Source organism: Rhamphochromis sp. 'chilingali' (assembly GCF_963969265.1).
Source record: "Rhamphochromis sp. 'chilingali' genome assembly, chromosome: 1".
Taxonomy (NCBI): Eukaryota; Metazoa; Chordata; class Actinopteri; order Cichliformes; family Cichlidae; genus Rhamphochromis; species Rhamphochromis sp. 'chilingali'.
This window is the reverse complement of record NC_137929.1, coordinates 25,590,880-25,860,347: the sequence shown is the minus strand read 5'-3', so window position 1 is coordinate 25,860,347 and position 269,468 is coordinate 25,590,880. Positions and strand designations below refer to the sequence as shown.

The 269,468-nt window shown below is 41.7% G+C and overlaps 12 protein-coding genes across 20 annotated transcripts; 4 read left to right on the top strand and 8 right to left on the bottom strand.

Annotated features, from left to right (window-relative positions):
* Positions 1 to 1,043: 1,043 nt before the first annotated feature.
* On the bottom strand, positions 1,044 to 4,851 carry b3gat3 (beta-1,3-glucuronyltransferase 3 (glucuronosyltransferase I)). The gene is made up of 8 exons (XM_080891124.1): positions 4,684 to 4,851; positions 4,214 to 4,321; positions 3,905 to 4,085; positions 3,628 to 3,811; positions 3,369 to 3,530; positions 3,193 to 3,279; positions 2,848 to 3,051; positions 1,044 to 2,595 (listed from the first exon to the last, which is right to left on the bottom strand). The coding sequence occupies exons 2-8, from the start codon at positions 4,305 to 4,307 to the stop codon at positions 2,497 to 2,499; spliced, it is 1,011 nt and encodes a 336-aa protein (XP_080747250.1). The 5' UTR covers positions 4,308 to 4,321; positions 4,684 to 4,851; the 3' UTR covers positions 1,044 to 2,496.
* A 2,991-nt stretch (positions 4,852 to 7,842) lies between these two features.
* naa40 (N-alpha-acetyltransferase 40, NatD catalytic subunit) lies at positions 7,843 to 14,571 on the bottom strand. Its single transcript, XM_080891137.1, has 8 exons — positions 14,212 to 14,571; positions 12,200 to 12,295; positions 11,329 to 11,381; positions 11,080 to 11,175; positions 10,607 to 10,765; positions 10,413 to 10,496; positions 10,092 to 10,169; positions 7,843 to 9,007 (listed from the first exon to the last, which is right to left on the bottom strand). The coding sequence occupies exons 1-8, from the start codon at positions 14,215 to 14,217 to the stop codon at positions 8,860 to 8,862; spliced, it is 720 nt and encodes a 239-aa protein (XP_080747263.1). The 5' UTR covers positions 14,218 to 14,571; the 3' UTR covers positions 7,843 to 8,859.
* Positions 14,572 to 30,817: 16,246 nt separating this feature from the next.
* rcor2 (REST corepressor 2) lies at positions 30,818 to 43,916 on the top strand. 2 transcript variants are annotated; one of them, XM_080901654.1, is made up of 14 exons: positions 30,818 to 31,021; positions 34,185 to 34,310; positions 35,790 to 35,846; positions 36,602 to 36,682; positions 36,974 to 37,026; positions 37,121 to 37,282; positions 37,375 to 37,499; positions 37,771 to 37,837; positions 37,941 to 38,180; positions 38,336 to 38,413; positions 38,705 to 38,762; positions 40,366 to 40,433; positions 40,727 to 40,888; positions 41,626 to 43,916. In XM_080901654.1, exons 2-14 carry the CDS (start codon positions 34,187 to 34,189, stop codon positions 41,971 to 41,973), a joined length of 1,623 nt encoding a protein of 540 aa, XP_080757780.1. In that variant the 5' UTR covers positions 30,818 to 31,021; positions 34,185 to 34,186; the 3' UTR covers positions 41,974 to 43,916. The 2 variants fall into 2 exon arrangements, with proteins under 2 accessions (XP_080757780.1, XP_080757781.1); XM_080901655.1 differs by lacking the exon at positions 30,818 to 31,021 and adding an exon at positions 32,148 to 32,304.
* Positions 43,917 to 45,490: 1,574 nt separating this feature from the next.
* Positions 45,491 to 99,744, bottom strand: mark2b (MAP/microtubule affinity-regulating kinase 2b). Of its 7 annotated transcripts, none has more exons than XM_080901602.1 (21): positions 98,437 to 99,741; positions 75,515 to 75,685; positions 73,885 to 73,938; positions 71,637 to 71,685; positions 71,333 to 71,398; positions 70,874 to 70,944; positions 70,551 to 70,607; positions 68,593 to 68,829; positions 67,416 to 67,535; positions 66,402 to 66,504; positions 66,103 to 66,215; positions 65,787 to 65,861; positions 65,500 to 65,557; positions 65,038 to 65,189; positions 63,595 to 63,689; positions 60,107 to 60,253; positions 55,037 to 55,303; positions 52,719 to 52,745; positions 49,441 to 49,479; positions 48,619 to 48,725; positions 45,491 to 47,895 (listed from the first exon to the last, which is right to left on the bottom strand). In XM_080901602.1, the coding sequence occupies exons 1-21, from the start codon at positions 98,485 to 98,487 to the stop codon at positions 47,546 to 47,548; spliced, it is 2,409 nt and encodes an 802-aa protein (XP_080757728.1). In that variant the 5' UTR covers positions 98,488 to 99,741; the 3' UTR covers positions 45,491 to 47,545. The 7 variants fall into 7 exon arrangements, with proteins under 7 accessions (XP_080757728.1, XP_080757731.1, XP_080757729.1 ...); XM_080901605.1 differs by having other exon boundaries at positions 65,823 to 65,861; XM_080901603.1 differs by having other exon boundaries at positions 66,402 to 66,501; positions 98,437 to 99,740.
* A 5,049-nt stretch (positions 99,745 to 104,793) lies between these two features.
* krcp (kelch repeat-containing protein) lies at positions 104,794 to 111,362 on the bottom strand. Its single transcript, XM_080898532.1, has 14 exons — positions 111,283 to 111,362; positions 111,116 to 111,192; positions 110,650 to 110,811; positions 110,482 to 110,563; positions 110,315 to 110,362; positions 109,965 to 110,205; positions 109,754 to 109,843; positions 108,135 to 108,266; positions 107,859 to 108,046; positions 107,576 to 107,772; positions 107,370 to 107,464; positions 107,218 to 107,272; positions 105,927 to 106,024; positions 104,794 to 105,535 (listed from the first exon to the last, which is right to left on the bottom strand). Exons 2-14 carry the CDS (start codon positions 111,175 to 111,177, stop codon positions 105,306 to 105,308), a joined length of 1,680 nt encoding a protein of 559 aa, XP_080754658.1. The 5' UTR covers positions 111,178 to 111,192; positions 111,283 to 111,362; the 3' UTR covers positions 104,794 to 105,305.
* A 1,298-nt stretch (positions 111,363 to 112,660) lies between these two features.
* Positions 112,661 to 118,060, top strand: cct7 (chaperonin containing TCP1, subunit 7 (eta)). The gene is made up of 12 exons (XM_080897212.1): positions 112,661 to 112,730; positions 113,967 to 114,050; positions 114,164 to 114,233; positions 114,322 to 114,428; positions 114,506 to 114,684; positions 114,773 to 114,944; positions 115,064 to 115,228; positions 115,307 to 115,495; positions 115,712 to 115,809; positions 116,476 to 116,608; positions 116,946 to 117,152; positions 117,244 to 118,060. Exons 1-12 carry the CDS (start codon positions 112,662 to 112,664, stop codon positions 117,472 to 117,474), a joined length of 1,704 nt encoding a protein of 567 aa, XP_080753338.1. The 5' UTR covers position 112,661; the 3' UTR covers positions 117,475 to 118,060.
* A 144-nt stretch (positions 118,061 to 118,204) lies between these two features.
* On the bottom strand, positions 118,205 to 136,765 carry hspa12b (heat shock protein 12B). The gene is made up of 14 exons (XM_080895152.1): positions 136,410 to 136,765; positions 134,470 to 134,533; positions 133,813 to 133,895; positions 133,234 to 133,358; positions 132,963 to 133,149; positions 132,646 to 132,750; positions 132,323 to 132,439; positions 129,346 to 129,523; positions 124,217 to 124,303; positions 123,147 to 123,251; positions 122,814 to 123,072; positions 122,616 to 122,719; positions 120,812 to 121,002; positions 118,205 to 120,726 (listed from the first exon to the last, which is right to left on the bottom strand). The coding sequence occupies exons 2-14, from the start codon at positions 134,513 to 134,515 to the stop codon at positions 120,253 to 120,255; spliced, it is 2,061 nt and encodes a 686-aa protein (XP_080751278.1). The 5' UTR covers positions 134,516 to 134,533; positions 136,410 to 136,765; the 3' UTR covers positions 118,205 to 120,252.
* A 7,698-nt stretch (positions 136,766 to 144,463) lies between these two features.
* paip2b (poly(A) binding protein interacting protein 2B) lies at positions 144,464 to 156,675 on the top strand. Of its 2 annotated transcripts, none has more exons than XM_080875549.1 (4): positions 144,464 to 144,646; positions 153,768 to 153,934; positions 154,514 to 154,696; positions 154,785 to 156,675. In XM_080875549.1, exons 2-4 carry the CDS (start codon positions 153,779 to 153,781, stop codon positions 154,839 to 154,841), a joined length of 396 nt encoding a protein of 131 aa, XP_080731675.1. In that variant the 5' UTR covers positions 144,464 to 144,646; positions 153,768 to 153,778; the 3' UTR covers positions 154,842 to 156,675. The 2 variants fall into 2 exon arrangements, with proteins under 2 accessions (XP_080731675.1, XP_080731674.1); XM_080875548.1 differs by lacking the exon at positions 144,464 to 144,646 and adding an exon at positions 147,988 to 148,176.
* A 2,599-nt stretch (positions 156,676 to 159,274) lies between these two features.
* LOC308407688 (uncharacterized protein) lies at positions 159,275 to 162,531 on the bottom strand (the record flags this gene model as incomplete). Its single annotated transcript, XM_080899497.1, has 9 exons — positions 159,275 to 159,397; positions 159,489 to 159,664; positions 159,760 to 159,841; positions 160,825 to 160,956; positions 161,168 to 161,227; positions 161,323 to 161,511; positions 161,584 to 161,611; positions 161,702 to 161,800; positions 162,508 to 162,531. 8 exons carry the CDS (start codon positions 162,529 to 162,531, stop codon positions 159,517 to 159,519), a joined length of 762 nt encoding a protein of 253 aa, XP_080755623.1. The 3' UTR covers positions 159,275 to 159,397; positions 159,489 to 159,516.
* Positions 162,532 to 163,346: 815 nt separating this feature from the next.
* nagk (N-acetylglucosamine kinase) lies at positions 163,347 to 166,022 on the bottom strand. Its single transcript, XM_080880552.1, has 10 exons — positions 165,964 to 166,022; positions 165,483 to 165,567; positions 165,192 to 165,290; positions 164,965 to 165,106; positions 164,548 to 164,658; positions 164,363 to 164,475; positions 164,195 to 164,282; positions 163,999 to 164,096; positions 163,837 to 163,915; positions 163,347 to 163,729 (listed from the first exon to the last, which is right to left on the bottom strand). The coding sequence occupies exons 1-10, from the start codon at positions 165,990 to 165,992 to the stop codon at positions 163,527 to 163,529; spliced, it is 1,047 nt and encodes a 348-aa protein (XP_080736678.1). The 5' UTR covers positions 165,993 to 166,022; the 3' UTR covers positions 163,347 to 163,526.
* A 1,868-nt stretch (positions 166,023 to 167,890) lies between these two features.
* On the top strand, positions 167,891 to 182,831 carry dok1b (docking protein 1b). The gene is made up of 5 exons (XM_080876999.1): positions 167,891 to 168,218; positions 179,040 to 179,360; positions 180,453 to 180,552; positions 180,657 to 180,829; positions 181,467 to 182,831. The coding sequence occupies exons 1-5, from the start codon at positions 168,162 to 168,164 to the stop codon at positions 182,826 to 182,828; spliced, it is 2,013 nt and encodes a 670-aa protein (XP_080733125.1). The 5' UTR covers positions 167,891 to 168,161; the 3' UTR covers positions 182,829 to 182,831.
* Positions 182,832 to 183,831: 1,000 nt separating this feature from the next.
* Positions 183,832 to 250,114, bottom strand: m1ap (meiosis 1 associated protein). Its single transcript, XM_080877014.1, has 13 exons — positions 249,968 to 250,114; positions 247,543 to 247,806; positions 247,168 to 247,365; positions 242,835 to 243,009; positions 206,099 to 206,254; positions 204,971 to 205,130; positions 202,230 to 202,371; positions 199,932 to 199,995; positions 199,687 to 199,829; positions 197,871 to 197,986; positions 197,582 to 197,636; positions 195,681 to 195,907; positions 183,832 to 184,018 (listed from the first exon to the last, which is right to left on the bottom strand). Exons 2-13 carry the CDS (start codon positions 247,798 to 247,800, stop codon positions 183,931 to 183,933), a joined length of 1,782 nt encoding a protein of 593 aa, XP_080733140.1. The 5' UTR covers positions 247,801 to 247,806; positions 249,968 to 250,114; the 3' UTR covers positions 183,832 to 183,930.
* Between the last annotated feature and the right edge of the window lie 19,354 nt (positions 250,115 to 269,468).

The following is a 269,468-nucleotide window of genomic DNA, read 5'->3' as shown; positions in this document are numbered from 1 at the left end:
AGACACGCTGCGTGACAGGTCAGAGGAGAGGGACCAAGTCATATATCACAGCTTGACTACTGAAAGTGACACGCTCAGAGAACAGATGTGCACAATGAATGTGGTGTGTCAAGTTGCTGCAGGCAGCAAAGGTTAAACGCCGCAAAAGCCTGTCTCACCGCAGACTACCTCCATGATTTTCAATATAACTGCTGTTTAAAAAAAAAAAAAGCTTCACTTAAGTTCAAAAGAACTGGAGACAAACAAAAGTGACAAAGTGTGTTTTTCATTACTTTTATTTCCAAGGCCAGGGACAGACATGATCACACTGTACAATGTAAAGAACAGTAATAAATACGTTATACACCAGTAGAGAAGTTACTTACAGGCACTAATTACACGTAAGCAGGCACTAGCTGTTTTTACAGCGTCTGTTGCATTGCAGGGAGTGTGGAAGATGACGAAGCACAGCTCGAGTTTCCATATTCTGCAATCTTTAAGTACCAGGGATTTCCTGCCCGCTGGAGGCAAATTCAAGTCTTTTTCAGATCGCAGCAGTGTCGAAACGTAACACGTTTGTTTATTGCATAACTCGTTTATATGCGCTTCAGCAGAGATGTTTGTTTAATCACTGCCTTAAATGGTTTCCACTTTGAGCGTGGTTTTTAAAAAGCATCACTAAAGCTGCTCACAAAACACTGGGTTAAACTAGCTGTGGTGTGATGACACCAGTTACAACCCAGAACTTATGCGTTGGGTGTGGAACCATTACACGGGTGTTTGTCGTGCCCGTGTTGCTAAGTTGCACCACTTTGTCTGCAACACGGGTTGTTGAGGGCTTAATAAAGACGCAACAGCAAGTCGTCCGTGGGGTTTGTTCACTGCTCGGCGTGTTTAGAGAGCACCGTCTCAGTCATGGATATTTTTATTCTTAAAAAAGACGTACCGGTAGTAAGTATTCACTGCCTTGGCTCTACAATGCTTAATCCTAGACATTGTTATTACAGTTTGAGTAAAGATTATTGACATTGCTTTGATGCTGATGACTTGTTTTTAGGGGTAAAAAAAAAAAAAAAAAAAGAAAAAAAAAAAAAAAGGGGTCTACATCCTGAATATTGACTTACAAACACAAAAATCAGAAGCCATGCATGAACTAAGTGCACAGTTGTAACTGATCCTTGGCCTGAAAACTGGAACGACACTGAAGGCTGCACTGCTAAACCAGGGTACACATTATATCCATGTGACTGACATACTCTAGATATCAGTATCAGGTTTTTGCTTTAAACCCCCTAAATATCGGTATCTACCACAAATGTCCTGTATCTGTCAGAGTCTAGTAGACGCTTCCCTTGTTAATCATTTGTATATAAAAATAACAGTTTGCACAAAACGCTTAGACATGAGCTCAAATAAGCAGCTCAGTATCACTAAACATAAAATTCAGACCCAGAATTGAAAAAAAGATAAATGTGTTCTGAAATCATCACCAGCCCAAATCTGCTGTGTGAGCAAAACTGGGGTGATAAACAGTCCAACACCTTCAAAGTAACCTTTCGTACTTCATTATCACACCCGCACTACTGAAATGTACACGAGGGTCCTTTGAGCTGCTCCCTTACTTCCCATGGGGTCACCCTTGCAGACTTAACCCTTGGGACTGCTAATAGGAGTACACTGACTTGTTCTACCCCGACGCTGCATTTGTGTCACCTCCTAGTCCCAATCCGGGGATCTTTGGCATGCTAGGCAAAGGTTTTACCCACAATAACATGAAGCCACAAACATTTATGATCATCTAACAATAATGATAAAATTTAGTAATTTTTCCCCCTACAAGGCAGTTTGTGAATGAGACACTCACAAAAAATGACAAGCTTGGTTGTCTGTATTTCCCCCTTCTTTCTTCATCATCATATTGACTCAACTCACTATTTAAAAATAATGAAATGAAAAACCAAATCCTTCTTTTTAAAATACCACTCCATGTTTTGGAAAAGGTATATACACGGTTTCTGCCTGTCACATCATTTATACATCCAGCCCCTGATAAAAACATCTAAGTGCTGCCGGGAACGGGAAACATCACAGGCGTCTAACTGAGCTACAAGTAAACAGAAGTGATACAAGACGACCCTGCTATGAGACGCACCCTCCCTCCAGTTTTAAGCCGCAGTGCTCCAGCAGCACGGCTTCACAAACTAATACACTGGCGCCCCCATCGGGTAGTAGTTTAACATTGACACCGACTGTACTGCTAAACAAGGATCGCAAACTCAAAAACGAAAAAGACGCACACACTAACATACAATCAGCACAGTTATGACAAAACACACACTCGATACACATCTATATGTACAACCGGGTGTAACAGTCTCTCAAAACCAGGTTCTCTCCTGTACTTTAGTGTTTACAGTATTTACAATGCAGTTACCTATGCAGCATTAACAGCAGGATATAATCACACACTGTGTGCACATGTGTGTGTGAGTGTGTGTTGATGTGCATGCGTTTCCCTCAGACCTCCACAGCAGGGTCTGAACCCAGTCCCTGAGCCTGCAGCGCCTCCTCTCTCTTCATCTTCGGTTTCTCTGTCCGTGTGTGCCACACCAGCACCTGCAAAGCACACAAACACACTATTACTACATGTGACCTTATATATAAACTGTTACTAGAATCGTAATGCAACTACTGCAAATGCCAATGCACGAACACTTCTTTCTTAAAGGTCTCTTTTTCTGCGATTTCCATAAATCATAAAGAAAAAAGACTGAAGACTTCAGAACAAAGCATTTCACACTGAATCATCTGTTCTAAAATAATTATAGACAAGTCTTCATTCTTATCTCTTAACGCACACACGCGTACTTTAGTGCAGTTGTCTGCTTTGGGCTCCAGTTCATCCATGGTAACCAGTCCCTGAAGAAAGCTGCTTTCCAGCAAGCCCATTGGTGCCTCTCCGTCAAAGCATGCCTCTGGATTGGCCAGGACCAATTTAAGGGAAACGGCGAAGCCAGCCATGTCGATCGGAAAGGGCCGACTGGGACGCCAGCCGGTATGGAAGCGAACGACCTTAAACAAACCATCGTAAATATGATCTCAGTATTTTAGATCAAATGAAAAAGCTGAAAAGCTTAGCTCTTAGGTGCAGTTAGATGCAGGGGATTTTTGCATCTTTAAAACAGCAGCATGGCAAAATGTCAGTGACCTTACCTTTCCTCCTTCAACCACAGGCCTCTCATACTTCATCCCTCCAACCAGGCCCACCGGCCAAACTGACACCCGCTGCGTGCTCCTCATCTGAGGAAAAGAGGACATTTGTTCGCAAGCATCAGCAATAAGCCTAATAGTGAAAGAAATAAACATAGTCACACACTTAAATATCCCACCTCCTCAAACAACTGCAGGCTGTATGTGTTATCGTCATCAGCAAAGTACACCACTCCTTGCTGGTTATCCCCTCCTGGCTGAGCCCTCCTGTCCTCTCTAAGCCACCGTAGCCCTTCGTTTCTCTGCTCCACTCCACGGGGCTTGAGCCAGCTGGGGTCACCCTGAGCAGGAGAATGACTCAGTGTTTTTAAATAAGGAACAAAAAAATTTGCAAGAACATGCATGGATAAGACAAAAATAAAATAAAATTGAACGAACCTCTTGTAGTTTGCGGTCCTTGGCGGTGGGCATGTGTAGGTGAGTGTAGGTCAGGCCGCTCTTCATCAGCAGGTCGGTCACCAGAGGCGTCTTGTGTGGCGAGTCCTCCACCAAGATCCAGTGGAGCCGAGGGACATGGAGAAAAGTCTGGGACATACGAGTCAGCTCGGCCTTCTGCACCAGCCTGAAAACAGATGGAAATCGGAGAGAGGGTGAGATCAGTGCAGGAATGCACAGCGGAGGGTGGACACCAAGCAATGGTCGCTTGGAAGACTACCTTGCATATGTCGGCGTGATAACAAAGATGGTGGGCAGGGACGGTTTGGCTGGCTGCTTCTGAGGTTGCTTTGTTACTTCAAACTTCCTCATCTCCTCCTGAAGACGGTGTAGTTCCCCACGCAGTCGAGATATGGTGCGGTCTTTAGGGAAGTCATGTTCTGTACAGTCACAGCGCTGGCCTGCACAAAGAAATCAAAGCAAAGTGAAGCTCTGCCACTCAGGTTTGCACATTTTTGACTCCTTTACACCTGCTGATGCTGAAATTTTATACCATTATTCATTCTGCTCATAGGTAGGATTCACTTACCGAGCTGCATCAGTGCATAGATGAGGCCCAGGAGCGAGACCATGAAGTAGAGCAAAAATACAGTCTTCAGCTTTAGCTTCATCCTCGTTGCCATGGTGCCCTGACTAGCTGAAAGTTGACAGAAAGTGCAACTTGTTCACGCTTTTCTTATTAATCCAGTTGTTTATGTTCTGATGAAGTTGTGCAGGCTGTAACCGAGGAGCTAAACTGAGTTCAAATGTACCCAATTTGACACAAGCAACATTTAGCTTGCTAACAAGCTAAGAGGGAAAGCATCCCCATGCAGCGGGACGTTTCTGAGAAGCTAACTGAGGAAAAGTTGAAGCTGTGCACGGGTCAGTGTGGCCTAACTCCCGACGAGGTCGAATAACATGAATCTAAACTGAACTCAATGATAAACCAGTGGAAGCTAAGCTGTATTAACCAGACAAGCACAAACATTCCCATTTTTTTTCTTTTCTTTTTCTTACCGGAGGCGACAATCGGCGGAGCTGAGCGATGGAAGCTCAGAGCTTCATGTCATTTTGGACAGATGTGAGCAAAGGCACCTCACAGCATCCATTCATTCGGCTCAACTATGACATTTTTTCTGCAGCTAATGTACCAACAGCGTCCGGTTTCTGTGCGACGCGAAAAGGAATCCCCCTCGAAACATTTACAGCCACACAGACAGTTCCAGAAGCGGCACAGAAATCTGTGCAGCGTAAAAATGAAAGAAAAAAAAAGTACTTATCAAATTAATTATCACTCATTTTGATAAAACAAATATTTTTTAAAATCTTAAAAAGGAGGTTCACATAGGCAGCTCATTTTCTTGACAGTACTTTCGTTAGAGGATTTTTTTTTTCTTTAAAGGTTGCATTATAGGGTCAACTTGAAAGAAAGCTAGAACAGCGAGGTCAGAGGTCAAATGTGCCATCGTATTTGAATGCAAATTATAATTTAAATATTTTGAATCCCAATATATAAAATTCCATATGTACCTGTATGTTGTCAGTGGAAACAGTGATAGGATCAAACTAAAAAACAATTATTTGACCTTTAGTTCTACTGACTTTGGAGGAGAGGTCAGAGGTCAAATTTAACATATTGTTTTAAATCACTCCACAGTGCGTTCTATATGTTGGCAATATACACCACACCTATATGTTAAGCATTAGTGAATGGTCTATACAGGCAAATCGGCAACCTTAACACATTTTGACGCAGCTACATGTGTAACAACAGCATAATGAAAATCTGAAAAATTACCTATAAAAAGAAAAATACTAAATATATTAAACATTTCCATACATATCCTCTTTTCCTGATGGAAATTCACTTATGTTAAAAAAAAAAAAAAGTAAAGAAAAAGAAAAGGAGGCATTTCTTGAAAAGTCAAACAACTTTCCTTTATTTGTAACATTATTTGTAACATAAAACACTGACAAGGCAGAATGACTTAGTTTTCCCTTTCATTGTCATTTACGGACAGGACTGGAACACTCACTCTCAAACACCGAGGTTTTTTTTTTTTGCCTTTTATTAACATCATGTTTAAAAAAGTGTTTCTCCTGTAAAAGGCCAGAAAATGAAGATGGATCCACAACAGCTTATATATTTATATATATTTATATACATGTTGAGAAAAGACCAAAAGCAGTATCTGGAATTTTTTGTATCTGGAACCATTAAAAAAAAAAAAAAAAAAAAATTAAGTCCTCACTGACTTCAAAGTAAATTAAATTCAGGCTCCTTTCCAAAAATTACATTTTCACATAAGATTTTTTATTTTATTTTATTTTTTATTCCCAGTGAGCCTTTTTAAATTCTTTATGATTATTTGTTTTAACTGCCCACATGCCTGGATTGAATATGACCACCGAGTGCAGATCCAGTCTCTGTTCAAACTTTGTTACATTTACTTTCATGCAACTTCACATTTTCAAAGAATAGAATAAAACTAAACAAAAATCTCCTCCTGAATACCAGGACTACTTTCCGGTTGTTTCTTTAAACAGGATGGTAACAAGACTGAGCCGTGGGTCAATCCAATCCAGCCAGCGGCTGACTGACTGACAGCGTGGCTGTTAAGTACAACAGATGAGGTTTGATTATGTTTGATTAACCTGAGAGAGACTGTCAGTCCATCGATCTCCTACCTCTATGTACAACATCCTCTTTTTTTGAAATTGTAACATATGAAGTACAAAATTTTTTTACTGTACTATTCAATCAGATAGTCTAGTCCCCGCAAACAAGCATGTTTAGTTGTTTCTGTTCCTCAGAGTTCAACCAAGCAAGAAAAACCACCATGTCTCCAGGTGCAGAATGTACGTTTAGCAGGAAACAACCAAAGCTTTCATCTCAGGATCCCGTAAGATTTTTCTCCTCAAACCCTTTTTTTTTTTTTGGTACCAGATTATTTTAGTACCAAGCATTTACACCAAGTGTGTCTACTTCACATAACAGCCTCTAACTCCACGTACTTGTAGCAGGCTTTTCATTATTATTTCCATTATTGTCTGTCATTGGTGTGCTGTTACAGTAGTGGATCCAGCATATGTACACGTCCTCTCTGTGAACCAAAAAACTCAGAGTTTAACACAGAAGCACTGTTTCAGACATGTTTATCTACTCCTGGCTTTGTGCGATGTCAAGGAGAGCCTTAATATAGATGACAATTGAAACCATCAGTTTGTCAGGGATAGCCAATGAGAGGACAGCTGTCTTATTAAAGGGACAGGAGCTGTAACAGCTCATTTGAGACAGTGGATAAAATAAACTGCACCAGAGGCCAGGATAGGATAAATAAGGATTATTTTTAACTGAATCATGCAAAGCCAGAGGAAAAAATAAAAAATAAAAAATAAAGGACACATGGAGCTGGAAATGTGCACAACAGAACCCCGTCAATCTCAATTCTAAATCAATTTTTTTTTTAAAAACAGCAATTTAATCCAAAAACACATCAAAGGCTTTGTGAACAGGCGGGGAATTAAGATTATTCTAGACCAACATGAGAATTTTAGATGCTGCTTCTCGCAGTGGACCTAAACCTTTTAGAAGCCACTAGTCCGTAATCCTAATTTAAGACTAGATTTACTCCACCCGCCCCCACCCCCAAAAATACCTAATTTTACAGGAGGGGGCCAGGAAAATAAGTTAAGACTGTGGAAGAACTCAAACAATTTAAAAAGCAAAAAAAAAAAAAAGCTCCCTCAAGTGCGCTGCCGTTACCCTCATCTGCATCCATTCACGTGTCGTTTTCAAGCAGCTATATGATCAAACGGTGACCTCTGTTGATGCTACTCCACCTTAAATCCACAAGATATGCAAGAAGTGCAATGGAGGATGGACTTAGTTGTTTTTAAACAGGCCTAGTAGCGTCAGATTTGTCGTCAGAAACTAAAAAGCAAAGAGGGAAACGGGTGTACTACGAAAATCCGAAAGCTCAGTAAAAATGAGAACTGTGTGGCAGCCGTGGGTGCAGGTCAAGAAGCAGGAAAAACTCAAAAAAAAAAAAAAAAAAAAAAAAAAAGGAGGCCGAAAGGTCAAATGATGAATTTTCACAACTAAAGATGTCTTCTGTGAAGCTGAAAAAGCATCCAGTTACAGCATGCATCTCTAATGAGGCGATATGACACAGGTGGGGACAAACTGGGAATATTTACTTAGTCGGATGCAGATTTACAGCAACTAATGATGTTGAGAAAACATTTTTTTAAACGTATTTTACTGAGAGACTCGAAAGAAAAAGGCAATCTTGGAAATCTCATTTGATAAGCTGTAAGCATTAAAAGCGAGGGAGACATCAATACATTTACCTGAATCGAGGAGGCGGGTGGTGCCGATGGTGTATTGTAATCATGTAACAGCAGTATCACGTGCCAGCTGCTGCTAGCTGCAGTGTCTTCTGTTACAGAATAACTTACAACTAGAGTCAGAACAGATAATATTACAGTGCAACGGCGCTTCTCGTGCTGGTTTAACCAGGACCTAAACTCGGGCTCTCACATGAAGCCCGATCCGAGGACCCCGGTGCAGTGAAACAAGCAAGTCGTCTCAGTGCAAAGGCCCCAGAAAAACCCCGAGCTGGATTGTAGAAACTGACTAACTCCGAGTTATTTTTATCTGCTTATTTTGGATGGTTTTAGTTGTGATTTCAAGACTCAACTAATCCCGTTTTACACTTGAGAGACCACAAGTGGGGAGTTTCTTCAATACAGCTCGAGGCCAAGAGTCAACTTTAGGTCTCGAACCACAGTTTAAGAAGCAGATCCAATACAGTATAGCAACACAGAGATGATGAGAGCTGCATGGGATAGGATCGGTCTCTGTGATGGAGATCGTCAGCTTTTTCTTGATTGGAAACCAGTTCTGGTAATAACAGCGTTATGAGAATGGGAAGAGATGATTTGGACAATGAGCCGAGGGGCTGGAAAACAAATTAAACAAACAAAACAAAAACATAGAAAAGGCTGCGTGCGAAAGCTCACACTGCACGCTGCATCGAGATGCCGGCTTTTAATGCGCAGGTGGGTTTTCCCACCTGTCGGCCTCCATAATTCAAAACCACTCGTGGGCTAGCAGGCAGCTGAAGCTTTCGCACGCAGCCGGTTAAAGTTGCTGGCTTTTAACCAATCGCGTGGCGTAACCGAAGCCGATCAGTGGCAGCAGCCCCCGCAGTGTCCGCCCCCGTGGGTGTGTCCCGCCGAGGCCTCGCCGTGCTTGGTCCGCCTGCTCAGGATCTCGTAAGAACAGTCGTCGCCGCAGCAACCGGACATGCTCGGTGAGGTCTCATCGATCTCAAACCTGGAGGTGAGGGGAGACGGCGAGCTTCATTAATGGGAGACCGAAGGAAGTCGGGTTTCAGACGAAGAAGGACCGTTTCCTGCCTGTATGTGACCTTTATAAGTGGGAACTTCCTGGAGTGTTAATGCACTAATGATGGCGATCACATTAAGACGCCATAACTGTAAGACCCGCCAGTCCCACACGAAAGAGAAAGTAAAAGATAATTCAATAAGGCAGCGCCGTGACGTCTCCAATAATAACCCTCAACAGTCCTCGTGTTTGCAGCGCAGTGATCATAACAAAACTGAACACTAAAAATGAAAGTCGCCAGTTCAGTGTGGGACTAAAAGGGAAATCCGGTTGCAATCTTTGCTTCTGTTCCAGTGTTACGACATTGAATAAAGGCCAGAGAAGTTCCACATTTCTCTATGATTTCATCTTTCATTTATATTAAATTAAATGAGTTAAAATTCCTGGATTATGTCCAGAAATACATTTTTGGGAACTGCCAGCTTTGCCCATTCCTTTCTGATCTAAGACAGCAACTTCATGAGAAAGAGACTAACCCACAACACCTGTGGAGCCATTAATACTGAGCTGTGAACCACGTCATATTCTAAGAGGCTTGGAAAGAAAAGCGTCTGGACTTCTTTAGGTTTCTTGAAGACGTTTCACCTCTCCTCCAAGAAGCTTCTTCAGAGCAATTGGTGGACAGTCCCAGATTATAAACCCTATGGGAGGGTCAGGGTGTGGGTCACAATCAGCCAAGATTTCGGGTGAACCCATTGTGAAACCTAGCCCCACCCTATCATGTGATGGCTTCACCCGAAACCTGTTTTCACACCTTGGCTCGTGTGAGTAGGTAGAGGATCAATAGGGGGTCCATGACCCTCTTGGGGTCATTACAGACTACGATGACCTGGATGACTGAGAAGCTTCACAGACAACTAACCTTATATCATATTCCATAATAATATAATATAGTGTCTATATATTATAACCTTATATTATACTCCAGACTACACGTTCAAAGGCTGAACATTTGTCTCATTACAGTTAAACCCTCCAGATTTCCTAAGCGTTAAAGAGCCGGCATACTCACTGTAAAGCTTCTCTGAAGAACTGGTAGGCCCCTTTGTTCTGTTTAAAAACTGTCAACATCACCTTCTTCATCTGTGTACTGGACAGAGGACAAAAAAAGAAACACTTGTCTTTAGTGTAAAGTGACCTGAAGGCGTGACCATAGACTGTATATAAAATATGGATGTAGCCCATGTTTTAGCATTTGTTTGTTATGATAAATGTGCTGTGAATGCAATGTTACATCCTCCAGTTGTGTTTGTATTCAGTGCAGGTCACCTGTAACCAACTTCACAGTCACCACAATCTTCCCTCCCATAGTCACACAACCGAAGTTCTTTACCTGTTAGCGATGAGCTGGAGTATCTGGATGAGAAACTTGCCAAGCCCTTTCCTCCGCACTCTGCTCTCTAACTGCACCTCATAGCTGCAGAGCAAAGAAAGAGGCGCAAATTTAAAAAAGATAAAACTTAGAATAACAGAAATGAGGTTTGAAATCTTTTCTGAAATCCACAAACACACGGCTGGGTACCTCACCAATATAAAACCTCCTCCCCGCACTCTATGTCGAACCGGAAGTGGGAGAAGGCCACGGGGGAGGAGTCGGCGTCGCGAGCCAGCAGGTACCAAGCCCTCTCGTCATTCATCTCCTCCCTCTTTTCCCTCTCCTTCCATCCCCACTCACTCTGCTCGTACCTGCAACAGAAAGACAGCAGACGAACTCGAGCATGGCACAATAATTGGAATTCTTTGCTCTCAGATTTTTCTAAACTGGACAAATACCGTTTAAAACTGAATATGAGACAATATTAAATACAGTAACTCAATCTCTACCTTCTTTTTATACTCTGCGTTTAATTCATGGCCTCAGATCCACATCTTGCCATCTGCCCTTATCTCATGTCACAAAAAGAATTTCTGGCCTATCTGCACTCTGCTCTGAAAAAGATAGGTCACTCTGTTCCTGAACTACTTCGAACTCTGAGAGGAGGCGAGAACAGACTTCTTACAGCGTCTGCATGTTGGCTCTTGTGAGTTCGAAAGCCCACTCCACAGACAGCGGGTTAAGCGCGGTCACTCTCTTGCACTCTATCTGCAGGTTCAGCCTGGAATGGGAGGACAAGTCAACGTGTGAGTTTATGAGTCTGTGTCTCTGGGAAAGCGGCTGTTCCCTCCATGCGGAAAACACAAAACAATAATGAATTTCATGGAACGGGATACTGAATAAATCCTCTGCGGGTGTACAAAGCAGTGCGTACCCATTTCTGTCGTATTTTTTGAAGGCTGGGAAGGCGGCCAGGGGGTCCTCGAGCTGTGAGAAGAGAGGGCAGAATGAGAAAACGCTAAACTATCAGCACTCTTCTCCATTCAGTCATGTCCTTTAAGCAGCCTTTACGCTCAATGACCTGAAAAGCCAAATAAGGGCAGGACAGGCTACACGTCCATTAGTCAGTCACGATGACACAAAAGGTCAGCTTCACCTTGTTACTATGAAGATCAAGACTACTCTCATCCTTGGACAGATTATGGCACACTGGGCCGAAACCACAGACACTCAGGCTCAGAGAATTTAAGTATGAAGGCCAAAGACGGACCCTCAAAATCAGGTTCAATTGCTCATTTATTCATTTGAAACTATGGTCCACTTTAGGAGATTTTCTTGCATTCCTTTGCTGTTATCACATCCACCACAGTGGGGGCAACTCATTTTGAAACAAAGTGACACAAAAGTAATCGACCCAGCCAAACCCATCATGATCCCAATGAGGAGGCTGCTGCAGCTCAGATCATGTTGTTCGAGCTGTTTTCCTCCAGTTTGCCAACGCTCTAGCCAACCTCCAAGCTGCAGGAGCCGTGCATTCGAATAGACGGGTGGGGGATTTAATGATGCAGATTAATTATGCATAAAGGCACACATGGTGCGGTATTTGCCTTTTCCTGTCATGCCCATATCAATTAAGGCTGTAATCGGGGTGAGGAGGGCATCCCCGAGCTTCTTTTTTTTCGTGCCTTAAGCTTACAATGGAACAGCGTGCGAGAGAGACAAAAATCAAACCGCGCATTTTTAACTTCAGTGCAAAGCCACAGCAGAAGATTTCTCCTTTTCACTCATATCCACAACTGAGGTACCTTATTGGCTGCGTCTACTTTGGCGCATACGGCGTCCATAGCTGCCCTCTCCTCCAGACGTCTCGCTTTCTTCTCCTTTGCTCTGTTGGACTTCCTCTGAAGACACAAAATGAACGGAGAGGAAAAAAAAGCAGGGGACATTTGGTGAATTACAGATGGATCAGAATGAGATTTTTCACCCTGACACAGACACACAAAAAATGCAAAATCCAGAGATCACTACAGACAAAGAGGTGCTATAACCCTTTGCCTTTTTTTTTACCACTTAATTTATTCCCTTCTCTGCTTCGCGTGATCAGTGCCAGCCATTTTTCACCACTTCTTTACTGGTGAATCGATCTTCTCTTGTCAAAGAGTGTAACCTGTGCTGACGAAATGACAAGGTAATGCAGCATTCTGGCACAGCAGCTACAGCCTGTCAGGTCACAAGAAATCACGATGAAACCTGGTGGCAGCAGAGCCCACAAACACAGAAGCAGGTAGTAGCCAGAGGATACCACTGTACTTTTTCGCCAACACACACACACACACACACAAAATCGATCAAACGTAGAGTGCAGTCTTTCCCACTCATCTGAGTATTAGCAGATCTTTGAATTTCTGTTTAATAATGACGTGTGCTGCTGTACACGTTTTAATTACAACCCCAAAGCCACGTGGCAAATCAATCAGAGAACAGATCGACCCTCAGACACTACGCATGAGCACATCCGGGAAGATCGAAGCTCCAAAAATACATCAAGGCCTGGAAAACAATGAAAAAGCAGAGCTTATTACTCTTAATAACGTGATTATTGTCTCTCTGAAATGCTTTCATTCTAAAGCCATTACAGCGGTATAGTATTTCTATAGCCTGTGCTGCTCCCTGTGGGAAATTTCTCTGATACCGTTACTCTCATTAAGCCTGCTCCTGGTTTGATGTCCAAAGCATCTGCATTGATGGTGCAGCCATAACTCACACAAATGACCCTGATAGCGTTTATGCTGTGCAACAGAGAGATTAGACACTTTAACAGTTCCTATACCCATCCTCTGGACCTGATGTAGTGATTTTTTTGTGGCTCCATGCCATTTAGATACTTATTTGTCTGGTTGAGTCAAACAATCACAAGTAGTATTAGTGTATTGCCCTGGTTGGAAGACTCCATGAGTTATTAGAGTTGGTCGTGGTGCGTTTAGGGTGCAGAATTGGTGCTTCACTGGAGAAACAACTAGGCATTAACTGAATTCCTTCATTTCAGGGCTGAGCAATTATGAAAAGGAATGCCAACTTTAGCTCCAAGCATTAACTCTGTACCAAGCACAGGGAGGCTGCACACTGAGCTGGGGAAGGGGGGACACGTGGATTGGTTTATCTGGAGCCAAAGAGAAGGACAAAGTCAAGTCTAGCTAAAGTTAATAAACTCAGCTTTACAGCTTCAGAGTGTGTGCAGGCCTGGCTGGTGTAGACAGGTAGCTCATATTATCAACTTCCAACATGTGTGAATTAACCAAGGCCAGGTGGGAAAGAGACCCCACATCCTGGCCTGTTTGGAAAATGTACACACACACACACACACACACACACACACACACACACACACACACACAAGTGACTAGCATTAATGGTTAGCAACGTACTCGCCATTTGCTGTAATGGCATTCCCCGACAGCTAACAAGGCTAGCGGGCTAACAATGTCACAACACACATGACATGTTAAGTGTGCGCAACGCCAAGGACGATGCAGTAACCCAGCTGAAAACGTCATAAAAAGCCATGTGTGTGCTCGAGCTAACGCTACAATGCTATGTTACTGGGTTTATGTTTAGGCAGCTAGACGGCTAACAGCCAAACCAGCACCTTCAGCCACATCCATCCACCATGGTCTTTCTCGCTTTCCCTCTCTCCTGCCTTCCTTCTTTCTTTCTTTCATATCTCCTCTGCTTAATCAGCCACTGACGAGCTAAAAACCTTTCTTTGTGCCACCTCGCTTCATATATATATTTTTGGGGAAAAACACATGCAACTCACCCCCATTTTGCTGCCGTATCTGCTCGATCCCCCTGGAGAAACACACCTCTATTGTCCCGGTGCTTTGCTGAGTTATTAGTATCGTGACTACAGGCAGAAATAAGGGGGCCAGATGAATATGACAATGATGGATAGTGTGCTAACAAAGCTAGCTGGCTGGCTACAGCAGACGACCGAAGGCTTTGAAAGAAGCAGCAACCGGCTGCGAATTTGATTCCAACGTGAGTGAAAACCGAGCCGTTTAATTTCCCTCTGAAGTCGGATTGGCGCCAAGACTGCGAGGCTGAATTATCCGGGCTGCTTCGTTGCCCTTTTCTTTTCTCCTCTCCGCCGCGTCCAGCTATGCTGCGTTCACGTGTTCCACCTCACCTCGGACTTCTGACACCCTTAGCCCCCAAATAGATTTAAATAGTCTTAAGAAGACTATTTTGGGTTAGGGTTACCCTAACCCTAAACCCTACTTTTCCTCTCCCTACACTATTTACTATAGTGGTTTAAAACAAAACTAAAACCTAAAAATGTTAACTTAAATAAAAATATAAAATGGAAAACGAATTTAAACTACATTGTTTGTTTACAAAGCTTCAATAATCATTCAATTCAATAATAAGTTGTTGTTTTTTTTAACTCTTAGCTGTAATATTTATTGATATGGTCATCAGGAGCCTCTGCTGCATGTTTATCTAGACTTGGATGTATACATGACTTTAAGTGTTGTGTTTGTGTAATATTTAATCTGAACTTCCTAAACCTCGACCGTCTATAATCTTTTTTTTAAGCCAAACACTTAACATGTTCAAACAATATAAAGATGAACTGAAATGAGCAAACCCACCCTGGAAAGTAAGTGAATTTACACTGAATTGAAAACGAAAATTCAAAATTAAACGAAAATTAAGACTTTTTTTAAGGCAAACAATAAATATAGAACCTAAACATCATGTGCAGTATCCCCACATACATCTACTACATGAAAAGTGGCACTGGAGAAAAGCGTAAACTATAGCAAATCAGCTGCTGTGAAAGTGTCTTGAGCCTGCATTCCATCTGAAGACCACTAGATGGCGACAGCTGTGTTGCAAAAATACTTGAGGTCCTATTGAAGTCTAAAGGAAAACAGTTTCCTGTCTTGACCTCTGTAAGCACGTTGATGCTTGATTTATGATCTCAGTTACTCATTTGGAGTTATACTGAATAAAAAATGAAGCCTATTTTGGCTTTTAGTCAATCTATCTTTCAAAATAGATCTGTATAAAGCTACACAATCATTTGCTAACTTGTCAATCACAAGTCACAGCCAGTGAGTGTATGGTTTCACAAACCGGCATGTACTTGTCACATGTGGATTTTGGCAATCAACATGGCCACAGTGGAAACAATCCAGTGTTTGTTCAGTGATTCCAGTTAATGGAGATGAGTAACTGTAGCTGCCATTGTGGGATGAAATGAAATAATAACAATAATAAAACAAATAAAAGTAGTCATTATGCAAATCCCCTTAGAGGATGCCATCGCCCACGTCCTACACACCACTCTCAGCCACGTGGACAAGAAACAGGGTAACTATGTGCGAATGCTGTTTGTTGATTACAGTTCAGCGTTTAACACAATAGTGCCCTGCAGACTGTTCACAAAGCTGAGGGATCTGGGACTTAACAGCCGTCTGTGTGCATGGGTGTTGGACTTCCTCACTGGCAGAACTCAGGTGGTGAGGGTGGGCAGGTGCTTCTCCAACAGCATCACCATCAACACAGGAGCACCTCAGGGATGTGTCCTCTCGCCACTGCTCTACTCCCTCTACACTTCAGACTGTGTGGCCACCCATGGCTCCAACACCATAGTGAAGTTTGCTGACGACACAGTGGTGTTGGGTGCCATCTCCAACAATGATGAGGCAGCCTACATGGATGAAGTGAAGAATCTGGCATCGTGGTGCCAGGACAACCACCTCCAGCTGAACGTCAGCAAGACCAAGGAGCTGGTGGTGGACTTCAGAAGGGGTCAGCACAGAGACTACAAGCCCATTATCATCAATGGAGCTCCAGTGGAGAGGGTGCAGTCCTTCAAGTATCTTGGTGTCCACATCTCCTCAGACCTGACATGGGCTGCCCACATTCAGGTCCAGACCAAAAAGGCTAGGCAGCGCCTGTATCACCTACGACAACTGAGGAAGTTCAGGGTCTCTCCAAAGATCCTCAGGATTTTCTAAACAGGCGCTGTGGAGAGCATCCTCACACAGAACATGACATCGTGATTCGGGAACAGCTGTGTGAAGGACCAAAAAGCTCTCCAGAGAGTGATCCGTACAGCAGAACGCTGCTGCAGGATTGCTCTCCCCCCGCTTCAGGACACCTACACCAGGAGATGCCGGACTAGAGCAGCGCAGATACTGAAGGACCCGTCCCATCCTGGCAACAAACTGTTCCAACTTCTGCAATCTGGTAGAAGGTTCCGCATCTTCCGGGCAAGGACAGAGAGACTCAAGAGGAGCTTCTATCCCCAAGCCATCCGTGCCCTAAACACACACACCCGCCCTCTCACATCATCTATAATTGACTGAGACAGGACTCTTCCAGACACTAAACCAAGGCACAATGTACATTTCAATTCCTTTAATTTTAAATATGTTTATATTGTCTATCCTGTAAAATAGTCAGATGTCTATTCATATTAATGTACAGAATTCACCTGCTTGCTCCTACTACTGCACATTCACCCAGTGTATATACTGTATGTATATATATATATGATGTTCTTCCTTTAAAGTATATTCTGTGTGTATTGACTGCAGCTTTCTATGTGTACTTGAAAAATGTCTGGCAGCGGTGGGATTCGAACCCACGCCCCCGAAGAGACTGGAGCCTTAATCCAGCGCCTTAGACCGCTCGGCCACGCTACCACGTGCGAACCTGTTTTCCTGAAAGAGCTGTTGGTCACTTTTCTGACAGTACCTGAACGCACCGCTGCGTTAGCGCGAACATGGTTTCCTTGTTTGTGACGACAGAGCGCCAGACAGCACAGGTCAGGAAGCACGCGGCACTTTCAGTACCAGGAGGATGACCTCTGACCTTTACTACTTCTATGACAGAATAATGCTCAAAACGTGAAAGGCTCATAAATAACAGGCTGGGAGTAACATGTGCGGCAGCTACAGTAATCTGGTAACTCATTAAATACATTTTTTTCCAGTTCTGGTTATCTGAGTCAAAATCAGACGTTACCGTCACTCAAACGCGCATGTGTCAAACAGCTGCATATATGACAGAAAACGCATGTAAGCATTGTATTTTCAAATAAGACCCTTCTTTTTTATAAAGCACCGACTGTGTTCTGAACAAGTTTTCTCAACGTGAAAACAAAGCATCCGCATTTCACGCGTGAGCTTGTTCATTTTCCTGTGCTTTGTCTGTGCAGCAACGGAGGTTTAGTGAAATTATGGCACATTTGCCTTCTGAAGTCACTCTTCCAGTTTAGGGAGTTACAGCATCTAATGCTAATGTTACCACTTGGACCACTTTGGACTTCACTTTCCACATCTGCTCCAGCTGTTCCTTCAGCCCCTGGTACGCCTCTATTTTCTTGTGCCGCTTCTTCCTGATGTTGCTGTCCGCTGGGATTTCCACATTTATCACCACTGCGGTCTGCTTCTCCTTCTCAAACACCAATATGTCTGGTTGTCAGTCTGGTTTAAGTCCCACAGGACCTTACCTCCATCAGCTTTGTCTCCCACCAGGAGTTGGAGGCTTCTAATTTGGGGCAAGTTTTTCAAAATATTTCTTTCTCACAATATATACTCACTACTTCACTAGCACTTACATCACAATACTTTACATCATCATTATTACTAATAGTAATAGTGGTTAAATAATTTAATAATTTACATGGAAAAGAATAAAAGAAAATGATTTCTAAGTATATTTACATAATTATTGGTTGGAATTTCCAGTAGAAAATTTCAGTGTCTTTTCTGCTATTTTGCTAAGATTTTATAAGAATACAAACCAAATACTCCACTTTTCTCAGTTGTGCATCTATAGCTCATAGTTAATCATGCGAGTGAAAGATAACTGCCACAGCGTGAAACCCCATGCTGCTCTGGGCAAATCTGGCATGTCTGGAGAAGGAGTTTGCCACAGTGACCAATAGGTGGAGGTGTAGGTTTGGGAAATTAGCCAGTTCATACTACAGCTCTTATTTCATTCTACTGAAGCTAGAAATGAAAGTTTTTGTCAATTACTCTCAAATTTTTTACAGCGTTTGTAAAACAAGATGCATTTCCCCAAACAGCTCATACAATCAGTCGCAAAACATTGCAACTAATGTGAAAAAGGTTGTAATTTAAAAACCTTTAACTGTTTATCAAAACAAACTATCTGCATTAAACTATAACACTGGTCAGCGGGTTTTTTTCAGAGATGAAATGTGACATTTCTTATTGACTTTGCTGAATCCAAATATAACAATTTAAATGCATGACTGACGGTTTCCCACGATGTTGAACTTTTTACATTTCACACTTATATACGTTCTAACATTTTAAAATAAATTTTAAAAAACAGTTCCACGTAGAGACAAAATTACACCACAATACAAAGCAGCGTTGTTCAAGTTCGGTTCACACAAAGGGTCTGTTAACGGTAAATTTATCTGGGCTCCAGCCTGCCAGGCCAGACCAGCATGTTGTGTTTAGGTGGGATAATGTTATGACATGTAACATGACATGTTGGTTTCTTCTTCTTGGCTGCATGTCTCTCTGTAGATCTCCACAACCAAACTTAGTTCATCACTTAACAATGTGGGGCACCAACAGTGAAAATGCAAATGTTTAATTTGCATGTCATTGGTGCGCACTCTGGGAGTCACGTCACTTAATATATTTTTTAAAAAATCACGCAACTTTACTCTGCAGCATTACACATTTTCTGCTACTGGGAAGGACAAATTTAAGGTCACAGTACGGGTCAAAGGTCAAACAGAGAGAATATATTTAAATTTGATATTTGCTTGTGATGCTTGATACCTCCACCTGGGCCACTACTGTCAAAATTCAGGGCTTTACTTTATTTATTTATTTATTTATTTCAGAATCACTGACTTTTTTTTACCCACATGTCGCCAGGTGTTGAATTCTGCTGTGCAGAAGTAACACAAACCTTTTAAGGATTTTGCATGTTGTTTTAGGAAAAACTTTGATTTGCATAAATCTGTAAAGATTTAAATTAGTTTCCAGCTCATGTAAATATCGCAGGATGGTTAAACTTGTGGTAACATTTTGTCTCCTTGCTGTTTTTCCTAATAACAGCCAGGGGTCTGACCTTGATTTTCCTGCTTTTTTGTGGTTTCTTTACCACAGTGACTTCTTTCTAATGCCTTATCCAACAATTGGATTGTTCGCACTAGATCAGTCTGCTCTAAATGGAAGCCAAGCCAGTAAAGGTTGACATAAGAGTTTATATTTCCTATACTGCCTCATCAGTTATCCTTGTTAGGGTATACTTTTTACTACTGAGCATTTCTCCTTCTTTGTTAGTGTCTGCACATGTTTCAGCACATTCAGGCAAATAATTAGGCACAACTGTCAATCCTTTGAACAGTTACTGCCTGTATAATATGTATGTTTAAATGAAATTGCATGTGACATGAGAAGCTACTTTCAGCTGCCTCCTCCTTCGTCACAAGAGGTCACCACAGCAGGTAGCTCTGCATATTTGGCTTGGCAGGGTTTTTACAGCAGATGTCCTTCCTGATAGATCCCTCAAAGGGATTTTTGTTTCCTCCCAGGATCAAACCAGAGAGTTTTCACTTGGTAGGCAAACATTTAAACCAGTAAGGTGAAGAGTCCATCTAGTATTCAAAATCTGAATGAACATGGAGGAGCTGCTCAGGTAAAGAGGAAGCAAGACTATAGATTCTTCATTGCTTTTACTGCAGGAGGGGATTTATGAGGACTGACTGTCAGTCGCTGAATGGAGTGACAGACATTACAGTTATTTTCTTGTTGTAATACACGGTTGCATATTTTATTTCCACTGTATATGTTTGTTTTTTGTTTTCCTTATTTTTTCCATAAGTTTCTTTATCACCGCGTGAACAGAGTGGTCAAAAGTAGAAGACTTATATTTCTATAAGTCTTCTTATAGAAAATACATATTTCTATAAGAAGACTTATATTTCAATAAGTCTTCTACTTGTTAGTAAATATCTGCTGTACCAAGCTACAGATATTTGTCTGAGAACACACGGCTGCTCATCATGTGACTTGTTAAGGGTCACACATTATCACACTTTGGCTCCTGTGAACTGTAACGACTCGCATGATGACAGAGGGTGGGTCAACGACTCTCTGGACCAACTTCAAGGTGACAACCCCACTAGGTGTTAAATACCCAGTACTCAGAGTCACAGCCTGTCGCTCCACGTAACCACACACTCTCAGTTATCTCCCTTGAAAAATATCAGGGAGGGACTGCTATGTATGCGGCACTCGTCTGCATCTTCCTATATTCTGATGCCTCTCACCGCCACACATACTGGCTCCTCATCCATGGGCAGACGGTAGCCCTGGTAAAATATTTATATGCAGGTTCCTGCTTGTTGCAGTTTTTCGCTGTTGCTTTGGCTTCGTTCTCAAATTGCATTTAAAGTTATCGAAAACATAAGAAATGCTTCACGGCGTTTCATTCAAACTGAGGATTTTTCATTGTTATTGTTTGGAAATGTTTTAAGACATTAACACAAGTGACTTAATATACTGTCTACAGTTTACATGTGGGCAAAGTAGAAGTATTGTTTTTAAGCAAATGCAATATTTGTGTTGTGTTTTCCACATTAATAAGACTTTTGACTTTAAAGACTGATGTCCCAGAAATTAAAGGTGGTATTATTGTGCAGCTGACATCTAAGATCCTGACAGATGAATCCTCCAACAAATAAACAACAAATAAAGTTGTTGTTTTTTCCTGTCATTGTAACTGTAGTTGATTATAATGTGTGACCACTGAGGGAAAAGTATTCCCCTCACAGTGTAAGGGTGCTTTGTATAAACTAAACCTGAGACTGAAGAAGTCACTTGGGCGAGTGATGAAACGTTTCTCCCACAAAACGCTACGACCAGATGAACAGAATCAACTTTTGGAGATTTACTTACCTGGATGATTGAGAATGCATCAAGATGTACAAAGTAAACATGCCAGTGAAATCAGCACCTGAAGAATATTCACTCAGGAAATCCTGCATGATTCTGACTTCATCTCCTCACAGTTTAAACACATTGGTTTACACATCGCTGAAATAATTTGGGATTTTGGTGAAAGTGACTTTCTTTAGTTACACTAAAAAATAAATCTTGACAGATGATTAACTATCCTGGCAACGCTGCATTTAAAGTGAAAAAAAAAATGGGAAAAGCTGCTTCAGAATTGAGAACATCAACATTTTTAGCAAAAAATGTGCAAAAGCTGCTTGTTTTAAATACTTCTGACTTTCACCTGGGGGCTCTGCAGACGACATAATGTGCATGTGATGATTTCCACAGACTGCTACTTCTCTGCTGAGAGGAAACAATCTATTTGGATCACAAACACATATACAAATTCCTCTTAATTCTCAAGTAAAACCTTGTCCTCATGAGTTCAGCATGTGGAGAGTTTTCACTTTGGGGCACAGTAGCAACATTCTCCTCAGAAAAATAATAATCTGGTGCAGTAGGCATTCGATGTCAGTGATGACACTCCTTTATTATTGTTAAAAGTTCATTTGAGACGAGAATAAAAGGTTTTGAGCAAGCTTCCACATTTTGCAGGTTAACTACAGTGTTTCCTGTACATATGAACAGTTTGGGGTACTGATTGTGTACTGGGTTTTTGCTAAATGTAAGGGTCTTCAGCTGTTAACTATGGTTACATATCATCTATGATCAGCTCTTCTATATCTGGAGCATACGCTCTCAAATCCCAAAAGACTCTGTTTATCAGTATTTGTAGTTTATGACATCATACTGGTGAGTAAAGGGTGGTGAAGTAATTCTTAATACCATGAACTGCCTTTCCAAATAAATTTTAATCTCATTGATCAGAGGTTTTGAAGCCGACTGAAGGGTCGCCGCCTCAGTACTTTTCCACATGTTGGCGTTGACTAGAATAAGGCCAGCCCAAAACAAAAGGGTTAATTATTAGACTCTGGATTGTTGACTCTGGGAATTCTTGGTTTGGTGGGATATGAAATGGCCACCGACACAAGCCCACCCACTTTTCCATAATGCAAATAAAGGCCCTGTGTATGGGGGGTTCTCTCTCTCTCAGTAACCTCCCCAGCGCAGATGGCCCAGTCTCTAAACCCCGCCCACAGTCTTTTGTCTTCAGGGAATCTGTCTCTTGGCTGTTAGTAGAAAAACTATTTATTTCATGTGTCAGTAGGGGGCGCGACAAAGCCTACTGAGGCCCCATACTCACTGTAACAAGCAGGTCTTCTTTTATTTTTGGATGCATAGCCACGGCAGAAACACAGAATTATAAACAGGACCTGAACAGAAACTATTCGACTACATTTTCTTTTCTTTTGTCTTTAAATATGCACAGAGACCAGCATATGAGGGGATACTAAAAAGCAAGCTGCCCCCCCTCCCACTACCACCCACACATATATATATATATATAAACGTTCACGCGCACAACTGTGAAGCTCAGTAATGCTCTGTGCATACATACATAGATATATAGACAGGCACAAACCAAGAATATCAAGACAAGGACAGATGAGACCAAACTTGAAAGGGTGAAGAGCAAAGTAAATGAAGATAGAAGAGAAAGGATGAGGAGGAGAGAGGTGAAAGATGAGGCAGCAGGGAGACACAGAGAAGCAGAGGGGAGGAGGATGAGAGAGGGAATCAACAGATGCAGTGTGGAAAGGACCGAAGGAGAATGGTGGATGAGAACGAGGCCTCTTTCAGCACAGAGAGCTCTGCAGCGTAGAACTGAAAAAGAGAGACTCGATATCCAGTTCGTGGCTGTCTCACTGTTAAAAATGCAGCACAGGATCCATATTTGACCTGAAATATCTGATATCTGCCTCCAGAATCACACGTCTATCTCTATTCACTGGGAATATTTAACGTTTTATTTATTTTCAGGCTACTCTCACCAGATTTGTTTTTATTATTCTCCACCCGATTAATTGTTAATGCGAATGTCTGATCGGCTGTCACGTGGAAGCACCTCAGTGCGTTTAGGCATATAGACATCGTCAAGATGTCTATATGCTGTAGGATGGGGAAGAAAGGTGATTTTAAGTGACTTTGAAGGTGGCATGGTTGTTGGTGCTAGATAGATCATCTGAATATTTCAGAAAGAGCTGGTCTGCTGGGATTTCCCCCCACAATATACTGTAGAGTTTACAGAGAACGGTGCAAAAAACAGAAAATATCCAGCGAGCAGCAGTTCTCTGGCCAGACTCCTTCAAGCAGGTAGGAAGGCAACAGTAACTCAAACAGGCACTCACTGCACCCAAGCCATGCAGAGCATCTCTAAACACATAACACATCGAACTTTGAAGCAGATCGATTATAGCAGCAGAAAACCACACCTAACATCAATCCTGTTAGCTAAGAACAAGATAATGAGGGTACAATTCACACTAAAATTGGACAATAGAGGAAAAATGGTGTTGGTCTGATGAGTCCCAATTTCTGCTCAAACAATGAGATTTAGCACAAAATGACATGAAAGGCTGGGTCCAGCCTGCCTTGTATCATAGTTCAGACTTTTGGTGGTGTAATGGTGTTAGGGATGTGTTCTTAGCACACTTTTGGGCCCTTAGTACAAACTGAACATTGTTTAAACACCACAGCCATTGTTGCTGAAGATGCCCATCCCTTTATGACCACCATGTACTGTACCATCTTCTGATGGCTGCTTCCAGCAGGATAACGCACCGCATCACGAAGATCAAATCATCCGCAACTGGTTTCTTGAACATGACAAGTCACTAGTCACCGACAAATTCACATTATGGATGCACAGCTGACAAATCTGCAGCAACTGTGCGATACTGTCAGGTCAATATGGAGCAAAATCTCAGGAATGTTTCAAGCACCTTATTGGATCAGCTTTGAAGGCAAAAGAGGATCCAGCCCAGTGCTAGCAAGGTGTACCTAATAAAATGTCCACTGAGTGTATGTGGATCCAACACCTCTGAAATGTAAAGAAGTGCCATTTGATTGGATACCTAATAAACAGAATTTTGATAAAACTCATCAAAGCTCAGTTTCATATAAGAGCATAACTCTGGTAACAATGTCTGTTTATCAAAAAAAGTGATTATTACATATTAACATTGTTATTTAAACAACCCCCTGATAATTAAGATTTTTTTCAGTAATGTTAGGACCTCAGAGTGTTAGATTGCTTCTAAGATTGCTGTGGCTACCGATTATATCATCCCTTAAAGAACTTTTACTGACAACCCGATGAACATCACTTGTCACGGTTTGCACTGGCAGACCATATGGAGGGAGGAGGAGGACCCAAATGCAGACACTTGGAACAAAATTATAATTTAACAAAAGTCGAGCCGTTTAATTGTGGCTGGGAAAAGGTACAAAACAAAAAGCAGTTACACACTGAGGCTAAACTAACCAGAACTAAACTGGGAACAACTAAATGCTAAACAGAAGAGACAAAGAACAAAACCTTGAACATGATAAAAACCTGAACATGAAAAAACCTGGAAATATGACGAGAACTCAACAGACAACCTGAGACCGAACAAAGGAAGACAGGACTTAAATACACAGAACGGTAATGAGGGAAGTGGAAACACATGAGGAACATAGCTGACACAAATTAACACAAGGGAAACAAAACTATACACACTGAACATGGAAACATGAGACTGTCAAAATAAAACAGCAAACATAATGAGACGAAAACTGTGACGACACGAGCTTGACAATATGACATGGAAAACACAGACATGAAAGGTATAACAGACTGGGGAGACAGAATGATACACAAGGAGAGGAACATGGAACCAGATAATGGGAACGAGGCACAGACATAACTAAAAATCACATATAGAGGACAAGAGACTTACACAGGAAACAGAAAACAACAGAAGGGATCATGGATGAAACTTTAACTAAACAAAACCTAATTACACTGAAAAAAAGGCCATGTTGGATTTACTTGATTCAATAGTGGACATTGGTTGCACACAAACATTTTGCTTTGGCAGAAACTTAAACAACTGAGTTAAATCAACACAACTTATTCATAGTCAATAAACCTGTGCATTTTGTGTTCATAAAACGTGATTGAAACATGTTTAGATTAAGTAAATTGAGCTCTTGGAATATTTTAATCCTTCACAATTTTGTCATTTTATTTCAACACTATTCAATAACCTTTACCACAGTACTACTTGATTACTTAAATACTACATGTTGTCTTCATATTACATAATGTTCAAAAAAGTCCAGAGTCTGGTTATCATAAAAGTTGAATGGATCTACAACAACTAACATCCTCCTGTCTTTTTCCTGGTTGCATTCACGGTGAATTTAGAATCACAATAAGTTAACTCTAATAACTGCATGACTTTTAACTGTGGGAGGACACCAGAATACCCAGAGACAAACCAGTGCAAACTAGCCAGATTGTGGATTTGAACCCAGGACCTGCTTACTGTGAAACAACGGCGCTAACCACCATGTCGCCAATCCAGGGTTGACAAAAGTAGGAAAGCTATGATTGCAAGGCTTGATGCAGAATTTTCTGTACGTTTTTGTCCTTGACAGGTTAAACCACAATAAAAAGCAATAGCATACACTTTGTGTGTGTGTAGTTGTCTGCCTCTTATTACTCCAGTGATTTTCCCGCAGTTAGAAATCTCATGTGATCTTGTTAATTTCATGAGTCCAGCAACTAACCACTCTTACTAGATTGTATCATGTCATCTCCACAAGAACAAATTAAGTTGTTGAATTTCGTACAGATCCTACATGATTTTATTACGTTCAAGATAGAAACATGAAAATTTTGTGTTCAAATTACAAAGTAGACTTTTTTAATGTAACAACCACCCAATTTACTTCTTTCGGTATACCAAAAAAAGTAGAGGTGGCTGTTCGACTTGACTGAGATGGATGCCTTCCTCAAACCACGATCCAAAGAGTGCAAGACTGAAATCCCGTGCAGTGTCGCGAGATTTAACATTGCTATATCATTGACTTACTTCACTCGAACATGATATGAACAATTTAATCTACCCGCTCTGCATATCATGTAGTTTTTACACTATATAGTTACACTTAACTTTAAACCATGAGGCAATTGTGTTAAATACATGCAAGTTGCTTACATAAATCCAAGAGCTGGCCAATCCCTTTTTTCAGTGTAAGACATGCTAATAATAACACTAGAACTTACCATTACTCTAATACATCATAAGAAATCAGGCATACAAAATAAACTCAAAATGCTGGGTCGCGCCCTGACAGTCACTAACTGTACCTCTTCAGAGCCCTGGAGGCCCTTGTACCAGGCTGTATCTCTATTTTTTTTTTTTTTTTAAAGGACAACCCACCATTTTTCAACAAAAGATGCCAAAATGGCATCACCGGCTTACTGTGACTCAAAGGGATTTGTTGTGCTTGATTTGAGTTGCATCAGCTTTGGTGACGTTATAGTTAATAATCCAACAGATTTATTAGCAATAGTGCTTACTGACCCAGTGCTTTACACTGCAATTTAGGCTACAAAGCTGAATAAGTAGAAGTAAACGTGTCAATATGTACTAGAGCTTTTAAGTAAAAAATGTGCTGGACAGCTAAGGTGTAAAGTTTGAAATGAACAAAAGACTCAAAAGCAAACTTTAATTTGTCAGAATCAGAATACTTTATTAATCCCGAAGGAAATTAGGGCTAAAAGCAAAGTCCAAAAAGGAACCAAAAGAAACCCACAATCTTCATAAGAAGCCAGAAAAAGAGAAAATTCACCTGGGAAGATACACTGATGCTATATGAAAAAGACTAAGAGGAAGGACAGGACTGTAAATACACACAGACGATACACTGGGGCTTGGAAATAAGACGGAAAGAGACAAAGTTTAAACTAATCAAGGCAATCTGACAATCTGGAAATAAAATTCAATACCAGAGAATAAAAGAAAAGATGTTACCAAACTAAAACATGAAACTAAAGACAGACAGTAGATGCAAACAAGAAACCCCAGATTAAACATGACTCAGAGAAACCCTGGGGAGGATCGAATAACAGAATCGAGGGAGAAAACAAAACGTAAAAATATTACAAACCTGAAGTGACTCACAAGACTGACAAAGCCCAAGCAGGAAGTCAAATCCTAAAGAGTGTTATAAAAAACCCAACTCAAATAAAGCAACAACAGATGTTAAGCAGAAAGTGACATACTAACAGCATTAAACAAGAATCCAGACCTCAAAAACACAACCAATCCCAGATCCCAGCTGTTACTGGGTAAACTTTAGGGTGTTTTTTTTTTTAGTTGAAAAAAGTCAATATTACCCAAAAAATGAGGAAACCTAAGAGATTGCCTGAGGCTCTTCAACTTCTAAGATCGTTCTGTTCTCTAAATATGCTAATATTATTAAACTGTGTGAGCCACGTAAGAGTCAAAAGCTGGCCATGATGCTTTTTGTGTTATTTTTTTACTTTTTTTTATTTTAAGGGTTTGGATGAGTTGCACCCTTTTGCAGCTTTCTAGCCTTAAGCTACAGTTTGTGACTGGTACTGGATAAACTACCTCTGAGTTAAGCTGATAAACCAAGGAGGCTAAATCCATTTTTTCCACCTTAACAACGCTTTTGACCGTAAGAAAGGTGTCTCAAAAACTGAATGTTGTGTTTTTGTGCAGTTTTTCAGTAAATTATGCCCCAAAGCAGGGATCCTGACTATCTTTGGTGACTAATTTCCACCGGCATCAGACTGGAGTTTTGCATCAGTCAATACTGACACTAAATCTGCTGAGTGCAGTCATGCTCCTAACATGGCTGATAATGGATGTCAGTGTTAGTGCTTCTGCGTGTGTCTTTTTAAGTTCATCTTGTTGTATCACAGTTTATACTAAGGCCTGGAACCTACTTGTGGGGGTTTGAGCACTACATGCTGAGCACAGAGCCTCAGGAAATTAACACCTGATCTGTAAGCAGAGAGTGCTTTACAGGGGAAAAAAAGGTAAAAGTGATGAGGCCTTGAGACACGGCTGCATATCTATTATGCAAGAGTTCCTAATTTCTTGTGCACACGATGACATTGCAGATATACAGCAGGCCGAGCTGTGCAGCAGACACTCCAGTGATGTTATTGTCCTTTTAAACTCAGCTTGAATTTACATACCCTGATCCATTTCTGTCGCAAACCGATGAGGCCTCATCGCATTTCACCGTGGCACTAAAACGAGCAGAAACATTCAGTGGTCCTCCAGTACAACGGCAGCTACAACCAACCTCGGCAGGAAGAATCCTTTCTATCGCATCTGATTCTACACCTTGCATCTCTTGAGATCAGAGAGACTCGGGGGAGTCAAAGGAGGAATAGATGGAGGGATGGGAGTCAGGGGGAGGAGGGGGACTGAAGACTTGGGGAGATAGTACGGGAGACACGTTTTGCCTCAATGGAAGAGAGAAGAGCACACAGACTGACAGATAGACGGGCTAGGAGGAGAAATGAGACAAGTGGAGAGCTTGGGTGTGTGTCTGTGTGTGGGGTGGGGGGGGGGGGGGGGAGGAGGTGGAAGAAAGAGTGAGCTAAAAAAGAGAGTAGGAGGTACACTCGGCTCTGAGAGATCGAAGAGAAACCGAGCGCGAAGAGGAGGGAAGGTGGTGGGGGGAGATGGAGTGACAAGTGGAGGGGAGGACTGAGGATGAGGAGAGGAAAGGACAGAGAGAAAAGGGAGGAGGACGGGTAAGGGGAGAAGGGCTGAGGGGAGAAATATAGCAGTTGTTCATTAGTGAGGATGTGTTAGGGACTGGAGGACTGAGCACGAGGAGAGACAGTGGAGTGGAGGGGTGAGTTATGGACACTGACTAATGAGAGGAGAGGAGGGAAGGAAGACACCAGGGGAGAGGAAAGGAGGGTAGAGGAGGTGGAAAGGGTGTAAATGAGACTGGAGAGGGAGGAAGAAGAGGGAGGGAGGAAGAAGAGGAGCAGGGGAGGGGAGGGGGGTTAGAAAAGAGCGAAGCGAAACTGATGGGGGAGGGGAAGAATTTGCACGTACGCACACACAGAGTTGAAAACTGCAAGCGACATGAGAGGGAGACACAGGGGAGAGGAAGAGGGTAAGGAGGAGGCTGAAGAGAAGGAAGGAGGGGAAGGGAGAAAGACAGGAAAAAAGTCATTACTGGAAGGTAAAGGGGTGAGGAGGATGTGGAAGAGCAGAAGAGGGGAGGAAATGGAGAGAGGAAGGGGAGAGGAAGGGAGAGGAAGGAGGAGAAAAAACAGGGAGGGGGCACAGAGAGAAGACAAGAGATGAGGGGGGAGGAGAAGGAGAATTAGGGCAGATATTTAGGAAGGAAGAGGGAGAGGGGGAGGAAGGAAGGCAGGAGAGAAAGGGGGTAAAGTAGTGAAGAAGAAACAGGAGCAAAAACAAGGAAATGGAAAAAGAGAGAGAGAGCAGCAGTGAGGAGATAAGGTGAGAAGTGAGAGGAGGAAGAGGAGGAGGAAGTGGTGATGCCACAGAGAAAGAAAGAAGAGAGAAAGAGCTGGAGGAGTTTGTAACAGGCTGTTACATGTCAGCAGCAGGCACTGGTGACGGGAGCAGTGGCTTCTGTGAGAGTGTTACTGCGAAGGTTAGTGGGTTTATTCCCAGCATCAGGTGAGAGAGCTCCTGCTAAAGCTAACACTGAAACATCCCCCATTCTGCTCACACACACACTCATCCACCTGTGAACTCACACGCGCACAGGCTCGTGCACACAAACACATCCAGGTCGCAACTCTTTGAACTGTTCTGTTTTAAATAAATAAATAAAAACGAGCACACTGAGGCTATTCATCTGAGTCACTGTCAGTTTATGCACAAAGTAACGCACGCGCCTGAAGACACGTTCGCATACTGACGTACTCGCGCGCGCACACGCACGAACACTCGTTTCAATTGTGCTCCGCTCCTGCCCTTTTCTCCACCAAGCAAGTCTGGACAGCCTGCCTCAGTACAGAGATGCACTGAATCCCTCCGCCGACACACTGGCAAGTAGTCCCTAATTTATGGGATTTTGATAGATAGCGGATTAAGACTCTCTAACACCTATTGTTTTACAAAATGAAATACCGACACGTTTCTCTTCCATTTAAAGGTCATTAACGATGTAATGATCAAGACGTGAATTATCAGGCAGGCATATTTAAAAGGCAAAATATTTTTAGGACAAAGATTTTAAGTATCGCGCACTGACGTGAGCACGCTTAAAAGTCAATTCACACACATGGCACATAAGGTAAAATCCAAAACCAAGACTGAGATAAAGTTAATAGTTAAGGGACTACTTCTTGTCAATCCAAACGGCTCCTAAGCTTGGGAGAGGCGAACGCATCCAAGCGGATGTCCACCTCACTTTTCTCCGGGTGTTGTCCGTCTCCCGGCGCACATACACACTCACAGCTTCCATCTATCCGTGCAGTTCTCATCATTGTAGTGTGACTGTGCTCATCAATTAGGCGAGAGTTCAGGCTTTTTAGACACACTAATTGCCTTTGAGCGCTTCGGAGGGGACTGCAAGCTGCAGACAGAGGCTCGGAGAAGTTTTGGCTGCGGGGAAGCGGAGAGAAGCGAAACACAGGTACAGTGTGACTATTATCTCCACTTCTAACTACTGGCGTTACTAATGTAACGCGAGGGTACTAGCCGCAAGCTAACTAGCTAACGTTAGCATCCCAGCGACCAACTAGGCTAGACTTAAATTGCACTTTGGTGATGAGGACAGATGTCATATATATATATTTTCTAGTTTCCAGCCTTTTGGAATGACTTGGACCTTGGAAATTGCTACTATTTTTAGTTTAAGGACCCTAAACATACCGGCAAGTTGGGAAATTATGACATAAAGAGCGAGTTTTTTTTTTCACTCCAGGGCAGCAGCAGACAGTAGCGTTGGTAGTAACAGCAGCGTACGCGTGGGGAAAACAAAAGGACTTCAAAGTGAGACACAGCGTACAGATGACTGTACAACGAAGCTGTTAAAAATATTGATTTTTTTTAAAGCTAGTAAACGGGACTCAAATTTGAGAATCACCCGGTGCGAGTCCGTCGTCTCTTTTTATTTTTATTTTTAGTGGTGGGATCTCAGGGTTTAACATATTATAAAACAGTCCGCCTATTACAATGTTAACTTTAACATGTAATGTCCCCCCCCGCTTTAAGGTCATCCTGTGCTGACTCTTGCGAGCCATGAGCACCTGACTAGTCACTGTAGGAGTACTATTGTTTTTCCTTTTACCACTGTGAGTCAAAAAGTGTTCATCATCAGACTACCCACTTAAAAATTGCGGTGAAGAACCTAAATAGATTTTAGACATATTACCCAAAACGAAACGATCGAATTGCTCGTGGTATTGTTCACTACAGTGCAAAGCATATCTGATGACCCAATATTGTGTTTAAGTGAGGAAAAGTTTAGAAATCTGGCCATATGAGGGAAAAGGATGTAGAAGAGGAAAGCCTGCATGTGATCGCGTAGTTGAGTATTATGTATTACTACGAGTATCCAGTCCTTGTCGAGGTTATCAGTTAATATGTTGTAGTTATAGCTCTCGTTCTTGAAACGGTTGATAAATCTGCCAGTGATTGAGGCTACCGCGATAGAGGCTACCACAACACTCCCCCCACCCCCTTCCACCACGAAACTCGCTGAAAGTGAAGCGGGGCGGTCTCACGCAGCCAGTTCCCTTGTAAATAAGTAAACTTGAGTATATCGACAAAGACGAAGGGATGTGTTGAAGGTGGCGATGTTTCCAGTGAAGCCGGACGGGGGGCAGCCGCTGTAGTTTCCGAGGCCACCGGGAACAGCGATAGACAAAGACCACCAGAGAGCTTCAGACACTTGTATTGTCTGCTCGGAGTTTGGTGTGTATGGTTTTTAATCTCGAGGATCGTGAGGGTTGCGACTCGTTTCCCCGCAGAGGCTTGACTGGCTCAGTATGTTGTGCGGTGGTGGTGATGTGTATGCGGGGGTACGGTAACTACATCGGTCACCCAACTTCGAGTCCATGCTTTGTTCTGGCCGCGGTTCAAGTTGACAAGTGAAGTTGCGGGTGAGATGGTGAATGAAAGCACGCGCCTTTTAACGTGCGTTTGCACTGGGACTCGTGCCCGGTGTCGCCAGTCATTGTTTTAGGGGCTCTTATCGTTTGCGCTTGAGGAGGAAGAGGGAGTTTAGATAGGCTACTTTCTGCAATATTTCATTGGCCCAGAGATGTAGAGACATCGAGAAGACGACAAATATCATGTAATAGTATAGTAATGGCTGTGGATCACACTTCGTCTCTTAGAGGAGGGTCTTATTTATTTATTTGTTTGTAGATGTTTCTTCTCATCAGCGATTATATTCTTTGTTTACTGATGTTGACGTAGATCCCCACTGAACGGGTTTTACCTTTGCTTTGCCTTTGCTGTTGGAGGGGCTCATGTAATGGATTTCTCTTTATGTGTGATTACTTGCAATGTAGCAACCAGCGCCTTTCTGCACCAGCAGATGGGTGGTGTACTGGTATCAGCCAACAGCAGCCTTGTTGACTGATAGGAAAGTAAAATTTGCATCTCGGTGGATAATATTTACTTGTTGTGTCAAATCAGTTTTTTAAATGTCTATTTGCATCCTTGTAGCAAAAATAAGATGCATAAAAGTTACAAAAAATAAACAAATATGTAAAATATTGGTACCAGCTATTATCAGCCTAACAAATAAGGGATTGGTATTGATATCAGTATTTTGTGCCAGTATTGAACTAAAATTTGGTTCACCCTTTTTTCTGTTTTTTTTTTTTTTCTGAATAGACACAAAGGTAGGACCACATCTAGTTAATTACTCACTCATCTAATCATTATATGTTGGATTAAAGAAAGCTACTTTCAGCTTCTTCTTTGTCACAAGGTGTTGACACAGCAGGTAGCTCTGGATGTTTGAGTTGGCAGAGTTTTACAGCGGACTTTCTAAAAGGATTTGTTTTGTAAATGGCTCTAAAAATGTGACTTGTTAAACTTTTAGCTGAGAAATACTTGATTATGTTAACTGCAATCAAACTGATTTGATCAATTGCTTATTATTATTTATCTTTAATATTATTATTTATTTGAGCGTCATAAAGAAATTGTCAGATTTTGGTCCAGAGCTCAGTGCCGTGTCCTTGATGGCTCTTACAGAGCGACTGCGGTGAGATAACAGATGTTCATTTGGGAAAAAATGGGATGTTGACATGTCACTTGAACTGTAAACAGTGGGTAAAATAGGCCTCTGTTCTGTTTGTTTGTGGGTATTGCTCCACCCAGACAAGAAGACATCTTTAATCAGCTGGAGCGACAAAGGAAGACTCCGGTTAATCAGTCTGGCTTTTTTGTTGAAGATGAAGTTGTTCCTGTTGATTTAGTCGGGATTTGCTCTTGATAAGTCAGAACCTGAGCAGAAAACTTGCATTTAGAGATTCAATCGTAAGTAGTTGAGGTCTTGAATGAGTTGTTGTATAGAAAGCTGCTTTTTGGAAAATAAACTCAGCTCCAGGTAGATAATGGGATTCCCTCCAAGGTGGCAACATAAGGGCCCATTTTACTTTACAAGCGTGAGTTGGTTTTTATAGGGTTGCAAGTGGAAACAAATAGCAGCCAGTGCACTAATGAAACAAGGCATAACTCATAGTTTAATAGGAGATTGAATCGCTTGGGGCAGAAATGTTGATGAATGGTGGATTTTTAACTAGTGACATGTTATGTGTGTGTCTGTGTGTGTGCAGTCATGCCCTCAGTGATGGAGCGCTCGGGGGCTGGGGTCCTGTCCAGGAGCAGAGCCAAAACCGTAACCAACGGGAATAGCCAGCCACACTCTGAGGAGGAGAGCAGCGATGAAGAGCATGCTCACGGTACACACGTACACACTTTTCGTTATAGTGTTTGATTTATCAGATATCACGGTAAACGTTCTAACATGGAGCATTAACCTACATCTGATACTTGCAGGCATTTTCTTGCCAGCTGTTCCTGTTGCATGCATTGCATTGCTGCAGTGCTCTCTGTCATCCCCTCTCTTCATCCTTGTCCTCTGCCCACATACGTCTCTCCTTCCTTCATTCTCTCCTTCACCCACTGACTTCCTGTTGATCTTTGAGGAGCCCATTTTAAGATAAGAAATGGCAGTTTTACACAACTAGTTTTCCTCTCTGTTACCTTTCTTCCCTCCTCTGTTCCTTCTATCAAGCATCCTTCTTCTTTATCATGCTCCTTCTGGCTCCATTCATTTCACCCATCTGCTCATGTTTCTATCATCCCCTTCTCCTCCCTTCCTGTCCTCTGTCCCAGAGGAACCTGTAATCTGTCTCTTCCTCCTTCAGGTTTGCTTCCCTGCATTTCTCACAGTCTCTTCACTCCTCGCTTTCCACATTCTCCAGCTTCCTAGTTTCCTGCTAGCTTTACCGCAGCGATAATTACCTGATGTCTGCCACCCATCGATGCTCTACCCGCTCGTCTTCGTCGGGTGGTGAACAATATCAAAATGTTAAATGGCATTTCTGGATTATCTTATTTATTGTTTTTACTTATTTATTAATGGAAGTTGTACATGGAAGTTTTTCTTTATTTAAATGTTTTCTTCATATACCAGTGTTTTCCCCCCACTTGTTTTTTACTGTATTTTTTTACAAATGTAGTACAGTTTTGTTCTAATGGTTAATTAGAAAATATGTAGCTGACCTTATGTACGAATAGATTAATACATAATAAAATAAACAATAGATGCATTTAAAAACAAATTGGTTTGTTTTGAACATTAAGACTATATTTAAAAGTTAGATTTAGCCTGTGTGTCTAAAAAAATGAAACAAATACAAAAATGCCTGAATGAATTCTTTCTACTGCCCTGAAGACTCTTCTATGCCAAAAAGACACCTGGTTGTATGGAAGTTTATGCGAAAAGAGAAGTTCAGATTCCTCAGTAAACACGTTCTGAATGAATTTATGGTTACAGATGCTAGTTTGAAGTTTTAGTGACAACTGCGTGATGTTAGACAACTTGACCAGAAGGCATCTTTGTGAGATACCTGAAGCACTCTCCAATGACTGAGCTCCTCCTGTAAGGGAGAGCCCAGCCATCCTTTACATAAAGCTCATTTCCACCGTTTGCATCTGCGATCTCATTCTTTTGGTCAATACCCAGAGCTCGTAACCATAGGTGGGAGTAGGGACATAGATTGGCCAGTAAATCAAGAGGTTTGCATTTATGTTCAGTGGTGTGATCCACTTTGTTTAGTTTTGCAACTTGGAACCTTTTCTGGTGTGTTACACAAATGTTTTTGCCCTGCATTGCAGCTCTTGAAATATAAACTTATGTACGCTTGTCTCTGCAGACAGCATGATCAGAGTGGGAGGAGACTACCAGGCTCAGATCCCAGAGTTCAAACCAGGTGAGCTGGGAGGGAGAAAAGCACAACAAAAGGAGACGACAGAGGGCATTAAAATTGACGATAAAAAGAGAGAGAGGGAGGGAATAACCTCTGTGTCTCCTTCCAAGAGGAGACACAGAGGTTGAAGAGAAGTGTGGAGGAGACTACGGATGAATGCAGATTAGTAGAGGAGTGAAGGTCGAAAAGAGTCATTTTACAATAGAACAAAAAACAGGAAAATGAAAAGAAGGCTGGAGGGGAAAACGAGGAGCTGTCATCTTTGTCCAGTAATGCAGACGTCAGAGTGACGCTTATTTGTCAGTGTTTTAGTGTTATTGAATGCAAAATCAGAAGGTTCAAAAACATTAAGTGTCCTCCATGAAAGAGCCCTGTTGCTTTGCTTGAGTAGATGAAAAATGTTTTGATGCTGAGGAAACAGTCGTCATAACCTTCACGGAGGAACGGCGGCATGCTTCAACAGCTTGTACCAAAGAAGGGGACAAGCAGGCAAACCAGCATAATCTGTTGTACGGAGTGCACAAATGTTGACTTCCCAAAGAGTTCAGCTGATGAAGAGGGAGCTTTAGCCAGATGGAAACATGCAAAGATGGGTAGATGGATAAGAAAAGAGAGATGCTGGGGATTGAGAGAGCTTAAGTGGTGGATAGGAGGGACATGGAGTTGACATGAACGAGTAAAAGAGGGATTGACAAATATGTATAACCTCAAAGTGTGGATTTAAGTGTTCGCTTTGTGTTGTTTGTTTCCATTTTCAGACAGCCCAGCCCGCTACAGTGAGAAGGACCAGAGGAGCATGTTGGTCTGGTGTCCCAACAGCCAGCTCTCTGATGCTATGTGTAAGCTCCACACACCTGCCTTACCTTGTATTCATGTGTGCGAGCTAAAAAACTTGACCTTCAGTTTAATGGATATATGCTGACTGGAGGGTGGCAATTAAAACTCTCGACTGTCTCTTCCTGTGCACTTATGGTCTTTCTCTCTCTTACCCTTTTCCTCTTCATCTCTCTGTTTTCTGTTATTATGCAACCCCCCTCCCCCCTATTCATTTTTTTAGTCTTCTCTTCATTCTCCTTCACCATCTTTAGATTATTATGTATTATTTTAACAGTTTTTCTATCTTCTTCCAGTGGACGAGTACATCCTCATGGCTAAGGAGAAACACGGATACAACATGGAGCAGGTAAGGGCATCAGAAACAAAAGCTCAGATGTTTATATTTCTTTCTGTCTTCTGACCTAAACTTTTCCTGGTTTCCTGACTTTTGGCTCCATCAGGCTCTGGGCATGTTATTGTGGCACAAACACGACGTGGAGCGCTCACTGGCCGACCTGGCAAACTTCACCCCCTTCCCGGATGAGTGGACAGTTGAAGATAAAGTGCTGTTCGAGCAGGCCTTCAGCTTCCACGGCAAGAGCTTCCACCGCATCCAGCAGATGGTGCGTGACTGAGAGAGACACACATGCACTTACCACCCTAAATATTTAAAACGAGTGATGAAAAGTAAATTTTCTTTTTTTCGTGTTTGTAGCTTCCAGACAAGCTGATCTCCAGCCTGGTAAAGTACTACTACAGCTGGAAGAAGACCAGAACCAGGACATCAGTCATGGACCGACAGGCCAGGAGGCTGATCAACAAGAGAGAGAAAGATGACAGGTTTGAGATGCCTTCACCAATCGTGGAGAAACAACTGCTCACCTGAGATCTGACATTTGGAGAACTTTTTTGTTAAATGACACTCAGTGAGCGCGGCATCCTGGGAAACTAGGCTCATGAATATAAATAAGACAGGCTGATATTATTTCTTGTCTTTTCAGCTGACATTTTAGAGCATTTCAGACGTGTGTTTGATGAAATTTCAACAATAAAACAGCACAAAGTTTAAACACTGGTGTGCTTTGTGTAATTTATGTTTTTTGTCTTGCAGTAATGATGAGATTGAAGAAGGAGAGCAGGCCAGTGACAGTGATTTTGAAATTGATGCCAAGAAAGAGGTGAGAAAGTGTGTGTGCGCACATTCAGAGAAACAACTTCTGTGAGGTGAGGACCGAGCTGCCTTGACACTTGAATGATATTTGTGATTCGATGTGCACACAGGCGGCAAAACAGAACGCGAGCAGCACCAGCTCTGACAAAGCCACGCCCAGCCGCTCCGGTCCAGTGAAGAAGGAGAACATCGGAGCTCAGTACAGACACCACCCGCTCAGAGCCCGCCGCAGGCCACCCAAAGGCATGCACCTGGAGCAGGCGGACATCATGTCTCTGTCGGCCTCTCACGATGCTGGAGTTCTAACCATTCGCCAGCTGGACACACAGCTGGTTTCACTCAAGAGACAGGTGCCAGGGTTTTCAGTGTGGATTTAATGATGTCTTTGGTCATCAGATTATAAATGCAAAGAGTAAATGCACATGAATGTTCTCAAAGCAGGTTTTAGCTGCAAGAACTACCAGCTAAAAAATAACCCTACCTCACTGCCCCTCCTCTGTCTCAGGTCCAGTCTATCAAACAGAACAACAGCAGTTTTAAGCAGAGCCTAGCTGAAGGTGTTGATGGCTCCAGACCTACAGACGTAAGTCTTGAAACTCCCCTCTCTATGCCCTTTCCCTCCTTTCCATATCCCTTATTTCTTGCCTGTATTCAATTTTCTCCTCCCCTGATCTCGCTCCAGTTTGTTCCTTTCCTCATCTATTCACGCGGCCCTTCCTCAACTCCCTCCAGACAGTATTTCACCCCTCGTGGGACTGACTCTAGTCTTAACCTGCTCATTGCTCTCTTACTGCCATCTTCCTCCCTCTCTCCCCCCCTTGTTTCCTACCACCTACCTCACTCTCATTCTAATCTCTAGTTCTTTCTCTCCTAGCCTGCCCCTAAGATGAACTCTCGTTGGACCACAGAGGAGCAGCTCCTTGCAGTGCAGGGTGAGTGAAGGCTGTAGCTTCCTCCCCCTCCAAGAGGCACCTCTTGTCATCAGCTCTCCTCTACCTGCCTCCCATTCACAGCCAGATGTCTTATTAGACATTCATATTGATATTCTGCACACACAGGAGCTGCCTGTACTCATGTGTTGGTACGGTACAAGCTCCTCGATTATTTCTCCAGGAGCTACTTTTGGATATTTTGCAATGGGCTGATGCTGGTGGGAGTTTTTGTCTTTAGGGATGGTAACGTTTAGAAAGCTTAATTTTGCCCCTAAAAGAGATTTTATTTTTATTTTTATTTTGACATGAAAAGTGACGAAGTCCTATTGTGAAGCCTCTGGGTGTATTTGCCCTCATTATATTAGTTCTTTTAAAGACAGACATGAGTATGGGGTGATCTGACTGTGAGTGAAGCACTTACAAAAACTTATCATTAGCTCGTTCCCAAAGTGAGGGCCGAGGCCCCCTGGTGGATCGCAGTAATAACAGAAATTCAATTTGAAATTAGTGGTAATAGGAGGTAGTTGGGTTGTGATGTTACTCATTACTCTACCCTTGTGTTGAAGTCTTTGTCCCAGTGACAGGAGGGTCACACATTGACCTCATCACTTTGCATATAATATAATAATATTAGCCATGTATAGCCAACCGCCTGCACTGTTTGATTTTGGATCAAATTTCCTAGGAAATGCATCACTTCTGTTTTGTATTTTGATTAGCATGAAGGTTTAGGATTGGGTGGGCCTAGTGGGAATTTGTTTTTTAACTGGGCTGCACCACTCTTGACTTTGGGAATGGTTGTCCTAATTAATCTATAGCTTTGTCCTTGATGGAGACCATAACTTACAAAATTTATGTCATTTTATTTGGTATGAAACAAGCATTTGAGCTCAAACTCATTAAGAAAGTGCTCACTGAGGTCAAAGCGCAAGGGAACCAGGGACTGTTTCCCAGTATACCTCTAAGACCTAAAATGCCCTTTTTGCCCATAGATGAGTCCTCCTGCTGGTCATTAGACAGAATGCAAATTTAAGGCACTTCTAATCTACTCAGTTCTGACGTTTAACTCCATCACCAGTATACAGTCTATAGGGGGAGAGCCCTGTTTGTTTCAGTTTTTCATGACACGATGGAGCTACAGGGTGCAGTTGGACTGGAAAGTGCCGTAAACTTCAGGTCTGTTCATCGTGTGCATTATTTCAGCTTTAAAAGCGAGCACGAGGAGAGAAAATCAGAAGTTGTTAGGAGCGTATCAGCCACAAAAGTGGAAGGTAAAATTAGCAGCTGCAGCCCGTGTGCCTTTGAGCAAAACCTGTACCTCCATGTGGTACAGCTGCTCCAACAGAAAAAACAAAACAAAAACCCTGAAAGTGTGCAGTGAAGCAGGTCAGGGCGGGAAAAGAGCAGGTGCACTGAGCCAGCTGAGCTCAGATGGAGGTTAACTGTAAACATGCTCACCATACGTGACTCTTCCTGTCCCTCCTCTCACATCCTCTGCCACACACCCCTCACTGAGCGAGAGGAAGCTGGCTGACTCTGTTGCTTTTGATTGCTATATGCTGCTTGGTACAGGCAGGACATTAACCCGACTTCTCTTTTCCAGCTATCCGGCGTTATGGTAAAGACTTCACCGCCATCGCTGAAGTGATCGGGACTAAGACTCCGGCTCAGGTGAGCTTCCTCTTTCTCACATGTTGAAAGTGTGTGAAGACCACCTCTCGTCTTATTCTGACCTCACCCAGCAGTGCACTTGAGCGAGCTGCCTATCAGCTTTTCATCTCTTTTCCATTTTCCCTTTCATCCTCCGCCTAACGGTTTCCTCTATAGGATCTCTGTAATCTCCATTATCCCTGCTTTCATTTGTCTTCTCCCCTCTAACGTCCGCCTCTGTGTCCTTGAGATCGGCATCACTTTGTCCTCATTCTCTTCCTCGCCAACTCTCCATCTCTCCCCGGCTTGCTCAGGTGAGCTCGTTCTTCGTGAGCTACCGGCGCCGCTTCAACCTAGACGAAGTGCTAAGGGAGTGGGCGGCGGAGCAAGTGGCCACCAGCCGAGACCAGAGAGACCCCAGGAGGAGTGGTGAGGAGATGGCAACGGCTACAGATGGCGGCGTAGAGGAGGAGGAGGTGAGGACAGTTAATACCCAAGAGGTGCCTGTAAGAGTTTCAGATTTTGTTGTCACGTGAAATCTGTTTAAGAGAAGTTTTACATGAAACTGAAGCAGGTTGTAAGAATATTATTTGTATTTAATATAAAGCTGTCAGCATGTGAGTGCTGCACATGAATCTGTACACCTCTGTTCTATCTTAATTGCACCTTCTGCTTTTTAATAAAGGATTAAACACACGACAAAGGCTGTAAACAGATTTGTATCTCTGTAAATAATTATTAGTTTGATGGAACTACTTTCAGCGGTGGATTAACACGTGTGCTGCAGGAGAGCACATGACTGAGTGTAGGACATGCAACAGCATGTTAAAGCAACATGTAGCTTCAGTAATATTTGGAAGTAGTAGGACTGGGAGCTTTGCCATCTCCACCAACCCTGTCCTGTGTCTCACTGACAGATTTAAAACGACAGACCTCGTAATGCAACTTTGAGTGATTCACAGTTCAAACTCATCCCTATGTATCTCACACTGGGTGTCGGTGTAGCCCCTCTGTCCGACCCACCAGCAGGTGGGCGGGGCCTCTGTGCTCACAGACACACTATTTGCTCACTCGGTGACAGCACACAGAGCCAAACGCAGCATCCGATTGCAAAACGTAAAGTTTTTATCTGCCCACCGCTTTTGTTCCTCTCTACATCCTGTTTGCACCTCCTCCTGACGCTCCTCCATCTGTCTCTTTCCTCCCCCTTCAGGTCAAAATGGAGGACCCCCCCTCAGACGCCACAGGCAGCTCCTCTCCCCCCTCCTCCGCTCACGCCCCGTCCTCTTTCTCCCAGCCTCCCCCGCTGCTGCGTCCAGCTCCTCCTTCAGCACCCCCGAGCCTCCTCCGTCAGCCACCTCCTCTTCAGACGCGCCCGCTTCAGAACAGAGCTCCCCACAACCACCCCCCACCTCCGCTCATCCGGCCCGCAGTGACCGCCACCACCACCTCCTCCGGGAGTCTCAGGGGTTCTCCTCCCACCTCGTCCTCTTCCTCCGCTGCAGTTCAGATGCCTCCATCACTGGTCGGGCTTAAAGTGGAGCAGCCCAACTCACACTGATAGACACACGCAGCAGTAGGAGTAGACGCAGACACGCGCGCACACACATAAAAAACACACAAACACAAAGCTTCTCTTCCTTCACCCTGGGACCATCACACGACCACATCAAATGACACGCTCAGGTCCCCAGTGTGACATCAATCGTCATTAGTGACGTGAAGCTCCTTTACTGTACTGACAAACACCTACCTCCAACACAGTCCTCTAACACACACACACACAGAGCTAGGAACTCCAAACACTACCTGCACACAACACAGAGAAGAGACACTGGATCATGAAGCAGTTAAAAGAAAGCCACAACCACAAGAGTGCAAATCCACCTGCACGTCTCCATGGCAACTCTTGAACATCTGGAGGACTGTGGATGAACACTATGTATATCTATATGCTGTAGTTGCATCGGTCTAGTCATCCACACAACCATCAGGAGAAAGAAAAGGAATAAATGAGGGAAAGAGGAAGAGTGGCCCACAGCTGAGCCAGACGTGCTGCTCCTGAGAGGGCGTCTGCGTCACACGCAGCATTTTGTTTTCTTCTTTCAGATTTAGACCCTCAAAGGGGAGCGGAGGTACTTCTGCAAAAGCTTTGTGATCAAAGCTGAATCTTTTAGTTTGGTTTTGAATTGTTGATTCTTTTCGTTCTGCGTTGGGCGAAATCTTCCCTCATAGCCATGTATTGCTAGTATTAACTGGAGTGGTGTTTTGGTTTTTTTTTTTTGGTTCAACTAGAATTTTAAAAGGTGTGCCTGAGGTAGGCAGTTAGTTACTGTAAGTAGATTAGATGGTGTACTTTGATTACTGAGCGTAAAGGAGAAAAAGAGCCCGTTAACATGCTCTGTCTCACCTTTCTGGAGCTGTTCATTTGCTCAGTGTTCAAATCTTGTTACTTTGGAGGAATATTTGAAGTGATCAATCCCCAACATCTGCAGTGCAGCTCTAAACATCAGTCTGTGATGTTTCAATAATGGTGTTAATATTCTCTAAATAAGTGATGTTTGATCTTTGACAGCCGCGCCTGCCAAAGTGTATTGTTGCTTTAAACGCAGAGTTAGGCACGGAGCGTCAGAGAGGAGTCTGACATTTCACATGGTTGCATTGTTTCTTACACAGGAAGAGTTTGACATTTTTGGAAACACTCGTTTGTGCTCTCGCAGGGTCTCAGTCTCCGAGCGGCAGCCTCGATTACCACTTCAGAGTGGTATCTCTCTGCACTCGTCAAAATGCCAAACAAGTCATTTAAACCCAAAATAGTGCAAGTTGCGACTTTCGGTTAGTGTGTCTGAGTAATTTATAGAAGTGACTTTACAAAGAGGTGATGACTGTGTTCCCCCCCCCCAAGTCCAGATAAGGCAGCCTCGAGTCCTGTGCTGTCCTGGCGCAGAGGTCAAAGGAGATCTGGAAGACATCTTTGCTGCAGCGTCAGCCACTTGATTCATTTATCCAATAAACTGAGTGCTTCTGAGTTGTGCAACAGTGCAGTTTTCTGTTCATGGCTAGTGCTTCCAAAAGTGATGGTATGGCACAACCCGATGAACAAATGCAGATGATTGAAGCATCTGTCTGGATGACCTTTGTTGTTTATTTCTGTTGCTAGTCTTAGACTACTCTTATCCAGCTGTCTGCATCGCTGCCTTTTTATGCAGATCTGAGGTCAGTGGTTAAGCTTCCTTAAACTGTGGTGTTGCCCCAAGCGTAGCCTCAAATCACCTACTTTTGTTAGCAGAGGCCTTCAGCGTTCAGTTGAACGCGGCACTGAGGAGGAACGGAAACTGCATCGCTACGTTTGGCTTTAATAGAAGTTTTGCCTTTTTCACCTGTTTTGTTTGTTCCTCCAAAAAACCCTGCTTGTGTGTACTGTATGTACCAAGGTGTTTACATTGTGGAAACTGAACTGTTTGAGGCGTTTTTTCTTTTGAATAAACAAATGACCAAATTCTTCATGATGTCGGTTTTTGAAGACATTTCTCCAGCTAAGCTATATTTTCTGTCATAGATAGTCATTTTATTCATATTGAACTATTTGTTAACGCAAATCAGTGCATTTAGGCATGTTCAAGAAGTCCTGCTGAAGTTCAAACAGAATGGTGAAGGCAGGTGATTTAAGTAACTTTGAATGTGGCATGCTTTCGGTTCCAGACGGGACTGTCTGAGTGTTACAAAAAAATACTGCTCTACTAGGATTTACGATAGGGGTTTAGAATGATCCACAAGACGTGCAGGTAACAGTAACTCAAAACCACTTGTTATGACCAAGGTGTGCAGAAGAGAATCTCTGAATGTACACATCAAACCAGATGGGATACAGCAGCAGAAGACCACACTTGAGTGCCACTCCTGTCAACTAAAAGCAGGAAACTGAGGACAACTCTGAGCTCACCAAAAACTGGACAGTGAAACACTGGAAAATGCTTCCTCGTCTGAGTTTTGAATTCTGCTTCAACGTTTAGATGTTTAGGTCTGAATTTAGCATGAACAACATGAACGCATGGATCCCTCCCACCCTCCTGGTGGTGTCATGGTGCACGGGACGTTCCCTTGGCACATTTTTGGGCCCCTTAGGATCAAGAGGCTACCTGAGTGTGGTTGTTGACTCTGCAAATCCTTTTTACCACAGTTTTCCCACCCCCTTTTTGGATGTGGTGCAATTGGAGAATCCCATCAAGACAAAAGTGCAGAAAGTCTGCCATCTAATCACTGGAATATGGAGTGTGCCACGAAGAATTGAGGCAGCTCTGAAAGCAAAAGGACATCCAAACTGGTGTATGTAATAAAGTGGCCAAAGTGCTGCAGGGGAGTTTCATGACTTCGTAATGCCAAATCATCAAAACCCTGTTTAGTTCTAACAGGTTGGATCACATGCAGGGCTGCAGACACCAGCCTGCTGAGCTTGACCTCTGTGACTTTCTGCAGAACGAGAAAGAAAACAAAGCATATTCTGATAAATATGCAAACTTGAACTTCAAAGCTTTCATAAAAATCATAATGAAAACCAAGATTCAGTCACGTTGGGAAGAGCCGAAAGAGAAAGAAGAAAAAAAAAAAGGTCTCACTCCTGTACAACATCCACTTGCCCAAGTTTGAACACAAACATCTGCTCAGGTGATGTGACATAGATTCACAGCGGCTACTACACTAAACCTCAACTGCTGCTCATATAATGGATTTTCAGAGTCCGGCTATCATTATATCATTGTTTTTATTACTATCATTGTAATTTTTCATCATTTTGTCTTTGCACAAAAAAAAAGAAAAGAAACAAAAAAACAAAACAAATAATACATTTTTCAGGAGTTGATCACCCCCTCCCAACCCCCCAAAAAACCCACCACTACAGTTACAGTTCGCTCAAAACACATTTAAATCAATGTAAATTACAGCAATGTAAAACGAAATAATGTCAAATAAAATCAACCCTGAAAGAGATAATATAACAGCAACAGCCAGAATAATTAGAATCCAATACCCAGCACCTTAATACAATGATCAACGTTTTAAAAGGAAAATCTGACGTATTAAAAACTGAAAGAACTAAAACAATAAAATTAAAATAAAAAAATAAAACGACAGTGTGTCATTGTGAGAGAAAGAAGGAAAAGTGTTCAGTTAGGTACAACCAGCTGACGGGCACCAGCCTTACTCCGACCCCTGCGTCTGTCCGTGCGTGTGTGTGTGTGTCTCTCTGTGTGTGGTTTCTTTTTCTGCACTGACAAAACCGGAGCATCAAACGCAACGAGAAAACGAGTTAAAGGAAGTGACTTCTTCTGCTTGTGGTTTCGAGAGTGAACGTGTGCTCTGAGAAGTCTTTCCTGCTTTTTTTTTTCTTCCTTTTTCCTCTCTCTGCTCCAAACTACTCTGGACCAACGAGTCCTTTATATATATAAAAAAAGAAAACGAATTAAAATAAAATAAAAGGCCAAAAACGAACGAGCAGTAGTCGTCAACACCACCACCATCAACATCATTAAATACATCGACATGTCCTGCACCGGAGAGGAGGAGGGGGGCTGGGTTTGTCCGTGTGTTGAAGGTGCGCTTATACTTTGGGGGGGGGGGGGGGGGGGGGGGGGGAGACAAAAAAAAAAAACTTTAAAAAAAGGCAGCGATGATGTGATCTGACAGTGAGCCTTCACTGCGCCCCAAATCTGTACAAACTCGACGACACAAAAATATATTATCAAATCAAAAGTAGAAGAAAATAATTCACCATTCTTCGTCAATGTCGTCCTTAATCGTTTTTGTTGCTTTTTAGTTTTTCCAGTGATCTCTTACAACAGTCTCGCACACATACCAACAACCACGACTTGTGTGTCTGCTCTTTGGGAACACTGGGCTGGGGCGGGGGGCGTATAAATGCGTCGGTACTGGGTTGACATTCTGGATATGAAGGCGTGATGCCAACCAAGAGGTACCAAAGAAAACCACAGGAAACCAGAAATCATCTGAGCGTTTATGTGCTGACAAATGGCAATGAAAACAAACGCCCAGATTTGATTCTTCAAAAGAAAGGCAACTTTAAAATGAAAAGAAAAATTCCATCATCATCAGTCCTCCCCTCTAATAAGATGCTGATCTTTTTCCAGTGCACAACTCTTTAAAAGCCGATAAAGAAATTCAGTTTAAAAAAAACAAAACAGAACTAAAAGTACGGACTTACAAAGCTGCAGCCCGCAGGATCAACTGACCTCCTCGGACGTGACTGTGTGAAAGATTTAAAAAAAAAAAAAAAAAAACATAATGGGGGGAGAAAGGGAGTGAAAAGGTGAGAAGATGGATGTGCTTGTGCTGACTTCAGTCTGAAGGCGGAGGAAGAGACAGCGAAGAGTGTGTGAGGGCAGGAGGGAGGTGGATGAATTAGATTTTTCTGTGTGTGTGTGTGTGTGTGTGTGTGTGTGTGTGTGTGTGTGTGTGTTCTGGCTCAGGCTCTAGTCCACTCAGGTTTGGAGGAGAATCAGAGCAAAACTTCTTTTTGAGTTTTCCAGCAAAATAAGGCTCCACGATCCATTCTGAACTTTCTGTCAATCATTCAGAGCAAAGATCCCCCCCCCCCACAGCATCCCTCTGTTTGCTTTGATCTCCCATCCACCCGCCTGACCCCACCCCACCCCACCCTGTCCCGTTCTGGCATCAGAACCGTGCAGAGAAAACGGAATAAATAGCAGGAAGAAATGATAGGAGTGGTCAAAGTGTGCCTCCTAAAAAACAGAGAAGAAGAAGATCGGACATGCAGAAGAGTGGAACGTCTAAGTAGAACGTGACAGAAACCCCTCACCCTACAGGGGGGTGGAGAAGAAGAAGACCGGCCTGTAAGTTCTTCACAACTCAGAGGAATTCGGCTCCGGTTCTCTAATCCGAGCGCCTCGGGGAACTTATGGAACAAACTTCTAAGGAAAAAAAAAAAGTTTTCTAGTCTCAGAACTGGCAGCCCGACGTCAGACCTGACGTAACAATCGTGTCGTTTTTAAAGTGATCCCACCCCTTAGCTTACGTCCTAACCCAACCTACAGCATCATCACTCCTCTCGCCCTCATCCTTCACCCTTGCATCTCTTCTTCGCTGCTCCTCTGCGCTCACAGTTTGAGCTCGTTGGCGATCTTTGAGGCAATGTTCTTGAAGGCGATGGACGTGCCCGAGATCCGCTTGAAGCGCACACCGTTCAGGGAGAGTCGCGGCAGCTTGCACACCTCCATTTCCCACTGGACGAAGTCGTCGTGCGCCGGTTTCCCGGACATGCACAGCAGCATGTAGCGCTCGCGCAGCTCGTACTCGCAGCTGTTGGAGTCGAGCACCTTGCGGATCTCGCGCATCATCTCCGTGGGCTCCATGGACGACGTGGTCTTCATGGACCAGGTGAAGCGCAGCGAGCGCGGCTTGACAGGGTCCTTCTGGCTGGAGATGGCGGGAGGGGTGCCAGTGCCACCTGGAGGAGTAGGGAAGAAGAACAGTGAGAGGAGAAAGCAATAATGTCTAATTTAAAACCTCACTAACCCTGGAGAACCCATGGGGTCAGAGCCAACCCCATTGGTTTTCTAGGGAAACCATGGGGTCAAATTTGACCCCATGGGTTCTCCAGGGTTAAGACGATTGCCTAAAAAGAAAATGCTGACCTCAACAGCACCGGAGGTGGATTTAGTGTGCCTGAATGAGGGAACTTTAAAATCCTGGAGATGATCAATTTTCAGGAAATGTAGCTACTTATCGAATCTGCCATATCTGATCTCAACAGCGCTCTCTAGTGGCCAAAAGTAGAGTTTCTCTTATAGCCCTTTTCCACGAGTACCTACTCAGCTTGTCTGGACTCTGTTTTTAGGGTTTTCCATTAAGTGGTAGCACCTGGTACCAGGTACTTTAGTTCCTGCTCGATCAGGGTTCCAAGCGAGCCGAGTTGATCTGAAAATGTGATGTAAACAGAGAGCATGCCGCCGATTGGCCACTCAATGGCATCACTCTGAGTCATGAGCTTGTCTCCTCCAGAAATATCAAACCTGCCATTTTTTAACCTTTGCAAAAAGGGAAGCGGCAGCAGAAAAAACACCACCCTGGTATACTATCGCCTAGATGTCCTCCATTGCTGTGTTGTGTATCTGTCACATATAAAATGACCAAAACTGAGTTGAGAAGAGTCAAATTGTCATGAACCCACCAGTGTTTCCAGATCCTGGAGACGAGTTGTTCTCATCGTTGTTAGAAGAGGAGGACAAACCACCGGACGTCTTCTCGGACTTGTCTACAGTACTGGTCAGCACAGGCCTGTGTGGAGCGATGGGAGGGTGGAGGAGGAGGAGATAGTGCGAGAGAGGAGGAAAGATAAAAGGGAAAAGAGAGGCCAGAGGGACAGATGGGGGAGGGGCAAGAGGGGTGGAGAAAAGGAAGGAAGGGGAGAAGGCAGGAAAAGGAGGGAGGATGGGCATAAGCAAAGAGAGAAAATGAGGATAAAAGTGTGAGAAATCAGAATTATTTAAAGAGCAGAGACAAAAAGGTGGAAGGAGGAGGAATGCAGAGGAAGGAAATAATGAGGATTGTGGAAATGAATGAAGACAAAAAGAAAAATTTGAGCACCCCTGTGTGCGTTTGTGCACGCGACTCGCCGGGCAGCACGCGGGTCGATCAGGCCCGAGTGCGCGTTTGCGTTTCGGGTGTGCGAGCGCACAAACGCACATCGGGGGCGCTTGGATTCTGATTTTCCCTTCACACACAGGCACCACCATGCAGCATCACCCTCCGCACCATCACTCTCAGTCTCTAAGACGCTACCATTCACCTCTCATCTCCCATCCCCTGATTGGTTAAACCGTTACCACCATCACCAACTAATTACACATCCACAGCTCGCCCCTCACCCCGGCCCCCACCATTCACAACAAGCTCAGATCATCTACTCATTTCTTCCACTCTACTGATTGGCAGGCGATTCGGTAGCGTCTGGGAGGTTTGTGGGAGTTTTTTTGTTTGTTCTGTATCTCACCTGCTCCCCTCATCATCACCCTCTCCCTCATATGGACCCCTCGAAAAAAAAAAAAAAAATCAACACAAGTTTAGTCTTTATATTTTTTTAAGGGCTTATGGCAACAAGTCGGCTCGTACACAGACAGGAAACCAGCTGGCTGAACACAGTCACGCCGCTCACCATGCCCGCCTCAACCTTCCAACCCAACCACTTCAAGTGTGTGCCAAATATTGAATTCCACTCCAACTGCCTAAAAGGACTCCACAGCCCACAATGCATCGCTGTTGCAGGTGTTCCAGGTAATACCAGTCCACTGTGAGCAAACACTATCATAGTACCACCACTCAGTGGAATTTAACAAGTTCAATTCAGCTTATCTAAACAACGCCAAATCAAAACAGCAGTTGCCAATATAAATAGTTGTATAATGTAAGGCACAGACCCTACAATAAGACAGAAATCCCCAACAGTCAGACAGTGGGAAGGAAAAACTCCCTTTTAACAGGAAGGAACATGTGGAAGAACCTCGCTCATGTAGGGGAAGCCATCTGCTGCTGCCAACATTAACATGTATTTACTAACACTAAAAAAAACAACAACCCAACGACAACAAAAGATTCAATGCGTCACTATGGACTTGTTCAACCTGTTTTAATGTTAGAAAACTCTACCTAGAAAACACCCAAAGTTATAAGGTGGAATTTAAGGAACTGGTTCAACTCGCTCTGGGATGGATGAGAAAATGTTTGAGTCGAAATAAATTAAGAATGAAGCGAGTCCGAATGAAATAGCTAGACACAAATGGAACGGCTCACTGTGGACCAGAAAGGGGGTAATTTGAAGAGTATGGAACAGCACGGACTTTCACAGAATGGAACGGTGGGGTAACTGGTGTAACACTTTGGAGTGGAGTGGAATCCAACAAACATGGAAAGTTAGGAACACATCATGAAGTGGAACTGTTTAGATCCCAAACGGAATGGTTTGGAAGAGAATGGTCGGCATGGTGAGGGCGAGTCCTGTTGCTAGGAGGAGGTTAGGAGCATTAATAATCCCAGCACTGCGTTAAAACCTGTATTAGTAACACTTGATCTACACGAAAGCCGTTTACCTCTCTCTCTCACACACACACACGAACACACACTCCCTGTAAACAACACATGAACTTGCAGCCCATCTAACATTCGACATATGCACACGCATCCTCTCTCACACCTGCAAACAACAACGAACGCACACAAACGAGACTAAAGCAAGAAAAGCAGACGACAAACAGAAAAACACAGACAACAGCCAAACACGTGCAGACGATGCCTGGAAAGTGACACAAACATGGAAAAAATTCAACACATGATTTGCAATTCAGTTTGTTTCGGACAAAGACAAAATTCTTGTTTTACATTATTGAAAAGAAAATGGGGGGGTGGGGAAGAATGACCAGAAACACCATGTCAAATACCTTCTGCAAAAGAAGCCATGGTTAAAAATATAGCACAGTGGAAATGACGAGGAGGAGCGTGGGGTGTGGGGAGACCCCAAACAAACTGTAGATGAGGAATTCTGTAACAATGTAAAGTCATTGTGCCATTTTGCATCCCATTGCCATTTAACTTGATATGAAGGGATGCAAAATGGCTCCCAGAGTAGGAACACCCTGACCGTGATCAGTCTTTTGTTTTCCCGTGGAAGGGAAAACAAAAGACTGATCAGATGATTCATTGATTTTAAATACAGCTTACTCAGTCCCAACATACAGGTATGATAATCACTGGAAATATGTGACTACTATTTAGTCATGTGTTTAGCAGTGGCTTTAGATTTCACCCTATAGTTAGACATTTTCTACTATTACATTTTCAATTTGAAATATTTTTAGAGTCACTAAACAGCTTAGAGAAAACACAGCTATAATAATTTCACCGTGATAATAAAGTAACAGCTTTAAGCCAGCAGGTGGAGCAATGGTCCACTCTAAGACCTGCTGGTTAAAATCATCCAACACACTAATCAGGAGACATGTCCAGTCTGGTTGTGTACATACAGAAATGTAAAATGTGTCAACACGTGTCTTTCATTTAGACTAAATATGTAGATGGACATGGAAATAAGGTGTGTGTTTTTATCTTAATGTACACACACAGACACACTGAGCTCAGTGTGTCTGTGTGCGTACATGTGAAACAAATGTAATTGTGTTTATATATTCACAGCATTAAAAAAAAACAAAAAACAAACAGCTTCTTTTCCAGCCACTGTAGGTCAAAGCCATCCACTTGTGTTTCTGCTGCTGTTAGAGAGCCAGTGCTACAGTGAGAACAGAGCAATGAATGAGTGGAAAGAGTGCAGCCTCCAGGAAATAGTGCAGCCCCGTCCCTCCTGGGCCCTCTCCTCCTCCTCTCTGACTTCGTCCACAACTACAACCGTATGCTGACTTATTCCAAGCTACCTCCCCACTGGGATCTAACAACAGGACACCTTTAGCCTGCGTGGCTAAGGCAATTCAGATTACGGAGGCCAAACTAATGAAAGCAGGAAGGTGAAATGGGTGATGGTTTGGTTAGCTGGGATAATGGTTAGCCACACTTTAAAGAGACTACTGGTTCTATTGCTGTGCTTCTGTTATTTCTACACCGAGTTATTTATTGTAAACCGTGGTCAGCGACATGACACGTTTTAGTATTGCCTCACTAGTTTTACATTTTACTATGATCCAGAGTAATAACATGACTGGCACCTCAAGCTATGAACGGGTTAAATGAGGGAATGGATGAGTTTGATGATGGATTCGTCATGACCTAAATCTGGGACTCTACAGGGAGATGCAAGCTCACACACAATCTAACTGGAAAACAAATGTGGGGTGAGGATGAAGTAGAGGTGGGCGGGAGGGACGATGGAGGGACGAAGAGGAAGATGAGTGAGGTGTTAATGTGCCACGTGATGATGGAGTGAGTGAGTTAAGTGAGTGGATGGCTGGGTGAGGGAGGGGAGTTAGTAAAATGAAATACATTTTTAAAAAGAGAAAGAAAATGGACCAAAACACAGCACTCAAAATCAGAAGGCTCAAAAAACAAAGGGGCCAAACCACAGAGAAACAAAAAAAACAACAATGAAAAGGTGAAAAGATAAAGGCTCAAGGCACAAAAGGAAGATCTCAACAAAAAGCTGCACGAAACACCAAAAGGGGAGGAAGTATTTATATATATATGCATATATATATGTAAAATATATATAAAGAAGAGACGTGTGTTTATATAAATCAAGGGGTTATATTTAACGTTGGGGATGTTGCCTACCTTCTCGGAAACCTGAACGAGAGATTTCTACAAAAACAAAAGAGGGATAAAGAAAGAGAAAAAAAACGTATGTGTAAAACGCATATATCAATGACGTTCTTGTAAAAGACAAAGCTGCCCTCTGAGGAGCCAACTTCAACAGAAAAAAGAAAAATCAGTCCAGACTCACTTGGGATTGAAACGGCAAACAACACCACAGTTAACACAAAGAGAAGGACAACAACAACAACAAAAAGAAGAAGTTACTGCACTGCTGTCGACGTGCAATCTGAACGTGTTTAGATGTACCCTTTATTGGTGTGAATGTGTGAACAAAAACACCTCAGAGGGATTTAACGGGCTCTCTCTGAACACACTCCCCTCCCTTACACAAAGATGTCCGGGATGATCCTGAAAAGAAGCGTTTGTGAGGTGAAAAGTTCAAATGTGATAAAACTTTAAAAAGAAAGAGAGAAGGCGAGAGAACGGCTGCTATAAAAAACACAAATCACACATGTACAAATGACAAAAAGAAAAGCAGACGTTAAGCAACAACTTTTATCTCCTTTAACACAGACAAACCATCGCTCTCCAGACCAGGGAGCTTATATGATACGGTAACAAAACACACAGATTTACCGTGTGTGTGTGTGTGTGTGTGTGTGTGCGCGTGTGCGAGAGAGAGACAGAGAGACTGGTCAAAATGTACAAATGCAACACAATCTGTCTGCCTGCTGTGCTACAGGCACATAACTGTCTGTGTGTGTGTGAGCATGTGTATCAAGGTGTCCCCAGTAGCGGTATTTATAGTTGAGGGAAAAGTGATATCTCCGGAGTAACCATGGATACTGTCGCCACGGAGCTACAGTATCTCTGAGTGGGAGGCCTGGAGAGTGGCTGTGCCTGTACCCTACACACAGACAGACTCTACACCATGCACGTAGGCTACACATATGATCATTTTTTAAGCAGACAAAAACAACTAAAAATACAAGCAAACATATTCCCTCCTCACGCACACACACACGCACACACACACACACACACACACACACACACACACACACACACACACACACACACACACACGCAGGATAAAAGAACAAAAAAACCTTATATGGTGGCTGTGGCACATTGCTCACTTGGAACTTTTCTCACTTTTGTCAGAGGTTTTCACTTCCTGTCCTGAGCACCTCTCATTCTAGCATTTGTTCTCACTGTGAGGTAGCTACATTAAAAACTCCTCTTATTAAGTATATGATATCTTAAATGTAACATCTTGATCAACTTTGCCGAGTGTAAAACAACCTGCAGGCCATGCATCTAAAATCAACTGTGTTCATGTGGTTTACGGTAGTTCACTGGAATGAGTCAGTCAACAAATCTTCTAAGACCAATAAAACCAATAATAAATCCACTAAAATCTGCATTATTTACTCAGAATGCTATTCTTCTTCCTATATGACAAACACTGACAGTGCAGTTCATTTGGAGTCAGGTCCAAAGTCCACATACGCAGACCTGCTGCTGGAAATGCTAAAGTAGGAAACATGCGTGAATACCCATCAAAACAACACTTTAGATCACATTAGCCTCATTATTTGATTACTTAAACATTTTTTAACATCAGCAACATCGAATTCTCCTGAAACTAAAACTTATTTATTTGACAAATGTAAAAATCAGTATCCTGTATTTACCCAGCAGAGTTAGACAGCCAGGAAAAGTTCACTTTACTTCCAGAGAAAGTTATAAATATCGAAATAAACAGTGCTGGCTTTTATTACAATCAGGTACCCTGATCAGCGGCTTCACTGCTGCAACCTGCACTACAAGACTGAGATGAAAACTAGGCCAGACTGGAACCACAACCAAAATTACTCCTCCGTCACCACTGCTCCAAGCAAAATTATAGAGGACGCACAGCTGTTCCCTTCCTCTCCCTTTCTGCTCTGAGCACAGTTACAGATCAGCGCGTGGTTAGTGACAGACGAGACCAGCCCCTTTAAAAAAGTACTCAGTGATGATACGGCCACAGAGTACAATGTTCCTCGGAGAACATCAAAATGACTTGTAATGGAAACTTAGTCATTTTCTGGTTCAAGTTGAAACCTCATAGACTTTAAACTGCACTGGTAACTGGATAATAAAGAGACTAGCTGTTATCACAACTGCTTTGCATTTACCAAACTCCACGCTTCCTCCTTCTACCACACGTCCTCTCCTGTACTTCAGGTTTTTCGACTTCCTTCCTTCCTTCCTTCCTCTCTAACGCTACAGAATCAAACATCAACTAACCAGTGTTTACTTTTTGTGTGCGGCTTACGCCCGTTACTCACTTGCGTACAAACTTGGATGTGAACTTGCTGAAAATCCCCGTGGCGCCATGTGTTCTTCGGGCCTGGCTGTTGCCATGCGACAGTGATGGAGAAGCAGGCCCGCCGGGGTAGGCGGAGCCATGCTGGTCCCGGGCACTACGCTGCTGACCTGCGTGGAACGTGCTGCGGATGCCCACCCCTCTGGAGAAATTGGTACGGTCTGACACGGCGGCGCTGCTGATGTTGTGGGCAGAAGGCGAGGCGCCGGGTGCCCGCTGCGCCGGGGCACTACAGGAGAGAAGGTGGAAAGACAAGAAGGAGAAAAAGAGAAGGAAGGATGGTAAAGAAAAGGCGACACAGAGGAAGGACAGCGGAGACGTGGTCATGAGGAGGAGGAAAGAAGTGCGAAACGTTTTTTGTGAGCAAGAAAAGGTTTGAAGGTGCGATAAGTAAAGAGGTGGGAACGAGGAGGTGAAAATGAAAAAGAATGGTGATGGATATGGGACAGGAGACAACAGAAGAGAGGAGATAAAGGAAACGCGGAAAGAGAAGGATGAAGGAGACGAAAGTGAAGTGTGGGAGGTGATGCAGGAGGAGAGAAAAGGGATGAAGAGAGAGGATTGCAGTGGAGAAGAGTGTGGGACAGGAACATAAAATTAGTCCAACAGTTAAAGATTAAAAATCACCTTCTGATGTGCTGTTAACTTCAGCGCAAGGTCGTGTTTCATCTAATCCCTCAAGTCAGTATTTAGAGCCACATGAGGTCAGTGGCCCGTGCACATGCACGCACACAGACACACACGAGAACGCTTTTAGCTCAGTGACTGGTTGCAGTCACTGAGCTAAAAGGCTGGATTTGCTTTGTAGGGATGTGCATCTTCCATGACAGTGTGTGGCTGCGGCACGCCTGCAGCAGATGGCAACAAACAAGCACAAATGCATGCACACACACACAGATAAACACCAACACAGAAGAGCAGCAATACAAAAATGAACACTTATTGGCAATGTAGCAAGTCCGCTCGGACGCTTCAGGTACCCATCTTAACAGTTGCCTACCAGCTGAAAGTTGTTGCCAGTAACTGGTATGATCACAGTCTAGCTCGAATGATTGCTGAGCTCTTATGAGAGCAGGTGGTGCTGATCAAAAATGCAGTTTCTCAAGTGCAACAGAAACCAAAGGGTTCTGCACAATCCCACTGACAGCTTCAAAATCAAGAAAAAAGACCAAAGAAGGGGCTCCATTCAAAGCACCAGTGAGACGAGCGAAAAACAGCTCGAGGGTGTCCTTTAATTTGATGTAGATGTGATCATGCTGTCCAGTAGATCAAAGGTATCCAACACACACACACACACACACACACACACACACACACACACACACACACACACACACACACACACACACACACACACACACACACACACACACACACACACACACACACACACACACACACACACACACACACACACACACAGATGCAAATTCAAGGAGAGAAAAGCTGGATGAGGCAGATTAGTAGGGACCAGTATCCAGTGTTTTAGTTGAAGATGATAAACTTAAACAGACTGGTTAATATTTCTGATTGGTTTCAACCTATTTTCCTTCTCATTGCACATTAAGTGAAGTAGTGGAGAAAAGGCTTATTCTAAGGTGGTTCAGGGTCATATTGTAGTCTGCTCCTACCCTATATACGTTTCAGCACCAACCTGCTTTATGGCAGTACTGTTATGAACACGTCACTCAGAAAGATTTCAGACTAGATGTATCAAACAGGAATGGATGTGAGTTAAGGGTAGGGCTGGGCCATATTATACCGTTCACGGTAATACCGGTATAATGTTAGGCAACGATAGGAAAATGAAATATCGCGATAGAATGGGAGTAAAACGCGCATGCGCAGTGCCTTTGTTTTCATACCACATGGCCGATGTGGTCAGATACACAACAAAGCACATTTTTTTTGCAGAACATGCAAGCGGCCGTTGTTATTGTCGTATTTGTCGGACTAAGATGCTCTTAAATCTGGGAGTAATCTGGGTCCTAAACTCCGTATGCTTCAGGTCAAACAACACTGCAGCATCACTTAGAGTTAAAAACTGTCTAAATTCTTTCATCTTTAATAAAACGATCAGCATTGCTGCTTTACCAGGTGTAACTATAAAGTTTAACTTCCAGGCATCCATGAAAACAAAAGTTATTACATTTAACGGAGTTAGAAGTTAGCAGGAAGCTAGCGGAAGTTAGCTCGCTAGTTTCGCTAGTTACCTAAGCATGATATTGCATGTTCTGACTGAGAGATTTCTGAAAAAAATCAAACGTACAGCTCTGCTTTCACTTCCAACATAAATGAAGACAGGAAACTAAACAGCAGTGACGTTTGTAGGGTTACTGAAGTTGGGCTAGCTGGTATATAATGATGTGCTACGTGATCGCTAGCGACACAGCTATGTTAGCATAACATAAACAGTGAAGCTGGAGGACGAACACTAACACTTTTCCACTTATAAAAGTTAACGTGAAGGTTCTTCATGGTTAGAGACAAATGCAATCGCATGGCAGGATGCTGTAAACGGACCAAACTTCAGTCAGGAGAACAACTGAGATAATCCATCCACAATACGAGGTTAGTCATTACTATACTGCAACAACATGGGAATAGAGCAGCTGCCAGAGAATTCAACATTAATGAATCAATGGTACAGAAGTGGAGGAAGCAAGAAGAATGAGTTTAATAAAGTTTGATTTATCTGACTGCTTTGTTTAGCTTAATGTGCCTTATAATCCTGTGCACCTTATGGTCTGAAACATACGTACTGCACACTGCAGTTTAATGTTGCAAAGCACCTCTTTTTAACTTCAGTGGATATTATACATGGTTATGCTCAGGATATGTCAGCCCATTTCTACTGGAAATGCCTTTTGGTTAAACTTTCAGCAAGGAATTTGCATTTGCACTGTTACATTTTTATAAAGCTTTAATGTACATAAAAACCAGCTTCTTGTTTAAGTGAATATAAATGGAAGGTTGTCTTTTTGCGCTAGTAATGTTGTGGAGTTGTATTTTGTCTCGCATCAATTATATCGTCGGTTATATCGTTATCGCAAATTTTCAAATATATATCGTGATAAATATTTTTGGCCATATCGCCCTGCTCTAGTTAAGGGTACAGATTATGTTCTGGAAAAAAGGTGCCTAATCATCACTCAGGGTACAGTCTACGTGTTGAAGCGGTACCTTCTCTCCAGCGTTCCCAACCAGGTTCTGAACAGCTCAAGCTGACTGCTGAACGACGCATGCAACAGAACAAGACTTCAACATAGAGCAGACAAAACCACATACAGCCAAAAAGGGCCACCTTAACACGTGCATGGGTGGAATCAGTCAGACATTTAGCAGTCGTCTTTTTTTGTTTTAAAAAAAGGGTCGAAAGCTATCAGAAAAATGGCTGGAGGGTCTGCAGACTGAAGTTAAGGTAGCTGAGGGACACATGCAGTCCTTCCACCTTGTTCTGTGAGACACGGCTGTCTGAACTAAAGCCCAAAAATGTTAAAGTAGCCCGTGAAACAAACACTGTGAAGCAGGGGAGCTAGCCAGCAGAGCAACATATACAGACAAACACACAGATGGCAAATACACACAGGCATTTCACACACATATGACCAGTAGGATCCTTGGGTCATTACTCCATTTCACTGACTCACAGAAACAATGTCAGAGCACAGTTAATGCTTAATAGATGAAAATGGGGTTTTCCCAGGCAAATTCATAACTGAAGGAGGATTACACATGTCAGAAGGAGACTGTATGAGGGGAAAATCTTCCTCAAAGAGCCTTTGGGAACAAAACACTGAGGCTGGGAAACCTTAAAGGTGGATAAATTCCCACAAACAGCTGAAAAGCATTTCTACCAGCCGGGGAAAACCCTCATCAACAAACACAATGTGTGCCATAATATCAAATCGGGGACAAAGGGAAAATACCTATAGAGGACATGCAACAGATAACACAAAGGTGTTTTCACATAAACAGAAAGTAACACAGCTACATCTGTAATTTGTCTGGTTCTCCCCAGAGCAACTGCACATTCTTTTACTTCCTCTAAATGACACAACGCAGGGATTGTCCGCTCCTTCAGCTTTTCTATTTCATACGCTGGACTGAGAAAATAGATGTAGGATTATCAAACCAAGATTCTTATGCAATCTATTAAGGCTTCTGAGAATAGAGACATAATTCTTGTTAGTCCGCAGATGGTTTATGCTGCGAGGAAACAAAAACAAGTAGAAAAACAGCTCTGGCCTGTCAGAGGTACAGGACAGCTTAAAAAAATCAAAATAAAAAAAATGAACCTGCTCATCTTGTTCTCAAATCCTGCCTGCTCAGTTATGTCTCCACTGATAGATGAGAGCTTTGAATGTGAGTGACTGGCCAAAGACGAGCTATGTCAACATCTCCACAATTGTGCAGCTTTTCTGAGCTCCGCGATGTACTTCCTGGCCGTTGCTAAGTAACTGGTGAGCCTATGATTGCAAGCCTTAGAAATGTTGACCATCTCACTATGGTGATGTTATAGTGGAGAATGTATACATGCAGACAGTGCATATCACAGCAAGAATAGCAGCAGCAGAGCCTCACTTATGGCAGTGTTACTTAGTGTGTTTGCTGCTGCACGTTTCTTCACAGTTCTGCTTCGTCATGGGGGGAATAATTGTTACCATGAAGTTATACAGTGACCGTAAGCTTTATGCAGGATATCCATCATAAGAAAAAGAGGATTTTTTTCTGATTACTGTACACTTTACTGTTTTGTGATGTTTGGTCCTGTAATCAGCTGCATTTTTTTTAGAAGCTTTTAATCAATTCTGCATTTAGTGTAGATGAACAGGTGTAACACAATCTGAGGACCTTTCTTGGGATAAATCACTTTATCCCATCTTCATCTCTTCTTTTTCTTTTGTGTCCATTGCAGGAAAGATGATGATCTGAGCAGAGAGGTGTGTGTGTGTGTGTGTGTGTGTGTGTGTGTGTGTGTGTGTGTGTGTGTGTGTGTGTGTGAAAGACAAAAAGAGTGTGAGAGACTTGCCTGGGCCGTGGTGCGTGCAGGTCAGAGGGGCATGGATGATTGGAGGAGGACAGGGACTTGTGGTGGCGGGGACGCGAGGATGAGGAGGAGGAGGAGAGGACGGCAGCTGCTGAGGCAGTGGAGGCGCGGGAACCCGGAGTGTTTAGGCTGAGAGGAAGGACGGGGAGGAAGAGGAGGAGGAGGAGTGCCCCGCCCAACACACACACACACACGTATATGCAAACACACCCACAAACGTGAGTAAGACAGGACAGGCACGCCAAACAGAGACACAATCAAACATCCACCCCAAAAAAAACAAACAAAAACAAAACACAAGCACACCGGGCGGGGTTTGTGTGTAGGTGGGCAGGGAGGTGAAGTGGAGTATGGTTAGAAGCAGCACTTATCATACACTGTAAGGGGGGGGGGGGGGGGGGGGAGGGAGGAGGGAGAGAAGAGCAGAGAAAACAGGACACAAGAGGAAGAACAGAGGAAGTAGAAACAAAGAGCGACAGAAAACGCGCGCGCGCACACGCACACACACACAGGAACAAAGGAGGAGGGCCAGTGCGTTGCTGTGAACATTGCTTCATTGTGAAACCTCATTCAAAAGGCTGCCTGTCCCTTTAACTTTACATATAAAAATGTACGTGACACAGAGGGCAGAGCACAGGAGACCAGCTTCTTATCTCTCACACACAGCACAGCAAAAAGTCAAATTATGTGGATAAAGTCAATAAACACAGTAAAAACAAAGTTTTGCCTATAAATTAAAGAGATAAATAAAACAACCATCCGTGCCTTCATTTCGGTATAAAATCTGCCAGATCTTCCCTCCATGACAACGCGAGGCTTTAGTGTAATGTAGCTTCTATCTTTAGCGCAATGCCCCAAAGTCCGTTCTGACCACCTGCACTCGTGCATCTGTGAGTTCAACACAGACGTCAAACTGGCACCGAGAAGGCATCAGCCTGACAAAACCTCTGAACAGAGCGTTCAGCAGAGATCGGCCAAATTTCCCTTACGTGTATACATCACTGGGGAAAAACGAAAAACACACTCGAAAGCTCGACATCCTTTATGTACACAGTAAAATAACAAACAATATTTTTCCTGTTAAGTTCCCCCGTCAGTGGATAAATGTGCTTTGTTGCCTCTTTTAAGACAAATTTGCTTCGTTACATTTTCAAAATAAATACTACTGATAGAAGCAAAATGTGCTATATTAAGTCAATTCTGACAACAAACTGTTTCCTTTGCAAACAGTCATGCCAAAAATGCAGATTCCAGCAAATGACACATTAACAAGTTTAGTTTCTTACAGTAAACCAGCTGGGTAGGAGATCAGAGCTTGCAGTTCCTGACTTACCACTTTCACATACCTCCTCAAATGTAAACAATCCAAACTTTTTCCATCTATTTTATCACCTACAAAGTTGCACAACTGACATTTCTTAAGAATTACTTAAGAAAACAAACAAACAAAAACAAACAAACAAAATGCTGAGTTCCTCTTTGAACCCTCTGCTAATCAGGAGGCTGCTACAGCCTACAAAGCTCTGCACATTACCGACGGCGTTAACTTGACCTTATCCACATGCACAAGAGAAAACACACACACACACACACACACACACACACACACACAGTGTAAGGGACAGCGGAGAGTGGTACCGTGGAGAGACAAGAGATATCAAGAGAGTGTGGAAGAATGAACACAGAGAAAGAGGGACATTTACACAGAAAACAAGCACACAGCTGAGAGAAACACAGGGATTAGCATGGCTGGTGATGGAAAATATTAACTGGATAACCCAGTGTGTAGTGAGTGTGAGCGTGTATGACTCGTGTTGAAATTTGTGCATGCCCAGCCGCCTCTCTGCATGTGAGTGGATGTATTTGTGCATATGTAAGCCTATTAGGAGGTGAACGCGAGGACCATATAGTGCTACTAAGAGTTAATATTCCATCACAAGTCTCTAATCTCCTTAGAGAGAGGGGAGGAAAAGAAAGAAATAAGAAGAAAGATTAATATAAGGACAAGAAGAGGGGGGGAAAAGGAAGCTCGAATAAAGCAAAGGAAGGAGGTGCCAAGAAAATGTGAGCGACTCCAGAGGGAGGCTCAGCAGCAGATAAAAGAAGCCAAATTAAGGAAATTAGAAAAGGACAGAAAGGGGGGGGGGTGGTGTGGGTAGGGTATAACAAGTATAAAAGCCCAAACTTCAAAGCATTAGTGATGATCAAATAAAGTAACTTTAAAATCAAAGCAGATGACAACCACTGAGTCAGCAGAGCCTACCATAGTTAACAGACCCACAGTACTAAAAAAGCAATGCTGTCTCAAATGACCGTTTCCAACAGTGAACGCAGAGGAGACTTGATTTTACAGCCTCTACTTGGATTCAACTGAATCTGCCATACTGTAGGTGGTGCGCCACGTTGGGAACAATGGGGTCATTTGAGACGGACACATGAACAGGTAAACAAAGCAGTATGAACCATGACCATGAATGCTGCGTCCTAGTAGGGATTATGGTTTGGTTTTATGTTTAATGCTCATGAAAAAGCCCACAAAGCACATGGCTGGGTTAAGCATGAGTGATGTGCGTATAGCTGTATGCAGGGACGTGTTATGAGCTGCTTGACACCAGAAGTTAGCACGCGCAGAACCGTCAGAGGGCAACAAGATTTGGACCGTTCTTTTAAAAACCGAAAGGGGATCCAGGATGAGAGGAGAGCCGGGAGGATGAATCACACGCAGAAAGTTTAAAATGAGAAATTAGAAAGTGGAAAATAGGGGGAATACTCCATAAAACTCCACAGTAGCTCGTTCCAGTGAACAAGGAGGGGGGAAAAAGATGGAAGCTTGACTTAAGGCTAAAGAAAATCAATTATTTAACTTAAATGCTGCTTTTAGCCATCTGTGATTTTATAGGATTAATGTCAATTCTGCACCTTCTTTTACCTGGGTGCAGCATGGGTGTGACACCTGAAGGGACTCTGGAGGGACTGGAGGTGTCACACTTCTATTGTGCGTTTTTATAGCGTTTGAAGATCGCGTACGTAAACCTGCACACTTGGATGCTTCCACGTCAGGGCTTTCTCCCGGCCTCCATCAGGCCATCACGAGTAATCTGTAATCTTCTGGAGGTTTGGCCTAAATTCCCGAGAGAGAGCCCGATTTCCATGTCCAGCAGAGCTCACCCCACCCTGGGGGAAGGCTGCGGGCCTCCCTGAGCCAGCTGGCAGAGCTCTGGAGAGTACCAGCCAAGGTCTGGGATTCAGTCACTGAGACAGCTGTGGGGCTGCTTCATTCACAAACCATGGTGAGTGTGTGTTTGTATTATGTGTATATGAGTGAAGACGCGGCGCTGCCTCAAAGCAACTAGTTGGGCTTTGAATGACGAGAAAGAGTGCCTGTGAGAACGCCTGAGTGGCTGCGTTTGCCCTTGTCTTCTCTCATTTGTAATTCTGTGTGTGTATTTAGTGTGCGTGCGTTTGCGTACCTGTCTTTGCCGTTCTGAATGCTCTGGTCGAGAGTGGCTCTGTCGGTCAGAGGAGAATTCCGACTGCGGCCGGTACCGGTGGACAGGATGCTATTCTGAAAAGGAGGAGCATCAAAATAGAAATGTTAGAAAAAAGGGACAAAGGTTTGATTAAGGGTTGATGACCCCACCAAGGTATCCAGGGAACAGCCTTTCAGCAAACTTCTAAATGGAAAAAGGACAAGCAGCTTAAACAACCTGAATGAAAAACCGCCGTAATTAGCGCTCAAGAGAATTTCCCGGATCAAATTAATTTTCATGCACCCTCGTCCAAATTATCTGTGAATGACACAAGAAAAAAAACCCCAATTCATTTTCACCTTGACATGTTGAATAGTCATTTGAAACCTCTCCACTCCCACGTGTGCACTTTCCATGAGAATGACAGTTAAGCTCTGCACAGCTTGAGGTTGGGCAGAGCTATAATACATGTCTGTTATGTCACCAAAGCCCACAGATAAATGATTAATAAATGTCTAAAGGCGTGTCGAGCTGACAGGTGCAACAAACCTCAAGAGAGAAGTCCATCGAGCAAAGTTTCTAAACACCCACACAGTCCTACCAAGAGGTCTGTCCAGGGGCTTTAAACCAAAACGGGTGGACATGAAATTTCCTAAAATATTTTTCATATGCACACTCGACCTTTACAGTTACGTTTTAGTTTAATGGTAGGCGTCAAATACAGATCCCTGTCAGGCACTTCCTGTGTCAGATGTTAAGGTTATAAGACTCCCTCAGGGTTCTGCCAATTGATGCCAACTGAGCAGATGAGAGCAGGTGACTGCACTTAAAGCATGTGACACGTGCTTATGTCATTAAATGAATGAAGCTGTAACCAATGCGGGCGGATGTGCTGTGGAATGCATGTTCTCTTTGTTCAGGGTTGTGTGAGTAACCGGAAAGACGAGCTTCTGAGCTCTCGTTCTCGGAGGCCTGAGCCCGGCACAAGGCTGTGAAACATCGAGTTCTTCATCAGGTTTGTGGACGCTGCTCTCATCCCCGGTGAGACGTTTTGGGTGTACATAACTTAAAGATAAAGGCCTTATCTAACCATCTTCTAATGTAAAAGCAACTACATAGCACGGCAGTGTAACAGCTTCACACCCGCACAGTTTCACTTTCGCAGAGCAGTTAAGATGTTCATAGTTTAAAAGCCACTTGTTTTTATTTAGTTTGATAATTAACTAGGAATTATTTTGATCTTTGGACCACAGCATGTGAGTAATTATGGCTGTTGACAGCATACACTAAAGGGCAAAAATTACAGCTCTGCAGACGCAGCAGTTACTTGTGCGCATGTTTGGGAATTTGTGTGTGTACCAAGCGATGACGCAAATACAACCCTTTGTGTTTTTGATACGGCTTAAATGCAAATATATCAGCAGCATGGGTATTAGGTCTCACGGTGGAGGGTGTGCCACTCTTCTTGCGGTCGGACGAGGCCAGAGGACTGGCCGGCACCTTGGTGGTGGAGCTGCCTGATGAACCCTTCCTCCCAGAATCCTCCCCTGCTGACCGGTTGTCTGTCTGACCTCCCCTTTTGGAGTAGGAGGAGCCTGGAAAAAAAAAAAAAAAAAAGGAAGACAGTGCGTCAGACCAGCACTTAATAGGCTTGAACCTTGGACCTTTCTTCTGTTTTGCCTGCTGGTTTGTCACTTCCTTTTTTACTTTAATCAATCAAGAAGCAGTCATAGCAAGCCCTCTACTCATGCACTCACTCTTCTACTTCCTTCGCTTAACCTTCTCTTCCTTCTTAACCTTTATTCCAGCCTAAATCTTATCCTCGTCTTGATCTTCCATGTCTACAACACAACTACAACTATGTCTCCAGTGTTCCCGTTCCCCTTCAACACACACCAATCTCACCCTGGTCGGTGGTTCGGCGGTTCTGAGGCTTCTGGTTGGATGACACGCTGCGCTGTACCTTAAAGAGAGAAAAGATACACAAAAGGTCAGAGCAGCATTTAACATGCTTAAATACACAATGGGATAGTTTAATGTAGAAGCCATGACCTATGTGTATGATTAAGAACCTCAAACATCAAGAGCTTTTGCTACATGTGTGTGGTCAAGTCAGTGTATCTGTGTCGCTTGCTGGAGTTGGGGAAACCTCATTAAGCGCTAGCTGAAGACATTATGTGTTCTCATTATACCTTATGAAGCGGGGGGGGAGCATTTATGTTGCTTACATCACTTCCCGGCCGAGGTTTGATGCCACCTTCATCAAGCTGAGGGAAAAACCAAAACAGACGTCTTAATACAAGAGAGAAAGAAACTGGTATAGGTCACGTAAACAGAAAGGACTAAAAAAAAAAAAAAAAATCATATACATATTATTAAAAAGAAGATATATAAAGATAGAGTCACTTCTTCATAAAGGACAGTTCAGCTCTGACAAACAGTACCTTGCATAGTTATTATGACTCTGGTATTACAGGGTGAAGCATGATTTAAAAAAACCTGAGTAACCTCAGAGTTCCTATAGTCCAGAAGCAGGTATGTGGCCATCACGTCGTTGTACTTCTGGTTCACCAGCGAGTCCTGGATCTCCTCCTGAGAGAATCCCATCTGCAGCATGATGTCTGCACATACAGTAAAACCATGTTATAAATAGAACGGTGAGCTGACACCAACTTTATATAACTCCTAAAGATTAAAAAAGAAGACGAAGAGAAAGAGAGAATGTATACAGGCTTAGGTGTTGCTGTGTGTGATGAAGAAAAGGGGGTTTAGAGAGTCATCTTTTTTTCTTTTTTTTTCTTGCCTACCTGTCCTCCTGGGGTCCTTATAATCTGGCTGAGGTTCGATGTAGGGTTTGAGTTCCTCTTCCTCATAGCCCACATTCATCCACCGGTCTCTCATTATCTGCTGCTGGTAGAAAGCCAAACAAACAGATAAAGGGAGGCATGAGTTGGCAAAAAGGACAAATGGGCAGAAAGGAGTGTGGGGAAGGATGAAAGATGAACAGAGTAGTAGTAGTTCACCCATACTTTTCTCCTGGGAAACTAACGGTGTCACAATTCAGATACTACACTGACAGAAGCATTTAGACTTTAAGGATGAAGCCCACAATATCGCTCATACGCTGCAGAGTCCACGATGATGAAAATGGACATTATATAAAGACTGTATGTCTGATAAAAGCTGAGCGCAATCACAGCAGGGTTCAGTTAAGAGTTATTGATCCACTGGCTTCTTAAAGCAGAATAGACTGTACGTTCATTGTTTGAGCGAGATGCACTTTGCCGATTGAAACAAGTGCGTACAATCTTAAGTGGGTTTAAACGAACAGGCACATGACTCATTTTTAAAAACATTAAACTGAATTTATGGGGTTGTTTTAGCATGACCAATCAAGGATCGGGAATAACTACATACGCTGACAAAACCTACAACCTGACAAGCCAATGCAAGCAGCAACACTTCCCCCCTCCCTGTCACCTTAGTAATATTTTTCATCCGAGCAAGTTACCTTCCATCCACATTCAGCGCAACCAAATTAAATTACTCTTAACAGGTATTTACTAAGTCTTTAAAAAGCACTTTGCACCTCAGCAACAAACTCACATATGGCTGATGAAGCAAGTCTAACTTTACAGTCTTATACGGGCTGTAAACACCATTCTTAGCAACGAGCTACATTCAAAACATCTGTAGGACTCACGCAGTTACATATAGGTGGCTGAAATGATCGTTTCATTCACAAGGAAACAAATGCAGTAACTGAATTAAAGGCATTTTGTGACTTGTGTGTGTGCGTGTGGCACTGCTGTGCGTTATACCTCGAGGCTGCCTCTTTTTGAAGGGTTCAGGATGAGGAACTTTTTGAGCAGGTTCTCACAGTCAGTGGACATATAGAAAGGAATCCTGTATTTACCACGTAGCACGCGCTCTCTCAGTTCCTGGAGATGGACAGGTATATGAAGAGTCAACAGTAAGCGCAAACAATCAGCAATTTTAAACACAAACACACACACAGCTTTGCTTTGAAAATAAATTTGGGCAAAGCAAAGCAACTAAACATCCAAAGGTTTATGTAAAGATTAAACACTTTATGATGCGAGTGAAGAGGAAATCTCATCAGTATTCTCCTACCTCAATCAGATATGGCTCCACATAGCCAAGCTAAACATTATCTATGCTTACAAATGAATTACAGTTTTATTAAACAGGAACCATATTCATATAAGCTGGTTAGCATTTCAAAAAGCTCTGATTCAATCAGAGCTGCAGCACAGGACGTGGGTGATATAAGCATTAAATGAAATTCACTGACTTGTGGGTATTTCTTTAGCTTTAATACGAGAACGCACTTCCAGTTCCCAGGCACAGAGTACCATCGCAATTAAACTTTTTTTTTTTTTTTTTAAATCACCACCGTTCAGCTCATTTATCAACTTTCATGTGCTCAGACACGGAGCAGGTTAATGCACGTAGTAACGCTTGTTAACTCAGCTGTAATGAATGTGCTTATTCTGTCAAGCACTGCATTTTCATAAAACTCAATAGGAGGTAGAGCAAAAGGCATGCTCAGTAAGCCTAGATTATATTTCTCTGGCATTTTAATATCAATACCATCACATTCAATGTCATATCGCCCACCCAAAATGTGTCTGCACTTCCAGAATGACTCATGTGGGTACTGACTGAATGCACAGTGTGATAGGTGGTGTGAATGATTGGTAGCAAAAGCAGTTCAGGAAACATTAAATCTCTCTTTAAACACCGAACACATATCATCAACGAATGCAAATTTGGAAAGTCAATACAGGCAGAGAGATAATAACTTTCACCCATTCTAGAGTTCAATTTCTGCATTCTGCAGGAAGAGGGAACAGAAACCAGCATGACAAATACTACAACCACCCACAGAATACAGACTTCCACTTATGTAATGCGTGCACACACACACACACACACACACACACACACACACACACACACACTCATCCTTCCGACCTTGAGGTTTTGTCCATCGAAGGGCAGCGAGCCGCTGACCAGTGTGTAGAGGATCACTCCGAGGCTCCAGACATCCACCTCAGGCCCGTCGTACTTCTTGCCCTGGAAGAGCTCTGGAGCTGCGTAGGGCGGGGAGCCACAGAACGTGTCCAGCTTGTTCCCCAGAGTAAATTCATTACTGAAGCCAAAGTCGGCTATTTTGATGTTCATGTCTGCGTCCAGCAGCAAGTTCTCTGCCTGCAGACAAACGGCGAGGAGAGAGGTCAGAAGAAGGGGCATTTACTATGTTCAAAATACAGGAGCGCAAATAAAGAGGAGGAAAGAAACCACGCCATACCAAATGTGCCAAAAAATGAAAAACACTTAAGATCTGCTTTGTGGGCTCATCAGATCAGAGGCACAAAAAGTATAAATCTGAGCTGCTGACAAAGTGGAATTAAGAAACTGACTAGCTTGGGATCAAATGTAACATGATCTGACATGCAAATGGCTTTGTAGGTAGCACATTCATGGTACAGATGGATTTCTAAAACACTTTTCTTTGGGTTAAAATAAACAGCTGTGTGGGAAAGAGAGCTTTCACAGGAATCGTCTGTGCCGTTCAAGCAGCGCACAATGGGTAAACGTGAGAGACCACAGTTTTTCCCTGCGTGTTTGTATCTTTAAGCTTGAAGTGAACCACTGAGCAAGGAGGCTGGGGTTGCCTAGCAACAGGTCCGCTCTCCTTTTCACTTGCTCTGAATACTTTGCAGCTTCTGTGCGTTTGAGTGTGTGAGAGTGTGCATGCACACATTAAATACAATACTGACATCATCTCTAACCTCTGAGCTAAAAAAAATAAATTAAAAAAAAGGAAGATCACAGGTTTTTAATGATTTGTTGTTGATATTAATCACCTATTAGTCATCCACATCAACCTTATTATCTCTCATGAAAAGAAGCAGAGATACAGTAGAGCATGACATCAACGATACAGTATTCATTTATTTTTATTTTTTTAAGTCTTGGCACTCAAATGGGGTCATTTTAGTCTCCGTGTGAAAATGCACACTCATCAAAATTTGCTCTCACTGTAAGACCAAACAGCAGCCCTGAAAAATGAAGCCATGGCATTAGTGCCTAAACCTGCAGTTCATCTTGTGGCCACTTGAGGCTGGCTCTAAAAGTAGGTCAATCTAAGTATGAGGGTCTAAGATCAACATGTTTACAACCTTGCCAACCAATTTCCTTATGGCCAAATATGGGTGATACCAGCAGGTCTACAGCCACCCTTTTGGAGCACTTCTTAGAAATAAGCCTGTGCTCGATTTTTATTTTATTTTACAACCCTCAGATCAACAGTGATTGTGTTAATGTGAAGGAAGGCAAGCATTATGATAATCCTTCTGTCTCAACCAGAAACGGCTTACTTCTAAGCCTGCCTTTTATTGTGTGTGTGTGTTTTAAATGACAACCATTAGTAACTGTTATCCGTAGGAAATCCAACCTTGCTAAAAGCTGCTAAAATTTCATTAAAAACCCAAAATAGACTAGAAACAACTTTGAAATAGGAGGTTTCTGTCCCACTAATCATGATAATGTGTTGACTACAGGTCTGTCTGGTGGGACAATAAGAGGATTTACAACTTTGAATAATACTATGAACCAAACTGACCCAGAGGCCTTGGATCTGTGTGTGCATAATGTGCGCTTTGGTTTTTGGGATAATCTAAGATGAGCTGGCAGAAAGGAAAAAAATAACAAAAAACAACAAAACGATGACATAGGAGGAGAAATGTATACAATACATGTTTGCGTTTAACAGACTTTGTGAATATCGTCTGGGTGACTCGTTTGCAGAGGTGGGATTTCAGCTCAAAGAGCCAATTGTATGAAGATTAAATGTGGAGGTGAGGAGAGGGGAGGAGGTTGCTTTGACACCAACTCTAATTCAATAATGCCTTCGAGTGTGTTCTCACCTTGAGGTCTCTGTGTACTATACACTTCTGATGGCAATACTGCACAGCTGACACAATCTGGAGAGTGACAAAGTGAGCGAGAGAGAGGGAACGGGGAGAAGCAGGGGAGAGGAGGGATGACAGGATGGAGAGGTTCAAACAGTGAGCTCTTCATTAGGAGTTCATCCAAAAAGCAATTTCGGGATAGAGCTAGTGATGCAAGACTTAGTACAAACTGTACACTCTTAATATCAGTCCAAACTGGCTTGAAACATACGACGCTTACAAAGTTGGACTAGTTTCTGTGAAAGGAGGGGGGAAAAGCCGTTTTCAACCCAACACACCTGTCTGAATTTGGCACGGGCTTCCTTCTCCTTCATCCTGCCATGAGCCACCAAGTAATCAAAGACCTCTCCTGGGAGACGACAGAAAGAGGAGGAGAGCAGATTTAGTGCTGGAACTGGATACCTGCCTCCAGAATAAAGGGTCAGGAGTACTGAACTGAACGTTGTCGTTTAGGAGTTTATTACTGATACTCTGTTTTATTACAGACTTGACTTATAATGATACAACAGCAGTACCAAAATAAATAAATAAAAATCTGGTCATCACATTGACTCAATAACATAAATAGATTATTATAACAACATTTACAGTGGCATTCTTTTTCAGCAAATTTATCAATAATAAAGCTCTTTGCAAATGATCCTGCTTATAAAGGTCTTTATTTTTTTCCTTTACTTATGGTCTATCACAGAATGACAACTTTTAGGGGGAATCATTTCACAGTGACACGCACTTACCTCCACTAGCGTACTCCATTACCAGGTACAAGGTCTTCTCTGTTTCTATCACCTCAAAGAGCTTGACTGCAGGTGGAAAGAGAAAGGCAAAGCAAGAGGAATGGAGGAGGAGGGAGTGATGGGGCAAGGGAATAAGAAGAGAACAAAGGGAGAAGCAGAGCAAAGAGCAAGAATGAAAGCAAAAAGGGATAAAAAAAACCAAAAACAAATAGCAGGATTAATATTATCTGGCTACATGGCCTTAAAAACACTGGCTCCCAGCAAGTGACGACACACTTGAACCTCATGTTTCAGGGTGACTCACCTATGTTGGGATGATTCAACATCTTCATGATCCTCACCTCCCGGAAGAGCTGTGAGAAACGAGACAGACCGTCAAACACGCCATCAGACTGCAGAGGGAGTTGTTCTTGTTGTGACACTCATTTATACGGTCATTTCTCCAGTGTAAATGTCTATCACTTGATTATGTGCATTTGCTCCAAATGACAGGGAGCGAAAACAAACGCCAGTATTGTAATTTCTGTGTGATTACAAAGACTCCAGAGTCTCTGTTTGTGGTAGGTAAATTGACACTGACACACAACCACTCACTTCCTGTTCAAGAGGAGGAAGGAAAACAAAAACAGTTAGTGATGATATACCAACAGAGATCAAAGTAACTCAGCTACCAATCTAAAGTCTGGTGCAATTTAGAATTGCATAATTGAACAGAAATGAGTTAAAGGCGACTATTTAGCGTTTTCTAGACAAGCACTTCCTGCAGGTAACATCTGAACATATCAGCTCAATAACTTTTCTGTTAAAGTCAGAACCGTAATCTTTCTAGATCAGACCCAATAACACTTCTGTCTGTTTCCGCACGGCCAAATTGACAGCTGCTGGTTCCAGATGTTTCTCAAAGTCTTTCATGTGAGTTTATTACATGCCTCCAGCATCGTGCAGCAGCAGTATCTATTCATAAGCTTCTCCAAAATGAGAGATTGTGTTCTCTACAGAGGCACAGTTTATAAGCTGTAATAACCTGCATTCCCATAAATGCATAAAGGGAGTATGGCCTTTTTAATAACCACAATAGCCAAGTATCAAAATACAGACCCCAAATTTTAAAAGGTTCTGAGTCCATGTATTAGACTGTAGTGTTAAATCGTGCATGTAGTATAAAACATTGCATATTTCATATCAGGAAAGGGCGTAAAGATGCGCTGCTCCCTGCTCATTATATTTCTTCTGAGTCAGCAGATAAGGTCAAGCGAGGCCGACTGAGCACTTTATGGGCACATTAACTATTTATCCATATAAAAACTATGCAAACCAGGAACTATTAAAGTTACCAACAGCCCTAAATGCACCACTAAAGCAGCATCTCAGTGTAAAATATTTATTGCTTTGTTACAAGTGTTACCTTCTTCAAAGACTGCCGTCCTTGAGCGTAATCTAAAAACGACATCAAAACATTAAAGCTGAGTTTATGCTTATGTTAACATGAAAGCGGCTACACTGTTGCACCTATTGTGTGCTATGCAGCTAGAAGAAAAAATACACAAAAATACAGCCTCTTAGTTTGGATTGCAATCCAAACTAACTTGTATTAACTGTTTGATAACCCAAATAAAACAGATAAATGAGCCACATTGCACTGGAGTGCAAACGTGTACTAATCCGCCACATTATATAGTCCACAGTAAACATATTTAAATCTTATGCTGAATGAAACTAAAACTGCTTGGCTTTTTTTTTTTTTTTTTAGATTTAGAGACTTGAGGCTTCAGACTGACGTATTCTTAGTTCGGCCTTTATATAAATCAATGTTTAAAAAAGAAAAAGAAAGAAAAAGACACTTCAAGATATGATAGCGTATTTTAACTAGCATTCCCTGCCAATTCCTGTTCTAACTTCCATGTGACCTTTTCCCTTCGTCTTTACATTTCCTTATCATCTGTGCGTCGGCGTTTATAGAAGTACATACTCTATGTTATTTATTTATTTTTTTTTATATATATATATATATATATATATCTATATATATATATATATATCTATATATATATATATATATCTATATATATATATATATATATATATCTATATATATATATCTATATATATATATCTATATATATATATATATATATATATATATATATATATATATATATATATATATCTATATATATATATCTGTCTGTCTGTGGAGTGGTTGGTGTGTGCATTCAGTGTGCACGTATACATGGTTAGACAGTGTGTGCGTGTAAGTGGACAGACCCCACCCTGCCACGATCAAAGGAAGTAATTGCAGCTTGTTTCCTGTAATTAAAACTCTCTCCGAAAACTAGACCACTTCAGAAAGCCAGAGAGAGCGAGGGAGAACGAGAGAAAAAGACACTTGGGGCAGGGAGAGTGGCTTAAAATGACTTCTGAGAAAAGGGATGAGAAGGACTGAGGTTTAAATTCTGTGCTGGGAGTGTGTGTGTGTGTGTGTGTGTGTGTGTGTGTGTGTGTGTGTGAGAGAGAGAGAGAGAGAGAGAGAGAAAGAAAGCAAGGTAACTCACCTTTTGCAAACTGGAGGAGTTGAGCTGTGTCTTATCTATGATCTTTACAGCCACCTAGAAGCAAGAAGCAAGAATGTGCTCACTTGTCATTACACTTTGATTCATTTATTATGGCACATTTTGCTCACACAAACCCACAAAACCACAGCCTGCGACAGCCACGCACAAACACAAATGTCCACACACTTCTCTCTTTTTGGGACACATCTCACACACACACGATACAATTTCACAGCATTAAGTGATAAATACACAATCGCAGCAGGTGATAGTTGCATAATAGGATAGAAAATAGGAGAGAGGCACACACACTCTCAAGCTCAAGCATGCTTTTTATCCATGCCATTTTAAGGGCCTACAGCTCATAATCCAACAGCAGTCCCCAGCAAGGGAGACTGAAAAACAAAAAGCCATAAGGGCAAAGACAAATAATCAAAATAGCCGCAGAGGAAAAAAATATATATAAAGAGAGAAATGCACAGATGGGATGGATTCAAAGTGAGAGCTGTAGGAAAAAGAGGATGACGCAGAAAATGAGGAGAGAGGACATGAAGGCAGGGGGAACAAAGAATCGTGTCTTCAAAGGGACATGGGAAAGGGAGGGCTACTCCTCAGTCCAATTATTGTCTTTCCCTGTCAACTAACGTCTTTCTTTCACCGTTTCTGGTCGTGCTCGTCTATCTGACTCCTTCGTGCCCTCTGACTATCCCTTGTTTTCGTTTTGTGCGAGAGTGCGTGTGCGCCAGCCAGCAGGTCACATGGCATGTTATCAGGGTGTCAGGCACAGAGTTGTCACACATTGACAGAGCACGCCCACCCCACTCTCTCTCTCTCACACACACACACACACACACACACTCACAAACATGCACACACACACACACACACAGTTGGAGAGCCGACTTGACTGGGCAACAGACAGAACCAAGCATGGGCTCACTGCAGTCCCAGCTTTTCCCTTAAAGGGACTGATCACCGGGTTACATCACATCTGGAATTCAAAGTAAACCGGAGACATTTAGGGCGTCTCTATTCAGGCTGACAATGGTGAACTAATCTCCTGCAGCAGATGCACTGTCTCCAAAGCCATGCAAGCCTCAGACCAAACTGTGTAGCACAGCATGAACCCTCCCCTACACTCAGCAACCAGGAAGACAGATTAACACTTAGCAGCCATTTTTCCTGCTTTTTACCATCTTTGCTAACTGGAAAGAAAAGGTTGAGGCTTCTTTTCTGTCAAAGTCTAATTACCAGGTATACTTGTATTGTCAATAAGTACACTATTATTACTATTTCTGTTATTATTACTATTACTACTATTATTATTGTTATTATTATCACCACCAGCAGTGATCATCAGGTTTCATCATCACAACATGACAGCATGTCTCAGCAGTTTCCCTAGCATAGCCTGTTTGTTATTGAAACACTGACGAGCCTGTTTCTGGTTAAATAAAGAGTCAATACTAGAGCATTTCTCCTGAATGTGATCGAAGCAGCTAAAAATAAAAGCCAAGTTCACAAAGTCAGAACGACTCTGTAAGTGGAACCGCAGGATAAGATTAAAGCGTACAGTCCAATCTAGCCTGTGTGTGTGTGTGTGTGTGTGGGCGCGTGCACTCATGCCTACCTCTTTTCCGGTGAGGACGTGTCGTGCCAGTTTGACCTTGGCAAAGTTGCCTTTGCCAATGGTTTTCAGTAACCGATAGTTACCGATGTGCGGCTGCTCGTCTGATGTGGTCGTGGCCACGGAGTTTCGACCTCGCGACGTACTGGAGCGGACAGATGATAACTTGGACTCCTGTGAAAGAGGGAGTACAGTTTAACCATAAAGACAATGTAATGACTTGTAAGCAAAAGGCTAAAGAAATTTAACTAAGAAACATGACAGAGCACAAATTACAGGGCATTTAAAAGGTTTGTGATTCGCTGACTTTTTAGTGCCACTGACCAGCCCTATTTCCTTAAAACTGCAAGAACACAGAATCAGTGATTATAAAAAAAAAAAAAAAAAAAAAAAGGACACGACTTTAAAGCATTTGGGTCAGTGATTATATAACAATTACCCAAGTGAAACAAAATAAGCATCACACACAAACACAGGTTTTTTTCTGTGAACTTTTGGAGGAAGACAGTAATAACGCATTTTAAACCTAGAGATGTAATTGGAAACCGTCCTCATCCGACAGCTGTCACCATTATAGAGAAAACGCCACATCTGTTGCTTCAGATGTAAGAAAATCTGTAAATAGCTGGGAAGCAAATGCTGATTAAAAATACAGCAAGAAATGGAAACTCCCCTTTTTTCTCCTATTAAAACTTGTATAGGTTACCGGTTCTGCTGGTGGACTGCTCACATTACACCCTTTCTAACATTTAAGATTCAAATTCACAGTTTTCCCTGTAGCACCTACCACATTATGACAGTGCTTATTATTTAGGCATGTGTAGACGTCAGAGAACTGCTGAACTCTAAAACTAAGCTAACAGTCTGATAAACTGGTTCTCTTATGTACTGAGGATAGGCGCTACCACTGTGGGCTTAAGCCTCAATTAGAGCTGGGCGATAGAACGATAACGATATGTATCGCGATATAACTTTTACTCGATAGAGAAATTAAGCTATCGCGATAGACCTCGCCGCTCTTGTCCTCTTAAAATTAAAAAATTTAAAAAAATTTTTAAAAAAAGGTCAGCCAATCCAAACTAAGTAGCGCAGAGCCGAACCAATCACAGCCGCAGCGTCACGTCGCGTGACTTGTTACGTACAGCACAAGTGCCAAGCCGCACGTGTTTGTTTGGGAAGCAGCCAGCGGGTAATGGAGCCAGCGCGTAATGGAGGAAATGAGTGTGCCGACTAGAAAAATCAACCGAGCGTGACCGAAGAGAAAACAGATGATGGTTCCAATGCCGGAGAGATTGTCGAACGGAAGAGCCATAGAAGTTCCGTAGTTTGAAGGTATTTCGGCTATTTCAAGTCTGACAAAAAACAGAGTAGCGTGCACTGTAAATTGTGCCGAAAGCAAGTCTGGAAATACAATAAACTGGTGCATGCGTCACACTGTGCGCCACGTTATTGTTTCGGTGAAATGAATTTCTACAATACTGTTAATTGTACTCTCTGCAGTGTTTAAATGCTCACATATACACACAGTTACTGTCCGTCCACACATACGACTCGGTTCTGCTTCTATGCCCCAGCTTTGTTTACTTTTTCCCACCGAGGCTTCTAGACTTCTGATTGGCCAACATTTCTTCACGGTTAGGAATCTAGCGCCACCTGCTGCTTTGGCATGTTCATAGCAGCGTTTTCCTTCATTTCTGCCTTTATGTGTGGACGGGATTATTTTTTAAAACGGAAAATCTCCGTTTTCAAAAATACCCGTGTACGTGTGGACGTAGCCTCAGTCTCTGACTGGAAGCGCTAATTCGTCATTCGGCTTTTGTCAGACTAAAGTAACTGTTAAAACTGTTTGAAAAGCTCAGCTATACAACAAGGAGAGATTGAGAATTTCCTTTTAGTTCTCAGTTTATTTGATATTGACAAAAGTTAGTCAGTTTTGTCTGTTCTTCTGTAAAACAAACTAAGATTTATTTTTAGAATTAATATTTTGTTTCTAAGTGGAATTGACAATTTAGTCTGTTTCGTTTGTTCTATTTTGAAACTTAAACGCTTTAGCGGCTGCCTTTTGTGTAGTTTGCAATATTTGCCTTTATCTATCTGAAAAAGTCTCATGTTCCTTAAGTACATCTACCCTGTTGAACTTATTATGGGAAATAAATATTTAAATAAAAACAAGCTGCTGATTATTTCACATTTTACTTGTGAGCAACGGCACATTTAAATCTTACAAATATAGTTATTTGGCTTATATCGTGATAGATATCGTTATCGCCTGAAATGAAAAAAACATATCGTGATATGAAAAAATCTCATATCGCCCAGCTCTAGCCTCAATTATGCTCTGTTGTGGTCACAGGCAGCTGGAGACGTGACGGCCGAGTAGTCATTCCTGTTGCACTTCAGAGGTTTTCTTCAAGTCTGTTGCCTGAGGTGACGTTGGTGCATTGTAAAGTCGCAAAAAATTAGCACAACACAAACCTGTGCGCTCAGTCTCAAGTTTACGTCACTAGGAAAAGCAGACCCTTAGAGGTTGGTTATAATCTAGACATGCTGACCCTGTTTTTAAGCAACAAGTTTTTAGTTACTAAGTAGATTTTTTTTCCTCAAAGCCAAATATTTTTCCCCAGTCTCAACATGTTTACATATTCTCAGCTTTTAACAATTTGGGGCCTTGTGTCCAACTGGTGACAGGTCTGGACTGTAGGGCACCCAGACCATTACGCTAGCCATACATGTGGTATACATTTAGCATGCTATTAGGACCCGATGACGTATGCAAGGCCTTCCCCAAAAAACCATGAACATCAGCATGTGGCACTGAAATTTGTAAATATGGTTCAGCATAAACTGTGCCTTACGAGACGTATGAGATAGTTGTGGCTTTTGCACTTATCACACAATATCATCACAGAAAATGGCAATTCTCTGCTTTACCCCAGAGTCATTTTAATTGCATTTACTCATACAGAGTAGAAAACCAGGAAATAAATACTGATCCATTTAATAAAGATGTTCCAAGTGTTTCTGAGCCGATCCATCGAGTTCGAGTACAGAAACATCATTTTTTAGTGCAGTCCCACATGAAGATCATCTAATATTAGGTTTTCGGATTTGTCTCTTGCATACTGAGATTTCACAAGCATGTTTACATATTACTAAAAGATTTAATGTAGCTGATGGACTTTATGAAACACTGTTTTTCAGCATATTTTCAGTGATTTAGGAAAAGTTTCTGAATTGTAACATTTGATATTTTGTGTAACTACTGTTTAACTCAGCTACTGGGCTTTTTTGGAAAAAAGCTTAGACATCATTTAAGTTCTTTGCACGACTCAGTCCAAGGTCAATGTGTACGTGTTAAGTCCTTTAACATGGTCGTACTGAGCCTTCGTTCATCTCAAAGCAGACAGTAAGTTGTTCGAATCAAACACATACACCCCCCAACATTTAAAAAAAAAGAAAAACACAACCTTGCTGTGCTGGCAAGTTTTGTATGGCTGGCAACTGCGATTGGATTTCAGCTCCAGGAAAGGGTCACAGCAATTGTGTGTCTGTGTGTGTGATCTGAGCAGACAGGTGACGGGGATCAGGGTCAGAGGAGAGAACGACTGGCTCCAGGGTGACGAGTCACACACACACACACACACACACACACACACACACTAGAATACACACAAAGGTGAGGGTGTGAGTTGCACACATCTCACAGAGATTTGATACCAACAGAAGAAAGCGTCAGGTGAAATTCACACTGCTGGTAAAGAGTAAAGATGTCAGTACAAACTGACCCTTTCTTTCGTCGTCTCCCACTGACCGGTCATTTAATCACCCAATTATCTCCCCTTGGCTTGCGCGAATGAGAAGCTGCCGTTGGGTTGCAAAATACCCTCAGACCACGTTTTTATCAACACCGTCTTCACCGTTAGCAAATCTTGTGCCACGGGAAAGAAAGATAACCGTGATTACTTCACTATGGTTGCGTGTTCCTTGCTCCAGATGGTATGATCTAACGTCTGCGTCCCGACAAACCCCCGCGCACACATGCTCAAGCATCCTCATCCTGACAGTGCAGACCTCCAACACAATCGGGGGAATTGAGATAAAAAAAACAAATGACAGCTACATTAAGCCCAGAGGACAGGAGAAGGGGGCTTATGTGCACTTATGTGAGGGGCGAAGCAAATGATTTTTATTTTTGGAACATGTGGGAGAGGGAGACAGACAAAATGTCCAGTGTGGGCATTACTTGAGACAATGAGGCCCAATCTGACGGTGCAAAGCTTCTACATCAGTTGGGCTGTCCTCAGAGTTCGTAACACAACACATTATAAAAACCACAAAATTTAACAAATTAGCTCTACTATATATAAACAGCTCTAATTACAAATATCCCAGTATACGACATAAAATTGCTGTACTTCTCTTATACTGCAATAACGTTCCATGTGTACATAGGAAATCACATCATGGCTTTTTCTTCTCAGTGCACTTTCAGCTAGACAAGAAACTGTACATTTCCATGACTGAACTGTTTGCAGGAATCAGTGATGTGTGCTTTGACTTCACTGCAGCGGATATGACTGAAATGACAGTACCAGCCAGACTGACAGGTGAAGCTGTCGCTGTCAACAATGACTAAGAAAATAAATCAACCATTCTGTGTTAAATAAATAAAGACAACTGCACACAAACAGACCGCATTACAATACACGAGTGGCGATGGAGACACTGTAAATCATGGGAAGAGTCGAGTCATTTCCAGTGAACCGAAACCTACTCAGCTGTCAGCCTCAGACTCTACAGCCACATAGAGAGAAAAACAGACATCGCGATGTTCCACGTGTCAAATATTTGAATGCTTCAGAAAAGAAACACTATGAGGAGATTTAAGATTTCAGTGTGGACGCTAATCTTAGGATCAGGACTTTATCACACGGCAACAAAGAATGACTAACCTTGTGTTGTGGATAAGGTCGTTTCAGGTGTTTTGTCTGTTTTCTGTCTACTTCCTGTCACATGATGGCATTTGCCTGCCTCTTATTAGGAACAATTTAACCCCCATCTTACATGTTCCCTAATGCGGTTATAACGGCCTAACCACAGCTCTGCAGCTACCACGAGGAAGTGCATCAGGTTATGTCAACTAACCAAACTTCAGTAATCCTCCACACATTGCATTACATTTTTATGTTTACTTGCATTAAAGTTATAGCAACGCCGCCTGTTTGAGGGCTGCTCTCTAGTCTCCAATCTGCATTTAAAAAAAATCCCCATCAGAGATACACTTCTGAAGATGCAGCAAGAGGAGATAAAGAGGAACAGCTCTGTGAATCCAGAAGAAACTGCATCGAGAGCACAGGTGCAGCACAGCACTGCCACTGTTCAGCTGTGCACGCTTTGGGGTCAATACAGTGACGGTGTAAAGTTGAGAACAGTTTGTAATCACGATTGCTGAGCAGTAAAGGAACTGTCAATTTGTGTCTGCCAGAGCGACAGCAGCAGGAGTCATTCACGCTGTTTAATTTCTGGGTGGCAACTTTAAAAATAAAAGACAAGCGTACACTGAACTGAGACTGCAAATGCAAAAGTTTAGTCTGTGGGAGTGTGAATCCTTTAGTTTCCTGCTGAAGGAGAGGAAAATCTAGATGACTATAAGGTTAAGACTGGACAATTTGTCATTAGGATGCTTTCCCACACTTTAAGCCAATTTTTCACACGCGCGCTGAAGACCTGAACTCTTGCCCGATTGCTGGATGTTACACTTCTAGCTCCCTACCACAGTGCGATTGTCCATAAAAGCATGTTAGACTCCAGGGACAGCCCCTTTCTAAACACATAGTATTTCAGGTAACAACAAGGTTACTGAACAATATCTACATGTGAATGAGCAACTCTGCATAATCTTTGGGAGTTGTAAAGATGGTTCTATTTTTTGTATTAATTAACATTAGTTCATAAACAATGACTGAATGTAAATGTGAGAGACACTTCAAAGGGCTAATGCGTGCCTGCTGTCACAACGCAATTTGATACATTACATTAAAACAGAAACTGACACACGAAAACAGAAGCCAGAAGAACATTAAAGCATATTTAAAGTAAACGGGCTAACCGAGGCAGTGTAAAGTATGAAACTTCACTTCTGAGGGCAATACCATCTGAAATTCACACCCAGATGAAGAGAGAGAGTGCAGGGGCATTGTACCACTTCATCTAGTTCTCCCTTTTTTCGCCTGTTTACTGTATTTGTGGCCTTTTTCATGTGAAGTGCACAATTAGCTCGGCTTTTTAAACAGTATCGCATCCTCACTGACTCTGTGATAGCCGACTTTTCGCTCGGCCACTGGACTGTGGCTGCTCTAAACAGCTACAATCAGTGGAGATTCCTGCTGGGATAGCACGTCCTGCAAACTAGTTCTGAGGGCAAATACTGGTCTTTACAATTCAAGTGCGTTTCCTCCAAGTTCCTTCATGCTTCCTACACCTCTCTGCTCTTTAGTCTTCCTCCTCTCCTATCCTCTTTCATGTCTGACTATTTTTGTCGTCTGATTCTTCCTTCATTTTTGGGCAGCTGCAGACCATGCAAACCCCCTCCCCCAGTATACACACACATGCATACTCACTTCCCCCAGTTTTAATTATAGACGTGTCGGAGGACAATAAGTGACATCATTGTTTTCTACTCATATTACTCTGAAGTTGATTCTGACTCATGAATACCAACGTGGAACTGGTAATATACACAGTTTAGACAAGAGTTTAACCACACAAAGACTCAGCGTAATATACATTTTCATGTCCGTCAAGACCATCAGAGGTCATTGGAGAGTTGATCCTATTCTCAGTGGAAAAAGCTTAGGTAGTAAATTGGAGACAAAAATCCCAACAGATCTACGTAGCAACGCTAAAATAAGGACAGAAATTAAAGGCACAATTCTAAACCTTAGTTAATACCAGCACATTAATGAGGGACATTAAGGATGAAATTGAAAAAAAAAAAACCTTTCCAGTGAAACCAGCTGCATGCTTTTAAGTCTTAATTTTCAAACTGAAATATTCAATTATGCTATCTCAGAGGTCTGAGAGTTAATTTAGTCCAGATTTTACAGACAACTTCAAGTCAACTCATTCTCGTGTCATCTCATGAAATAGTCACAACCTACAAAACTAATGATTAGAATTTTTGGACTTTAAACATCCCCCCCCATGCTCCTCAAGAAAGATTTACCACCATTTACTTTCGATGCCTGCACATGACTTCTCTTACATATACATGAACAACTGACGTTTTTCCACTTTCAAATAAAAAATTCTAACTACTACAAACTGAAAACCACACAAACCATCCATCAACCAGCCATCAGTGTGAACATTTGCACAATTTGGAGGTTCTGGTGGCAGAGATGGCTGTCTTACCAGAGACCAAAATTCAGGTCATTAATATCTCAGATTTTTATCATTTTTAAATACGCTAATAATTAAAATGCTGTTGCCTAATTAAGTTCTTGCATTATCCTAAAACAAATTAGTCATGTGTATGGAGTACAGAGGGCGTGTTTAGGTTTGAATGTGAAAAACAAGTTGGTTATGTTTAGGCATCAAAAGCTGCTGGGTCAGGTTTACCAAACCACAAGCTTGGGTTAAAACTTACAACAGCTGCCACTTCTTTAAAAACTTCACTTTCTTGGTTGCCATGGTGACTCCTAACTTTCTCTGGACCAACTATGTGCTTCTGTTCCAAGACAGTACTTGGAGATTCATGTTGCTGACATGAAAAACAAAAAACGAGTCCAAATATGGACTGTAAAACTTTTATTTTTATTATCTCTTAGTTAAACACTCCTGTGGCGATTGCATTGCAGCATCTATAGAATGCTTAAAACCAAAACGTGCACATTGTGCACATGTCTTGACAGCTTTGTAAGCCACTTCCTTATAGTAAACACACAAACATTAACATGTTTACACAAGTTTCTGGTTTGTATAAAGTAATGAATTTTAAAGCAATACATGATACCATGGGGTTATTTTAATTATCTTCATACACTTTGCAACTTAAGACTGTGGGGACACTGTTAAGGCATACTAAAAGAAACTGTGTGCCTGTGCAGTAAGGGTGACACAGGACACTACTCAGATGTACCCTTTCCCCACTATAAATAAATGCCCATATTCAAAGTTATATTTAAATTTTAGTGAATTTACAGTTTAGTTCATTTGTAATTTGGCCGTTTCATATTGTTGTTACTTAATACAAGGTTGGCTGTGAAAGTTCACAAGGTTTACCAACCTGTTACACATCTGCAGTACAATGAAATAAAGGAAGATAAGCCACCCGCAAAACTCAGAGCCACACTTTTTTGGCTACCGCGTCTCAACTAATCTGCAGTGAGGACAGCCCTGTTCTAAAACAAATATAATGGCAGTATAGTGTTCAGACCCAGTCCAACTAAAACACACCTCCCAGCACACACTCAAGATGGAAAGTCACTGACAAGATGTTTGCAGCTTAAATCCACTCTCTGTTACACTGTAAGCACAAGCATTTGCAATTGACCACAACACAGACAAAGCAGTCGAGCTAATCTAAGGTACTGCCTGTGTTTTGACTTCCAATCACTGACCTTTACTAGTCTGAGTTCTGGGAGAAAGGCAATCAGATTCAGCCTTTTTTCTTTTAAATACAACAGTGCAGTTACGAAAGTAAGGGAGGGCTGCACAAGAAGTACGCGTTATGCACTAATAGTAGGACAGCCGAAACCAAATGTGAGATTGGCCTGTGTCAACTGACCTCAACAACAGAGGGCTAACCTAAGGTTTAAAAAACAGGGAACAGGTGAACTTTAAACACACCAAGAAAAATGATCATTACAAACTGAGCTAGGGTAAGAAATTAAAATTACCCAACTTGCAGCACATTAAGAGAAACAGACACTGTTCATTCTTTCCAGTTTACCACTACCAGACGCCAGTTAATTATCAACTATTAAACTGATTAAGTGTTAAGTGTACATTCAATTGTAATCACAACTGAAAGTTTTAGTTTTTATAAGAGAAACGGCCTGAAATTAGTATAGAAGGATTATTTTTGTTACATCTCTGTAGAGTGTAACAAACTGTGCGAGTTTAATTCTAAAAAAGCGGCATTATGACAAAGACATGTCAACTAATGCAATTACACACAATTAAAACCTTGCAACTTTGTTGCCAATGTTGGCAACAACTAACATGGTACACTGGCAGCTACTATTAGATGCTGTTTTTCTTTCCAAATTACATTTTTAAATTGCACATCCCAAACTGCTGTTAACAATTAAACATTCTCGCAATGTTCCCCCTCATTTGAAATGATTAACTAAAAATTTGTGACTCGTTTCATTCTTGTCTAAAGACAACTTCAGTTTGTTGTTGAAGGCTCAGAGAAAGCTTGAAACAACACACTGCACTGTAGTATTTCAGACTGAAAAGTAACTGATAAACAATTTTTTCATTTTTTTTTTTTAAATGCATGAGTAATGAGCTGAGTTTCCTATTTGACAACACATCAATATCTGTAGTTTTACCCTAAAGCAAAAACCTACAAATCAGCTGATAATAAGCAGGGAGACAATCAGCTGTCTACACAACGAGCCATGTCCTCAGTGTTAACAAAAGTAGAAAACTAGTGCTACTTCATCGCTAGTTTTAATTGCTTATTTCTGTTCATTATATGTAGAATGCACTTTTATTTGCTTTGCAGTGAAGAGTAAAGAGCTGAGTATTTTCTTATTGACAGTATGGAGCATTTAAGTGATTTAGCCAAGAAATGTACCAAACCATGGCAGGTTTATACTGAACCGTGCTTTCTAGGTATCATTACTCCTTCATAAATTTGTAATGAATATAACCTTACAAATGAAGAAAACAACAGCTGATAATTAATCAAAAAATAAAGCTTATAACTTATAAAGAGGGCATGGAGCTGGACAATTTCCAATTAAATCCAGAGTTAAAACTCAGAATTTTCGCTTTTCTTCAATTTTAAAGACCGTTTACAACAATACTCAGCTGTAATTGAAAGCCTGTACATCCAAACAAGAAAAATGGAAAATTTTCAAGCCCAGCCAGATTCTCTGACTTCATTAAAAGAGCTGCTGCGATGTCAGTTACATGTGATCTTACTAACAGGCTTGTACGCTGCCTTCAAATAGCCAATTTACCATGTGAGGAAATCTGAGGTGGTCTGTAACGAGCCTCTTGCTGTAATTTGGCGGCAAGATGTGTAGTTGATGAGAGCAGTCCTCCTTAAATACACTTGTCCAAACTTAATCTTATTTAATAAAAATTAAATTGGGCTTAATCAAGTGCAGCCACGCTGCTATAAAAAGAAACAAAGTTATTAAGCTATAGTTTATTGCCCCCAATTGCTCACTACCAATGTCCTTGAATGCTGTGCAGTAAGCTAATGTCCTATCGGTAGGGCTGCAACGATTTGTCGTTGTAATCGATGATGTCGACGCTGAGTTATATCCTTAAGTCACATAAATGCGTTTTTGTAACCGCAATACACTACAGGAAGCTATGGGGTCAGTAACGCCTGTATCGTCTGTCAAGACCGCACGCAATACCAATGAAGAAGAACAAAGGACGGAAGAAAATGGAAACAAGATATATATTTTTTTTTCTTTTTAAAAATGTGAAAGCATTTGACAGAAAACTAATTTAAAGCAGACTGTGCAACGTGGACATTTCCTTCCACGACAGCAGTGCTGCAGCACATGAGCATTTTAAAACGTCATCACCCTGGAGCTGTGACGTTTCAGAATGAATAGTTAAATTAGTTTATGTTAATGTTTGTACAGTAGTGTTTATGTTAGCTTACCTGTCAGAAACTTGTCCGAATGATGTTTGCTAAGCGAACACCATTTCAATTTTGTTAGCTAGTAGTAAGCCATTAAACAGGAGTGGCTACAAATGGCTGAAGTCATGAGAGAGAGCATCGTTAGCATGTCCACTGTAATTGTAAACTCATGAACTTTCAAAGCTTTTTTTAGTTTCCCCATTTGTACATTAGCTTTTGCTTAAACATTACTAGCACTTTCATTTTTGCTATTTTTATTTATTTAATTTTTATTCTGACGGTCCTATTAAGTGATGTTAAAATACTTTTGACTATTTTCAAATTCACGTGTTTCCTGGGTCATTAATTTTATTGCCTGTGGGACCAGACAACAGGGTGATATTCACAGTTGGGCAGACTTGAGCAGGTGAGGTACTGGAACCTGGAACAGGAGGTTTGCCCACAGAAAGTGGTGATAACAGTTACTGAAATAATCATTGACTAATCAAAGAAAAATTTGGCAGATTAGTTGACTATCCAAAATAATCTTTTCTTGCAGCTCTCGCTACAGGTGATACTTAAAGCACAGTTTGTTTTTCATGGCATCAACACAGGCGCCCTGTGAAAAAGCAGCTGAAAGCAGCTGCTGGTCCCCATTCGTGTGCGATTTGAAAACGTTGATCATATTCCTATAAGCACTTTTTGGCATGCATATGCCACGTCAGTTTGCCAAGGGTTGGTCTAAATGCTAGCACCAGCAGCGTTCTTCATGAATAGAATTATGCGATGCTTCTACCAAGCGGTTATGTCAGCTTACTATGACACAGGCTACATACCACCTTTGGTTTTCTAGATCAAAACAGTGCAGAAATGTGCTGCTTTTCACAGCTGTAATCCATCACAACTTTCCACCTAGCAGAAATGCAGCTCCAATAGGAGGCTGCTGCAGAGCATCTTAAAGCCAGCAAATGATGCAACAAAAATAATCCTTCTATTCCAAAAAAGAATATTTAGTTTAACGAGCATTTCTGGTTCTGACAAGCAAAGGCAGCAATGTTTACATGTCTAGCTGACTAGTGCACATTTCTAATATGAAATTAGGTAATATGGGGACAACAGTTATAACTCAAGTCTTAAAGTCATAAAAACTTTGCTATTGCATCAAGGATTCAATCCCCCAACAACATTTGGACTCAATGTGCAAACTTACTTTACTACACACAGAACAACTACAGACAGAAGCTGCATTACTTCTACTTTCTGAGTGAGAGGGAACACACACACACGCACGAACGCACACGCACACACACACACACACGCACACACACACCAAGCTGAAGTCATGATGGCTGTGTTGTCATGGAGATTTGTCACTTCCTAAATCCTGCCATCTATCTTAATGCTGGTTTCTTCTTCATACTTCTTTTCTTTTATTACCCGTTGTGCTCTCTTCCTTCCCGTAATTCTTTTCTTCAACCCAAGATCAAAGCACATAAAAAGTGTACGTGACAAAGAGAGTTAATTGTCCTTAGATGGCAATATTTTGTGTATCATAACTGTCAGAAAAAATCCATCTGAACAGAGCACACTGTTATTATCTAATCACCATAGTCAGGGTTTTCCTGGCTCAGAATGGGGCTTTGGTACTAAAGGCAACCAGCCTCCAATCAATCCTGGTTGTGTTATTTGACAGAAATCTATGCATTTCCTTGTTATTTGTGAATACTACAAAATAGATTAAACAAATTCTACATGATAAAACGCAAGGAGCTGTGGGCCATCTTAGACAAGGATTAATAAGGCTTCGTTATCAGCATTATGCATGACTTACAGGGCAAAAATAAACTGCTGTACAAGTGTAAGAGTTACATTTTACACTCATCCTCGTCAACCAAGCCTTCTGAACATCTGGCATTCGGTGAACTGGACCTTTATACACTTGGACTCATGTGAACAGGAATTTTATCAGACAGCTTCTTTGTTGCAAAATCAGGGCTTTAGCGGTGAAGTGGGTTAGAATAATAGCCTAGAAATTAGTCTTAGTGGGCGGCATGAAAAGAAAAGGAATATACAAAAGAACGGCTTTTGTTAAATGTTGCAAAAACAGTTCAGAAAGTTGGAGATCGGTAAATAGATTTAACGTTAGCTGCAGACAATTCTCATTCTAAACAGACTGACTTCCCTGCTGCTGTGGAGACATCGCTAATGGAAATAAAAGTTAATTCAAGTGGTCAATCGCTCAGATACTGGAGGGCATGCGTTTGTCTCTTACACACTCACACACACAAGGGTTGGCTACTCTGTAATAAACTACTGCTAAAGCCCCTGGGAGAGTCTGGGATTTAACAGAGTGCTTTCTGCTCAGCTTTCAGACCATGGACAGTATAAACATTTCATTTCTTAATATTAGTCTGAGAGAATCCGTATGCTTTATGCCTGAATGAGCAGCCTGGCCGTGTTTTTGTAACAGTCAATGACTGGAACGTTTACGTAAAACTTTCAAAGCAGCAGTATTACCTCATGCACACACAATACCCCGACAGCATGCATCTCTGGTGTCCACTTCTAATTTACAGTAAGATTGAAATATTAATCTACAATGAATTTTTGCTGTTCAAACTCCAGAAGAGGGATCTGTATCTCTGAGCCCATCAGCCAGCACCGAGCTCACACAGACTCACAAATCACTGATATGATATGTCTCAATGAAGTCACGAGGAAAAGAAGCAGGCCATGTCTGAATGGGAGACTTTTGCAGAATGTTGATGTTACATATCGAGTGTCTGAAAAATGCCTCACTTAAGAGCAGATATGAAAATGCACCGTTCATTTGATTAAAATAAATAAATAATGGACAGTAGAGCTGGGCGATATGAGATTTTTTCATATCACGATATGTTTTTTTCATTTCAGGCGATAACGATATCTATCACGATATAAGCCAAATAACTATATTTGTAAGATTTAAATATGCCGTTGCTCACAAGTAAAATGTGAAATAATCAGCAGCTTGTTTTTATTTAAATATTTATTTCCCATAATAAGTTCAACAGGGTAGATGTACTTAAGGAACATGAGACTTTTTCAGATAGATAAAGGCAAATATTGCAAACTACACAAAAGGCAGCCGCTAAAGCGTTTAAGTTTCAAAATAGAACAAACAAAACAGACTAAATTGTCAATTCCACTTAGAAACAAAATATTAATTCTAAAAATAAATCTTAGTTTGTTTTACAGAAGAACAGACAAAACTGACTAACTTTTGTCAATATCAAATAAACTGAGAACTAAAAGGAAATTCTCAATCTCTCCTTGTTGTATAGCTGAGCTTTTCAAACAGTTTTAACAGTTACTTTAGTCTGACAAAAGCCGAATGACGAATTAGCGCTTCCAGTCAGAGACTGAGGCTACGTCCACACGTACACGGGTATTTTTGAAAACTGAGATTTTCCGTTTTCGTTTTAAAAAATAATCCCGTCCACACATAAAGGCAGAAATGAAGGAAAACGCTGCTATGAACATGCCAAAGCAGCAGGTGGCGCTAGACTCCTAACCGTGCCGAAATGCTGGCCAATCAGAAGTCTAGAAGCCTCGGTGGGAAAAAGTAAACAAAGCTGGGGCATAGAAGCAGAACCGAGTCGTGTGTGTGGAGGGACAGTAACTGTGTGTATATGTAAGCATTTAAACACTGCAGAGAGTAGAATTAACAGTAACAGTATTGTAGAAATTCATTTCACCGAAACAATAACGTGGCGCACAGTGTGACGCATGCACCAGTTTATTGTATTTCCAGACTTGCTTTCGGCACAATTTACAGTGCACGCTACTCTGTTTTTTGTCAGACTTGAAATAGCCGAAATACCTTCACACTACGGAACTTCTTTGGCTCTTCCGTTCGACAATCTCTCCGGCATTGGAACCATCATCTGTTTTCTCTTCGGTCACGCTCGGTTGATTTTTCTAGTCGGCACACTCATTTCCTCCATTACCCGCTGGCTGCTTCCCAAACAAACACACGTGCGGCTTGGCACTTGTGCTATACGGTAACAAGTCACGCGACGTGACGCTGCGGCTGTGATTGGTTCGGCTCCGCGCTACTTAATTTGGATTGGCTGACCTTTTTTTTTTTTTTTTTTTTTGAGGACAAGAGCGGCGAGGTCTATCGCGATAGCTTAATTTCTCTATCGAGTAAAAGTTATATCGCGATACATATCGTTATCGTTCTATCGCCCAGCTCTAATGGACAGTTTTTAAAATACAGTTAGACGCCAACACAAAGGAGAAATAATTTTGATAGCAAGTGCCAAGAAATGTGCCAATGCATATCAGCTTGCACCTTCCTTCGGGTGTAGGGAACAATGACGTGATTAAGCAACATTTCAGCTGAAGCAGTAATTCATAAATCCAGGTGTAGCTCCATCTCAATTTGAATTCAGGACAAAAAGCGATTGTAATATTAGTACACTGGTTAATGTTGCTTCTTTGTCATGCCTTCTAAAATCCTGCAGGCTAACATGTTATGTACAGTACAGCTACTATATAGCCATACTAGCCAAACAAACTTGACACCCCGCATGAGGCCAAGTAAATCTTTGAGAGGCCTTAACTTTAACAAGGTGGTGTCACGCTCGATCTCAGTTTGCTGTCAATGTAGTGTTGTGTGTGTTCTCTTACACTGAAACTCCCTAGATAAGTGAATGTGTGTGTACATGTCAAATCAGTTCAGAGTTTGTGTTTGCACTACTGCTGTCACAGTTGGGACACACTGCATAACACTTCCTTGTGTGCCCTCCTCCTGCTGCTATGTAACACTGGGTGTGAGCAGTGTGTGCGAGCCACCAGAGTAAACAGGTCTGTGTAGCTCTCACAGGGTGGAAAAGCTGAAGGTTACATGCGTGTTACATGCAGATGAAGCACCACGACCGGCCACCTCGCTTTGAACAAAGATGCTCTCTGACAACCCTGTAACACATTTACTTGCCCATTCTCAAAGCTCCACTGCAATACTTAGGTCACACAAATAAGTAACAACTGATACAAATGCACAATGTGGCAAAAGTCGACGAAATTTGTCGTGTGGGAATTTATTTTTCAAACAATCAGTCTCACAAACAGTCATTTGAACTTGCGGATCCAAACTAACAAATTAAACCAAAAACATAACCAATGCAGGCTGTAGACAGAGCAGCAAACTCACTCATCATGCAAAGTAAAATTACTGTCGATTGAGTTTGCTTTGATGATGGTGCATAACGGGTTTTTGATTGAAAGTAAAGGCCTAAAAATGTTCTTAATATAGCATACACTTAGAGAGATTGATTTTTTTTGTAGGTTACTAAAATCCATTTGTAGATCGCCTGGCTTCTGTGCTGGTCAGTACTCCATGATGCGGAGCGTACTGATTTCCATCTGTTTTTGGAAACACTGGATCAGAACCTCATACATGCCAACTCCAAAAACTTTGAACTATCCCCAACTGAGGGAGCCCAGTGACAGTTAAAGTTATTTACATTTTTATAGATCTCCAGGTTTTCTGAAAGACTTTCAAAGTTTTTCTTTGGATACTGGCTGCTGTTTAACTCACTTTCAGTCCTGTCCTTGTACTTGAATGATTTCTGGCCGCAGCACCCAGCCCTAAGCAGAGATGACGTCTCTCTAAGCCTATAACATAGCCTGAGCAGGTGCCTGACGCCGTTCCCAGCATTTAAACCTGTGCGGGCTGCAACAACACAGTCAAAATTCTAGGGAAGTGTCCATCAGGTTATGACACAGGTTACACTGTAAGGTTTTGGATGGGTTTGTGGTAACAATGTACCTGTAGTGTTTAATCCACACAAATGTTATAGTGATGAGTGCAGTATGAAGTTAAATATTAAGCTGGGCAACTAAAACCACTTTCAAAGACAGTTAAGTAGGCAAATCAAGTTCTGGCACTGCCCGTCTCAGCCTTGGGAAATATGTTTTGGATACTGAGCTGCACCACAACAGCATGAATGTAGTCAAGAGAGCAAAAACAATAGCACTTCGGATGCATGTTTGAAAGCCCTCGTTTTAAACTGAAACTAAGATGTTTGTTTTTTAAAGGTCAAACTACATAAATAGCTTTACTTCAGGAAACAATTATGAAGAAGTTAATACTCAAAAATGTGACAATTTAATGATGTTCTCAAGTTTTTAACTTTTCCTTGACACAAAAACCAGGCACACTGGATTACAGGAAGAAATCCAAGTATTCACAGCAAACTGATATCAAGCGACTGAATTACATTGAAGTGGTGAAAGAAACCCACACCTTCACCTAAATGACGTCAGGCTCTTCAAATCGCACATCTACAGTTGGCCGCCACACCTACCACTCTGCTCAACTGGTAGGGCCTGTTTTACCCTGTTCCCTCAAGACACAAAACACACACACACACACACACACACACACACACACACACACACACACACACACAGACTGAGCACTGAATTTCAGTGCATGTCGGTCAGATCCCTCGGTAGCACCTGCACCCGGACCTTCAGGTATAAATGCACTTGCAGTTGACTAACTGAACGTACCCAGTTGTAAGAGGAAAATGAGAGACTGCTTGTGCTCGTGTGTGTGTGTGTGTGTGTGTGTGTGTGTGTGTGTGTGTGTATAGGCAGGAGCAAATCCGAGTGTGAGGAAGTAAACGCTTGTGTGTGTAAGGCAGGTTCTCTGTTGCTAAGGCCCTGGCCAGCTTTGTCTCTCTGTTCATCTGCCTAGTGATGGCTCTAATAAGGAGCGGGAGAGACATGGTTTATGGTTTCCTGGGCATTACAGCAACTTGTGTGTGCATACATGTGTCCTATAGCTCCTTTACACGATGACTCATCCAAAAAGAGCATGAATGTAGAGATGAAAAAAAAAAGAAAAGAAAGGTGAACACAGATCAAGTAAACACACTCACACGTTCAGTGCTCCTTTCTTATCTATATTACATTTCCAGCTCCCCAGCTTGGTGGGACATTCTTGCCTTCTTTCATACGCCTGAGGTATCGAGTGAAAAGCATCAAACTGTGCTCAGCTCTACTCCTATTTCCTTCATGTTTTCTGTTGTGACGCTCAACAGGATTTTGAATCTGCAAGCATCACTGTTTCAGTTCTCGTGGCGTTTACAAAGGTCAAGCTAAAATAGAAACTACTGCTGATGAACTGTAACAGTTCAAGTTATATTAACCATTTTATAAATCAATAAACTGATTTAGATCAATGAACTACCATGCACTTCATTCAATGACTTTGTTTTTTGGTACACAAGTTACATTTTCCACTCACTAACTAGAAGTAACCTGGTGTCTGCCAGTGACCAATGTCAGGGTAAACTGCAACCCTGACCAACCTAAGCCTGGAGAGTTCCACATCGACTTTGTAGGTATATTGCTGGGAACCCCGAGTTCATGTTGATTATGGTTTCCACAGGTAAAAGGATCAAACTATCCATAAGATTTGGGGGGGTTGTTTACAAAACCTGAGCTACATTCGCATCTTTTCATCAGGATACTTTTAAACAGTTTTTAAGTAGTTAAAAAAGTATCCTGCTTGGAATAGTTAGTAACTATTAAAAACAGTCAAAAGTAACTATCTAATACAGTTTAACCCTCAGTTGTCAAGCTAATATCCATCCACTCAAGTTCACCAATTACCATAGGCTCAAGGCACTGCTGTCAAGACTGAAAGCAATGGCAGACGTGGTCGACGACCTTCAATCATTCACTAATTCGGTGAACTCCAATCAGTCTGATGCAAAATGACGTTGCACCAGTCTCAATCACACTAAGCGTCAGAAGGATGCTCAATGATTAACCCAGCACTGAAACACACTTGACAAAGGAGGTATGACGGGAGAAATGACGGTTCATAAAAAGGCTTACGAACTGCACTTGTCATTAATAGCCGTTTAAGATAAAGCATATGAACATGCCTTAAGTTTGAAATTTTCCATAGTCCTGTGTACACGACAAGAAAAGAAACCGATATACCGATGATGATATTCTGTACTGTAAAAATATCTGTCTGCCCCAGAGCAATATAGATATTTGTTTGCTTATCTTGTTGTTTATTCCTTTGTTTTTGCTTGAAAAAAACAAAACAATTTTAAATTCTTTCAGGAGCTAAAGTGGAAAAAGCCAGTGCAAAAGTGGAGTTACACAACAAATAAACAGACAACTAGATCACTATGTTCCATCCCATTGTGCGTGCCCACCACCTCATATCAACCACAGTGAGCTACACAAAACATGTTTATGTCTGATCCGAAGGTGAGGAAATTCTCCCCACACATTTTATAATGATTTTAATAGGAGTGTGTGAGGATGTAACATCTGTATGTACTGTTATGTACATCTGGCTGGAGGTGGGCAAGTGCTTTATCTCCTATTGTGTTTTATTTCCTTGTTCCTTGTTGCAAGTCCTTTGGGAATAAAGACTTGTGTAAATAAACCTCATGAAAACTCAAAACCTCTAACGCCACTTCCAAATCTAGTTCAGTTAGTTTTACATTTTCTCCCAATGACCCAATAAGGAAATGTCTCAACTTTGACAAATTAATGGCTTGGCTCTATAATGTGCGGAAGATCCGGCATAGTGTGCAACCATCCAAACAAAAAAGGATGAACTGACAGACCTGAAGAGCCATACCAGTATTTCTAGCTATATTAGTGGGTCAGAAGACGTGGCTTAATGAATAGAGGGAGAGCACTGTAAAACAGGAAATCAGACAGTTCAGTGATCATGTCTAGGGAAGTGGACAAACTGTGCAAACTTGTTAACAAGATGACCTGTGCCAAAACCTATTTCAAACTGCACTCATGTAATATTTTAACACCAGGTAGTTTAAACACAAAAATACAACCTAACACGTAGTAAACATGCATTTATCCTGTTATTTAACACTGAAATGTTGTTACACTCATGTGGACCACAAATAAGTTCCTCAAACTAACAGCAGGCCTGAACCCTTGCACAACGTGAGAACGTGTCCGATCAAAGCCACTCAACATATCTGCCATTTCACACCGTCAGAAAGATGTCATAAGTCACTTCTCTGTATTTGACAGCTCTCTAATTATATGTGCGCAGCAACTGTTCATGATGACTGAATGGAAAACTGTGTTGGTCAGTAACTTTACTTCACAATCCCCCCAGACCTGTAGAACCATTAACTCACAGATTAGCTGGCAGTCATGTGTAAAGAAGGAAAAAAAGAAAAGCTTGCAAACTCTGAAGCCAAGTAAAGCAGCTCCCAATTAGGGTTCCTCAAAATATTAAAACAAACCACTGCAATCAAGCCGTCTTTAGCAGATACAAGCGGATCATAACCTGCTCGTGGGTTGAAAGGATCAGAACCTAGACTTAAATCTCTGACGGGCACAGAGAGACTCGTCAACACTTAGCCTGTCCTCATGCCCGGTGCCATTTTGTCCCGTATCTTGAGACCTGACACCAAAGGCTTTCTATACATGGCCTTTAAAGACAGACTGGACTTGTGTGGGAGTATTCATCCATGGCCTTTTGCCTACAAACCTAGTTAAGAATTTGCCATGACCCCAAACTTTTCTCTTTTTTTACCCCTCAAATCCAACCCTAAATCCTCACTGGATGCTGTGGGACGAGAATGGACGCATTCAGAACAACAGCAGGATTATTTCAAACCGACATAAGGTTAAGGCCGCACAAACAGCGTCCGACAACAAGTTCAGTTTGAGGGGTTATTAATCGCCAAGGTACCGCAGTTAGGTTTTACACTCTTATGAGCCTGACAAGATATCACAGGAGCACTTATCTCCCTTCCTGCTTTGTGTGTCCTGTGCTACAAACTAAACACTGCTCCATATTCTGCCTTCAAGTATTTGCCCATCAGAATGGGCAATGTTTGATTGTCCATTCTAGATCTGGCTAAAGTGGAGCCAGGTCTGACATTTTAATCAACCGCTTCTCTTTCGGCAAGGTCCTGAGCAGAAGCTGTCACACTGAACACAGTGAGGAAGCTTCTGCTCATGACTTTATACGTGTCTCTCTTACAGCAACATGTCCAAAAGCGCCCAGCTTTCACTATGACGTCAACTTTTAAGATCCCACTGGAGATGGAAATGCCCTGTCTGTTTGTACTGTGTGCGAAAGGCAGCTACAGTGGATGACTCTACTGCCTTACTGCTGACCTTTGTTCCCATAAGGGTGTAGCTGTGTACGCATGTCTCATTCTCACTGTGTCTACTTATTTGCCTACATATGAATATAAGCGTATGTCCACTTTTCTTTACACCCTGATGCTGTTTTTAAACAACAACTCAGAAAACAGGTGAAAAAGTCTAAAAGTTTTTGTTTGGGTGAAATCTGACTGATCATGTGGACTCATTAGGAAGCTGGTAGGTTAAAGACAGTTTGTCTGATCAGACATTTGCATTCTTGCACATATGTCCATCAGGTAATAAATAGAAGTTGTTTCCAGCTGCACTGCATGTGTAAGGAAAAAAAAAGTGGTTTAACAGAAGTGGCGACAGGCAGCGGTACACGTGCGTTGTATCTACTGGTAAACTTATGTCAGCATTTTGCTTTTATGGGAAGTAAAGACAGAAAAAAATATCTTTGAACCCTTCAGTGTTTACTACCAAGACACACTCCTATTGGCTAATAAAATAAGTTCTGTATTTTGGTAGGGCCATGCATCAGCAGTTCACACTTAAGTTTGGGGTTTTCGTCGTTTCTGTTTAGCTTGACAGAGTGCACTGTAGCACTCCCCTTATTGTGTTTCTTTTGTGTTACATAGCCACGCATCTAATTTTTCACAAAGGTTTCATTAAAAATACTTTGCACGTCGGAAACAATAGTTCTAGTTAAGTTCCCACGCTCGTCAAAACTGCTGATCAGCTGCTAAAAGCAAATCCTCACCACAGATGCATTCGTAGGACAGCACCGCAAAGTGGGTTTAGCTTCAAACGCTTGCTGACATCATCCAGTGGCTACACTGTCAATACCTAGACAATTTTCCTTCCCCATCAAACATTCAGAGATTTTAATGAGGAGGCAAATACCACGTGATGCTGAACATGGACTGCCCGAGTCACACTCTTCACTAGAAGCTATAATAGCTTTCATGTGAGCAAATGCGGCTTTCTCATAATGGAAAGATAAAACTGTCTGCAAGATTAAGACAGATGCTGCAGATATGGAAGCTTATTTCCAGCGATCTAGTATGGATTTGGAGCACATACCTCAAAGAACTACTAATCAAATGTATAGACAAAAAAGGGTTCTTGAAGCGGGAAACCATATCTGCACAGCCTCTGCAACTGATGAATCTCAATTTTTATTGGGATTTTTTGGAGCTCTTTCACATATGGATGGGGGTTAGCAGGCTTTTACTAGGTCAGAAGATGCGTATTGTTTGCACAGCCTGAGTGCCTTCAGTCACCCCCTATAGCCCTACTTGCAATCCAAGTTTTACTTTTTTCCCCTTGAACAATGATCTACAAGGGTTTATTGTTAATAAACTGAGGATATATCCAAGCGCAAACCTCCTTGCAAGTTCCCATTTGAAATACAAATTCTCATTTCCATTTAAATGCCACTTCTTCTGTCTGATAGCTTTGTGACACATTTAAGGTTGTCAAATAAAGAGTGCAACAAGCAACTTTCTTCCAGAAGGACAGGTAAGTTGCAAATTAGCATAAATAAATAAAAAAGAAATCTACATGTCTTCATCAAACTTGGTGATAAAGAAATGTGTTGAAAACTGACTTTCAGCTTTATGATTGCCTGTATTGCAGAAGGTCAAAAGTGACAAAAAGTCAAGTGGGAGGACATGTCTAAACACAGACTAAACAGAAACCTAAATTTGCTCTGCTATCCTGTAAGGAGTGGGAAATCCAATGTGAGTGCGTAGGCAAGCTGGTGAATCACTGCTCTGTGGCAAAGACAACAGAGACACAGGAGAGGAAGGAGAGAAAAAAAGCAACCAGAGACAACCAAAGCCTGTAAAAGGCCAACAAAGGCCTCTCTCCCCAGCAGATGAGAACTTCAAGTAATTTTGTGGACAAATATCACAAATAATTACATTTTTAAGAGTCATTTACAAGGACATCTTACCTGCCCGGCCGAATTTTCAATTACTTGAACCAGTGGGGGCCTTGTTGACATTTTTGAAGGAGTCTGTGTTGCCAAAAAAATAAAAATTAAAAATGGAAAAAGGAACCTTGAAACTAGTACGATTCGTCAGTCTCTGCTGAGCATTTAAAACTTGTGTAGTTGATAGCTGAGGAAAATCTCCAACAGATGTCCAGTGCTAGCCAGCTAGCAGCGCGACAGACAGCCTGTGAATCAACAAGTTGAATCCCACCATCAGCGGCTAGCCGAGTTAGCCAGCTAGCTCGAAACTAGCTAGCAGCAGCAACCGCAGGTCTCATGTTTGTCAACAAGCAGAAAATGGGAAAAACTAATGTTTTCTTCAGCTCCGGCCTGGGTGTGAAGGCATTCAGTTCCCAGTTCAAGTTGATCTGCGTCGATAGCGAACAGTGAGGTATAGCACGGATGTAAGACGCGAGCTAACTACCTGCTGCTGTGACGTTTTGATCAGCTAGCTACTTATGCTAGCCTGAAGAAAAAGTTGGGCAATGGTTGTATTGAAAGAAGACAAGGTTCGGATAGGTGGCTATCGTGCTAACTTGTAAGGTTGCCAACTGAGGTTTGGGGAAACCAATGACCGCTTGCCAAAATTTACAGCAAATGTTGACACGGCGTCGTTTTCATCGCGCAGTGTCGCCGTTTGGCTTTCTCCTTTTGTGGCAGAGATGTTTCCTTTTAGGTCTTCAAACCAGCTCCGAGGTCTACAAACTTTCGGGCCAAAGTTATTTCCCGGCGAGGTCTCGACCTTCCCACCTCTCACAAAGCAAATTCAAATATTCCCAGTGAGTTATCCGGGGCCAGGGTATCCTAAAAATAAAAGCAGCACCTTGTGAAATGGTCACATGGCAGGTGAGAATCACAAATTAATTTGTTCCGCTAGCTAACTGGTCGACATTAGCCCATGTAGCTAGCTAATTCAGGATTTTTTGAGGTAAGGCTAGCTCGTTAGCTTATTCCCCAGCGACCGCAGTGGCGGTGACTGCCAGAGAGCAACCCACAGAGCTCAAAATCCACGGAAATCACCGGCGCTCTTCCTTGTGTTGCGTGATTGGAATAAGGTCGTTCACCAGTGCTGCACTGCAGTGTGGCGATATACCAGTTCGTCCTGTCGGTACACCGACTAATATTCCAGTCACCAGCCGACCGAAGGAGGAATCATCAAGTTGTAAAATCCATTATCAGCAAAGTGGGCTTTTCTTGCTCGGAGGTGCGTGTCACGGGGAGGGGGGAGAAAAGCGAGGAGCTGCGCCCGAATGCAGTCTATGCGCACGATCCTGCCCTCATACCGGAACAAGCTCGCGGCAACATGGCTGCTTGCTTGCACCACGACTTGAAAGGGGAGGGAGGGAGTTCTGAGTTCGGCTTCACTCGATTTTTTCCGAGCCTTTACTGCTGAATGACCGCAATTCCTCCATGCTGGTAAATGGCAGGTGCGGGAGACTGTAATTGTTCTCCTCAACCTGGCAAGAATGAAGGCTCAACTCCAGACATAATGGAAGAGAGAAACTTGGAGCCTCCGGGGTGCAAAAGTTCACCGGTCTTTCAGTTAATTTCCTCTCTTTTTTTGGTTTATTGATTTATTTAAGTATGCCGATGAATATTTTATCGGGCTCTTTGCCTCCTGCATTGTTAATATTGTGGCAAAGTCTTTTACAGAGCGCTCCTGACAAGTTAATGTGCATGTTTCTGCTTCCAGCTGTGATGGAATTTAACCCACCCAAGTAAGTCTACTATCTTACAAACATGAGAAGCTTTACTCGAGTATGTCGGATTTATGTGACTGTACTCCACTACATTTCAGAGGGAGCGATTGCACTTTTTTTACTACACTAATCTGCATTTAATGGTCATATTCAATACTTATAAATGTGCTGATTGGAGGAAGTTTCTGATCTTTACAGATATTACCAAAAAAAAAAAAAAAAAAACCCAGAGAAGTGCCTACAGCATGAATGCACGTAGTCCCATGAACCCTTTCAGTAAAGCCAAAGAGAAGCTGGACTTTCGTTCAGTGAGTAACTAGTATTTCCTCATTATGTCTGCACAGATTCATTTCATCTGTAAACAGGCTTATGGACACACGCCTCTTTCTGCTCATCCCTGGAAGCTCCAGTTCTGCAGGCAACACATACAAGAGTTGCCAGATATTTTTACCACTGAGTCACATCCCTGTTTCCTTTCATCTGTCACACGTTTAGCTTATTCCCATCACACCTCTAAGAATTCCAGTGCTCATTTAGTGAGGCACACTGTTACAGTGCAGTGCAACACTTATGGAGAGCACATAAACACTTCGATCTTTAAGCCTAAAACTAGTCTATTGGCTAGGATTTGATATTTTGGACTAAAACAATAATACTTTGGTTGATATACAAATCCATTTGAAGACAGATTTTTTTTAAGCCAATTACAGAACAGTACCTCTTGGCAGCCACAGCTGTAAAAATAACATGTAACTAGAAACTCATGCCATCTTAAAATGTGAGATGCTGACTGCAGGTACAGACATTTTCAAGTTACTTAGCAACAGCCATAGACTGACAAAGGTAATATGACTTCCACTGGAAGTAGTGATGCCACAAGTCTGTCAGCTGGGAGGTCGGCAGAGGTGCAATATCAAAAAAAAATCATCATTTGAACAATGTGAGGATGTTGTGCAAAATAAAAAAGAAGAATTCAGGATATGAACGGGTATGAAAAGGTTGTTGGGGACGACCAGGAGAGCATCCAACTGGCAGGATTTCCCGATAAACGAAGGGGGGAAAAAATCACCCCCCTGATGATGGAGGGAGAGCACTCCAGGGTATGTGCACTGGGTATGTTCCAGGAAACACACACACACCTGCTTTTAGCATATCAATCTACCCTCTATATATTTAATAATGAACCTTGTTAATGCAGAATCACTGCACCTTTCACTCAGTGCATAAACCTGGATCATGTCCAGTTTCATGGTGGATCAAAGTAGAGGGATGCCAGTTTGGGGGGGAAATGTCAGAAAGCTATAGCAAAACAGTAAATATGTAAACTCAGTGACACCACAGTCTTTTTTTAGACTGTACATGGACCATTTTAGCAGGAGACAAGCTGCTTACAGACAAATCTGTGCTGAAGTGTCGCCATCTGCAGGAGGCTTCCTTATATTACATCCATCCATCCATCCATCCATTTGCACTGAAACGCATTTTCTGGCTGCAGTAGAGAAGAAACAACACTCTGTGTAGGAGGCTGAGTCGCAGACTGAATTGCACTAATCTAAGCATATTTTAAGTGTCACTGGAGGAACATTAAATAAAATATATCAGCCTTTGAGTCTCCAATTACTATTTCCATGTGCCAAATGTATGTGGTTGCTTTGAGGATGTAATATGTAACAGTTATTTTTGATATACAGTCAATAGTTTTCCCAGTAGAGCAGATAAAAAAAAACCCCCAAAAAAAACCCCATGAGCACTTTGATCTGTGATCGTCAGGCTTTTCCAGCAGTTGTGCTTTTCAGCAACTCCCCTCTGAAATCCACCTCAGCCTGGGTGTGTGTGTAAGTCAGTGGAAAAATACAGATCTTTACTACTACAGCACCTGATTAAAGCAGCACCCTTATTTAGTTATAAATCCACTGGAGCATGAGAAAAATCAAAATTTTAAGCAATTATTAACTATTTTATAATTTTGATATTTCAACACTGTTATATAACCCATGGCTCAAGTCACTGCATGCATGACATGCATGTATTTGGAGCTACTGATGTTGTAGTTTTGTGTCATACTTTATAATCTCCTGTTCTCTGACAAATTCAAGCATTATTAACACCCACATATGTTTCAAATAGTTCTAATTAACACCTGTATTGAGTGTAAAGGTATGCATGCTGGAGTGCTTTGGGCCATTAAAGTGTAATATTGCTTATCCACCATGTAGAAGATTAAATGAAGTATCACAGGGGTGGCTATAAAACAAATGGAGCAATCCAAGGAAGCCAGGAAAAGAGTGGAGGACACAAACATAAAATTAGTGATTCCCTTAGAACCATTATTCTTTCTTCAGCAGTCCGCTGGGTGAAAATCCTGCCCTTAACCTTAGCAATTTAGAAGCTGCTGACTCGCAGCGTGGGCAAAAGTAGTACGGAAAGAACCAAAGCCAAAAACCAGGCTTTTTATCCACACTGTGCTATAATCACAGTAAGTGCAACACCGTGTAATTAGATAAACGGATTGAAGCACATCACCGTTAGTTATGATGAACATAATAAAGACTTGTTTTGTGGCCCATTAAGCACGATGCATAGCAACACGTTTTGTTTTTTTTCCAACAGTCTGTGAAATAATGAAGTGAGGACGGTTTTATATCCACAGGTATAAAATAAAATATGTTGAGGAAGTCGGGCTTTCCTTTGTATCGCCACAGGAAATACCATGGAGTAGGTGAAAGCAGTTTGATGGCCTCCAACTGATTGGGACCAGTTTGTTTTTGAGTTTTTAAGGTAGAAAAATTGCAAATGTCTGCCTCTCTCAGCAGATGTGCCGCCTTCCAAGAGACACTTTGACAAAGACATCTATAACATACTGAAGTCTTAATTGTATGTAAAATAAAGCAGAATTTTACTGTTGAAATATTCAGTTGGATGGTCATTAAACTAAAGGTTTGATGTACATGTAGCAGTCCTAGAACATCCTGTCTCAACGATGCTGAAAAGCTATTCAACGTGTTACTTCTAGGCTGAATTTATGTAATTGTTTATCAGGTTTCTCTAAAACAGGGGTGGGGAACTCCAGGCCTCAAGGGCCGGTGTCCTGCAGGTTTTAGATGTGTCCTTGATCCGACACAGCTGATTTAAATGGCTAAATTACATCCTCAACATGTCTTGAAGTTCTCCAGAAGCCTGTTAATGAACTAATAGTTTAATTCAGGTGTGTTGACCCAGGGCGATATCTAAAACCCGCAGGACACCAGTCCTTGAGGCCTGGAGTTCCCCACCTCTGCCCTAAAAGATCTCAGGAAAGCCTTCAGTTGATCCAAAACACTGCAGCAAGAATCCCGACAGGGACTAGAAATTGTGATGATATCACTCGCATATTAGTTTTTCAAGTCGCATGTGGTAGTTGGAGGTGTTAAGACTAAAGTACCATGTTAAACAAACAGAGCACTTCACTGTGAGAATTCAGGCTGACTAGAGTTTCTAAAACATGAATTAGAGGGAGTCTTCAGCTACCAGAATCCAGACAGCCTCTCTACTTTAAATATTAGGCTTCAAACTGTACTTTTTGATAAAGCTTATCGTTATGGCTGGATCAGCTGACTCTGGCATGTTCACCATACATCACATATCAGATAAACATGCAAGTTTGCTAACTTTTGCATTAAATACATTTACAGCTGGGGATGATGTGGATCGCATTTCTTTTGCAGGTTATGTATTAAGGTACGTAGAACAGTTGGCCATGACGATGACGCACGCTTAAAACTCTTTCTTAGTGCTGTGAGAACGAATCTCTGTTTTAAATTAAGTGTGTATTTACTGACCTCTGTTAATCTCAAGTTACCCAACGTGGGGCTGTCTGTTTAATCCAGTGAAAAAAGTTCAAACACAGCCACAGTCATGACACCGTTATCAGGAACCGAGCGGATATGAACTTAATCCCTCCCACGCTCCATTAATCTTTTATTAAAAAGTCTCCATTTAGCTCTGGCTCTCTGAAGATAACAGTGTCACGCTGCAGGTCTCACGTTAGCTTGCGTTACTGTCAAGTGACCACAGCAGCATGAACGGCCTTTTCTGTTTAAAGCTGTCAAACCTCTTTTAATTGATGTTGGTTTGATTTTGTATTCCCATGCAGTAATGCATAGACTGTACAGTCTACTCTACATACTATCCATGTAGAAAATAATATGCAAGTGGGTTTAACTTGATATAATGTTAATATTGAGCAGTTATTATGCAGCTGCGTACTTTCATTCTTGGGACTCTGCTAGAGTAGCTTTGCATGATTCATAGTTCAAAATAATCCTTGTTTATTTTATGTAGGGCGTCAGGTGCATCCATCAATTCATACTGTCTGATACAAGCCATTATAACTCCCTTTAAACCAGCTTCCACTGGCTGCAAGAAGTTTTACACGGCAGGTAGGTGGGGCATTCTGCCATAATGACCATATTAAGGATATCTGCTCTTTCTGACATCAAACTGATCCAAGAGGTAAAAAAAAACAAAACAAAATCTGAAGCTGAGTGTATATACATTGAACCAGTATATGCACAATATATATATATATATATATATATATATATATATATATATATATATATATATCTATAAAATAAGGGAAAATACAATAGTTAAACAATAATTACCTTTAAAAAGCAAAATGGTACAGCCCAGTGACATGAATGGAAAATTCCCCACCGCTGATAGTTTGAAGATGATGACAAATACAAACAAAAGCAGGAATAAACATTGTAAAAAATTCTGATGCACTTACATATATCTGCAAGAAAAAATAAATAAATTCTGAACTAGCCTCAGTTTTTAAAAAACACAATCAATATAAACCAACATTTTAAAAAAAGTACCTGAGGAAAACAAACATATTTACATCATCAAATTTGCCCTTTAAAGCAGATATTGTTTTTATGAGTGGAGCTCCATAATGAGAGAAATCTTTCTTAATCCTGCTCAGATGTATCAAATAAAACCGGGAAACCTTTTAAAGCGAAAGAAGAAAGGAGACAGAAAGGGATAAAAACCCACAGGATTATAAATAACAAAGGGTGAGGGTGTTAAAATAGCTTTACATCCAGCGAGGCAGAGAGGATTCACCTCTGACTCGCTCTCTCTTTAAATAGCACCGAGCAGCTCCTCCACGGCGACAGTCGTCAGGTCGGAGTAGAAGTTGCCCTCGTTGTCGCCGCCTCCGAACACCAGCAGGGTTCTGCCGCCGTTCATATCCGCGTCTTCATCTTCCTCCGAGAAGCAGCGGTGACCGGCCGTCTCCATGGTGATGATGGAGTGCCCCGCCCTGGGTACAGACAGCTCAGGCGCGCTCACCTCTGTCCAGCTGTTGGTGTCTGAAACCGCAAAACAAAGGCACGAAATTTGTATTTTTCCGCTAATTCTCGTTTTTACACTTTATGTTCAGAATAAACTCAACAGTCAGGTGAAGGTGGCGGTTAACACATTGTTACTTATGTAAGCTACTTTATTGCTTATAGGTCTGTGGCTTTTATTTTAAATATTAAGGACGTGAAGGAGATATTTTTTGGGCACAGAACCAACCGGACCTACAGTATGGATTGTGCAGGAACAGTAGAATAAGCAGTGTCTCCTACCTAGTTTGGGAATTACGTTACCAAAACCCTAAAATAATTCTGTCTTGATCTTAAATCCTCTATCAGTCAGACTCTGTCATTAACAACAAAAAAAAAAAAGCTACTTTTCAGAAACCAAACCTCTGCTCACCTATATCAAAGACGAAGGCGTCACTGAGGGCATTGTTTCCGTTGTAACCACCGTGGATCAGGAACTTTGTGTCTGACAGCACAGCGCTGCCGTGCCAGCTGAAACACACGAGCACACAATGTTCACATTTAACTTCAAGTTGCTTAAAGGTTCTTAAAACGACTGCAGACGATATTGTAACAATCTCTGCTCTCATTTTAATCTCCTGTCTTATTAAAATCGTATTAAACCTTAATTTGAGGAACGTAAACGTCTCCATTTAGTCCCCATTTGTCCCTAAATGTTACTGCTTGTGTTATGTTTATAATACAGCTGTGCCTACATAAAAGAAAAGCAGCTGGTCTCAGAGGCTAAAGTGTGAAATTAACCGAGCTACCCACAAACATCATCGGTCTTTCCCCATCACAGTACATGATGTCCCCACCTGGGTAAAGACATCCATTATAGCACATGTTTCCAGACAGTTTGTAGTAAATTGCCTCAGTAACTACAGGCCAGAGGCTGTAACACTAAGAGACTGATCCTCAAATACATCAAGCACACTCCCACCTACTCTGGACCCACATCAGGATTTATACAGAACCAATAAGCCAACAGATGTTGCCATTTCCAGTGTCCTCCACACCACACTATACTGTACCACCATCTGCCCACTGACTCTAGCTTTCTTGAGAACCTGGCCAAAGTTGATCAGGATGGGTCCCCTACCACCCCTCCATCCTCTCCAAAGGAGCACCACAGGCTGTTTTGAGCCCTTGATACCATCTCACAACACAAATGGCACCATTAAGTTTGCAGACAACACAAAAAGAAGACAGGAATGATCACTGGAGGAGACACAAAGAGCTGTTCATTAGTTTCAGGAGAAATCAGAATGACCATCTGTCACTGAACATAAATGGAGAGGACGTGAAGAGTCTTTAGTTTTGGGTTTCTGGGATCAAAGAAGATTTCCATGGACACACAGAAGGCACTGCCTCATTTAGGGGGAAAAAAAAGTCTGTTTTCTGAGAACTGAGGAAATTAAATCAGCCTCAAAACCTGGTGTCTTTCTACCTCTGCACAACTGAAAATGTCCTCACAGCATCCTGACACAGTACCCAAATGGCTCTGCAGCGGATAATAAAGCGCAGCTGCCTGCTCCTTAAGACACATAAAGAAAGTATCCCCAGAGGATGCCCATCAGCTGTTCATCAAAGCACGCGTAACACGATCAGATCCATCGTCACACTGAACTCAGCTCTGACGTCTCACACGCTCACATAATATTTTGAAGTGTTATGTGCGATACCTTCGAGGAGAGGGGGGATTCCCAGTTGTTTTGACTGCAGAAAACTCCATCAGACCTAAGACATAAACACGTTGCATTTTAATAATGCAAGCATGGATGTGTAGTTGCACGTTTCCCCTGATTTAGATACTTTGTGTGTGTGTGTTGCTCACCAAGGTCCAACATGTACATGTCATTGTAGCATACAGGAGTGTCCCAGCCACCAAACACATAGATCTTCCTCTCCTGCATCACACATGCAGAATGACTGCAAGACAAAAACAACAAAGAGGAGGTTAAAAATATGGAGCAATTATATTTAAAAAGAAAAAAGTTAGAAAGTGTGCGTTAAATAAAGCTTTGGACTGAGCCGTGTTACCCTGAGCGGGGGGAGGGTTTGTCTCCGGTGACGATGGGCTGGTACCAGATGGAGAGGCGGGGGTCGAAGATATACAGAGAGTCGCTACAGCCATCGGGCTCTGGGTTGGGCCGAGGAAACACCCCTCCCAGCACGAACAGCTCACCCTGAAACATACTGCAGCTGTGGTAGGCCAGGGGAGGAACCTTACCCTGAGCCTGAAGAAGAAGAGCAGGAGGAAGTCATTTAAAAACAAAAACAGAAATAAAGCGAGCACAGCGTGTGGACACAGATCACCACGCACCTCTACCATGGTCCACTTCCAGCTCTGCGTGTCCAGGATGTGCACGTCATTGAACCACTTCTTGTTTTTAGAGCCCCCGAACACAAAGATCCTTCTTGAGTCGGGGTCGTAGATGGCTGTGTGGCCGATCCTGGCCTCAGGAGTCGGACCCTCAGCCAGAGTCTCCGCGGCCACCCAGGACACGTCCTCTGTTGCACACAGAACGTCCCCTTAAACACGGCTCTCACCTGAGCTGTAGTATCAACGAGAGTCTAAAATGCTGTTGAACTGACTGACCTGTGCAGAGCTTCCACATGGGATCTTTGCAGAACTGCATCCTGGCTCCCTGGCCTCCAATCAGAATTGCTGTTTGAGCATCGATGGGACATAACGTCTGACCCCAGCGACCTGACGGGCTGGCCAACGGAGCTGCAAGAAAACACGACATGTCATGTTCTGTTGGGAGTAGCCAGACATGATCATCACTCAGATCATGTTTCTGAAACACTCCCAGCAGCCTGCCTGTCACCAACAACCATGTCAAAGTCAGCTAATTCAACTGTATTCCCCATTCCAGCGCTTGGATGTTTATCATATGAATCCTGTGTACTACAAGCAGGATTTGGGGCTTAGTGACTTCACTTTAGTGTTACATTACTGGATTACATCTCCATAGTAACCTGATTTGTAGAAATAACCTGCTCTGGACCTCCATGTGCAAGTTTTGTAGAGTCAGGGTCAAACTGACTGAGTTCTCAAGTGAGCTCGACCAGTTAAACCTGTATTTTTAAGGTGAAAAAAACAACAACAAAAGCCCTAAAACTGTGTCCACACTGGCAGTGACGTGACAACCAGACACCACAGAAAGTGATATTCAATGACTTTAAGCAGCTGGAGGTGAAAAAGCCAGCAGCGATAACAAGTTGAGCGACTCACAGATAACAAATAAACTTTTCTCAACTACCAATGAGAGCACAGGAGACTGTTGACTGGCTTATGACTACATTAGATGTTTACCTAGACAACTTGACCCTGAAACTGGCTTCAGCTTTAAAGTGACATGCGAATCATTTCCTGTGTGGATGCAGCTCTCATTTCAAGTTTGTGTAGTAATAGTGACATTGTATGGCCACACAGTAATGGTGACATAAAAAATGACTTGACTGCAATTTATTACACTTTGCATAGCCGTGCAGAGGGCTTGCTCTCGTCCCCTGGCCGCATGTTTGACGGCCCTGCTATATTCCCCCATTTGTGATGCCAGCTGCAAGCAGTTCTCATTAAGCAGAGCAGACAGTCTCATTATTCTACAGACATATGGCAACATAGCCCTAAAACTGCAGAGCCTTGTTTGTAATTGCAAACAGGTCTCATATTTGTTGTTTATGTGCTCACACACAGTCTGACACCAGCACTTTACACTACAAGCCACATTCACATATTCGACTATAGCTGCATACGAGGTGCGATTGGTCACATGCTCCCAACATTGCCTCTTGAATGCAAACTCGCTCACTGCTTTACTGGGAAGGCCTGGTTTGACCTCTTGGTTTGATGGCCACCTTAGAGAGGCCAAATTCGAATTTCTGGCTGATGAAACACAGCAGCGCTTCAACATGCTGATAATAAAGTGAGAAACGCTGTCTAGATTAATAATTCCCCAAATGCTCTTCCAAGTGATTCATTTGTTTGACTTGCAGGAATACCGATACAACGCCAACAGCGCAATCTAAAAATCAAACAGTCGGAGGGAGCCGAGCCCCGCGTGAGTCACACGCCCAGGTTTATGTTACTTTCCTGCAAGTGAGCAGTGAATGGAAAACATCTATGCGTGAATGCGGGATGGGCTGTGTCAGCTGCTGGGACAGAAGAGGAAATAAATATGACAGAAAAAGGAAGAAGAAAAGAAACAGTACCAGTGTGTGTGGGAGCCTTGGCCTGCCTACTCTTCGTCCGGACTGCACTCTGAGGAGGCGTTCTTCCCACAGTCCCCTGCATCTCTGCTGCTGTGTAGTGAGGACAGAGAGAAAGCAGGTTTGATAGAAGAAATAGCACCTAAAGAAATTTTTTTTTTTTTTTTTTTTTAAAACACAACGGAAAAAAAAACAAACAAAAAAAAACAAACACCTTTTCCACCTGCTCCCTTCAGCTTGGTGGTTTCGGCACCGCTTGCAAACAGCTTTTGGCTGCCTTTGGCTTGACCTCTGACCTTGCGCACAGGTGTGGTCTTCTCAGTAGTTGCATTTGGACACGTGTTCTCTTCTTCTTCTCTTCTCTTTGTCCAGTCATTGCCTTCTTCTTCTTCTGCAGTTTGCTCTCTTTTCCTCTTGCCGTGGAGCTCTCGGGCTGCGGGTGGAGCAGCCGTGTCCTGAGATGCAGCACAATTGAAATAATGTCATTATCGCTATCTGCTTTCACCGACAGCAGCAACATTTCTTTGTGATATTATAAGACACAGTACATCCTTATCAGATTACCTTTGGAGTGTATTCCTTCACGGCCATGATGACTTCTGGTTCTGTTGACTAAAGAAAAAAAAGGGAGATTATATACATTAACCTGTGACATCTGTCCATATCTTAAAGTTTTAACTTAAGAAAATCCTAATGTTTTCATAAGCTCTTTAGATTTCCTTAGTATTTACCAGGTTTCCTCCCTCCAGAGAGACGTTCAGTGTCACACTGTCTATCCAGGTCTCCTCTTCCCACTGCTCCCATGACAAACATCTGAAGGTAAAATATGCATCATTCACAGAAAGGCTGTTAGAGTGCATTACAAAAAATAACAAAACGGATAAATAGGGCGAACCTACTTATTATAAGGAGTCAGTTTTCCAATAGTGATGGGCATCCGATCAGAATCGCTGAGCTCTGCGTTGACGCAGATCCGCTCCCCCCACCGGCCGCTGCTAAACAGCACCACCTGGCGGACGCTTGGTGGAACTGCAACACGGACCCTGCTAGAGCCTTCAGCGCTGACACGGCAAAACAAACGAAGAAACAAGCAAATAAAGGCACACTGCTCGATTTACATGCAGAAAAACGAGAGGCGAAAAGTATTTACTGTTTTAAAGAAAGAGAAGTTAAGCGACTGTGTGTAAACAGGTCTAATTCAAAGAGGCGCCAATGAGGAGCAATAAAAGTGTAGCGACAGAGCTGTTGAGCCCAGCAATTTTAGCTGAAGGCGACTGAGCTATTTAAAGACACATATGAGCGTCTCACGGGTACAAACGAAAAACAAATACATGACATTATGTGCGAGTCGAAAGCCTGCGTTACCTCAGCAGCTTCTGAGGCGGCCCGTTTACTCCGAAAACCGCATAAACTCCGAAATCATCCATCCTCGCGAAGTCCTCCTGAAAAACACAAACAACATCCACCCGGTTCCGACTATACTCTTTTATTTAAAAGTACGATTTTAAATATCTCAATAAATCACTCTTTACCCAATCTCCCGCCACCGCTGTTTGTACAGTATCTGAACTCCGCGCGAGCTCTGGGGTCAGTTTAGGTGCGCGTGTTTTGTCATCACAGTTTCTAGTAGACGCTGAAGGCTACACAGCAAACCAGTTCTCCGCCCGCACGGCAAACGCGGATAAGAATTTCAAGCAGACTCAGGGCTGCAACTTTGGGGGCTCCAAGCCAATCGCAGGCCTGATTTCGGAGGCGCTGCGAGACGCAACAGAAGCTGCGTTCAATAACACCTTCAACAAAACGGTGAATTCTACTTTAATTAAGGCATTACTTTTATTACTAAGTTAATTCTATTTACTAATTAAGAAAACCTATCCGGCATTTAGAAATTAAAACAGCAAATTAATAATAGAAACATAGACTATACAAATTATATACAGTGGGTGTACATAAATTACAACCTTTATGGGACCAAGTGGTGTGCAGGAAGAGTGTTTGCAATGATGATGGACAGGCTGACAGATGATGAAGGAGGAGTCTTTGTGGACTCTAATGCTTGCAGATGACATTATAATCTGTATTGAGAGCATGGAGCAGGTGGAAGAGAGCCTTGGGAGGCTGAGGTATGCAGAAGAGGAATGAAAGTCAGTAGAAGCAAAACAGAATGTGTGTGTGAATGAGAGTGAGACAGCTGTAACAGTGGAGATGCAAGGAGCAGACATAGTGAAGGTGGATGATTTTACATACCTGCGGTCAACCATTCAAAGGAATCGACAGTGCACAAAAGAGGTGAAGAAGAAGTGCCGGCAGGGTGGAGATGAGTGTCAGGGGTGATTTGTGACCGAAGGATAGCAGCAAGAGTGAAACTCAAGATGGTAGTGACCTTTGTGCTTTGGAGATGGTGGCTCTGACAAAAAGACAGGAAGCAAAGGTGGAGATGTTTTACTGGGAGTGAGAAGGATGGACAAAATTAGAAACATATACATCAGAGTAACGGCTAAGACTGAGTGGATTGGAGACAAAGTTAGAGAGGAAGGATGGTTTGGACATGTGCAGGGGCCGCGTATTTGACAACGAATGCTGAAGATTGAGCTTCTAGGCAGGAGGAAAAGAGGAAGACCTCGGAAGATCATTGGATGTAGTGAAGGAGGACAGAGGAGGATGCCAGGAATAGAGTGAGATGGAGATCTGCCACTGGGACCTCTAAATAAAGCAGCCAAACGAAGACGTTTATTGCATGCTGCTTATTTATTTATTTTAAACGAGACACTTTGATGCTGCAGATAAATAATTCACGCTCATATCACCAACACTTGTTTTATTTCAGTATCATAACATCCTGAAATAGTACATCTCAAAACGTTGATAAACTACTGCTGTTTGTTCTTGAACGTACCCCCACCAACAGCGCATGCTTTCGAAAAGCATTCTGGGATCCGATGCCGGTGGAAAGCTTCTCGAAAGAACTGCAAAGATGATGGTGAGTCAGCTAACATCATGCACCACACTCAACATCTAATCCATCTCCATCCTGTAGTTTATCAGAGAACATGGTCTCCCGGAGTGCGCCTGGTGTCGGTGACGGGCCGTTAGAAGTCTCGGAAAGCTCTTATTTTATGAAATAGCTTTTAAAAAGGTTATTATTTTTAGCCAGACAATGCTAGCATAGCCGCTATCAATGGGCGGATACGATGCTAACGGTGATGCTAAACGGCTTCCTATAAACTAGTGTTAAAATTTGAGCTAGCGTCGTGTAGTTACATATTTATCTACTTCACGTGGATTCGCTTTCAGCGTTTGAACATATTTGATTTTAATACCGCCCTCCACCTAGTTTGTGATGAGCTGAGCTGCTGTGTTTAGCCTCTTTGTACGGCTGAGGAGCTGCACCGGCTTGTGTGTTGTTCTGCTTTTAGCAGTAAAAATCTGAAAGCTAATGGCCCGGAAAATAATGCGAGCTGTACAAACCTACATGCATGCACTGACACCACTGACAAAAGCTATTGCTACAACGATGTCGTGTATAAATAACCTAGGCATTTGTACTTTGACACATTGTTCATCCTTATGAGTGCCTACAATGTGACATCAATCCTTCTGGCAATGTGGATGTACAATAGATGTTTGCGCATCGTCACTGTCACAGTGCTTTTGCAGGACTTTTTCCTCCTATTCTTGGATTTGTGTGATGTCAGAGTGTATATGTCTGTGTAGGTTCTCAGTCATCCGGGTCATGATCGTCTTAGGAGCTTAGAAAGGAGGCGAGTGGACTTCTTTAGGTTGGTTGAAGACATTTAGCCTCTTATCCAATAGGCTTCTTCAGTTCTGAACTGAAAGTGAGAGGGGAAACATCACCAAATTTAAAGAAATCTGTTTGCCTGCTTTTTAAGCACCTGAGATCAGCATGCATGTACTTAAAATAGCACCAATATGAGCAAATGAACCACAGCCACCTTCTATTTGTGAGGTACAGTCAGAAGAAATTTGAGGCTGAAGTGTGTTAAAATGGTTTGTTCCAGATAGTGGACAGACTGAGAGGCTTTGTTGCAAAGCTCCTGTAGCGGAGTCCAAAAACACTAACATTGTGCTGGAAACGAGCAGAATGATGGGATTTCTGAGGTGCCCAGTCATGATGGATGCTGCTGACAGGTGTGAGCAGATTATCAGTTTGCTTACCCTCTCTTCTTGTCTTCCTGTGTCTCCCTCTCTACTTCAGCCCACACCGGTTATTCTGCTTAAGGAGGGGACGGACACATCTCAGGGTATTCCCCAGCTCATCAGCAACATCAATGCCTGCCAGGTCAGAACAATAACTCATCTCTTTGTAGTTCTGTGTCTATTTTTCATTTGCTCTGAATTTAACTAAACATTCTTGAATTCCTCTAAATGTGCTGCTCGTGTTTCCTTCTGCAGGTGATTTCTGAGGCTGTCAGGACCACCCTGGGGCCCAGAGGGATGGACAAACTGATGGTGGACAGCAGAGGTGAGATGGATGGGGGGAAAAGAAGGCGTTATTGTTCCTAGATTGGTCTGCGGCACAGTCGGTGTAATGCAAATGTTTATTTTTCCAGGAAAGGCCACAATCTCCAATGATGGAGCCACCATCCTGAAACTGCTGGATGTGGTTCACCCTGCGGCCAAAACTCTGGTGGACATTGCTCGCTCCCAGGACGCTGAGGTGAGCTGTTTGAGGCCATTCGTGCATCAGAGTTTATGCTGTCAGGAATTTCAGATTGACACCGTCTTTCTCCTCAGGTTGGGGACGGCACCACCTCCGTCACCCTCCTGGCTGCAGAGTTCCTGAAGCAGCTGAAGTCGTACGTGGAGGAGGGTCTCCACCCGCAGACCATCATCAGAGCGTTCCGCACCGCCACCAATCTCGCCGTCGGCAAGATAAAGGAGATCGCCGTCTCTGTGAAAAAAGACGATAAGCAGTGAGTTCTCTGTTTGACTTGAGCAACTTTTGATGTTTCTCCGGTGAGCAGTACAGCTGACGACCTCTTTTCTGCTTCACTGCGCCAGAGAGCAGAGGGAGCTGTTGGAGAAATGTGCGGCCACAGCTCTAAACTCCAAGCTGATCGCCGGTCAGAAGGAATTCTTCTCCAAAATGGTTGTGGATGCAGTCATGTCACTGGAGGAGCTCATGTCTCTGAAAATGATCGGTATCAAGAAGGTCCAGGGAGGAGCTCTGGAGGTTGGTGCCAGGAAGTGTGATTTTCCTGTGTAAAATCTTTCAAAACAACAGTGTTAAAGAAGCAGATAATATATCATACATGGTCTTACCTCAGCATGTTGGTTTTTTAAATTGTTCAGGAGTCCCAGCTGGTCTCTGGCGTTGCGTTCAAGAAGACGTTCTCCTACGCCGGCTTTGAGATGCAGCCCAAACGCTACGAAAATCCAAAGATCGCTTTGCTCAATGTGGAGCTGGAACTGAAAGCCGAGAAGGACAACGCTGAAGTCCGTGTGAAATCTGTGGAGGTACGAATCAGCTGCCACAAAGCTGTTTGTGAAAGGGTTTTGTTTCCACGCTCCCTCTAACCTGAACCTTTGCTGCAGGACTACCAGGCCATCGTGGATGCAGAGTGGAACATCTTATACGACAAGCTGGAGAAGATCTACCAGTCAGGAGCCAAGGTGGTCCTGTCAAAGTTGCCCATCGGTGATGTGGCCACCCAGTTCTTCGCTGACAGAGACCTGTTCTGTGCTGGGCGGGTTCAGGAGGAAGACCTGAAGAGGACCATGATGGTGAGGCATTCACAAACTGTTAGTTTTTTGTTATGGATCAACCGGGACGCCAAAAATCCAAAATCAATCTTGGTAGTTGATTATTATGTTGAAAACTGCAGTTGGTCATTTAGCTTGAAGAATGACAGCTAGTTGGAGCCGACTTGGCTTTTAAAGTGCTGATGCTTGGACTGATTCTGAGGGTGAAAGCAGCTGACTGTGTAATGTAACCATTAGGCCTGCGGAGGCTCCATCCAGACGTCTGTAGGAGCGATGACCAACGATGTGCTGGGACAGTGTGAGCTCTTTGAAGAGGTCCAGGTCGGAGGAGAGAGGTGAGAGAGGCATCTATTGTAACCATACATAAGTGTAATGGCCAAACATATTATAATAATTATGCTACATTCAGTTTTGCATATTCTTCATCCCTCTGAGAGTTGTTTGTGGTGGGTTGCACTAGAGGTGACGAGATCAGCGGTGCTGTTATGAACCTCATCAAAACGGTTTCTTTCACTCCACCAGAGTTCACGTCTCAGTCACAGCTCCGCTTCTGTGCGTTGCAGCCCAGCACAAAAGCTCGAGAATAAAGCTGATATGGATGCATACTTGGCGTCTCCTGGGTGAGGTAGATCCAGGACACGCTAGAAAGATTATATTGCTCAAATGGTCTGGGTGGGGTTAAAGAGGTCTGGACTCCTCTGCTAACACGTGTATTATAATTCTGCATACATGCACCTCCCTGAGAAATCTAACTACATGTTGGTCAGATGCAGTTTAGGGATAAAAGGAGTTTCCGGTTACTATGCAGGTTAAAGTCTAAATCAACGTTAGGCCGCTGCCCCCTCGACCCCGGCCCAAGAGAAGCAGAAGAGGATTGATGGATGGATGAGATTTTAGTCAGTGTGAGAAAAGACAAAACTGTCACTGCAATGGCAAAATTGGTAAAGCAGCAACTTTAAAGTGACAAATTTGTGTTTTGTTGTGTATTTTTTTCTGTGTAGGTACAATTTCTTTAAGGGCTGCCCGAAGGCAAAGACATGCACCATCATCCTGAGGGGCGGGGCCGAGCAGTTCACAGAGGAGACGGAGCGGTCGCTGCACGATGCCATCATGATCGTGCGCAGAGCCATCAAGGTCAGCTGCACAAGTTTTCAGATGCTGATTATTCCTGGTTGAGTTTAAAGAATCAGTCTCTGTTTTTATTTTGTGCACGTGGGAGGAAAAAACATTTGATTGTACTTAAAAGTGAGATTGTAATTGGATGATGATAAATTACATGCGTACTGGTTGCTTGACTTGAAACATGAGTAGAGCTTCAGCAATGCTTCATGAGGAGAAAGCAGCTTGTTTTTGAGTTGCTGTGACCCCGTCTCTGACTCTTGTTTCCTGTAAGTTTGGTTTATCTTTGCTCGCCACTGTCATTGGTATATTTTGATTTCCAGTGTCTTAACTGTATCAACCCTCTTCCTAGAATGACTCTGTTGTAGCGGGTGGAGGAGCCATAGAGATGGAGCTGTCCAAGTACCTGCGGGACTACTCGAGGACCATCCCCGGAAAACAGCAGCTCCTGATTGGAGCATACGCCAAGGCCCTGGAGATCATCCCCAGACAGCTGTGCGACAATGCCGGCTTCGACGCCACAAACATCCTGAACAAACTGCGGGCGAAACACGCACAGGTAGAAAACAAACAAACACACACACACCTTTTAATCCCTGGTAGTATTTAAAGTGAAGGTGACTTTGTGCGCTTCATCCGTCACCTGTCAGGGGGGCATGTGGTACGGTGTGGACATCAACAACGAGGACATCGCAGACAACTTTGTCGCCTGCGTGTGGGAGCCGTCCATAGTGCGGATCAACGCCCTGACGGCGGCGTCAGAAGCAGCTTGTCTCATCCTGTCGGTCGACGAGACGATCAAGAACCCCCGCAGTAGTGTGGACGGACCTCCAGGTGGCGCCGGCAGGGGCAGAGGCCGCGGGAGACCCCATGCTCACTAACGACGCGAAACAGCAAAACCCCATTTTAAACAAGGACTAAATCCAAACGCCAGAAAGAATGTGTCTCCTGTAGCGATGCAGACAAAGATTTGACATGTTTTACCCACGTTTGGATTTTAATTTTGGATAAAATGAGGTGTTGTAAGCAGTCAGACACACGGCAGATGTTACGTTTAGTCAAACAGCAGGGAGAAGAAGAACGACGGCTGATGTTTCTTGTTTTTTTGGGGTTTTTTTTTTTTTTGTCTGTAGGTTTTCTTACTAAAGCTTTCACACAGTAACATCCATTAAACATTTCAAGCACTGCATCTTTTCACACATTTTATGTTTTTTTACTGAGGAATGGTGAAGTGAAAGCAGACTGTCAGCAGCCCCCCTCTTTAGTAACACACTCCTGTGTCCTGTGATCTGAAGGAGTCGTTCCATAACTTCTAATTTGGTTTTGTGTTACGTGACAAACTGCTGTGTGACATGGAAAGTGAAGCACTGATGCAATGTCGAGCAGTTCTGAACCATTTGTTAGCCCCGCTGTGTGAAACTATTTATTGGAGCACTCTCATCAATAAATTCACAGCTGAAACCTGGACTGTTTGTTCTGACTAACGTCTGTCTCAGCACTCAGATCTTTAAAGAAGTGATCCAGACACAAGTGAAGTTCTGTGTTGTGTTCAACAGCGACGTGGATACAAATGCATCCCAGTTTAGACAACATATAAAAGATGAGGTCGGAATTATATTTATTCGTGTTAGGGTTATTACACAAATACACAAGAAGACAGTTACTGGTTTAAACATGAGGTCTGCGTGACCTTAGCTCCACACATATACCTGATTTTCTTTGTACAGGTACTCAGTACAAGGCTCCACTGATCAAATCTTGAGAATTATTAGATCTATAAAGTAACAATTACACAGTATTTATAAAAGATGGATGTCGCAACTATGATGTCAAGTACTTGGCAAAGTCATATTTTGTAACAACTCTGTAGTTGCCAGTTAGGCTTTCCACAGCTTTATCATCTCTTTCCTCCACAGTGGGGACCATCATTTACAACATACACATGTGCTGATTAAGACCTTTGACTTAGGTCTGAAGCTTATTAGACATAAGTTGTAACTGAGTGCATAGATCAGGTTAGCATTTTCTCATATATGTTGTACAAAACGACACACTCACTGCTTCATTAGTAACCAATGCTAGTACCGGGTTGGACCCCCTTTGACCTTCGTTCTTCGTGGCACAGATTCAACAAGATGCTGGAAACATTCCTCTGACATTTTGGTTTATGCTGATGTGACAGCATCACACAGTTACAACAGATTTGTTGTTGCAAATCTCCCATTCCACCACATCCCAAAGGCGCTCGACTGCACTGAGAAGTGTGGTGATTTGAGTTTGTGACATCGTGCCTTATCTGCTTGGACGCCAAATTCTGACGCTATCATTGAAACCTTGCAGCACAATTAAGAATGATCAAAGCATGCAACATTTTTCCAGTCTTGTCAGGTTTTGGTGAGCCCGTGTGAATTGCTGCTCGCTGGATGTTATCTAGTTTTCAGATCTTTATCTATAAACCCTAGAGATGGTTGTGTGTGACAATCCCAGTAGATAAGCAGTTTCTGAAATAGACCAGCACCTCTGGCACCAACAACCATTCTCCATTCAAGGTCACTTAAGTTGCCATTCGCTCCCATTCTGTTGCTCGGTTTGAACTTCAGCAGGTCATCATGACCATGTCTGCGTGCCTAAGTGTACCTAATGAAATGGCAGGAACGCAGGGTTAAGGAACTTCACAATAGATTTCAGTTTAAAGACATAAAGCTGCATCCATCTGCAGGTAGTGAGTGAGTTCTTATGTGCATGTGGTGCTTCATCTAGTGTTTCCAGTAGTAACGATGCATCTGTAGAGGGCTATTTCCTGCTGTGTACTGGATGAGAAAGTCCATATGTTAAAACAGGACATGTTAGCGACTAGCTGGTGGACATAGTGGGGCGTTTATCAGCTGATGAGCCAAATGTTTCCTGATGAATTATGAATTAAGCATTGGATTTAAATTAATAGTTTCCTCTCAAAATAAAAGCTCACAACTTTTAGAGGTCACGATAGGTTTATGAGCTTCGTCTTCAAATAGCACAACTTCTGTTCAAAGTGGTTTGAAACATTTTAAATGTTATAAAGCCACAGTTCTTTTCTTATAGTATGTGTTTTGACGGATTCCAAGGCAGTGTTGTAGGTCAGTCTCTGCACCGCTAGGGGGAGTGCTTTCACATTAGAGAAACAAGGCTGCGGTCCAGTCGGTGACATTTTATCTGCAGCGTTGCGTTGGTTTAAATAAGGCATTGTTTATTACACGAGGCCCAAAGGTAAAAGTCTGTATATTTAACGATCAACATGAGCGAGTTTCACTCATTAGGTAGCATATTGTGTTTCGTTAGAGTCACTGAGATAGTAAAGTCAGTTTGTGTCTCGCTCAGCTTTCATTCGTTTTCACAAAGTGTTTCTCTGACTGTTGGCGGGAAATGCTGCTGACGACATTATAAGGCGAGACATGGCGGACTTTGTCCCTCTTCAACTTCAAAGAGATTGAAGGACTTTGGTGTTTGTGAAGCGTGGATTCTCTCTTGATCTTCTTGCATCCTAAGTTGCTCCTAAGAATGCAGTGTTTTTCCAACAAAACATGTCGCCCACTCCCAAAGTACCGCTTTTTCTAAAATTATCATCCCTCCAATCAGCTAATGTGTGTTTTTGCATCCACGGCTCCACTTCCTGCTCCTCCTCAGTTAGACAGGAAGTCTATGGAAGCCCGGACGGAGCGGTTAGACATGACATCAACGGCCGTGACTTTAATCTCCGTGTCGCCAAACTGCATGGTCGCTCTGATTTCCCTTCTCTCTGGGGTTCCTGCTCCTGCTCCTCCCACCGCACCCGGTGGCGGTAACGGTTCGGGCAGGTCTAAGGTTATTGTGCCACACTTCCTGACTCCAGGGTCACAGATGTATGTGACGTCATCGGTGGCGGTGCAGTAGATGTTGATGATGATCTTCCGTTGGCCCAGACGAGCAGGCGTGTAGCTTCGCCTCACAACCTCACCCAGGGCCACCGACTGGTCGACGGAGACGAAGCGATCGAGGATGTCCGTGCACCACTCACGACCGTCTTTGATGAGGAGTTTATCCCGTGGGTGGCGTCCCTCCACAAACCTGTTCAGGACACCAACACCATAGGTCAAAGGGCAACGACGCACTCGGACCTGTGACAGAGAGCGAGAGAGAACGATCGTAAGATAATGTGTCACATTACTACTCCGATACTTTCCGGTATTCCCGAACTCTCACCACGGTGGGATCCAACCCGAAGAGCACAGCGCCCTTCAGTATCGTAAGACCAACGTCGTGAGGAATGATGATGCGGCACGTCCTCCCCAGTGCCTTCTGGACGGCTTTTTGCAACATAGGGGATTCTGCAAAACCACCAACTAGGAAGAGGAAACGCACACCACGCACTTCTGGTTTTGTCATCAGCTCCTCTGTGAAGAAAGAAGATATAAAGCTTCTTAAGTAATTTGTCTTTCCATTGAGAGAATTTCTGCCTTTTCCAGCAGCTGTCCCCGGTGTTTCTTCATGTCAAACCCTTTGTTGACTCCCAGTTTTCTTTTAATGACCACCAAATATTCATACTGGGAAACCATTCCATGGTTTTGAATGTACCACTGGCATGTGCTTGATTTGAAACAGACTGCATTTTTCTGGTTTTGTTCTCTTTTGAAAAGGTTGGAAAACATAAAAATGAAATCACAACCATCTTGAAAAGGGTCTCAAGGAAAGCCATTATGTTTTGATTGATTTGAGCTGTAATTTGTAGCTGTAGCAGCTTTTGTCCTTTTACATCTGAATAAGCACACTTCATGCTTTTGGCAGTCGATAATCTAGTAAGGTCAGGAGTTCAAGCAGTGTGCAAGAATCTAAGCAAACTCATGTCCCATCTTTAGTCCATGTAATCCGTTTTTTTTGTTATGTTTTTGTTTTGTGTTTTGGAAAAATCTGCATTAAAAAGTCACCAAATATTGGTCCTAAAAAAGACTATAACCTAACCAGGCTTTACGAATGATGGAAAATACATGGTCACAACTTGGTATAAAAATAGTGCAGCTAATTTCCTTCTGCATGACAACTGCATTTCATTACTGGGCCCCTAATAGAGCTGCTAGGATTCTGTTTAAATTTGTTTTTTTGTTTTTTTCAAAAGGTGGTGATTTAGTTTTGATGAGTTAAATTCTATTATTTCGTTAGTCAGTTACCTAGCACTAATTAGCTGAAATCTATTGCGCATGATTAACCCGTTATGCGCACTCACAGACAATAAATTGATGGACGTAGCTTCTGCGAAGCCAAAGCATCAGCGCGTGAAACCTACATTCCTTTCAACGGCCACCAGATGGCGATAGCTGTGATTACAAAAAGACTTCCTGTCTACGCGGAAAAAGCTCTCTGATTTGACACAGATAAACACTTCCCACATGCGTTTGTCACTTGTTTCGAATAAGATATTAATGTCGTTTGATTTCAGAAATGAGGATCATCCAGGTTAGGCTATTTGCAAGCAGTTTTACGCTCAGACACGCCCTCTCTCACATCCAGTTTCAACACAAAGATGGCAGAAATTCATCTCGCTCCAGGCTTCAAAATGGGATTAATGGGTGACTTCATGGTAGCTGCGTCTATTTTTTATGTTTTTAATGTGTGCACTTGAATTTTGCCACTGCTAACAAGCAACTCTACCCTGTTGTTGAAACACGGTCACTTCTGGTTCCAAAAAACCCTTAAAAATGTCGATAATTTCAAGGGCCTATTCTGCACAGGTTCATCTTGACGCCCGAGCACGGCGTTCGTTGAGCTTGAATACTAGTTTTATCTCGGAAAGCCTTTGCACTGGCTTTCTCCTGGGGTTGTTTTTCAGGTTTCTCCTAGTAGATTTACTGCAAAGTTAAACAGAAGAGTTATGTGAAAGTACACAAAACATAAGTGGGGAGTGGAAGGAAAAGGAAGTTTTTAAGTGCCCGGGTCTTTTATGTCAATCAGTACATTTTTGTGTATAGCATGTGCGCAGCAGCCCCCTTCTCTGGACATTTGTCTTTCTTACCAATGTGCTTCACAATCTTGCTGATGGTGGGCTGGAAGAGCTCATTCATGGCTTCCTGTGTCAGCCGCAGCATCCCCTGGGAGGACCACTTCACTATATTCATACTGCACACACAGAAGGAAGTAAAAAATCACTCTGTCATCTAAAGTTGCACGTACGCTCGTTGTTCACTCATCGCACCTCTCAGCCCACACTCACTTGCTCCTTCTCAGGGCAGCCTCCACACTCTGCCCTCTGTGCCTCTTGTAGTAGTCGATGAAAGAGAAAGGCAGGGAGATGTTGAGGGCGTTGGTCCTGCCCGGAGACGCTGTGCGTTTCCTCGCCTCAAACGCGATCATGAGGTCCACCCAGGCCGCTGGCCGCTTGGCTTTAAAGCTCTGGATGAAGTCCTCGCCAAAGATCTGGCACAGCATGGCTTCGAAGGCCAGGTCGACTCCGACGGCGCCGTAGGGACCGCCTGGCGGAAACACCGCAGCTATAGAAACTGTAGGAAATGTGTTTGCTTTTTTTGTCCTTTGTAAAAGGATGTACCTGAGGCCTTGTAGAGCTCTTTAAGAGTTCCCTGTGGCTGCTCAATCTGATGGACTGTCAGGTCAACTGTTCCTCCTCCGCAGTCTGCAACCACATATCTATCACCTGAACAGAGAGGGCACGGATGAACACATGCTGTTGTTTTGTTTGCATCCTAAGAACATTTTTTGCTTTTTCATACCTCATATTTCAGATTTTTTAAAGAAAAAAACACATATCAAGCACATCAAGCTTGTAGGAGGAAATCGTGGAAGATAACGTGTCTTCATTTTTGTGGACGATGCAAAAATGCGTGTGTGTATATTTGGTTTGTCTGCAGCTTCCCCAGAAACTCTTGAACACGCAGTGTTTTGAATGTAAACAACCTTGAGGCATCTGTGGTTGCTGCTCTTCCCCTGCTAGAGTGTATGTTTGTGATATGTCCGGTGATAAGGGTTAGTTTTCGTGTAGCTACCCTGACGACTGCACCCTAAACACGAGAGCTCATGAGACGTGTAGAAGCGAGTGAGGAAGAGAAAAGAAGGCGTGTGGTGGAAATGAACAGAAATAAAAATATAAGACAAGAGGAGGAATCAAAGGATGTTTGCAAGGCAGGAAGATAAGAGAGTCTCTTCTTCTTGTATCTGCCGTGCAGAGAGTCCCATGGGCTGGGTCCTTCCTGTGTGTGTGTGTGTGTGTTGACAGGGATGAGCGCACTAAGGGTCAGCAGGCGCACGTGGCTCCACAAAATGCAGTCATGCCTCAACAACAGAGTGAACAACTTTCATTTCATAACCCAGGAAAATGCAAAGTATGCAAAGTAATTGTTAATTTTCCATCATACATATTTACAGTAAAACAAACAAAAAAAAAGATCTTATTATTAAAACACATCAGGAAGCCATAATTAGATTATTTAAATCAGTTCAAATAGAACCTGCAAACATCAGGTTTGGGGTTTGTCCTCTATTAAAGTGGGCGGGTTTGTTCCTCAGAGTCTGCAGGCTGGGGTTAAAGGTCAAAGTCATCCATATCTCCCACATGTGGGGTCTGCCTGTCTCTTAGGCTCACATACGCACAGATGGCCTTACCAGTCTGCAGCTCTGACCACAGCTCTCCAGTTCCACTCTCCACCAGGAAGGTCCTGCTGTGTCTAGATCGCCTCAGCTGCTCCCTTGCTGTAACAGAACACACGCACAGAATGATTTATTTATTTATCTACTGTTTCTTTGCTATTCAGAGGCACGAGCCGGAACCTCTTCTGTCTTTCTGTGAGTCGAAAAAAAAAAAAGTTGAGCATTGAGGTGAAAGTGATGCTTCTGATTACTAATTTTGGGAGAAAAACATGGAATCAAAGGGGAATTCTCGAAAACAGTTCATCATCTTCTCTGTCAAACACTGTTATCAGCTGTTTCCACAGCAGGTAGCTCTGCATGTTTGATTTGGCAGTTTTTTCACAGGATGCCCTGCAGATGCAACCCCAAGGGGAGTTTGTGTTACCAGCTGGAATCAAGCCAGAGACCTTTCACCTGCCAAGTGTTATCCATTACACCTTTGGAGGCGCTTGATCAGGTTAAAATCAGTAACATGAACATATTTATAGGCTGGTACAAAAACCAGTTTTGGTCTTTATGGTTAATTTAGCACTTTAGCCACTCTGAATGATGAGCAGCTGCCCCCGATCTTTGCTAATTTATGGCTTTTTGGACCATTTTAATATAAATGAAATATCTAACAAAATTAATGGCCTGCTGTGTGGCATTGATCACCCATGACTTTTGCACTTGAGCTTGGTTGATGAAATCCCAGCTTTTTCTTAGTGTGTTACTGAGCACTAATTAGCAAGTATCTCCATCTGTACATTTTCACATTTCGTGGATACAGCGTACTAACCAGGCTTGTTAGCCTAAACTGATAATTAAGCCCTCCACCCATCTGCTAACCTAAATATGTGACCCAGCAGTAGAAGAGCAGACCATGAACACACTAGAATCCCAGCTGTGCACAGAAACAGTATGCATCTCATCTTGTGCCATATAGGAGGCACTCAACGGCCTCCACAGTCACCAGATCTTAATCCAGTAGATGTGGTTAAAAAAGAGATTTGGATCATGGATGTGCAGCTGACAAATCTGGTGTCTGTTAGTAGGTCTGCCTCCTGAATTCTCCATTAGCCCTGCAGTCCAGTAATTTGACCGTCATTTATATGATCTGGAATAAAGAACTTATGATAAATATAACTGTTTGCCTCCAAGTGACCAAATAACTAATTGCAAGATTAATGCACTTAAAAAAAAGAAGGAATTTCTCTGGACTCTCTCCAGCTGCGAGCCCATAGAGTCATCACCACCGTTCACCACCATGCACCGCCTCGCCTGGATTCAAACAGTCTTTATCTCTCTGTATAAACACACTTGGTGCACGGTCAGACACTTAAGTTTGCTTCTGACTACTACTCCTCAATGCAAAGAGGTTCGAGCCAAAGCACAATCTTCCTCAACTTCAACCGGAGAGATAAATGTTTGTAATTTATGCTACATATGAGAGTTTATGGCATTTGTGCAGGACGAAGCATAAATCATCCGATCCAAGTTAAACAAGAAAACCGTACGGTCATAATATTTTTATGTGACAGGAGCAATTTGTTGGAAATGAAGAATGCGCTCGAATTTCAACATTCTGTTTGTTCTCCACGTGTAAACTGTGAGAGTGGCGGGCTAAGTGGACGGATGGGGGAGGCCAACAAAAACACAGCAGGCTCACATGCAGCTGGCAAAAATACAGCATACCTGACAGGCTGTTTGACAGAGCAGATACACTATATATGCCTGCACACGTCAAGGTGAACACATGAAAGGAGACATAATGGTTCTGAGAACCAAATAGTTACAAATTAATGGAAAACTAGATGAGAAAGTTAAAATGTAAAAAATATATATATAGCACTAGTCATTTGGTAAACTGTGAGCCTGATGAAAGGCAAGCGTAAACATGTGTGTCATAGGCAGCGAGCACGGCTTTTGATGGAGGTTAGTGCTGGTGAAAGTGGTTTTTACATGGTTTTCTCAAACCGCATGAACACCACACACCACAATAATTAGAGTAATGGACGGGGGTTTGTGGGGGAATAAGAACAAAGGTTGGAGACTTATTGGGCAACACTGTGTCGAAAGCAAATATACACATACTGTTGTTTAAGGACCTTGGATGACACAGAAGGTAATGTATGTACCTCTGTGTGTGTGTGTTTGTGTGTGGTCGCACATAGTAAATAAGCTGAACGAAGAAAAGCACAATCACACAGGCCTTGATTTCGCCGGTGCCTGCGTGTATGTTTTACAGGGGTGATGGATGGAACGCAAGTCTGGAAACCATTTACATAAAACAGCAGAAAAAGAAAATGTGTGTGCGTTAACAACTCCCCGATGCTATCTTTGGAGATGAAATGAGGTGGAAGACGCGCTAAAGATAGTAAAAAAACACGACCGGGAGACCAAGTGTGGGTGTGTAAATACGTCTGTTTGCTCGAGTCCTCGGAAAGCGAGCGAAAAAGCGAAAGAGGTAGAGAAAGTCTGGGAGAATAAAGGGAAAAATGAAAGTGAGTGAAGGAGGGGGAGACTGACAAGCCAGGAGGGGGTGAGATCATAGTCTCGCTGCACCTTGTTCCAATTACAATATCCTGTGTTTAGTGTGTGTGAATGTGTGTGTGTGTGTCACTGACTGCATATGTATAAGTGGGCCTTTGCAGGGGATTTTGGTCAGCATATGCGCCCACTGAATTATGCATCACTCTTCTTTCTCCCCAGCTTGAAATGACTTTTCTTCATTGCTACATCTTCGTGGTATTTCCTTCATGTGGGCACGAAGGACACGCTCTTCTGTTTTGGAAGTTTTTTGTTGCATTTTGGCTTTTTGTTAAAGTTCTCACTTGTGTACTGGTTCTGGAGGTACTTTCCCGACTGTAAATCCCCATATTTGAATTTTCTTTTAAAGCTGCGCTCTGATCCAGATTTCTATAGCAACAGCGGCTCACATTACTATGTGTCATGTGAATGAAGTAATTTGTAGGCATACACTCACCGAGAAATGTTGCCTGAATTTATTTTCATTTCATTTGGCAAACTTTTGGGTCATAGCTTTGGATTTTCATGAATAAAACATGACTAAGTATTGATCTACTTAGTGTATCTATTGGCAACTACACTACAAACCCCCAAAATTGGTAGAACCAAAAAAAGGAACCAGATTTCCTTAATTTGTTTAAGCTGGTGACGTTTTTTCATCTTTTAATCTTTTAATTAAATTCCAAATGTAGTACATCACTTAGACAAATCAAAGTAATTATTAGTGACTTAACATATTCAGTTAATAGGACTTACTTACTAAGAGTTAAATGAGATCATTAATTATATGGTATGTTCGATGGAGAGTGACCTTTTTCTTCTAATGAACCCATGCTTACTAAGCCACAGGCCTCAGTGATGCCTTTGACATTGATGGCCATCCATACGTGACTCAGATGCAGCCCTAAAATGGTTCAAATGATCTCTTATACCAAGAAACCTTGCTGTCTTTGTTCAAGGCTTTGTGTCTTTGAGTCCCACCAAGCTTGGTTCTTGGGCCCCTGTTATTCATTTGTCTCACATCTCTGGGACAGATTATAGAAAGTTTTAAAACAAGCTCAATTGTTACTTATTTGCTGATGATAGCCAGCTTTATTTCTCAAACCACATGAGGTCTGTAAGGTTATCAATGCTAATGCCAAAAATGCTAGCAGGGATTAGTAAAAATGGTAAAACTCTGCAGCTTGATGCTGATTTTGGTTCTGGTTGTCGTCCTCGTCATCAAGAATAATCTGGACTGTTGGCCTTTGCTGTTAATGTCAGTATGTGTAATTTAGAGGTTATCCTTGATCAACCCCTGTCCATGTTAAACAAATGTTTCCACCAGGGAAATATTTCACCGCTCCCTGTATTGACGTGTAATTTTCTGGTTTTTAATTTAGTAAATGTTTAACAGTATCACCCCACTATAATGTCCCTTCACTGGCCTCTTTTAACATCTATGATCCAGTTAAAAATCCTCTCCCTTGCTTACAGATCATTGTAAGGTCACGCTACCTTGCATGTCGTCGTGCTTCTTTAACTTTAGTGTTCAGCCAGCTCATTCAGGTCAAACAATCTGAAATGACTGTTTGCGCCATGTTATGATCTAAGGACATGCAATGATAGAGCCTTTGAGGCTTTGCGCTGCTCTTAGCCATGTTTAAATAATTACAATTTTGTTATATATTATTTTTTGTCTTTTTTAAATTTGTTTTTCAAATGTTCTTTTGTATTTTGTGTCATTTACCTGCTTTTTCTATTAGCTTAGATTATATTCTACAAAGCACTTGGTGAATCCTGTCCGTTAAAAACACTAATCTTAAGTATTTCTTCCTTGTGTATTTTAAAATTGTTATTTTTAACATGGACACACTGCACACTCCTGTTACTGACATTCAATAAACCAGTTACATGCTTCACTTATATTGTTACAGCATCACTGTTCTGACATTTTTCCTTCCCTCAGCCCCAACCAGCCATTGCAGATGGCTACTTCTTCTTGAACCTGGTTCTGCCCTCAGTTTCTTCCTGTTAAAAGGGAGTTTTTCCTTCCCACTTTTGCCAAGAGCCTGCTCATAGGGAGTCATCTGATTTATTCTCTGTATTATTGTAGGGCCTTAACAATATCTTACAATATAAAGCTCCTGTTTTTTTGTCATTTGGCACTAACTGTAGCAGCCTTTAAGTACTATTTGAGTTCTATTTTCATTTAAAAAGTGTAAAATGGAGTAGAAATTCCAGCTTGTTCCTTTTTAAGAGTTTCATGTGATTTCTTATGAAATGTTAAGTGCTTGTGATCTACTGCCACAAACTTAACTAAACACTAAACACTTCTAAGGAAAAGCTTTTCTGGCACTCATCGCACACAACTGCAAAGTCATCTGAGCCATGAGTAGTATCTGCATTCAGATCGCTGTGCTTAGTGCGCTCTCTTTCTTTGTCTTTAACAGAGGCGCATTTAGCCTTTGAAAAAAAGACCCCACAACCCCCAAGTGAAATCAAAAAGCAGCATTTCCAGGAACACAGTGCGGTTTCACGCTCATGCTAATGGCAAAGTCAACAACAAGACCCCTGCTCAACAGAAATTACATGCACACATGCTCTCTGTTCTCTACCTTGTCTGAAGCTGGAATCAAAGGGCCGCGAGACATCCAATTCCAGGCCGTTTGTGATTGGCTGCATGCTCAGGTCAATCACCTGGTGGAGGCGGAGCTTTCGACAATAAATGGATGCAGCCTCGGGTTCAAGAGCAATGAGGAGCTGCTCAGGACAGTCAGGAGACACCAGACCAGCCTATAAAGGACACAGCAGAAGCTTTACCCATATTGTTGACTGACAGGCAACACTTTTTAGTACCTGGATGAAAATCCACCTTCAGCTGTTGCTTGTTTGTGAATCTTTGCGTCCTCAGTTTTGTTTTAGTAAGTGATTTAATAACTGTAGGTTAAGGATCAGGTGGTTGACTTGGTCTTTCTCTGGTATTATCCATTTGCACTGTGAAGTGTTGTATGAGTAGTTTTACAGCATTTGGCTGAATTCACCCTGATACTTCTTTTAGCAGTCACAACATCATTGAAGACTGATTCCACTGGCAGCATTAGATGCCCGTCCTGTAACATTGTCTCCACTATATGATGTGGTATGCTTCACATCAAGAGCTGTTCTTTTACGTCTCCATACGTTTTTCTTCCCATCTTTCTTTGTTTCATTGTCCAAAGGATCCCCCTCTTTTACAATATTTCTGGCAAATTTTAATTTGGCCTTTAAGTTCTTTAGTGTAACCAGTGGTTTGCACCTTGTATTTACATCCATGAACATATCTCTTGATCCTAGTTTTGCACATAGCACTTTGCTTTCAGACTTCTGGCCTGCTTGTGGTTCCTAGACTAGAATGGGAGGCATAGTCTTCAGCTTTCAGCTTCCCAGCTTGGATTTGGGAGACAGTTTTAAGATTAGGCTTAAAACTTTCCTTTTTGATAAAGCGTATAGTTAGGGCTGGATCAGGTGACCCTGAATCCTCCCTTAATTTTGCTGCAATAGGTCTGGCAAGTTGCTGGGAGCTTCCTGTGATACACTGAATGTTTTTTCTTCACTCACCTTTTTTCACTCTCTATGTGTTTACACACCACTGTGCATTTTAATCCTTAGCTATTATTAATCTCTGGCTGTCTTCCACAGAGTGTCTTCTATCCTGTCATCCTCCCCTCACCCCCAACCAGCCGCAGCAGATGGCTGCCCGTTGCCGAGCCTGGTTCTGGAGGAGGTATTGTCTGCTAAAAGCAAGTTCATTCACTATTTCCCTAATATTTTGATCAAGAAAACTAGAATATGAAATCATGAATGTATTATGAATTTTAAAAATATAGCTAATGTAGGGAGAAAAAGAAAAATATTATAAAGTGAAATATTATAAAGTGAATGCATGTTGTAATAATAGAGATAATTAAAGGAGCCATTCATATATTTATAACTCAAATGTCAATGTTATTTAACACACACACACACACACACACACACACACACACACACACACACACACACACACACACACACACACACTGAATTACAGTGGATACAAATAAATAGAAACAAACACACATGGTGAATGACAGCAATGGGAGCAAATTCACTGACAGTTGGGATAAAACGCTGAATAGAGTAGGAGAGGTGTATAAGCATAACTCATGATATATTGGGGGTAAAGTTGAGTGTCAATGTGTGTGTGTGTGTGTGTGTGCGTGCAGGGCGGGGGTCTAGTTTAAACTTCCTGTGTTTGTACGCCGGTCTCCCTCATTGTTTAGCCATGATGACATCATCACCAGCAGGAAGTGCACACGCCCCAAGAATCAAGCCAGGAGCCAGCTCAGGGTAAGTGTGTGTGTGTGTGTGTGTGTGTGTGTGTGTGTGTGTGTGTGTATCAGTGTTAATATCAAAAAGTGTATGGATTCGACTATTCATGTCTGTACTAAAGTGACTAAATGGTAGATGGCAGATAAAAGTAAATAAATAATCACAGTGTTTGTTGCGTGTCATGATCCTGGGTCCTTTTGACCCAGCGTTTTGTGTTTTCTCTTCGATTTTGGTTCTGTTCTTCCTCTGGTTAGTGTTTACTCTGTTCTGCCCGTGTGTTCCGGTATCCAGTCCGCGTTTCTTAGTTTGTGTCCTTTCATGTGCAAGTTCCTGTTTTATTGTGAAGGTCTGCGTCTTATGTGAGTGTTTTCAGTTTGCCTCCCTAGTCTCGTCATGTTTATCACTCCCAGCTGTGTGTAATCTCCCTGTGTTCTCTGAGTATATTTAAGTTGTATTTTCTGTCTTAGTAATTGCTGGTTCGTCTGTGTTGTTTCCCCTCGGTCTCCCTGCGTCTCTCCGTATGTATTTCCCCGGACCTCTGCATCTTCGTTTCTGGTTTGTTTTTGTTAGTTTTACCCAGTTTAGGTTTTCCTGTTTCACCTTCACCCACGCCATTGCTGTTTGTATTTTCTTTTGTTAATAAACACTCACCTGCTCCAGAGCTGCTGCCCTTTGGGTCCTTTTCTACATTCCACACGGCTTGCCCCGGCAATCCGTGACATTGCGTCAGTAAAGAAAGGGTGGCATTAAGAGTAAAAGGTTGTTGAGTCTTTCCCAGGCTGGTCCTTTCCCATTGATTTATACTGGGATAGGACCTCTTGCATTCTTGGGCTTGTACGTACACTTCCTACATCTTCTATGTACAGTTCATAGAGGACGGTGTGTGCATGGGTGGGAAGATGTGCAAAGAGGAAAAGAGCAGTGTGCATGTGTGTGTGTGTGTGTGCGTGTGTGTGTGTGAAAGAGATTGTAAATAATCCTCTGTGAGAACATCAGTCCTTATCTCATGCTTTATTCACTATCTTTCTTTCCACTGGCCCGTTGTTCTTCCTATTCTTCCGATTCTCTCTCTCACACACACACACACACACACACACACACACACACACACACACACACACACACACACACACACACTCCACAGTGATTCCCTGTGTATCCACATGTGCACAACACCGTGATACACTGTAAAAAATAAAAATAATTTTTAAAAATCAACAAAACAACAATGTGTTTTCATACCAGGTATGCTGCTTCTCTCATGAACTGTTTGGCAGGTTGTCTCCACACAGCAGGAACAGTAATCACCCATCTGATCTCATCTCCCTCCAGCACTGATGAAGACTGGTCTTTCACCTCCTAAAACAGGAGCCCCCACCCCCCCACAAAAAAATCATTTTCTTCTTGTACTCTGAAGTGAACCACACAGAGTGAAGTGATCTCCCAAGGGGTTTCATTTAAAAGTGCTAAACAAAGGTACACCAAATACACATTCACGTCCTATCCTAGAATATGAGAAAGTATTCAGTGTACTGCAGTGGTGAATGAAGTGATCTGAGGTGTACCTTCAGCGCGTGTTCCCTGAAGAAGCGAAGGGCATGAGCAAACACGTCTATGGCCCTGACCTTTTGACCGTTCACCGCCTCCAGTTCCGTCTCCATAGTGAGGTCCTGCAGCAAACACAATCACAACTGCTGAAAAAAACAAAACGCCGCACCAGGAAGTCTGCAGCACCAGTTAAAGCTTGTTACTTTCAACCACAGTTTTACTTCTCAGCTGTGGGCAGTGATATAAAAATCTCCCACTCTTGCACATGTCAGTGCACCATAATGTCCTTTAACACCGGGTACGAGATGTCACTATTTTCACATCTGTTTCTTACACTTGTGCTGTGGATCCTCATTTTGAATTTGTCAAAGTAAAGCCAGTGCCGGGCCTCTTCTGGATCCAAGTCATGGTAGAAGTCTCGAGCGGCAAACCCAAAACTGTGGAACCGCAAATCTGGAGTGAGCAGCAGACACGTTGGGCTCTTCTGGTTGGCCACTCCAGGGTCGCCACCCTCCCACCGCCTGCATTTAGTGAAGAACCACTGTCAAAACTTCAAAATAAAAATACAGAGTATATAATTGATGAGAATACACACAGGCTCTTACTTCATCATGTGTATGGCTTCCGAGTCCTGTGTGAAGCTGAAAGCGTAGCCGCTGGAGGTCGTCCCAAAGTCTATAGCTATGACAACGGAGAATGGACAAGCCATCCGGGGCCTGACCTCCACCCTCTTAGAGAGCGATGAGAGACAGAGAGGTAAGAATGGATACGGTTTCTATCAGTAAACCTGGTGGTGTTTTTAAACTGACATTGCTAACATTAGTGGACAGAGTCAGAACAGAATTAATAAGCAGGCTTAGAAATCAGAAGCTATTTTTGATGGACCTCTACTTGCATACATTGGCGCCAAGTTGGTGTGTTTCTTTGCCACTAATTTCAGTCTCTCTGTAAGTTTTATACTGTAAGATAAATGTTATGGTAAACCACTAAGAGCAGTTAGAAGTGGATGTGGCATTGCAGGCCTCGTTTAAGGACTTTATATAAAGTTAAATGAGTAGTAAGAGAGGAATGAGTGTGTAGGAGTGCCTGTGGTGAGTGGCCGTGTGTGTGTGTGTGTGTGTGTGTGTGTGTGTGTGTGTGTGTGTGTGTGTGTGTGTGTGTGTGTGTGTGCGTGCAGTAGCTACCGGTGAGGGTGAGGGTGTGAGGGGAGTGATGCTGCAGTCATTTCTGGCTGTGGCAGGCGAAGATGGAGTGGATACGTTTTCACCTGGAAGACAAGGGAGGAGATGAAATGTGTGAATATGCAGTGGTGCTAACAGGGGATGTGGCTAATGAGGGAAGTGAAGGTGAATCCCCTCTCAAATATGAAAGTTTCTTTAAGTCTTAATATTGGAAAAGCACCACATGCACTCCCTGAGAACAAACATAAAGGTCATCCTGTCTGTTTAAGGAGATATGCAGTTATGGGAACACTATTATCATAAGAAAGGAGGTGGTTCTGAACTGTCCTCAGCTACTGATACTAACATGCTGAAAGTGTATTTGCTGAGTAACTGCAGAAAACACCTCATTTTTCACCGTGGATGTTAGAAGATTAGGTCAAATGTAAACACACTTGACCTCTCTAGATCAAAAAGTGATAATCGTAATGAAATGGAATCGTGGGAATGCCACTGGAATGTGAAGTGCGTAGTATACCCAAGTGGGAGAGGGACATGGAAAGGTCAGCATGTCCACGGTCCAACAGATAAAGAAGGAGAAGTCATTTGGACAGGACTGCAATAGCAAACTAGTGTTGATGTGTGTGTGCGTGCGTGTCAGTGTTTGAGTGTGTATCTCACTTGGTATCTGCAGGCTGTTGGAGTCTGGCTGCAATACGTCAGCCATCTTTACAGGAGCCAGGGTCTGCAGAGAAACAAACCGATGATAACATGATGAATGGAAAACGATGTCTGTGGAAAACACTGCTGTAATACATATTATCACCTATTTGACTCTTAACACAAAGAAAAAGGACTTTACCCAAGTTTCATGATATATTTATAGGATACATTAGCTTTTTTTAAAGCAAGTCTTATCTGGCAGGCGCACTGGCAACACTGTTGCCTCAGAAAAAGAAGAAGGTCCTGGATTTGAGTACACTGGGCAGCAGAGATCTTTGTGTGGGGGGTTTGCATACTTCCCCTGTGCCAGCGTGGGTTCTCGCCTCCCACAGTCCAAACATATAAATGTTTGGTTATTTTGTGATTCCAAATTAGTTGCAGAGTGAGGTTGCTGAGTGCTGAGCCGCGTAGTGCGTAAAAGTCCGTTCCAAACCTCCTCTTGCACAAAAACTGTGCAGCAGACATGGGTTTAGACAGCATAGCAGCTCCTGTACTTTTGTCCATGTAGTTTATCATCTGCTGCAGATACAATGATTAAAACCTGACCTTTTTATTCACATGTTTCAACATAACAGCACACGGATATCATGGCTCCATCAATTCACTAGCAGGTGCACTTTTATGGCCTTCAGGGATACTTTTGGAAGTCATTGTCAGGATTATTATTAGTAATAACACTCCTGATCTTTGTGCCATCACAAAAACCAACGTGCCAGAGTCAAAGCATCACATTACGAGGTCTGTTCACCAAACAGCATGACGCAGACACTTCTTTGGAAGGCGCTACGTGCTGCATAAACATGTTGGAAAAATAGATATAGGAAGAAAATGGGGAGTTGTTTTGGACGAAGAAAAGTGACATTAATCAGCGAAGGAGGGGAGGTGAACAAAGCACACGCAAACCATCATTCACAGCTAACATCAGCATCAAACTTAAAGCTGTTAGAGCTGCACAGCAAAGATTATAACATGATATAAGTAAGTGAGAGTTGATTAAAATAGTAAGATATGTTGTTATTATGTTGTTGCTGGAGTATATCTGCTCCATGCTCTGTACATATGCTGCATCTGCTGAACTGACTTATTTCTCCTAAAAAAAGCAAGTACTGTATGTGTGTGTGTGTGTGTTTTTTCCTATGGCCAGTGTGTGTGTGTGTCTCTATGTGTGTCTATGTGTGTATGTGTGTATGAGTATTGATTACAGCTCTGGGATTATACTGTGATCTGAGCCAGGAGTAAACTAAACAGATGAGTGCAATGAAACAAAGATGTGTTTGTTTAAATCTCTTTCTTGTGAGTGTGTGTGCGTAAGAGAGAGAGAGAGAGAGAGAGAGAATAAAGCGACCATAAGTTATCTTGACATCCTTTCTTTGCATACATGCATGCAACATCTGCGCGCATTTATCCGAGCCTGTGCCTGGGACACTGGAATATAATGTGTGTGTGCATCGCTCGCTTCCTTTCCCAGCAGCTGTCCTCACTATTTGATGTTAAAAACAGAAAGAGGATGAAACTCCCCAGCTACTCCCTGCCTTTTCGTTTTGCATATACCTGCCCCCTAAGTAATGTCATTCTTTTTCTCTCTGTCGTCTCATCATCTCCTAAGCCTAATGTGCGGTGGATGCTTCACACCCACCCGAGTCCCAGCCGTGGATCAGCAGAACATGCAACTAAAACTCCTGAGTGACAGATTTTGCAAAACGCTCCACTTTTGTGCACCATTAACAATAAGCTCTATCAGTTTCTAGACTGCACAAACAGGATTTTGCCATCTTAGACAAAAGTTTTTTAGCTCGGAATAGAAGGATTATTGCATTCCTCTTCAGAGAGTAACCAACCTCATTATGCCAACAAGAGCTGGACTCCACAAAAAAGCCTGATCTTTTAAGTTAACTCACCCTTTAAGTGCTGCTTTCTCCTCTGTGCCCCCTGTTGTTTCAGCCGCTCCTGGCTGCAGCACAAAAATATTCCCAAACTCTGGAACTTGGCAAACTTGGAATCTATCTCCAGGGGTTTGCGATGGAGAGAAAAAGGGAAGAGGAGGAAACGAGAGGATGCTTTTCTAGGAATCCCGTGTTAAGAATGCAAGACTTCTTCCCAGCTGACTTGCAGGCAGATTCTCTGAAAGAATCGGAAGAAAACAATGGCTTGTGCAAGAAAAATGACAGGAAAACAAAGAAAATCCTTAGTTGCTTTCAAATGGATTTCTGAATTGGGTTTGCAGCTCAGCCTCTCTGCAGCTCAGCTCACCGTCTCCCTGCTCTGCACAGGAATGTCAGAGAAAAGTGGTGACACACACACACATCCAAACACAGACACGCATACACCAGTTGCAGAAGTAGGAGGGCTATGACAGGGCATGGTGGGGGATTTACCCCAATGGGAAATTGCCGTTTGCGTTGGCGACTGAGGGTGGAGTCGTTTTGAACAGTTAAGTCATCTCGCCCTCTCGCCTCCCACCCGCTCCTCCACATCTATCCTTCCACAGTTTAATTAGCTCTTCCTGTCTCCCTTTTTGCTCTTCTTTTCATCTTTTTCTCTGTTTTTTCTTTTTACTATTTTCATTCTCAATCTCATATCTTTGCACTTTCACTGATATTGCAGCTGGCCTTCTTAACCTCTTCACACAGGCGTGCAGATCATACAGATACACAGATGCACAGAAAAAGCAAGAAGTGAGAAGGAAAAAATGGCCCCAGGTACATACGCACACATCCACATATACGCCCCTTATCCCGTCAGATTTCCAAATCAAATTAGAGTGTAGTCTTACTAGTGTGCAAGTGTGTGTGTGTCTGGAAACCATTACCTGGCACGCCTCCCCTTTGCTGCCCAAAAACCAAGAGGCCCCATACAGATCCTGCCATCACCTCTCTCTTTCTCTTTATTGCCTTTTTTCATGCACATGTCCCCCCCCCCCCCCCCCCCCCCCCACACACACACACACATTTAAAGCAAACTCTTTCTTTGTTTAATCCCTTTCATTTGATCTCTTGCCCACGTTCATTTGCTCCTGCAAATTTTCTAATCATTTACATCAGCGGTAACATTTCAGATCTGCGCTTTTCATCATTTCGATTGTGTTTAGCAGTCGGCTTCATCCCGATCATCATCAAATCTACGAGAGGGGCCTCGCTCGGGTTCCGCTGCCCCTTTCGTCAGCCTCACCATTCTCCTCCGAGATTCAGACGGCGGAAACTGAGCGCGGGAAGTGATGGAGTCAGGTGACAGGAAGGAACCCCTGCGTGGCATTCCTCTCATGAATTCCACATTATCTCTGGAACCCTGGAAGTCCTCGAGCAAAGGAAACACACCCATAACACAAATTCTAAGACAGCTCCTCTAAATAGCTCACGGTCACAGACGCGGCCTGAATGAGAACCTGTTCCCTCCCAAGATAACATCAGACCATATAATGTTGATGCAGAAGAGCCACGTAACAACAGTTCCTTTCCTTCTTGGTCACAGCACCCAGCTAACTCAGGTTACCGATGACAGCAGGAAGAAAGCAGTAGTTAAAACTCCAGTAATACCCGATGTATAAATAACAACATTATTTTTTAACTAATGTGTTTCACTTTCGCTTATGACCTTTATCAAGGTCGCTGTGTTCTGTAAATGATACACTTTTATAGCACCTTTCTAATCAGCTGAACACAACAGCTCATTGCATTTAACCATGCAGTCATGGTCAAGACAACCTGCTGAAGTTCAAACCGTGCATCAAAATAGTGAAGAAAGGTGATTTTGAACATGGTATGGCTGTTGGTGCCAGACACATCAGAATATTTAAAAAACAAGTACTTAGTATCAAACAAGTATTGTATTAAAGCCATCTTTAGACGTCTGCTTCCATGGGATAACTTACCGTGCCAGAAAGTCCAGATCATCTCAACTTCTATTTTTTTAACTGTTAGAAGAAAATAATTTTCTAAATCTGGGATAAATTAAATCAGTCTTATATCTTATCTTATTAGCTCTTCTTAATGTTGCTAATTAGCATACTAAGTTTTATGATAAACTAAGTCACTGCTGATGGCATTACTGGCTTCAGTCTTATCAGTGTCTTTGATCAAACTGATTGTGCAGCATGAACATGCAAGACCTTTCCATTTAAAGAGAACATATTCTACTCATTTCCAGCTTCAAAGCTAGTAACTTTACTGATCCTTATTTATCATATACCTTTGTGCAGCCAACAGTTCCTTAACTGTCTAAAACAGGCTGTTTCTCTGCTATTAAAGCCAAGTTCCTGCTGATTGGCTGCCCCTTGTAAACAGAAGGTTTAAAAAAGCAGGTGGGTGGGGCTACTCTGCCAACATCTAGAGCAATGAAGCTTTAACCTCATTATTTGACACTTTAGCAGTGTGTATATGAGCTTCCAGGATTGTAAATAACAATGGCACAATACATAAACTATGGAAATCATAATAAATGTGAGCCAAAGTATATTCAGCAACCAAGAGGCCCCCGAATCTGAACACTTGAGGCCCACAGTGTAGAACACACGGGGGGAACTGGAGGGGGAGTGAAGCAGCAGTATTGGCAACGCCGTTTCTCATTCTTTCAAACTTTCAGGAACAAATGTACAACATGAGGATTTTTTTTAGTCATGCTTAAATTAAACACAGTGCATGCCTGTTGTTCATTGCAGTGCTAACAGAACCTTGGATCATAAGCACCTGCATGCAGGAATATTGCAAGAATTCTGAGTTTCTGCAGAAAAATAAAGGCCAGTATTAGAGTTTTGGGTGCTTTGCGTGTGTGTGCATTAACGAGTCATGTCCTGTTTGTCTGTGTGTGAGGGTGTGTCTGATGTTCCACAGTGTGTGCACAAACTGTACATGCAAATGTGTTTCTGTGTGCGAGCTACATCGGACTAAGTCACCGGTGCAGCCTGGGGTGGGGACCAAGAGCACAGGAAAGCCTGAAGTAGATGGAGTGGAAGACCCCCCCCCCCCCACACACACACACACACACAAAAACACATTAAGTATGTCTGCCCTCTGACATAAAGTCTGCGCTATTGTGTAATAAAAAGTATAGGGAGCAGGGGATGGGGGGGGTGGGGGTGTTACAGGATGTGTGTGTATGATTTATGATTCAATAGCAAAAGACAAGGGATGAAATTTATAGCAGAGGGAAGTGAGGGAAAGGGGGAAGAGGGAGGGGGATGTGGTGCAGCAGCAATGAAGAGGGGGAAAAAGGGGGAAAAGTCAGAGGGGAACATTTCTGCAAATGTGTGCGTACCTCGTTATTTTACCACAAACTCCTATAACAATATATGTGTGGATGTATGTGGTGTGCATCTATGCTCAGTTTTCCAAGTCCGTCTTGAAGCAACACTCTGGTACCCATGTGACCACTGAGACCGTTTTTGTTGGATGTAATCATTCGTTTCATAGCAGCCATTAAAAGATTGTTTCCCGATGGGGACTAAACCTGCATTCCTTGTTCTGAGTTGCAAAGTTTAGCTGAAACTTAGAAGTTTGAGTTAGTCAAACAAAAAGTGGTATGTTTAAAAGTTACAGCTTCTTTTGTGTTACTTTACCTCAACTGCTATTCATAGAAAGGCGTGTGCACAACACACAGAAGGAACCTGATCATAAGAAAAAAATCTTCTGGAAGATGTCCAGCTGATTTGATTAAATCAAACTAGTGGAAGAGCATTAAGATGTTTTTTTTCTTTAGATCTTGAAAACTGTCAAGCCATCCTTTAAAATAACTGAAGCGCATGTCTTCTTTTAGTCAAAAACTAGAACTCGTTTTGCGTGCTGTTTGGATGCAGTTTTAGTTGTAGTTTTAGTCTTTAATCACAAGGACATGAACCATTTCTTTAACCCTTTGCATGTTTCCCACAGGAGAGATCGCTGCGGCTGCAGACAGATACATGCACACACATGAGTTTAAGCTGACACTATAGGGAACATCTGGTGCGCTTGAATGCTCATTTTATGTCTAGCATCTCCTTCTGAGCACACACACACACACACACACACACACACACACACACACACACACACACACACACACACACACACACACACACACACACGTCGGGTATTCATATCTTATGGGGGCATCTAATTGACATAATGCTTTCCCTAGCCCCTTACCCCAACCCTAACCATGAAAAGTGAATGACTAACCCTAACCTTTACCCTAAACCTAACCATAACCCAATTGTAACCCTCACACTAAAACCACATTTTGAGTCTCAAAAATGCCTTCAAACTCGTGGGGACCAGGATTTTAGTCCCCACAAGTATAGTAAACTTCCAAATGTTGGTCCCCACAAAGATATGAATACACACTGTTACAGGAAAAATGATTCTATGTTTCTTTACCTTCTTTTAAATGTGCAAGCATGCCCTTTTGTCTATGGTTAGATTAGTTTAGAATTATCTTTTTAGACTTTCTCAGCAAAGACATACTGTTTTGGGACATATTGTTTTAGATTGTTTTATCTCTCACAGCTTTCTCACAGCTCTCTGCTGACGAGACTAGCGCCACATATGGAGTTGTTTATTTTATCTGTTTTGTATTTTTCTTATCCTGTTCTCACTGTCTTTCCTATAAAAAGTGCCCAGCCTCTGTACACGTTGTGAGTTGTTCTTAGCAGCTCACCCGTGTACATGTTTGATAAAGAAAGTAACTTTGTCTCATTGTGTCTTTATTTCTCCTGGGTTTTTTTACAGAGTTTTCCCCCAACACACACTTAAACACACACACACACATGCATGTATTTTCATAAAGCTGAAATGCAGAAATAATGTAGCAGGTTTGGGATCTGTTAAAGTTAGGATTTATGGTGAAGTCCTGTTTCTCTGTGATTACAGTCAAAAGCAGTGATGTGGTGTATAAACCTGGTCTGTCTGTGCCAGAGAAATCAGACCTAAACCAGACCCTGACTTTGAACTCGGGCAATGTGTGTAAAAGAACACAAATCATGAGCACTGCACTGTTTTCAAAAGTCATAACCTGAATGATGGACTGTTACGTTTTTATGACTTTGCTCATTCTGTCATCTGGCACATTTTTGTGACTAAAGCTGTGTCCGCTTCCTTCAATAATTGCGGGAGGCTCATATTCCCTTTGTTCTGCTCTACTTGGATCCAAACTTACTTCATAATAATGATAATGTTCCTGTCGGAGGGCACGTCATACAGGCCAACAGCCACCCTGTGTGCAACAGTCGCCCTCCGCTGTGATGTCAGAGTAATGCACCCTTCCTACTGAAAGTTGCCAGGATTAAGAAATGTTGGCAGAGCACGGAGGCTGAATGTTATTCTGTTAAAAGGCTTTGCTTTCAGCCTCAGCAAGGTGTTAAGAGTGCCAAAAACCTAAGTGTTGAAACAATGCTGCTAACCAAAAATGTGTCTAAAAATAACCTGTGAATGACAACACTGACTCCTTATTTTCTATAATGTAGTTTCAAAGAATAAAAGAGAGAACGACAAAAACACTTTTATGAAGGATCTCAGTTTCCTTTGGAGACAGAGCTTCTCTGCTGATCTCTCAGTTGAGCCCACTGTTGCTGTGGACGCTCAGGTGCTTGTACTCCTCGACCACATCAACATCCTGTCGCAGGACAGACACCGGCCATGTAGCCGTCCTCCTCCTTCAGAAGTCGATCGCCAATTTCCCGGTCTTATTCGTGTTCAGAAGCAGATGACTCCTCCCACTACGTGTGGAAAAGTGATCCCTTTGACCTGAAGTTGCTATTTCAGTGTTTGTGTATGATGTCTCTGAGACTTGATATCCACATTATGGTCATCTCAGGCACACAGCTGTGGCTGTGAGTGCAGAAGCCCCGCCCACCTGATCAAATTCTATTTGTGAGTGGGAAAAAAGCAAAATCAGCTTATTTTAAACTAGTCATGCAAAGTTAGTTATTAATCCCTGAGGGCTAACTGCAGAAAAATCACACTAGCAGAAGATGGATTCAGCGCATCGCCTTCTGGCTAATTGGCCCAGCATGCTCTGGCTGCACCACTCTGCTTTCACTTAGATGGGATTCAAACCCACACCCTGGCTTACGAAGGCTGTATTAGGCCACCATGGCTGCTACCTAAGGCCCAGTATTGGGTAAATACGTTTTTTTTAAAAAACTGGGAAATATGCAGCTATTCCAGTAAAGTGCAAGAAGAAAAATACTAAGTTGAAAATCAGGAAAACAATAAATAACAATCAACCAAACACTTAAGATTTTATGTGCATTATGTATAAGTAGGCAGATGATAATACAGAAAATGTTCAAACCCTTTGGACACGCTATGGCAGTGCTCATTTTCTGTTTTCAGCACACACCACGCCGTGAGAAGTCACTTATGTTCATGTCACTGTCATTAGTGACACCAGTGTTTCTGATTCACAACAGCTGCTCTCACCAACACCATTTCCAGCTCTCCAGAACTGCACGAGGGGGAAACGGGTGAACACGAGTCATTGACTTTGACCAAAAATAGATGAAATGGGCTCGGATGCAAATGCGGTGGCTGCTCTGAATAATCCAAATGGATAAAACATTCATTGAAGCAGCACTGTTTACCTCAGTTATACTGTAAGTGCACTCAGGGGAAAAAAAAAGTTTTTTTTTAGAAAGTCCATATTTATTATAGACTATAGACAGGGTATTATAGTGTTTACATTTGAATAAATAAGCGGTGTATTCAGTAATATCACACAAAGGAACAATGTTGCTGCGCATGTGTAGATTGACGCAAGCAAGTGACATTTAAAAACAATTTCTCACAGCGTTTTCTGACTCACGACAGTCACTGATCAATGTATTGCGTTCACTATTTTCTTTTTCCACACAAAATACAGTTTACTGCTCTGACATCATTTCGTCCCTTAAACGTTGACCCCTGCAGAAACACGAATGAGGTCGTTGGTTGTCCTCTCCCCTGAAAAACACAGTCGCTCTGTGATTGATCTCTAGTCCTGCACATGTTTATGAGACAAAGCTCGTGTTCAGACAAAGTTCAAGTTTATGTTTGTAAAGGGATGAAACAGCAGCCACGTTGTTAAATGTTATCTCCACAAGGCCGCATTTTGAGCCCTAAAACTTTTTTTGGTTTTCAGAGTTCCCTCAGTTCACTCCAGTTTTACACGGGAGTGGACAATTCCCAGTTAATCTCATTACATATGTTAATATCACGCAATATGATCTGGAGAACAATATATATATAATATATATATATATACACATATATAACACAGAGAACGTCTATGCAATATCACTATGTTTATATATATGTTACATCAGCTACACTGACCTTCATAGGAGGGTGTCACAGTCAATGGAGAGCCCGCTGAGCACACTGAAACTCTGCTTCACTCTCAGCTCTGTGCGCAGCAGGCAGTCTGAGTTGAACTGGGAAGGCCGAGTTGGCCCTGATACCTTTGCCCTGTGCGAGGTGTCGCAAAGTGTAACGATTACAACACGGTGCACAAAATGTAACTGACATTAACAATGACCTTTTTAAGAGAGCTGTGGCCGAGAGTGCAGCCGAAATCGCAACAAAAATAACATAACAGTTTTATAAAGATATTTTAAACGGACAAACAGGACTGGATCTATTAAATAACATAAAGTCAGAATTACACGTGGAAAACCGGTAATTTCTTTATTTTATACATTATACATTATAGAATATATATTATAAATACAGCGAGCTTCATTCAATATTAGGAAATGTTAATTACAAAAACAATGGTGGAAAGAAAAAAAAAGCTGTAATGTATTTTCTTTAGTCGCGTGAATGGCGAGGTAGGGGCGGGCGTTTCTACACTTTTAGCCAATAGCGTCGTCAGGAGGCCTTGGTTGACGTAAACCTCAACCAATGGTTGAAGCGGGCAGCTGGACGAGCGCGACTACTGTTTGTTTTTTTCTCTCAACGTGTTAGCAGAAAATTTGTGGATTTAACGGGAATTTTTTTTCTTTTTTTGGTTAATAACGCAACCAAACCGAGCAAGGGGACAACCGCTGGTTTACCGAGTTGGAGTTTATAGGAAGATTTTCTTCACTGTGTGGTTTTCTTCTCACACCCAGGACCGGAAAAGAGCATTTTACCCCTCAAGACAGCTGGCTTGCGGCCCCCCCGCACCGATTTGCGCTTGAAGTTGAGTAGTGAGTGTTGGTGCGATAAAGGGGAAGCTACCTGTTTGCTTCATATCAAGAAATATAAAAAGAAAGCTAAACATGAAACAATATTAACCTTACGTGGTTAATTTTTTTTACGCTAAATTCTCACTAGGCTGGCACTTCCTGCCTTCATGAGCTTAGTCTAAAAAGGAGTGAGGGGGCTGTTGTGAAGGTGGTAAAAACAAACTTCCACAGTAGTAACAGTGGCCTAACTACAATGTAGGGCAGCCAAGTTTATGAACATATGCAGTTTTCAAATAATTCTCTTTTTAAATCACGCTAATTGACACAAAAGGCCTCATGTTGTCCATTATTAGAGTATTTTGAGCCGCATAAAATCAGTTAAAGCGTGTCTTCCCAGAGTGAAGCGCCAGAAGCGCGTTTCTCTCCGGAGCCACGCAGGCATTTGTCTCTGGGGTTAGTCAGGAGTACAGACAGAGGTGCTGTGTGACGGAGCTCGAGATGTTTGTGCACATGCTGCATTCAAGTGCTGCCCGATTTTTGATTGCCATCTATACTGTAGCTCTCAATGCTGACTAGCAAAATAGAACTAGCAGGTAGAATCTCAGTGTTGTGGTGCTTTTTTTTATGTAGCTCCTCTATCATGTCACAAAGACTCACGTACCTCTGCAGCAACACCACCTTTCATGTTTAATGGAACTAATTCCATGTAGGGTTTATACATTTCCCTAACAAGTGTACTGTCTTTCCCAGGAGAAAACGCGAATCCCTTTTTGGGTTGTATCTGGAAGGGCATCCGGGGTTAAAACAATCAGTAGCTTCTTCTTTATGCTGTTTAACTTGATTAAATTACAGCAGATATTGTTAAAACTGTCTCCCCCAATCAGACTGTTAATGTTTAGATTTTTTTTAACGAGTGTAAACTGCATTTGCATATACAGTACTCATTACTTAAAGCTGTGTATCAGTTACTTGTAATCTCACACACTGTCAGTTACTTATCCCATTTATAGACTACTTTCAACTGCTCCCTATATCTCCTACTCTTCACACTTACATCAGGCTAATTTATTTTAAGTGGGTGCTTACAAATATAACATCTCCCACATTCCCTTTACTAAATTTAATCTGTTTTTATTTGATTAGATATTTTACTGCTGTCCACACTGTTAGCAGTTTGAGCCAAACTTTTGTTTCAGCCATTTATTCACTCTGAATTCCTGTTGTCCTCGTGTCTCTACTCCTTGGGCACTTTTCAGTTCAGTTCAGTTCATTTTTATTTCAAACATTTCAAACATGCGCCTTCACAATCATTACAAAATATCATTCCATTTAGTTTACCGCTTTTCTCACCTGTTCACCTCTCATTTAAATTGTTACTCCTTAAATGTATAATTTCGGGGAAGCTGACTTCATTTTTACATATATCCTCTGGCTGCTGCAAAGATCTTCCCAGTGGTGACACTTGTACCTTTTTTCACTGCTTCCTGACAAAATTTTATTAAACAAAAACGTGAATTGAATTTGTTGATAATAAAGGATTTAAATTGCTTTTACAGCATGCCTGTTAATGTCCTGTTCATTGGCAGGCTAAGTGGTTTATACACCGGGGCGATCGTGGCTCAAGAGTTGGGAGTTCGCCTTGTAATCGGAAGGTTGCCGGTTCGAGTCCTGGCTTGGACAGTCTCGGTCGTTGTGTCCTTGGGCAAGACACTTCACCCGTTGCCTACTGGTGGTGGTCAGAGGGCCCGGTGGCGCCAGTGTCCAGCAGCCTCTCCTCTGTCAGTGCGCCCCAGGGTGGCTGTGGCTACAATGTAGCTTGCCATCACCAGTGTGTGGATGACTGGATGTGTAAAGCGCTTTGGGGTCCTTAGGGACTAGTAAAGCACTATACAAATACAGGCCATTTACCATTTTACTTTTATTTAAAAAAGCCACATGCATTTTTTATTTTATTTTTGGAACCATTTTTTAACTGTTGTCAGCTGCTGTCACTCAATTAGCATAACGAACAGCAGGCCAAAGAAGAAAAGATGCCAGAGCTTGTCGTGACACTGGCAGTTCACTCAGTACGATGTGCTGAAAACAAGTCGCCCTTCACATTTGCTTGTTTCATTCTCAGGATTGACAGCAGAGCAGAGAGGCTCCATGATTTACTGTGTATTTCAGACTGAATCCGAGCTGGATTCTGTTCAGTCTTGGCATTCATCCTCTAATCACACACACCATTAACCTAAGGGGGGAAAAGGAATGGAAACGCTGTGGTGGAATTTAACCAGATGTTGTAGCTGCTTGGATAGGCGGAGCAATCTGTTTTATTGCATTTCTGCAAATAGTTTTTTGGACGATAAACAAACACCAGTTTTTATGGTGGTGCTTTGTTTTTCTCTCTGCATCCCTGCTTACATTTGTTACTGGTTTTAAATGGAGATCAATGTGTGCTGAATGTCGCAGTTTGCTCACTGACGTCAGCACTCAGACCTCTAAAGTTTAGCTGAAGTCATTACCATGGTATTAAAAGATATATTTACTAGCATCATTATAGGTTTTGTTGAAAGCAGTCAGCTGTATTCATGTGTTATGGATCGGAGGGAACCAATGCAATTCCTTTTCTCTCTTTTTTTAACATAACTTATACAACTACAAAATCACAATTTTCAAGCTCATGTGCAACAGATTTATTGCATTTGCAGATTTATTATGTTGAAAAGTGAAAAGTGGAGCTGCATAAGAATTTAAACATAATCTTGTGATGATTAGTTGTTTTTCAAAGTGGAAAAAAAAGTATTTATAGACCTTTAACTTAAGTAAGATTTATATTCCTATTTAAGAAGCTTAATAGTACACAGGCTGCACCTAAGCAAATTAACTCATGTCAAACGGCACCATTTAGAATCATATACATGAAATTATTGGGTTATAGTTATTGATTTGTTTATGTGTATATCTCTTTAATGTTAAAAGCTGTTGATTATTTTAATTAGATTTCTATTACTCAGTAGCTTGAGCTGTAATAATGCAAATCATTTTCAAAATAATAAGCAACTAAAGCTTCTAAATTAAATAGTATATGGGGTATGAAGTGCAATAATTGCACTCACAATATAGAGTGCATTGAAATACTTAAAGTACAAGTACATTAAAGCTGATTAAAGTAAATGAGCAAATGTACTCATTGTTACATTCCTACTGATCCTATCTGTGATCTCATCAAGTGGTAAAGAAGATTGTAAGATTAACAGTAGTCGACTCCAATAGCGTTGGTGGTGATGGGATTTACATTATTTACCCCGCCTCTGCTTTTATCTAATAGTTTGTCTGGTGTGAGGTACAAATTCCCACATTCCTGGCAGTAGATGAACGCCTCATCAGACCACATAACCGACCCAGCTTTCTAACGTTAGCGAGGTGGCTAACAGGATTTAGCTGACTGGAGCTACGTTGCATCGCAGCGCGGAGAAATCCCCACAGAAGACACGACGAGCTCGCAGTTTACTGACAGTAACTTTGTGTTACCCTACGCGTTGAGACACACAGCAGGAGCACAATGCCAGGTAACGGCGACCCGCGAACGGTTACACGTTAGAGCTTCGTCGTGTGTGCGTGTTTGCCGCTGCTGTTGTTCCCGGAGCTCAGCCTTGTTTTGTTGACCTGCTTCAGTGATGCTGCCATGCTGTAGCTGCGTGCTAGCTCATAGCGGAGCACACTTTGTTTGGCCTCTAGCATTCAAATAGAGACGGGGTTTGCCCCAGATGCGTGCTTTACCTGTTCTAGTAGCTTATTGTATATTTTCGTTTAATACGTGGTTCGCATTTAAGCCGTTTTAAGAAACCCACTTAATGACTTTAAAAGGAAAAAAAGAGCTTTTCTTCCACCCAGCCTCTACCCTTTGTTGTTGGTGGGGTAGCTTTCACCTTAGGCCCGTTCACTGACAGCGCAGCTGTGCGTTTCTGTCTGTTTGCAGCCGCTGGGAACTACCCACTTCGCATTACCTCGACTGAAACTACCAAATCCTTTAAACCAACTTCCCAGGTATGCCCGGACACCTGGTTTAGAGCCGTTAGCAGGCTGTAAGCCACCGCGGCACAGCTCCTGTTACACACACGGACTGTCAGGCTACACGGACCGCTATGAAGCGGGTTGTTTTTGCATATCAAAGTCTTCATTGTGCACAGTTGGAACTGGACATGGCTGTAGGAGCTCCCCCCGCATTTGTCTCCCCGCAGGTTGGATGTCTCTGCTTGACATTCAGAGTTTATTTTTACACTTGCAGGTACACAAAGTATCCATTACAAACTGAGTCAAGAGGACTATTAAGCCGACATTTGGACATTTGAAAGGTTTCAGTGGTTATTTAGTTGCAGTTCCAGGGATCTGAAGGTGAATTTGAACGGCTGTTTCAGCTTGATTTTAAACCACTTTGAAAAATGTAAAAATTAGTAACTAAACTTATACTTTTGCAGTTTGTTTTTCCAGTTCGTTCCTTGCCTCAAGGGGGGAAAACTACTAAAAGTATTTTAAATATGTGGAACCAGTAGCTATTGCGTTAATAGAATTTCCCAAAGCCCTTCTTTCCTTAAAATATCCCAGTTTTACAGATCAGGACAAAAAAAAAAATCAAATTCAGTAATAATCTTCTCCTTTTTTTTTTCTCCTTTTTTTGATGACATTTTCCCCCTCTGACACAGAACAAAATTTGCTTTGAAAATGTCAAATGGTCATTAATTTTGCATATTTCCACCCACTCAACACAAAGTACATACAGTTTTCAGACTTAAGTTCTCACTATCACAACAAACAAGCCAGCAAAATGGTTTTTGTTGTTTTTAGCTCATAGAAGAGTCAACCCCCCTCCCTTAAAAAACAAAACAAACAACAACAACTTAGAAATATGACATTGAGTTTATCATCCAGTCCAAAAACTTCTATTGCAGCTGATGATGATTGCTGTTCCAAGATAAAGCTGCTTGGATTCAGAAGTTGAACTCTGTCCCCTCAAACTTTCTGTACATTTTTGTTTTTGACCCCTCCCGTGTGGCCGGATTGCAGAACAGCATTTTACATTTCTACAGCTTACCCCTCACCCTCGTAGGCACAGGGGAAGCACTGATCTAGGCTTGCCTAACTAAATATTACATGGTAACCACCACATGGTTATGCAATGTGAACATGTTAAGTGCTATGTGCATCACATGCTGGCGAGGTCTTTGCACTCTTGTTAGTTATACTTCAGTGGGGGTGGGATGATGTCAGTGACTTGGCAACTTTTGGAAATTAATCTTAGAGGTGTTCTTACAAATTGAACTTTTTGGAAGTTTAGATCATGCATTCAGTATACTTTTATAACCATTTGGCGTTTAATCTGAGAAGCTGGAAACATAACTTTCGTTTGATTGTGTGGGAAAAAATATCACCTGAGCTCTAACCTCATGGCTTTTACCTGCTTTTAGCTGTCTGCTTGCATACTCACACCCCTTCAGCGTCTCAACTGTTATTTTAAAGCTTTGGCTGATGGTAAGTCCGATTCATTACACAACACTTTATCGACTGCAGTAAAAGTGAATGTTAGCGCACAGGCTTCAAATGTTCTGCAACCTCTGTCTTGTAAATTTTTCCCTTTGTGTTTTTTTTGTTTTGTTTTGTTTTTTCTTCACCTTGTTCAAGTCCCTGCTCTGCATCGTTAGACGTCTTTATCGTCGCCCACGGTTGGGCAGAAACAGACACACCTCTTCTTCTTAGTCTACTGACCTACTTAGATTATGCTTGTTTGTGTGTGCTCTTCTGAGGAACAGCGTGTCCGTTCTGTCGCTGCGTTCGTCGAACGGCCGGCTGCTGCGGGTCACACTCTGCTTAAACATGTTTGTTTTGTTGTGCTGAGGGAGACGGGGACTGCAGGCGCGGGTGTCGCAGAAATATTATGGGCTGAATTTTGAAATGGGTGAAGTTTCTTTGAAGTCACAACACATTGCAATGAGTGAGTGAGTCTTCATCAGGATGACCTCCGGAGCTGTGAGCAGAGCTCGGTTGAGATCATCATTTTTCTATCCCCCCTCCCCCCGCTGCAAGGCTGCAGTTGAGTCATGACAAGTCTGTTGCATCTGGCTGGCACTCTGAGGATTATGTCATGATTGGGCATGTCTCATCATAGTGGCAATCCTGTGTGCGTAGAAGCAATCGCACAAATCTCACCAACTCACTGTCTTTTCTTAATAGATTATTGGATACTTGTGATCTCGCCACTGGCTTCAAGCTTAAACAGTGCTTATGACTGCAGAATATTAGGCTTAATTAATGAATTTAATCATCTGTTTTAAGTATCCCGTGTGAAAGAGGCTACACTCAGACACCCCTGTTGTTTTAGATGCCTGTTTTACAGCATAAAGGTGAAGCTGCACGTCTGAACCACAGACTACATACATTTTCACTGTTTAAGCAGGATTGACGAGCTCCGTGCTTTGACTGCACAAGTGCCATGCACAGATACAGATCTCTGTAGTAGCCAAGTAACATGGAAATAAAATACTAGAGAGAGTCCATTATGGACTAGAGAAAAACTCCCAATTCAGTGACTAGATTTAGCAGCGCTGAGGCCTGAAAGATAGTGTTTTGGGAAAACTGTCAAAGTGGTCACACCCATTAACCCCTATTTATTTTATTTATTTAAATGGTACAGTCTTTATGAAAGGACAGAGTATTAATAGAGTTGTTTTGGTGCCTGACTGTAAATATTGAGACATTGTGCTTTTAAAGCCATATTGTGCTTTTAACCCTTGTATGGTGTTCGGGTCTGTGAGACCCGTGTTCAGTTTTTTTCAAAAGAAAAATTAAACAATTAATTATTTTTTTTTTGTGTTGTGTTGTCTTTCCACTCACTCCACTTGATTATAACTGATTTATTTATAACATTTTATATAAAAGAAAAACGAGAAGCACATTAATTCATAAATGTGATCTAACAAAGGTAAAGGGAAAAAATTAACCATGTTTGCTGTTCATATGTCTTGTAATTGGGATGAAGTAAACATCTGTTGAGTAATTTAACATAAAATTGTTTAGTGTTAATTTGGAAAGCCAAAACTCTAGCGGGTCCACCAGACCCATGAACACTGGCTGAGTAACAAAAATACGAACACCACACAAGGGTTAAAGCCATCCTTAAGTGGCCACTAGAGGAACTGCTGTTTTCGGCACATCTTCATTGGCTTCATTTTTAAGCCCCGGGTGTTGCCAATTGGTGTGGACACAAATTTAGCATTGTACTCAGTTGTTGTAATGAGAATTGTTTTATTCTGATAAAATTCAGGCCAGGTGTGGATGCCGTGTCCAGTCTCGAGCTTTAGATGGAAATTGCGTGGTTATCCAGGGGCTGCCCCTTTTTGAAGGAGAAGTAGGTATTTGGATGGAGGGGGAAAACCTGATGTGATGTCACAGTTTTTACTTTCACTTCCACAGTGCAGGTGGAAGTAATCATCTGCTAAAGATGTAGCTGGATGCTAGTACGTGTTCAGGGAATAGTTTTATTGCAGAGTATTGGTAAATTATTCTAACCCATTGGGATGTGATGATCGATAATAATTTAAAAAAAAAAAGTATCTTTACTTATTGCCAAAGGTGTGTACTGAACACAGATGTTAGCTGTTGTCTTTCTAATGACTCTTAAAGCAGCAGCACGGCTGTATTTTTACATTGCAAGATGCGGCCCTGTTACATGTGATGACTCGCTGCGTTTGGCTTGATTGAATCATGCGTAGGCATTTGCTGACTGCAGAAAAATAACCACACACACGTTTGCGCTTCTTCACCGATCACGTCACTTGGGTTTGGCTTTGCCTTGTTTATATGGGACTTCCTTAGATACGCTGAGATAGCGGTTTATAAAGTCCTCTCTTCTGTGGATTTGATGGGACAATACTTGCACTGTTTATTTTTGTATTCATTATTTTCCCTATTTGCTGTTTGTTAATGATAAAATTTAAGAAAAAAAGAAGTGTTAAGAGCAAAGTTGTGTACTGGTTCCATCCAGGTGGTGGGGGAAGGGGCTTATCTAATCATCCATCACTGTAACGGTGCGTTTATCTTTCTTTTTAGCCCACAAATGCAAGTCTGTTTTAGTTTTCCACAATTGTTGTGAACTGTTGTCACTGTTGCTACTTTGGTGTTGACTGGGTGTAAGGCTGGGGGTTAAATGATAGTTTAGTCTCATGTCATTACTGCGAAGTTAAAAAGACATGCATCAGCATCTCTGAGTAAGGATTACATGTTGGCACACAGCTGAGTACTCTGCTTCATGTCTCAGTGTTTATTTAACTCTTTTTTTAAAGTAACGTTGAGTTTCAAACTTTAGATGTAAACCCTATGTGGCTAGACGTTTTGGTGAACAGCTGTATTTAGTGGGGAAATAGGATTGACTTTAACATTTGGCTGTATTTTCTCTTTCATTGGTCTACACAAACCTGATTTAAAACTGGGTGTTTGTTTGGCTTGTGATAGTGCTGTATGTCTTACTGATGTCTCTCTGGACCCGTGTGTGTGTGTGTGTGTGTGTGTGTGTGTGTGTGTGTGTGTGTGTGTGTGTGTGTGTGTGTGTGTGTGTGTGTGTGTGTGTGTGTGTGTGTGTGTGTGTGTGTGTTTCTGTGGCCTTTCACTGCAGCGCTGTAATTCACCCACCTGGAAAATAACTATTGATCAACGTCATAAAATGTCAAAGACTCTATTAAGTCTTCAGGCTCATTTGGGTGTTGCAGAAGAATGTTTTAGACATCACCGAGTAGGATTAGTCCAGGCAGGTGTTGCCTTTCAGTCTGTTTCCTACTCATAACCTGAGAGATGCAGAATTACTGTTCAATGGCTTTTTTTGTCTTTTCCTCCTTTATAAGCAGAGCGTCTCTAGTTACAGCTGGAAAACTGCTCCGACAATGCTGATTGAGATGCTGATGGTCAATTCGATTTGGAATCCCAGGCTTAAATAATGGAGCCTTGATTTTAAATATGATAATGTAAACTAACAAGAATGAGACCCAGCTGTGGGCTAGCGAACGGGAGTTGCGCAGCTTTTCTCTTCGGTTGTCTGATTGCGTGCATACTGTAGCAGGATGATCCAGACTGTTCGCTGACAGTCACACCTGTGCCTTCTTGTTTCACACAGAGCCAGCTGAGATGAGCGGTCCAGAGGTGGCTAAGACACCAGGAGGCGGAGCTCCAGAAAAGGAAGGGAAAGAGCCGGTTGCCAATGGCCATGCGGGAGAAAACAATGACGCCAACCCGTTTGCTGAATACATGTGGATGGAGAATGAGGAGGAGTATAACAGACAGGTACATGTGACAAAAATGGATACTTTAACTCCTGAAGGTCCAACTCACTCTTTTTTTTTTTCTTCTTCTTTTCAGTCCATCCTGTTTTGTTGTTGTTGTTGTTGTTGTTGTTTTTTTTGTTTTTAAACCTCACCATCCTGCAATCCCTCCACTCTTAATTTGAAAGTTTGATTCTGCCCTGAGCTGCTGGTGAAGTTGCTGTTGAGATAACATAATGCTTTATTCACCCTCAGGATGAGAGGCTCACCTGAGAACAGGTGGATTTATTGCTCATTTATTTGTCAACAGTACTTGGAAAAACAATGTTTTTGGATGATATGCTAATAAAAAGAGTTATTAAAGATTAATTTAATGGTTAATTCTTGGCAGACTCGTACCCCTCTCCCCTGCCATTAATGAACTCTGATGCCTATGCTGCATCAGATACAAGGTTTCTTACCGAGAGTTGAGCATTTTTGTCAGCTTGTGACTTAAGCGTGAATTTGTAACGTCTGAACGTTTCCACGCCTTCACTTATTGTTCCACTTTACTGCTTATCTTATTATTTATCATTTCCTTTCCTGTGTCATTGTCTTGCAGGTAGAGGAGGAGCTGTTGGAGCAGGAATTCTTGGAGCGCTGCTTCCAGGAGATGTTGGAGGAGGAGGACCAGGATTGGTTCATCCCTTCGCGCGACCTCAACAACCAGGGGGTGGGGCAGCTGCAGCAGCAGCTCAACGGCCTGTCGGTCAGCGATCACCACAACAACCTGGAGGAAGTGGCGGTGAGTCAGATGCGTCTGATTGCGCTGCGCTCACTTTGTCGGTTCTTGATAAAATGAGTAATTTTATTCTGTTTCCTTCTCTCTGCAGAGGAAGAGCATCTTGAATCCTGAAGCAAAGGAGTTTGTCCCGGGGAAGAAATACTAGGAGTCCCCCTCACCCCCATGGAGCCTCAGCACGCACGCACACACATGCATACACAAACACACTCAGACACATGCACCAGTCCTCTCATATTCTCAGAGACTCTGGCGGCCACGGCCGCACACATGCTGATCCTCACACGCAAGCATGCACACGCACACACTTGAAGTCAGTGGCGTGCTGCCAGGCCCGATTGGGGGGTGGGGGGTTTTCTTTTTTTTTTTTTTCTTCAATCTTTTTATTTCCTGTTTGTTTCTTGTAAACTGAGGGACATTGGGGATGGGTGGGAGAGGGGGTGTAGTACCAGCTCTGCCCTTCTGTGGGCGCTAGCTCATCATTGCATTTCACACCACGCTGTTGATGTTTACAGAGCATGCAGATCTCAGCAAGTCCCTTGAAAAATAGGCAGCTACTTGGGAGTGATGCCAAGACAAAGTCTAAATTCCAAAAGTTTAGTCTTTTTTTTGTTTCAGTGTTAATTTGTGTCTAATTGGGTGAACAAAACAAACAAATAACACATTTCCAGCAGGTTGAAGGTTACTATGTTGCTGAGGTCAGAAGGATGAACATTTCAGGGGACTGCAGCGGGCTTCTGCCGTTGCTCTGTAAAGCCATCACAGTAACCCGTTAGCGTTTGCTCCTACGATGTCCTGTGACATCACGGCTCATGTTTATCTAAACGATGGATGGTTATTTGTATCTGCAGCGGCTCTGTTCCAAACCACGTGCAAACCCCTCAGCCCTCTCTCCCTGCTGGTTGAATCGATCCGAACGCTCATGGATGGGTGGCATCATGGAGAAGAACTTGTTTTCCCAATTTGTGTTGACATCCATGCTTATTTTTCATCAAGTATCCCAATCATGAGTTAAATAAAGGAGTTGAATAAAATTGTCAAACATCAAACTTTTTTTTTTTAAATCTTTTAAAAACTCAGTCATCTTTTTGTGTGTGTGCACAGCTTTAGTTCACGGCTCAGTTTTTGTAAGGTGTTCATCCTTCTTACGGGGGCGGGGGGTACTTGGTCTGGAACGCAGCCACTGCCTCTTTCTGTCAGCTTGGTTTGTTTAGGATCAGATCAAGTGTCCATATCCAAATCGGGTTTTTCAAATAGCATCTCATCCTTCCCCTTATTTTTCCTTCATATTTTTTGTTTTTGAGGATGAGGCTCTCTACTGGGTATAGTAGCCTGTGGTGTCCATTTAGTCCTGTTGGTAGGAGGAAGCAAGTAGGGAGAGGTGATTGTATCGCCATGGGGATGGCAGTATGGAGGATGTGGCGGTCAGTATTTAATCCTTGCCGGTCTTGTCCTACCCTAGGAATCTGACTTTTTGTTTTGAGGAAGTTCTACTTTAAATCTTTGCGGTCTAGAGTTCAAAGTGTCTCTCCCTGATGCGAGAATAATATCCATTAAATCGTGAGCCAGTAGGAAAAAGTTACATGTGACAATACTCTTCAGGAAATCCAGATTCCTATCACCAGTAATCCTGAATTGTTTCTTTTTTTTCTTTTCTTTCTCTGAATCTCAGCCATTTTGGCTTGAACGTGGACGTAGTATTGTCCCAGGAAAAGTAAGATCTCGTGTATTTTTGTGGTAAGCAGAGATTATTTACATTGTGTTTCAAAGTATCTGACAGGTAGTGCTTCTGTCCACTCATGCTGCTTTCCGAGGTTTCTGTGAGAGACGGTGAAGCGTGGGTTTAAAGGGGAACTTCCTCAGTGTTGGACCACAGATGTCAAATGACACCCTGGTGACGCCGTTAGGAATGTCCGCCAGGTGGATTGTACAACATGAAATCATTTTTGGTGATTTTCATTTTCATTTTCTTTTCTTTTTTTTTTTTGAGTTGTGTGATAGAAGCCGTTAAAAAAAAAAAAAAAAAAAGAAAATAAATAAAAGTGTATGAATTTCAAGATAAACAAAAATGATGAAAAAAGTTGAATAAAGCAGCTAAAGACAAATGTTTTGTTTGCTTTTCTTTTTCTTTCCCCCTTTTCTCTTAATCTGTACACACACGTGACTTTTCCTGTGATAATTCTGAACAGTCCAAGAAAATCATATCGAAAATGTTTCACAGCTGAGTTCATTGTAAAGGTTCTTATTTCAAAGGTTCAGGACGATATTCACTTTCTTTGTCTGTGAAGGTTCTCAGTCATCCAGGTCATCGTAGTCAAAGGAGCTTGCAAAGAAAAGCGTCTGGACTTCTTTAAGTTGCTTGAAGACGTTTCACCTCTCATCCGAGAAGCTTCTTCAGTTCTAAGGTCAAATGGTGGAGAGTCCCAGATATAAACCTAGTGGGAGTGACCCCCCCACAGAGGGACAAAAGGACCCCCTAATGATCCCCTAATCGCCTGAGCCAAACTTTCTTTCAAGTCTGAGAGCGTGGAAGTTGGATCATAACACGGATCGATAAGTGAGGTCAACGTACGTGGCCAAGTTAATGGGAATGTGCCGATGAACTAAACACTCGAGAAGTCGGAGCTACAGGGAATACTGAATAAAATCAAGATTATTAAAGTTAGAATAACATTTCAGTGGGAATTCACAGATAGTTATCGCTTCAAATGTCCGCTTTGCTCTTACTGTGAACTTCCTCGGGACTGCTCCGTGTGAGCTATCGTCCAAGATATTTATGAGTATTCGTATTCATTCCCTCTGGAGCTTTGGATCATATCACAGGATCTTTTTCAGCGTGTGGTTTTCATTATATTTCTGTTTATAAGTCCAGCTGTAGATGGATACCGCTGAAAATGAGCAGCTCCCAAATGTGCAGCGGTTGCTTGGTCAGCCACTATTAGCTTTTAATTGCTTAAAAATGATCATCTATCTAGACTGACTGTTTGCTAACAAATGGCCAGTTTTTGGTTACATAAGCGCATCTACTAAAGCTGCGACTGCTTAAACAGCGACGCTCAACTCCAGAATATGTTTCACTGTCACTTACTCTCAGTCGTTTAAGCTTGTCTTTAATTTTTTGCACAAAGTACCTTGTCTAAGAATATATTTGTTTTGTTTTCGCATTCGAGGAGGCGGCGCACCATCAGTCTGTTTAGCATCAGCTTGATAAACGGTCATCTGATTGTTGCGTAAAGCTGTGCATGCCATTTGGCCTCACTGGAGAACCTGATCTGCTGCCCTTGAAGCAGACTGTCTGAGATCACCCGGAGATAACCTTTCACTTATAAACATGAGGACGTGGAGAATGCTTGATGCTGACCTTTGGTGGGCAAAACCATCTCAAGTCACTCTGAGCCCTGCAGGTGTTAGGTAGGTTTGCAACTAAAGAGCAGCACAGAACAGTGATATCCAAGTAAATAAAAAATATATAGATGCATAGGATGGTGCTACATTTCATCTTTGAATAAAGGGTTAATTCAACTGAAGTTCACAGTGTGGATCTGAAAGCAGACTGGAGGAGTGACATCAGGATTACGTCTGCAGAAAAAGAGATGAAGGATTGGTTTTTGGTGACTATCCTGAAAATGAGCTCATGACTGTGTCGGTGCTCATTTCCAAAGCGAAACAGGAACAAAAGGAAGACGATCGAAATGTTAACAGACTAGAGGAGCCTGAAATCCAGGAATGTGAACGGCAAAGACTGCAAATCCCTCGATTTGTGTGCTGATATGAAGGAGCAGAGATATATGACCCCTGAAGTCACCACACCCTCTACATACAGCACCCAGGTGGAACCAAGGTCATTGCACAGGGACACTACTGTGTGCAGCACTATGAGGATGGATCATAAGAATGAAAAAGAGCTTAATTGGACTGTGCAGCTAGTTTTGCACTTCACCTAACCTAACCTAACAAATCCTCCTCTCCAGACCACTTGAAGCCCCTCTGCTTTAATAAAGTGCGATCAGTGAAAGGAGCTATTTTCTTCACAACTGTCCATTTTTACACGCTCACACAGCAGAGATGGGAATCACTAGACACCCCACAATATTGCTACGATAATTTACTCATGAAATGATATTACTGTGATGCTGAGCAGCCTTCCAGCTCTACAGGTGGGCCACAGGTTTTCAGGTTTCTTTCAGTTGGGAATGGTTGCCTTAGGAACCCCAGGAGCTCCAATCAGAATCATTAAATCTTATTCATCTCAGCAGAGACACTGAAGTTAGCATGGGGAATGATGGTTCGAATTTTTGTGACATTTGTTAACATTTATTTAACTTAAAAAAACCCCAAAAACTAAGTAAATCATCCACCACAGCTGTGTGGACACGTAAGCCTCTGCCCAGCACGAGGATGCCAGCAAGTTCACAGCTCACCGTCTTCCTGCCAGCAGATGGTTTACTGCTACGTTGCGACTCAGCTTTTGTGACCTCGGCGAGATAACCGAGACTCACGCACAAAAGCCATGACCGCTATCTCCCTTTTCTGCGGAGGTGTTTGGACAAAGCAGCTCTACAACATTTCATACTAACATGCTGCACTTTAAGTCTAAATCAAAATACAAAAAATACATTTTTTTCTGAATGATCTGTATTGAGTCAAGATTCAGACTGTAGACCAGTGACAAGGTGGGCGATCAGAGAAGGCATCCTGCTGAGTCTAGGTGGAAATACACAAGATAAAGGGACAGACATGAGAACATAAACAGAATAAGCACAGGGCAAAAGCCTGCAAGTGTCAGGCTACTCACACAGAGCTTCCTTTGGCCACTCTGTATCTTAGGGCCATAGTTGAACTGGTACTCTTGTTTGCGGCAGCTTCCTCCTAGTCTCTGTGCAGTAAGTTGCTGGCTGTACGTGGGCCTGAGGCAGGGCGCTGCTCTGACAGATGGTTTTCAGCTCAAAGCACTCAGGTCCCCTTGCACAGCTGGGAGTAAGAAGAAAGGGGAGAAAGTGTCTGAAAATAGCACAGAGAGCGTGAGAGGACACGATGAAAAGGTGGAATTTGTGTCTGTGCCTCACCGGCTGCCCTGACCTAAAGAGTTCTGGAGGGAGGAGGCGCTCAAACCCCACAAGAAGGCACTCTTATCCCAGTGCTGGTCATCTAAATGGGAAGTTTCAAAGCACATTCATTCAAATACAGCTTCCTCTGCAATTTAGAGACTATATTTCACACCATGACTCAACAACAGTAACAACAATGTACTTCGATTTTGTCTTATTGTCTGCATATATATCGTTTACCAGTCTAACTATAATAGCATATATGTAAATCTCTGGTTTTAGACTGGTTTAAAATACTATTTTAAACAGGTTTTTTTTTACCCTTGGGTGTGCATGGTGTCATATAGCCCTGATTTGGTCGTCTCAGCCAAATGACCTGTTTGGGAGGGGCAGCCAATTAGAAGAAAGCTGGCTAAAAGCGAGGGTGAAGGGAGATAAACCTTCCTGTTTCACACAGTAGATGAACTGAGAGGTTACATCAAGTCCATCGTAGCATAAAGAATGATCATTAGTAGTGGTGATGGAAAATAACCTAGTAGGCTAATTTTTTTTTTTTAATTGAATTTTGCTTGTACACTTAAGCCCACAAACTAAGTGGGTTATACTCACAAGCTTTCCTAAAAGCATCTAGCCCATGGTCCATATTAAATGACTTAAATATAAGGCACGGGAGCCTGAATCGGGCCAGCAAATACTCCAGTTCGGCCCACTGGATGGCTTTGGAAAATGTAGAGGAGAACATAAGTTTTGGACTTTTAACTGTATTTTCATGCATTTTCGAGCTTTTGCTACAGATACAGTAATAGATTTCTGTAATTTTGCACATTTAATAGTTACAATTTGAGCCTAAAAAGTCGTGGTTACAAATTTCTCTCATTTGCTACACAAGAAATTCTTTATCACTTCAAAAAACGGGGGCATGAAGTTGAAATTGCACTTCTTTACTTATATCGAAACCTCAGAGATTAAATGTGTAGTTAAGCTTCTGTACACTGACACAAAGCGCAGTTTGACTGGCCTGGCACACATAAGATCAAGGTGAGTTTCACATCCCTGATTTATGGTCATAAAAATCTGTTCTACCTTTGTTTGTGTCAACAGCAGACCAGCCTTGAGGAGGGCTGAGCAGGTGCTGCAGTCCACTTTCTCTCAGTAGATTTCTTAGAAAATCATTACAGCTGGACGGACCATCGGTGGAAGACAGCACAACCACACCTGAATGTGCACAAACAGCGAAAAGTGGGTTTCACTACATTCAGCCACGGATTCGGCTGCAGTTTGAAAACTCTACGAAACACGAACACGAGTGCTATTTTAGAAACCAGAACAACAAAGGCTTTGGTTTGACAGGTTTGTTACCTGGAGCTCAAGCACACAAACACCACACGAATCAAATCAAACAACAACAAAAAAGAAGCAATCTAACCTCCCTTGTAGACAATCTCAGTCTTGGTATCGTTTGCCTCCTGCTGCTGCAACATGTTTGCTGCCAACAGAAGAAAGCTGAGTGTCTCTACACCTGCCGGCTACATGTTGAGTATGCATGCCTGCTTCAGAGAGAAACACACAAACAGTCCTTACCTTTTCCACCACATCCATCACAAACACCGCGCTGCTGACTTTCATCCTCTTGACCAAGGAAGAGCTCTGTCCCCCTGGCAACTCCTGCATCCAGTGTACCGCCAGGGCGGAGCCAACGCCCTGATTTGCCACGGAAACGGAAGGTGTGAGGATGCCAAATGAAGACATGAAGGCAGAAGAAGGAGGAGGCTGGGGGACAAAGCACAGCATGTGAGGGCCTGTGGTGGTGCTACTGCTAATGGAAGGAGTTTTAAAACCAACAGCCGGCCCACGTGGCTTCAAGGTTATTCTTTCAAAACAACAAACAAAATAAAATGGACCTGTCGTGTCTTCATACGTGCACAACTTCATCCAACCTGTAATAAAGGAGCTCGCTCACCTCATCTCTGGAGTTCAGATGTGGGTAGCGCTCCCTGACGGGTCCATAGTCCTTCTTGTAAGTGGTGAGAAATCTCCCTGCACTGTTGAAACCATGAGTCTGGTCAGGGGAAAAAAAACAAAACAAAACACAAACGGGCATTTTGGGGGGTTTAAAAAGGAGTTTAGCTTGTTGTGATAGTCAGTCTGAGTGTATAATGTGAACAAACCTGACATCCTGACAGAAACAAGAGCTTGTTCAGCCACAGTATGCACGCTTCATATTTACTTACATCACCATGATGTCCTGAACTTGATGTGGTATTTTTATAGTATTGCACTGATAACCACTGATGCACTAATGTAGGTAGATGCTGATTTTTATCGTTTGTTTTAAATCATAACTCTGGATGCAACACTCCAAATTCGCCAAAAGATAAAGATAATAATTGTAGTTGTGCTTATATATCTCATAGACCTTATGCCAGCTTGTTTTGTTTTCACAGCTTGTTTGTGCTGCCCCCTGGTGGCCAAATAACAGGACTGCAAGTGAGGATTTCAATACGCGTTTCTCAATGTTATGAATTAAAAAACAAGGACAAAGCCTTGGTGGGGTCTTGCCACATTATTTAAAAGAAAAATAACAATTTGTTTGTCTGTTGTTTCCCACTGTTAGGTTAGACAATTAAGATCGGATCTTATTTCAAATTGAAATAAAAGTTTTAGTTTAATTCTCCTTTTCTGTTGGACTTTTTAAACCTGTGAATTTCAGTTGAACAACAACATGTTGCTGCTGCACTCCAACTCCCCATCAAGCTACATATTTACCTTCCGGTGCTCCGATGTAAGCATGCTTGATGGTTTTTTTGGTTCCTCCTCGAGTAATCTTAGTGCTTCATCGCTGTATTAAAGCCAAACTGAAGACTAGAGACTGTCCAGCGTGTCTCTGAGTGAAAGCCAAATGTTTTTAATTGAATTTGTTTATTCCACTGAATTCTACTGTGGAATTACAGCCAATTGGTACAAACAGCTCCCTGCTTCAGGGGCTCAAATGTGAATGTATGTGACTGTAAGAAATGATTTTTTTTAATACTTATTGTCATGTTTTAGGTACTTTTTTTTTTTTTTTTTACTTTTCTTCTGCTATTGCTACATATTTGTCCTCAGGAGTTGAAATGCAGTTGGAGCTGGTTAAGGTGATCAAATCTACGGCTCCCTAAAAAGTGGAATGCTCCACCTTTATATTAAAAAATCTTCTAGGTTGCTGTTTTGCATCTGCACTGTCACAAAAAATGTTTGTTATTTGTTGGCCTGTTCCACTTTCATTGTGGTAGTTTCAGTTTTGGGTTTATAGTAACAGTTTCAAATTACACACTGGCATCGAAGTGCAGAGTGCAGAGGCCTCTCTGCGGAGCTTGCATGGTCTCCCAGTGTCTGCATGGGTTCTCTTGGGTAGTCAGATTCTCTTCCAAAGACACCGTTGGGCTGTTGGTTGATGCTAGATTGGCTGTAGGTGAGAATGTGAGTGTGGCTGTTTGCCTCTAAGTGTGACCCGCCTCAGTGTTCTAAATGTGACACTAAACTAGATGAAATTTAGGTAAACACGATGAAGGAAAGCCCACATCAATCAGTCTAAAATGATCCACAACAATGCAAAGATCTTCTATAAATTCAACCTCATTTTTATTATAAATCACAAATGCAAACGAGCATTAAAAAGTCTTTGCACAGTACGATAAAATTAACATGAGCATACTGAGATCTGACTCTTTAGTGTCAAAATCAAGTGCAAAACAATCACGTTAAAAATTAAAAAACTGGCCGGCAAGTCTTCCTGCAACTCATTCTCATGCGCTGCTGCTGAAGGTGTGTTGATAGAAGACTTTGGCATTGGCGGCATAATCCATGGCTATGGTAGCACCTGAATGCTGCGCTCCGAGGCCGGCGCCACCGAGCGCCGAGGACCGCTGCAAAATCAGAAGGCTGTAGCTGCAGAAATGACCCTTGTGCTTGTCAGATGATGCCAGTTTATCCAAGACTTCAGTGAAACCTGGGGAGAGACGGAGAATCTCAGACTTCTTCAGGATAGAAGCTACTCAGGCAGAGGAAGTGGATAAGTTGAAGGGTTTCATGATGAGGGTCCATGGAGACACTGACCTGGCTTCAGGAGCTCCCAGCTCTTCCACACCGAGCCCACACACAGGATTGGCAGGCCGAGGTCGCCGCTCAATAGTGGCTGTCAGGAAAATAAAAGAAGACGCGACTCAGAGAAACGTGATCACAAACAGGTGACAGCACGTGACTGTGTGGGTGTGTTACCTCCTGCGCTGCAGGTAAGACTGCTTCTACATGTTTTGCCAGGACTCGTCCAGCTTCAGCAAACACATGCCGACAGAGAGCGTCCCCTGCCTCGGCACCTTTAACACACACACACACACACACACAAAGTCTGACTTCTACCTTACCGCTTAATCTTTCACATTTCAAAGCAGACCAGGGAGTTACACCCTCCTACCTTCAGCCACCTTCTTGCAGAACCCTGCAAAATGAGACTTCTGGAAGTTTCTGTAGAGATGTGGCAGCATGCCCATCAGATCTGACACCTACGATAAACAGAGTTTTACCCATTAGACGGTATCGCTGTGTATGTCGACACATCTCTCCGAACTTTTGGGACTCTGACCTGGAAGTACTCCTCCATGGCTTTTCTAACATGCGTGGTGTCGTGAGGAGGAGCGACCAGTTTGTCTTTGCCGTCGAACACCGTCTTCACAGCCAGGTGAGCTATCCAGAAGGCTGGGAAGATGGACAGATAGCTCAGTCTGATCTATAAAGATATGAATAATTCACATATTCCGACATAGTTACCTGATCCCTCATCGCCCATCATGTGACCCCAGCCCCCACAGCCGATCTGCGAGCCATCAGGATTGACTAGTTTGCAGTTTGATCCGGTCCCTGATATCAGGACTATGCCCCCTGAAGACAAAGATCTTGATGATAACGCTGATATGCTGATACCATCAAGCCATAAAGCTCAGGGTCAGACAGTAAAGATGATACATAGAGCCACACCTAAAACAGTAAAGTATTAAACTGCGACCTGCTGTAACATTTTAGGCTAAGAGCAGCTCTTAAACACAAGTTATGTCAAATATTTAACAATCATACCGTAGGACAGTGTCATTGTGTTTGTTACATGAACACATTTATGGTTGGGGCAGCTCTGTCTTCCTGCTGAGGACTGGCTGCTGTATGAAGCGAGAACAGAAAATGGCAGCTTACCTCGATTGCTGGCCGTGGCCATGGCACCGATGGCGTCTGTGGTGATGAAGTAACGTTCGCTGAGGCTGGGGAACCGCTCCTTCATGAGAGCGATGAGTCTGTCGATGGCATCCTTCTGCTCGCCTCCGCTCAGAGACATGCCCTGCGTACGCAGATGCACACAAATCAGATGTTAGGGCTCACATTATTTCAATCAGCAACCTGCACCGGCACACAGCCAGACTGACCAGGGAGTATAACGGCGTGCCTGGATCCAGCCCCGCCTCGACCTTGGCTCTTTGGACCATGTCGTCGATGGTTGAGATACACTTGTCCACGCCGACCAGCTGTGAGAGACAAAAAGTGTTGCAAAATAAATGGAACTTGCTACAGTATAACACAATGTAACAATGTATTCACTCAGAAGACAAGTATAAAGACAGTCTATTTAATGTGCAAACCCCTCATCCGGCCACCATCTGCCCCCTCTTTCCCCTTTCCAAATTTCTCCACCTGCCTCCATCAGCACTTCCGCTCACCCAGTGGTTGGTGGATGGTCCCGCCGTCTCTGCCAACACCTTCCCATCCCCTGACAACAACACTGCTTTGGAGTGCGTTCCTCCCCTAATAAGGAATTGACAAATACATGAACGGAGCTGCTAACCACCAAAGCAACTAGACATCACTATACAAGACCATTGTATGCATCTTCCCTGATAGAAACACACACACAATTTAAATAGATCCACAAAAAAGGCCCCACAAACCTCATTTAGACAAATACGTATTTATAGCATACTTTAAAAAAAATAAATGATGACATTTTAACTGACAGAAACAGCCCACAAAAGAGAAGTGATCACGAGACACACATACTCGCGCACAGCCGTTAAGAAAACTCTTCACTTTCTAATTGACCTAAAAACTTGAATAAATGCCTGTAATACACACAAGCCTTACGTGACACTTCATCACAATAAACTTAGAAGAGTTTTACTGCTTATTTTAATTGATTCTCACCCCTCAACTCCGCCGAACACTCGCTCCATGTCTCAATTCCTGTTTTGGTCCGGGCAACTGCGCAGATATCGCGAGAGCAGAGGGTGAACGCCCTCCAACCTGTAATTATGACTAATGACCAGTAGATGGCAGCAATGTCTTTCTATTTGAGAAATTCAGCAGCAGCCTAGGGCTACAATCATGAAACAAACCAGGGGCCTTCAAGGAGACAGATGCGAAAACAATATCAGGTAGAACACGAACAAACACGTGATGTACGCTACAATTAGATTCCCTACAGAGACGTTAAAAATAACATTTAGCAACAGCTCTTATCTCCCTTTAACAGTTACACGCGAGTGTTTGCATCCTGCAATAACTTACAGGACGGTACTATTAGAGAGAAGCTGCATTGGCCTGATAGTGGCATCATGCCTCTGTAATGAGTGCATAAAGAAAATATGCACTCCGCCAGCATGTGAGGCAGTCTGCTGAAGTTTAAATAATAAGATGCAATGCAGGAGTACAGGGTTTTTTTTGACCTGTGAAGGAACACGAGCCAGCAAAAAAACCCATTTTGCGTCTGAGTCATAGTTTAAACATCACGATTGAGCGATTTAGCGCCATTTGGCTGAAAACTGGGGCGCTGCAAGCCAGCAGGAGGCATCTGCAAAGCATTAATTTTGGGGGCCAGCTTCTCCTGCCAGCATAGCCTGCATCACTCACAATTCCTGTGATGTTTATGTAATTTAAGTATTTTAAGTGCTAATCTTGAGCTCTCAGAAAGCTGGGTGGTTTGAAATGAACAGTAACAGTCGCTTGTAAATGTATTTATGAACTTTTTATGGGATTTAATTTTGAACCAAAACCCAAATTTGTGTAATTGCCAAAAATACTCATCCCAAATTAATCAATCACCATATGAGTTCATCATATTTTTAATGAGCCACTAAAGCTTTCTATCACACATGTTACACAAGGTTGAGGAGGTGGGAGGAGAGAAGGAGATGAGCGGCTCCGTGCGCGTACCACGCTGCTCACTCCTTCAGATGAAGGGAGTGAGTTGCGACAAGTATAACGCATTTAATACAATACCGGTTGTTACTTATTATTTCAAAATAAACGTGCGCTACGGGCGAAAAAACTCAGTTTAACAGTAAAACTCATTTTTTCCCCCAAGTAAGAAAGCATGTATAAATATTCCCCGTGTTTTTCACACTTCCATGAATAATGATTCTTCATGGGTAATGTTGATCTTCCATGTTTTACAGAGAAAGCTCATAAATTGAGAAGTGAAATTTCCTGACTAGAGTTTCTTTTTTGGGGGGCTGGTGGATATCACTTTTAGAGGATCCTAGAATAAACATTTCCCCATTCCGGAGACTCGTCGGTTTCAAATTCACGATCAACATAAAGCACATTGTGAACTGATATGACAGCAAGATTTTCAGTAAAGCCTACTGTCATAGGAGTTCAGCTCGTTTGTTTTACTTTGCCGTGTGTATACTAAAATAAAACTGTTTTAATTTAAAAACAATAATCATTTACACTTCTAATGAAGTATTCAACAAATATTTGATGCAATGCAGTGGGGGGAGCTGATAAGGACACAACTGGGTTCAGCAGGCTGTTCTCAAACAATTTCCACACTTTTAAGTGCAAAAACAAACAAATACAAAAAAAACAAATACAAAAAATTCCCCCCACCACCAACATAAATTGTCTATATTTAATTATCTAAATATCTTTGGAACATTTTCCACCCGCTGGAGAAGCTACACACAACTACAGCAAACTTCTCTTGTGGTTTTTGCAACCATACGCATGAAGTCAAAAGACATTATTCAGCGCTTTTATTGTGAAACCGATACCCGGAAGTGACGCGTTGTCGTATAAGCGCGGCTTTTCATTGGTCCATTTCTACAGGAGGAGTGAGAAGCGACAGATAGTCAAAGCAGCCGACAACATTTGGACATTAAGTTTGTGAGGACTTCTCGGTGACAGTTTGGAACTTTTTCTTCTTCTAGTATCACCATGACACTGTTACATGCGCGCGAGCGTCGCGATAAACACGGTTTAAGGCCTGTGGAGCGGAAGTGAGAGAAGAGAGAAGTTGTTGAGGGGGTGAAAGAAGAAAAAAAAAGGTGATTTTCTTCTGTCAAGTTCAAGTCCAGTTTCATCTTTGTGGAGGACGGCGGGCTTTAGCGTTTTTGGGGGGCATGGACACCCACGTTAAGGAGGGACAGCTTTATGTGCAACACCAAAAGTTTGGAAAGGTAAGACCCAGGAATAGAAAAGAAAAGAAAAAACGCTGCTTTTATTGATAAAATGTTGCGTTCACAGAAATAAAGGAAGTGCGTGTAGCCACAGCCAGTGTTATATTACAGGCAAATGAAACGAAGTGGTGGTACTTTAATAAGAGCCTGTAATAAACAAGCCATAACTTCTCTCTCTTATCTCAGCAGATAATATTCCATGTAATTTATTCAGGGTCACTAAAAAGAATGACAGATCCGTGCAACCACACAAACTCCACTCTATACTCAGCCAGTTTTGTGGATAGCTGCTGCTCATTATTGAGAAGCAAATAAAGCCTTTTAGGGGAAGAAAGAGGCACTAAAACTGCTCGTGACAGCATTATGTTGTCATATTTTGATTTTTAAAAAATCACAACTAAGTGATGTTAACTTTGTACCTCCACCAGACAGATGGGTTTTTTTTGTACCTCGTGGCAAGTAAACAGAGCACTGGTGCAATTACAGGCCAGTGGCTTCAAAGATAATGCTACTGTACCTGCAGAAGGAGGAAGTCAGTGGCTGTGCCTTCAGTGATCTGGCCTTTTTTTGGTGTGGTGGTTTAGAGTAAAGGTGATGTGCATCTGTGTGCATGCAAATTCATCTCTGGGCTAAATGCAAGAACACATGAAACTAAAGTGAACTCAAGCTCCCTGAGTACTGTCAGGAAGGGAAGTTTGGTTGTGTGTGCGTGTTAGTGACAAGCTTTATGTGACTTTCCACAACAACTCATGATAAAAGTGTGTTAAACCATTAAAGTAGAGTCGGAAACCAAATCTATTTTCTACAAAGACGGCAGTCTTTACTTTCACTTCAGCTCAGCTGTTTGTACTTGCTGTTTACACCATTTAAACTCGCTGTCAGCATGCAGACTTTGTGTCATCTCGCAGCCACACACAAGCAGCACAGCTACCTGTGTGTTTTTGTGTGCATGCTGGTGTCAGCGCTCGGCCTCAGAGCACCACTGCATAGGAGCTGGGTTACTCTTTAAGATTTGTAAGAGGGTCTTTGTCTCTCCGTTTCTCTGTGGTCATATGACATGGACCAACAAAACATTCTGGCTCCATTTCCTGCCCTGGAATCAACACTTCACAATGCATATTCATACGCCCAAAACATAGTTTCAATGCCTTTTTATAGGCTGTTTTCAATAGAGCGTGATCAGACCTAAATCTTTCCATTTTCAAAAGTGAGGCGTTGTCTTTTACAGTGTCGAGGACCGAAGACCAGAAGTACCCTGAAGGGTATAAAGAAAGTATCAAAATTGAGCAGAATAGAACAGGAAGCAAAATGCTGGCTGATCTGAAAGTGTTGAAACGAGTGCGAGGTTTGGTGGGTGAATTATGCAATCGTTCGAGCTGTCAGTGGACAGGGTAGGACGTTCCCACGTGTATGGTCGGAAAATGTGACTTAAGAGTGAAGTGGCAGCGTCCAACCCAAGTTTCTGTTTCGCTCTGTTCTTCTTGTCAAACATTAAGTAGACCGTAGACCGCATTTTATATTTAGCTATTATCTAATCAGCTGTTTATTTCACTGATTAAATTAACTTGTTAATGTTTTTGTCCTATATGGTAAATACGTGCTAGAGATAAAGGATTGAAACAAACAAACAAACAAACAAAAGTATTTTGTTTGAAGCTGAAAGATGCTGATAGCCCCTGTTATCATCTGAGGGTTTTTTTTCTGTCAACTTCAGAAAAAAACGTCTTCACAGAGAACAGCTGCTTCCACAGGCTGGCTCCTTGTGATGGGTAAAATTAAATTAGAGATAACTCTGCAGATCTGGCCCACTGTGGGCACTTTTGTTTGACCAGTGTTGTAGATGCTGTGATGGCACTGCGATGGCGCCCCATTTGCTGATCTGGTTGAAACAAAATAGGTCACACAATGATTTTTGTTTGGTATTCATTCATTTTATCATCAGTGCCAAGTCTTTACCAGAAGTAGCCCACATCCGCAAGATAACCAGAATGCGCATCATCCTTCTATAACTTACCCACGAGACAAATATTTCTGCTTTTCCTTTGATGCCACTCTGTGTCACAGCGGTATTCATAGGATCCAAAATATGGCATATTGCTCTGTTTTAACCAATCAGAAGCACATTTGAGCAATGCAGAGGTGTAAAACAGGGCAAATATTTGGGGTGATGCACCTTTATGTACACTGTAAATATGGTTTATTGGAAAACCATGTTTGAGATAAATATTTGGATTTATAAATCTTGGACCTGCAGATTGCAGTCCACTTTCATGGTGGAGCTGCACAAAGCTTTGAGTTTAAAGAGTGCAGGTGTGGGCATGACGGTGCAGCTCTAAAGCCAGGAGCTAGCTGCCACTTGAACAGACGGGGTGTGTCAGGCAACTACATTTATCCAACAGTGATTCATGTCTGAAGGTCCTCGCGGTGGATTAATGGGTTTGTGTGTCAGATTGTCTGTATTTGCAGGTAGCACCTCAGTAGCTACATCACATTTCTCGGAAAAGAAACAACAAATCATTTGTAGTTTGTGGAAGTAGCATACAGGAAGGTGTGCAGTTTTCCTTGAATAGTCTGCAAGAATAGTACAAAGGATCATGATGGCAGTATTGAAAATCCCCATCGATGCATTAGATTTGATATTTTCCCCTCTTTGCATAATGATTTACTTTCATGTCCTCCTGGTTTTACAAATACCTGATATGTTTGGACCGAACTCTGTAACTGTGAGTATTTTAAAGTGTTAGTTCTGTAAATTTTAGAGAAATTTACAAAACATTTACTGCACTTTACACTGGAAGACAGTGGGAGCAATTTCTTTGCGTACATTTTAATGTTGGGGTAGGGTCATTGTGCTTATCGTTCCCTGTTCTTATCAAGTCCTCGTTCCCATTCAACATCTACAGGCACAACAGTACTTCAGGGAGTTTGGTTCATATCTTGGCATAAAACCCCCCCAAACTAAAATCTTTTGTCACTCTCCCGATCACTCGGTTAGAACACAGAGAAAAGCTCAACGTCATTATACTGATTTATTTCCGGTGCACTTTCCCCCCCTTTGTCGCCTTTAGTCAACAGGTCATCATGCTTCAGTAAGCATTAATACTTCTGTACAGGTATCGTGTTACAGCACAGTGACGTTTTCAGAATTGTTACCACCCCTAAAAATACGAATACTTGAAAACAGAACTACCCTTTTTGTCTTTTGACTAAAACTACCATATAAATGAACTTTGTCATGGACTACGATATTACAGTAAAGCTTTTTAATTTTGTAATAAAAGTAAGCTAAACAGTTTACTGTATGAACATTTAGGCACGCACAAATGTGGCACATATTTGGCCAGTTCAAGCTAGCGTTTACTAACAGTCTAACTTTCTGACTCTGCGCATCAGAAATTCGGTACTCTTGCGGCTGGAAATGATTTATCATATTTGACAGACTTCCTCCGAGACATAGATTTCAGAAAGTCTTCACATTTCGCAGAATTTGTCATTTGTTAATGTAAAGCCGATGCTGCACGTGCTCGCTGAAACAGAACTGAACATTCAGCGTCTTAATAAGGACCTCATTCGCATGTTTGCACACGCTGGTGATGGTTGAGCTGTCATGAAAGCTGGTAGCCATCCCTGTCAGGAGCGACTTGAGTAACATGTCATCGCTGATGCGAAGGATTGAAGCACAGACCAAAAAATCCAATGTTTCCAGCTTTCCAGGGAATACTTGTTGGTTTGAAGTGAAAGTATTTGAGAGTTGTTGTTTTATCTGATAGTTAATGCTAAGATAATGATGAGTTAACTGGTCACCAGAAATTTGTTAATAATAAGTCCTTTTTTATGCAGCAATTCCAACAAATCCACTGGTTCCAGGATCTTTAGATTTTCTGTTTGATCTTTTTAACTGCTTGTAATATTTCTTGACATTTACAGACCAAATGATGATCATAAAATTTCTCTGAGGATTAATCGGTAGCCAGAGTGCCTGTTCCTATTGGATCTGCTGGTCGATTTGGCTAAACTTAGACCTCAACTTCCACATTTTGCGACGACGTCATTGTTGAAAACCGCGTTGGCGCTGAGAGCGACCTCTTACCTGTGTTACCTGATTTCACAGACATTACTATTGCCCTTAAAATCTCCACTCCACACATAGCTGTTTTTCCATACGGCGTGTGCACAATGGTACCAGCCTCACCGTGTAGTAGCGCGAATATAATTTGAGTCAAATCAGCAGATCGTTTGGGAGCGAGTAACGGAAAGCGTAAATGAACCGAACAGGCAGTTATTGCGGTTTGCTCAAATGTTATTGTCTCACATTTGTTTCACTCAAATCTGAGCTCATTGTGATTCACGTTTGGTTTTTGGGTCGAGAGAATCTGCAAACAGTTGAGAAAAGCTTGAGTTTATAGACACCACAGAGGACTGAGGTTAGGGCAGCAGACCTGTGGTCAGAGCAGTTGGCCATCTCCTTTTCTCTTATAAAACGTCCTCCTCGTTTGTCTACCTTTTACATAAAGTCACACATAAACAGAGAGCCCTCTGTTTTCCACCAGATTCCTTTTAGTGCATATTACCAACAACACACGGCATGATACAGACAAACTTTTATGCTTAAAGAAACACACACACACACACACACACACACACTGGCCTTGCATGTGCCACTGAGGTCTGTCTGTGGCCAGTAAGAGGATGGTGGAGTGGGTTATTACACTGGTTTATTACAGACAAAGAGCATCACGTGTTCACGCAGCGACAGACTGGTTAAATGTATATCTACCTGCCTGAAAGCATCTGTCTGTATGCAAACACTTATTGTAATGACAGTTGGAAGGACAAGCAAATGAAACCCAAAGTTTTGTAATCCTGACTGGAAACACAGTGGAATCTGTGGCATATAAACAAACAAAGAGTTGAATATGTGTAAGAAGTGCAAAATTCATTATTTTTTTCACCATTATGTTCAGTGCACAGCTACCTGAAGGAAAGAAGAAGAATTATATTATTATTATTATATATTATATATTATTATATTTCTTATACTACCCTAAAGTGGTAGTCAGTCATGAAGTATGGGCCATGTGCTTCTCTTCGATTCTTCCAGCTCTTGCAAACAGACAGGACATCACTGAGGAAGTTTCGCTCCTTCGCTCAAATACATCTCTTTTGCATAATTTCCACTATGTGTAATAGCGGCTGATAACGGCCGGTTGCCTTATATGGAGCAGCTGTTTCACAGACAGACATAATGCACACACAGTCGCACACCCGCACATGCTTTAAAGTCTCACATCCTTTTCATGTATACCACTGAATTACATCACATTGTAAGAAGGGCTGATCGCGGTCTGCGTGCGTGCATTCGCTTGTATGGTCCACGGCAAACAGTTGGGCATTCTCACACAGACCCACACACAAGCAAACATATATACACTGACACAGACCAGGATTCAGATGAAGGAAGCAAAGAGGATCCTCAGTAATGACAATCCCACACATTTCCTGTCTGTTTTGGCAGTTCATTTTAAAGGCTGCAGTGTGTGTCGGTGTGTGTGCGTGAAGGACTTTGGTAAAGCTGTCTTATTTAATGCGGGGACCTCTTTTATGGCTGCATTTGACAGGGATATTAAGACATTTATTATGAACACATTTACCTCAAGGCCTTCAGAGGTTATCCAGCTCAGCTTTTACAGGAAACCTCAGAAAGACCAACTAAGGACCCTGTAGGTTGTAGATATACACAAACCCTGTTGCTATAGCTGTATCTGAAGCATCATGCAAATATCATAATTCCACCTTTACATACTGAGTCACACGTTGATGATTTTCATGCAGCGGATGATAATGAAAAAGCTGTTAGGGCTTATTCAGTACGGCAGTACTGATGGTTGACAGTAAATACGGGCAGAGCATTTACTGACGTACAGTTAGGAAGTACTTCATTTTACATGAGGTGCTCTATTTTATTTCTTCTTCTTTATCCTATTAGTCCTTTATTTGTCAGTTACAGTTAAGTGTACTTCGCCAGTATGTTATATACAAATATTTAGATGCAGCACCTACCGCTTTGAGAGCTTTTACTGGTCCTAACAAGCATTTCCACTACATTTCCTTAAGTATAGCATCCAAAGACTGTCTATTACAGTCTAATCAACGAATCCCAAAGAATCCACAAGCTGGAGTTGACAAATTTCTTAGCTGACATGCAAATGAGTATTTCATGATTTACATCAATCTGACTGCTGGGCTAGTCTGCTGGCCTGGGCTCTGTAGAGTCAAAATGATAACAATATAATAAAATAACAATATTTAAATGGAATTTACTAAAATGTTTCTGACGATAAAGAAAAATAATATTTAACAGTGTTTTATTGATGTTCCCAGCTTGCAGGCAGCAAAATCAAGTGAAGGACGGCATCCAGCTTGTGTGAGCTGCTGTCTAACTAATTCAAAGTGTGAATCTATTGTAACAAGGTAACAGAAGCTTCAGCGTTGGGGAGCAACAGTAGTGACACAACAGAAGTCAAATGTAGAGTAAAATAAAAATATCTCGGGTCGAGTTTTTTAACCTGCTGATTTAAGTCTTCCTTTTCCTCACTGTGACCACATCAGGAGTTTCCATCCATCGTTTGCTTTTCTTGTCGTATAGAGTGCAGCTAGCAAGCGCTCCAGCGATGTTCAGTTGAGTTAATTACTTCGGCCCACACATCAGCTGGCTCTATATCTCCTCCTTGCATGCCTCCGTAGCCTGTTTGTGCTTGATGGTGACTTTTTGCCTCAATTTGTTGTTTCCGCCTTCAGCTGAAGCAGTTTTCTTGTTGAAGTTAGTTAAAGTAGCTCCTTTATTACCCTTAGTGTCAGACATATCTGTGCATGCTACATAAACGTAAACTTATATCATGTAAAACTATACTGGTTTCATTTCAAGACAATATGATATGCTATACCAACTGTTTTAGCAGGTTTTGGATAGCTAGGAGATGTCCAAGCCAACAAGTCCTTTTCTTTGTTTGCTAATCCACACAAGTTCAAAATAAAGCTAAATTATCGTCAGAATAGAGCTGATTACATATTTGGCAAATGGAAACTATGTTTTTCCTACTTGCTGCTTGGTCAAGACACTCAGAATATGAGAAGACTAGAAAGAGAAACGATAAATAATAACTAGCTATAGCGATTTAGCTGTAAAGGTCTTTAATGTGTCAGTAGGAAAAGCAGGTGTAAGTAAAATAGAAGCTGGCTGAATTCCTTCGAATCTCTTTAGCTTCTGGATCCTGTTATAATTCCCGTTGACTCACTCTCACACTTCTATGGAAGACAGCTGAATGGCATGAAGCCACTGTAAATGGTTTTAACCCTTGTGTGTCTCCCAACATGACAAATGAATGTGCCGTGATAAAGTATTTTTGTTAAGTTGTATATATCATGTCATAATACCACTTTTCTTTAAAAAGCTTTAACCCTTTAAATCGATGTCAAAAGTCACACACTGGGCTGTGGCTGCTGTTCCACTCAGCTTTCAGGTTCTTTGGGCTTTAATTTTCTGACGTACTAAATAATGTTTTCGCTTCTTATCAGTGAAGTAGAACCTTTCCTGCCGTTGTAATATTCATATTTCTCATTTACTTCTGTTCGCTGGATTTTCCCTGCTGGTCGAAGGACTTTACCCCTGACCTTCCTGTTACAAACTCAGCTGTCTGGCTGTCAGGCCTCGCTGAGTGATTGAAGGGGAAACACATCTTTTTCAGGAGAAATGTCCACATATGACTTAAGAGTAAAAAGCTTGGAGGAATTTTCTAAATAAAATAAGTTATCAGCTTCATGACAAACACTACTTTAGTCTACACTGCATTGACTACATGCAGCCGTACATGTCTTCATGTCTATTTTCAGCAGTGAACGCCGGGGCTCTTTTACACCTGCCGAGCTTCTCATTGTTCAGCGTCGGATCGCGTGCCACGTTGTTTGCTGCTGTCCTTGTTTGTGGAGGAAGAGATCATTGTTAGCTGTTGCTTCCTCACCGCTGGCCTCGGGGTAGAAATGATAAACCTGTTGCCAAATTTTGTCCGGGTCATTTTTTTTATCCCGGGAGATAAAAGCTAAAGCAGGCACATTTCTTTACACAGAAGACACGTAAACCCAAAACCTCCTCAATTAGATATTTTTAGTTAATTTTTAAACTAAAGTGATGTACAGATGCAGTCAGAGCTGGAGTAGTTAGATTAAAATGAACTAACTGTTAAACCTCAAAAACTCATAGAATTATTTTAATATACTAAATTAATCTTAATATACTAAATTAATCTATGTGTAAACTCAAGATGAGTAAATGCTTTTAAGATAATTTTTCTGTATGAGCAATGATGACTAATGCTGAGGTCTGCAACTGCTGCTGATTGAATGTAAAGGAAACAATGGCTTGTGCAACAGATTTGAGTTAAACTGCACTGGAGTCATCACCACATGCCTCCTACATTAAGCCTCAGACAGCAGAGCGGTAGAGTAACAGAACAGCCTGGAAATCTCATTTTGACTCAGAATTTCTGAACCTTAACTTTACTCTTCATCAGTTTTTAATCATTTGTGGACAATTTTGCGTTCCCCTCTACTGCTATCAGATCAAACCACACACTTTTAGCTCGTTCGACAGACATTAACAGCATAATGTAAATCATATCTTGTGTTTCAATTCAAATTCACCTTTTTCTATCCTTTCAGCCTGTCCCACCCACTTAGGCAGCTTTCAGATTTAGTTTAAACTCAGCCTACTTGTCTGATCGCTACATGAAAAACAAACTTGTGTTTCTTTTCTTTTTTTCGCCTGTCCCATTTGGTTCTTTAGCCATCAGAATTGTTGTCTGAAGACCAACAAGGATACCCAATGGATTTACTTTGCCAAATGGATCATCGTGGCATTGCCGTATTGGTCCATTTGGTCGATCTTTGTTTTTATTATTTATTATATTTTATTTTCAGATGTTACAGACGGGACAGACATGAGTGAGAGATAGGAAAGGGAGAAAGAAAGAGGAAGGAAAGGAAAAACAGAAGGGGAGAGGGACAGTGAGAAAGGGGGGGAGAAAAAAAATAAAAATCTCCTGGATCACCTGTTGAGAGAAGAATAGAAAACAAGCAAAAAAAGACAAAAAAAACAAAAAACAAAGCAACATACTAAACACAACACCATCGCATTAATCTAGCTAAGTGTAAACAGCAGTAAATACTAAATATTCAATGTTGTTGTGCAGCACGCAGGACAGATGTGCTTCGAAGTAGCAGCCAAGAAAGGTGTAATTTGGGTCTACGAGCAGTGAACACCCGTGTGCATACCTGTGTGGATCAGCGCGCTTGTATTCCAAAGGTTTCTCCATGTAACGATCTGCTAGGGAGTGTGGGGGGGCCACAGCCCCGTCCTCCAGGGTGTGAAGCAGGTATGGAGGAGATCAAAACTCCAGACATCCAGAGGCCCCCAGAACACAAGAAACCATGGAAGACCAACAGAGGGGCAGCCGCGCCACTGTTCCAGTAAGAGCTGAGGAGAGTCCCAGATGAGGGCTCACTCAGCAGCCGTGGAGCAGAAGCCAGGGGGAGTTGCAGTGACGCGCCCGTGAGCTCCGCTGGCCGCCAGCTGTGCCTGAGTGACCGAGCCCCAGGCCGAGAGGCCGGGGGCACCCCACCCCCGAAGGGGCCCGAGCGAGCCCCAGGCTCCAGGCCCCGATAAGCGGCCGCCAAGGAGTGAGCCGGTGTGTACCTGGACGCCCACCCCCAGACACAAAGAACCACCAACGCACCGACACCTGAGGGAGTCCGCCACCGGCAGGGGAAGTGGTGGTGGGTGGAGATAGGCCTCCAAACCTTGGAGGGCCTGAGATGTCCCCAGAGAGGTGGCATCTGATACCCAACCTGACATATAGACACAGACATACAGGCACACACAGACACAAACATCCATTCCCACCCTCATGCTCTCATATGTACTTACTCCACACTCAACCAACGTGGAGACAGACATAAAGAGACGCTGTACACACGATCACACTCCCCAAGCATACTCTACAAACCGGGTCTAGGTACCCTTGCTCCTGGAGGGGGGAACTGCACCCAGACCCAGGTGGTGTTACCCTTTTCCCTGCGGTGGGGAGAGGCAGACCACCCCGACTCCGTAGCAGCAGGGAGGCCCCACACTCCAGACCGCAGTCGGACGGCCAACTCCAACTAGCCCTCCCGCTCCAGCAGGCCGCAGAGAATGGGGGTGGGAACAAACTTGTGTTTCTAAAGACTTGTACTGTAAAGTGAACAATGTCAGTAAAACTTAAAAAATAAAAACTACGACAGAAATGTTCAGAAGAAAGTAAATATTACACACCCTGTACTTGAAATATGACCTAACCTAAGAATGTGTAACCTCCTCACATGTTTTGCAGTGATGACAATTTGCATTTGGAGTCATGCTTCTGTCCACATGGCAATATTTGTCAAAGTTTCCTGTTACTACTGATTTGGTCTTCACAGCTAATGCAAGAAATGCATGGTCAGAGTGTACAGCAGCCTAATCAGCTCTTTGGCTGACCTGATTTATTAGTGGGTCAGTATTTTAGACCCATATTTCCCAGTCTCTGTGTCAGCATTTATAACCATCAGTAAATGAAAATTAAAAAAAAGTGAGAAACACCCTTCAACCAAGTTTTTTGTGACATACTCTATCAGAGGGTACTCTGCAGCTTCCCTCTTTGTCACTGCAAATAAGCAGGTGAAAGGTGCTAAAACGCTTCTCTCGGTTTTAGCTACAATAATGTTTAATGATTTTTCTCGTTACTTCCACAGAAATGGAAGAAGAACTGGTTCGTCCTCTACCCTGCCAGCCAAAATGGCATCGCCCGCCTCGAGTTCTTCGACGCTCCTGGTGGTGGAGGTGGAGGTGGCGGAGGCTCCGTAGGCGGGTCCAATGAGAAGACCAGGAAGCTGGACAAGAAGATCATTCGCTTGTCCGAGTGCATTTCCATCCTGCCTGCACTGACAGAGAGCTGCCCCAAAGACAACATGGCAGCGTTTTGTGTGGAAACAAACGATAAGATGCACGTGTTTTCAGCAGAAAAGGCCGTTGCCAAGGATTGGATGGATACCATGTGTGACATTGCATTTCAGGTATTTTTTATAGTTTTTAAAGACTTGTACACCTGCTAATTAGTACTAAGTAATATACAAATAAAATACTGGACTTGACTAACCATACAGGTGTTATAGTCAAAAGCTCAGTCATTCCTATAAGCGGCTTTGAAGTCACCTAGCCTCCAACACCTTTTTGTTGCAGGCCTCAAACGTTTCATTTGTCTTAAATGAACTTGGTCATTTTAGCATGGGCGCCTATGGGGGACCGACTCACTTTAGTAACCAGCCTCATGTGGACGTTAGAAAGTTGTCGATTTTCGCACTTCTCCGCCGGCTTTATTTTTCAGCGCCGTAGGCTGATGCTCGGTTTGCTATAGGAAGCAGAGTTTGCAGTGTGTGACTAATACCAGGGTGGATGTGTGTGTGTTTTTTAAGGCTTCCTGTGTGTGTGTTTAATGTCTTTATCTCTTGTTGTATCTACAATATGTTTCTTTGCACCTAGCTTCTCTGCTCTGTAGTGTACAAGCCTAAACGTGACGACAAATATTTGCACAAATTTAATGAAAAAGCGGATTTAGTGCAATTCAGTATCGACTGCAATGTGGACTTTTCTTTTTGTTTGTGCGTGAGTCTTCCAGATTTTCCCACATGCCCTTGGAGTGTCTATGTAGGCCGCAGCTTGCACCATGTGAGCGCCTACACACATATACACAAACATGAACGTAGCAGATATTTGCAGAAAGGAAGCCAGAGGGAGTTTCCAGGAGGAAGACTGCACACTCAGCCTCTCTAACGCTTTACTCTTTTCTCTTCTCACTCTTTTTACTTGGTCCTTCATGTCTGCTGTGTTTTTATGAAATTCCGTTTTATTTATATAGCACCAAATCACAACAATAGCCGCCTCAAGGTGCTTTACATTGTTGGGTAAAAACCCTGCAATAAGACGAGAAAAACCAGACAGTCAAGCAACTCACTATGACCAAGCACTTGGCGACAATAGGAAGAAAAAACTCCCTTTTAAAAGGGAAGAAACCCTCGGCAACACATAGCTTACATATGTTTATGTGTACATGCTGTGAGTATCCTAATTCAGTGTCTGGTTGTCTGTTGTGTTTATGTGACCAACAGGGCGGAAGTGGCAGCAGTACCAGCGGTGCTGTAGACTCTAATGGAGGACCCCAGGACCTGCAGATGGCCGAGAACCTCATCTACTACTCCAGAGAGGAGGGTAAGTCACAAAGCAGTCCAGTCTTTTGGGCTCAGGGGTTAATCTAATCCAGCCAGATATTTTCTAGAAGATTTATGAAAAAAATTGCTCTCATTTTGTTGCAGTGAACGAGTTCTGGGTAACCATTCAACGGACCGAGGCCTCAGAGCGTTGTGGGCTCGCGGGCAACTACTGGCTGAAAGCTGAAAGCGATGTTTTGATCTTGAAGGAGCCAAAGACCAAGAGGCAGGTTCTGGTGTGGCCCTACAAGCTGCTGAGGAGATACGGCAGGGACAGGGTGAGTGAGATATGTCTCTGATAGGCAGAAAAACGATCAGAGCAACAGAGAAATGGCTAAAATCTCCTCAGGTCATCAAAACGTGTTGATCTCTGACAAACTTGGAAAGGATGTGTGTTGTCCTAAGTTTAAACGCACAGCGCACGACTGATTATACGTAGGAAGTGAAAACAATGACAGCGCGTATATATGTGGTTTGAGCCTCAGCGTTACTAAATATATTTAAGGTCCGACTCTCTGTGGTTGTTTTGTGTCACTTAGATGCTTTAAAGCTCAAGATCAGGACTTAAAATTAGCAGATGACCTTTAAAAGAGGCTGTTTAGTTTGTCTACTCATGATGTTTATGTTTAAGTATTGATGCCATCGCTGGTGCAGGTTGGAAGGGAAACAGATAATGACTTTCAACTTTCTGCCTCAGTTAGAATTTGGAAGTAAATTTATTATTCAGATCTAATCAGAAAACTTGAAAATGAAGCGAAGTTCACTGGAAAAAGGAAGTGCTGGGACTTGTGCGACTAGCTTCTGTTGCTTCTGTTTCATTTTGAAATTTGTTCAATCCCTTCTGTAACAGACACACTTAACTCTAAATTTTGGATGAAACCCAATTAACCTTTTTTTTTTCTCTTCTTTTTCCAGGTCATGTTTTCATTCGAGGCGGGCCGACGGTGCGACTCGGGCCCTGGCACCTTCACCTTTGAGACCAAACAAGGGAACGAGATCTTCATACTGGTCGACCAGGCGATCCAGTCACAGAAAGCTCTAGCTGAAGAGCGCCGCCTCAGCAGCCCTTTGAACTCTGAATCAGACTGCTCAGCATCGCTTCAACATCTCCGCAATACCATTTCTGCCAGCATGGCGACGGGAAGCGGCGACAGCAGCAGCTGCAGCAGTCGCGAGGCCGACGGGGATTCGGGCGGGAGCAAACCAGGTTCGGCTGACGGCGTGCTCGGAAAGAGAGACGGAGGAGACGGAGGACGGGTGCAAGGAGGTGGAACGGGACTTAAAGGGAGGAGTTTACCAGAGCCTCCAGGGATGTTGGGAGGTGCAGGGACACCTCCGCGGTCTCCCAAAGGACATGTGGGCAAAGGTGTGTCCTTATCTGATGAAAGCGCAGGCCTTTATTCTGAACCAGCTGATTCAGTCCGTTTGCCTCTGCAAATCGCTGATTGTCTCTATTCTGACCCGGTGGACAGCATCAAGGCTCAGAACCAAACCAGCAGCCCATCCACAGCCACCGCTCCAGTGCCCACTCCACGCCAACGACCAGTAGGCGACGATTCCGTGGGAGCGGGCGTCCAAGGGGATCACCCGTCAGGCAGTAACCACAGGAAGCACCCAGATCTGTACTCGCATGTGTACGATCAGATCACTATGGATCTGAACGCACTGAGTCTAAACGGGGGTGTAGGGAAAGGACGAGGGGGAGGACGGGCGGTGAACAATAGCAGGCGACCCCCGGGAGGTAACGCAGAAGGAGCTCCGTCACCTCCCGCCTCTTCCCAGGAGCACATATATGACGAACCAGAGGGTCGTGCAAAAGGAAGCATACCCGCTAGCTTAGGAATGCTTTTTTATGACAAAGCTCACGCGGAGCCTCACAGCCAGAGGAGACAAGAGGAGACGGTGACCCCATCAGGACAGGAGGGGAAGCAGCCTCAGAGACAATCCCCTCCCCAGTTTGGCCAGGGCCGTGGCACGCCACAGCCTCCGACGCCGCGGTTCCCCAAGCCCCTTACCGCTCCCAAGCCAGGCAGGGGTGGTTTCACTCGTAAGGAGCCAGTTCCTCTGCCCCCTGGAAAACATGGAGGTCCCGCCAATAACGTGAACAACAACAACAACAACATTTGGGGTGGTGGTGATAGTGGAGACAGGGGGAAAGTGGTGTACAGCAAAGTATCAAAATCTAAGGCTCCAGCTACTGCTATGTGGTACAGCCAGCACCAACAAGCACGGCTGAGAGCACCCGATATCATTTATGACAACCTGGGAGATATTTGACACGAATTGCTTTTTTCAAAGAGGTAAGATGACGCTGAAAGACAAATTTTTGGTCAGTGCCTGCGGGCTTTTCCAAAGGACTGAGTGCATTTCGCATTTCTTCCGGCGGCAGACTGGAATAATGATTTGAGACAGCGGATTAGCTCACAGCCACGAGAAAACCACAACATGGCTGTATTTTTTGAAACATGCTGTGCAGCTATAGCAGGGCCACCCTGCGCTTGTGTGTGTTCCAGAAAGAGAGAGTGAGTGTTTGCCTGGTCAAACCCATAATTGGCGTACCCAAGCCACAGTGTGGTCAAAGCCAGCCACTTCATTTGAACGAACACACGCACACATAAAGGAGCCGAATGGATGTGCCAACAAGAGTCTCTGCTTACGGGCTTGACTTGAAGACGCTGGGAGAGTGGCTTGGCTCTTCTTTTCTCATCCGCTGTGGCTGCGAAGTGACCGAAGAACATGTTTTTTTGCACTGCTGCTTTCTCCGTTTCTTTGAAATGCGTGACGGACACAAGTCATTGTTTGACAGTGAGACGAGGGATAAACCAAAAGGAACCAGTCATTTTCTGTTTGTGTTTTCCGGGCTGATATATTCTCTCAAATCTCACCAAAGTGGGAAGATGAATTTTTTCAGGCCAGGACACTAATATGAGATGTGGTCGCACTGGAAGAGCTGCTGTTTTAAAAAAAAAAAAAAGGACAAAAAAAAGCAGCTGATTTAGTGAAGCCTGAAAAGTGGAACTGTTAAGACGGCTTCAGAATCAGAAACAATCTTGTGGCCGTTAAATCACAACTTCCTGCACAAGTTTAACATTTGGTAAAATCCTGTATATTTCTGTGTTTTCACAAACTAAATATGAAACTAATCAGTCCTCCGCAGTGTAATAAGTATGTGTGTGTATGTGTCCAAAAAAGCTGTGCTCTCTGTAAATATAACTATTAATAAAAGTGGCTCTACAAATTTAAACGATTTCTTCAAAGTCACTTCTTTAAACAAGTTTCTCGATTACCACCCCGCTCTCCTTGTCCTGCCAGGAGCCAATCAGACGCTTAAAAGACTTTTCTGTTCTGGACCAAAACAGGACAGCGACGCAGTCTGACCTCATCCTCCGCTTCTCTCCTGCTGCCACGCTCTGTTTTTGTTGTTTCTGTCGGTTTCCAGCCACTTAATCACACCATTAAAGCCCAGCCTAAAAAAAAAAAAAAAAAGTAAGAGAAGCACAAAGACGTCCTTTCTTACTTTCTTCCTTCCTTTCTCCATCTCTGCTTTAATTCTGTTGTCCGGTTGCTCTGGTGACAGTTAAAACGGTGGCTGGTTTGTGTCAGACACGCTGTGCATTTTAACTCCTGAGAGATACCGTAAGAGGACGGCGGGCACACGAGATGGGAAGATGTGAGGGTTTCTTCTGAGCTGAGGGTGACAAAACAGTCGGAACAAAGAGATTTAAAGACGGAGGGGGAAAAAAAAGAAACGCTGACATGATGAATGCTGGCTTGGATGAGCCAAGTTGTGTCTGGTTGGCTTGCAAACAGGTACAGGCTGTTCTCTTTGCAGCCACTGCTGCTATTTATCCCCTTCATCCCTCTTTATCCCTCTTTTTTTATTCCCTCACCTGCTGCTGGAGTAATTGGATTACATATTGAAAGTAAATTTCCCAACTTCTCTAACACTCCTTCTTTCAGACAGAACGAGGGAAGAAAAACAAAGTACAAGAGCGGCAGTGAGCTTCTGTCTTTCTCATTAAACTCTCAGTGAACCAATTGCGAGAAAAAAAAATGCTGGGGAAAGGGCACAACACACACACATTACGGCACTGTTTTCATGCAGTCAACATTTTCTTTTATTCGGTTCAGCACTTCCTCTTTGGAATATCCAAAACAAGCTGTTTACACATTTACAGTGTCTGTTTCCAGAGAAGACTTTGCCCAAATTCTGGCCATAAAGCAAACTGCGCAAACTTTCATGCTGAGTTCGGTTTCAATGCGTTCTTTATCTCATGTGACTCCACTTGTTCGAGCTCTAAAAAAAGCTACAGTTTTGCACATTTCAGCTGTTCAGTTTAGCATTTTAGACGCGCAACTGACTCTTTTTACTTTTTTGAAATACTTTGACACGGTTGCCTGAGTATCATTTACCAAAACAGGAACTGTGATTAAATTTTTTTGTCTGTGTAAATGTGCAGACCACGAGTGACATAAAAAGTTTTGTTTCTCTCTCTTTGCAGTGTCTTGGGTAATAAAGTGACACACATTTTATTTCTTTCATGTCATTGTCAGTGAGAGCGAGTGTGTGTTGCAATTTTAGGCTCATTTTTAAAAACGGTCGCATAAAAAGTCCCCGGAGCTAAATGAGAACGATTATGTGGTAAGCAAAGAAATGTGAAGAAGATGTTAGTGTGACCAGATTAAGAAAATCCAGTCACACTATGTATTCATTCATTCTTTGTTTAAAACATAAGACACTGGACCTTTTCATGTAATCCGAGCTAATCCTTTCAGTTACGCCTAAACAAAGACCATCTTTCTCCGTTTTCTCTGTTTCAGTATAACAACAACAACAACATCAGTGTTACTGAGCACAGAGTTATGAGCGTGGATAACTCTGTGCTGGATAAATGCGCAATCCAAACATCCGGGCCCGGTACTTTGAAACAACTTCAATAAATGCAAGATATCCATCCGTTATCTGGATTCATTCAGGGATTCAGCAGTCACACAAAGCTGGTTATCAACTCACTAAATCAACTCAGAGTTTCCCCTGTGTATTCACAGGAAAAGGATGGTGTTAGCGGCATCTGGCCAATCACGGATAAGTGCTGCAGCTGGCAACAGACTGGCTGATTAGTATAGTTTAGTATCGCTTTATGTTGCCTGACGATAAATCTATACGGTGGGAAAACTAATACAGATGGAAAGCAACACAATGTGTAAAGGGAAAAGCTCTGCACAATAAAAGTCCTCAATGAATGTGTCTGTTTAAGCGTTTTGGTCAGTAAAACTGGAAAAGAGCAACTATATTAATAGTATTTAGACTATTTAAAGTTAGTGAAGAAAATCAACATAATTCAGTGCAAGTTGATAACTTACGCTGGTATAGCTCACTGGGTTGAGCAGGTGACCCATATGTCACATGGCTCTGGCCCTATGGAGATGTCAGCCATGCTGTCGTATCTCAAAAGTCTTGAGCCACCCTCTTTATATTTTGCCATGAAAATGGCAAATTGGTGCAGAAATTTGGGGGAAAGCCATCCAATGAATGCTAGTGCTCCACTGCATGTTGTTCTATTCATGAATACTTTTACTGCACTGGTGGTGTAGTTGGGATTACTGTCATGCATGCTGTCAATGAAGCCTTTTTTAATCCTACACTTTCCAGATGGTATTGCACGATGGATGAATATCTGATTGTACTTTTGTGTATTCATATTTCCAGTTTTTAATGAGATCTCCAACACCACTGGCTGAATTTTAGCCCCAAATCATGGCAAATCATTAGCTGTACTTTTTATGCTTTACTGATTCAAAGGTCAATCATTAACAGAAAAAAACAAACAGAAAGAAACCTCTGAAAATGTCAGGTACAAATGTCCAGACCTTCAGAAAGCCTGGAGAACTATTGTTCAAGACCACTTAATTAAAAAAATCTTTAAGCAAAATATAAAAAATGGAGGGTTAGGGTTAGCACTGTACTTGTATAGCAGCTTTCTTGCATAGATGTGTATCTTATGCATGAAAGCACGATTTCATGCATATATCTCCCTTTCAAATGCTGCTACAACCGGCAGCCAGTTAACAACTTTGAGCTACCGTCACTTTTGAAGCTCGCCCAGTGACGCACTTAAATGCTCAATGTGTTCAAAAAGCAGTGCGCTAAAATATCAGCTTGTGGTTTTACAGTTTTTTATGTGCTGGGCTATCAAGCCTGTTTTGGTCATGTGCATTTCCTGAAGTGTGAAGCAGTTGCAGCGCAGCCTCGCAATGAACTCCACGACAGGCTGTAAAGCTAAACTGCCTCTTAACAGGTATGCAGAAGAGGGCTAGGCCGTCACAACTAAATCTGCATGTATCCCGTCAACATATGCTCAACAACAAACCGATGGATTTATCCGTTATCACCAGCTAAGATTCAGATCTTATTTCGACGTTACAGAAAGCACCCCGCTCTTTCTGTCACCTCCTCTTCATTTTTGTTCTTCACACTTTGCTCTTCATCTGTTTGACCTTTCACACATCTGCAACGGGCAAGGTGCACGAACACGTATGAACAACTCGATACTGATGTGTATCAGGGTGTTATTTGCATCTGCATGGATTCCACCATTTGTCCCTTGTTGTGTACATTGTTGTCTTGTATGTGTGTGTGTGTGTGTGTGGTAGCCTCATACTGAAAGGCTTTATCAGACTTCACTTCACAGTTTCAGATCAACTTCTGTGAGTTTTCTCACCGTAAAATGGAGAAAAATGACAAGTTCAACAGTGAGCGCTCTGCTGCAGGTTATGTGACACCAAAAGCATCGAAGTTAAGATGCTGTGAATGATCAACAGACAGCAGAAACATATAGAGGCTTTACTCTACCAGACATGACACCAGTTGTGTATGTGTGTGGGTGTGTTTGCACCATTTCTAGACACATGAGTCTCTCTGGCCAGACAGTTTTATCTGCAGCTTTGAGGTCTATGTGTTACTTACTGCATGTCTACACAAACACACACACTCACACATACTATATTAACTATTATCATGTCAGTCACAGCCTTCCTGTTCTTTTCACTGTCTATTCTCAACACTGCGTGACTGTCTTCTTCCCACCAAGGTCTCCTGCTCGTCCTCTTTAGTCAAAGGTCACGTCAGAGTTTAGTTTCGGAAAGAGAAAAGGACCAGCCCAACAACATGAGGCACTGAAACTTGTTGTTTTTTTTTCGCAAACACATGCTTCTGTGGAAAGAGAGAAGGAAAACAAAACTCCTTTCCAGAAGGCTTCATATTGAAGGGCAGTAGGTGCTTGGCCAACAGGGCAGTGCCCTATGATACGCAAATGTGCAACCAAATGAATCATAAAAATATGTAATAGATAATATATACATAGCTCACTGTAATGGTTTTTCTCTGTTCCTGTACGACAGAACACAAACCAGCAAAAAGAAACGAAACTGCTGCACTCATATTATCCTAGCTTTCCAAAGATGAGAGGAAAACTACGAGCAGAGGAAAACATCTGTCCCTGATGTCTGAGAAACAAAACAGAAATCCGTCCATCCATAGTTTAGCTAGTTAGCTAGCGCACAGCTGGCATGTTTGCAGTTAGGACACAACAAAGTCAGGAAGTCGGTATAGTAACCTCAAATTGACGTAGCCCCTGGGTTCTGTGCCTAATTTAGAATTGTGTATTCTTATTTAATGGGTGGATGGGTTTTATTTCTAGTTGCATTCATGATTGTTCCAGGGGCTTGTGATCCTTTTGGGTTCTGGGTAACGAGGGAAGTGGGAACGACTGGCGATAAAGGCACACAGGGGGTCATATTAAGAGAATCAGAGCAGGGAGGGAAAACACAAGACAGTGTGAACAATGAACTACCAAAATAAGACAGGCTTTTGCTTTTTATGCAATGTCCCTGATTATGCTTTGCCATGACCCTCGTATTTCTTTCCCTGATTACCCTTCTTTGTATAAATGGTCCTGTTGTGTCTGTAGTCTTTGTTGGATTCCCTGCTGTGGTGCTTCCCTTGTCTTGTTAATTTTTTTAGATTTCAAACTATGATATAAAGTCTTTCCTGCCCTACACACCAGTTAGTTCTTGTTTTCATTCCCCATCCACTTGTCATCTATTCTCAAAGGCCCATGAGCTGCTGAACAAGGCCTTCCAGACTGAAGCTGCTAGCCTAGCTCATTGCTTCTGAAATATCTGTCCACTTCATTATTAGTCAATTGCTTGGCTATCTGCAAATTGCATAAAACTGTGTGATTGTGGACAGTTGTGGTTACAGATTATCTCACCACCTCCATGCATTAGTACTTAAAGTTTACCTAATTTGCTAAAACGCACAAAACACAATATACAAAGGTCTACATATGGTCTCTACTCTGTGTTAATGCCTGTGAACTGACTCAACTGCATCAAATGAGGCTCTAAAAGGAAAATAATGAGCCGAAAGATTTACTGATGCATAGCTAATGACACTATTGATGGTGCAGCTTTGATGTAATCAGAGGAAACTTCATCCGAGAGATTCATCAGGTCAGGAATCCCAATAGCCTCTTAATGATGTAGTTACTCTACTGAATAAAGGAATAACAACAGTATTGTCAGGCTATGGCTTCAAATGTTAAGATCTGTGCAAATGCCATTTTTTATGTCAAACATGGCTGGGTTATTTTGGTCTTGTGAAAACTTGACACCTGTCAGCTGCACCTCTTAATATAAAAACGACTTTGAGCATCGTTTCCTCATTCTGTTTCAACTTTGCGATGCGTAGCATATGACACACTCCTGTTGTGGGCATCTGACAAGACGTTAGTGCTTTCTGACACGGGACACACATGAAACTGTCCGGTTTCCTCTCGTGTTTGACTTGGTCGACCACCAGCGCTCTATTTTTGGCTTTGCGTGGGCAAACCAATTCAGTCATGTGTGTCTGAAATAGAGGTTCATTCACTCTCGCTCTCTTTCAGTGCTACCTAAAGGAAATGTCAGTTTCCCATTCATGCTGCTTCATTTGCAAAACCTCAATGATTATCTGCACAGAGGTTATGTGTGGTGAAGAAGTGATTTTTCTCAGCGAGCTTCAGTGGACCACACTTCAGGTTCAGGTTCTCTAGTTTCTGTGCTTTTCATGATGATAATCACTGGGACGCATACTCTTCAGAGATTTGTGCTCCTGACTTTATGTCACACATGTGCACATGTGCATGCATTTCAGACATGTAGGAGTAGAGACCTTTCAAGATTTCTCTTACGGGTTTCCAATTCAGGTTCTGTAACCTTCTGACTTCACCTCCTCACTTCCTCCTCACAGAGATGAACTTCCTCTTTCAATTCTCGCTCAGCGTTGCTGGTAAGACAGATAATTATTCTCTGCCTGTGTATGAACTGTGACTCCTGTGCTTATTCTTCCATGTGTATAGTATCAGAGTCCTGTGGCAAGTCAGGACAATCGCAGGAAAGAGACAATGCGTTACAGTCTGTGGGACAGACAGAGAGTCTGATGCATGTTTTTTTTTGTGCTCTGCAGATTGCAGCAAAAAAGGAAATGGAACATTGAGCATAAAGCAGGAAGTCAAAGCACTAATATTATCCTGACTCAGATATAGATGGCACAAAAAAGAATACAACCGCATTTTTAGACAGCTGAACCACAAAAGCCTTTTTACGCGGCTCAGAATTATCGAGTTTAGTTCGATGCACAGACACGTCTGCGAATTACGTCCCCCAAAAAACCCCAAACCAAAACAAAACACCACCCTTTTAGAAGTTATTAGAATGAATAACTTGGACATGAAGTTTTCCAATATGGTTTCTGCAAGGTGACGATGCATTGCTAATGACACTATTGATGGTGCAGCTTTGACGTGAAAACAAATAAAAGCTAACATTTTATTTTATTTTATAACTTTAACCAATACTTCTGGAGAATTTAATCTTGTCTATATTCATCTTGCTAAAAACAATGATTTAGTCTGTTCTTGAGCAATAAGCGTTACCAAAAAGGTTAAATAGACACTACTAAAAATAACAGTGGCAGAAAGTAGCTTCCTACGCTTAAAAAAACAAACAAATAAATAAAGTAAATTAAGCTTACAAAAGCAACACAGAGACTTGCACACACCATCGCTTCTCAAAATATCACTTCGTGCTCGGTAACAAATAGAGAAGTTTTACTGTGAAGCACCCTTGCTGAATGTTTGTCGGTTCCTATATAATCACTATCTTTTCTGTTAACAGTAACAGTCTGTGAGAGATGTCAGCGTGTATGATTATTAGTCTGAAGAAAATAACAGAATGTGGGAATTAACCACCAAACCCAACAAATATTCTCTGCAGACCAAAGTTCATTCTTTGTGTGGAGCGTTAACAGCTTAGGTCTAAAGACGTTTGTGTGTGTGTTGAAATAAATATGCTAACCAGTTAACTCCAGTAACTAACCACATGTAATGCTAGTTTGTAGCTAAAAGTGTTTTACAAGGTCTTGAACAATCAGGCCAGATCTTATCCTAAAGACCTCACAGTACCATATCACCATACAACATTAGGTGATACTGTATCCTCCCTTAGGTACACTGCAATAGGCCTAGGCTGCTTCCCATGACGCACCCATTAGTATTTCTTCTTCACGCACCTGTTTATACACCACTCAGCATTTAGTTTTCACCTGTCTCCTTTACCTCCACCCGGTCATGGCGGCCCCTCCTTGAGCCTGGTTCTGCTGGAGGTTTTTCCTTTTAAAAAGGAGTTTTTCCTTCCCACTATCACCACATGCTACTGCTACTACAGCATAGATGCTACTACTGCACATTCACCTAAGGTATATGTTATATATATAATATTCTACCTCTATCCCCCCCCCCTCCTTTTTGGACAAGTCGAGGAGCGTGTCAGGTTACATTCCACTGTGTGTTTTGTGTTGGAGAAAAGGTGGTGAAAGAAACATTATATGTAACGATGGGTAAAGCTCCTGACAACAGACCACTTGAGAGCAGGATTTGGGCAGGATTGGTTTATTGCTTAGCACACTATTTTCAATGTCCTGTCCTCACCTACTAGTGATGTCTGGTGATAGTAGACAAAAAACCCAGCTGCTTCCTTTGTCACATACCACAGAAATTAAAGAACAGAGGTGGGACCAAGTCATTGTTTTGCAAGTCTCAAGTAAGTCTCAAGTCTTTATCCTCAAGTCTCAAGTCAAGTCTCAAGTAATGTCAGGCAAGTCAGAGTCGAGTCTCAAGTCACTGGTGTAAAAGTCCGAGTCAAGTCACAAGTCTGAAACTTTGAATTTCAAGTCCTTTCGAGTCTTTAAAAAAAAAAACAACGAAAAAATAATGTTGCAGTTATGCTAAATGTAAATATTAGACCATGTAATTTTAAATCTGTGTTTTTCTCAACACATGACAAAATAGTGAACTTAGAAAATATACACAAATTGTGAAATTGCACCTCTTTAAAATGCAGCTCAATTAAACTTAGCTCCAAGAATAATTTTCACCGACAGTTCTGAGATACGCTGCATGTTATTCTTGGATGCGCTTGTAGGACCGGCTTTAAAATCGCATGACAAAAATATCATACATATTAAAAAAAAACTGTATCACCAACGTAGCCTGGACAACATTTGCTAGTTAGATGAAGTCAGCTATCTCATTGTAGCATATTTATATGCATATTTATAATCATACGGTTCTTGGAGTGAGTGCACACACTCATGAAGTTTAGTAACTTCCGGTCACTGCAACAAGCCCAGGTACAGTTTACCGACGGATGGGTGCAGGACCTTGAAATGCACCGTGTAGAAAGTAAAGACCATCGTACGTATCATAAGTTTACCAGTCTCACAAATCGTCGTCATAAATATACATTCCTTAACCGTTTATTAATAGGACCTTTGAGCTCAACGGTAATTAATTAGCAGTGGAAATAATTTCTGGTAGCATCACAGAAATGTAGCAGTGACAATAATACTGTATGCTGTAATCGTACTGGGCAATTAGTGATACAAAAAACCTGTTTTATCCTGTGAATAAAAGTATATGTTTTTGTCAATGTACCATAATAACAGAAGCGAAACACAATATTGTGTCAGGACAATTCACTATTTATGCACAATAAACAAAGGAGCATAGCGCGACAATTTCTGTTCAGCGCCAGACTTGCTTGTAACCTATATCACTAATTATGTTATGAAAATGACGTATTAACTACTAAAAAACACTGACCTTCGTGTAAATGCTTGGAGCAGACTAACCTGTGAGCTGGAGGGTTCTGGGACGTTATATTTGATCTTTGAATGGCTGCGATCCAGGCCATCCGTCGCGTCTTTGTTACTTTGGAAACATGAACAATTTCTCTTCAACGACATAATCCGATAACAACCGATCTCTTTACCCGTCGGCTTCCCGTGGCTGTCATGCGACCGGCTATTGCAGTTAATAATACAACAGCTTCTTGACATTTTTGTGTTTCTTTTTATCGCTGTGTGACTGATTTCAATTGAAAGCCTGCGTGCGCTAGTACCGCTTGCCACGAGTTCCCAGAATCCTTTGCGGTTCTACCCGTGAATGACGTCACATTTTCAATCTCTATATAATATGCATGTTAAATTTTATATTTGGGGTAAAATATCAAGTCTTTTCAAGTAAACCGGTTCAAGTCCAATTCAAGTCCCAAGTCATTGGTGTAAAAGTCCAAGTCAAGCCACAAGTCTTACAACATTTTTTCAAGTCAAGTCTAAAGTCATAAAATTAATGACTCGAGTCTGACTCGAGTCCAAGTCATGTGACTCGAGTCCACACCTCTGTTAAAGAAATATCGATGACAAAACAAAAGTAGCACCAGTTAAGACCCAGAGCTCATGAGTAAGGATAAGGTGCATACTGCACTTTTAAAAAGGTTAATTTCAATAGGTGAATGGCTTAAAACGAAAAGCGTTTTTATGGTTTTAGTTACACACTGGATGCACTTAATTGTGCGGTGGAGTTTTTTAAGCGATAATGATGAAGATGACAAAGACAATCAATCATTAAATAATAATAAATGCAACAGTTTCATATTTATACACCTTTTCACTCTGCTCTCATCCTTGGGAAACTCAATAATGTTATTAATGTGCAGGGAAACCTGTGGGAGGTAAAAGGTTAAAGGCGGTTAGGTGCCCTTCTTCTACTATCAGCACCTTATGCTATAGAAATGTTACCGCAATCATCCGCCCACAAACTGGCATTTTATTATTCCACAGCAGATGAACAGATCAGATACAGGTTTATACATGTGTGTGTATATATATATATATATACACCTCATATATATGAAAGAAAGCTGAACAGGAACACGATTGAATTAACACTGTGAGATGAGGAAAAAAAGAACAACGAGAAATGCAAAACATTTTTCAGAGAAGACCTTTTGCTTTAGAGCGAAGAATCGAAAAAGTCACCTGACAAGCGGGACACTGTTAAACTTCCTGCAATTTCAAAAACAATTGAACTTTTGTCAGTTTCTGGTAATATCACATTTATCTGTAACAGTTGTGACATTTAATGAGGAGTGTGTCTAACAGTGTGCAGGTCACGCAGAAGAGCTCCGGCTCTAGCCTTCTGACCTCTCCGGGGACAGAGGGACTGCTGTCGTTGCATCTGAACAAATTTATGAAATTCACACCAGTTGACTCAGCTCTCCAGCGCTCGTGAGAATCAAAAAGAAAGTGAAGAGCGAGAGTGAAGAAGCGACGGGGGAGAGAGAGAGAGAGAGAGGGGGGGAAGTGGGGAAAATGTTAGTGGCTAGTTTTGAAGGTCCGGGTGAATTCTTCTCAGAGACAAAAGCATCGTTGTCGTCGTGAATGCGGAAGTAGTGTGACATCACAACGTCATGAAGTCACTGGCCACTGGGATGTGCCAAATGTTATAAGGTTCAGTAAGGGGGTGGAATGGCGGGAGACTCATTAAACTTATGTGTGACAAGGCTCATTCACGGGAAAGGAATTCATAACAGTGACGACGGACAAACGTAACTAATGTGTGAATGTGAATCACTGTCGGGGTGTAAATATAAAACTGTGCACAAACCAGCAGTGATGTAATAACTTCAAATCGCCTCACACACACTCACTCGCAGACACAACGGAGTGTTTTTTTCCAATGCAAAGTTGTCATATTCACGTTTTCACAGAACACACTGGAGATTTTATCAGTTTTCTTCCATCCACCCTCCTCCCCCTCACGCTGCCTTTAAACCCTCTGAGAGAGAGCTGGCGGCGGGGGTAAAGGCGAGCAGAGAGGCCTCTCTGTCTCTGGCTCGTTGAAACAGTGAAGCTGTGTTCGAACGGGAGCTCAAGATGGAATGTGCATGTGTGCGCACTATAAGTCTTTATGCAGCACGTCTCGTTTATTATGCATCAATTGTAGTTTTGTAGCTAGTTTCCTTTTGACTTAAAGCTGTGCGTGCCAGCGTGCGTGCTGGAGTGCAGACACTGCTTTTTATACATCCATCAGCTTTTAATCTTCCTCTGATCTCCCACACACCACCCACGTTTGTTCTTTTTTTTTGCAACTTCTTATTACTTCCCCCCATTTTTTTTGGGTGACTGTTTAAGGCTTTCATTGTCCTGCCGCTTCCCTTCTTTTCATCTTTTATCCTGCTTTTTTCTTTTTCATTGTTTACGGTGTGTGATTTTGACGTTTTGCTAACTCAGCAATCTGCACATGGCAGCGAGCTGAAACTTTCCTTTCTCACATTCACGCTCGCACACATACACGCACATGCTTGCAAATGCAGCGACGGAGGCTTGTTAAATTCAGATCTAACTAATATTGTTCGAGCGAGCGGTGAGAATAAATAGAGATGAAAGAAAGTGTCAGAAGAACCACCCAGAGTGCAGTGCAGAGTAAGTGTGCTCGCAGCGTGTTGCACGGCCTCCTGTGTGCATTTACGTGCAAATTAGCTTGTCTCTTCCTTTCTTTAAAGCCTTTATGAGCTGCCTGATTGCTCACCAGCTTTACAGTGGAGACCAATTAGCCAAATATGTGTGTGTGTGTGTGTGTGAGGGCCTATATATTTGCAGGTGCGCTAATTCCACTGGAACCCCTTTGAAGTGTGCAACAATGGACTTTTCCTCACTTTCTGCTACTAACCCTGCAGCACTCTTACTGTATTAGCACAGAGTTATCATCATCATCATCATCGTTTCCCTCTTGCCGGGTAGGGGCCCGACTGCTGCCACTGCTGCTGCTGCTGAGGAAGTTCAGAGCTGGGCGGGAGGCCTTGCTGGGAGGAGGTCCCAGCGAGGAGGAAGAGGAGGCGGCGGAGGAGGAGGGTAGCGGAGCAACGGTGGCCCTGACCTTGTTCATTCCCAGTTGGCGACTGTAGTTTTGTAGCTGAATGGAGGCGACACACACACACACACACACACACACACACACAGACACACACAGACACACACACATTCTGAATTTCAAACTCAAGATCACTTTCTTGTAGAAAACGGGAGATGAAAGAGTGGAAGAGGAGGATGTGAAGGAGTTGGGAGGAAGGACATGTGAACGCAGCAAAAAGGAACATTATGTTTGGACTTTAAGTCTGAGGTCAGCTGGAGTGACAGCTCGCCACAGAACAGAGCGAATAAACACTTTCCCTGCGTTTTCCCACTGAAGTGAACTATTTGCATGTGAGCAGCCTTATCAGCCCCGATGAGTCACCCTGCCAACAGCTATACACCCTCAGGACACAGCAGGCCTCAGTTGATGGGAATACATAAAAAAAAACATTAGGGTGAAAGTTCACGAGCGATACACTGCCTGTGAAATCCACAGGAAATACTACACTCTACTAGAAAATACTCGGAATATACTCCGAAGCACTGAATATTGGTCTGGAATTACAGTAAAAAAACCCAATAGGATGCCACCACAGCAGCGATACATTCAAAACACCAGACAAACCTCGAGTCGAATGATCTTCTGGAAAGTCTGAACCTTTTAGAAGAAGCCCTTGTGATATAAAACCACTTCATCTCAAAAGTGCTATCTTTGACAACATTGTAGAGTATCAGAAAGCACCACAGCACAGACTGTGTGCTCGTTTAATCAGAGTTTATGACTCACTTTGAAAACTCTAAAATAAAACTGAAGAATGATTCACTACACTATCGTTGTTTCACATCAGAAACGCAGTAATCCTCAGACTCAATGAGGTAACTTAACCACTTCCTGAAATAAAATTTAACTTTTAGGTTTTAACTAAACTTCTGACTTCATATGCATCCAAAATTATTCTTGTGATACTTTAGGCACTGAAGCTGCTTAAATGTTTATTTCGCAAACTTTTATCTGGCACTTTTAGTTTCTAGTTTCTTTCCAGGACATGATAAGATTATAAAACACAAAGCACCATTAAACATTAACCACAAGTTCACTTTGTGGCCTCCTTTAAAAACCTGTGATTGTTTTTACTTAGCATTCTCACATTATCTGACAGCTTTCATACATCTCTCAGATGCTCCCATTCAAACAAAACTGCTGACATCACACAACAGTTTACAAAAACAATACCCTCAGAGTGTTTGAGACTGGCTGACCTCTAGTTTACGACTACCTGGCTACAAACTGAGCAGTTAAAACTAGTTCCAGCTCAACCGAGTGCACCAATAATGCCCGATTATCTAAACTGCCTCCGGAGGGCACGCTCGCACAACGCCTTTATCTGTTTGCTTTAACTCGGACATCTGCTCGTCCTCAACCGCTGCCTCCAAACAACAATGTGGTTGTTTTATTGGATTATGTTGCTTTACTTCACATTTTTCATTCTCATGTTTATTTTCACGTTTTTGTCCAAAAGGCTTGTTTGTGTCTGACTGCAGCGAGTGCTGCCATCTAGTGATCAAATGAGGACGTGAGGCTGAAGGGCATTACTAAAGCACACGCTCCATAGAAAGATGTTTAATGTGGTTAATCAGAATGCGGTCAAATGGCTCTTGAACCATAAACTTCCCCCATCTTATATATAAGCATCGCAGAGTGACCTTCAGACTGTCATAAAGCTGCTGTGTTTACCTGCCGTGGCTGTCTGCTGCCTGTGCTTTTAGGGCCCTCCTGTGGTGGCTGAATCCTGGGAACACAAACAGCTTAGCTCCTCAGTATCATCTCCTTAACATATATCTGTAACCTGAACATAATCTTCTTAATAAGCTTCTTTATCATTGGCAACAGCTTGTGGTTACAATCACCTTCACTTAGCTACATCTTCACTAACGGCACTGATCACGTCATTCTTTAAATTAGAGCTTTGATCATCTCTATAAATATCATCACAGACTCATCATGATCCTCCCATGTTGCTGACCTGTATGGGTATCGTGGCTGGGAGAGCAGGCCTCGGCTCCTGAGGTGCTGGTAGAGGTTACTGCTCAGGGTGAGAGGGTTTAAAACAAACTCCTCATCCAGCTGAGTGAGACAGCTCTGACAGAGACAGAAGGCACACGAGTATCATTTGAATATTTCAACTGCGACCTGTTTCGACCTTTAGCGAGTACTCAGAATAAAAAAGTGAGTCACAGTAAATGACGAGGCACCGTGTCCTGTAATGTCCTGTCAAAAATACACATGACGTCTAATACTGTCATCATCACATTCACAGAAGCGTCATCCTGAGACGTCATCGAAACTTTGCGTGCTTCGCCTTCGCGATGATGAGTGTGCAGTTTAAGTAAAGGTCATAATATGAAATTACTATTATAATTCTTTAATATCAGGGCGCAAGTGATAATGTGAGGAAAGTGTTCGAAGGAACAGGGAAAGGAAGAAAGTAGACAGGAATAGTGGGAGTATACGGCAAAGAGAAAGGTGGCAAAGGAAAAGGAAAATGCTTACAGTGAGTTGTTTGTGAGACTAGATGCTAAAAGAAGGAAAAAAGAGGGCCTTTTGTCAGTTGGTTATAGAGAGACCGAGGTGGAAAAAAGATAAAGATGGAAATGTGCTAATGAGTGAAGAGAGTGTGTTGACAAGATGGAAGAAGTAATTTTGAGGAACTGATGGGTGTAGGAAATGTAAGAGAGAGGAAGACAGATGGAAGACAGTTGGTCACAAAGTGCAGATTAGAAAGGAGGAAGTGAGGGCAGCTATGAAGAGAATGAGTGGAAAGGTGGTTGGTCCAGAAGACCTACCTGTCAAGGTGGAGATGTCTGTGAAAGAGAGCAGGGCACTTTTTAACCAGATTGTTTAACATGATTTCTAGGGTACAAAATTTTTAGAATTTTGAAGGAAGAAGAGAAGGAAGCAAGAAATGGCAATGGTGAGGGTGCGACATGAGGACAGTGAGACAGTGCTGATGTGGATGGAGCTGCCCGGCAGGAGGAAATGAGGAAACCCTCAGAGAAGATTCATGGATGTGGTGAAGGAGGACATGAAGAAGGCTGGAGTGACACAAGAGGATGCTAGAGAAAGTGATTGATGGGTATGTGATCCAACAGGTGAAAGAAGAAGAAGACATATAAACAAATGGTGTGGTCCTTAGTTCCAGGTATATACAAATAGAATTGTATGATGATTCCATGGTTCAGTCTTTAAAAGGTTAACTGGTCATTCAGGCGAGTGTTAACATGATACCGAAATCCTCCATTGAGGGGACGTTGCAGCAAATCCACCTGAAGAAGATGTAACTCTTAGAGCTGCATCAGAATCTATGGGCCTGAGTTAGCATGATAAATGTTAAAGTTCATGATAGTACAATTAGAAAAGACTGAACAAGTGCGGCTTATTTGTAAAGGCTGTCATAAGAAGGCATTTTCTCCCTAAAAAGAACAGCACAGCTTTGGACAGGTGAGAACCAAGTGGAGATGTTTGGCCACAATGCACAGTGTCCCCTCATATCAGCTTTCACCATGGAGATGGAGGCGTGATGATTTAGGCTCGCTTTGCAGGCACAAGACCCGGGCAGCTTGCAATCACAGAGTTGACCATGAACACCTCTGTATGCCAAAGTATTGTAGATTCAGATGTGAGGATGTCTGTCTAACTTGGCTCACAGCTTGCCTTGTATTAATGTAAAGGTAACCAGTGCTGATAGATTACTGAAGTTGAATCATCAACTTCTGCTTTGAGGTTCTCAGTGTCTCTATCTACTTCTCTAAATTGTTTAGAGCAACCGGAGCTCATCTAACCTGTATAGTCTGCATGGCGTGATGTGCAGGGTCCTGAGCCGAGACCAGCTGTGAGCACGGCAGCAGCAACTCTCTGGAGACCACAGGCTTCAGCAGCAGGGACAGAGATGGAGATGGCTGGAGGATGTAGTGGGAATACACACCTGTGTTGGACACATACACGCGGCCTATGATTGTTCACGAATGACCTTGATAAACAGTCATCTCTCTCACACATAAACATAAACACAAATACACACATGGACCTGAGGCTCCAGCTGCAGACTTCTGAGCCGGCTCCACCTGCAGCAGCAGGAACAGGTCACGACTCTGAAAGAGAGAAATCAAAAACTTTTCGAACCGTGGAGGGATATGCAGAATCTTGCAAGGCTGACAAGCTAAAATGAAAAGACGATCAAACGGTCCAAACAATTTTATGCTATGTTATTACTGCAGAAACACTGGGATGCTGTGTAAAATGTAAACATATCTTAAACACAGCAAATGTTCAAATTGGGACATTTGACTATTTCATGAAAAAAACAACAGAGAACATTTGAATTTAATGGCAGCAACACATCTCAAAAACAGGGCAACAAAAAGACTGGAAAAGTGTTACTGAAAAACAGCTGGAGGAACATTTTGGAACTATTTATATTAACTGGAAACAGAGAAAGAGCACGTTAGAGAGCCCGAGTTTCTTAGATGTAAAGATGGACAAACGTTCGCCTTTCTGCAAAAAAACTGCATCTACAAAGCGGGGATTGCTTTCAGAATAACAAGCCTCAACATTAAAATTGGGAAGTCTTTGAACATCTCATCAATAATATACAGTACATTATATCATCAAATGATTCGGAGAATCTGGAGAAATCTCTGTGTGCAAGTGACAAGGCTGAAAATCCACATTGTATGCCTGTGATCTTTGGGCTCTCGGGCAGCACTGTGTTAAAAACAGAAGCAGAAGCAGATACATTAACTTCAGTAGTGTATTAGCACCAGTTACATTAATATAGGGAACCAAAGAAGTATTAAAGTTGAGGGATATAAGCCATTATATCTGAGGTAAAGTTGGAATCCAAATACAGAAAAAGGCTCAATGTGGCTCTTATTTACAGATACTCAGAATCATGTAAATATAAAGTACACAGTTTCATTTCTGAGCTTTTATGCATTAGGACATACCGGTACCAGCTCTTTATGATTATGTTTGACTACATGGGCTTAGGGACACTTCCAGAAAGTTCACTGAGTCGTCCACAAATTCCCTTCCTGTCTCTATCATGCAGAGAAGAAGTTGCGCAGTATGTGAACATGATCCAGAAACCTCTTCTCTGGGTTAAAGCTAAAATGGACAACTGTTGTGTGGTCAGATGAATTTATTGTGAAATTCCTTTGGGGAAAAAAAGCTACATCATCCAGACTAAAGAGCAGAGACCTGACAGCTTGTTATCATCATTATCATTTTAAAAAGTCTTGCATATTTCAGTCATATTTTCAGCCAATGTTAAATCACATGCTGCAGCTAATCCAACAGCATGGCTTCGCAGCAGAAGAGTCTGGGTGCTGAACTGCCTTGCCACCAGTCCAGACCTTTCACCAGTTGAAAACATGAAATGAAAATACAACAAGAAGACGTGGGACTGCTGAGTAGCTAGAATCCTTTATCAGACAAGAACGGGACAACATTCCTCTCTCGAATGTGAAGCAACCGGTCTCTGCAGCTTGCAGACAGTTAAAAATACCCGCCACCTCTAACCCTAGATGCACCTTTGGTAACAATTAAAAATTCTAGATGATTTTCAGAAAAGTTGACCTCTGACCTCTAACATGTCTGAGATTTTTAAGTAGATCCACCTGAGCTATCAATTTGAAAGTCCTCTGTCACCTCGTTCTTAAGTAAGACGGCGCTGGCACGGCTGGCAGCCTTAACCCAATTTCCCTCAGGATGAATAAAGTATGATCAATCAATCACATTCAAGAAATCGCATTTTCAGAAAATGTGACCTCTGCACACCCCCCCCCCCAGCAGACTGATGTCAATACTCCATCAGCCCTTTATAGCCGAGGGGTAAAAAAAACCTGTTGTTAAACAAATAGGCGATGCTTTTTAGTGCTGAACATGGAGCTGTCCCAATTTGTTGAGATGTGTTACTACCATAAACCACAAGATTATTTAATACTGTTCTTAAACTGGCACATTTTCTCTGTTTGATATGTTTACTATGTTCTGCTGTAAACAAAATATGGATTTATGAAATTTACAAACCACTGCATTTTATTTGTACTTGAATTCGCACAACTTTCCAGTGTTTTTGGTGTTGGTTTGTATGAGTTGAGAATCACAACCGTCAAACAAAAGCACAAACATGAATATGATTGCTCTATTCTACCATGACTCCCACGTTCCCACATTCGCTAAAACGGGAACCAGATTTGCATTATGCAAATTCTTTCATGTAGACTGGTCAAATGGGTTTTACTTCTGCATCACATGCGGCCATAAAATGTCAGTTTCTCTTAATAAAGACAATTGTCACAAGATGAAAAAACAGAAACTACACCCTGAGTGTGTGGCAGAGGGCATGGAACAAGTTCTGGTTGTTCTCCATTTCATCCCAGTCCAGCTGCCAGCAGGTGGTTGGGCGGATCACCAGCGGAAGGCCGTACAACACACTCTCACACACTCCGTCTGCACGCAGAACTCTGAAAGACACACACACACACACGCCAACAATGGAAAAAACAATGAAATCCTTTTCATTTCTGAAATGAGCTCCAGCAGAAAACTGTAAGTATGCAAATATATGGAAAACATCATGAGCAGAGAGAATGACATCATCCCTGCTGAGGTGCGTTTGCAGTGTGACCCATTTTCTAACTCAAGTACATAAACAGCACAATTTTCCAACCGTCTGGTATGCAAAACGAATGCCCATTCGTTCACACAAACGCACATTACTTCCTACTGTAGGTCCTGAAAATGTAAAACAAATGCAAATCAAGTTTCTACCTCAGCGCCTGCTTTCTATCATTAGCGTGTGTGTAGCATGCGTGTGCGCATTTAGGGAAAAATTACATCAGCTGTTCACCGAGTTGGAAATAAATTCAGCATTACCTCAACTGCATGAAAACATTACCACCCCACACAGCAGGCAGGTCTGGCCCGGATCTGGTATCAAGCCGGCACTGCTGGTTGACTTCTGGCATGATAAGACGTATGTCATCCAGATATGGGCCAGGCCCGGCATAGATGGCAATGTCTATGTGATGGCATGCCATATCTGGCTCGATTGTGGTTTGGTTTATGTGGCCCAGGCTCATAGAAAACAAGTCTGGGCCAGACTTGGCAACAAGCTGGCACTTCTGACTAACTGGTGTCACAGCAGGGTGTATGTCAATCCAGATGTGGGCCAGGTCTGGCAATGATTGCACTATTTATGTTCCTATTTTCCTATTTTAATTAGAAGAACCAAATGCCATGTTGCAATACTGCTATAGTAGCCAACGTTTCAAAATAAGGTTTGACAGGTTTGTGACTGTACACTTTAGCCAAAACCTAGTGACGGTTTACTCATCTGTCACGGTCCACAGTGGCAGACCGTGTGGAGAGTGTGAGGAGGACTCAGGTGCAGACACAAGTGAGGATACGGGAGTGAACTTTAAACAAAAGCGAGCCTTTTATTGTGGCTGATGAACACAAAAGAAACAAACAAGAATGAGGGCAGCACAAGAGCAGTAACTAAACAGAAACCTAAACTGGGAACAAACTATGGTAAGGCTATGGCTTGGAATACAAAAGACTGGGCATGGAAACACGGAGGGTGGGAACACAGACGACGCGACACAGACTACATGAAACACAGAGACTAAATACACATGAGGGATGATCAGGGGAAGTGGCCACACATGGGAGCACAGCTGACACACATGAACCTAACGACAGGACAGGAGAGGTGAAACTAAATACACTGACCTTGAATACAGACTTTCAAAGTAAAACAGGAAACATGGAGATTAGACATGACATGAACTAAACATAACCACGCAGACATGACTCATGACAGGTAGACGCACGAACCAGGGAGACGGAGTACAGGGGAAGATGACAGAAGCGACAGCATGAACTTGACAACACAAGACACACAGACATAAACACATGAAGGGCAAGGGAGGCTTAATACAAGGGTCATATAATTACAAATGAGCTGGAATAACTTAATGAACCTAAACAAACAATAAACATCAAAATAGACTAAACACAAAACACTGGGTCGCACGACCCAGGACCATGACACTCATCTTTGCCAGTGGGTGGCTGTAGCTCGGGAGGTAGAGCAGGTCACCTACTGATCGGAAGGTTAGTAGTTTGATCCCTGGCTTCTCCAGTCCGCATGTCAAGAGTATGAATGCAGTTAGGAAGCGCTCAGTTTAGAGAAAGTGTGTGAATGTTGTATAGAGCACTTTAAGTAATCTGGGAGAGTAGAAAAGCACTACGAAAGAGTCAGTACATTCCTTGTCTAAACAGGGTTTTTCATGTTACTTTTGCACTATTATGTTCCGGCACATGTTGTTATTACATGGCTTGATTAAGGTACACATTAGGCTGACATATGGGCCAGCACAGGGCCAGCAGTGTGTCTGCAACTGGCCCGTGGCTGCACACAACCTACACATGGATTACATACCGGAAAGAGTGACGGCCCTTTGGTGGTCCAGATCAGGATTGTCAGAGGTGGCCCACACATGGGCCAGCACAGGACCACCAGTGTGTCTGCAACTGGCCTTGCGCTGGCCCATGAAACAATCTTCAGTGCACTGCATGAGTTTGTGAGAAAAAAATGGCACGTACACATTCCTCTACTGACAGGTAGGAAAGAGAAGAAAGTGAAAATGTACTGCGCTACATTCAGTTCATGTGTCCACAATCCCTGTGAGGTTTAAAATAACATGACGAGTTTGTTTTGTAGGAAGCAAATGTAGCTCATTTTTTGTATGACACTGTCCACAGAGGCTATTTTTGACCTACAAGCTTGTAAAACTCTCCATATTTGTTTTGTGATTGGTATGAAAGATTTTATTCATTTGTCAGACTTTTACGATGAGCATTTTCCTGTCCTCTGGAATATATTTTATCTTCTGGTTTCCTCGTCCATCATGCTGATTGTACATTTACGAGGCCAACAAAATTCCTTACAAAAGCGACTGAACTTTGTGCTCATATTGCTTTTACAGCCTCGGAGCACTAACTCCAGCAGAACAAAGTGCACTCAGATGCTCCCAAGTCAAACATGCCCACGCTTACTTGATCACTTTCAGTGTCTGCGGTGCTGGGCTTTGATTGGCCAAGCCCTTAGGGCCAGGCAGGAAGTCCCGAATGCTCTCAGTCTTCACTCCCAGGTTCGGGGTCAGCGGGATGAGCGCCGGGCTTATCATGCGCTCCTGCATGTCACACTTCACGCACACTGCACATGCAACAGAAACATGCAGTCATGTTAAAAACAAAGTACACGCCATGATTCAGTAGTTTGTAGAACTTAGAACTGTAGAAATTCTAAGTTCCCCATAGGTGAGAAAGTGAGTCCAAATGGTTTGTCTCTGTGTGACAGACTGGTGACCAGTCTAGGGTGTTTGTTGATGAATGGCCAACTCTTCTTTATAATGTTGCTTCAGTTCATTGAGGTTTATGGATATTTGTTTCTAAACTGCTCTCGGGTCGGGTTGAGGCCTTTAAAAACTTAAAATCTTGTCTTTTTCAGCTATTCTGCTGTAGATCATATCGGACTCTAGAATACTTCTGTATTCAGAGGAGTTCGTGGTCAACCCAGTAACTATAAGGTGCCCAGACATCTCAACTTTAGTCTCATTTGTCCAAAGGACACTGTTCCAAGAGTCACACTGTTCAGATGTAGCTTTACAAACCTAAGCCATGCTGCCATGTTCTTTTTAGAAAGAAGAGGCTTTCTCCAGGCAACCCAGTTTTTTAGGCTTTCTCTAATTGTACTGCCATGAACTTTAACATTTAACACACTAACTGAGGTCTGTAGAGTCTGAGTTCTTCTGAGCACTTTGGAGATGCTGGGATATCTACTACTGGGAAGGGTTTTCAACAGAAGAAACAATTGCTTCTGCTGCCAAAACCTCTGCTCCTAATGAGATGCTCACACTTGCTTATGATCAGGTAATGAAGTGCATTTGATTAGCAGCATCTGGCTGCAACTTACCCTCTTAATTTCTATGGAAGCTGTAAATTTGTACTTTTTCACGACTACACAGAGTCATGTGAAAACTGTATTTGTCATGTGGCTGTATTTATGTGCATTAAAAACCTTTTTTTCTTTCATGTATTTGTTAAAGTCATAAACTGTAATGCATTTCTGACTTCCTAAAACATCAGTGTGTTCAAGTTCTGTGTGTGGCTGTAGATTTTAACCTGGAATCAGGTTATCCATGGGGCTTGGTAGCAAGAGGTGAAGGTGCTCTCTGTCTCCACCCTGTTCTTGAAGCCATGCCTTGAACACAGTCTCTATGGCAAACACAGTGTTCTCCACCTGCTGCAGGTCGACCTCTGTCCCCAGCATCAGAGAGTCTGCAAACACACATGCACACACATAGTGTTAAAAAGCTGTATCAGACTGTCTGAGGCTCTGTATGTGATAAGTGCATTGTTCTAAAGATTTTAACCTCTTTCATTAGTTTGACATATGTTAATTAAACAATGTCAATTAGAACAAACTGACACTAACATTCTCTTTCAGAATCAGAATCAGAATCAGAAAGGGGTTTATTGCCAAATGTTGAGCAGGTTTACAACATTAGGAAATTTTTTTTATAAACTTGTTCAACAACTCCCCAACTTTCAAAGAAGGATTTTTTTAGCCACTAGATGGCAGCAACATATGATAAATCCAAAGTACAGTAGCAAATGGCCTCGGTGAACTTATCAGTACAAGGGTTCAGTGTTTGTGGATTATCTGAAAGCCTTCTTCAGCCTGTCTGATTAAGAATGAATAAAAGCCTCCAAGACTGAAGATGGTTATATTTTGAAGCTTTTTATGCAAACAAATGTGCTTCTGTTCTGCTTCTGAGCTTTTCCCTCATCCCAAAGGACGCAACATACTAAAAGGCCTAACTTGTCTTCCTTTTTTGCCTGATGACTCCCACTCATCATCAGACGAGCAAAAGAGACCCCACGGACTTGCTCCACCCTCATCTCCTGCTTTCTCGCTTATCTCACCCCCTGATATCCATTACCAAATGACTATAGGCAAGCCTTGCAGAATGCCCCTCTCCTCTCTTTCCGTCATTCTGCTCTTTAATAGTTAATGAGCCATCAGGACATGACTAATGGGACTAAAGGGAGAGCAGGAGATCAGGAAGGACGGAGGAGAAGGTTGACAGAAGGGAGGATGGAGAAGAGTAGGCAAAGTGCTTAATCTCATCCTGTGAGGAGCACTGCGGAGAAAGTAAGAAAGTTGAAATTCCTAGACTAAAATATGCCAATGCTTCTTTCATCTGTCAGATGGAACTACAGCACAGAAGATATTTTTGGTTCTTGGCCAAAGTTTGCAAAAGTGCCTTATCTAGAAATAAGTACATCCTCTGAGGGTGGGGGAGGAGGGGGAGATTAGGTTTGCTACTTTTTTTGCTGATGGACACTTGCGGTAGGATTCCTGCTGTGTGAAGCCGAGAAGGATGAAGGCTGAGAGGGAGGATTTAGAGGATAACAAAACATGCACTAATGACACTTTAGCTTTACAAGTTGTCCTTTTATGTGTCAGGGAAAGCACACTGTCCTGACACATGCTATGTTGCTCTTGCTCTGAACACGGATAAAGAAGTTTTGGAAATTCTCTGGTACTCGGGGCGAGCAGTGCATCTCACTTTACAACACTGCAATGTTACTGAGCAAAAACCCAGCGACTGCAGAAAAAGAGTCTAAAAGAACAAAGAGACAAATAGAGAGAAAGAATGGTGTATACAGAAGAGACAGGGGAGAAAGTATAAATACAGAAAGACCAAGACCAGGAGGAGGAAGGAGGAGGAGGCAGATGAAGACAAGATGAGTTAGGGAAGAGACGGGTGGGTGTGGTGGGTGATGGATGGTGGACCACACTCTAGCTGTGTGGTCCATCCAGAAGGAAAAAGGAAAGAGAAAATGAGGTGTATTCCTTTTCACTGCGGCATAAATAATTCGAGATGCACCCTTTGTGTCTGCTCTTTGCTGAGCAATACACTGAAGACCGAAGAGAATAGGTGAAAGTAGTTAACCCTGATATATGTGTCTGTGTGTTTGGAGAGATGGCAATGAGCTGAAGTAATGATGCTCTCTGTTTCTCTTTGGCAGGATTATCAGCGCTCATGAAGAATGTGTTTACACTGCTAAATCCTCACACAGATCTCCCTCTGCTTGGTTCACCAAGTGTGTGTGTTTATTGCAAGTGTGCAAGATCAAAAAAATCAATTATGTGTTATCGTTAAATCCTCCTATCGCTATCTCTTCTCGCTCCCTCTGTTTCTGTTCTCTGTGATCTGGTGGTATGAGACACCAAGACGCCATTAAATTGTGAGTCAGAGCAAGTGACCCATCCCGCTGATCTACAAGTCTAATAGTGCTCCTGAATTTCATTAGCATTTGCTTGTGTGTGTGTGTACCTGAGAAGATAAACCATGACATGCATGCTGAGGTAAGCATGCAGGGTGGCAGTCGAATCTCATTAAGTGTGTGTGTGTCTCTATCAGATGTCAGAAAGTCAGGGTGGTCACGAAGGGATTTATGATTGCTCCCCTCTTACACTAAGCACTGCACTGTAACCGTGGTGTTTAAATCCAGCAAAAAGACTAAAAATGTGACTAATAAATGAGTGAGATCTACAGTAAGTGATGTGAAGATGTCAAAATAAACAGTTTCTGTGTCAGCTGTAAAATTCATGAACAGGAAATTTAAACGTTCATTTGACTTTTCAGTGCACTGCAACTTTATATATTTGCAGATCATGCTCATTTTTAACACAAAACTATTTTTTTGCAAAAGCATAACACACAATTGTGTGTTGAATAAACCTCAATACTACATATGGATGAGATCACATTTCAAAATGTGGTACTTAAAGACAGAATTATGAAGCTCTATTTAAGAAACACAATAAAACAGCATCCATACTCACATTTTCATTAACGTTTACAACCTGCTTTAGTATGAGAAATGCGTATCTAGTTAGGGTGTGGTTTCTCTTCCAAAGAGCCCGTCATGTGTTTTTACATTAGCACACATCATTTCCGTGTTTTTAAATGATAATAACTGTAGATTCTCTTACAAAAATATACAAAAACACTCCGAATCTAAGTTTAATAAAGGCACAGTTATATCCACTCATCATGGACATCACTTTAATGGTAACTTTGGGCTTTTAATCACTTCTTTGAACTGTTCTTTTCTCCAGGGTGGAATGATTGCACAGCAGACATCTTTAATGGGCACACAACTAATCCACACAGGGTCAAAAGTATACCTACACCTCCACTTCTATTTGGCAAGTTGCTCTTCAATCAGACGCTTTTGCACATCAACAAGTATAATTCTTTCTCAACTCATTATTATGGTATTAACACTTTGGGTATATACTCACTAACCTGTTCCCAGCAGCTACAGAAAGCTGATGTGACTGAAAAAGGTGCTTTAAGCCCATTGCACACTTGCTCCTTGCACCAAATACCAGACAGACAAACAGCCACTTATTTTCCCTGGTAAAGTCCAAAACAAACATTAAAAGTGTCTCTACTTTATACTGAGCAGCATCCCATAGCAGCTGTATCCCTCTCAGTCTTGTAGTCTCTATGCATTTGTTAAATAAGATTGCACAAATAGCAGAAACTCTGTTTCTTTAACATAAGTCGCACATTAATAGTTTAATAGTTTAATTATTTATATAGCACATTTAATTACAACAGGAGCGTTGACCAAAGTGCTGTACAAGTGAGGGGTTACATTCATTAGCTGATGAATCTGATGCTGACTTACCAAACGCAGTCAAGTGCAAGATGGTTTCCTTTTACATTAGTGTTCCTCGTCTGTCTCCATTGATCCAGTTCTCTGATACCATATCCTCCTGACTCATATGTGATTAAATACCAAATAGATGCAACTAAGTTGCTTCCGATGACATCTTAGAGGGATGTAATTTTTAAAAAAATGATCACACAAACACACAGACACACATATATATACACAAAAAAAAGAGTCGAATAATTCAGCCGATGAAAATGAAATGAATTCAGATTTTGCTGAAATTTCCCACAAGACTGTTTTCAGAAAAGGGCGGGAGGAGAAATCATTTTGAGTTTGACCGACAGTTTTTTTGCAAGATGCCAAGGGATTTGGCCACCTGCAACACCAAACACATTGGTGTATCTTTACTAATGCACTAATGCAACTATTTCCTTTTGCTTTTCACCTTGGTCATGTACGAGATTACTACCCTGCTGACTCTATGTGTGCGCGTCTTCTAAATCTCCATTCCACGTCCAGTAAAACGTCCTTTTACTCTGTGCATTAGGAAGAGCACATCATTGTCATGACCGCTGACCAGTGCAACATTAGCTTGTGAGTTCAAATTAATGACACTAATGCTCAATTAGAAGAGAAAGCTGAGCTCTTCCATGGAGCCCTGTTTTTACCCCTTCATAGAGATATGGATCAGCATGATGGACACTGTGGCCTGTAATGCCATGAAAGCTTCTGACAGTCATTTTCTAATTCCAGAGAGCTCATGCAAATGGGGGGTTTTAAAGTATGCTACTATGCACATCAATAGTTTGGAATTATGTCCTGTATATTTAGCCATTTAAATTCCTTTAATGCAATCACAACATATATATGAACATTTATATGCAACATTTTAAATTTTATGCAAAACAAGCCATTTAACTTCCCCACCACTGAAGAACAGGACACAAATGTTCTAACCTGGATCTTAATTTTGTAGATGTGGTCTATAATTTTAGAAGTCTTAGTCATCTGTTAGATATGGTTCTATCACTTAAAGTACATTTATCAAAATTATTATCCCATATTCCCAAACATAGACAATTCTTTGCTTCAAAAACAATGACTGCAGCAAAATAACCAACACAGAGATATCATCTCTGGAGTCAAGTTGAGAGGGTTTTTTTTAAACTTAATCATTTACCAGATAATTACCTGATGCATGTGGGTGACATAAATTATGTGTAGTGTATTCTACTGTGGTTAATAGCTGTTAATTAAGTGAATAAAATGTCTGCTTTTTTCAGCCGAGCATCAGAATGGGGAAGAAAGAAGATTTAAATAACTTTAAATGTGGTACGGTTGTTGGTGTCAGCTAGGCTGGGCTGAGTATTTCAGAAAGTGCTGATCTACAGGGATTTTCCAACAAAAACCATCTCTACAGTCCAGAGAGAACGGTCTGAAATGGTCCAAAAGGGAGAAAATGTCAACTAATTGAGTGAATGGCCAGATTGCTTTGGACTGATAGGAAGGAAACGATAACTCAAAGCTATATGCTACAGCTAGGTATGCAAAAAAGCATCTCTGAACCCACAATAGGAATGAAGCAGAAGCTACAGCAGCAGAAGGCTACATCAGCACCTGTTAGCTAAAGAAATCTTGGCACATTTTGGGCCATTTAGTGTAACTGACAGTGATTTAATTTCATGTTCTTTGTTTTATATTTGTTGGAAACATTTTTGTGATTTTGAATGAGCCGCTTATTGTGAGGTATGAAGTGCAGCTTCCAAGATGAACATGCTTTCCTGTTTGGCTACATCAGTCAATGAGGTGCGTTCAATGTGTCTCTGTTAATTTGAGTTTCCATGTAAAACATGTACATTTATATTTGCTGGATTTATCTTGCCATCAGTGTTTTTTGGAAACCCTGTCACACATAATGGTTTAAATTATTTCATTTTCACTGGATATATGAGACAAGCTAAAAGAGAATTATCATTTTATGTTTAAGAAACTGATGTTTCTATATACAATTGCTTTATTTTAATAGTTCTCACGATGACAATGCTGAGTGATCCTGTTGGTGAGCTTGGAATAAGCCATCTGTAAACAAAAAACTTGTCCGCATGGTGACTGGCGGGAGTAACACTTCAGTACCAACTAAACATCATTTAAACACCACAGGCTAGCTGAGTGTTGGTGCTGACCATCTCCTTCATATTATGAGCACAATGTACCAATCTGTACCAATCTACTTTGAACTGCTTTTATCTTTAAAGTCGTGCCTTCTGCTTTTTATTTCTTTGTGAATACTATTTCTATTTCTAACATTCACACTCCAGCAAATGCATCAAGAGCAACGTGTGGTTCAATATCTTGCCGAAGGATACTTTGGCATGCAGACTGAGCAGCAGTGATTGGTAGATTACCTGCTCTACCTCCTGAGCCACAGCCACTACTTTTAATAAGTAATAAGCTTTGAATAAGTAATTTCATTCGTTTAACAGTTACATACAAATAACAGTAACATAGTTATCACAGAGTTACCTCTATTAATTTGTTTCCTTCAAAATGATATTAAGTAAGCAATAATTTTCATTTAACTCAAAAGTATGTTTTGTTTGAACTCTTATCAAATTAATATAGAGAGGAAGCATTACAGCTATGAGCAACAACCTGAAATGAACTCTGATAAATGTACATAAACATAAAGGAAGGGTCGATGAACGTCTGTCTGTGGAATTTCCCTCTGACATCCTTGTTTCAGCACCCACTCTGTCCTCTGTCAGTACGTCTGTGTGAGCGTTAATGATGAATACTTCACTGATGTACTTTGAGACTGTGAGAAATAGGACATTGATCATATGGTCTGAAACACGGGCACTCAACAAACCAGCCGCTGTGTGACCCAGTTGCCTCACAGACATTTGTGTTAAAGCCATGCGGTCATGGGGACAATTAAGGAAGACAGACACTTGAAGAGTACAAGCGGATGAGGGGGAAGAACAGCCCTGTTATCTAGCTGTCATCTTAAGAGGAAGAACAAAGGGAGAGAGAAAAGGGAGCGCCAGAACAAGAAATACTACAGAGCTGGTTGAATAATAGGACTATTCATATTTGATGGCTGATTGGGTGTGTTACAGGATTCTGGAGAATTTATTTGCAAGTGGATGTAACGTGAAAAATATTTGAACACAACATGCTATATTAATTAGCACCAAGATATACTTAAGTCAGATGGAGCTACCACAGAAAAAAACTTAGCCTATGAATCTTAGCAGTCAAGTGTTAAAGCTTGCAATCTTTCCACTGGCAACCAGAGGGAGACTTGTCAGGTTGCAAAAACATCAGACTGTATAGAAGTCTATGAGAAAACACCCCAACTGCTCACTTACTATAAAGTAAATACTTTGACGATATAGGCTTAGTTTGTGTTGAATAAATATCGACAGTGTCATATTCCATGCGGTGTGCTATCTGATGTTGTATTTACTTAATTTTAAGCCATGCTCAGGACCAGATTATTTTTTATTAAGTCCTGATACACAAAACCTTATAATTGAAAAAGGGTGCAATTTGTTTTTACCATGACTGTAAGGTCTCTTAAGAGATTTGTTCCCATCCCAGTTCAATAAATCTGAGAACCAGATTCAAATTGAAACCAAGGATATTATTCACAGCTATGTAAACCAGGGGATACGTATATGAATGACATAGAAAACTACAAACTTTGGTTTTATTTCCAAACCAGCCATGGTACACTGAAGATGGCCAATGGATGGAAATAAAGTGACGGCAAAAGATCAACTGCCTCACTACAAGCAGAATCTGGAAATAGCAGGTGGTTAGTTGGAAGAGAAAGACACAGAAAGCCAGAGAGGATGGCAGCTGGGTGACTTCTTTGAAGCACTTGAAAAAGACAAGAGGACAGAGGAGAGGAAGCACTCTGCAGACTGCACTTCATGGAGGCACATAAGAGAGAAGAGGGTTAGAGGAAATGAAAGGAAACCAGAAAAGAAAAATAATCTCCTTCAAAGCATACTTTTTATAAGACCTAAAAATGACAACAGCTAATAACGAGTAAAAAAACACTAAAAAGCTCCAGGAATCAAAAAACTGCTTTTGTTTTTTGTGTGCATGTGTCAAAGTGATGTCATTCTGTCATTCTGTTCCTTGCTGGTTTCGGTGAGATGCACCTGACAGTGATTGAGGGAGTAAAAGTGCATGCACAACATTTACCATAGGGGCTAAAGACTGATGAACCTTGTGGAACCCACAGCATTGACCCCAAATAAGTACAACCACACGAACATTTAGTTTGTGCATCTCACCCTGTATTCATATAGAAAATCTGGGCAATGTCAAATAGAGTGCAGCATGCAGAAGACAACAGAAATATTTTCACTACAAAAAAAACTTGATCTCAGACAAGAAGCTGCTATTTGTGTTCTCATATACAATTATGCATAGGAACAACAAGAAAGGTCAGCCTGTGTATGTGCTGCACAGTGCTGCAGGGTGTGAGAGAGCTGTGCTTACCCTTGCACACAAGCTGAGAGACAGAGACCTCACTTTTGTCCGAAGCTGCCCTTTTATACACACAGCACACAACAGGAAGCTGACCCTTAGAGATGCTTTTTCATTACTGGAAATACTTTGTTTGGTTCAGGCGAGGGTGTTCTTTGGATGGAGTGTGCAGGGGGCGGGATATATGACTGCAAATATTGTTATATGGATTCCAACTGATATTAAACTGACTCTGTCCATGGGACTTGGAAGGATTATCACTGCTTAATGTCCAATCTGGCACAATTTATGCTGGGTAATGTCTCAGAAAACTCAGGCGTGAATGTTGGAAACAACCATCTATTAATATTACTGCAAATTAGAAACAAATTGGTCAGGATAAATGTTATTATGTAGATGGTATTTCTGTTTAGGGAATTCTCCAGTTTCTCAGTGAGCTACTCACAAACAGCTTGAGAGACATGTGCAGTGGTAATCTTGTGCGTGCCTGCTGTTGTGACTTGTACAGAAAAATGACCAGGGTGCTCATTCAGACATGAAACCAGCCCGTTTAGATTGCATGAATGCATGTCTGAAAGAGGCTCAGTGACACCCACACACTTCTGTCCTCAAACCATAGAGGACCATAAGCACATGTGGCTTCATGTGAAAGAAAACAGGCAGGAAAAAATATGGGGCGACAGAACAGACCTACACAACAGGGTATAGCAAAGAAATGAGAGCAGATGCTAAAAAAAGAAGAAAACAACACGATCCTTTACTTTGCCTTATATTTTCCACCACAATCAGAATTTTAAGTCTGGTTATGCACCCTTCTGCCTCCAGTCCTGATGGAGCTGATGGCAGAGGCGAGATGTGACTGATGGAGCAGGACAGTGACAGACAGTGGCAGGTAGATAGAGGATGGTGTTTAATTGCTGTGAACCACTTTGAGTAACCTTGTTTTTTTCTTTCTCTGCTCACTCTTTTGACATTCTCTTTTCCAACTTTGTGTGAACCCAAGAAAGAAAGAAAGAAAGAAAGAAAGAAAGAAAGAAAGAAAGAAAGAAAGAAAGAAAGAAAGAAAGAAAGAAAGAAGATAACTGAAACTGCTTCTTTTGGCTGCCAAAATACTGCACGTGTCTGCAAACCACAACTACAGGAAAATGATGTGGGACCCCACCCTATGTTTTACCAGAGGCTTCCTTTCATGAATAGAAACTGTAGATTTATTTTCTCAAACAGGTGGGGCTAAAATGATTTAAAAAGATCTAGAAGAATGAAGACAGAAGTGTTAGGAGAGATTAGATAAATGATTTTTTGTATTTTAGCGTGACCATGAACCTGAGCAACCAGCCAATCTCAGCAAGATACTAATAGACACCATATACTGGTGTGAACGGTGATACCAGTCTCCATCTGTGAGGCCACCTGCTACTCTGCTAATACAGTGGTGTGAACCGCCTGACCTTGCCGATGTCTGTGTGTAGTGAAAAGAAAAATACGGATTCTGATTTTCAGACAATAAAAAAAAGGTTTCTCTCTCCTTCTGTCCTCTGTACGCATTTAAAGACACAATTATCTAAGCATGTGCTTTCTCTCTTGGTGAAAGCTTTGCGATGGCTACAGTGTGTGCGTCTCTCAGGAGGTCTGGGTGGGGTTTCCTTTGGAGGACCTCTGTGCACATTTAGCCACAATGCACTAAACTGAACTAGCTGACTATGATGGAAAATGAACTGAATGGGAGAGACGGGGAGAAACTGAAGAAAAAAGTTTGTGAGGGAGAAAAGACCCTCGGGTGAAAGACTGCAGGTATGTTGAAATAGTAGCTGAGAAGGAAACGGTTTGGTGGAAAGTTGTTTTTACACAGAGCCAACTACACAAAAGTGTAGAAATGGTGTTTATTAACAGCTCAGAGTTGAGTTGGAGTGAGCTGTATGAGGTTCAAGAAGTGACCCGATCAGAAATACCTTCACTGTTCAGTTTCCTTGTTGAGGTGCTTTGGTGGAAAAAATTAATTTATACCAGACTCTCACATTTGACTCTGTAGTGCAGCATTAAATAGAACTGAGTGGCGTGGTTTGTATGCCTCAAGTGGAGTTGTATCTGTAATTCATCAACATGTCTTTTAGACCCCATTCCTACAAAACTGCTCAAAGAAGTCCTGCCATTAATCAATGCTTCAATCTTAAATATGATCAACCTATCTCTAATAATCGGCTATGTACCACAGGCCTTCAAGCTGGCTGTAGTTAAACCTTTACTCAAAAAGCCATCTCTAGACCCAGCAGTCTTAGCTAATTATAGGCCAATCTCCAACCTTCCTTTCATATCAAAAATCCTTGAAAGAGTAGTTGTCAAACAGCTAACTGATCATCTGCAGAGGAATGGCTTATTTGAAGAGTTTCAGTCAGGTTTCAGAGCTCATCACAGCACAGAAACAGCTTTAGTGAAGGTTACAAATGATCTTCTTATGGCCTCTGACAGTGGACTCATCTCTGTGCTTGTCCTGCTAGACCTCAGTGCAGCGTTCGATACTGTCGACCATAATATCCTATTAGAGCGATTAGAACATGCTGTAGGTATTACAGGTACTGCACTGCAGTGGTTTGTATCATATCTATCTAATAGACTCCAATTTGTGCATGTAAATGGAGAGTCCTCTTCACACACTGAGGTTAATTCTGTTTACATTATACATATTTCTCCTAGGAAGTATTATTAGAAGACATAGCATACATTTTCACTGCTATACAGATGACACGCAGCTCTATCTATCTATGAAGCCAGATAACACACACCAATTAGCTAAACTGCAGGAATGTCTTAAAGACATAAAGACCTGGATGGCCGCTAACTTTCTGCTTCTTAATTCAGACAAAACTGAGGTTATTGTACTCGGCCCTGAAAATCTTAGAAATATGGTATCTAACCAGATTCTTACTCTGGATGGCATTACCTTGGCCTCCAGTAACACGGTGAGGAACCTTGGAGTCATTTTTGACCAGGATATGTCCTTCAATGCACATATTAAACTTTTTAATGAGTCAAAAATACACAACAGTGGCAGTGCAGATGTGAAGTTTTACTACTGTTTACATTCAGTTCCGCCATCTTGGATTGTTTTATATTGGTCTGCTCTTTATAAGTGGGCTATACATTTCTCATTGGGAGCTTCCAGTTGCAAATTTCCAACTTTCGACCTCTTGAATAAGTACAGTTACAGTACAACCCAGTAATGGTGTCGCAGCCTACAACTTTTGAGAAATAGAAATATGAATATTACTTTTTTTTCAAAGTTAAACACTAAAAGAAAGACTGTATGTTTTCCTTCATTAGGATACGGATTTGTGCCAGCCAGTGTATGGGACTGTAGCCTAAGGTTTCATTAACATTGAGCTCCTAACTTTGCTGTCTCTGCAGAGAACATCTGAAGCTTTCTGAATGACGTTTAGATCCCTAGTCAACTTCCTAACCACCTTTATACATAATGACAAAATGCTAACAGTGCCCTAGCGTCTGTCAGTGACGGAATACCAAATTATGTTTTCATTAAAAAAAAAAAATTCTGGCTACCTGCCCAACTAGAACTCCTTCATGTGACCTAACATATAGCATCAGGATGAAGGGACAACATTCTTCACAACTCCAAATGACCAGAGTTAACATAGCCTCATCTCCAAGCATCATTTCTGGCAAAGCATCTCCAAGCATCGATTTTGCTAAGGCATCGATAGAAAAGCTCACAGGTTTCTTTTATATTAGTATTAACTTCTTGTACAGAGGAAGCCAACTGAGGGGAGTAGTCGCCTCTGGGGATCGATGAAGTTTCATATTATCATTGTAATGTAATACAAGAAATATGACTCATTGTGAGCCCTGAGGATGAAGTCTTGCCTTACTCTTTTTATAATTCTTGACTGTGGGCCAGTGGATTATAATCCTCCTCTCAAGGGACAAAAATTTTCACAGTTATTATTCTTGCGACTCGAAATGGATTTGTGGGATGTGTGCTGATCCAAGTGCAACTGTGTGGGGTGTGGAAATGGCTTAAGTGTTCTGAAGGAGGCAAATAAGGAGAAGGAAAACACTTCTAAACAAAAAGAGCATTTCTTATCCGAGGTGGCAGCCACAACGATAACAAGGCATACAGCACATACTCCAGGCACTGTAACAGTTAATGTGATTACACAATACAGAACACCCACCACAGTTCGTGAAACGAAGATATGGAACCCAAATTCTTCTAAAGAGTTTCCTTGAGGAATGGAGCAGGCAGGTCAGATATTCAATAGGAAAGTATTCCATAAGAATTATGTACCAGATTGTTTTGCTGGGGGTTTGTCATTTATCCAAGATAGAAAAAATGTTTTCCTTATAGCATATGCAGGGATATCGTAAAGTCTATTAAAGATGCCATCAGTAATATTATCCCGACTCGGATGTCCCAACAGCAGAGATACAGTGTCCACTTTCAAGTATTCTTTCCATATCCTGCAAAATATCTATCCAATCGGATTAATTATTTTGGCATGACCAAACACAGTGTATGTAGGTTTCGACTGAAGTCTTACACTTCAGTACGAAAGTTGATGATTCATCTGGTGCCTTTTATTGTGAGCATTTGATCAATGGCCGTGAGTACCATTCACAGATAGTTAGAGAAAAGCTGTAAGCACAGCATTGTAAGATGGTGAAAGATGTACCCTTAGATGTACCCTTAGGCCCCCTCCTCGACTCAGAGATGGTCTTTCCCCTTGACTCAAGATAAGACAAGATATACCTTTATTAGTCCCACGAGTGGGACCGCTCAAACCAGCATTCCTTCCTGTTGAGATATGTGACTTTCAGCTAATAACTCTTTGGGAATTACCTCGTTGGCGCAAAAAATATTCTCTTATTGCTGTCAAACTGTGTTTTCTTTAGTATTTTTCATAGATGCAACTAACAAAATGGGGAAAAAATGATATGCTTTTGCAACCGACTACTAGTAACAAAGTGCCTAAAGATAAAATTTAAAATTGGTTCTTTGCTAAGTTGTCTGTCTTATGTAGATCCCTGGAGTTAGGTCTCTTTTTTTATGTTTGAATGATTTATAGTTCAGTGTTAAGTGGCTTAGAAATTTAAAAAAACATTCCTCTGAAAACGGTCAAGTACAAGGACATTATATAATTGTAATCTGATGCAGAATGTATAGACTGTGGACAGGATTCCTTGACTGTATACATGCTGCCATACTTCTCTTTTTGTAGCATTAATATGCTGATCATTTCATCCTGTCATGCACAAAGTGCAGAATTCCCTTGCAGCTTATCTTCCACAGTTATAGACTGAAAGTAGCGTTTTGCTGAAAGGAGTTTAGTTTTAATCTGAGCAGACCCACTTTTTGAAAAATCACAGATGGTTAAGGCAGAGAGGCACAATAAATCTAGGTTAATACATCGTAAATCTATGGTAATACAAGAGAGATAAAGTGAAAGAAGATAAAAAGAAAGAAGAAATGGAATACTTCACAGAAGTATCCCATTTCACAGAAAGCAAGAAGTATGAGGGAGGGGCAACAGTTAGAGACAAAACTTTCTCCTCCAAAAAAGAACGGGAAAGAGGAAAAGGGAGGTGGTAAGGAGCAGAAAGTAAATAGGTAGTTGGAGAAAGAAGAGAAGAAATGAGGTAAAAAGTCCTATCATCTTTCTGTTACGCTTTGACAGAGCAAGGCAGAAGGGTATGATTAAAAGAAAAGTGAAAATTAACACTGGGAAGGACCACACATGCTTGTAATATATATAAATATGTGCACACATACACACACACAGACTGGAGAAAGGTTCAAAGAAAGACTCATGAGTCATTTAGACATATTTGCACATAGGACACACAAAAGTGTATGATGATTCATAAGCAAATCTAAAAATACAAAAGCAACAACACAACCTGCAAAAACGGAGACATATAAACAGAATTACAAACGCACACAGTTCTGTGTTCCTTTAGGCCTAAAAACAAGACCTGTCATCTGTCCCCCATAAAAGCTTCTTATCACTTGTACAAACTGGACAGACAGCAAAAGAAAACAAAAATCTGGAGGGGAAAAGACTGAGCTGTAGCACTGTGGTTTTGTGAACAGTGAGAAAGATATGAAAAGGACAGGGGAGTGAGAGATGGTAAGAAAAGGAGAGAGAGGATTAGGGGAGATATAATGGGCTATAATCCTTTTCTATTGAGAGATGGATCCCAGAACCGCTGACAGGGTGTCAGTTTGAAAGAGCTATTTGCCCAAGATATGAGACTGCTTTTAGACTGCTTCTACCTTCAGCTCTGAGGTCTTAGGGAAAAAAAAACCAACAACCCCAAAACACAAAAGCACAAAGAGACCAATCTATTTCACTTAATGCTTTTTAAATGAATTGTTTTAATTTAGTAATAATTTTCATTACTATAATCGAACATATACATTAGTAATAGTCATATTAGTGTTTTTAAGAAGGAACTATAGGAAATTCAAACATTGAAACAAAGTCTAATTTATTTTGCTTATGATCAGTAAGCTGTCAACACTATAGATGTAAAATTACATGTAGTTATGGGATGATTTGACAAGGTGAAGAAAATCCCCAGCCATGTAACAGGCTTTTTATCGCTACAACTCAAGACTCCCTGTACTAACAGGGAGATGGAAAAGTCTGGTGTGAAATGGTTTTCTTACATTTTAGAGAAAGGCAAAAAAATATATTTTTAATGTGTGTCAGTCAGAATGATTTTTCTTTTCTCTGATCCGTGACTGTCAAGACATGGGGGAGCAAAAACAAAAATGACATATTCTGATTGCCTTGGGTTAGAAAAAAGGTTAGGGTTAAAGTTATCACCTAACATAATAATACCAGGGCTAATGATAAAAAAATATTAGTGACCATTTTCTTAATGAGTTTCTGCTCCTCAGTGGTGAGTTGGTAATGGTCGTACTAATAGTCTCTTTGAGAATGACATGAAAATGATTTATTGAGAAGAATTTGTCTCTTGCATCACTGCACAGTAGACAGTCATGAAAACTATGTGGGTATTAGAGATGGCACGATACCACTTTTTTATGTCCGATACCGATACCGATATCATAAATTTGGATATCTGCCGATACCGATATGAATCCGATATAGTGTTTTTTAATCAATAAAACTGTTTCTTAAATATCTTGCTGCATTTTGTATAAGTTCATACTCAAGTTTAAAACAACAACTACACTAAAGCTATTCTGTTATACCTGTATGCAAAAAAAAATATTTCATAGTACAGCAATACTGATCAATCTAATAAACTTCAACCTACACCATCCTCCCTATTCTGGTATTTTAAAGAGTACTTAGCATAAATATTAAGCAACCTAACTAATAGGGTTCCAACTCCCAGCAACAACAAAAATAAATAAATAAATAAAAAATAGGGAACCACCCCTCACACTCCACCTCATGATGCTTAATCGACGTAATCAACCTTAATTTGATGCAGTGTGAAAAAAAATGCACAGAAATCAATTATTTTTCAAGAAATATTAAATAGATTCAACATCTTTCTTCAACAAAATTGCAGACTGCACAGATGGTACCTTCCCAAAGGAAAAAGTACTATAGCTTACTAGGGTATATATATTAGACTTAATAGTTACTATATACAGTAATGTACTTCTATACATTTTGCATCAAATTAAAACTTTGGCTGTCAGATAATTATTTATTAAAAGCTAGACATTTTAAATGAGAATAAGAAAGAAAAGTATGTCTTTGTGCCCCCTTTTCCCAGTTAATGCCCTATCGGCCCCCCTGGCTAAACTTTGCTAGATCCGCCCCTGCACAGTTACCAGCGTCAGCTACGTAGAAAAAGATCCTGGAGTAGAAAGTAATAATAAATAAATTCTAACAACAGCTGATCAAGCTTAAACGTGCTGCTGTTGTTCAGCCGCTGGTTTCCTCTTTCTGGTGCAACGTGGGCCAAAAGCAAACTAGAGACACGGACTCGCACAGAAAAGCCGATCAGCTGATCGTTAAGCAGTTTCATGATTGAAGTAGCAGCAGGAGAGGCAGTCGCTTGTTAAGCTTAATGCAGGAATGCTTTACAAACATTCAGAGATGGACTTACACACTTGCTTTACTTCTCTCGGGATAACTTTGTCGGAGATGAAATGCCGGGTTGCTAGCGAAGCTCCACATGCTATCCAGACCACTGACAGGTCCCCCATGCCACAGCCGCTCTATCACGTGATGCATACTGCTCCGACTGCTAACGTTCTGAGGTGAGTTACGGTGTGTTGCAAGTTTTGTGAGGTGCTTTCGTGATATTTAATGGATCGGATTACATTTTTTATTTTTCTCCGATATCCGATCCAGTAATTTAGGTCAGTATCGGACCGATACCGATACGTAATATCGGATCGGTCCATCTCTAGTGGGTATACAGTTGTTTGTTCCAGAAGACTGCTTCTACAATGGTTTATCAAAGAATGGGTCCTTCTCAGGAGCTCAGTTAATTGCAGGGTGGTACTATGGTAGGATGCCACTAGTCCAGCTGTAAAATTTCCTTGTTATGAATATTCCATAGTCAGTTAATGGTATTTTAACAAAGTGCCACAAGATGGTAGGCCACCTGAGGTGCATAGTGCGCATAGGTCGCCAACTTTCTGCAGAGTCAATTACTACAGATGTCCAAATTTCACATGGCCTTCAGATTAGCTCAAGAACAGTGCATAGAGAGCTTCATGGAATGTGTTTCCATGGCCAAGCAGCTGCATCCAAGCCTTACATCACCACGTTCATTGCAAAGTGTTTGATCCAGTGATAAAAGCTACTGGACTCTAGAGCAGTGGAGATGTGTTCTTTGAAGTGATGAATCACGCTTCTTCATCTGGCAATCGGATAGACGATTCTGGGTTTGGCGGTTGCTTTTGTGGGATTATGGTTTTGGGTTGCTTGTTAGGAGCTGGGCTCAGCCCCTTTGTTCCAGTGAAAAGAACTCTTTAATGTTTAAGCATACCAAGGTGTTTTGGACAATTTCATGCTCCCAGATTAGTGGGAACAGTTTGGGGATGGCTCGTTCCTATTCCAACTCAACTGCACAGCAAATGCATAAAGCAAGGCCCATAAAGACATGGATGAACGAATCTGGTGTGGAAAAACTCGACTGGCCTGCACAGAGTCCTTACCTCAACCATCTAGAACACCTTTTGGATGAATTAGTGCGGAGACTTTGAGCTAGGACTTTTAGAAGAACAGTCAAAAATACAAAATATGTATCACCTGTTCATCTTCAGTTACTGGACATCCAGACTAGTCATTTGTAGTCCAAAGAATAAAAGACAGTTTAACCTCTTGTATGACCATCTCACAAGCAACCAAAGGCTAAACAGCGGGATAATATTATGGGATCAGGTACCTGCTACAAGGGGATGCAGCTCAGTGGTAGAGCGCATGCTTTGCATGTATGAGGTCCTGGGTTCAATCCCCAGCATCTCCAACTTTTTAATGCTGTAAGTAGCTTTGGATTGACATTGCTGTGATAAACTATATGTTAGGCCTGCTTTGTAGTAATATAGGTCACCAACACAGTATACTGATTGGCATGACATGCTAATGAAGTTGGTTTTCTCTATTTCTTAATTCTGCATTTTATTAAAAAGAACTGTTGTTAAAAGGTAGTGACTGCCTTAACATTTGGGTTTCACAAATTATTGTAATTTATTGGACCTCAGCCTCAGGTCATACTATAAGAGAATCAACTTATATTTGGTAGTTATGATGACGATTCATGTTGTATTACTTTAACCCCGGTGAATATGAAAATTGTATATATTTTGACAGTCTAAAGCTGATTAAAGGACTGAAAAACTGGAGATGCTGGGGATTGAAAACAGGGCCTCATACATGCGAAGCATGCACTCTACCACTGAGCTACATCCCCTTCACCTTGCTTTTGTTATGGCAGCTTTTATGTCAAAGACATTTTGTCTTCTCACATCCTGACTTTGATTTTTTTTAAGTGAACCCCCAAAAAAAATAATAACAAAGTATCAATTTTGAATCTTATTGTCACCACTGTTATATCTAGGGATAGGAATTGATAAGAATTTAGCGATTTTGATTCCATTATCCTCATTGATTCGATTCCTTATCGATTGTCATTGGGTTCTCATTGGCTCTGTTGTGAGTCACCACCTTTGCTAAGCAGCAATAAATAAATTACAAATTTATTTCCTCCCTTAGTTGTGATCAGTCTTCACTCAAAAGTCATTATTACATATCCATCCATCCATTCGCTTCCGCTTGTCCTTTACAGGGTCGCGGGGGGCGCTGGAGCCTATCCCAGCTGTCATAGGGCGAGAGGCGGGGTACACCCTGGACAGGTCGCCAGTCTGTCGCAGGGCCAACACACAGGGACAGACAACCATTCGCACTCACATTCATCCGCACATTCACACCTAGTGACAATTTGGATTATCCAATTAACCTATCCCCACAAGCTGCATGTCTTTGGACGGTGGGAGGAAGCCGGAGTACCCGGAGAGAACCCACGCAAACACGGGGAGAACATGCAAACTCCACACAGAAAGACCCCGGCCTTATTACATATATTACACATATTACACATTACTTCAAAGTAATGTAGTATGTTTCTTAATTACTCCCGGGAAAAAGTAATTTGTTATACTACTCGATGTATTACTTTCACGTTACTCATTAAAATAGCTGAAACACAGTCTCATTATCACCATTTAACAATATAAACCTGAGGCTACAAGCCCATACACCAACACAAATCCCTAATGAGGACACAAATCTAAGATCTTTCTCCTAGAAGAATACAAAGCTGACCGCACAAAGCAAAGATAAAAAAAAACAAACCCTTGTGTGTGTTTTTTCTGAGACAGGAGGATCTGGCAATGACCTTCAGGTGTGGCAGAGGGCAGCCCATGATTTTTTGGGTGGTGTTAATTACCCTCTGCACAGCCTTCCTGTTCTCAGTTGTGGCCCCTGCAAACCAGGAAGTAGGAGAGCACGCTCTCCACTGAGGAGCAGCGTCTGGTCCAAGTTGTTCTTCCTCAGGACACGGAGGAAGTGCAGCTGCTGCTGGGCATTCTTTACCAGGCTGATGTTTTTTTTATATATATGTATAGATTTCTCTGTAATACTTGATATACATAAAATAATGCATTTTTGGTTTTTTTTCATTAAAAAATGAAAATAACAAAAACAACAAAAAACATTAACAGCATAATAAAAACTAATAAGTAAATGGTTAAAATTCTGAAGCATCTGAACAGTTATAATCAGGAATAAAGGCTGTAAAAACTCATAAAATAATGTTAATTTATACAATGTTGACATTTTTTCCCTCACTGACACCATAACTATATATTTTTAAAGTGATAGGGTTATGTGCTCCTTGCTGAACCTGGGTGCAGGCCTGGGAGTCTGTGTGAGAAAATAGGTTTTCCTCCAAGCTACAGCAGAGAAGCAATAAAGAGGCTTATTGATGTGAGACTAATGCATGGAGGAATGGAGGATAGATCAATGACGGGATAATACACAACCTCCACAATCCATAACAAACACACTGTGGATGGTGTTTTAGTTGAATAAAGGCTGTCACTTGAAAGCTGGATTTTGGGACTAAATGTGGGTGAAATGGTTGTTTTGTCACTTCGAGAAGCATTTGAAAATTCTATATTTGAATAAGATAAATGCTCTGACAAAGCTCAGAAGTGACGTGCAAAAGACTAGAACTGTTTGAATGAGTATTTTGTCAAAATATGACGATAAGGAAACGCATTTTGTCAGCCATTTGAAAGGGATTTTCAGAGAAGCTCAAGAAGCCTGCGTCACATGGATTTTCATAGGACTTAACTCTATCATCAGGCAAATTGTAAATGAGAAAAGATGTTAAAATCTGACACATACACAAGCACAGTTTGGCATGCCGATTTAAATGACTAGTGTAAAAGCAACACAAAAGTTGTGTTCAGTCACATAAACAAAACAGCTACACAATATTTGTGTGAATGCATTACCTTTATGTAGAGCATTTATCAGCCACAGTTCTTAGCTCAGAAATAAATGTGAAGGTTAAAACTTCAAAAAGTTCAAAAAACAGGCTACAAAAATAAAATACTGCTTTTATGGTTAAAACACAGCTATTCCCTGGTATGTGCTAATTTACTACGACTGTGGCATCCAATAAAAAGTGTAGAGTGGAGGTGAAGGAGGAGTGCTTGTGTCAGTGTTTATCTAGTATCTTTCAAAACAATTTTCAGCTCCACACTTCACCTTCTTCGCTGAAAGCACAGTGCCTCTCAGTGCTGCCAACTTGGTGGTAACTAGCGTGGTGAACACAGACAAGTGTGCCTGAAAAAATTTAGGCCAGTTACTGCACAAGTGAGTATCGTGGCCACTGGAAAATAGCTTGTCAAACGCTTTTGCAACGTTTCTGTAAGCTAAAAAGTGAAGCTCAGGACAAAGAGACATTGAGTATAAGCAGAGTTGGGGATGTAGCTCAGTGGTAGAGCGCCTTCTTTGCATGTATGAGGTCCTGGGTTCGGTCCCCAGCGTCTCCAACCTCATCGCTTTTTAATGTGAACAGAAGAGGTTGGCAGCAGCTTAGTGCAGGTAGACATGCTCAAGAAAACCTGCTGAAGCTCAAACTGAGTATCAGAATGGGAAAGAAAATGTTGATTTTGAATATGGTATGGTTGTTAGTGCCAGAGGGGCTCATCTGAGTATTTTAAGAAACTGCTGCTCGATCCACCACTTCACAAAACTCAGTCTGAAACTGCTTTCTACAGTGAATTCACTGTACTCAAACGGCCTCCATAGTCAGCAGATCTCAATCCAATCGAGCAAATCTGGGATGTGGTGGAGCGAGAGATTTGTATCATGATTGCAGCTGCCAAATCTGCAGCAACTGTGTGATGCTATCATGTCAATATGAGCCAAAATCTTTCAGGCATGTTTCCAGCACCTTGTTGAATCTGTGAAGAATTAAAACAAAGAAAAGATGAACAACCTGGAACTGGTAAATTCTAAGTTATGAAGTGGCTGGTAAGTGTATGGTGCCCTCGTCACTTTCCAGATAATTCACTAATATACAACAGAGGCATTAACAATGACCCAATCAGTCTCTGCTGTTGTATATGCTGCAATGGCATTTTAAGGTCTAAAAATCAGCACTGCATTGTAATTCAGATGTTTTTAGCGATAGCTGAATGGCTCTGCCCTGCAAAAGAGCAAAATGTTGCTGGAAAAAGGATCGCAACATACGTGTTCTTGCATTAAACATCCTGCTGCGCTGATAGAGACACATCTGTCAAGCTCTAGGAAGAGCACACTTGTCGAGCATCTTTGATTTGCAATTAAAAAGGCGAGAAACTACTCATGGGATTAACAACTCAGTAAAATAAATATCACAAATGATAATGTCACTAACTCAATAGACAGGTTGGAAAAAGAGACATACATATTAGAGTTGGATGTCTCGAGACCGGTCTTTTACACGGTCTTGGTCTTGTCTTGATCTCGGATCCCTCGGTCTTGTCTTGGTCTCACTGTCTTGCTGTCTCAGATCGACATAGTGGTCGGGAGATTTGGAGTCAACAGTATCCTGACACACAACGTAACGTTTGATAATGTGTCATGCGCAAAAGCATCAGCTCCAAGAGCCGTGCTTAGAGAGTGCTTTGTAGTGAATCAGAAGAGTCGACTCCCATTCAGCGAGAGCCGGCTCCTCACTTAATTTCCTTTCGCTGCTCAGCTCTCACACAGTGGCTCAGCTATGCTCCAATCCCTCTATATTGTGGCCAATCACATGCGAGCATATAGGACAATATCATTATGTGAAAAACAGAGAGGGTGAGCGACGCGACAGTCAAGTGGAGCGAGCGTCTGTCCTCTCAGTAAGTGAGTGAGACAGTAGGCAGCGGTGAGGAGGGCTGCGCGAGTGCATCGCAAAAACACATAAATATGCCTGACACCCGTAAACGAAGCAGTTTACGGGTGTCAGGCTGCAGTTTAAAGACTTTTTTGTCTTGGTCTTGGTCTCGTCTCGATTTTGTCTTGGTCTTGACTCAGTCTGTCTTGGTCTTGTCTGGGTCTCGATACCCTCTGGTCTTGGTATTGTCTCGGTCTTGGTTTAGGCGGTCTTGACTACAAATCTAATATATATATATATATAATCAGCAAGGAAAACAGTGAAATTCACCCTGCTGTCCACTAATATTTAAAGCTTTCAGCATCTCTTAAGTTAAATTAATTACACAATTAGTTGAATCAGTCTCCAGCATATCAAGCTTGAATTTATTGTCTTCTCTTTGGTCTGTTTTGCAGACGAGGGAAGGAAACACTACCCAGCAAAGGCATGTGGCACAAGGGGGCAGCAGTGACAGTGTGTGCTTGTTGTATGAGGCATGGGGAACAATCTCCAGCATCTCCATTTCCTTTAATCACACATTTAAAAACAGGCTTTAATCACCTCACCAACGCCAAACTAAAAACACTTAAAAAACAAAAGCATAATTAATCACTGTGCATGTGTAATGGCAGCCCTTCATCAGGGTGCTGTCACACAATCAGAGGCTGACAGAAGCTTATGTATGTGGCTATAATTGCAGAATTAAGAAATGCATGTATATGTAATAATAAGTCCGTGTTCACTCTCTGAATGTAGTGTCTTGCTGAGCACAGTTAGCAAAAAGCTCTCTCCAGTGAGAATCTTATAAAGTAAAAAGGCTCTGCTGGGATTCCCTGAGGAACAGCAGGAGATGAGCTGTTCAGAATCATTATGTGAGACTATAAAATACCAAATGATGACATTTTCAGTGGGGAAAAGGTGTCACATTCCATTAAGGGAGTTTTAAAGTGTATTTAGTTTAACAAGCCAATAGTTGCAAGCTATTGCATAGAGATACTTCAGATAGGAGAAGAAACTCAGTAGAAGTACAAACTGTTTGTCAGGTGCGTATTTTTTTTCCAAAGAAAACTATACAATTGGAAATGTCTATTTTTGAGTCAAGCCATTCATGTGCCAGCTAACTCCACGATTCACAGAGAGGTGCAATTTATTTTTTTTATTTTTTATCTGGGCTGAATTCTTTTACTCACTCTGAAATGCTGTAAAGAAGTCATACTGTGTCTCACAGCAAATCACCATTACATAACAGACCCGTAACACTGTTACAGTTTCGTAAAGCCAAAAATCAGCAGAACAGCAGCAAACTCCTTTTCCTATAAAGCTAAGACTGCTCCAGTCAGTTGATTTGTGCTATTCAGCTTAGTTTTTAGTTTCAGATATACATATATTTTATGTAATGATGCATACAGACTTTAGTTTAGACATAACTAAAAGTGTACCAGAATCAAAGATATGCTAAGTTATGTCAACAGCCGCTCCAATCAAGATTTTATGCACCCCGTAGAAAAACAGCGAGAAAAACACAGACTGAGATATTAGTAAGATACAGCACAACACATCAAGTTTTGAAGCCGTTATTTGTTCTAGTCCCACTGCATTTGCATTTAGGTTATTTGCACAGGGCCACTCAAAACCGCACCTGGCACCGAATGCAGCAGAAGAGAGACGGAGGGAACATTTGGCTGATATTATATTCAGGTTTGGTGTAAAGCTGACTGACAAAAAAATCAGATTTTTTACTTTACTTTTTATTAATCTGTGTACAGAATCACCCTGATGTAGTTGCCAATGATTTTGCTGAGTTAAGTTAGAGTCATTTATAAAGCTGTGCTTTGAAGACCCTCTTAGTGCTGGATTCCCTAGATCGCACAGGTGTAATAGGCTATTACCTTCACTACTGCTATGAAGTAAATATATTCTTTAAATCTGAAGCTGGAGGCTTATAGTGTCTCATTAAGTCTTTCGAGGATTAAGTTAAATCCAACAGAGTCTCAAGGTAGTTGAGAAATGGAAAATTGATTTACTTATAAAAAAAGAAAATTGAATCTTTCCAGTCTAGATCGACTGTTGGTGACCTGGCAGCCTATCCCAGATATTCTGTTATACACATACACAAACATATAGAAGACGTAAGGTAGAGAAGTTGTACTGAAATTTTCTAGTTAAAAAACAACTATATTGTTAAGGACAGAGCAGGATCTCATACTATTTGCAATTTAAAGTGTTTCATGATACTTCATCTTGGCACTCTCGATTAGTGTTCCTGTAATTTAACTCTTGCATTGTGTCTACGACACAGAAGCCACACAAACTTCCCTTCAATATCTTACAGTATTTATAGAAACAAGCCTGCAGCATCGCAAAGCAGTTATTTTGATCTAATATGTATGTATTGACTTAATCTCAGTGGTCAAATAAAGAATGCATGTATATAATTACCACTGAAATCTGACAGCAACACTTACATTTTTCTCTTGTGGAATTCTCCAATAAATTTACATGCAGGAATCTTAAAGTGCCATTTCTCTCTCTTATAATATGTCTGTTTATAGCCGGTGCTTTTATGCCTGTTGTCTAAGCACTGCATGATAACATGCACGCTATGCAAGCAGTAGCAGATGACAACACATAGGCACTTTACAACTAGTGATAATAGTCTTTGGGTAACCAACTAAATGCGGGAGATTAAATCCTCTATGCAATCATACTGTTTGTGATTAAACAGGCCCAGAAACAGAAAGAGAGAGAGAAAGATCGAGCTCAGATCACAAAGGTCCAGGTGTTCATAAGAGACACATGGTAATAATCTGTCAGTCTAGCTGCTCCAGATGGTGTTTTTGAGTGACTATGGGTATCTATCACAGAGGTGGCCTCCAGTGCCAACAGTGACTTTGCAAAAAACACTAAAGCATTTTACTTTTCTCATGAATCCCAATCACGATCAAGACTCGTGTATAGAAGTTGCACTGCGCTGAAAACAACACCTAATATTAAAGTGTGAATAGAAACTGTTGAATGGGCTGTATGTAACAGACTGAACATGCACCTGCACGTTCTTTTTCTAAGGAACTAAGAAACAGCAACAGATGGATGAAGTCTGAGAGCTGCAGAAGAGTTCATATTTCTCCAGTCTGAAGGGAGGAAAGTGTTACCCTGTTAAGGCTGGCAGAAACATGATTTGGCATGCTGAATTCATCTTGGATCCAGTCCATCATATTATCTACTCCTAACTTTTAGCAAGCACATCCCAATTGTCTTTGCTTTTGTCTGCCACAAACCCTTAAGATAATCAGTATTTTTAAACTACTGGGGACATTTGTATTTCATTATAAAACTACTAATTGCAGCTGTTTAGTAACGGATTACCCTGCTTTGCTCATCTACGACCAGCTTAATGGCAAAACAAAACAACAACGAAAAAAATCCCAGACTGGTGTAGAAAAGCAAACAGACTCAAAAATTAACTTCATTTCCTGAACACAGGGATTTTTTTTTTATCTCATAGTCTCTTTTTTTGGTGACAATCTCTTTATATTATTGAGCCCCAGATGGTGTGAACCAGTCACATATACATCTACTATCTATCTATAGGAGTTTAAATAGGCGTGCTAACAATAGGAGTTTTGAGGTAAAGAAAGCTTTGCATATATGATGTATAGATGTATTTCTTTAGCATTTCCAGGCTATGGAAATAACAGAGAAACACATACAATTTACAGGTCAAGTTATCCTGTGTGATATCTGTTACGTGAAATAATTACATGAAATAATTATTAGGTAAGCATAAGGTGAGGGTTCCACCTCTACCTTGGTTGGAGTTTCTTTTTTCCAGAGGAATCTTTGACTGGTCTCTCCTGCTTCTCACACAAAGGATGTAGTATAAACTGCAAATGGCTATTTGGATTATAGTCAGTCAGCCTCCAGTGACCCCAATGTATTGACTTCAATCAGGTAAAAAGCAAGAGGCTATCTGCCTACCTACTGATACCATTATCAACACCTGTCAGTCAAAATGTGGTCTTTTTTTCCTGTTTCCTTCTTCTTCTTCTTTTTTCTGGAATCAGGCCTTTATCACCCTTTCTCTGTACTTCTATATATACCATCGCCTCCTCCCCTCTTATTGGTGGAACTATTGCAAAGCAAAAATCCAATTATGTGTTGCTGTATGGAAATGTGTTTATTATTTTTGGTGGAATTGCTGCAAAGAAAACATTCTCACTAATTGTTGTGTTCGCTAAAAATCTGTAAAATTTTTCTCGTACCAAATCAGCATCCTTGGTATTAAGATGGACTGCCATTAGGGATGGGTGATATAGCCTCAAAATTCAATTTAATCAAAAGACTAATAACAGTGAAAACGACATTTCTAACAATACAGAAAACTGTTTTTTTCAGTGCTTGCAGCTTGCATTTATACGCATAAGTAAATGAAGGCTATTTTCCAGCCTTCTTTACGAATTACTTGTCAGGAGCTGCACAGTACTGTCACATGCTTCGTGGCCTGGATGACTCAGCGATGTGTTTTTGCCTTAAGTGGTGCAAAGATTGTTGTTACCAAAGTATTGTGCTTTTAGAAGGTTTTTAAGTAGCCTCCTTTTTAGGTACTAAACGTCATTGGAGACAAGCGCAGGCTCTTCTCGTTCCTGCACACATTCGGGAACATAGATGGTGTTGCTATAGCAATGGTATTACGATGTAACATTTATATAGTACGTAAAAAATTATTCTGGTATTATCGTGGATGACATGATGATTTTTTTACTAAACAAAAATGTGTTTTCTCTTAAACAACGTTGTTCACAAAGCCAACATCCTGAGCCTTTTGCTCTGCAGGCACTTGAGTGAGAGGAGTGCCATCTAACAGCTTTATGTAGACCCATTATAATTTGATCAAGGCTTTTTAGCTTTTACCTTGCATCTGTGACATGTTTTTAAAGCTAGGAACACAAACAGAAACACCCCACAGGTCTATAGAGCAACTTTCTCAGGACAGTTTTTGTAGATACAACTTGCTCCTCTAACTTTACAATCAGTATCTTGCGGGTGGTGCTGAGGCAATTTACCAAGATTTTGCTGTCAGTTACACAGAATGCAATCAATATGTTAACTTTAGCTGCCAATTCATTTAATCTTTACATCTAATTGGTTGATTTGAATCTTCTCTCTTGTAATTGGTTGTTACTTGTTGTGTGTTCACATGAGCTTTGCATGCTCTAAAAAGTAGTTTAGATAAAATAGTATGTTTTTTTTTACTAGTTTCATCTCACCGTATATTCACGCCTGGTATGAGCTAAATGCAGTGATCTGATTGGATTCGGATCTAAAAAATCATTAAAATCCGGCTTGGTTCGCAAAACTAAATGCTGCTAATTCGTGCAATAAAAATAAATGGTCAGTTCGAACTACTACATTAAGAAAGGTGAGTGCGAAAAATCCTTTAAACACACAAAATATTCACAGGGATTTGTTGTGGTAGGTGTGTGAAGACCTTACACTGGAAACTGAAATGGATTTACATACCATTTCTCCTCTGCAAAGGAGCAGAGCATCTGTCTGTTAGTGCCTCTAATAATTCATAATGTGAAAATGACAATTTCAGCTCAGCCAAACTGGAGGATATTTGCTCTGCTGCCAAAGAGGCATTTAGATTAACTGGCATCTGGACACCCAACCAAAATACATGCTTGAGTCTTGGTAGAGGGAGTCCTGTACAATACTGTACTAGCAAACATGTTTTTAAAAACATGTCACATACTGTATTATTTTGGCAGACTTCAGCCTCCTCATCAGACTTTCCCTCTACTGAAACCTCTTTGAATGGTCAGTTGTAACCCATATTCTACAAGATACCACCATTCTGCTTCTCTCTCTGTGTAGTTGCAGTGGTGTATGATACTGCAAAAAATACAATTTGGTTATCACAGATACTCCTACTTGTAAGTTATAAAAGCAGTGTATGCAGGGGAGAGCAGTGGGCCATGATTTATGAAGTCTGCATCATCAATATACTTCATGTGGATATATTTTAATGACAACTAGATGTCTGAATTTCGTTTTCTACTGTGAGTGTGTTTTGCTGTATTAATGTGTTTGCATGAAAAGCACTTTAGATCAACTTCTAATGTGCTACATAAATAAAAATAACTTGACAGTCACCATAAAAGGGTATTATATTCAGACATATTCATACTTCAAGTTTGAAGTATTTTTCTTTTTTATTCAATTTCATTAAAATAATTTATGTAGTATGTTTCATATGGGTTGAATATATTATTTTAATGTCTGACTGCAGTTTTTTTTATAGGTAGTCAGTCTGGTAAAGTACCAGTTATGATGACCAATAACACTGTGGTAACTAACCTTAACTAATGTTGAAGAGTCATGATTGAAACATTACTTTTGCCACTAAATGAGCTACCTGGATATTCTGTGTATCTCTGACAGGACTCTGTCAGTGACCTCTGACCTCTGTGTGGAGGTCTAGGTGTGTCTAAAGGATTTCCCTCTTCCTTTGTTTCTTTTGTGGCCTGTTTTGGGGAAAATAAAAATGTATTTAATAAATCAGTAGTGTTGACAAAGTATGAAATTTCTTTCATACATATATTGCTGTTTGCACTGTTTTCATTAACAGCTGTAAAGTCTCTCTACACAATGCTCCTCTTTCTCACTCTGCAGCCCACATGTGTTTTGTCAGTGCAGCTGAGCGACCGCACATCAGCAAAACACATCGGAGCCGGAAGGAGGGGGCGGAGCATAAAGTGCCAGCATGAGAGGAGCTGTGTTTGCACAGACAGAGCTACTTTTTCATGAAACGCAAACAATGTATTGAAACATTGAAACAAACTAAATCATCAAGCTGGTCACTTTAGTACTGATTCGACACCAATACCAATGTTGGCATCGATATTACTGACATTTGGATCAATCTGTCCACGCCTAGCATGCAGCTTAGCAACAGTTGTCGTTTGATCAAAAATCCAACTATAAGAATCAATTGCAGGAAGAGTATGTAGCCAGGCATGTGTCCAGGTCTTTTATAGATAGAAACTTCAATGGAAAAAAATGACAATCTTTCATATTTCAAAGACAGACAGTAGAGGAAAAAAGCGTAATGCATATAAATGAGACAGTGTCGCAGGCTAGCAGAGTAGCGCTAATGCTAGTAACTAGAAAACAGAGATAAGACACAAACAGCAGTGTGCTTTCAACCCAGTATGACAGCAAAACATGTAATAGACACACCGGTCCACCGTGTTCTTTTCACGCTTTGCCTTTCTAAAACGTGAAATGGACACGCGTGCAGAAGTTGCAGTAAGCTGCAGTAACAGTAAAGGAAAAAATATTTTATTTCAAGCCAAAATTAAAATAACCACAGGAAAGCTTTAAACAGACATTAAGAACACATTTATGTGTAAATACATATTAGTCATCTAGCTTAATCATTTCTGGTGATTAAGGATCCTGGAATGTACTTCAGACCTTCGTGGCTTTAAATATATCATCTCCCCCTGATGGTACTGCAACTCCTGCACGTATATTACACGCTGTCTCAGTCGGGGGTTTCCTTCTCCTACAAGAAATTTCACGACCTGACAGCATCGCAGCTCAAATTCAGTGAACAACAACCCATTCTTTCACAGATGCTTGTAAAGGCTAGGTACTCGATTTACACCTGTGGAAATTGGATTGAATGGACAATACTGTCAAGCTACACTATATTGTCAATGCACCATTTCGCTCAGGTACAGCTTCAGTGAGCACAGTTGTAGTTTTAAATTGTTGAATGGAGGTTAAATTGATGAGTGACATAAATTAGGATACTTTCATCAAATTCTGACATCAGTATTATAATGAATTATAACACAAAGGCCCTTTTAGACTGTTTATGAGTGAATGAAATGATTAAAAAAAAAAGCAGCCTTTCACAAAGGAAACAACCATCTGATTTTGCTTTCATTATCCTGTGTGTGTACTTTGAAAATGCAGCTGGAAATATGGTTTGCAGAAAATGTCAACTTAAATGTCAAGTTTACAATTACAATCATATTTAATAAAAATCAGATTGATACTGCCAATGATAAACACCTTTTAATGTCTCAATCTAAAACACACACTTCACTAGATTTTAATGTAATGCATAACATTTATAATAAACTGACATCTGACATCACAAAATAGTGCATCAGATTGATGCACTATTTTGCAGAGACGAATGACAAAGGATGAGATGTGTTTGAATACAGCTAAACAATGCCATATAATTTTTCGCTCATCAATCAGCACAGAAATAATTAGTTTTCACGCCTGACTATCTCTGACTATCCCTTAGGAGCAGCTGCATTCAGAGTGGGACAGCTTGTTGACTCTGTTTCAGTCAACAATGTTGCTGTTTAGCTGTGAAGAGGAAACCAAAACCACTGGTGCCATAATCATCCCTGTCTCTGTCTCACTCCGTGACCCATTTCTGTATCGTCTCCCTGATGCTCAGCTGTAAAATTACAGAACAGACCTAACATTTAAGGACACATCGGTGGAGTTTCAACAAAAACCGGATGCTCGTCAAGGCGTTGGCTTACAGACACTCACATATCTATACTTTCATTTTTGTGAGGACCGTTAACTCGGCCCTCTCCTAACCTTGACTGTAAAACCAAATTAAAAAGTGCTCGTAAGAGAGATTCAAACAAAATCTGGAACACTTAAAAATTATGTTTGAAATTGAGTGTCAAGGTGAGAAATCTTAACAACTCCATTAAGAGCTGATTTTTCATCTGTAAGGTCAGATATAATAATAACAAATACTGCTTCTCAGGCACAAATGCACACAGACAGAAAATGACAGTATAAATCTGCCGCATGCCCTTTCAGACATGATATAAGACAACAAGTTAGAATGACAAGCGAAACAGAGACAGAGGGAAAAAAATAGTTATGGTTTTTGTTTTACTTTGTACAAAAGAAAAATGGATATCCCACCCATTTCCTGCACTATGCCTCACTCTGTGGAATAAATAACTGACACACACACACACACACACACACACACACACACACACACACACACACACACACACACACACACACACACACAAACAGAGCTAAACCAAATTGTCTGGTGTTGAATGATGCGCCCAGATTCAAGAGTATCAACACGGCTTCCAAAAATGTTTGTGAAGCGGGGCCGGTGTCTAGCCGCACACTGCTTTTTGTAACTGAAAATGGAGAAATGACAAAAGAAATCGACTAATAACTGAAAAGGTACAGCAGCAGTATCTCTCTGTGTGTCACATCTGAGCAGCTCTGCATTTACTACTGCGGGTTAGACCCCATCAAAGGTGTCAGAGCAGCAATCAACCTGTCACGCTTCCACTAGGGTGTTCAACAGACTGACTAAACACAATTTGGACCTCTTAGAGCATCCAGTGAATGTGAGTTGAATTCATACTGGCTAGACACCCAGACTTCTTATGTCTTGATTAAACCCTGCTTTGGTTTTTCAGCCAGATGAACTCTGAGGTCAGTGTAGCTCTTGGATGAAGCACTGACCCCATTCCCTTTTCTGTACTGGCTGACTCTTATCCAAAACATTTGAGGTTTTCCTGTTAGTAAGAGACTAAAATGTAACACATTCATGTCAAAGTTTATCATACAAATAGAGCATGTGATGTATTATAATCTCTCTCTTGATTTATTTAAATAAATTATTGTACTGTATGTTCTGTTACAATAGAGGTTCATATTAAATTTGGCCGGAGTCTCAAATAATGAGGTCAGGCTCAAAAATCTGTGGTTTTCTCCTACTGGATCAATATGATGTCATTTACAGCACATATCCCTAATATGGTCGCGTCAGGTACATAAGCTCCACCCGCTGTTCTAATCTTCTTGTTTATGACGAGCAGCCAATCAAAAGAATTCTGGTCTAAAAGGCAGCTGAAGGGTGTTGAAACAACTTATTTAAGACAGAGGATGAAGTAAGAGGATGCACCAAGGCACAGTATAAGATATATAAAGATTATTTCTAAATGAATCATGGAAAGCTACTCTAGTCGAGTCTAAGAATAAAGATATGGAACTGTTGAATGAGCTGGGAATTACAAGCCCCTTTCAAGTTCTTTAATTAAAACAAATAAAATAAGTCAAACAAGCTCTTTAAGCGTGATTGCACAACAATCAAAATGCACAGAAGAGTGGAACCACTACGAACTAGTGGAACCAATAACTCTGTGCAGACATTAGGGTTTCAACAATCCTGCCCACTCTACTATGGAAAGAATGAATGCTAACAGCTTTTTGTGGGACATCAAAGGTCTAGGAGGACCACTGGTACTGATATATCTCTGATGATGGAAGCCGTAGTATCATCAAGTTAGAGTGACTGTCATGTTTCAAACACTCTGTGCTATAAACACTTCAACAACACTGCGGAGGAACACAGTGATGTATTCCCAGTGGCATCCTCATCAAAGTCAATCATCAGACTGCAGTAACTACAAAACCACATCTCCAAGGCTCTTTCCAAACATCTCTATGTTGAATGGCATTGCTGTTTGATTAGATACAGGGGAGAGATCGGAATGAGTGCCCCCGCATATTGATCTACAAATACAATAACACAAAAACACAAAAAAATGTGTACTTGAGGCACTGATTCAGGGACACTTATTTTGTGGTTCCTCAATATTTTATTCTAAATACTTTTAGTTCTAAAAAACGCACATGTAACACACTATCCTTTCTTTCACCTGACTGCCTGTGCAAGGACTAAGTACCTCTGTTTTTTTAAAGGCCGCTTCACGCTAACATTGACTCCATGGGGAGCAAAGGCCTCACGAGGACTAATGGAACAAAGCAACAACGTTTTTCCTTAGATATTATATAAAAGCTGTAGCAGGGGATCAGGTATAAGAGCAGTTTTGCAGGCAGCATTGCATAACTGATACAACTGTCTCGAATGAGTTAAAGGGTATGTATAACACTGTACACGTTTACAAGAAGTTACATTTCAAATGCTAGTATAACATGTATAAGTCAAAATCTTGTTTTTGGTAAACAAGATTTTTTTCTATATCCAACTTCCATCAATATCATGGGATATATCCTAGTTTTGAATATCATCAACAACAACAACAACAATCTTTATTTATAGAGCACATTTAAAAACCAGCGGTATACCAAAGTGCTTAACATAAGAGACAGAGAAGTAACACGAGTATTATAAGGCCTTAGCAAAGTATCAAATATACTCACAGGTCAATGCCACTAATACACAGGGGTAATATAAAATGCATATCAAAATAAAAACATAATAAAAGCACAAGCCATAAAAAATATGTATAAGAAAAAATAGAGTAAGTCTAAGAGTCAGGTGCGAGCATTAACAAGCAGGACAGGCGAGATTAAACAAATAGGTTTTTAACCGTGATTTAAAAGATTGGATAGAATCGGACGTCCGGATCACAATCGGAAGGTTATTCCACAACTCTGGTGCAGCCAGGGCAAACGCCCGGTCACCTCTAGACTTCAGCCGAGATCTAGGCTGCACCAAGAGTAACTGAGTAGATGATCTTAATGCTCTGGCAGGAACATACGATTTAAGGAGTTCCTTGAGGTGGCTCGGTGCTGTGTTGTTGGTCATTTTAAACGTAAGCAGCAGTATTTTAAATTGGATGCGGTATTTTATGAGTAGCCAATGCAGGTCAGCTAGAACAGGAGTGATACAGGCAAACTTCCCAGTTCTGGTCAGAATGCGTGCCGCAGCATTTTGGACTGTCTGCAGTCTATGAAGGAGGGCAGAAGGAAGACCAAAATAAAGTGAGTTGCAGTAATCCAGCCTTGAGGTCACAAAGGCGTGGATGAGCTTTTCCAGGTCCTTATGCAGAACATACTGCCTAGCCTTAGAGATGAGACGGAGTTGGTAGAAACTAGATCTGACTACAGCTGACACTTGTTTATCGAGTTTGAACGAGCTGTCAAGCAACACGCCCAGATTGCTAACAGTGTCAGAAAGGGAGCTGGTAAGGGAACCAAAGGCTTCACGAAGTTGGCCACGAGGAACGTTGCTGCCAAATACCACGATTTCAGTTTTCTTATCATTTAGGATAAGAGAGTTTGCTAGGAGCCATTCTTTGACCTCGCGCATGCACTCTTGGAAACAATGGAAGGACAAAGCAAGATCATCATTTAGTTCAAAGTAGATCTGTATATCGTCAGCATAGCAGTGGAAAGCGGTGCGGTATTTCTCAAAGATTGCACTTAGAGGGAGCATATACAGTGAGAAAAGAATAGGGCCTAACACAGATCCTTGAGGCACACCACAGCAGACAGGTGCAGCGGAGGAAGAGCAAGTGCCCAGGTTGACAAAGAAGAACCTATTGGAGAGGTATGATTTAAACCAATCAAGGGCAACACCTTTAATGCCTACAGTATGCTCAAGCCTCGCTAATAAGATGTTGTGATCTACCATATCGAAGGCCGAGGATAAATCCAATAAAACTAGGACCGCAGAGCGTCCATTATCAGCAATTAGAAGCAATTATCAAGTACAAATTTAATGTATGAAATTGAAAGTAAGAATAAAATAGGAAGTACAGAATTTTGTTTCAGCCCTGTATACCATGAGGAACTCTGAAAATGTTAAAAATATGAAGGTTGAATTTCTCTCTATCCTCTAGCTTGAGGATCCTGTGCAGTATCTCAGCTGTTCTTAGGACTGCGCTCTTCTGAACAGAGATCTCTGGGAGTCCTAGTGCTCCGCTTCCCACTGGGACCACTGTTACCTTCACCCTCCACATCTTCTCAAGCTCTTCTCCGAGCCCTTGGTACTTCACGAGCTTCTTGTGTTCCTTCTTCATGATGTTGCTGTCATTCAGTATGGCTACATCTATCACTATGGCTGTCTTCTTCTGTTTGCCTAACACCGCTATTAGCCATCCCCATTTTGTCCGTCTGTATCTTGAAGTCTCACATGATCTTAGCTCAATTATTCTCAACCACCCTAGGGGGCGTCTCCCATTTTGACCTCGGGAGATGTTTCTGTATACTATGCTGAACACTTGGTTATGGCGATCCATGTATGCCCTGCCTGCTAGCATCTTGCACCCTGTTGTTATGTGCTGGATTGTCTCAGGGGCATCTTTACACAGCCTGCACCTGGGGTCTTGCCAGGTGTGGTAGACCCCAGCTTCTATGGATCTTGTGCTCAGAGCTTGTTCCTGTGCTGGCATGATTAGTGCCTGTACTGTCTTTCAGTCCAGCTTTGTCCAGCCACTGGTAGGATTTCTGGATGTCAGCCACTTCCTCTAACTGTCGGTGGTACATACCGTGCAAGTTTTTTATCTTGTGGTATTATAGGTAATTTAAGGCTATAAAACTGATTATGATTCAGACAGATGATTGGCAACATGATGTTTTCTATGCTATCCATTCTTAACACCTTGGAACATGCTTTCTGGTGCAAATTACAGTTGAAAGTCCAAAATTACACCTTCCTTCTCCAATCTTCACACTCTGCAAATCCATCCAGAGGGCCAGACTCTACTCTTTGATGGGTTAGTTCAGACCTGCAGGCTGTATGTTCAACAAAGTTAACAGAACACTACTCCAGCAAGAAAATAACAATGGCGAACTGCATCTGTTTATTTATGATTTAAGAGCTCTCTTTGGCAGTCAGGAGCTGTGGTTATCCCCTTTTAACGTTAAAAGCCGCTCAAAATCTGAATGGCTCATTCAGAGACACATATTCTGATCTATGGAGAAAGCAAAGAAACTTTCTCATGACTTCTGGGCCTCTAGACACAGTGGGGACACTTAATTATGTTCAAGAACAATGAGAGTGGATTTTGCATAATACAGTTTGTCTCCTCTGAAACATCATTAGTATAATGTTTCCAGCATTGCTCTCTCATACACACACACACACACACACACACACACACACACACACACACACACACACACACACACACACACACACACACACACACACACACACACACACACTTCTGAGAAAAAAACAACCCAATCTTAAAGTCTGCTAAGTCATTTTCTCCACAGATACAAATAACTATTTATGATCAAGGAATAAACAGACGATGCACAAATAGTTTTATATGAAACGCCTCAGTCCTCATTATTTGCTCCCACTTGGATGTTTCTTTCTCACTTTCTGTTCTTCTCCCTTTTCACCCCTTTATTCCTACGCAGCCCTCATTGCACCCTCTACTTACTCAAACCAAACCACATCACTTGAACCTTCGTGTAATTAAAAAACATGACATGTGATTATGAAATCAGGCTCTCTAAGAGAGGACTGGCAAATGTTTGGATTGTAGCCAAGTTATACAAACCGTGACATATGTGATGAGTGTGGCGCGCAGATATGCTGAAAACAGTAAAAAAATAGTAAAAATAGGGTGTTATAAATGGGTCAGTGCTACACAGCTTCGCAGAGCATGATTAAGAAAGCACGGGGGGGGGGGGGGGGGGGGAGATATGTGGAAAGTGCGGAGGAGTCAAGTCTGCTTTGGAAATAGATAACAGACTTCATGAGGACTGAGTGTTTGTTAATGCTTTTTGCTTGTTGTTTTAAACTGAGTTACATGCACTCCTGGTTAGCCTGCAGTAACAGCTGACAGCCTGTCTCCTCTTTAATGACCCTACAGTCTCAATTTGTGTGGGTCTGAGTGTGTGTGCATGTTCCAGTCTTGTGTTTTGTGTGTGTATTTGTATTTCCTACCTTCAGTCTCTGAGGGTGCGGCGGCCTCAGGTGAGAGAGTGTCTTGGCCCCAGTCTCCTGTACTGTAGATCTGCACTACCAGGAGTCGCTTCAGTGAAACCAGGTCAGCATCTTTGAGCCCCATCTCCAGCTGATGAACAATGCTACGGCCTGGCTGGCTGGTCACCAGAGTAACCTGGGGAAGCAGCACAAATATTGCTCCCAGGAGCACAGACATAGACATTTCATTAGGTTTCCAATGTCAAGGGGCAAGCTGACCTCAATGCAACACAGTGCAAAAAAGTCATCAGGCTCAAAAAGAACTGAGAGGTGCCCTCTTAATGCTTCTTTAAACCACACTGCACAATATTCTGGCCACTACTTGTTTTATGCGCCGACTGATGAGAATGACATCCATGCCATTCACACTACTTCAACTCAAGTGTGCTGCAATTAATCTGTGATGTCTTGCGATGATGTAACCCATTCGCTGCTCTTCCACAACCACACTACACAAACACTATCACTTTTCATTAGCAAGCCACATTGATGTTCTTTGCCACAACTCTTTTCCAAAACCTTTCTGTATTTGAAGTGTTCCAGCTGGTTTTATGAAGGATTATATCAGAGTCACAGGACACAGCAACACCACAACAAAGCATTCTTTATGTCTGACAGTGCTGTGTCTGTTGGGAGTTTGGGGACATGACATGCAGTAAATTACAGTTACTAAAATGAACATGTGATGTCACAACCACTAGATACAAAACAATGTCAGCCCAAAAGGAAAGTGGTACATGCATACTCAACTCTACATTTAAAGACACTCTAAAGGTGTATGACTGTATGTACTGTATCTCTAAGTTTTTGTTATGTGTTAAGCCTCTTAACACTCATTCAAGCATATAAAGGCAACTAACTCAAGAGCTGAACCTGATAAACGACCTAAGAGATACAGCTGGTCCTTGTGTTATTCGATCTACAATTCACTGAAGCCTCATACGAACTAATTTCAGTGGAAGAGTGGCTGTCAAGAAGCCAATCCCAATTTAAGGAAGGGAAACAACTAGAAAAGACTTAGATATGCTAAATTACACATAAACTGGTTTGAAAATCAGAAGCAACAGCTGATAAATCCACATGTTTGGTTCAAACTATCGTCAATATTTCAGAAGAAGGATAATGATAGAATAGTGCCTACATTATAGGTAAAAACATACCTTGATGGAAAAACATAAAACTACTACTATGGACTACTATCAGTGATGGATTAGCATACACAGAGCCTGAACCTCAACATTATTGAGGTAGTGCCGGAAAGAACAGAACAAAAGTCAGCCAACATTAAAAGAAGACTTTTGAATGTCCTTTAAAAACCTTGGAAAAGTATTCCTGAAGACTACTTCAAGAAACTGCAATAACACTTGTCTGAGACAGTTCACACTGTGTTATAGAACAAAGATGGTCACATCACACACTGACTTTCAAGTTGTTAGAGTTGCATTTCTGTATCTCTATTTGCATGTTTCAGTAAACTACCTCGCATTTGTTTTACAAAAACACAAAGAAGTGAGGGCAGTTCAACATTTTTGCACAATACTGCACCTTGACAAAAAATATTTTAAAAACTGTCTCTTTGCAGAAATCCTGAGCTAGTCACTCATCTGAGTTTATTAATGGCTTTTCATTTGAAGATGATGTGAAGATTAATGGCTTCCCCTCTGAATGACCTGTAATGTTGGGTTCTGTATGGAACAAGGTTTGAGGGTCTTTGTGAGTAACTGGGTTACTCAAGATTTCTAGAGAGAGACATTACTGCTGAGATTTTCAAATGTATTTGAGCACCAAAGCAGATGCCTTCAGGTCCTGTTATATTCAAGGGAAGGCGGTATTCTACAGCAGATAAAACTGGAAAACACAACAAAACAATCTAAACAGATAAACAGCATCACAGCCCAAGAGGGAAAACATGTCAACTCGATTTGGGAGCGAGCTATCCCTTTAATTTATTTTTTTTCTCTAACTGAGCTCTCATTATCTGTAAATGAACAAAACTACTGGTAATACGTTTTAAAATGTTTTTACTCATCCGTTATCTTTTTAATAATGAAGATTTCGGCTGAACATTTGGACTAAAGACAGCAACTTAAAATAAGCAGGAAAATATGATCATGGGAAGAGATGAAATTAGTTTTCTGTGTCATTTACATGCCTAATGGGGGAAAAAAGATAAAATAATGCTAGGCTGACATTTAGCATTCTACTGAATCACATTAACAGTAGCAGGAAATGATGATTGTATTTCGGTTATTGATGAGAGCTGCTCTCGGCTTCCGGCTGTTTAGAAAAAGTGGATGGAAACTGCTGCTCAAGGAGAACACATGCATGCATTAAGCGTCATGTATCTGAATGAAAACATGCATTGTATTGGTGGGCTAGCAAGGCACACACAGACACACATGCAAAGGGCCATGCTTCTGTTTTTTCCTTCACTGTCTCCTAACAGCGTTATTCATATCTCCTACCCTTGGAAGCAGTGGGTCTTAGTGCAATCATCTGTCCAGTGCCTCATAAAAAGCCTCATAAACAACCTACAGCCTGGTGTCCAGAGGACACAATGTTCAGCAGCTACCACAGTTCTTACTGGCTGACTGCCGGCCTGACCCGTACATTTAACAAATTAGATGTTTTCAGTGAGCTGAAAGCATCTAATTTGTTAAAGTGAGAGTGAACACATGCCATAAACTATCACTTGGTGACACCAAAAATGTTTTCTGCGGTGCGTTATGAGCCTGCATGTTTTTGCATACCATTAGCAAAAAACATTACACAACATTAATAGAATTGAACGGATCTATGAACTTCAGCAGCAGATATGAGCTTTTAGTGAAACTTGTAATGTTACACTTAACTGTTCAATAATGAGTCAATACAACAGGATACAAGAGGATTTACTTTTTGAAACTGACTGCACGAAGCTCACTAAGGAAACTGGCTTCACTATTTCGTACACTGGCGTTAAGTACCTGATCCGATTTCCCCTTCAAATGGGGAAACACTGAAACTACTAAAGCTTTTTGCGATGTCCTCTTTCTACAGAGATGGTTCACAAGCAGATAAATAGTAGCTCTTTTGCTCCATTTCATATGTGGACAGGCTTATTTTAAGTGCACTGTTTCATATAAAACATGAAGAGCCATTAGCAGAGGGTTGTTAACAGAGACATGCTAATGAGATTGCCTTGTTCAGTCTGTTTTTTGCAGCTGCTTAATACACTGAATTGGACCTGAGGACAGCTCATTTAATAGGTATGAGTGGAACCTCTATCTTGAATATCCAAAGGGGATCTATTTAGCGTGAGCTGGTCTGCAGCTGAAAAGATTATCCTTGATAATGAAAATGAAGATAAAGTTTAAAAAAAAAGAAATCCAGTGACAACAACTGCAGAGAAAGAAAAATATGTAAATGAAAAAACATGAAAAACTGTGCCTATTATTCTCCTCACAGATCTAATTGACAGTTCAGGGGATGGAAAGAAGTAATTTACCTGCCGCAGGTAATGCTTCGGTTTCGATGGAAATTTCTCAATGTGTTCTCCTACTTAGAAAGCGCTGATGAATCTCATAAAGCTTTTATGATCAACATGCTCCCTGTGCCTCATAGGGGATGTAGCTCAGTGGTAGAGCGCATGCTTCGCATGTATGAGGTCCTGGGTTCAATCCCCAGCATCTCCACTTCTGTTGCCATTTAGAACTATTTAGACTCAGATTTCTGTGCTACAAAGTGGAATTTGAGGACAAGAAACACGATTATGGTTTAATGCTTTGTATTTACTGTAACAGTTACCAGGGTACTCTTATACCACAGATCTAACTGGCTCTCTAGCAGTGTGTGTTCAGTATAATCGATCAGCACTTACAAACCTACTAAGCAATTTTTTGAAAATAGTAACTGAAAGAGCCTGTTAACCTCTTTGTGCAGATAGTTAGAGGCTTTATATGTGTTTATTACTCCACTAACCATCAGCAAAGTTAAACAGGCTGTGTGTGACACCCTTTCTAAAAGCTGTTTGCCAACTGTAAATGAAAACCAAAGTTAAATTATTCACTAAAAGTTACAGAAGTGTGTACGGTGTTTGTGTCTTCTTTCACTATAAAGACAGAGCTTTCACACATGTGTGTTTCTTTGGAAGATGATCAGGATAGTTGCTCTCTGCTTTGTACTGTGGGGCTGATTCCTAAGTCAATGGTAAGAGTGGTCTCTGAGAGGAGCTCGCTACCCAGTCCCTGTGACTTGTACAAATGTGCAGTTTTACATAGAAATTCATTTCTTGCTGTGAAGTGTCGCTTCTCACCTCCACAGAGATGTTGCTGCCGGCCTGACTGCCAGCGCTGGTGTGTCTGATGTACTGTTTAAACTGCTGCAGACTGTCCAGCACTGCCTGTCGCAGCAGATCAGCTCCCGCGGCTGCTCCTCTGATACAACCTTCACTTGGAATAGACCTCAGCTCTTCAACACAGGAATGCAGCCTGGCGAAGTTACCACGAACTTGCTAAAATAACAAAAGTGACAGGGAATGAAAAATGGATAAAAATGGGAGATAATGTGGATGACAGAATGCAAAGCAGGAAAAGGGCTGATATTTATGTATGAAAGAAAAAGCAATTATAGGAGAGAAATAATGTGTTTTGCACTGCTTTCAGGAATATTACACTTTTATCCATCTTACCACAAGTGGCAATAGACATTCCCGCTGCCTGCTGACGGCATACAGGCTCAGTAGAGGTATCCTACAGGGCCCATCCAGACTAGAGGCCAGAGACAAGAAGTTGTCGAGAGCATCGCAAAGAACTGTGCGGGTCTCTGACCATCGGGGCGGCAGCGCCTCCACAATTAGGACCCTGGCTGGTTGCCGTGGGAACGACGAGGACCAGAAAACCAAACTTGGAGAGTTGGAAGAAGTTGCTGCCCTCTTTCTGCTCTCCATGATAGCCTGCAAACCACAAACACAATGCTGAAGGAACACATAAAGTACACAAAGACAACAAAAGAAAAATGTAAGGTCTCTTCCCCTGTAATGACAATCACCCTTAGGAATTAACAAGATTCATTAAATAAGTACATTATCTGCAGTCCTAATCATCAGTAGGGAAACTAGAACAGAACAAAATAAGCAGAATAAATGAGTTATGCTGCATATGAAAATATGTAGCGAGAAACTAGGTTATAAATCAGTCCATTCTTACATAACTCAGGGCTTTCCTTTAGATCTGAGGAGGATGGTGGGAAAAGAAGTAGTTGAACACTGAAAACATAAGAATATAATCTGAAATGATAACACAGCCAGCTCTGCTGCTCTCAAATGTTCACTTAATCAGAATCATGTTACTATGCTGGAATAAATCATAAATGAAAATATGTAAAACCAAAATGGACAAAATGGAGCATATAAAGAAGACTAAAGTAAGCAACGCTAATGTGTCGAATGCTCCAAATACTGATCAATTTTATCACTGCTGTTTTAAAGATATGATACCGGCAACATGTTTAATATTTTAGAACCTTTAAATTATCTGTTTTGCATAACCAGCAATCCAAAACGCAAAAAAACCCCCCCATTATAATATGAAATGTAGTAATTGACAGCTGGGAAATGGGTCTTTGTGAGGGTGACTATGCACATAAGCACAATTCCATGCTTGAGAAAATAAAACCCACTTAAAAAAGGGACTACAACACATTTGAAAAATATCAGTACCTCATTTTTTCCTTTTGCATCCGCATTCGGGGAAAACCCCCAAACATATCCTTGCAATATTTCCTGTAGATTTCAGAGGGGTAGATGACTGAACAGTCTGAACATATATATTTTGTAAGAAGGGCCATCTGTGTGGCTGTCAAAAGGAAGCAATCAGTCATCCATCACACAGGATGTGCCCAAAGGGTTAAAGAGGGAAACCCCCTAATCTTTCTATAAACAGTTACTCCATCAGAAACCCGTCATTATGGAATATATATCTGCAGCATCGTTGTCTCCCTTTACTGACACACAGCTACTCAGCTGGTTGTTTAATTTCCACAGCTTGTTGAGTGCAGCTGATGGCATTTTGTTGTGTAGTTTACACATAAGGGACTGTGACGTGAATTTCATTTTAAGCAAATAACTGATTAAATTGCTGAATTAATTGCTGTTTGTCAAATATGAAGATTTGATCATTTTTTCAATTCATTGTAAACAGAATATCCTTTGGTATGGGACTGATTGTTATAGTAATTAAGCTTTGACTGGGATGTGCAAATTAGCACACTATTTGACTGATATGTTACAAAATGAAATTACTCTGAGACATAGGATAGATCATGTCTATGTAAAACACACTTAAAAACCTGAAATAGTAAAGGCAAGTCATAGGCCTGACTCAAGGCTAAAAACAGAAGCAAATACAACAGATTTAGAGCCATTACTAGAGAGCTTGGAGTGGACTTATCAGGGCAAAACCATTGACAGAAATAATCCCTCAAAGGCTGAGCTCCGAGCACTCTTTATCATCCCAGGTCTTTTAATCCTGTATCCCCAGGCCCTGCTCTATTGTTGTCTTCAATATAAAGGGCACATTGTGTAAATATGTGCATTGTTTGATTGTGTGCCCTTTTCATCTACCTCTGACTCAGTTCTCCTCTTCTAAGCCAAATTCTGTGCTTCCCACCACCCAGATCAAATATCTTTCACCTTCACACCTTGATCTTGCATCACCTCTAAGACTAGACTCTGTTCAAAGACAAATAAATGTAATCAGATTCAACCCAGTAGCTAAAAAAATGAATCCTTTTGCCACAGGGGTTTTGGGTTGGTTATTCACTGACCTAAAAAATATTTCAGGCATTACTTAGTGGTGTGAATTTAACATCACACTACAGTGACACAAACACAGCTCTTTTTGTGCAGCTTTAATAAGCCAAGCAGTCCATACTGCCTGTGGTCATGTCTTTAATTAAATGATTTTGACACAAATAATAGGTGGCAAGAAACATTAATTTATTAGTATTTAAAAACTAAACACATGTAAATTAGATTATTCTTAGATTAGAAAGCTGTTATATTAATTTTAGCTAGGATTAGCAATTTATACCTTGCAAAGTTTAGCTAACATTACCTTGCTGAGTTTAAGTTCCAACTTCTCTCAAAATAGCTTCTGCTGGACGGTCTGTTATGTCAAGTAGACAGGTTAATAAAAGTATATAGAAAAGAGAAAACCAACAAACTTTTGCGATACAACATGCACAGGCTCTGCTTCTTATCAACAAAATAGCTAACCTAGACCTGAGAGTTAGTCGGTTAGCATGCTAACGTTAGCTAGCTAACAGTAGGCCTGTAACCTGAATCCAGAACAGCTTCAATACAAAAGGGCATAAATAACATAATAGAGACACAGCACCAATAATGTTACACTGGGAGTTAACTAAACTTACTTTGAAACAATTTCTAGTTTACTCTGCTAATTTATTAATGCTGAATAAAACTGACATATGTGGGGAATTTTGCAGGTATATAAAACTGATAATTCATTTTTAGAGAATTTCATCTACATTTTAATATTATTTGAATTAAACATCTGTAATAGATGGTAGAGAGTAGTTTTTTTTTTTTAAATTCAAGACAAACAGATTTTTATTAAGTTGCTGAGACGTTATTATTTTCAGTTGTTGTGTTAAATTTCTTTAATCTTAGTAAGCAGCAATTTCAATGTTTCATCTACCCAACTGATTGTTATTACTCCTTAAATACATTGTGGTATTATCTTCTCAGAACAACCACTTTGCGGTCTGCCTCTGACATCCTCTGTTGTATGGAAACTGGCCTTCAATTTGGAGATGTACTATGGCTCACTCCAAACGACGCTACAACTTGGTTTTGCAGAACAAATGCTTGAAGTTTCTCTGTGCACAAGCCCTATCCAGATCAGTCAAATATGGCATGCTTGTAGCAGGTACTGTTAATCAGGTACCAGTCAGGCACTTGATTGTTAGCTCCAGGGGTACCAGGAGCTCAAAACAAGAGTCAGTATCAGAATAACCTGTTTGGCATTGACAGAGAAGATTTGGCAAGTTTTTCACAGGCATCTTACATATGCAACTATGCAGCTCAACCCACAGTTGTATTTTTCTTACAAATGCAGTACCACTTAAGAGGACATAAACAGGCTTTCCAATGGTAAAAGATTTATATCAAAGAAGCATTGTTACAGAAATGAAATACACAACCAAATACAAATTTCCTTACCTGTTGAGCTAAGTTTATATTAAAGAATAAAAAAATCCCCATAAAGTTTTTCGAAATGTTAACTCAAAAACCCCATTTGCATCTTGTTCTGCCCCGCTTCTGTGTTTATTTCTATTCATCATTTGTAGATGAATACAGAAAAAGATCAATGAGAGGCAAAGTGCAGGGACAGAATAAAAGGCATGGAAATGTGTTCCTGATTGCTGGTTTGCTTGATTCAAGTGCTTTCTTGGACTTTGTGGCTGTTTATATGTGAGAGAGCCAGACGGTCCGAGCTGTGAAGGTGCAATCAAGATGTGAAGGGAGCTGCAGTCTTGGAAAATGGAATACAAGGTTTTTGATGAATGTGTGTGTATGCGTGGATGAAGGGGCTTTGTAAAGGGGTCTGCATAAAAGGCTTTGGTGAGAGCTCTGTCGTGAAATGAGAGCTGCTGCAATCGTGCACAGTCATACTCGCCGTCTCTCTCTCGCTCCCCGTCACTCTCTCTCAGGCACACACAAATGCTCCCAGTGAAACATGTCACTGCCAGGGTATATGAGTTTGTCATGAAGAAACTGGAACATGCACATCTGTTTAAGGGAGATAAGAGGTATGTGTGTTTTTTGGTGGAAAAAAGGAAAAAAAATAAAATAAACTTAACTTCTGCCAACCCACTGCACCTGGCAAAACCATTTGGGGATAAATATGTAGCCGGTCCTGATGTGAAAACACACTCTGTCTTTCTGTGCGTATATCTATGTGTGTGTTTGCGTGTCAGCAGCTGATTAGGGCTTAATGTCACCTATTGGGCGGTGGCTTCTTGAAGGCACTGGCAGTTCTCCATCTTGCCTTTTTCTTTTTTGGCTAAACTTTTCATATCCCACGCACCTGCACCATCTTCCAGGTTTTTTTTTCCAGTCACTCTTTATACCTCCTGTCAACATCCCACTTGCCTGCCCTTGCTCAAAGCTCTATTTTTATCCTAAATGTATATGTTGTGCATCCTGTTGCAGGGACTTCACTGTGAGGAGCTTGACTGGGATGGATGTTGAGCAGTCAGTCTGAACTATGAGGGTCTGTGTAAAGGGATTAGGTGCACTGATATGATTGGAGCTTAATCAGTCTTACACAAAGAGCACACACACACACACATGTGCACAAAATGCACACATGAATTTGCTTCCCAATTTTGTTGTGATGAACGCACACACTTCTAGGTCAATAGGAGCTTTGCACCAACATACTAATCCGCTGTGTCTTTTTGATTTACTCCTGGGGATCAGGCAAAGTTTGCCCGGTGGTTTTTAGCACTTTTCGTGCACACTAGTTGCTCTTTTCGCTCGTTTTTGCCCAATTTTGAATTTCACTTCCGTCTTAGTTTTATTCACTGAGCAACTGAGGTTAAATGAACGTTAAGTCGGTTCTGCTAAGTTGTTTGCTTCCTTGAGAGGTTTTAGTTAAATTCCCTAAGATGGGAACAAGAGCATGAAATTAGAAAATCCTCTACATCCTAGCAGTTTTGGCGGAAGGGGGTCAGATGGAAGCTGTTGACAGAAGCTATTTTCATAACTTAGGTTTTTAATTATCTGAAAAAAGGCACTGGGACAAATCACATTATTTTTGGAAACAGCTTAAATTATACCTGTTTTAGTTCCACACCCCTATCAATGTTTAGCCCATTTATATTATACTCTTCAAAATATGGCTGCATACATATATTTACGGAAGTATCAGTTTGCCTAGACTCAGATGAGGATATTTATATTTGTATGATGTCTGTGCACTAAATATAAAGCTAAAGTCAGCAGAGCATAAAGGCTTGTAGACTGTAAATAAAAGATGGATGTAGCCCTGTGGTATCATGCACTAGTGAAGTCTGAAGTGTTTTCAGATGTGAATTTAGATGTGATGAGCAATAGGTGGGTCTGACAGAGAATCCAAGGGATTCTACCTTTTTTATTGTAATGTAATTTTTTTATGTAACATCCACTAGGGGGCTCCCTAGCCACAAGCTCAGCCACAGTCTTTCTTCAATTATAGCTAGCTGAACCACTTCATCTACGTAGTGAAGTAAGTATATAAGCTAAAAATTAAATGTACGATATAAACACATTTAATTTGTAACCAAAAAATAAAAGGTGAAGATTGACAGATAGATTGCTGCAGTATCTACAGCAGAGGTTCCCAATCCCAGTCCTCGAGAGCTACTGTCCTACAGCTTTTAGATGCATCCTTGTTCCGACACACCTGAATCAAATGAATGGCTTGTTATCAGGCCTTTGCCAAACTTGATGGCATGCTGAAGAGGTAATCAAACCATTTGATTCAGCTGTGTTGGAGTAGGGATGCATCTAGCTCTCAAGGACTGGGATTGGGCACCCCTGATCTACAGCGATGCAGATGTTGTACTGGTCCGTCATGAAGTTTTTAACTTTTTCCTCGTTTTATTGGTCTATCTACGTCCATACCCTTATCGATGGCTATGAACTCTGGGTAATGATCGAAAGAATGACATCTTGAGCTTTCTCTGAAGGGTTCCTGGGTTCAGCCTTAGAGATAGGGTGAGATGTTCAGTCATCCAGGTAGGACTCGAAATAGACCCGTTGACTCCTCCACATCCAAAGGAGCCAACTAAAGTGTTTCAGGCATTTGATTAGGCTTGCTTCCTAGGCACCTCCTGGGCAAGATGTTTCAGGCATGTTTTATCTTGAGCAGAGAGTGGTCTGTCGTGCAATAATTAACGTCTGCCAACAGGTGTGATTTGGATGACTAACAGCTGCATGTCATGTCAGGAGGAGAAAAATAGTTGCCCAAAACAATGATATCATCAAAAAGGGCACAGCCTTATTGGGTGAAAGAATGAATCAGGACGAAAACTGAAGAAGAAAAATGTGCACAGAATAATCATATAAGGTTGTATAATCCACCTTCTATACCTATTATATACTTATTGGATTATATTCCCTTTGGATTAAGCCAGGGAAGCCATTTTTGCACTCTTCTTCTTCTTCTTCTTTCTTAAACAACTATATTTCAAAAACCCTCAGCCACCGCAATTATTACATTGAAAGATTTCAGTGTACAAATCAAAAGCATGCTTCAGCATGTTATGCTTTGCATTAAAGAAAAACAAGTAATCAGGAACTGTGAAATCTGCTTGTTTATATTATTAGAACAGCATATCGATCATGCATCCTTGATTGCACAAGACAGACTTCCACTGAACTACTGCAGGTATTTTCTTGTAGACTCAGGCGATATAATCTCACAGTGGGACTTCACAGATTTGATTTTGTTTTGTTGAAACTAGATTGTCTTCCTCGAGGGCACGAAAGACATGAGAGGGAGGTAATCATAATTCTGAAGGATTTCGTCAGAATATTTCCTGAGAATATAAAGACGTGCGCTCAAATGCACGGCAGGGTCGCGTGGGATGCCATTTACAGTAAGAGCAACAAAATGCTACCTGACATGTAGAGCACATGTGTGTAAACGTGTGAGTATGGAAGCATAATTGTGGAAGGAATTTACATAAAGCACCTACAGCCATTTGCCCTCAGAAGAAACTGGGACTGACTTGCAAAAGAATAGCATTCTTACATTAACGTTAACTCAGGATGACGGTATTCCCTCTGTAAGTCTTTCAGGTCATAAAATATATCATATATCAGAAAGAAAGAAATATATCACTGGGCGTTTTGAGGGAATCATTAATATACCAATCTCCTGCTTTTTCTCAGAAGTACCACTAAGGACAAGTCAAGCTGCTCTTTTATTTGCATGAGTACTGTTTTGGAGCCAATCCAGTCCTATTGTTACTTGACAAGCATTATTGGAATTGCTGTTCTGGTATATGTGTGTGTGCGTGCTTGGAGCTTAGAGATGGTAAGCTTTAATTCTTTGAGCATTTGCACTAATCTCAGTGGGAAAGCAAGTTCATTTGGTATCCTTCTTGGCCGTGTGTGGAGCACAAAGCCAGAGCAGCTTACTGTGTGTGTGTTTTTGTAACTGTGGTTAGCTCTGACTGTATATGGTCTCTGGATAAGCTAAAGTGGTGCATAACTACCTGGATGGGAATGTTTTCGAAAAGGGCTAATGGAAATTCAGCTTTCTTTGAGGAGGAGAGGGCCATTATCAAATGTGGGAGACAGTTGTTCTCTAGTTTAGTCCGAAACAAACGAGCTCAGATGTTTTCAACAGAAGACAAAAGCATGAGCAATCTCAGAGCACAGTTTATGTTACCAGTAGGTCACCATGGACTACTAATGTCTTTGTAAGTGCTACCAAGTGCTGCCTTCAGCACTCTTTCCAGAGCTTTACATAACCTGAAGGCTTTAAGAGTTATGACAGTGGTGGCTATACAGAGGTCAAAGGGCACAAATCCCAGACCTCCTCAGAAACAGCTGCTGCGATTAAAAGACTCTAGAGTCATTCCATCTCGAGTCGGCAAATCTTTAGAATATTTTCTGCTGCAATTTATGATCCAAAGTTTGAACATATATACTGAGTGCTGTGAAATTTAGCAAGCTTTCAACATATATTCTTTAGAAAACTCATCCATCGACCAAGTTTCAGGTGTGAACTTGAGTAACTTGAGCACTTTTAAACATAAAGCCTGAAATTTTCACTGATTTTTCTCATTATCAACATGAATCGTGATCTGTAATTTGGGACACATATTTATAGAAAAAATGAGTATTGGATGGTTAAAAAAAAGGCCCACATTTCAGCCCTCATATGGCAAAAGACAACCAGTGAGTATGTCTGAATAGTACACAGTTCAATTTCACAATACTACAAAATATGGAAAATATTTTACCATGAAATTTTAAATCAAAAAATGAAGCAAATGCAATTTTTTCATCAAGTTTTGTTCATCACTAAAACAAAAATATCAGCTTAGAACAAAATTCTGGAGTTTCAGGAATATTCTAATTTTGGGAAATTACAAGGTCGTTTCAGCCTTGCAAGAGTAGTAGTGTGCCGCAGCTTTGAATCGCAAATACACTGAGGCTGACAATCAATCAAAAGTGCAAATACGTGTGCAAACAAACATGGAAATGTCATAATATTGTAAATAATAGCAGCTTTAAAACAGAAGAAAACCCTGAGCCACATTTCAAAGAAATACATTCAAACTTGTTGAAAATCACAACTTAATAAAACGGCTTGTGGTACACTTTGTCTATTTTTAGCCGCCCACTTGTGCTTGAAACCGACTGCTCCTGTGAGATTTGAGTACGATCCCAGTCCCAATGCAGGACTGTAAAAATTTTTATGCAAATCGGAGACACGTGACTTAAAAGGTAAGGATCAGTGCTGCCTATACAGATAGTGTGCTTGACTCTAAGTGGACAAACAATATTATTTTCCCATGTTTAAATTAGGTTTAATGTTGGCTGATTAAACCAGTGTTTAAACCTTTGTTTGTCACTTTCTCTCCTTCTTGTGCATAATGGACTTAATGTGTACTTTGGTTGGTAAAATACTAAAAAGGCTGGAGCAGTGAATTCTGCAGCTCTCCACCTGCTTCTTCAGCATGTAACTGATACCATTAAAATCGCTGCTAAATGCAATTATCCATTACATATCAAGCAGCAATCTAATTTGTTCTTGAAAATCAGGGGACACTCCCCCACCTCTAATGGGATGATGGATGGAGAGCTTTAGCTGATCTGCTACCAGAGGCTGGTAATGATAAAAGCTGTTTTTACAGCCTTTTCTTTCCCGTTATTGTTTTTATTTTAACAACTTGCTTGTCGTCCTCTGGGCTGTACTGGAACAGATTCATGACGTCTGTTTCCAATGGCAGGAGTTCATTTCAAAGGGCATTGTGTCAGTGCTGTGAAAAGATGGCGGGGAAACAGGCTGTCTGCTGAATACAGGGAGCTCCTGATGATCCTGTGACTGGAGCCTCATCAATAAGTTAGTGTTCCTAATGTACCACATGAACAGGAGTGATGCTCTCTGGAGGAAAACTCCTGAGTGAGTTCAACATGGATGACTCATCTTTGACTGAACATAAACATCTCCAGGGCTGATGACGTGAGTTAGATGACGTTATTCTTATCAGGTCATCTTTCTCAGTTCTATTCGCTTTAAGTGTATTATTACCACATTACTTCTAACATAACCATTATATCAAAGTTTTGACTTCTAAGCTAACAAGGGCTATTTCCCTATCACATTTCTCCCATTGGGGTCCCCTATCTTTGAAAAACACCTCAGTCTGGACCTTTAACTTTTTGTCCAATCATATTTCCCCTGAAGAAAAAAGTGGTTCAAAAATCTGTTGTAAAAAAATAATGTACTTGCTACAATTTAAAAATAGCAATTCATACATTCATTTAATCTTTGTTACATCACTGGAGTGCTCTTGTGCATTATGCAGCAAAGCCTCACTAAGCCTCAGATGTAGAAACTCATAAGCAAGTCCAGCAGGAGAGAGAACATCTGAGTGGTTTTAAAGTCACTTCACTATAGATCCCAGATTATTGTGGAGCTGACTTTAAAATTGTATTGCTTACTTTTGATACAGCTTCAAGATATATTGCTGATCTTCTGACCTCCTGCCCACTGGGTTTCAAACATTTAAAGTAGAAAAGTTTTCCTTTTGCAGCACATTTGCACAGTGGTTAGCACTGTTGCCGCACAGCAAGAAGATCCTGAGTTCAATTCCACCATCAGGCCGGGGTCTTTCTGTGTGGAGTTTGCATGTTCTCCCCGTGTTTGCGTGGGTTCCCTCGGGGTACTCCGGCTTCCTCCCACCGTCCAAAGACATGCAGTTTGTGGGGATAGGTTAACTGATTCATCTAAATTGCCCATAGAAGCGAATGTGAGTGTGAGTGGTTGTGTGTCTCTGTGTGTTAGCCCTGCAAAAGACTGGTAATCTGTCCAAGGTGAAAAAATAGCACTAATGGGAGAACTCTACAGGAGGATAGAAAAGGCCAGAAGGAGTTGGTCTGTTGTTGTGGGCTTAGAGAGAGCACATGACAGAGTGCAGAGAGACGAGGCGCAGTATCACAGAAAAGAATTCAGCTGACAGAGAAGCAGATAAGAGCGCTGCAGGATATGGACGAAGGCAGTGAGACAGTGGTGAGGTGTGCAGTAGGAGTGACAGATGGGTTCAAGGTGGAGGGGGGATTACACGGGGGGTTGCCTGTAAGCCCTCTCTGTTTGCCAGGGTGATAGACAGGTTGAAGTCAGCCAAGAATCTCTGTGGATTATAATGTTTGTTTTAATGATCGGTAGAGTGAGTAGGAAACAGGTTTAGGAGAGCCTGGAAAGAATAGTAATGAAAGTCAGAAAGAGAATGGTTGGTACTTCACCAGTAAGTGAGACCAGTAAGAGTAAAGGACGAGGTTTTCAACATGTTAGTGAGTACAATTACATTAAATGGGTGCATAAGTATAGACAACTGAGCTAAAGATGCTAAGATTTGTGTTGGAAGTGACAAACTAGGGGTTTATACTTCAGTAGGAAATCTACATCATAGCTATGTTGTAACCGCAAAACCCACTGAAACTGACGTAACCTACAACGTACACCTGCCTAGAAATGTAACTACACATTGGGCCTGTTCAGTGTCACCAAATCCTCCTTACGTATCTGTGACAGAATAACAATCGTCCTCCCAATATAAGGACCAAGATATTCCTTGGAGGGGAAATATTGGAATAGTCAAAAAACAAAAATATGTATCCACGAAAAACAAAGGAAAAAAGTGCCAGCGTTTTATTTTCTTTCTATTGGCTGTGACCATATATAAAACACGGGGACATGACCACACAGTAATTAACATGTAATGCATGGATACACCAATAACTTTCGCCAACTACATCAGCCGCATACGTAGGTTACGTCACGGGATCTGCAAAAATTCACCACAGAAGTTTATAGATGCACGATTTGTAATAGAAATCTGTTGCATGTGGTGAAATGACAACAATCAGAGCACACCGTCCTCTCTGTTGTTGATGTAGGCAACAAATGCACGCTGATCTTCTTTGTGTCTCGCGTGTAATGTTGAGATGTCCGGAAACACTTCCATCTCATCTCTGCAGAGGGACAGTATGTACAGTATAGCTCTGTACAGTAACAGTAACAGCACCGCATCTTCCCTTTTAATCTCCTGATGGGTCATGTGACTCTGGAACAATCCACTCTGTTGTTGCTCTTAACTCTGTTTTACACACTCAGAACGGGAAGCAGCAGCAGCAGCAGCATAGACAGGCCCAGCTGTGCTAGTGTGACGTGCAAATACATTAAAACTAATGGATTTGCTTTCTGCATTTACTTTTTAAGGGTCACACATTACATTATTGACTGCACTGCTGATCAATGCATTTGTTGATCAATGCAAGACTTGGTGATTACTAAGTTAGAAAGGAGATTAAAAAAATAAAAAAGGACACTTATGAGATTTATTAGCAAATGTGAGATGAGCCACTAAGTGTAAAGTGGGTTTCTTTTTAATTAAAAGCACAACTTGTTAATCTGATGGCACAAGGCCTTGTTTAATTTCCCATCAGTGTTTGCCTGCTCTCTCTCGTGTGCGAGCTAAAGGTTGATACTGGAGCTGAGTGCATCATGGCGGCGATGTCGCTGCTCTCTGTGTTTCATCAGGTCATTGTCCGTTTAGATGGATGCATCCATAGTGCCCTGAGGGGGTTTCTTTGTTAACATGATCATGAATCTTGTTCCTCTGATGGCCATAATTTGATGATTCATGTTGTACGCATGCATATTGCAAACATGCAACAGTCTTCGTCTTAAATTCTCCTATTTTACACAAATGAATGATTGTTTCCTGTTTTCTTTTCCCGGAGCAATGAACCGATGCACTGTATTCAAAAATGTCAACACACTACTCAAGGGAGCAAGAAGTTTCCCTTAGTCACTGTTTCAGTGATAGATGTGCATTTTAAGTCACTGTCTAACGTTAAGTCTAAGGTGGAAGTTACAGGATGTACTGACATAGAAATATTTCCTATGAAAAAGTGTCTACAGGTTGGATACACTTAAAAGAAAAACACAGATGTTTTAAGATGAACATAACCCGCTTGCTATCTTCAAAATCTGCTCAAATACAGCTAATTGAAGAGCAGCTGCAGCCTGGTGGCAAACAAAACTGATCATCTCAGAAGACCCCGGTGTGAATGACACACTTCACATCTTCTTAATCTGCAGGTTCGGTGTCATGAAAGAACCACGTCAAAGGTAAGAGAAGTGTTTTTGCAAATGTAAAAATAAAATTAACACAAAACTAGTTATACACTTTATGAGGAGTGACTGAGAATTTGCCCTGGAGAAAACCGCATGCAACGTGCTCACACAAAGCGATTCTGCTCTCTGGCTCAGCTTTGAAAAGCGGCTATGAAAGTAGGAGGCGATCCTTCTGTCGTCGCAAGATTAGGCGAAGCAAAGGAAACAAATTTTGAATGTCAAGGTGTTTCTATAACCTGCCTCCAGTCTCCTCCAGGTTCACGAAGCATCCCTAAAATTACTTTTTGCAGCTGAGAATTCTTCATGGTCGTGTTCGTGTTTGAGGCAAGAAACGTGTTTTTCTTCCATCTCCCACCCACCTGGAATCATTCCTTTCAGCACACACGTGGCAACGGTACATGTTGCACGAAGACTCATGCTCACATGTAAATACACCATATTAATCTGGATATTTTAGTCATGAAAGTGGAAAATAAAAAGATAATTAAAGCCAAATCACACTGTCTTCACATTCATCTGCTAAAGAGGGAAGCCAGCAACTGTATCACATGAAATTCATAAACTAATACGCAGATTTATGTCACTTATAATGTAGTGTGATGAGAATAAATGTGTGGATGTAGTGCTTTTGATTTTTTTCCCCAACTGAAAAACAATCTTTGCCATTTTTATTCATTTTATCCCTCTTTTATTGTTGGATCATTTCACAATTTTCATAATTCTGGCTATGCATGTTAATAGTCTTATTTTCTTCTTCTTACATTAGAACTAAAATCAAAGAGCAATCAGGATGCAATCAAAGCGCAGACTCCTCACATTAATTCAAGATTCTGAGCACAAAATATTGCAATAACCATTGAACAATTACTGCCGTTTTCATGCACAGTCACTTATTTTCAAGGGAGCAGACAAAATTACCATGAACAAAATGAAATGTTAATTTTTTTTTATACTTTGTCTGCCTGAAGCCATGAAAATTGTTTAAAAAAAAAAGGGTTTACTCCTTTGTAATGCTTTCCTAGGCTGTTACCGGAGCTGTCTTCTGTTGTTTGCTTGTGGGTCTTTCTGCTTTTACGTTTTTTCAGTGGCTCACGAAATGCGACTCGATACTGGATTGACTTCAGGGGACTGACTCAGTCGCTGTGGAATATTTCACTTCTTTGTATTATAAAAACTCCTGGGTCGCTTTGCCAAGATGTTTCGGGTCATTGTCAGCATGCGCAATAAAGTGCCATAGCAAAACTGTTCATGCGCTCCGAATGCTCCTGCTATTCCTCTAATAGATTGGTTTTTGAGCCCTCGAGCTTGATATTTATTGCACGGCATTAGGTCTACAGTGTAGCAGTGTAGTGTAGTGTACCCTATTCTGTAACACACAAAAAAAGCTGCATGTTGTGGGTAGACTGCATGATACTGCGATTTGTCCACTTGTTAGTATTCGGCCATGTCAGTGGTCCCCAACCTTTTTCGCGCCACCGACAATATTTTCACGGACCGGCCTGTAAGATGCTGCGGATAAATACAACAAAATAAAATCAGTACCGATACCTAAAAAAGAAGATTCATTCATATCACACAGGAAAAGACCCAGGCTAACCAAGTTTACGATAAAAACAATTAAAAAAATAATGATAAAAACTGATAAAAACCCTGAAAAACATAAATTCGTACTTGAGCCCGGTACCAAATGACTCGTGGGGTTGCCCCGGGGGTTGAGGACTGCTGGATTAGCACAACAATTCACTGTAACTCTGTCTAGAGTGCTCATAGTATTTATATTGCACAAACATTGCACAATATGCTCTCTCTTTCTGACAGGGACTAGAAAGAGAGAGCATATTTCTCCTGTTTTGGCTTCCCTTCATTGGCTTCCTGTTAAATCCAGAATTGAATTCAAAATCCTGCTCCTCACATACAAGGTCTTAAATAATCAGGCCCCATCTTATCTTAATGACCTTGTAGTACCATATCACCCTATTAGAGCACTTTGCTCTCGCTCTGCAGGCCTACTTGTTGTTCCTAGAGTATTTAAAAGTAGAATGGGAGGCAGAGCCTTCAGTTTTCATGCCCCTCTTCTGTGGAACCAGCTTCCAGTTTGGATTCAGGAGACAGACACTATCTCTACTTTCAAGATTAGGCTTAACACTTTCCTTTTTGCTAAAGCATATAGTTAGGGCTGGACCAGGTGACCCTGAATCCTCCCTTAGTTATGCTGCAATAGACGTAGGCTGCCGGGGGATTCCCATGATGCATTGAGTTTTTCCTTTCCAGTCACCTTTCTCACTCACTATGTATTAACAGACCTCTCTGCATTGAATCATATCTGTTATTAACCTCTGTCTCTCTTCCACAGCATGTCTTCATCCTGTTTTCCTTCTCTCACCCCTGCAGCTCTCGCAGCAGGTGGCCCCGCCCCTCCCTGAGCCTGGTTCTGCCGGAGGTTTCTTCCTGTTAAAAGGGAGTTTTTCCTTCCCACTGTCGCCAAAGTGCTTGCTCATAGGGGGTCATATGAGTGTTGGGTTTTTCTCTGTATCTATGAAGCGCCTTGAGGCGACTTTGATTTGGTGGTATATAAATAAAATTGAATTGAATTGAACATGTGAAAAAGATGACTTTCTCTATGCAGTCTTGAAAAAATTAAAACACCTCATGACTGAGTTGCTTATAGAACTACTTTTAGCAGCAAAGACTGGTATTTTGTACGGCTTTATTGGCCTCGCACATTGTTGTGAAAGAATTTTGGCCCACTCTTCTTCATAGCCTTGCTTCAGTTCATTGAGGTTTGCAGGAATTCTTTTAATGCACAGTTCAAAGCACAGTTCAAAACAGTGGTTCAATCGGTGCTGCTGTGCATGGGATCATTGTCCTGTTGGATGACCCAATTTCAGCTTTAGCTGTTAGACATATGTCCTCACTCACTCTGGAATACCTTGGTATTCAGAGGAGTTTGTTGTTCTGAGGTTATCAGGCTGCAAAACAAGCCCACATCATCACCACTCCACCACTGTACTTCACAGCTGGTAGGAGGTGCTGATATGCTGTTTGGTTTTTGCCAAATGTGGTGCATTATGGCAAAAAAATCTCCACTGAGGTCTCGTTTGTGCAAAGGCAGCTTGTTTAGACGCAACTTTGCAAACCTGAAGCTGTGCAGTTCTTCTTAAGGAAAAGAGTCTTTTTCCTGGCAGCCCTTCCTAACCACTCACGTGTTGAAAGAATAAAAAAACATGTAGCCGTGAAACAGCTTTTAAATCATTTTCCAATTAAATTTAAAAGAGAAAAGGGACCGGTGTGATTGTTTTCTTTTCTTTTTGAAATCTTCTTTTGGTGTCACACGGAGGGTAGATTATGAAAGTTGTGTCACCGTCCAAACATTTCTGGTCATATCTAAAAAACATTTTAACACCGAAAACAATCAAGACACAGGAAATGAGCCAGCAGCATTATTAAATTGCACTGAAACCGAAGACACAGAGGCCAGTGAACAGTGCACACCAGTGTGAGGTTAATGTCATTTGCTCTTTATTTTAGGGTTCTTAACCGACAAAGAGTTGCTTCACATTTTACAATTTTCTCCTCTACCCTTTCCCCCTCTTCCTGCCCATCTTCCCTCTTCTGTTTTCGCTGACTGCTGTTTATCTTTCTTCACTTTGTTTATACCATACCGCTGCATACATTTACATCGGCATTATAGGGCTTTACCTGTTTTCCATAGTGACTTACAGTGAGAGAAGATGTGGGGGTGAAGCGATATTTGCCAGGATCATTACCCATTCCCTCGTTCTTCCCTTGATCCTTCCAGCCGACCCAAATTCTCCCATCTCCACCCCCGTCCTCTCCTCCTTCCCTTCACTCTTAAGTGCTCCTCTGATTCAAGGTGCTCTGACAATTGCTCTGGCATGACAGTTTTTCACCCTAATCCTCAGACCTGTTGTCATGGAAATTGGGCTCTCCAAATAGCACCCCGTCACATTCAACCCCCTCTCACATAAAACATGAATGATGAATTTGAAGTTTTGTGTGCGTGTGTGTGTCCCTGAATGTGCGCGAGGGGAGGCCAGTGGACGGATTTCAGCAGTTAATCACTCTTTCAGTCATTTCTTGACAAGAGGGGTAAAGAAGAAGAAGCAAACGATGCAGTGAATGGAGGCCGGAAGGTAAAAAAAAAAATCTCCTCAGTGCTGTTTTTTTTTCTTATTCATTCACTGCATTCATTGCATTCGCTGACAGAGCTAGTGGGTTTGTTTAATTGCTCTGGGCTCAAAACTGCTCAGTCCACAAAGAAAAACTAGGCTAGGCGCTTCAAGATAGATAGAGCTGAATGCCTGAGTCTGATTGGTGCTGATGTGAATTGCCCAGTTTTAATAACCCTTCTGACTGAAATATGGTGAGTGAGTGTGCAGCGATAAGACTGATTCAGCTGATTTATGCTTTCGAATTCCTCCACACATGATGTACTAGATTCACTTTCCTTCACTTCAAGTCATTTTTTATTATATTCTATGTTTCATTTATTTATTCTTTAATGTTTCTGTTCTTGCTGTGTTTTCTGATGATTTTTATTATCTTATTTATAGAGGGGAACAGTTCTAAAACAGTATTATTAAATAGTATTATATTATTATTTGCCACACACACACACAGACGGAGAATAAATCAGAGGGAGGGTATAGACTATGATGCCTGTTAGTCTATTAAATATTTATTGCTACTGTCAATGCAATGTTTATTGAATAAAATTATGAATTTTGGACTAAATAAGGTTAAAACGTACACACTGCAATCGCAATTATCTGTCTTTTCTCTGTCTTTTAAAAAATTAAATACACTAACTTATCTGATATTCTCATGTTTTGACTTTTTCTCTTGCAGTCATACAGAGTAGAATCAGTACAACAGGCTAACTGCTATTTTACCTTCTTCACAGCACCACCCTTGCCACAGTAAGTCGAATACTTAATATAAAAAAAATTACCTCAGCCAAAAACGTTATGTTTTTGGTAACATTTGCGTGTGTGTCATTCTGTGTGTAAACACAACAGCTGGAAGAGTTTCAAATGAATTCTGCTAAAAACTTGGTGGGGGTCTAAAGTTGGGTCATGTTAACAAGCCATTGAAATGTGGCTTACACCCACCAGGGTCTTTGAGGTCAACTGAATGATTTATAGCTGGAAAACTGACAAAAAGCCCAACTTTTCTTTTCTTTAAACAGTTCTCATAAATGTGGTGTGCATTGTGAATATATATAAAGTACTATGTAAAGACAATAAATGTGATCTGTCCAGGATGTACCCCACCCACATCTGGCCCAGTGCCAGCTGGGAAAGGTCCCAGACACTGTGACCCTAAGTCTGACAACATAATTGGTGGATGGATGGTTGTCACAGGCAGCAGCTCCACTATGGTTCAATAAGCTGTAATATGCCGTTGCAGATGTCATATTTTTGAGACTAATGCAAACACGTCTCACTAATAACAGATTTTATCCATGCACCTGTTGAACAGACTAATTTGTTGCATGTTTTCATCACTAAAAATTTAAAAAATATCTCAAGGTTGGCTATTTAGGACAGTTCTGTGCATGTAACAACTTGTGACAGCTCATGTCAAAAATGCACACTGAACTGAAAGAGTGCCAGAGAGCGGCAGAAAGGTGGCTTGAATATTTCGTATAATTTTTTGTGTTTATTAAATCGTTAGAGTGCTCATTTTGCTCTGATTAGCAGTGGAAGAGGCAGGTCATAGTGGACGTCATTATGGAGCAGTCTTCTCTGTTAATCAAATGTTGAATGAGGTTCAGTAGGTCTGTTACCATAGAAACAAAAAATGAATAGACCCAATCAGTTGGTTGGACATATAGTTGTTCCAGCCATTAATGGAAAACTAATAGGGCACTTTGTCTTAATTACAGGAACATGGAAATGAGTGTGTCAAGTTTGAGTGAGTGTGTATGTGTGTGGGCCTCTGTGTGTGTGTATGTGTGGGTTGGCTGATACACAGTCCTGTAATTTTTCAATCAGCACCATCAACCTACATTTCAACTTTGTGTTCAGTGTTTCTTCTTGTTTCTTGAATGTGTTATAAAAGAAAATAGAGTCAAAAATGCATATCAAGCAAACTGAGAAGTTGTTGTAAAATTTCTATTAAGATTTTTTTTAAAAAAGCGCAGTGCATACAAAATTACAGCTGCAGGCATCACTGATATTGCTCCTTCCCAACATCTGTAACATCTGTAAAGCTGGGAAATACACTCTGATTTACTTTTGCTTGCGATTTCATTATAAACACAACTTAACTGAGATAAAACAATTACTGTGACACATTCTATTTCGCAGTCGTACATTTTACTCACAAATTAATTACAAAGTCATACAGCCATTGAATCATTAGTACCACGGATAATTACAACACACACAATGACTGTGATCTCAATCAGCAAGTAGTGAAGGCTGCTTGAAACTCATTTTAATAAACTTTAATTATTAAAATGTTAATTTACGATTTAATATACATAAATTTGAATGTTATTACTTTTATCATTATTTCTGTTTATGTTGACGCATGAGTGTGGCATTCTTTTCATTGTTTGGTAAAATTTGTTTCAATTTTAATAATAAAGATCAAGTTAAAAATGGTTTTGATCACAAATTTAATCGCCTGTGAATTCCATCCCAACATCTTGTCAGTTTGAAAACCTGTTGTTAATTTAAATAGCTCTGGATTGCATTATTATCACTTTTACATTAAGATCAATCTATTGACCTTGAAGGAGAAGTCAGAGGTCAAATGTGATGTCATACTTGCAATCTTTATATAGGGCGATCGTGGCTCAAGAGTTGGGAGTTCGCCTTGTAATCGGAAGGTTGCTGGTTCGAGCCCTGGCTTGGACAGTCTCGGTCGTTGTGTCCTTGGGCAAGACACTTCACCCGTTGCCTACTGGTGGTGGTCAGAGGGCCCTGTGGCGCCAGTGTCCGGCAGCCTCGCCTCTGTCAGTGCGCCCCAGGGTGGCTGTGGCTACAATGTAGCTTGCCATCACCAGTGTGTGGATGACTGGATATGTAAAGCGCTTTGGGGTCCTTAGGGACTAGTAAAGCGCTATATAAATACAGGCCATTTACCATTTATATGCTAATTTCTATATGTTATGATTAAAATGTAACTTTGAGTCTTCACCATGCAGTCAGTGAGGGGACCAACATTCATTTGGAACTTCAGAGCTCTTAAAGAGTTTCTTCTATAAAGCTGATGTGTCTGTAAGCCCGAATCTGCAGTCAAATGCAGTATGCGGCTCTTTAGCCAGCAGCAAATCATAGTGAACGTTAAATTTAAGCATGAGACACTAGAGTATTGTGAAGAATGCAGTAAAATTAATTTAAAATGACTTGCCAGCAAAAAGACTAACAGTGACATCGACTGCAAAGTATCTTAATCAATATTTATCTTCTTCCTGTGTGTTGAAAAAAGAAGGCCTGTCCCTGTGAATCATGCTATCTCCGGTGAACTGTGGTCCTGCTGATGCAGCTCAAATATTATTGCAGCTGTGTTCCCTGTCATATGATGTTGTTTTCTTTCGTGGTGCCTTTGATTTCTGTCAAGAGGAGGCTGTTCTAATTACCGTTCAGTGAACCCTGTGTTCCCTTTTAACTTCATGAAACATCATCTGTTGTGCCAGAAGCTTTACTCCATCTCTGTTTGTTTGTGGGTTGCAAAGACTTGGAGTTATCATATGACAAACGTGTGATTCAGATTCTGACTTTTTTGTGCGTGTTAAAAAAACTGGATTATATAAAAGTTCTCATGCGTCTTAAGAACACGCCCAACTTTCCAGTTTCCTGTTCATCAAATGATCTTCCACCTCATGACAGGGAGCATGCTGCCTGTGCTCGCCCTTACCAGTGTTTAATGGCTGAAGCAAGTCTGTCAGCTGCAGTTTTACATCTCAACATTCATTACCTGATAACATCAGGAAATAAGAATCCACTTCAGTTTCTCCTCACTTATGTGATCTGCTGCATTGGCAAAATGCACGGATTTCTGGATGAGCACAAAAGATGAACTCATGTCTTCTATTGAATTTTGAAGCAGATCCATCGTCCAAGTAGATGATTGCCAGACAAATACCATAATTGTGTTGGATTCTTGTAACAGAAAACCGGAGGTTAAATGTTTGTTTTCATGTCATTTACAAGCTACGAATAAAGCTTCATTAACTTATTTAATGCGTCTTGTTTTATTTAGTGTGTGATGTGGAACTGCGCTTTTAAGAAATATGAATAAAACATTATGGACTAAAACAAGAATAATGGATGTCAGTGAATAATAAAACAGAATATCAAGGTTTGGTAATATAAGATACTGGTTATACTGGACCAGATAAGGCTGTACCCACAATGTACCCATTAGAAGAGGGGTGGGCAACTCCGGGCCTCGAGGGCCGGTGTCCTGCAGGTTTTAGATACAGTGGGGCAAAAAAGTATTTAGTCAGCCACCGATTGTGCAAGTTCCCCCACCTAAAATGATGACAGAGGTCAGTAATTTGCACCAGAGGTACACTTCAACTGTGAGAGACAGAATGTGAAAAAAAAATCCATGAATCCACATGGTAGGATTTGTAAAGAATTTATTCGTAAATCAGGGTTGAAAATAAGTATTTGGTCAATAACAAAAATACAACTCAATACTTTGTAACATAACCTTTGTTGGCAATAACAGAGGTCAAACGTTTACTATAGGTCTTTACCAGGTTTGCACACACAGTAGCTGGTATTTTGGCCCATTCCTCCATGCAGATCTTCTCGAGAGCAGTGATGTTTTGGGGCTGTCGCCGAGCAACACGGACTTTCAACTCCCGCCACAGATTTTCTATGGGGTTGAGGTCTGGAGACTGGCTAGGCCACTCCAGGACTTTCAAATGCTTCTTACGGAGCCACTCCTTTGTTGCCCGGGCGGTGTGTTTTGGATCATTGTCATGTTGGAAGACCCAGCCTCGTTTCATCTTCAAAGTTCTCACTGATGGAAGGAGGTTTTGGCTCAAAATCTCACGATACATGGCCCCATTCATTCTGTCCTTAACACGGATCAGTCGTCCTGTCCCCTTGGCAGAAAAACAGCCCCATAGCATGATGTTTTCACCCCCATGCTTCACAGTAGGTATGGTGTTCTTGGGATGCAA

Excerpts from the sequence above, each read along its gene's own strand:
- b3gat3 (XM_080891124.1), bottom strand. The coding sequence starts at position 4,307 with ATGGCAACGAGGATGAAGCTAAAGCTGAAGACTGTATTTTTGCTCTAC. Across the intron at positions 4,086-4,213 it reads CTATGCACTGATGCAGCTCG|GCCAGCGCTGTGACTGTACA; the intron begins GTAAGTGAATCC and ends TTCTTTGTGCAG. Across the intron at positions 3,280-3,368 it reads GCCTGCAGTTGTTTGAGGAG|ATGAGGAGCACGCAGCGGGT; the intron begins GTGGGATATTTA and ends TCTTTTCCTCAG.
- naa40 (XM_080891137.1), bottom strand. Across the intron at positions 11,176-11,328 it reads AAAAAATACGACAGAAATGG|GCTGAACCTGCAGATAGAGT; the intron begins GTACGCACTGCT and ends CTCCCATTCCAG. Across the intron at positions 10,766-11,079 it reads AGAGCCAACATGCAGACGCT|GTACGAGCAGAGTGAGTGGG; the intron begins GTAAGAAGTCTG and ends TTTCTGTTGCAG.
- rcor2 (XM_080901654.1), top strand. The coding sequence starts at position 34,187 with ATGCCCTCAGTGATGGAGCGCTCGGGGGCTGGGGTCCTGTCCAGGAGC. Across the intron at positions 38,414-38,704 it reads ATGGCTCCAGACCTACAGAC|CCTGCCCCTAAGATGAACTC; the intron begins GTAAGTCTTGAA and ends TTTCTCTCCTAG. Across the intron at positions 40,889-41,625 it reads GCGGCGTAGAGGAGGAGGAG|GTCAAAATGGAGGACCCCCC; the intron begins GTGAGGACAGTT and ends CTCCCCCTTCAG.
- mark2b (XM_080901602.1), bottom strand. The coding sequence starts at position 98,487 with ATGTCAACAAGGCCCCCACTGGTTCAAGTAATTGAAAATTCGGCCGGG. Across the intron at positions 67,536-68,592 it reads TCGATGGACAAAACCTCAAG|GAACTGAGAGAGCGCGTGCT; the intron begins GTCGGAAGGATG and ends GTCCATCTCCAG. Across the intron at positions 66,216-66,401 it reads TAAGGACCCCAGGAGGACAG|ACATCATGCTGCAGATGGGA; the intron begins GTAGGCAAGAAA and ends CTGTATGTGCAG.
- krcp (XM_080898532.1), bottom strand. The coding sequence starts at position 111,177 with ATGGATGATTTCGGAGTTTATGCGGTTTTCGGAGTAAACGGGCCGCCT. Across the intron at positions 110,812-111,115 it reads CCGCCTCAGAAGCTGCTGAG|CGCTGAAGGCTCTAGCAGGG; the intron begins GTAACGCAGGCT and ends TTGCCGTGTCAG. Across the intron at positions 107,273-107,369 it reads CATGTACATGTTGGACCTTG|GTCTGATGGAGTTTTCTGCA; the intron begins GTGAGCAACACA and ends TTTATGTCTTAG.
- cct7 (XM_080897212.1), top strand. The coding sequence starts at position 112,662 with ATGCTTTCGAAAAGCATTCTGGGATCCGATGCCGGTGGAAAGCTTCTC. Across the intron at positions 115,496-115,711 it reads ACCTGAAGAGGACCATGATG|GCCTGCGGAGGCTCCATCCA; the intron begins GTGAGGCATTCA and ends TGTAACCATTAG. Across the intron at positions 115,810-116,475 it reads GTCCAGGTCGGAGGAGAGAG|GTACAATTTCTTTAAGGGCT; the intron begins GTGAGAGAGGCA and ends TTTTCTGTGTAG.
- hspa12b (XM_080895152.1), bottom strand. The coding sequence starts at position 134,515 with ATGGCTGACGTATTGCAGCCAGACTCCAACAGCCTGCAGATACCAA. Across the intron at positions 132,440-132,645 it reads TCAGGGAACACGCGCTGAAG|GAGGTGAAAGACCAGTCTTC; the intron begins GTACACCTCAGA and ends CTCCTGTTTTAG. Across the intron at positions 123,073-123,146 it reads AGAGCTCTACAAGGCCTCAG|GCGGTCCCTACGGCGCCGTC; the intron begins GTACATCCTTTT and ends TGTTTCCGCCAG.
- paip2b (XM_080875548.1), top strand. Across the intron at positions 153,935-154,513 it reads AGGAGGAGTATAACAGACAG|GTAGAGGAGGAGCTGTTGGA; the intron begins GTACATGTGACA and ends ATTGTCTTGCAG. Across the intron at positions 154,697-154,784 it reads ACAACCTGGAGGAAGTGGCG|AGGAAGAGCATCTTGAATCC; the intron begins GTGAGTCAGATG and ends TTCTCTCTGCAG.
- nagk (XM_080880552.1), bottom strand. The coding sequence starts at position 165,992 with ATGGAGCGAGTGTTCGGCGGAGTTGAGGG. Across the intron at positions 164,097-164,194 it reads CTGCAAGAAGGTGGCTGAAG|GTGCCGAGGCAGGGGACGCT; the intron begins GTAGGAGGGTGT and ends TGTGTGTTAAAG. Across the intron at positions 163,916-163,998 it reads TCTTACCTGCAGCGCAGGAG|CCACTATTGAGCGGCGACCT; the intron begins GTAACACACCCA and ends TTTTCCTGACAG.
- dok1b (XM_080876999.1), top strand. The coding sequence starts at position 168,162 with ATGGACACCCACGTTAAGGAGGGACAGCTTTATGTGCAACACCAAAAG. Across the intron at positions 179,361-180,452 it reads TGTGTGACATTGCATTTCAG|GGCGGAAGTGGCAGCAGTAC; the intron begins GTATTTTTTATA and ends TGTGACCAACAG. Across the intron at positions 180,830-181,466 it reads GGAGATACGGCAGGGACAGG|GTCATGTTTTCATTCGAGGC; the intron begins GTGAGTGAGATA and ends TTCTTTTTCCAG.
- m1ap (XM_080877014.1), bottom strand. The coding sequence starts at position 247,800 with ATGGAGAGCAGAAAGAGGGCAGCAACTTCTTCCAACTCTCCAAGTTTG. Across the intron at positions 205,131-206,098 it reads CATGGATAACCTGATTCCAG|TGTGCGTGAAGTGTGACATG; the intron begins GTTAAAATCTAC and ends TTGCATGTGCAG. Across the intron at positions 202,372-204,970 it reads CAGACACTGAAAGTGATCAA|AGTTCTGCGTGCAGACGGAG; the intron begins GTAAGCGTGGGC and ends TGTGTCTTTCAG.